This window comes from Phyllobates terribilis, unplaced genomic scaffold (assembly GCF_046119375.1).
Source record: "Phyllobates terribilis strain yellow unplaced genomic scaffold, ASM4611937v1 Scaffold_8__6_contigs__length_399053987, whole genome shotgun sequence".
Lineage (NCBI taxonomy): Eukaryota > Metazoa > Chordata > Amphibia > Anura > Dendrobatidae > Phyllobates > Phyllobates terribilis.
Window position 1 is genome coordinate 274,704,310 of NW_027362768.1, and position 288,358 is coordinate 274,992,667.

Consider the following 288,358-nt stretch of genomic DNA (forward strand, 5'->3'; position numbering starts at 1 on the left):
GACAGTTCGATTAATTCCCAATACCCACAGTTTCAAGTGAACCCTAAAAACACATTTCTTTAGACTGGCGTATCACCTAAACACACTCTGTCCATCCCAGCTTTCCCCCATATTAAAATCTTCTTCAACTTCGGGTTCAAACCAACCATGCACATAAAAGCCTCTGTCAGGACTGCACACATACTGGCTGGCGACCAGTCCATGTATTATTATTTATCCTATTCAGTATATCAAGGCTGCATTATACAATATATGTACTTTTTACCTTTTGTGTCTCCCCCACTTCCTCATAGACTGTAAGCTCGCGAGCAGGGCCCTCACTCCGTTCGATATGAGATATGCTTATTCTGTATTGTCTGTATAAGTCCCCCCTAAAATTTGTAAAGTGCTGCGGAATATGTTGGCGCTATAAAAATAAACTATTATTATTATTATTATTATTATTACCCAGGGACGTGGGCTACTTGTAACCGCCGAAAGCAGGGTAGCCAGGAAGGGTACAGACTAACGGGAAGGCCTACAACTCCACCTGGCCAGGGGAACTCCGGCTTACTCGCAGACTAACCAGGTCCCAACTACTAGCCAGTACTCCCGGGGGAATTTGCCTTGTACCATCAGTAAAGGCCCTGAACTGTAACCTCGCGTCTCTGTGCTTCCTTGTCGCACCGTTAGTGCTGGGACATCCACACCATCACTCCCAACATCACCCACATCCGCTGCCCTGAGGCCATACCTCTCCCGTTGGGGGTTATATCAACATTGCTGCACACCTATACCACCGGCCTCAGCGGTCTGCCCTGCAGCGGCGGTTTCATAACCGCATTCAACGGGTGGCGTAGTCGGACACTAATACCATCATACCAATAACTGCCACTTAGTTTGACCACCCTGGGCGCGGACCGGGTCACCGCCACACGAAGACTACTACCCCCATCGGATCCGGCTCCGGGTATCCCCCGCGCGCACGCGCGCCGCACTACAGCACTGGCCCAGGGGGTGAGTCAACTTTGGCGTAGTCGGCAGGATTACGTGCCCGCAACCACCGGGTACTGCGTGCCTGAAAAAAGAGACTTTTATACTTACCTGTGGTGAAGTTTCCCGCCGTCCGGAGTCGTTTCCCGCCATCTGGAGCCGATTCCCGCCATCCGACGCCATCTTCTGCCTTCTTCCCGCCATCCGTGGAGTTTTCCCGCCATTGGACGCCATCCTGAGGGCGCCGCGCGGGAAGAAGAGGGGCGTGGACTCCGAAAGCCCGCGAGAACTGAAGCCCCGCCTCACGTCCGGACGTTGCGTAAGGTCCTGGAAGGAGCCCAGCAGACGCCGACGTCACAGGAGCGCGACGGAAGGTCCTCAACCCTGACGATCCACTGCGGAGCCGCGGCCTACGGAAGAGGATCATCGCAAGGTAGGCCACGGTCCACTAGGGGGGAGGAGGATGTCGGATACGGAGGAGAGCTTCACCGCCACAGCCGCCTCCAGCGCCACCCCTGCTGCGGTCATGCCTTTCACCATGCCCTATATCCCGGGGGCAGCCTGGCTACCCCAGTACTCAGGGGAGTCACATACCCTAAATGACTTCAGAGAAAGTCTGGATAGCCTCTTCCAGGTGTATCCCCTCACGGAGGCGCAAAAAGTGAGCATCCTGGTGGCCCAATTAATCGGGGCAGCCCAAAGGGAGGTAAAGTCCTGGCCACCTGGGAGGAAGAGGACTGTCAGAGACATACTAACCCGGCTGAAAGACACCTTTGACACCCGCACCTCAGCCGAAATAAAACTAAGATTTTATGGGTGCAAACAACGGGCACATGAGAGTATAAGAGACTATGCTCTAAACCTACAAGAGGCCCTGAGAGCCATTAAGCAGGCAGACCCTGACAGCGTGGGAAATGAAGATAAGCTGTTGACTGAACAATTCATTGAGGGTCTACTGTGCAATGCCCACCGAACCCAGTTGCGGGCAATGGCCTTACAGGACCCTGACCTGGACTTTGCACAGTTCAAGGACAGAGCCATCCGGGTGCTCCGAGAACCGGCACCAGGTGGCGCTGTGACCCACAGGCGCCCTGCTATCACTTATCACCAGGAGACGGCGCCCTTGTCTGCAGGGCCTGTGGGAGCTGATGCGCAGGCTTTAAACAGTGACCCGGCTACAGACCTGCACCATCAGGTCCAAGAGCTAACTAAAAGCGTTGCCGCGCTAACCCGAACTGTGCAGTCTTTACAGGTTTCTACTGCAGGGAAGATCGAGCTGGCATCCGGACCGGAGGACATCCCGTGGCGCCGACCAAGGAGGACCCCACCGGCCAGAGGAAGACCCAGCGATCGATACAACGAGGACGGACGACCTATTTGCCGCCGCTGCAATCAACCCGGACATGTGGCAAGGTACTGTCATTTAAACGGGCACAACCTGGGGTAGAGGGCCAACCCCCAGGCATAAGACCATCAGGCCCATCAAACTGGCGTGATAAATACGTAGGGGGACGTCCAATCTTGCCTGTGGTACTGGATGGCATTCCTATGAGTGCCCTACTAGACACTGGGTCACAGGTCACCACCATCCCGTACGTGCTCTTCAAGCAGTACTGGAATGATTCGGACATAACCCGCTACCCAGACGACGACCTGAGTATCATCGCCAGCAATGGTCAGCCCGTGCCGCAGGTGGGATTCAAGGAGGTGACCATTAAAATCGGTAAAGTCGAACTGGCGGCACAAGGACTGATTATAGTGGACATAGACCGTCATGAGAGTCACCCTAGAATCACCCTGGGAACCAATGTAATTGAAAATTGTCTTGCAGAGGTGATTCTCATTTTACAGCAGGTTGCCAAGAACGCCAGTTCCGGCCAGCAGCGTGTGTTCCAAAAAGAGATCCGGGCACTGATGAAGCGGCAACAGGTGGAACTATCTGGTGGTGAGATAGGTAGCGTGAGAATGTGTGACCCGTTCCCTATTGCCATGCCCCCAAAAAGTGAGATGATGATTTGGTGCCGGGCAGCTATTGGTCTAAGAGGTAGAGACTACCAAGCAATGGTAGAACCCGTCTACTCAGACAGTAGGCCCACCATTTTGACAGCACGGGGGGTGGTCGATGTACGCCATGGGAGGGTGCCCGTTCGCATCATAAATATCGGTGAGAGAGAAGTACACCTGCCCCGGTATGCCACGCTAGCTAAATTGTTCACCATAAACCAGAATTCTGTACAGGCCGTGGAACCCTTGCCTCCATCTCAACCAGAGGAAGGTAACGGCTCTAAGAAACCAGTGGAGGACTGGTGTCAGCAACTACATCTGGGTACTGACTCCACTCCCTCACACCAGAAACAAGGAGTCTATCGGGTGGTTCAAGAGTACGAGAGAGTGTTTAGTAAACACCCGTTAGACTTCGGGCGAGTAAAGGGGGTAGAACACCACATCCCCACGGGAGACCATCCTCCCATAAAGGAGAGATACCGACCCGTACCCCCTGCACACTACCAACACGCCAAGGGGATGCTTAGAGACATGAAGGAGGCTGGGGTAATCAGGGACAGCTGTAGCCCCTGGGCAGCTCCACTAGTCTTAGTGAAAAAGAAGGACAACACTATGAGAATGTGTGTAGACTACAGGAAGGTCAACCGTATCACACATAAAGATGCGTACCCGTTACCAAGGATAGAAGAGTCCTTAGCTGCATTAAAATCTGCTAATTTCTTCTCTACTTTGGATCTCACTAGCGGGTACTGGCAGGTTCCTGTAGCAGAGGCGGACCGGGAGAAGACCGCATTCACCACCCCGATGGGTCTCAGCGAATTTAACTGTATGCCATTCGGGCTCTGCAACGCACCAGGAACCTTCCAACGGTTGATGGAATGCTGTCTGGGACACCGGAACTTTGAGACGGTCCTGTTATACCTGGACGATGTCATCGTCTATTCCAAGACCTACGAGGACCACCTGAAACACCTGACAGAAGTGTTCGAAGCTCTGGCAAACTACGGCCTAAAGGTGAAACCCTCCAAGTGTCACCTCCTGAAACCAAAGGTGCAATACCTGGGACACGTGGTGAGTGCTGACGGAGTGGCTCCTGACCCTGATAAGATCACCGTGATTAAGGACTGGCCAAGACCCTCCAGCATAAAGGAAGTGCGGCAGTTCCTCGGGTTGGTAGGCTACTACCGAAGATTCATTCCCGGTTTCACCAAAATGGCAGCCCCTATGCAGGACCTCCTGATAGGTCAATCTCGAAAAGCCAGAAACCAGAAGCCGCCCTTCAGGTGGGAAAAGCTGGAAGAGGAGTCCTTTTGCCAGCTGAAGATGGCCCTCACGGGGGATGAAATCCTGGCATATCCAGACTACAGCCAGCCCTTTATCCTCCACACGGACGCAAGTAACATCGGGCTAGGAGCCGTGCTGTCCCAGATCCAGCAAGGAAAAGAACGAGTAATCGCTTACGCTAGCCGAAAGCTACGACCCACCGAGAGGAACCCTGAAAATTATAGCTCATTCAAGCTGGAGTTCCTGGCAGTAGTGTGGGCAGTGACCGAACGTTTCAAGCATTACCTTGCCTCCTCCAAATTCATCGTGTACACGGATAACAACCCGTTGACACACCTGGACAATGCAAGGCTCGGTGCTCTGGAACAGAGATGGATGGCTCGCCTGTCCAACTTTGAATTCACCATCAAATACCGGGCAGGACGCTCAAATGCCAACGCGGATGCCCTGTCTAGAATGCCGAACTTACCGGACGTAGGGGAAGATCCAGAAGATCTGGAAGAAGTTGAGCTCCCTGCGTTCCACCGTCATGGGATTACCCTGTATTCCCACCGTGTGAAGGACAGGCGCTCCTCGACGTTCAATCCCTTGCCCCACTACAACTGGGCGGAGACGCAAGACAGTGATCCTGCAGTCCGTCTGGTGAAGGAAATGCTGACCCAAGCCGATGCCAGTCTGGACCCAGACGCCCCAGAGGAGACTAAGCAACTGTGGAAGGAGAAAAGTAGGCTGTTCCTCTACAGGGAGAAGTTGTGCCGGAGAATGGTTAACTCTCGAACACATGAGTTGACCTGGCAGGTAGTGGTCCCCAGACGAGACGCGGCTATGATTCTGGAGGCGTACCACAACGGAGCAGGACATTTCGGGTGGAAGAAGCTGGAGTTCTTGTTGCGTGAACGGTTCTACTGGGTAGGCATGAGAGGAGCCATCGAGAGGTGGTGCAGAGACTGTGGACCGTGCCACCTAAGAAGTAAGGACCGTGCCAGCCAGAAGACTCCCTTGCAGCCCATCATCACCCGACAGCCACTGGAACTGGTAGCCCTGGACCATGTGAAACTGGCTCCAAGCAGATCTGGGTATGTCTACGCCCTCACAATCGTAGATCATTACTCCCGGTTCCTGGTGGTGGTCCCGGTCAAGGACTTAACGGCTCAAACAGCAGCTAGAGCCTTCCAGCAGCGCTTCTGCCGTCCACACGGGTACCCGGACCAAGTGCTGACAGACCAAGGGCCAGCCTTTGAAGCGGAAGTCTTCCAGGAGTTCTGCAACCTGTATGGCTGCACGAAGATAAGAACAACGCCCTATCACCCACAAACTAATGGACTCTGCGAGAAGATGAACCAGGTGGTGATAGACCTCCTGAAAACATTGCCCCTGGAAGAACGCAGTCTGTGGCCTGAGAAGCTGCCTGATCTGGTGGACGTATACAACCACATCCCTGTAGGTTCTACCAACTGTACCCCGGCTTACCTAATGAGAGCGAGGCCTGGTAAGCTGCTTATCGACCTGGATATGGGAGTCCTGACGCCCGAGGACACCTCGCCAGAGGCAGACTGGGATACAGGACGGCAGCAGCAGTATCGGAAAGTGCAGGAGAGCGTGGAGCGAAGTCTGTCTCAAGCTAGAGAAAGGCAAGAGAGGGCTTATAATCAGTATGCTCCCGCTGTTCCCCTGGTACCTGGAGAGCAGGTCTTGAAGAGGAAAAGACGGCTCCACAAGTTGGACGACCAGTGGGAGAAGGACCCGTACACCGTACTGCCATCAAGCCATGAGAACCCAAAGATTTGCGTGATCAGTAAGGATGGAGGAGAAACCACAGCCGTTGTCTCCAGAGACCACCTGAAGAAGTGTCCCGAGCAGCTGCAAAACCCTGAAGAAGAAGATCAAGAAAACCCTCGACCCGCAGAGGAAAGGGAAGAAATGATCAGGACTGTACTCGGAGACTTCCCCCGGTCTTGGACACAAGTAAACGGTGCTGTCGTGGTACCCGTCCTCACCTTTCTCCAGCCAGCCCCGCAAGTGCCTACAGAGGAACCAGTAGAGCTGGAAAAGCAGCCGGCCCAAGAGGCAGAAGAGTCCACACCAGCAGTACAGGAGGATCAACCCTCTGCTAGTAGTGAGCCTGCCGTGCCCCTAGTGAGCCAAAGAGTGCGCAGAAAGCTGCCCAGCCTGCCCATAACACCTCCTACACCCTGTAGTGCAGGACCAGTTAGTGAGCTCCGTAGGTCCACTAGGGTTACCAGAGGCCAGATGCCCGTACGTTGGAGAATCTAAGTTGGCTAGTTGCTTTAACTATTTTATGTTTACCTGTTTTGTTGTAGCCGTTGCTAATTATGTTTTTCAGTTACAGATTTCTTTATATGGACTGACAGGTTATGGACAGTGAGTAACCGGAACTCAGTTGTAAATATGTTTGGAGCGTAACCCAGGAATGGACTAAAGACTGTTAAGGACTCGGGGCAGGACAGACCCCTACCTGGTTACGGCTCCCTGTTCTTTGGTGAAATGGACACCCTTATTGCTTCCCGGTTACGGACACGCCGTGACCATCTCATGTATTTAATTGTTATTGTTTATACCCTGTTATGTTTTGAAAAAAAAAAAAATATATGTTTAGTCCGGGAGTACTAAATTTCACTAGGGGGGAATGTGGCACCTGGGCAAGAATCCTAAGCATGCCACACCTCCTGCCCAGTCCTGGGAGGGGAAGAACTTCCCCTACATAAACTGGGGCTGAGGCAGGGTTAGAGAGAGGAGTTCCAGACAGAGACGGAGTCTGGTCTGGACACGCAGAAACAGGGACAGATAAACATCAGGAGCTCTGTAGGAGCCAAGGAGAAGCGCCAGGGGCTGGAGCTGTGCAGAGCTCGCCCTGGGAGAAGGTACTAAAACCGGACACAGGAGTCCGAGGCTGTGGGGACTAAGATATACCCAGCAGCAGAATCCATCCGGCAGGGGATTCCAGGTCCTCTGGCCATAAAAGCCCGGAGGCTCAGTCACAACGAAGGGACCAGCACCGCCATCCCGGAGCGGAGGCTAACAGGAGGCCCCAGGTCATCAGCCATACGGGTGAGCACCACACGGTATACCCAGGGACGTGGGCTACTTGTAACCGCCGAAAGCAGGGTAGCCAGGAAGGGTACAGACTAACGGGAAGGCCTACAACTCCACCTGGCCAGGGGAACTCCGGCTTACTCGCAGACTAACCAGGCCCCAACTACTAGCCAGTACTCCTGGGGGAATTTGCCTTGTACCATCAGTAAAGGCCCTGAACTGTAACCTCGCGTCTCTGTGCTTCCTTGTCGCACCGTTAGTGCTGGGACATCCACACCATCACTCCCAACATCACCCACATCCGCTGCCCTGAGGCCATACCTCTCCCGTTGGGGGTTATATCAACATTGCTGCACACCTATACCACCGGCCTCAGCGGTCTGCCCTGCAGCGGCGGTTTCATAACCGCATTCAACGGGTGGCGTAGTCGGACACTAATACCATCATACCAATAACTGCCACTTAGTTTGACCACCCTGGGCGCGGACCGGGTCACCGCCACACGAAGACTACTACCCCCATCGGATCCGGCTCCGGGTATCCCCCGCGCGCACGCGCGCCGCACTACAGCACTGGCCCAGGGGGTGAGTCATATACACTTCCTGATTTTGTCTATTTGCTGTTGTCCTCCTCCTTCTCCTTCTCCTCATCCTCATCCTCCACCACTATATCACCACCATATTTACCATATCACCATATCTGTCTCTTGCAAGGTGCATTGGAGTGCCTCCAAATTTTTGGCAGCCCTTGCATTCACGGCATAGGCAATAACAGTATGGGAGACTCACTTCCTAATAATGTTAAAAAAAATTTAATAAGGCCCTCCTCTACGGCTTTTCCAAGGGGCATTGGAGTGCGTCCAAATTTTTGGCAGCCGTTGCAGTCACTGCATACGCAAGAACAGTATGGGAGACCCACTCCTTTATAATGGGAACATTTTGTTACTGAGCCCACCTCTATGTGTCTTTAAATTGGTATTGGGGTATTGCCAAAATTTAGGCAGCCGTTGTACTCACTGCATACGCAATAACTGTATAGCAGAACCGCTCCTTTATAATGGGAACATGTTGTTACGTAGGCCCTCCTCTATGTGTTTTTAAATTGGTATTGGGGTTTTTCCCAAATTTAGGCAGCCGTTGTAGTCACTGCATACGCAATAACTGTATAGCAGAACCGCTCCTTTCTAATGGGAACATGTTGTTACAGAGGTCCTCCTCTATGTGTCTTTAAATTGGTACTGGGGTATTTCCCAAATTTAGGCTTTGTGCCTACGATGCGTTTTTTAAGCCTTTCCGCAGCGGCAAAAATGCTGCAGAAACGCTTAAAAAATGCATGGTAGAAGGCCTGCCATGTTCCCCAATGATAATCCGCATGTGCTGTGCACATGCTGTGGAAATTTCCGCTGCGGATTATCATTGCGGAAAAAAACGCAGCACTACCAATTATTTTGCGGAAGCGCTGCGTTTTCGCCGCCATTGACTTGCATTGGAACGCATGGATTCCGCATCACTGCATCTGTAGATGCGGAATCCATGCATTCCAATGTGCGGATGGTACCCGGGTGTTGAGGACAGGAGACTCTCCCCCGGACCCGGGTACCATAGAACCTGTGAAAAAAAGAATAAAATAAAAAATAAATATTATATTTACCTTCTGACGGCCCTCGCTGCACTCGTCCTCCCATGCCGGCAGCTCACGGTGGACTCAAGGACCTGCACTGACGTCATAGTCATGTGACGGCAGGTCCTTCAGTGTACCGCGATCTGCCGGCAGGCAGGACGGAGCAAAGCAAGACTGCGGGGGCCATCAGAAGGTAAGTATAGATTTATTCTTTTATTTTTAACCATTCTTTGGGGTCACACTATATAAATCCATGCCGTTTGCATGGATTTATATAGTGTGACCAAGTTGACAAGTACTTTCCAAGTGATGCTAAAATCGCTTGGAAAGCGCTTGTCAACCTGCATGCGGAAATGCATGTGAAGAACACTTCACATCTGCATGTCCCTGGCAGGAAAAACGCATGTACAATCCGCATGCGTTTTTTCTGCCAGGGAGATGCAGAAACGCTCAGGAAAAATCCGGAGCATTTCTGCATCGTGGGCACATAGCCTTAGGCAGCCGTTGTAGTCACTGCATACGCAATAACTGTATAGCAGAACCGCTCCGTTATAATGGGAACATGTTGTTACAGAGGCCCTCCTCTATGTGTCTTTAAATTGATATTGGGGTTTTTCCCAAATTTAGGCATCCGTTGTAGTCACTGCATACGCAATAACTGTACAGCAGAACCGCTCCTTTCTAATGAGAACATTTTGTTACTGAGGCCCACCTCAATGTGTCTTCAAATTGGTACTGGAGTATTTCCCAAATTTAGGCAGCCGTTGTAGTCACTGCATACGCAATAACTGTATAGCAGAACCGCTCCTTTCTAAGGAGATACTGGGTGCCTAAAAAGGACATAGATTCTACTCTCCTGCTAAAGATATTTAATCTTTCTGCTATCATTTGGCTCATCTCAGGGGGGCCCTAACAGGGGGGCATTGCTATGTAGTAGTGGTGAAGGAGGTAGTTTCCCTCTGACACTAAAAATGGGTTAAAAGCATGTTCCCAAAAGTTAGAACCCACTGGGGCTTCAGTTTAGTGCAGGTAGGGGTTAGCTGTGACAGCCAGCCCAGTAGAGGGAGGAGGAACCCAGTGCTAATGTTGAGAACAGGAGGTGAGCTCAGTCAGTAGTGTACAGTACTTCAGAAAGACTGACAGGCTCTGTTCTGGCTGCTAGGGTAAACGTGGGAGTAGTATCCGAGACAGTGGATCATCAAATAAAAGAATCCCTCCACAAGACTCCCCTTAGATGGCCTGGGAATCTCGAGAGAGTTGTCCGGGACCTAGGGGCGCATTCTATCTGCAGGCTTTCAGAAAAAGTTAGGACTCAATGCTAGGACGTGGAGAGAACTAAGATCCGTATATACTGTCACTGGTGAGGAAGATTCTCTAGGTCTAGAGAACAAAGCCATAGAGATGCTTCACCTAAATTGGGAACTAGGGCTGAAGTTGTATCAAGAACCTGTGGGAAAGATGACAACCCATTGGGTCTTATCCTTTATACCTGCCTGTAAATACTGTAAATACTTCCAGTTCCTAAGTAAAGTTCCAGTTGCTGTTATGAACTTTGTGTCCTCTGAATTCATTGCTGCCCTGGTTCCAGAAGAAGAATTCTTGGGGTCAGAAGAGACCGGCTGGTCAGAAGTACGTGGAAAGCACCACATACACAGCAGTACATCAGAGGGAGGACACACTTTGTCTGTAGGGTGCCAAAGTGAGCATGGGCTACAGCTCGCCCATGACTGCCTCACTGGGGCACCTTATAATTATACACCTGTCCCAGGAATATCTGGCTCCATTTCTTTCCCCTGGGTCTGCTGCCCTCTGCTGTGCTCCACCTCAAGTTTTGCAAGTTGCCCAGAGTGAATAAATGACATCTTCTTCCTAGACCTTTTTAGGTCCATTTAGACATATAACTGGTTCTTGGGATTGAGACTCTAGTCCTTTGTTTGGTGTGATCCACAAACTCAACTCCCCTTCCTGACACCTCCTGAGCTGTTAGCAGTCTTGCAAAATGGCCAGTCCCCAGCACTGGCATTTTCCAGAGCAGTTCTCCTAATCACTGCTTGTTCAGAGACATTTTACCTCTATATGCTAATTTTTTAACCACATTATTAAACCTAGCTGGTCTGCGGCAGATAAAAGTCCCTTTGCTTTTGGGATACAATCGTAAAATGAGCACTAGGCTCAATGTACAGCAAGACATAAAACTTTTATAACAATACCCTTTTGTGAGAAAGGATCTCTGATGATAAGCAAACGATCCTGGCAGGAAGTTTTTAACTCTCCTGCAGCACCGCCACAGGGGAGCTCAAACATTACACATTTCTCATTAAAACCAAAGTGTTTTCCATGTAAACCCCATATCTCCAATTTATCTAATACTGAATTTGAAAACAGACTTTCTAAACCAAACAATCTTTTTAATGGGGCAAATGGGACATGTGGCGCCCTGCTGCGCATTGGTGCCACAGATCCTAGAGGGGTGCATGGACGGATTCCTCCACAAGAGGCCCTCGTAGCATTCACACACTTCCACCTTCCACCTCAGACCACCAGAGGGAGACCGGATAGGGATATAAAAAGGGAAGGTGGAGCAAGGCAGTTCAGTCTAGTCTGGGAGAGAGTCAAGTCTGTAAGGAGTTCAGTCACAGTCGGTCTGGAACCTACAGTCTGATTCTAAGTCAGTACAGCCCAGACTCAGGGAGCTCAGGTTAGTGAGCCCAAGGCGTGCCGACGCCATAAGAGCGGTGAAGAGTAGCGAGGCCTACTGCCAGTGTGAAGCCTAGTGAGGACCCCGAGCGCGGCCGAAGGCAAGTGGAGTAAGCGAGCTACATAGTGGGCAGAGGAACTTAACCAGCTCACCCCACAACCATTTACCGGACACCTGGTCTGCGTCTGCAGGGATCCCTAAGGCCCAGCAGAAACTACCAGAACCCCTAGCGAACTATATGTCCCAGGAACACCAAAAGCTGACTGTTATACCATGGTCAGGAGTCACGGAGGCCCAAGAGACCGGGGAGTGTGATCTCCAACAGAATGCCCTACCACCAGGTCAGCAGGTGCAAGACAGAGACCAAGTTAGGCCTAGCTCCAGGCAGGTCATAAACTTATCAAGGAAAGGCAAGAAACAGGAGGCCCCACACCCGCTCACTGGGGAGAGTCCTGATATGCACCCTTCACCCTACAGTGCCCTGGATCGTGCCTGAAACACCACCAGTAAAGGTACTGAAGTGAACTCCGGTGTGGTGCCTATTCTTCTACCCTTCCTCTGACCCGGCTGGGTCCCCTCTGTCCTGCATCCCTTCTCTTACGCTGCCCTGAGGCCCCGCTCCACCTGTGGGGAGCCGAACCAACTAAGCTGCCTGATCACCGGTCTCAGAGGACTGTCGCAGCGCTGGTGATGCTCACCAGACACCACAGGTGGCGTCACAAACAACTTTCCCTATCCTATATAATTTCCCCCTTCCTTTTTAAGAGTGACCACAGGGTACGGGCCACCGCGGCATCCCCAAAACCAAGAACAAGGCCCGGGCGCCGAGTCGCTTCCTCATCCCCTGGGGGCGTCAGACACTTTCTTGTTGAGTGTAGTTTCTCCTTATTATTAGGCTAGGTTTACGTAAACAGGTTACTAGGATGCAATACTCAGACACGGACAATGAGGAAGTAACCAACTAAACTATTTAATCTCTTAACACGGGAATGAAAGGGTTAATTTTGCAAGAAATCAATTATTCAAATACAGGGTATTAAGTAATACAATATTAGTACAATGACAATAAACACACTTCAACAGTTATTATACAACAACCCATTTGGATCACAAACATCATGATTAGAGGTTCAAAAGTGGGAACAGTGCCCCTTTTGTCCCCCAAAAACAAATCCATATACATGCCATAATTTATGACAAATAGAAAAATGAAGCCTTCAATAGCTTTGAACAATTATTCAAATTTTATTGCATATAAAGATTAAAATCAGTAGCAAAAAACACCCATATAACATTTATGCACAAAAATGTGATCAACACAGACCTCAAGCTGTGGGTAGCCAGTGGCGCCAATTACAATGTGGTATCATGAATAGTGACTATGCCACAAGGGCATTCCTATACATAGTACATACTGATGGTATCTAATGAGTCCATAAGTTAAACCCTGAGCCAAAGGGAAGATATAGTACCTTGTACATCTTGGTAGTTATCAATAGGCTCAAGGGAGAATACATATTAAATAATTGGACTCATGAACATACCCAGCAGTTGGAGATGGACGCCAATGGGACCGTCAGCCTGGTGAGAAGATTCCCCACGTCCCCTACGCACGTTTCGCTTGTATAAATGACCCCTTCATCATGGGGGAATCTCAACAGTTGCAATATGGATTTTCTATCCTATCCGACAATTTCCAAATAGGAGCGACTCCCTAATGTCCCTTGTGTGATAAATTCCAAGGGTGGTACTCACAACTATAAGGCCACAAGAGAATGTCTCTTCAGCACGCTTCCACTTAGGTTATAGGGACTAATGGGGGGCACCAGTATTTCCCGCTAGGCCATAAGTCCTTCTGACAAAGTCAAGTGATGCTCATTGAGCCCTCCGCACATTTGCCGGTCCCCGTCCCATCTGCTGCACAGGCCCGGACAAACCCCTGTACGTCAGAGTCTGAAGTAATGGCACAGTTCACTCGCGCCTCCGGATCACGACAGCGATTGTCCACTTCTGTATGGCGGCCCACACTCGACCTTCAGTACTTGACCTACGACAGTCGACTATCGGGCCTTGATGGATAAGGGCTGGCCCTCCGGTCATGACTGGCATAGTCTGGATCCCAAACCTTGACTGGCATCGTCCAGATCTCGCTCACTGGGCTACGATGTCACGCCTGTATCGTTTTCCAAGTGCGTCCCGGTGACTTGGCCGCGGTGTCGCTCTGCACAGGCGTCCCGCTGGTTTCTCTTGTTGGCACCAACTGACTTCTTGCCGTGTCACTCCGGCTTTTCATATCAGGTAACTGAGCCAGAGGTGTCACCTAACCCAGTGCTCTCTTTTGATCGGTCCTTCCTGAAACATGTCTCCCATCCTTCGGTTTTACTAGAGTCATTTTGGACAGTAAGTGGCAATCTTTGGTCACAATTGCTGCACAACGCGAGGATCCTCATTCTTCATGGCGCACCCCCTTACAGTCACACAACAGTTTTCTCTCATCTAAGAAAATCGACCTATTATGTTAATCATACTCTGATCAGAGTTTGATTTGTTTTTCTCTGAGGTGGCGAAAATAAAAAAAGTTTCTCTACCTTCCCTATATTGTCAGTCCATGAAAATAGATATGAATTTTTTTCCACAAACCCATTGCGTTGAATGGTCAATTGCCATCTGATTTTTGGAGGCACATTGTGCACAGTCGCATAGAACAACATGGGGACAAGTAAAAACCACAGATAGCACTCATCTGATTTTTACAGTCGTCTTCAAGAGCCCATCTGTTATCTTTTAATATGGCCCTAGCTAAAAGAAAAAGTTTGAGACATACCCTGTACTCTTTTTTCCAATTGGATTGTTTTTGTGATACAAAGTTACATGCAAAGTCCCTTCGATTTACCAATGATAAGAAATATATATGTTCAAGCAATTATTTGTGTTTCCTTTTTTGCTGCCCTCATGGAAAATCCCATCAATATTACCCATTATTATAACAATTTCTATCTGTATAACAATCTGTCGAAGAGTAAATCTTTTTCAGTTGTTTAGTCAGTGTGAATTTTTCTTCCATCACAGTTGGTTAGTTTACAACGGCACAATCTGTTATTTCTTCATCTCTTTTTGTCTGCCTTTGGGGGCCTCCCATGAACATTTAATATCTCCCACTAATTGTTGCTAGGTGACAATCTCAGTTCTTACAACAATTGTAATATATCATGGGAAACTTTTTTTTCCACAGAACTGAATTCCTCTTTTTGGCAAAATAATTTAAAGAATGTTATAGGGTGAAGCATGTGCTTGAAACTTGGCTATGAAAATTCTTTATGCAAGTGCTAACCCCATAGATTGGAACTTTGCCAATAGATGCAGGTGACACATATGCTGTATATACAGCACCAGCAAAAATATTGTTTATCAACGTTTTCTTCATTGTGTCAAATATTTCATACCATAATATGCCAACAATGTATGCTCCTACTAATATAATGTCTAATAGAATTGCTAACTTTCCTAACATTAGCTATTGTGTGGAATGGGTGACGTGACCGTTCTGCCATTATTTTGTACAGTATGTGTTAGAAAGATGTTTTTTTCTTTTAATTAATAGCGATTATCAGGGTTAATTGATACTAAATAAAAATACTTTAACTTCATCTACACTAAACTCTAAATATCTTCACCAAGCCACTTTTACAAGAACAAATTTTGGTCTGTTTTTTTGCATTTGTATTTATAAACTAAAACAATTAAATAGTTATTCGCATCTTTAAAATCTATCATCTATCTCTAGGGAGATGATAAATTGCTGTTTGAGGTGAGTCCGACCACTAGGATTCCCATTGATCCCCACAACAAGTTTCTGAAATGTGCTGTCTAAATGGAGTCATGGCTGTAAATGTGTATTCATTCTCTATGATATTGCCAAAGGTAGCAATAAATACAGTCCCACAAAGGGAATCTGTCAGCACTTTTCTGTTATTTAGTCTGAGAGCAGTATGATGTAGGGGTAGAGAGATTGATTACAGGGATGTGTCACTTGCTCAAAAGCTTGCTGTAGTTTCAATACAATAAGTGTTTAATTAGCAGGAGATTATCACTGCAGGACTAAGTGTGAGTGCCCAGTAGTCCAGCTAATCTGTGTAACCACGCCCCCACCACTGATTGGCAGCTTGCTACAATGCACAGTGTACACAGGAAGCTGCCAATCAGAGGTGTGGTTGGGGTTATACACAGCTCAGCATTTTGACCACTGCTATATCTGCAGCAGAGGAAGCAGGGATTCCATAAAAGTTGTACCAAGCAGCCCAGTAAGTGTCACATTGCTGAAATCAGGGCCTTTCAGTAGTCGGACATCTGACTTTGTATTTGATAACTTCTAAAGATTGGAATAACCCTTTAATGGGACATAAAAAAGAAAATACAATGGAAAGATTTGTACCTCTCAAGGATCTTGGATCTACTTTTGGATTTGTCTACAATTATGGAAGCAAATGCAGACCAAAATACATTCTTGTGAAACTGACCTAAACAGTGTCTGCTATTATTTTATAGGAGATGTTCAAGATTAGAAAAACATGACTGCTATTTTTCCCCACAATCAGCAACACAATTCAGGTGGAAATAAGTACATTCGAAGTGTGGAACTGATATTCAGAAAGCTACAAAATATAATGTTGGGTTAGAAGACTCATTATGAAATAATTACGATTTTATACTATTTGTATATTCTTTTCTCTTTTTCCCCATAATCCTTTTTTTTCTAAAGTGTAATTGGAGCTGACCAAGCACCTTACTACACTGTGTTCCAAATTATTATGCAAAAAGTGTTTAGGAGTGATTAGGCAAGAATTTTTTTGTTTGTCAAATAAACTCATTGATGGTGATGTGTGTCAGGGCTCTTTATATCACTGTAAGCAATTGCAGACACCTGTGCTAATTAGTTTGGCAGGTGTGTACAATGAAAGGCAAGACTACTTAAGAAGGCTGTCCCACATTATTAAGCAGCCTACATTTTCTGCCAAAATGGGAAAGAAAAAGGATGTGTCGGCTGCTGAGAAGCAACAAATTGTGGAGTGTTTAGGTCAAGGCATGACTACAATCAACATTGCCAAGACACTTCATCCTGATCATCGCACAATCAAGAAGTATGTAGCTGATTCACAGTACACACGTGTGTGTGCTGATAAGGGAAAATTGAGGACTCTTTCCTACAGGCAATTACGTCAAGTTAAAAGAGCAGCGGCAAAAAAGCCTTGTCATAGCAGCAGACAAGTTTTTGAAGCTGCTGGTGCCTTCAACGTCCCCCGAACAACAAGATGCAGGGTCCTTCAGAGGTTTGCAGCTGTGCGTAAGCCATCCTGTCGACCTCCTCTATCCATTGCACACAAGCAGAAACAGCTCCAGTGGGCCAAACAATACATGATGACTGACTTCAAAACTGTTTTGTTCACCGATGAGTGCCGTGCAACGCTCGATGGTCCAGAAGGATGGAGTGGAGGATGGCTGGTTGATGCACACCCCATGCAAACACGGCTACGGCGCCAACAAGGAGGAGGTGGAGTAATGTTTTTGGGCTGGAATCATGGGGAGAGAGATTGTCGGCCCCTTTAGGATCCCTGAAGGGGTAAAGATGAACTCCATAATGTATGTTGAGTTTCTCAAACAGCACTTCCTGCCATGGTTCAACAAGAAGAACTATGCATTCCGCAGCAAGATCATTTTCATGCATGATAATGCACCGTCTCATGCTGCACATAACACATCTGCATCTCTGGCTGCTATTGGCATAAAAGGGGACAAACTTATGGTGTGGCCCCCATGCTCCCCTGACCTCAACCCCATTGAGAACCTCTGGAGCATCATCAAAAGGAGTGTCTATGATGGCGGGAGGCAGTTCACATCTAAGCAACAGCTCTGGGAGGGTATTCTGTCTTCATGCAAAACAATTGCAGCAGAAACCATCCAAAACCTGACAAATTCAATGGACGAGAGAGTTCAGAAGCTCCTTTCGAACAAGGGGTCCTAGGTGCAAATGTAACATCACCTAGAATAAAGTTTTGATTTGAAAACTGTTTAATTTCAGTTTGTAATCACCTGCTAATGCTTATAATTTCAAAAATGACCATTTTTGTGTTCTTTATTAAAATGAAAAGGTTGAAAACTCTGCTGTGCATAATAATTTGGAACATGCATTTTGAGTGCAGTTTGAGTGTTGGATTTTTTCAAAAATATACTGTTATCATAGGCAGTTTGTACAAAAACCTTTCAATTGTACTCTAATAGTTATTTGACTGGAAAATTACAATGACTGCAATTCATATAGGTAATTTGGGAAAATCTGAGAAAATATTACTTGCATAATAATTTGGAACACAGTGTATTACGTAGTCACTTTGAATCAGTTTGAATCAATTGTAAGACTGAGTATTGTCTATACTGGAAAGAGACCAAGGAGACAAATGTGGTGAATAAAATTATTTTTCTCTCTACCTCAAAAGTCTTGTCCTAACGATAAGTGGCATTAAGGCGAAACCATTAGAAGACTGACCATAGGCGAATTATAATGAGGGCAATCTGGGCTACCGCCCGGGGCCCCGGGGGTTCCGGGGGTCCATGGCCAAATTGCCCTCATTATAATATGTGCTGCGCCGCGGCACATACCGGCAGTTAGAGGCGGGGGGCCCCAGACCGCTCCCCCAGCAGCGGCGCACTGCCGCTGCTTCTTCGGCAGGGCCAGCACTGTACCTGTTAACTTCTATGTGTGCTGGCCCGGCCGGGTCACAGCTAGCAGACACGGCCCTGTGCGCGGCTGTGTCTGCTAGTTTGACATCACACAGTGTGCACCCTGCACTGCTACTTACCACCGGAGAGGAGCTGGACGATGGGAGCCGGGGGATGGTGAGTGAGTGAGTGTGTGTGTGTGACTGTGTGTGTGCAGATATCATTGTGTGATGTCTGTTTATATGTATTTTTGTATTTCAAATGTGTTTATGAGTGTATGTATGTATATGTCTGCATGAGTTTGTGTGTGTGCGTGACTACATGGGGCCTCCTGCTGTCTCTGGGGGGGCGCCGTGCGGCCTCCCGCTGTCTCTGGGGGGGCGCCGTGCGGCCTTCCGCTGTATCTGGGGGGCGCTGTGCGGCCTCCTGCTGTGTATAGATGGCGCCATGCGGCCCCCTGCTGTGCATAGATGACACCGTGCGGCCCCCTGCTGTGTATAGATGGTGCCGTTCGGCCTCCTGCTGTGTATAGATGGCACCGTGCGGCCTCCTGCTGTGTACAGATGGCACCGTGCATCCCCCTGCTGTGCATAGATGGCTGCGTGCGGCCTTCTGCAGTGTACAGATGGCACCGTGCGGACTTCCACTGTGTATAGATGGCATCGTGTGGCCTCCCGCTGTCTATAGATGGCGCTGTGCGGCCACCTGCTGTGTATAGATGGCACCGTGCGGCCTCCCGCTGTGTATAGATGGCACGGTGCGGCCTCCCGCTGTGTATAGATGGCTACGTGCGGCCCCCTGCTGTGTATAGATGGCACCGTGCAGCCTCCTGCTGTTTATAGATGGTGCCGTTCGGCCTCCTGCTATGTATAGATGGCACCGTGCGGCCTCCTGCTGTGTATAGATGGCACCGTGCATCCCCCTGCTGTGCATAGATGGCTACGTGCGGCCTTCCGCAGTGTACAGATGGCACCGTGCGGCCTTCCACTGTGTATAGATGGCATCGTGTGGCCTCCCGCTGTCTGTAGATGGCGCTGTGCGGCCACCTGCTGTGTATAGATGGCACCGTGCGGCCTCCTGCTGTGTATAGATGGCTACGTGCGGCCTCCCACTGTGTATAGATGGCACGGTGCGGCCTCCCGCTGTGTATAGATGGCTACGTGTGGCCCCCTGCTGTGTATAGATGGCACCGTTCAGCCTCCTGCTGTGTGCGGCCTCCTGCTGTGTATAGAAGGCTACGTGCGGTCTCCTGCTGTGTATAGATGGCTACGTGCGGCCCCCTGCTGTGTATAGATGGCGCCGTGCGTCCTCCTGCTGTGTATAGATGGCTACATGCGGCCCACTGTTGTGTATAGATGGCTACGTTTGGCCTCCTGCTGTGTATAGATGGCTACGTGCGGCCTCCTGCTGTGTATAGATGGCACCGTGCGGCCTCCTGCTGTGTATAGATGGCTACGTGCGGCCCCCTGCTGTGTATAGATGGCGCCGTGTGGCCTTCCGCTGTCTCTGGGGGGGTGCCGTGTGGCCTCCCGCTGTATCTGGGGGGCGCCGTGCGGCCTCATGCTGTGTATAGATGGCGCCATGCGGCCCCTGCTGTGTATAGATGGCACTGTGCGGCCCCCTGCTGTGTATAGATGGTGCCATGCGGCCTCCTGCTGTGTAAAGATGGCACCGTGCGGCCCACTGCTGTGTATAGATGGCTACGTGCGGCCTCCTGCTGTGTATAGATGGCGCCGTGCGGCCCCCTGCTGTGTTTAGATGGCGCCGTGTAGACTTCCGCTGTCTCTGGGGGGGCACCGTGTGGCCTCCCGCTGTATCTGGGTTGCGCTGTGCGGCCTCCCGCTGTGTATAGATGGCGCCATGCGGCCTCCCACTGTGTATAGATGGCATCGTGCTGCCTCCAGCTGTGTATAGATGGCTACATGCGGCCCCCTGCTGTGTATAGAGGGCGCCATGCGTCCTCCTGCTGTGTATAGATGGCTACGTGCGGCCCCCTGTTGTGTATAGATGGCTACGTGCAGCCTCCTGCTGTGTATAGATGGCTACGTGCGTCCTTCCGCTGTTTATAGATGGCACCGTGCGGCCTCCTGCTGTGTATAGATGGTGCCGTGCGGCCCCTTGCTGTGTATAGATGGCGCCGTGCGGCCTTCCGCAGTCTCTGGGGGGGCGCCGTGTGGCCTCCTGCTGTATCTGGGGGGCGCCATGCGGCCTCTCGCTGTGTTTAAGTGGCGACATTCGGCCCCCTGCTGTGTAAAGATGGCACCGTGCGGCCCCCTGCTGTGTATAGATGGTGCCATGCGGCCTCCTGCTGTGTATAGATGGTGCCGTGCGGCCTCCTGCTGTGTATAGATGGCTACGTGAGGCCTCCTGCTGTGTATAGATGGCGCCATGTAGCCCCCTGGTGTGTATAGATGGCACCGTGCGGCCCCCTGCTGTGTATAGATGGCGCCGTGCGGCCTTTCGTTGTCTCTGGGGGGGCGCAGTGTGGCCTCCCGCGGTATCTGGGGGGCGCCATGCGGCCTCCCGCTGTGTTTAGATGGCACCAAGCGGCCCCCTCCTGTGTATATATGGCACCGTGCGTCCCCCTGCTGCATATAGATGGTGCCATGCGGCCACCTGCTGAGTATAGATGGCGCCGTGTGGCCTTCCACTGTCTCTGGGGGGCCGCCGTGTGGCCTCCCGCTGTATCTGGGGGGCGCCGTGCGGCCTCCCGCTGTGTATAGATGGCGCCATGCGGCACCCTGCTGTGTATAGATGGCATCGTGCGGCCCCCTGCTGTGTATGGATGGTGCCATGCGACCTCCTGCTGTGTATAGATGTCGCCGTGCGGCCCCCTGCTGTGTTTAGATGGCTACGTTCGGCCTCCAGCTGTGTATAGATGGCGCCGTGCGGCACCCTGCTGTGTATAGATGGCGCCGTGCGGCTTTCCGCTGTCTCTGGGGGGGCGCCGTGTGGCCTCCCGCTGTATCTTGGGGGCGCCGTGTGGCCTCCCGCTGTGTATAGATGGCACCATGCGGCCCCCTGCTGTGCATAGATGGCAGCGTGTGGCCCCCTGCTGTGTATAGATGGCTTCGTGCGGCCTCCTGCTGTGTATAGATGGCACCGTGCGGCCCCCTGCTATGCATAGATGGCTCCGTGCGGCCTCCTGCTGTGTATAGATGGCGCTGTGCGGGCTTCCGCTGTCTCTGGGGTGGCGCCGTGTGGCCTCCCGCTGTATCTGGGGGGCGCCGTGCGGCCTCCCGCTGTGTATAGATGACGCCATGCGGCCCCCTGCTGTGTATAGATGGCACCGTGCAGCCCCCTGCTGTGTATAGATGGTGCCATGTGGCCTCCTTCTGTGTATAGATGGCGCCGTGCGGCCCCCTGCTGTGTTTAGATGGCTATGTGCGGCCTCCAGCTGTACATAGATGGCGCCTTCCGCTGTCTCTGGGGGGGCGCCGTGTGGCCTCCCGCTGTATCTTGGGGGCGCCGTGCGGCCTCCCGCTGTATATAGATGGCACCATGCGGCCCCCTGCTGTGCATAGATGGCTACGTGCGGCCTCCTGCTGTGTATAGATGGCACCGTGCGGCCTCCTGCTGTGAATAGATGGCACTGTGCGGCCCCCTGCTGTGTATAGATGGCTTTGTGCGGCCTCCCGCTATGTATAGATGGCACCGTGCAGCCTCCCGCTGTTTATAGATGGTGCCGTGCGGCCCCCTGCTGTGTATAGATGGCGCCGTGCGGCTTCCTTCAGTGTATAGATGGCTACGTGCGGCCTCCCGCTGAGTATAGATGGCTACTTGTGGCCTCCTGCTATGTATAGATGGCACCGTGCGGCCTCCTGCTGTGTATAGATGGCACCGTGCGGCCTCCTGCTGTGTATAGATGGCTACGTGCGGCCTCCTGCTGTGTATAGATGGCACCGTGCGGCCCCCTGCTGTGTATAGATGGCTACGTGCGGCCCCCTTCTGTGTATAGATGGCGCCGTGCGCCCTCCCGCTGTGTATAGATGGCTACGTGCGGCCTCCCGCTGTGTATGGATGGCACCGTGCGGCCTCCCGCTGTGTATAGATGGCGCCGTGCGGACTCCTGCTGTGCATAGATGTCTACGTGTGGCCTCCTGCTGTTTATAGATGGCTACGTGCTTCCTTCCGCTGTGTATAGATGGCACCGTGCGGCCTCCCGCTGTTTATAGATGGCTACGTGTCCCCCCCGCTATGTATAGATGGCTACGTGTGGCCTCCTGCTGATTATAGATTGCTACGTGCGGCCTCCCGCTGTGTATAGATGGCACCGTGCGGTCTCCCGCTGTGTATAGATGTCGCCGTGCGGCCCCCTGCTGTGTATAAATGGCGCCGAGCGGACTCCTGCTGTGTATAGATGGCTACGTGCGTCCTCCCGCTGTGTATAGATGGCATCGTGCGGCCTCCCACTGTGTATAGATGGCTACGTGCGGCCTCCCGCTTTGTATAGATGGCTACGTGCGGCCTCCCGCTGTGTATAGATGGCTACGTGCGGCCTCCCGCTGTGTATAGATGGCTACGTGGGACTCCCACTGTGTTTAGATGGCACCGTGCGGCCCCCTGCTGTGTATAGATAGCTACGTGTGGCCCCCTGCTGTGTATAGATGGCTACGTGGGGCCTCCCGCTGTGTATAGATGGCTACGTGCGGTCTCCCGCTGTGTATAGATGGCACCGTGCGGCCCCCTGCTGTGTATAGATAGCTACGTGTGGCCCCCTACTGTGTATAGATGGCTTCGTGCGGCCCCCTGCTGTGTATAGATGGCTACGTGCGACCTCCTGCTGTGTATAGATGGCACCGTGCGACCTCCTGCTGTGTATAGATGACTACGTGTGGCTTTCTGCTGTGTATAGATGGCTGTTAGAACCTTGCTCTTAGGTTTTTTTTTCCTTTGCTGGTCACATGACCTTGTTGGCCTATTTAAGCCTGCTCCGCCCTTCTGGCTTTGCTGGACTTCATTGTATAACTACTTTCTAGCTAGCCTGTGCTCTGTATCTAACTCTGTTAGTTTGCTTGGTCTACGGACCTCTATGTTCTATATATTTTGTTTGTTCATCTGTCTGCTACTATTTCTGTTAGGAGGTGTCCCATATTCCTCCCAGTCCTTAGTACTTGTAGGGATTCCTTCCCCACATCTATAGGTCTCCGTACAGACTAGCTTAGGACTTTAGCAGGTCTGATCGCAGGATCAGGTTCCCTGTTACATCGTAGGGATTCAGCTGAGTTCTATCGTAGGGACAGATCTCCTCTCTTTCCTTAGCTCTGGTAGCAGAACATAACAGTAAGTCCAGCCTGCAAATTCTCTAAGGAAAGATTTTTCTGTTCCATCATGGTGTCGGTTCAGGATTTGGCTCATCGCCTGCAGGGACTCTCTCTGGAGGTGGCCGAGCTCCGTCAGCACGTGAGTAACTGTCCTGGAGCACATTTCTTGGAGCCTAAGGTATGTTTGCCGGATTTATTTTTTGGTGAACATCGAGAATTTTTTTCATTTAAAAATGCTTGCTTATTGTATTTTTGTTTGAGACCCAAGTCCTCTGGGGATGAATCCCAGCGCATAGGGTTCATAATGTCACTTTTGCGCAAAGAGCCTCAGGAGTGGGCCTTTTCTTTGCAACCTAGTGATACATGCTTCAGATCAGTGGATAGTTTTTTTTCTGCTTTGGGGCTATTATATGATGATCCTGACCGTGTTGCATCAGCTGAGACTGAGTTGAGACGTTTGAAACAGGGATCAGGTAATGTGGAAAAATATTGTACTCATTTCCGTCGTTGGTCTACTCAAATAGGGTGGAACGATTCTGCTCTGAAAAGTCTATTTCTTGCTGGGATCAGTGAAAGGGTTAAAGACCTGCTAATTGCTTATCCTACACCTGAATATTTGCAACAGGCTATGCAATTAGCTGTACGGGTGGATAGGAGACTGCGTGCAAGGGTTAATGAGAGCAAATCCTCTGCTATGTCAGTTTCTGGTTATGAGAATGTGTGTACTAACAGTGGTGAACCGATGGAGATTGGATCGGTGGCACCTCGCTCTCAAGAAAAAGACCGTCGATTTTCTGAAGGCTTGTGTTTCTATTGCGGAAAATCTGGTCATTTGATTAAAGGCTGTGAGCTTCGTATGAAGAAAGAAAAAAAAATGGTCAGTCATGCCCGTATTGCCTGTTTAAATTCCAAGGGTGTATTTTTAGCTGCTTCCACGATTGCTCAGGAAAAATTAATGGAATTTCGGGTGTTTGTTGATTATGGGTCTACTCTGAATGTAATTGATGGGGGATTCTTGGAAAGACTCAATTTAAAACCCGAACCTTTATCATCCCCCATTGCTGTGATTTCTGTGGATGGTTCCCCTTTGAAGAATATTACTCTCAAGGTCTGTGAATTTCCTCTCACTATTAATGGTGTTCACCATGAGAAATTGGATTTGGTAGTTTTGAATAACTTGCCTTCTCCAGTAATATTGGGATTGCCCTGGTTAAAATTTCACAATCCTGTACTGGATTGGTCTACCAATGAAATTAAATCCTGGAGCCATAAATGTTATGACAAGTGTTGTAACGGGCGTATTGCAGCTTTGGATAGGGGAGAATTGCCTGTTCCTATTCAGGATTTTTGGAGAGTTTTTTCTGAGAAGGAATCGCAGGTTTTGCCTCCCCATAGAGACTATGATTGTTCTATTGAATTTGTCCCTGGAGCGACTCTTCCTAAAAGTCGTTTATTTAACCTTACTATTCCTGAGAGGAAGGCTTTGGAGGAATACATACAGACAAGTTTGGCCGCCGGTCACATTAGGCCCTCTAAGTCTCCTGTGGCGGTTGGATTTTTTTGTAAAAAAAAAGGACGGCGGTTTACGTCCTTGTCTGGATTTTCGTGAGATTAACAAAATTACTGTACGCAATCCTTACCCACTGCCATTGATTCCTGATCTGTTTAACCAGTTAATGGGGGCCAAGTGGTTCTCTAAAATTGACCTTAAGGGGGCATACAATCTGTTGCGCATGAAGGAGGGTGATGAATGGAAGACTGCTTTTAACACTCCTGTGGGTCATTTTGAGAATCTGGTTATGCCTTTTGGTCTTACTAATGCTCCTGCATTTTTTCAGAATCTTATTAATGACATCCTGAGACCTTTGATCGGCAAAAATGTGGTTGTGTATTTGGATGACATTTTGATTTATTCGCCGGATCTGGAGTCTCATTGGCGGAGCGTACGTGAGGTATTACAGTTGTTAATCGACAATTCGCTTTTTGCTAAGCTGGAGAAATGTGAGTTCGCTGTACAGAGAATTAGTTTTTTGGGTTACATTATCTCCAGCGAAGGTTTTGAGATGGACCCGGTTAAAGTTCAAGCTGTACAGGAATGGCCTAGGCCTATTGGTTTGAAATCGATACAGAGGTTTTTAGGTTTCGCCAATTATTACAGAAAATTCATAAAAAATTTTTCTAGTATTGTCAAACCTCTGACCGATCTCACCAGGAAAGGTGCTGATGCGGTTCAGTGGTCTTCTGAGGCCATTGAAGCTTTTGTGTATCTCAAGGAGAGGTTCACCTCTGCTCCCATCCTTATGCATCCTGATGTGACTAAGCCGTTTTTGGTTGAGGTTGATGCTTCCTCTGTGGGGGTTGGCGCAGTATTGTCTCAGGATAACGGGGATGGATTACATCCCTGTGCCTTTTTTTCAAAAAATTTTTCGGAGACTGAACTGAATTACGATATTGGTAATCGGGAATTATTGGCTATTAAACTCGCATTTGAACACTGGCGTCACTTCTTGGAAGGTGCGGAATTTCCCGTTCAGGTTCTTACGGATCATAAAAATCTGATATATCTTGATGCTGCCAAGCGCCTGAATGCCCGTCAGGCTAGGTGGGCACTGTTTTTCTCGCGGTTTAATTTCTCCGTTACTTACATCCCTGGTACTAAGAATGTTAAGGCGGATGCCTTGTCTCGCAGTTTTTCTCCCATAGTCGGTGCTGAGAAAGAGGAGAACATTTTACAAGAAGGTATTGTGATAGCTGCTTTGGACTCCGTTTTGGAAGATGAGATTCTTAAAGCACAGGAGAATGCCCCATCTAACACTCCCCATGAGAGGTTGTTTGTGCCTGGGACCTTTAGGAGAGATTTATTTGTTGAGTGTCACGAATCTCGGTTGGCAGGTCATCCCGGAATCTCTGAGACCAAGAGACTGGTGGGTCGCAGTTTTTGGTGGCCTGGATGGCAGAAGGAAGTCATTAAGTGGGTGCGTCAATGTACTATATGTGCTAGATCTAAGTCCTCACATACTCCTGCTGCGGGGTTGCTTTGTCCTTTGGAGGTTCCCAGTGCTCCTTGGACACATTTGGCTATGGACTTTATAACTGACCTTCCCCCCTCTGAGGGTTTTACTGTCATCTGGGTGGTTGTGGACCGTTTTAGCAAGATGTGTCACTTGGTTCCCTTTGTCAAACTGACCTGCGCTAAAACTCTCGCTAAGGCCTTTGTCAAGGAAATTGTCAGACTTCATGGCGTTCCTACTGACATTGTTTCTGATAGGGGTCCTCAATTCGTGGCTCGTTTTTGGCGTGCCTTTTGTGACAGGTTGGGAGTTCATTTATCGTTCTCGTCCGGATATCATCCTGAATCTAATGGCCAGACAGAAAGGAAAAACCAGGATGTTGAGCAGTTCTTGCGTTGTTTTGTGGCAGACAATCAAGAGGGGTGGTCTGAGTTTCTGCCACTTGCTGAATTTGCTCTGAACAATCATACATCTTCTTCTGCTGGTTGTTCGCCTTTTTTTTGTTGTTCTGGGAGACATCCGTCGTTTGGGTCGTTCTCCAAGTTGGGATCTGCCGTGCCTGAGGAGGAGAATTTTTCCGGTGATTTGGAGAGAGTTTGGACGGATGTGCGTGGTAATCTTCAGGAGGCCAACAGAAAATCTAAGGACTACTTTGATAGGAAACGACAGGAGGTTTTGTTCGCTGTTGGTGACATGGTTTGGTTGTCCTCTAGGAATCTGCGGTTGAGGATTCCTTCTAAGAAATTGGGTCCCAAGTTTGTAGGGCCCTTTAAGGTGCTTCAGGTTGTCAACCAATCTGCTGTTAGGTTGGAGGTTCCTACCTCCTGGAGAATTAATACGGTATTTCATGTCTCTCTGTTGAAAAAAGCTGTTGTATCGGATTGTGATGCCTCTGCCTCTGTTCCTCCGGTGGTGGAGGACGGGGAATATGAAATTTCTCGCATCCTTAACTCTAGACTGTATAGAGGTAGTTTGCAGTATCTTGTGGCCTGGAAAGGTTTCGGACCCGAGGATAACTCTTGGGTGAGGTCGGATGATGTTTCCGCGTCCAGACTTATCAGAGCGTTTCACAGGAGATTTCCTGATAAGCCTGGTCCTAGGGGATCCGGAGGATCCTCTTAGAAGGGGGGGTACTGTTAGAACCTTGCTCTTAGGTTTTTTTTTCCTTTGCTGGTCACATGACCTTGTTGGCCTATTTAAGCCTGCTCCGCCCTTCTGGCTTTGCTGGACTTCATTGTATAACTACTTTCTAGCTAGCCTGTGCTCTGTATCTAACTCTGTTAGTTTGCTTGGTCTACGGACCTCTATGTTCTATATATTTTGTTTGTTCGTCTGTCTGCTACTATTTCTGTTAGGAGGTGTCCCATATTCCTCCCAGTCCTTAGTACTTGTAGGGATTCCTTCCCCACATCTATAGGTCTCCGTACAGACTAGCTTAGGACTTTAGCAGGTCTGATCGCAGGATCAGGTTCCCTGTTACATCGTAGGAATTCAGCTGAGTTCTATCGTAGGGACAGATCTCCTCTCTTTCCTTAGCTCTGGTAGCAGAACATAACAATGGCACCGTACGGCCTCCTGCTGTGTATAGATGGCTACGTGCGGCCTCCCGCTGTGTATAGATGACTACGTGCAGCCTCCCGCTGTGTATAGGTGGCACCGTGCGGCCTTCCGCTGTGTATAGATGGCTACGTGCTGCCTTCCGCTGTGTATAGATGGCTATGTGCGGCCTCCCGCTGTGTATAGATGGTTACGTGCGGCCTCCTGCTGTTTATAGATGGCTACGTGTGGCCTCCCGCTGTGTATAGATGTCTACGTGCGGCCTCCTGCTGTGTATGGGAGGATTGTGGCAGCTCATATTGTGTGTAGGGTCTCATACTGTATCTACGGGATGTCAGCATACTTAATTGTGCTCAATATTAAGTCATACAATTAACGTAAAAAAAAATTATAATTAATATACTAATATTGTGCCAAATTAATTTCACGTGAACTATCACATAATCTATCACAGGGAATCATGTGACATGTCACGTGATACATCATGTGTGTGTGTGGGTGGGTGGGGGGGCCGCGCCATCTAAACTGACCGGGGCCCTTGCTACTCTTAATCCACCCCTGAGACTGAACCACCATTTACAGTCTACAAGCTGTCTAGCACTAGTTGATTTTGAAAGAAGTAAGTAGCCTGGCATTGTATAAACTTTATTTTTATGTGATTGTTTCATAAATGCTTGGATTTAGGCTATTGATCAATTTAGTTCGTGGACACTTAACCATCCATTCACCTTTTCCAAAATAAACGTGGCTAATGTGAAGGATGGGTGGGATGTAATGGCAGCTTACAATCATCCTGTAAGCAGGTGTAGTTGTAACAAGACACTTGGCCAGCTTCAAATAAGGGATTCAACCCCCCACCAGCTAGCTTGATGCAAGCTCCTACAGCAAGATCCCCTGTGGATGCAAACTAAGCGGTCTGCTTTGTTCAAACAGATAGGAATTCCATATCAAGTTCTGGAAATACTATACGTCCTAGCCATACATTATGTATATTTCTGAGATCCCCAGACTGGACCGCACACAGGTTCTGGTCTCACAGGGTGGGGAGATACATAGAATATCTAGTAGTGAACAGATCATACAGCTGTGTTTAGTCTCCACGTGTAACAAGTGCCCGTCTGGATCTGATGACACCAGAACCACCTCCCTAAGACCATCCATTAAGGAGTTATGACCCATCTGAAGTTATTATCTGCCAAGGGCACGGGGAGGGCACTCAGGTTAAGCCCAGAGAGCAGGAGGGGAGTTACCCATAGGAGATATAAGCTAGAGTAAGGTCATGTGGCTGTCTCTCTGATCCATGCGGTCTACTTCAAACAGGGGTGCTCACGTTGAGTAACGTGCTGCGAAGGACCAAGGATCCCGCTGGAAGCTTAATCGCCTAAGAGGCCCAGCGCACACATGGTCAGACGTCACCGGTAATTGACATGATTCATCTTCTTATATCTTTTATTCTACTACTATGCATATCTGACCATTATATATTTATAACCCGTATATATAGTGTATTGTCTAGTGTGCCCTTAAGGCAATTAAATATATCATTTACCCTTGGGCTGCTCTTTTATCTCAATCCACGAATCCACACGTCCATTGCTCGGTCTAATTTCCCATGCTACCGGCTTATATCGAATAGGAACGGATGGCAGCTCTACCGGGCTGATAAGGTTCTGTTTCACTGGGGCTAGTGAAAGGGGCCTCTCAGGGGTGTGAGCGAGTGTGGTACCACGTCAGTGACTGAGTGGACCACCTCTTTTCATTTCCTGTACCTTCCTGAGCTCGTGATGACAGGGGGTGTCTGTGTAAAACTGTACCAATCTAACCTCATGTGTCCCCAAGGGGTGCAGAACATCATGTTGGTGCAAAGTGCGGATTCGTATCACGTGATCCGTCTGACGTAATGGTGACATCAGGTGGGTGGCGAGGTACGGATTAGTCACAGGTAACTTTATAGGATTTGATTTGTTATGTCTATTGCTTCTCTCACTATTTTGAAACTTTAAGGGTATGTTCTTATGTGGAGCTTTCTCTGAGTTTCTACTGTTAAAAAAATTACAATGCTAAGTGGAAAGCAGTGAAATAGTAAACATGCCCCAACAGTATGAAAACGAACTCCGTTGCAAAATGACAATGACACTCATTAACCCATTCATCCCGCATCCTGTTTTCACCTTCCTGACCAGGCCAATATTTTGATTATTGACCAGTGTCAATTTATGAAGTAATAACTCTGGGACGCTTCAACGGATCCCGGTAATCCTGAGAATGTTTTTTCATGACATATTATACTTCATGATAGTGGTAAAATTTAATTTGATATGACTTAAGTTTGTTTGTGAAAAAATCTGAAATTTGGCGAAAATTGTGAAATTTTAGCTATTTTCAAATTTTAATTTTTATGCCCTTAAATCAGAGAGTCATGTTGCACAAAATAGTTAATACATAACATTTCCCACATGTCTACTTCACATCAGCACAATTTTGGAAGCATAATTTTTTTTTCTAGGAAGTTATAAGGGTTAAAAGTTGACCAGCGATTTCTCATTTTTTTTCAACAAAATTTACAAAACCATTTTTTTAGGGACCACATCACATTTGAAGTGACTTTGAGGGGACTATATGACAGAAAATACCAAAAAGAGACACCATTCTAAAAACTTCACCCCTCAAGATGCTCACAACCACATTCAAGAACTTTATTAACCCTTCAGATGCTTCACAGGAATTAATGGAATGTGGAAGGAAAAAATAAACATTTAACTTTTTTCACAAAAATTTTAATTTTGACCCATTGTTTTTAGTTTCACAAGGGTAATAGGAGAAAATGGACCCAAAAAATTGTTGTGCAATTTCTTCTGAGCCTAATATGTGGGGAAAAAACACTCGGAAGGGAATGAGCACCATTGAATGAGCACCATTTGACTTTTTGAATTTAAAATTTGCAGGAATAATTAGTGGACGCCATGTCGCGTTTGGAGAGCCCCTGATGTGCCTAAACAGTGGAAACCCCCAACAAGTGACACCATTCTGGAAACTAGACCCCTCAGGGAACTTATCTAGATGAGTGGTGAGCACCTTGAACCCCGAGGTGCTTCACAGAAGTTTATAACGTTGAGCCGTAAAAAGAAAGAAATCACATTTTTCTGCAAAAAAATGTTTAGCCCCATATTTTGTATTTTTACTAGGATAGCAAAAAAAATTGCCCCATAAAATTTGTTGTGCCATTTCTTCTGAGTACGCAGATACCCAATATGTGGAGGAAAACTACTATTTGGGTGCATGTGACTCAGATGAAACCCCCGAAAGATCCATTTACTTTAATGACGTAGCAGAGTTACTCTGGACTCCGTCTGGCCTCTGTTCAGTGTCGTCCTTCTTTTCAGAAATGAACAAAACTGTGGCTGACAGCACTTTTATGCACGCCTAATAAAAAGACGGACACCGCAGGATCATAGGCCAGACAGGATTCACAGTGCCTCCATCTGCCTCATTATAGGGAATCTTCGGCCGAGGTTTCCATCTGAATCACGTATTTCAGAGATTTACTTGGAAACCTCGGTATAAGTGCTCAGAGTAGAGCGCAGGATAAATGTGAGCTGAGCCTTACTGTGATCTTCGCGAGGCAGAATGAATAAATCAACAGCAGGTGAAGAATTTATTTTTTACGCCGTTCTTCGTGTAGTATAGGTGATTAGGTGAGTTTATTCTTTGGGTTAGTGCAATTACAGATTTATATCAGGTTTTTATGATTAGCAGATGTCAAACACTAAAAGACACTTTTTATTGTAAAAACAAGTTTTTGCTTTGCAATATTTTGATATAATTTTTCCATATTTCTGCCGACAGAGTCATGTGACTGCTTTTTTTTTGCAGGACGAGTTGACATTTTTATTGGTACTATTTTGGGGCAAATTACATCTTTTGATTGCGTTATATTTTATTTTTAGGGTGGCAAAATGAACAAAAACCAGTAACTCAGGAATTGTTTTTGGGGATTTTTTTTATGTCGTTCCGCATGTGGTAAAATTGATAAGGCAGCTTTATTCTTCGGGTCAAAAGGGTTACAGCAATACCACATTTATATAGTTTTTTTAAGTTTTGGCACTTTTTCACAATAAAAACTATTTTATAAAAAAAATATATATTTTTGCATCGCCTTATTCTGAGAGCTGTAACTTTTTTATTTTTCTGCTCAACTTTCCCTGCCCTGATCACTGATCTAATACTCTGGAATGCTTCTGCACTGCAGAGCATTAGATCAGCATCTGACAGGCAGGAAGGAGGCGTCTCAGCATCTGCTGTCTGAGCAGGCGTTGACAGGCCACCTGCCTGAAGGGTGCTGAAGTACTCCAAGGCCATCTTGGGACCGGGGGTCACCATGGAGACCATCAGCACAATGCGATCGCATCGTGTTATGCTGATGGAAGGAGACAGGGAGCTAACTCCATGTGAGATGCCCTGCGATGTTGCTGTCACCATTGACAGCGGCATCACAGGGGTTAAACCCCCTCAATCGGTGCTAACACCCATCATGGGCATTGCTGCGGGGTGTCAGCTCTCACATATAGCTGACATGCACACTCGATCACGGTGGTGCTCAGCGTGAGCCTGAGCGATCGCAACGCCGTATATATACAACGCTTCACGGGAATGCAGTTCGGGAAGGGGTTAAAATAGCACTCCCATCGTTTTTTATCCTCTTAATATATTGCAGTCATCATTTTATATGGCATTGTTTTCTTTTAATTGCTCATTTTGCCTTTCTACCAAGTTAATTCTTCTGTTTTCTTAGGTCTATGACATCATGTGATTAAAAACTGACTAGTTGAATCTGTCTAAGCTCTATGTAGAAACAGGAGGTCTATTTTCCCTTTATGAATCACTTCAAAAGTCCCTGGAGGAGGGTGGAGGGAACAGCTAAATCAGGAGTTGAAGACGAAAATGATTTTTGCAGGGACAAGAGACTTTCTGTTTCTACGTAGAGCAGAGAAAAGAGAAGAATTTACTGAGTAGAAAGGCAAAATGTGCAATTTTAAGTACATAGTGCCATATAATTTGATGATTGCAATAGATTAAAGGATTAAAAACTTTGATTTGAGTGTGTTACGATACTGGCGTAGTACTGCTGGAAACCAATGGCCAAAGGAGCACAAGCAGGAAAAGCAAGCGGTAGTAAAAGGTTTTGGAGATAGCAAGGAGTTGTAGGAAACAATCTGTAGATAAATAGAACAGTCTGGGTAAGAATTTTCAAGAGCTGGAGAACTGGAACTAGGCTGACAGCTAGACACAATACTCAAGAGTGAGAGATCCATGCGGCTTTAAGTAGGTCCAAACAGGAAACAAGATAGATTCCATAGATTCAGAATCTGCCAGCTTGGTAAAGGGCAATTGCAGAACATAACAGCAGCCTCCAGTGGTAAGGAGTGAAACTGCAGCACAATATTAAAGTGAACAATAGCGGCCACTAGTGGTCAAACTGTAGAAGGGTAAAAGAAATCCTGACAGAGTGCTTCTTTAAAATAGAAATGTATGGGTACATCAAGCTATATTTTGACATTCCCATACTACTTTGGGAGCAACGTGAGCCAAATCACTGTTCTTCTGGCATATAGTTGTCATTGAGATATATATGAACAATATTTTGTAATAAATACAGGTACTTTTCAAAATCTTACGAATATCATTATCAATACATTGTGTGCGGAATTTTTAGGCAGTTTGTATTTTTGATGATTAATTTTATTACTGAAAAACTACAGTGTTATTGGTCAATTCAAAAGGTTAATAAACCTGAATATTTAACCCTTTCTCGCCAAAGCCTGTTTTCACCTTCCTGATGAGGCTATTTTTTTCAATTCTGACCAGTATCACTTTATGAGGTAATAACTCTGGAATAATTCACCGCATCTCAGTGATTCTGAGAATGTTTTTTTGTTATATATTGTACTTCCTGTTAGCGGTATATTCGGGTCAATATGTTTTGCATTTATTTGTGAAAATATTGGAATTTTGCAAAAATTTTGAGAATTTAGCAATTTTCAACTTTTAATAGTCATATCGCACAAAGTTAATAAATAACATTTCCCATTTATCTACTTTTCATCACCATTATTTTTGAAACATAATTTTTTTGTGTTAGGAAGTTAGCAGGGTTAAAAGTTTATCAGCAATTTCTCATTTTTCCATCAAAATTTACAAAACCATTTTTTTATGGACCATATCACATTTGAAGTGACTTTGAGGTACGCATATGACAGAAAATACCCAAAGTGACACCATTTTAAAATCTGCACCCCTCAAGTGCTCAAAACCACATTCAAGAAGTTTATTAATCCTTTAGGTCCTTTACAGGAGTTAAAGCAATGTGAAAGAAAAAAAATGAAAATTTAACTTTTTCCCACAAAAATGTTACGTTATCCCCAAATTTTGCATTTTCACAGGAGTAACAAGAGAAAATGGACCATAAAATTTGTTATGCAATTTCTCCTGAGTACACCGATACCCCATATGTGATGGACAACTACTGTTTGGGTGCACTTCAGGGCTCGGAAGGGAAGGAGCACCATTTATATTTTGGAACACAAAACTGGCTTGAATAGAGAGCGGACACCATGTCACATTTGCAGAGCCCCTGATGTGCCCAAACAGTGGAGACCCCTAAGAATTGACCCCATTTTGGAAACTAGACCCCCCAAAAAAATGTATCTAGATGTGTAGTGAGCATTTTCAACTGGCAGAATTTTATAACATTGAGGTGTGAAAAAAAAATCATATTTTTCCCACAAAAATGGTACAGCAGAAAATGGAACATACAATTTGCTGTGCAATTTCTCCTGAGTATGCTTATGCCCTATATGTGGTGAAAAACTACTGCTTGGATGTACAGCAGGGCTCGGAAGGAAAGGAACGGCATTTTGGCTGGAATAGATTGTGGATGCCATGTCACATTTGAAGAGCCCCTGAAATGCCAAAACAGCAGAAACCCCCACAAGTGACCCCATTTTGGAAATTACACTTTTCAAGGAATTCATCTAGGGAAGTAGTGAGCATTTTTAACCATAAGCTAAGTCACAGAATTGTATAACATTGGGCTGAAATAAACATCAAAAAATGAAGCAAATAATTAACTATATGGTCAAAGTAAAAAAATTGCAAATACTTTATTGAATGCATAAGACAGAAATATATAAAAATCATGTTAAAAAAGAAACCACCACAGATGGAGAAAACTAGGTGAGTGAACCTGGATGTAAAGCCAATGACTATGTATATTCACAGATAACACAACAGGTGGATATATCAAAAAGACAAAAATATATATTACTCTGACAACCAAAGAAAGTGTTTATGCATATTCATCAGAGCCCATAAAAGGGTAACCACGCGCATAATGTGCAAAATGAGCAAAAAAATTGATAGTGGATATTATGGGCAGAAGTATATTAAATAATCACTTCATAAGGCTGCATACAGGGAAAGTACACCATTTATGACAGTCATTTGAACATTATTGCTGAAATACAATTCAAATCCACCTGAAAACAATGTACACAGCATAATAGGACCATAACAAATATTGAGGTGTTACCTAATGGAGCATAGAATCCAGGCACCCACCACACCCGACGCACGTTTTGCACCAGAATGCTTTGTCCGGGGAAATTCTGATATCAGTGCTCAGCGTAGAGCATAGGATAAATGGAAACATATTACATAACATTTTGAATCACTCAAAGAGCTTCGATTCAATCCACAAAAAAAGTAAATCCCCACTCAGGTCTGTCATCTGTTAACGGAAATATAGGAGGCTTCCACGTTATTAGTAGCACAAAAGCTCTGGAAAAGCTAAATGGCCCTTACCCCCAATAGAAATTCAGCAAATTCTGTGCTCCCAAATAAAAATGCCCATCTCCCTTTTGAGCCCCACAGTATGTCTAAACCGCAGTTAGCGTCCACATGTTTGACATTTCTGTAGCGATGAGAGCCCACCTAATTTATGGATGCATGTCTCCAGAACCACGAGCTGGGCATTGCGTACTGGTCACTACACTGGCAGTTTGCAATTTTCACTCAGCAACATCCACTGCTACTTGTTTCTGGAAAACACCCATGTAGTTAAAATCCTCACCACACCTGTAGACAAATTCCCAAAGGGGTATAATTTCCAAAACGGGATCAATTTGAGGGGGGATTATGCTCTTCTAGCACTTAGGAGCTGTGCTTATGGAGTCTACATACTATTCTAGGAAAATCTGTGCTCCAGGAGGGACAGAGGCAAATAGTGCTCCGTCCCTCCTGAGTCTCGCCGTGTGACTAAGCAGTACTGTACAGCCACATATGGGGTATTTCTACATTCAGAAAAAATTGTGTGACAAATTTTGGTGCCATTTTTACCCATTTCCCAGTGTGAACATGTAAAACCCGGGACTAAAACAAAACTTTGTTAGTAAAAATGTAATTATTCTTTCTTCAGCACCCAATGGTGTAAAATTCTGTGAGGCACATGTGTTGTCAGCATACAAACTGCACCCCTATATGAATTCATTGAGAGGTGAACTGTGGCTCAAAAGTAGTTTTCGACCACATATGGAGTATCTGCGTGCTCGTGCTCAGGAGAAATTGCACAACAAATTTTGGGGTCCACTTTCTCCTGTTAGTCCGTTACCCTTGTGAAAATAATTTTTTTGGGGCTAAAATAACATTTTTGTGGAAAAAATTCGATTTTTTTTATTTTCACAAGTCAACATTATATTTTCTGTGAAGCACCTGGGGTTCAATGTGCTCACCACACATCTAGCTAAATTCATTGGGGGTCTAGTTTCCAAAAAGGGGGCACTTGTTGGGCATTTCCACTGTTTCGGCACATCAGGGGCTCTGCAAACGCGACATGACGCCCACAGACCATTCCTTCAAAGTCTGTATTCCAAAACGTCACTCCTTCACTTCTGATCCGTGACATGCGCCCAAACAGTAGTGATCTCCCACATATGAGGTATCAGTGTACTCAGGAGAAATTGCACAACAACGTTTGGAGTCAATGTATCCTTTTACCCTTGTGAAAATAAAAAAATTGGGGCTAAAAGGTCACTTTTGTGGAAAAAAAGTAATTTTTTTATTTTCATGGCTCTACGTCATAAACTTTTGTGAAACACTTGGGGGTTCAAAGTGCTCACCACACATTTATATAAGTTCCTTAAGGGGTGTAGTTTCCAAAATGGGGTCACTTGTCGGGGGTTCCCACTGACACATCAGGGGCTCTCCAAATGCGACATTGCGTCCACTCTCAATTCCAGCGACTTTTGCGTTGAAATAGTAAAACGGTGCTCCCTCCCTTCCAAGCCCTGCCGTGTACCCAAACAATGTTTTTTCTCTACATATAGGGTATATAGGCACATTAGGGGCTACCCAAACGCGACATGGCATCCCCTAATTATTCACGCAAATTTTACATTCAAAGAGTCGAATGGCATTCCTTCCCTTCCAAGCCATGCTGTGCGCCCAAACACAGTATGGTTTTATGACACCTCACTGATCATTCACTGACCTGCCTCCTAATTTACATAATGCATCTAGTAGTGCGGAGCCAGGTTAAATAGGAGATAGGTCAGTGAAGGCAGAGTAAGCTGTCATAAGAGCATACAGATGAATATCTAAGCAGAGCACTAGATAGAGCGCCCCCCACAGGAAGCCCCAAAGCACGAGCATATCATTATCTCCAAACTGAAAGTAAAGATTACACAAGAATCACAGGATGGATTTCATCAACCAAGGTATCATTTTACTCAGTGTAATGTCACCCACCTGACAGTGTATTTAGTTTACTAAGCACAATCCTGCTGACAGGTTCGCTTTAAGGATAGTCATCCTTAAATTAAATCTGTTATGTAAAATAAATGCTATTAACCTGCACATATGGGGTTGATTTGCAGGCTAATAGCATTCTGAAGCCGGCACCTCTGCCAGGAAGAAATGAACTTAATTCCTCCTGGCAACCTCGGGCTTTCAGTAATAGGGGTGGCGCCAGCACAGCATTAATTTCTGCTCAGTACGTAGTGAGCAGTTGCTCTAATGTGGCGCCCCTGCTGCGCATTGGTGCCACAGAACCCAGAAGGGTGCATGGATGGATTTCTCCACAGGAGGCCCACACTACATTCATACACCTCCACCTTCCACCTCAGACCAGCAGAGGGAGCCCGTTAGTGACATATATTGGGAAGGTGGAGCTAGGCAGCCCAGTTAGTTGGAAGTCAGTGTTCAGAGAGGAACACAGCTCAGAGGGAGCTGAGAGTGTGCGGATGCTCAGAGAGTGGTGAAGACGCAGCAAGCCGGCTGCCAAGTAGTGAGGGCCCCGAGTGTGGTCGACGGCGAGGAGAAAGAGAGAGTGGAACTTAGGGGGCAGAGGAGCATAGTCAGCTCACCCCGATATATATTTACCGGACACCGGGTCCGCGCCTACAGGGACTCTCTACACCCAGTAGGAACCACCGGAACCCCTGGAGAACTACAGGTCCCAGGTCCACCGAATGCTGATTGTAGTACCAGGGCTAGGAGTCACAGAGGTCCCAGCGTCCAGGGAGAGTGATCTCCAAAGAGAAGGCCCTACCACCAGGTCAGCAGGTGCAGAGAGAGACAGTAACCAAGCTAGGCCTAGCTCCAGGCAGGCCAGAAGCCTAGAGAGTAAAGCAACGGATCAGGAGGCCCTATACCCGCTCACTGGGGAGAGTCCAGAAGTGCACCCTTCACCTGGAGTACCCTGGACCGTGCCTGCAGCATCACCAGTAAAGGTATTGAAGTTTACCCCTGTGTGAGTGTCTATACTTCCTCCGGGACCAACCTGCAGTCTCTCCCCTGCACCCCCATCCAGTACATCGCCTACACTGCCCTGAGGCCTGCTCCACCTGTGGGGAGCTGTCCCATCATTTGGTGCCCTAACATCTGCCTCAGAGGACTGTTGCAGCGCTGGTGATCCTCACCAGACACCACAGGTGGCATCACGAATAATTCCAAAAACCCCAAATAATAGAAGTTTCCCCATTTCACTGACCGCCCTGGGTCACGGACCGGGCCAGCCACCGTGATATCCCCCGGCAACCAGAGGCCCGGCTGCCGAGTACCCCACGGCCCTGGGGGCGCGTCAGTAACTACACCCCAGGATTGACTGACAGCCAGCCAAGCAGTGCATGAGTACAGAGCTGGCTGTCAGTCAGTGCCTCCTCATGAATAAGGGGCACCAGATGATTGGAATGTGCCTCTGTGTGCGCCTCACCACAAATCCTACTCCAGCCAATGCTTGAAGTAACATTTGTGGCTTAGTGAATGTTGCTGCTCATCATCAATTTGAAGAGCGGCAGTTGCCATGCTCTTGGCCCACACCAGCTTTGCCCATTTCACCAGAGCTGGGAGAAACTGGCGTGGAGACACTAGAAATCTCTAAAATTTAAATGCAGCTCCGAGTTGCGCCTAAATTTTACGAATTTTCAAAGCTTTTTCACCAGAATTCTAGCATGAAAGCTTTAATGAATTGGACCCTAGGTTTCCTGTCTAAGTCTGAGTTGCTTTTTAAAAACAAAATTGATTGCATTGATTGAACATAGTAAAATTGATTGCAGTAGCATGTGAAATTTTAGCATCTATTGCTGTATCACTACTCTGTGGGTAAACACTGTACAATTCACCAGATCCTTATGTTCATAACTTTGTAAAATCAAAAGATAAAGTTGGGAAACTTTAGTGATTAATTCTTCAAGGGTACTAGTGCTATAAGAAAATAGGAAGCATGTAGGAAATGTGCTAACGCTTTAGGTTGAGTATCAAAATAAGCAGTCTGTTCCAGCCTGAAAACTTTGCAAAACACACTGTTGTGCAACTGATGACTAGCAAATCTTGGTAGGAAGTTCTGTTGCGGCCAAAATATGCTTTTTGCTACGTGACAAGTGAAAACACTTGCTCTTTCAATGTTCTTTAACTCTCATTAAGACAACCACTTTTAAGCAGAAACAGGAAGTCACAAACACGTTTCAATGCAAACAAGAATATTTTTTTTTTCTATGAAAACTAGGGATTTTGGTGACTATTTTATCTGGCACTTATAATAATCTTTTTATTTATATAGCGCCATCATATTCCACAGCACTTTACAATTCAGACAATATCAGCACTGTCCCCATTGGAGCTCACAATCTATATTCCCTATCAGTATGTCTTTGGAGTGTGGGAGGAAACCCAGAAACATGGGGAGAACATACAAACTCCTTCAGATGTTGTCCTTGTTGGGATTTGAGCCCAGGACCCCAGCGCTACAAGGCTGCAGTGCTAACCACTGAGCCACCATACTGCCCTATACTCACACTTGGTGGTCACAGTCTCTTGAATGGCAAATCAGTTAACAGTTGAATAATTGCACCAATTTACCAGTTTTTAATTGAGGCACGGCTGTCAGGCTGCTCCCTAAAATGGCCAAGGCTCTAAACGTAACTACCATATAGATGTAAGGGAGGTAAATCCCTGCCGCAGGTGTTGAATAGTGGGGTTGCACCAGCCACTTGTCTGGTGCTTGATGCTCTGGCACTTTCTTTGGTGTCTGCATCCACTAAGATATTATGTGGCACCCCAGGGGTCTGGTTTTCCACAGTAATGTAATGTTATGTCTGAGAGCAGGTGGGAGGTCCTTTGGTCAGGGATCCTGTGCATGCCACACCTCCTGCCCAGTCTTGGGAGGGGAAGAACTTCCCCTGTATAAACCCGGGGCTGAGGCAGGGTGAGTCAGACAAGGAGAGTGGAGACAAGAAGCAGCATAGGAAACAGCAGAGTTACAAGGAGTCAGGGGCTGGCAGCTGCAGAGTTCGCCCTGACTAAGAAGATTCTTTACCGGACCCGGAGTCCGAGGCTGTGGGGACTAACTCCTACCCAGCAGCAGAATCCGTCAGGCAGGGGATTTCAGGTCCTCTGGCCCAGAAGCCCGAAGGCACGGTCACACGCGTGGGACCAGCACCGCCATCGTGGAGCGGAAGCCATTAGAAGGCCCCGAGTCACCGGCCATACGGGTGAGCACCACACGGTACACTCAGGGACGTGGGCTACTTACATCAGCTTCTAGCAAGGTAGCCAGAAGAGTACAGTCAGTTTGGGAGGCCTACAACTACGCCTGGCCAGGGGAGATCCCATCTGCTCAAAGACTGACCAGGCCCCGTTTGCTAGCAAGTACTCCGGGAGGGTCTGTCGTTGTTACCAGTAAAGACCCTGAACTACACCGTACCGTCTCTGAGTGGTTCCTGCTACCCCCATCATCCACGTCGGCTGCCCTGAGGCCATACCCCTCCCGTTGGGGGTTATACTATCACGCTGCACAATCCTACCACCGGCCTCGGCGGTCTGCCCTGCAGCAGCAGCTCCCTGGCTGCACTCAACGGGTGGCGTAGTCCTCAACTATTTACTACTAATAGACTGCCATCTAGTTTGACTCCCTGGGCACGGACCGGGTCACCGCCACGAGACTACAACCCTCCACTGATCCGGCTCCGGGTAGGCTCCCGCGTGCGCAACGCAGCGCGACACAGGCCCAGGGGCGCGTCAACTTTGGCGTAGTCGGCAGGATCTCGTGCCCGCAACCACCAGGTACTGCGTGCCTGAAAAGCAAAGACTGTTCAAACTTACCAGTGGTGAAGATTCCCGCTATCCGTGGAGGTTTCCCGCCATCCGGCGCCATCTTCTACCTTCTTCCCGCCATCGGTGAAGTTTCCCGCCATCCGGCGCCATCTTCGGCCTTCTTCCCGCCATCCGTGGAGTTTTCCCGCCGTTGGACGCCATCTTGGGGACGCCGCGCGGGAAGAAGAGGGGCGTGGACTCTGAAAGCGCGCGAGAACTGAAGCCCCGCCTCACGTCCGGACGTTGCGTAAGGTCCTGGAAGGAGCCCAGCAGACGCCGACGTCACAGGAGCGCGACGGAAGGTCCTCAACCCTGACGATCCACTGCGGAGCCGCGGCCTACGGAAGAGGATCATCGCAAGGTAGGCCACGGTCCACTAGGGGGGAGGAAGATGTCGGATACGGAGGAGAGCTTCACTGCCCCAACCCCCGCCAGCGCTACCGCTGCTGCAGTTATGCCCTTCACCATGCCCTATATCCCGGGAGCAGCCTGGCTACCCCAGTACTCAGGGGAGTCACATACCCTGCATGACTTTAGAGAAAAGCTGGATAGCCTCTTCCAGGTGTACCCCCTCACAGAAGAGCAAAAAGTGAGCATCCTGGTGGCCCAACTAACCGGGGCAGCCAAAAGGGAAGTAAAATCCTGGCCACCTGGGAGGAAGACTGTCGCAGGGATACTAACCCGGCTGAAGGACACCTTTGATACCCGCACCTCAGCCGAGATTAAGCTTAGATTCTACGGGTGCAAGCAGCGAGCGCATGAGAGTATAAGGGACTATGCACTAAACCTACAAGAGGCCCTGAGGGCCATAAAGCAGACCGACCCTGATGGGGTGGGAAACGAGGACAGGCTGTTGACTGAACAATTTATAGAGGGTTTATATTGCAATGCCCACCGAACCCAGTTGCGGGCAATGGCCTTACAGGATCCCCATCTGGACTTTGCACAGTTCAAGGACAGAGCCATCCGGGTGCTCCGAGAACCGGCACCAGGTGGCGTTGTGACCCACAGACGCCCCACTACCACTTACTACCAGGAGGCGGCGCCCTTGTCAGCAGGGCCTGTGGGAGCTGATGCGCAGGCTTTGGACAATGACCCGGCTCCAGACCTACACCATCAGGTCCAAGAGCTAGCTAAGAGCGTTGCTGCGCTAACCCGAACTGTGCAGTCTTTACAGGTTTCCACCCCAGGGAAGATCCAGCTGGCATCCGGACCGGAGGACATCCCGTGGCGTCGACCAAGGAGGACCCCACCGGCCAGAGGAAGACCCAGTGACCGATACAGCGAGGACGGACGACCCATCTGCCGCCGCTGCAATCAATCCGGACATATGGAAAGGTACTGTACTTTAAACGGGCACAACCTGGGGTAGAGGGCCAACCCCCAGGAAAAAGATCACCAGGCCCATCGAACTGGCGCGACAGATATGTGGGAGGACGTCCAGTCTTGCCTGTGGTACTGGATGGCATTCCCATGAGTGCCCTACTGGATACCGGGTCACAGGTCACCACCATCCCGTACGTGCTCTTCAAGCAGTACTGGAATGACTCGGATATTACCCACTACCCTGACGACGACTTGAGTATCATCGCCAGCAATGGCCAGCCCGTGCCACAGATCGGATTTAAAGAGGTGGCCCTCAAAATCGGTAGAGTCGAACTGGCCGCACAGGGACTGATCATTGTAGATATTGATAAACATGAGAGTCACCCAAAAATAACTCTGGGAACTAACGTAATTGAAAATTGTCTTGCAGAGGTGATTTTCCTTTTACAGCAGGTTGCCAAGAACGCCAGCTCCGGCGAGCAGCGGGTGCTCCAGAAAGAGATCCGGGCACTGATGCAACGGCAACAAGTGGAACTCTCCGGCGGTGAGATTGGTAGCGTAAGAATGTGTGACCCTTTTCCTATTGCCATGCCCCCAAAAAGTGAAATGATGATTTGGTGCCGGGCAGCTATTGGTCTGAGAGGTAGAGATTACCAGGCAATGGTAGAACCAGTTTACTCAGACAGTAGGCCCACCATTTTGACAGCACGGGGGGTCGTCAATGTACGCCATGGGAGGGTGCCCGTTCGCATAATAAATATCGGGGAGAGGGAAGTGTACCTGCCCCGGTATGCCACGCTAGCCAAATTATATATCACTAATCAAAATTCTATACAATCTGTGGAACCCTTGCCTCCATCTCACCCGGAGGAAGGTAACGGCTCTAAGAAAGACATGGAGGACTGGTGTCAGCAACTACATCTGGGTACTGACTCCACTCCCTCACATCAGAAACAAGGAGTCTATCGGGTGGTTCAAGAGTATGAGAGAGTGTTTAGTAAACACCCGTTAGACTTCGGGCGAGTCAAGGGGGTAGAACATCGCATCCCCACGGGAGATCATCCTCCCATAAAAGAGAGGTATCGACCCGTACCCCCTGCACATTACCAACACGCCAAGGGGATGCTTAGAGACATGAAGGAGGCTGGGGTAATCCGGGATAGTTGTAGCCCCTGGGCAGCCCCATTAGTTTTAGTCAAAAAGAAAGACAACACCATGAGGATGTGTGTAGATTACCGGAAAATCAACCGTATCACACACAAGGATGCGTACCCCTTACCAAGGATAGAGGAGTCATTGGCTGCTTTAAGATCTGCTAACTTCTTCTCTACCTTGGATCTCACTAGCGGGTACTGGCAGGTTCCTGTAGCAGAGGCAGACCGGGAGAAGACCGCATTCACCACCCCGATGGGACTTAGCGAGTTCACCTGCATGCCGTTCGGACTCTGCAACGCACCAGGAACCTTCCAACGCCTAATGGAGTGTTGTCTGGGCCACAGAAACTTCGAGACGGTCCTGTTGTACCTGGACGATGTCATCGTATATTCCAAGACGTATGAGGACCACCTGAAACACCTGGCGGAAGTGTTCGAGGCTCTGGCAAGTTACGGCCTAAAGGTGAAACCCTCCAAGTGTCACCTCCTGAAACCAAAGGTGCAGTACCTGGGACACGTAGTGAGCGCTGACGGAGTGGCTCCCGACCCTGAAAAAATCACCGCAATTAAGGAATGGCCAAGCCCCTCCAGCGTAAAAGAAGTGCGGCAGTTCCTCGGGTTGGTAGGCTACTACCGAAGGTTTATTCCCGGTTTCACCAAAAAGGCAGCACCTATGCAGGACCTCCTGATAGGCCAGTCCCGGAAGGCCAAGAACCAGAAGCCGCCCTTCAAATGGGAAGAGCTGGAAGAAGAGTCCTTCCGCCAGCTGAAGATGGCCCTCACGGGGGACGAAATCCTGGCGTACCCGGATTATAGCCAGCCCTTTATCCTCTACACCGACGCCAGTAACATCGGGCTAGGAGCCGTACTGTCCCAGATCCAGCAGGGGAAGGAACGAGTAATCGCCTACGCCAGCCGAAAACTGCGACCCACCGAAAGGAACCCCGAGAATTACAGCTCATTTAAGTTAGAGTTCCTGGCCGTAGTATGGGCAATCACTGAGCGCTTTAAGCATTACCTCGCTTCTTCCCGGTTCACCGTGTACACGGATAACAACCCGCTGACACACCTGGACACGGCAAGACTCGGTGCCCTGGAGCAGAGGTGGATGGCCCGTCTGTCCAACTACGAGTTCACAATTAAATACCGGGCAGGACGCTCCAATACCAACGCGGACGCCCTGTCCAGGATGCCCAACCTGCCGGACGGAGGAGAAGATCCGGAGGGACTGGAAGAAGTTGAACTCCCTGCGTTCCACCGTCATGGGACTATTCAGTATTCCCACCGGGTAAGGAGTAAGCAGGCTGCTACGTTGAACCCCTTACCCCACTACAACTGGGCGGAAACGCAAGACAGCGACCCTGCCGTCCGACTGGTGAAGGAGATGCTGACTCGGCCGGAGGCTCGCCTTGAACCAGACGCTCCGGAGGAAGCCAAACAACTATGGGCAGAGAAGAGTCGACTGTTCCTTTACAAAGGGAAGTTGTGCCGCAGAATGGTTAACTCCCGGACGCATGAATTACTCTGGCAAGTAGTGGTGCCACGAAGAGACGCAGCCATGGTGATGGAGGCATACCACGACGGAGCTGGACACTTTGGGTGGAAAAAGCTGGAGTTCCTGCTGCGCGAGCGGTTCCACTGGGTAGGCATGAGGGGAACCATCGAGAAGTGGTGCAGAGATTGTGGCCCGTGCAACCTGAGAAGGAAGGACCGAGCCAGCCAGAAGACTCCCCTGCAGTCCATCGTCACCCGGCAACCGTTGGAACTGGTAGCCTTGGATCATGTAAAACTGACCCCAAGCAGAAGTGGCTACGTCTACGCGTTAACCATCGTGGATCATTACTCCCGGTTCTTGGTTGTCGTCCCCGTCAAGGACTTAACGGCTCAAACAGCAGCTAGAGCCTTCCAGCAGCACTTCTGCCGTCCACACGGGTACCCGGACCAAGTGCTGACGGACCAGGGACCTGCCTTTGAAGCGGAGGTCTTCCAGGAATTCTGCAATCTGTATGGCTGCCGGAAGATAAGGACGACACCCTACCATCCGCAAACTAATGGACTTTGTGAAAAAATGAACCAGGTGGTAATGGATCTTCTAAAAACATTGCCCCTGGAAGAACGCAGTCTGTGGCCTGAGAAGTTGCCCGATCTGGTGGACCTATACAACCACATCCCGGTAGGTTCCACCAACTGTACCCCGGCTTACCTAATGAGGGCAAGACCTGGTAAGTTACCTGTTGACCTGGAAATGGGAGTCCTGACCCCCGAGGACACTTCACCAGAAACAGACTGGGACACAGAGAGGCAGCAGCAGTACCGGAGAGTACAGGAGAGCGTGGAGCGAAGTCTCTGTCAGGCTAGGGAAAGACAAGAGAAAACTTACAACCAGTATGCTCCCGCTGTTCCCCTGGTACCCGGAGAGCAGGTCTTGAAGAGGAAGAGACGGCTCCACAAGTTGGACGACCAGTGGGAGAAGGACCCGTACACCGTACTGCCCTCAAGCCACGAGAACCCGAAGGTCTGTACCATCAGTAAAGACGGAGGGGAAACCACAGCCATTGTATCCCGGGACCACCTGAAGAAGTGTCCCGAACAACTGAGGAACCCTGAAGAGGAACAAGAAGACCATCGACCCGTGGAAGAAAGGGAAGATATGGTTAGTACCGTGATCGGGGACTTCCCTCAGTCCTGGACTCAAGTCAATGGTGCAGTTGTGGTACCCGTACTCACCTTCCTCCAACCATCATCCCAAGAACCTACGGAGCAACGGGTAGAGCTGGAAGAACAGCCGGTCCAGGAGGCAGAAGACTCCACACAAGCAGAACAGGAGAATCAACCCTCTGCTTATAGTGAGCCTGCCGTACCCCTAGTGAGACAAAGAGCCGGTAGACAGCTGCCCAGTTTACCCTTGACAGTTCCTACACCCTGTAGTTCAGGGCCAGACAGTCAGCTCCGTAGGTCCACTCGGGCCACTAGAGGCCAGTTACCCGCACGCTGGAGAATTTGAAGTGTATAAATTGTTTTATTTATGTTTTTCTGTGTCTTGTTGCTTGTGTATAATTTTGTGTTTCTAGTTATTTTTAGGGATCCTTGGTGGATTTACCGGGAATCCTTGTACATAGTTGGAGCGTAACCCAGGATGGACTAGAGACTGTTAAGGACTCGGGGTAGGACAGACCCCTACCTGGTTACGTCTCCCTGTGTTGGTGAAATGGACACCTTGCTTTCTTCAGAGACTGCACCCGGTTGCGGACACGCCGTAACCATCTTTATATGTTTTCTTATTGTATTATTAATGTTTTTGCCTTGTTATGTTTTTCTAAATGTGTTTAGTCCCGGAGTACTAAATTTCACTAGGGGGGAATGTGGCACCCCAGGGGTCTGGTTTTCCACAGTAATGTAATGTTATGTCTGAGAGCAGGTGGGAGGTCCTTTGGTCAGGGATCCTGTGCATGCCACACCTCCTGCCCAGTCTTGGGAGGGGAAGAACTTCCCCTGTATAAACCCGGGGCTGAGGCAGGGTGAGTCAGAAAAAGGAGAGTGGAGACAAGAAGCAGCATAGGAAACAGCAGAGTTACAAGGAGTCAGGGGCTGGCAGCTGCAGAGTTCACCCTGACTAAGAAGATTCTTTACCGGACCCGGAGTCCGAGGCTGTGGGGACTAACTCCTACCCAGCAGCAGAATCCGTCAGGCAGGGGATTTCAGGTCCTCTGGCCCAGAAGCCCGAAGGCACGGTCACACGCGTGGGACCAGCACCGCCATCGTGGAGCGGAAGCCATTAGAAGGCCCCGAGTCACCGGCCATACGGGTGAGCACCACACGGTACACTCAGGGACGTGGGCTACTTACATCAGCTTCTAGCAAGGTAGCCAGAAGAGTACAGTCAGTTTGGGAGGCCTACAACTACGCCTGGCCAGGGGAGATCCCATCTGCTCAAAGACTGACCAGGCCCCGTTTGCTAGCAAGTACTCCGGGAGGGTCTGTCGTTGTTACCAGTAAAGACCCTGAACTACACCGTACCGTCTCTGAGTGGTTCCTGCTACCCCCATCATCCACGTCGGCTGCCCTGAGGCCATACCCCTCCCGTTGGGGGTTATACTATCACGCTGCACAATCCTACCACCGGCCTCGGCGGTCTGCCCTGCAGCAGCAGCTCCCTGGCTGCACTCAACGGGTGGCGTAGTCCTCAACTATTTACTACTAATAGACTGCCGTCTAGTTTGACTCCCTGGGCACGGACCGGGTCACCGCCACGAGACTACAACCCTCCACTGATCCGGCTCCGGGTAGGCTCCCGCGTGCGCAACGCAGCGCGACACAGGCCCAGGGGCGCGTCAACTTCATGTTTCCAAAATCAACCCAACCACCAACAATGCGCTCTTTGTAGCCTGAACTCTCACGACATCTAAACAGTAGGTGGGTTCTCTTAGGGTATGTTGTATGTTCACAGACTCACGCCAACTAGAACATTTTGAAATTTGATTCGCAGTTCACAAAAAAAAAAAATTGCTCTTCACCATTTCCAACACTGCTAAAGCATCAGAGCACAGGCTAAAGTAGTTTCAAATGTCACGCGGGATTCCCCATAGTGTCCTGCAGCAATAACATGTAGCAGATTATTATACCTCATACAATAGTGATCACTGCCTGGTAAATTACCAATCAGAAGTTCCCAGTGGAGCACAGTTTGTACGGAAGTTTTCCATCTCCAGAGTCACTGGGTAAGTCTCTCTCTTCTGTAAAGTTTAAGCTCTTATGGTTAGCAGAGTCCTCTCTTTCCCCTGTAAAGTGAAAGCTCTTGTAGTCATCCTCTTTTTCACTATTTCTCTCTTTTCCTCACAAGTATTTCCAAACAATTACAAGCTTTCCCGTATTTAGATTCACACAAATTTATGAATTGCAAATCCAATTTTTTGAGAAAATTCAGCAAAGCTGAAGAGTTCAAATTTCAGAAGATCTACTCAGCTCTAATATGAAAAGCTTATTAAATAAAATTAACAATTTGCAGATTTCTTCATAATTAAACGCAAAACATATTGACCTAAATTTACCACTAACATAAATTACTATACTATGTGATGAAAGAACATTCTCGCAATCAGCGGTATAGGTTCCGCCATTCTAAAGGTGTTAGCACATAAAGTGACACACGACAGATTTGAATAATGGGACTCGATCAGGAAAGCATAAACTGACTATGATGGAAGAGGGTAACAAATAAAGAGAGCCAGACTGCCAGTCAGCCCCTAATACATGTCAACGACCCACAAGGAGAGGAAGGAAGCTCTCTGTCTGTGCTGGGACATCACAGCTTACACAGGAGACATTTACCTCTAGGACCACTGGATAGGCACTGAAATCTGGCCATGTGTACTGCTTTTAACATTAAAGTACATTGTTAAGTTTAAAGGGGTTGCCTGACCAAGTTAAGTTATTACCCATCCTGTTGAGCGGTGGGAGTTGGACTGCTGGGATCCCCACGATCAGTAAAATTGGGAACTATTATCCCCATTAAAGGTGAAAATTTGAATTTAAAGGGGTTTTCCCACGAACAAAAGTTGATTTTAATCAATAGATCTTGGAATAATAATAAGTTTCACAGTTGGATGTGTTTAAATAAAATGTTCCTGTGCTGAGATAATCTTAAAAATGTGCCCCTGCTGTGTACTGTGTAATGGCTGTGTCTGACCGTGCAGGAACATGGTCTGATCATAACACGTCTCCTGGGCAGGGGAGGACGCAAAAGAGTATACAGATAGAATCAGCTGTGATCCCATGCTGTGCTTTCTTTGAAGTAAAACATTATTTATAAACAGGCAGAGAAATGTTTTACCTCACAAAAAGAATCAGCTGTGATCCCGTGCTGTAATGTCTATATACTCTTTTGCTTCCTCCCCTGCCAGGAGCTGTAGACCATGTTCCATACACAGTCAGACACAGCCATTACACAGGGGAACATTTATCAGATTATCTCAGCACAGGGACATTTTATTTAAACACATCCACTTGTGGAACTTATTATTATTCCAAGATCTATTGATTAAAATGAACTTTCGTTCGTGGGAAAACCCCTTTAAGGTCTCTACACTGTCCTTGCCTTTCTAGCCCACTACAAACTTTGGCCATGTCTGTATAGCATACTGTGTAGTAGCATTAATTGAGGACTATGCAGAACAGTTATTTGGGTGCAGGGCCGGCTCCAGGTTTTTGTGGGCCGTGGGTGAAAGAGTTTCAGTGGGCCACTTTAACACATACCACGATTCATGATGCACAGAACCCGCAGAGAAATATATATATAATACAATGCCGAAGATTTCACTTTTTACATTACATGACCGATTTCTATTGTAAATTCTACAATAGCTCAGAAACCGGCGAATTCTCGCAACGCACAGTGCACATCGGACAGTATAGTCCTCCATACAGTATTATGGGCCCCATATAACGCTCCATACAGGATACTGCCCCCATATAACGCTCCATACAGGATACTGGTCCCCAAATAATGCTCCATACAGGATACTGGTCCCCATGTAACGCTCCATACAGGATACTGGTCCCCATATAACGCTCCATACAGGATACTGGCCCCCTTATAGTGCTCCATACAGAATACTGGCCCCCACATAATGTCTCATGCAGGATGTCACCCCCCCCCTTATTATGCCCCATGCAGGATGTCACCTACCCCCCCCCATATAATGCCCCATGCAGGATGTCACCTCTCCCCCAACCATATAATGCCCCATGCAGGATGTCACCTCCCCCCCATATGATGCCCCATGCAGGATGTCACCTCTCACCCCATATAATGCCCCAAGCAGGATGTCACCTCTCCCCCCATATAATCCCCCATGCAGGATGTCACCTCCCCCCATATAATGCCCGATGCAGGATGTCACTTGTCCCCCCCATATAAAGCCCGATGCACGATGTCCTTTGTTCCCCCCCATATAATGCTCCATGCAGGATGTCACCTCTCCCCTCGATATAATGCCCCATGCAGGATGTCACCTCCCCCCCATATAATGCCCCATGCAGGATGTCACCTCTCCCCCCCATATAATGCCCCATGCAGGATGTCACCTCCCCCCATATAATGCCCGATGCAGGATGTCACTTGTCCCCCCCCATATAATGCCCGATGCAGGATGTCACTTGTTCCCCCCATATAATGCCCCATGCAGGATGTCTCTTCCCCCCCCATATAATGCCCCATGCAGGATGTCACTTGTCCCCCCCATATAAAGCCCGATGCACGATGTCCCTTGTTCCCCCCCATATAATGCTCCATGCAGGATGTCACCTCTCCCCTCCATATAATGCCCCATGCAGGATGTCACCTCCCCCCCATATAATGCCCCATGCAGGATGTCACCTCTCCCCCCCATATAATGCCCCATGCAGGATGTCACCTCCCCCCCATATAATGCCCGATGCAGGATGTCACTTGTCCCCCCCCATATAATGCCCGATGCAGGATGTCACTTGTTCCCCCCATATAATGCCCCATGCAGGATGTCACTTCCCCCCCCCATATAATGCCCCATGCAGGATGTCACTTGTCCCCCCCCACATATAAAAAAAAATCAAATACTCACCTCACTTCTCACCTGCTGCGGCTGCTCCGGGCCCCTCACCCACGCTGCCGTCTTCCCGCTCTGCGCTGCCTGTGACGGATCAGGAGAGAGGGCAGTGTAAAGACGTCACTGCGCCCTCTGACCTGAGACGTCACAGCGCAGCAGCCGCGGAAGAGACCGGAGCTGCTGCGGAGGCACCAGGAGAGGTAAGTATTGTGCTGGGGCCCTGAGCAAGCGGGGGGAGCCGGCGCAGACACCGGCACCACACCGCTCACGGGTCCCATAGCGCCGGTGTGCCAGATGGTAGGTGGGCCCCCCCGCCTGCTCAGGGCCCCGGCACTTGCCCAGGTGCGCCGAGTGATGTTATCGGGCCTGTTTGGGTGCTTCGTGGAGGCCTGAAATTGGTTCACTGTATTATTTGTATAGTGTTCTGGAAATATTTTCTTTCTTTTTCTATTAATCCAAAAGAATGGCAAAACAGATTAGCATGGGTCTCCACAGGTTTTGTGTTTTTTAATGTTGGTATGAGCAAACCACAAAAGCTTCCCACTTACACAATAAGGGCTCATGCAGACGGAGCGTATTTTCGGCCCAAGTAAGATTCAAAAAACATTGCATTGCACCCGGACCAATGTTGGTCTATGGGGTCACGCACATGTCTGATTTTTTCCTAGGACAGGGTCTGTCCGAGGATAAATCGTAACATACCTAATTGATCCAATATTCGGAACGCACTCGGCCATGCAAATGAGTTGGATGACATCTGAGTGCAGTTAGATTTCCACGCACTGACAGAATGGAGAAGATGGAGATTTTTTTTTCCACCTTCTCCACATCCGAGAGAATCGGATCACTCCATGGTCACACTATGATCAGACTCTAATCAGAGTTAGATCAGAGTGTGATTTGCATAATTGATCCGATTCTCTCGGATGAAAAGAAATAATGGCATGTGACCTTAGCCTATGACTGTTAATACATATAAATGTTAACCCATAACTCTTGGCCAAAATTTATATTGATTGAACTGGACATATTTGGAGGTAAAAATTTTAATTTCACACTGTTGATATTATGTCATTGTAATGAGACAATGAAGTAACCCCCAACCCACCCCCCTTTTCCTATTTCCTCTTCACTTCTTCATTTTTCTGAACTTTCTAGTCAGCAAAACAGGATTTTGTGTTTACTAACTGCAGCTTCCTGAAATTTCCAAGTCCACAGGAATTTTATCTGCAACTGAAAAACAAAACAGAAGCCTTATGAGTCACCGCAGAAAAATCCTAAACTTCTCGCCCTTTGTCCCTTTTATAGTTCTCGGTCACAGACAGTCAAGGATGTAGGTTGCCATGGAGATGAGGGGACACCACGAGCTTCAGCCACATAACAGGAAACAGAAGGGGATCTGAGTGACAAAAGTTACCATTTGGGGGTTAAGGAAAGTCTGATCGTTGTCCTGCAAGTAAGAGGAAATCAAACAATACATGTTTAGTAATAGTTTTTATGTCATTGTCATGAGGAAGACCTTTAATCCTTGTGCTGGTAAGGAATCTTGCAACATATAATGATCCATATCTAAAATATGTCTATTTAATACAATGGTATGTGTCCCCTTGACACAATGTCTCCAGGTCTGGCCTCCCTGGCACCACTGTTAGCAAAAGATCCCCATTTTAAAGGGATTTTTCAGGCTGAAAAGAAAAGTCTGCAGTCACTTTATGTAACTACAGATCGCAAAATCATGAGAGTGTGCAATGCGGTCACAGTCATGATTCGCTCTAAATAATGTGTTTTTAAGGCACATTTAAACTGTGGGTACTAGGAGTTGACCGGATTGTCTGGGTTAGTGCATTCCAGAGAACTGTCTCAGCATGAGAGATGATTTAGAGATGTGAGTGGGAGGTTCAGATTATAGAGGATGGTGGAATACAGAGCAAAGGTAGGTTGGTAGACTAAGATGAGGAAGGAGATGTCAGGAGGTGCAGAACTGTGGATAGATTTATGGATGAGAGAGATACGTTTATATTGAACTCTGTAGCAGATGAGTAACCAATGCAATGACTGGCATAGAGTGGAGGCATCAGTGTAGCAGCTGGACAGAAATATGACTATGGTACTGCATTCAGGAAAGATTAGAGAGGGGTGAGTTTAGTAAGAGGGAGACCAATTGCAGTAGTTCAAATAAGAATGAATAAGAGCGACAGTAAGAGTTTTTGAAGAATCAAAGGTAAAACCCAAGAAAAACAAGCAAACTAAGCATATAACCATAAGAAAGGAAAATGAGCTGCACTCACCAGTCCTTAAAAGCAGTATCTTTATTCCATAAGAATAAAAAGTGCGGCAAGCAGGGAGAGCGGGGAAGAAAAAAGCAGACAACAGCAGTTTTGCGTAAAGATGCTTCTACAGGTCTGTGTTACACACAAAACATGACATCACATCCTTTATATGCAAATTAAACAAGAACACATGATCATAATAAAAAAACACAAATCAGAACACAATCATAAAAACATAGAAAAATCCAGACGATCATTTAAGCCCAATGGACCATTAGCATTCAGGCGAATGATCCATTTAGTTTCGATTTGAAGCGGCAGCTTATTCAGATTGCCGCCTCTACTGGGAAAATGAAGCTGTTCTAAGCCAGCAAATCTCAATGATTTAGGGTTCGCATTATGAAATTCAGTAACATGCTTAATAAATCTTTTGGAGCCCTTTTGGGTTTCTAGGGAATGTAAATGCTCCCTGATTCTAATAAATAAAGAACGTATAGTCTTCCCTATGTAAAAAAAATTACAAGGACAAAACAATACATAAACAATATTCTTGGACCTACAGGTAATGAAATCCTTAACAAAATGTGTAATCGGGCCAATACGAAGGGATTAGTCGTGAGGTGCAGATTACAGAAAGAACAAGAACCGCATCTAAAATTCCCGGAGGGAATGTTTTTCTGCAACCAATTTTTAGATTCCACTGGGAGTCTGTGTTTACTGACTAAGTCTCCTATATTCTGACTATGCATGTAGGATACTATAGGTTTGTTTTTGGCCACTGATAATAAATCTGGATCAGACTCCAAAAGATGCCAATTGTTCAAAATTGCTTTTTTAAATGTGTCATTAATGGGACTATGTTTGAAATGAAAAACAAACCTTTTAGTAGCCGTTTGTGCATGATGGTAGGGTGACTTATAGCATTTTGATAAAAGACTATCTCGTGTAAATTTTTGTGCTTTCTCAAGTGCGGTATTTAGTTCATGTCTAGGATAACCACGAGCAAGAAAGTTGTTTTTCAACTCCGAAGCCTGATCAAGAAAGGTTTGGTCAGAAGTATTCAATTTGCGCAGACGGAGAAATTGGCTGTATGGAACCCCAGATATAGTATGCACTGGATGAGCACTATTATAATGTAACAAAGTGTTACCAGCTGAAGATTTTTTAAATAATTTTGTGTGAATGGTATTATTTTCAATTGAAATGGAAACGTCCAGAAAATCAAGAAAAAGTCCTCCAAAATTCGCAGTAAAATTCATATTAGCTGCATATGTGGTGTTCAAAAACTGAACAAAAGCCGTAAAATCTTCTGCAGTACCTGACCAAACGATGAAAATATCATCAATATATCTTAAAAAAGATCTAATATACTTAACAAATGGATTTTTGCAGGAAATGATAAATTGCGTTTCAAAAAAAGGTAAAAAAATATTTGGATAGACACACGCTGCGGGTGTGCCCATCGCAGTCCCGATATTCTGGCGGTACCATTGGTTCTGGAACTGAAAACAGTTATTTGAGAGCACAAAATCAAGGCTTTCTAAAATAAAGGAGGAAAATTCCTCACTTTTATTAGACTGCATCAGGAATTTTTTTACTGCCTCCAACCCTAGTGCTTTGGGGATGCAAGTGTATAAACTGGTAACATCTATAGAACATAGAGAAAAATCAGGTTGCCAGTTTACCTCCTTTAGAGCAACCAGAAAACTATCAGTGTCCTTTATGAATGAAGGTATTTTTTGTAGAAACGGTTTTAAAAGCCAATCTATATATCTCGAGAGAGACTCCAAAAGGGAGCCCACCCCCGAGACAATAGGGCGGCCTGGGGGCATTTTGGTACACTTATGCATTTTTGGTATAGTATACCAATAAGGTCTCAATGGGAATTCTGGCAGAAGCTTTTCAGTAGTAGATTTAGATAGAACGCCTTTCTCTACGTATTTTCTTAATAAAGATCTCAATAAATTTTTATTTTTAAATGTGGGGTCACTAGGTAAAGGTGTATAAGTATTGGAATCTGCCAATTGCGACAATGACTCTGCCACATAAAAATCTCTATTAAGTAATACTATTTTACCACCTTTATCTGCTTTACGTACAACAACATCCTTCCAAGATTTAATTTCATTCAAAGCCGATTTCTCATTTTGTGACAAATTAGAAAGCGGGGGTACATAAATCAATGATTCAACCTCCGAGATAACACGATCCTGAAAGGTGTCAATAATATTACCAGGACTAGTGGGAGGTAGCAAAGAAGACGAGATGCCACCAGTGAAGGCTGCATTCTCATTGCCGGCAGGTAAGTCAGACAAAACCTCATAATCAGCATCAAAATCAGCATCAAAATCAGCAGGTGAAATGGTATTCAAATTAGCCAAAACAAGTGCATCATCCATAATATGCTGGTCTGCAGGATCATTGACATAAAAGCAAAGGATTTCAGAACTGCAAGGAGTCTCACACTCAAGAGGTGCATGAACACGGGTATCACTATTTTTTGTTAGAAAAAGATTTGTGAAGATGTATCTTTCTGACGGCTTTAAACAAATTGACTCTGAAATCCACTGGATCAAAAGCTTCAGGTAAACAAAAATTTAGTCCCTTGGACAGCACAAACAGATAAAACTGAGATAGCGCATGATCCCTAAGATTAAGGACATAGTCAGTGGGAACTAGTTCTTCCAGGAAACTTGCTTTCTCTTGCGGTTTGGATATCTTTTTCTTTTTCTTTCCACCTCTCCTGATCTTTTTTCTAAAGGGAGTGAGCGCAAGGCAGTTGGAGAAGCCGCAATTTCAGACTCAGAAAGATCATTAGATTCATGGTTGATACTAGAGTCTGAATCCGTAGTCCAGAACTCTTGTGGTGTTCTTTTGTTGTTATAAGACCGATTCTTCTTATTGGTAGCGTGTCTGTTATTGGAACAGGACTGTTTATGACCCGAATTTTTATTTTTATTCCATGAAAACACATTGCCTGTTTCAAAGTTGACTTTGTCTCGGATAAATTTGTCCTTCTTTCTGGACTTAATATCCGCTTGGATCGGCAACAATTTCTTATTCAGTCGACTGAAAAAAGAAGACACCTGTGTTGTTGAGAGCCTGGAACGAATTTCTGTTTCGGTAGCTTCCAACTGATTTTTAATAGCCGCATGTGCGGCTTCGCTCCGTTTAAGAACTAGATGCATCAAGTCCGTGGAGCATTTCAAATGAATGGCTTCCCATTCCCTCTGGAAGTCAGGGTCCTCTCGGAATTGAGATATTTCTTTAAACACTCTTAGACCTCTGAGCATATACCCTGTAGTAAGTAAATATGTAAATATTAAAAGTACATGTAACTAACATAGGGTACTTAGTTAAAGCTATTTTGTTAAAAAAAGCATAAAAGCCACCCCACCACGATAAGGTGTACCCAATCGGGATGGTCCTATCCTGTCTCTAGTATTAAAACATCAGCTCGTTTTAGCTGACCTCAATATAGATAAGGGCAGAGCAGGACAAGTGCCTATTTGCCTAACTGTTCAGACACCTGCCCACGGGAAGGATGAAATGCCTAGCTTAAAATTGGGGAGCCATGCCCCTGTTTGTACAAAGTACAAGAAACTACAGCAAAACCAAAGAAATGAGCCAGAGCATAAGTTAGTATTCATGCACTGTATAAGAGCACCTTCACACTGTGGTCATTTCATAGACAAAACCCAATAAAAAAAAACAAAATGAGCATATAACCTGTAGTAAGTAAATAAGTATATATCAATAGCACATGTTGCAATCTTAAATACGCAAACGATACAACATTGATAGCTACAAGCGCAGATGGAATGACGGACTTATTACGGAGTGTCAAGGAGAAAAATCGAACATGGGACTGCTAAGCAATACAAAGAAGACAAAGATATTGACTATGGATGGCAATGAACTGGAAGTTATAAAGGACATCAACCTACCAATGATCACTCAAGATGCAGCGACGACACTGGAAGTCAATAGGAGAATAGCTATGGGCAAATCAACAATGAAGTTACTGGACAAGGTCTTCAAATCGAGGAACATATCACTAGTGATGAAGACACGGCTCATTCATAGTCTGTTTTTTTCTGTACAAACATATGGTTGCGAAACAAGGACGGAAAAGAAACAAGACAGAAGAAGAATCAACGCCTTCAAAATGTGGTGCTGGAGAAGGATGTTATCAATACCATGGATGGCAAGAAGAAGAAAAAAATCAATTTTGGAATAAGTCAAGATAGACATGTCACTCAAAGCAAGGATCACCAAGCTACAGCTTATCTACTTCAGACACATCAAACAAAGAGAGCAATCACTGAAGAAGGGAGATGACGGGCCCCCGGGACAGTGGGGTACTCGGTGTCCGGACTTATGGATGCTGGGGGGGAATATGTCACAGTGGCTGGCCCGGTCCGGGGCCCAGGGCGGTCAACAAAAAGGGGATAGTTTATATGGGATTTGTAGTTTGATTGTGACGCCACCTGTGGTTTCTGGTAATTTGTACCAGCGCTGCTTCAGACCTCTGAGGCAGTTGATAGGGCAGCTAGGATGGAACAGCTCCCCACAGGTGGAGCGGGCCTCAGGGCAGTGTAGAGTTTGATGGTGGGTGATAATGCTGGGGCTTGTAGTGCAGTCGGGATGGCGCAGCAGGAGTAACTGACAGAGACAGGGGATTCGCTTCAATACCTTTACTGGTGCGGATGTCAGGTACGGTCCAGGGTACTCGGTAGGAATGGTGCACTTCAGGACTTCTCCCCAGTGAGCGGGTATAGGGCCTCCTGGTCTGTGTCTCCCTCTCTCTAAGCTCCTGGCCAGCCTGCAACTGGGCCCAGCTTCTGTGTCGTGTTGCTTTCTTCACCTGTCGCTTGGTAGTAGGACCTTCCGCTGGCAACCACTATCCCTGGGCGCCGGGGCCTTCATGGTTCCTGGTCCTGTAATGGGTTTAGCTTCAGGTCGGCCAGGGACTTGTAGTCCTCCTGGTATGCCGGTGATCCCTACTGGGTATAAAGGACCCTGTAGGCGCGGACCCGGTGTCCAGTTTGTATACTCAGGGTAAGCCTATGATACTCCTCTACCCCCTCAACTCCTCTCTCCTTTCCTCTTTGCCTTCGGTCACACTCGGTGCCCTCAATACTGCAGCAGACGTGCTGTGTCTTCGCTCCTCTCAGCGTCAGCACGCTCTCCTCAGACTAACTGAACTTCTCGCTGACTGACTGAACTGCCTGGCTCCACCCTCCACATATATATCCCTACCGGGCTCCCTCTGGTGGTATGAGGTGTTTGTATGTAATGAGGGCCTCTTGTGGAGAAGTCCGTCCATGCACCCTTTTGGGTCCTGTGGTATCTGTGAACAGCAGGGTGCCACATTCCCCCCTAGCGCAATTCAGTACTCCAGGACTGAAGCATTTTATAACAGGTTACAACAATAACAACAATTATAATAATAATAATTGAGTTACAGTATGTCCCATAACCAGGTGTCCATTTCACCTATGAAAGTGTAACAACAGGAGAAACATGAGGGACCCGCCTGAAAACCCTCAATTTTAGGCCCTGGGCGTGGCTACAGGGCATAAGTGATCCAGGTGCTGGACCACGTCTTCGGCCACGCCAAACGGGTTTTTGCTCAGTGGTCAAATAAGGGGCACTTTTGATGAGTGCAACTATTTACAAGGACAGTTTTGGGCTGCTCACAGTCCTCAGCCTACAAGTCTTTCTTTATACCCTTACGGGTAACTAAATGCACATATTATTTCAGTTCATAATAAATAACATAGGCAATACCCAACTGGGTAACTGTTTACAATGTAGGCACTTCGTGCTTATTCCCTAAACCTGGCAGGGATTTGTCCTTGTGTGCTGCGTGTGGACCTTCGTAGCACTGGGGTGTTACTAGTGTCTGTGCATGCACTCTCTGTTAATCTAGCAGGTGTACGTGCTGGTAGATTATAAAACTGACTTAATCTCTCTATGGGACTGGCAAGTGCACTGTCCACTGGGCCTTCAGGCTCTTCTTCAACGGGTGATCCTCCTCTTTCTGGGGACTCTTCCTGTTCCTGAGCAGGTTCTTCCAGAGCGCTCACAGGTTCTTCTTGTGGCTGATAGAAGTGTATCACGAGTATAATAACTGCTCCATCAAGTTGAGGCCAGTCCACAGGGAAATCTCCTAGAACTGTGTGAAGCACATCTTCCTTGGGTTCTTCCGCTGCTATAGAAGGTACTTCTTCCTCCCTTGTCTTCAGTAGACCTGGGCACACTTTCAAGTGGTCTCTTGAGTCTGTTGCGGTTGTCTTACCTCCATCTTTGCTAATCAGGCAGGTTTTACTGTTGTCAAATTTGGAGTTCAACACTGTGTAGGGTTCTCTTTCCCACTGGTCATCGAGCTTGTCACCTCTTCTCTTCCGTTTTAGCACTATCTCTCCAGGTGCCAAGGGTTCTGCTGGTGCATGTTTATTGTACTGTTCTTCTTGTTTTTCCCTTACTCTGTTTAGACTGTCTTCGACACAGGCCTGTACTCTCCTGTACTGCTCTTGCCGATTTATATCCCAGTCTTCAGTGGACATATCTGCTTCAGGTTCTATCACTCCGAGTTCCAGGTCCATGGGCAATTTTCCGAGTCTTGCTCTCATGAGGTACGCTGGGGTACAATTAGTAGAACTCACAGGTATGTGATTGTACAGATATACCAGGTCAGGTAGTTTGTCTGGCCACTGGTTCCTTTCTTCCAAGGGTAAGGTTTTCAGCAGGTCTATGACGATGTTGTTAATTTTCTCACACAAACCATTGGTCTGAGGGTGATACGGCGTAGTCCGGATCTTTTTGCACCCATACAGATGACAGAATTCTTTAAACAGCTCGGCTTCAAAGGCAGGTCCTTGATCCGTCAGCACTTTGTCTGGGTATCCATGGGGCCTGCAGAAGTATGCTTGGAACGTTCTTGCTGCAGTTTCTGCTGTCAGATCCTTGACAGGGGCTACCACCAGGAACCGGGAATAATGATCCACCATGGTTAGTGCATAGGAATAGCCTGACCTGCTGGGTGACAGCTTGACGTGATCCACAGCGACAATCTCCAGAGGCTGGGTTGTTTTGATGGAGTGCAAGGGTGCTTTTTGGCTGCAGTAGTCTTTCCTTCTGAGGCTACAGGGCCCACAATTCTGGCACCACCTCTCTATGGAACTCCGCATTCCAATAGAACCAGTCCTTCAGCAGGGTTTCCAGCTTCTTCCAGCCAAAGTGACCTGCTTGATCGTGGTAGGTCTCTAACACCATCTGGATATCTGTCCTGGGTACAACAATCTGCCACACCATTTCATGGGTCTTGGGGTTGACATATCTTCTGCACAGCTTCTCTCTGTAGATGAACAGCCGGCTTCTTTCATTCCACAGGTGTTTGGCTTGTGGGGGAGCATCCTTCTCCAGGTGTGAACATTCCTGGGTGATCAGTCTTTTGATGAGGCTGACAACCAGGTCACTGTCTTGAGTCTCCTTCCAACTGTGGTGGGGTAGATGATTCAGCGTTCTTCCATGACGTCTTCTGGTGGCGTGTTGCTCGTGGACCACTCCACTTCGGTGGAAAGCAGGTAATTCAACTTCCTCTAAATCGTCCACTTCATCCTCGGTGTCTGACTGGTGAGGCATCCTTGACAGGGCATCAGCATTGGTGTTCTTGTGACCTGCCCAATACTTAATGGTGAACTGATAATTCGACAGTCTGGCCACCCAACGCTGTTCCATGGCTCCCAACCTGGCTGTCTCCAGGTATGTCAAGGGATTATTGTCAGTAAAGGCTGTGAATTTCGTTGAGGCTAAGTAATGCTTGAACCTTTCAGTGATAGCCCAGACCAAGGCCAGGAACTCCAGCTTGAAGGAACTGTAATTCTCCGGGTTCCTCTCAGTAGGGCGAAGCTTCCTACTGGCATACGCAATTACCTTTTCGCTGCCATTTTGCTTCTGGGACAACACAGCTCCCAGTCCCTCGTTGCTGGCGTCGATGTACAGCAGAAAAGGCTGGCTGTAGTCAGGGTAAGCCAGGATTTCTTCACCGGTAAGGAATTCCTTCATTGATGCAAAGGACTCAGTCTGCTCTTTGCCCCACTGGAATGGGGGACTCTTTCCTCTTTTGGACTGTCCTACCAGGAGGTCTTGTAGAGGTGCTACCTTTTTGGTATAGTCCTTAATGAACCTCCTGTAGTACCCGACCAGTCCCAGGAATTGCCGTACCTCTTTGATGCTTCTCGGTTCAGGCCACTTCTGGATGGCAGTGACCTTCTCCGGGTCTGGTGCTACTCCCTCTGAGCTGACTGCATGTCCCAGGTACTGAACCTTCTGCTTAAGCAAGTGGCATTTAGAAGGTTTTAGTTTCATCCCATACCGGGACAATGCTTCAAATACCTCCGCCAGGTGCTTCGGATGGTCTTCATACGTCCTCGAGTACACGATAACGTCATCCAGGTACAGCAGCACTGTCTCGAAGTTCCGGTGTCCTAAGCAACACTCCATCAGCCTCTGGAACGTTCCAGGGGCGTTACAGAGCCCAAACGGCATACTGTTGAATTCGCACAGTCCCATCGGGGTGGTGAAGGCTGTCTTCTCCCAGTCTTCTTCAGCAACAGAGACTTGCCAGTACCCGCTAGTGAGATCCAATGTAGAGAAGTAATTGGCAGATTTTAGTGCAGCCAGGGATTCCTCTATACGGGGCAAAGGGTATGCATCCTAATGTGTTATTCGATTAATTTGTCTATAATCTACACACATCCTCATACTACCGTCCTTCTTTCTGACCAGGAGCAGGGGAGCTGCCCAGGGGCTACAGCTATCCCTTACTACCTCTGCCTTTTTCATGTCATGCAATATTTCATTGGCTTTTTGGTAATGTGCTGGTGGTACGGGTCTGTAACGCTCCTTAATGGGTGGATGGTTACTGGTGGGTATGTGATGTTGTACCCCTTTAACCCTTGCAAAATCAAGTGGGTGCTTACTAAACACCTGTTCATATTCCTGAACCACTCTGTAAACACCGTGTTTTTGATGGACAGGAGTGGCGTCAGTTCCAACATGGAGCTGTTGACACCAATCCTCCAGCTGAGCTTCGGAGTCATTGTCCTCCACTGTATCTGGTGGGATCAAGGATTCCACTGTGTGTATGGCATCATTATCCACAGTATACAATCTGGCAACAGTGGTATATCTTGGCAATTTAACTTCCTCCTCCCCACAATTTAGGAGACGTATGGGTACCCTCCCATTGCGTACATCAACTACCCCTCTAGCAGTTAAGAGTGTAGGTCTGTGCTCTGAGCTAATGGGCTCCACTACCACCTGGTAGTTCTATCCTTTGAGACCTATTGCTGCCCTACACCAAATCAGCATCTCACTCATTGGGGGAATCACAATGGGTATCGGGTCTGTCACCCGTACATTACCAATCTCACCACCTGTTAGCTTTACCTGTTGCTGGTACAGGAGGGCTCGAATCTCTCTCTGGAGCACCTTTCTCTGCCCGGGTTTGGCAGTGTCAGCAATCTGTTGGAGTAAAAACAACACTTCTCCCAAACAGTTACCAACAATATTTGTACCAAGTATCATATATGGATTGGTATCACCAGGGTTAGATTCTATAACAATTAGTCCTTGGTCCTTTAGTTACACTCTCCCCACCTTCACCATCATGTCCTTAACCCCTAGTAGGTTAAGAGGAAGGCCATTAGAGGCATACACAGAAAGGTTCGGGCTGGTGGGTGGAGTTCATCTATGGACCAGTACCTTTTGTAGAGGACATCAGGTATGATGGTTACCTGTGAGCCGGTGTCCAGTAACGCAGGTGTTGCTATGCCGTCCAACATGATGGACAGGAAAGGCCTTCCTCCTACGAACCGGTCGTACCAGCTTGTTGGGCCTGATTGAGTTACTCCTGGGTGTCGGCCCTCAGCCCCAGGGTTTGCCCGTTTAAAGGACAGTTCCACGCGGTGTGGCCTGCCTTGTGGCAACGGTAGCAGATGAAGTCTCCTGGAGGGCGACGTTGGTCGTTGGTCCTCCCACGGGGTGGCGTTGTCCTCCTACGGGGTGGCGTTGTCTTCCTTCTTCTCCTCATCCAGGGGACATCATCAGGACTGTCGGCGAGTAGGATCCTTCCTTCTGGCTCAGGCTCCGTCTGTAGCTGCAAGGTGCTCAGGACAGTGGCCAGGGTTTTACTTAGCTGACGCACTTCAGAGCGCAGGCTGTCCAGCTCGCTAGGGGGCAGTGGGTGCTGCGGGCACTGGGGTGGCCCCACCCTGATAACGCTGGATAGCAGTCCCTGATGTTTCCAGGGGTTGAAGGCCTTAATAGCCGTGTCCTTCAGGGTGTCAAAGGTGGCATTTGGATGATCTAAGGCCCACCACCGTACGGTTCTGCTCTCCTCCTGGGACCTCAACCCCCGGATGAATTGTTCTGTCAGCATTTTATTCTCATCTTGTATGCTGGCTAGACTAACCTGTTTCAGGGCCTGCAGGGCTTCCTGTAAGCGCCAGGCATAGTCCCGGATACTGTCCTCAGGTTTCTGGGTACAGTGGTAGAACCTCATCCAGAGATCTGTCTCAGTGCGGTTTTCAAAGACAGTTTGCAGTCTTTTAAAGATAATGGATACTGATTCCTGGTCTGCGGCTGGCCAGGTTTCAACTTCACGCTCTGTGGCACCAGTCAATTGTCCCAGCACAACAGCGGCTCTCTGTTTACCAGTTATTGAATACATGTCCAATACACCGCATATCTTTCTATTGAATCCAGACAGGGTGTCTGGTTTGCCATCATTCTGGGGAAGACATTTTGCTCCAGGGATATACAGCAGGGCCATGGGTATCAACGGAGTCACGACCCCTGCTGGTGGGGCGGCCGTCCCGGCCTGTGCAGCGCCGGGCGCAAGTTGAGCATCGAGAGCGTTATCCGGTGCTCCGGCATCTTGCTGGTCGTCGGCCATGGTTGCGCCCCCCTAGTGAACCGTAGCCTACCTCCTGTTTCTTTAATGGGGTAGGCCGCAGCTCCGCAGACGACGGTCTCCTTCCAGGACCTGACGCTTCCTGGTGCTGCGTCAGAGCGTGAGGCGGGGCTTGAGCTTCGCGCGCTTCTAGCAGTCACACCTCTCCGATTCCCGCGGTTACGCCCCTCTTCTTCCCGCGCGGCTACGCGGTAATGGCGGCGATGTTCACCACAGTTAAAACACAGTTCAATTACGGCACACAGTACCCGGTGGCAACGGGCACGAAATCCTGTTCGTGAAGCCAGAGATGACGGGCCCCCAGGGCAGTGGGGTACTCGGTGTCCGGACCTATGGATGCTGAGGGGGAATATGTCACAGTGGCTGGCCAGGTCCGTGGCCCAGGGCGGTCAACAAAAGGGGGATAGTTTATATGGGATTTGTAGTTTGATCGTGACGCCACCTGTGGTTTCTGGTAATTTGTACCAGCGCTGCTGCAGGTAGAGTTTGATGGTGGGTGGTGATGCTGGGGCTTGTAGTGCAGTCGGGATGGCGCAGCAGGAGTAACTGACAGAGACAGGGGATTCGCTTCAATACCTTTACTGGTGCAGATGTCAGGTACGATCCAGGCTACTCAGTAGGAAGGGTGCACTTCAGGACTTCTCCCCAGTGAGCGGGTATAGGGCCTCCTGGTCCATGTCTCCCTCTCTCTAAGCTGCTGGCCAGCCTGCAACTGGGCCTGGCTTCTGTGTCGTGTTGCTCTCTTCACCTGTCGCTTGGTAGTAGGACCTTCCACTGGCAACCACTATCCCTGGGCGCCGGGGCCTTCATGGTTCCTGGTCCTGTAATGGGTTTAGCTTCAGGTCGGCCAGGGACTTGTAGTCCTCCTGGTATGCCGGTGATCCCTACTGGGTATAAAGGACCCTGTAGGCGAAGACCCGGTGTCCAGTTTGTATTCTCGGGGTGAGCCTATGATGCTCCTCTGCCCCCTCAACTCCTCTCTCCTTTCCTCTTTGCCTTTGGCCACACTCGGGGCCCTCAATACTGCAGCAGACGTGCTGCGTCTTCGCTGCTCTCAGCGTCAGCACGCTCTCCTCAGACTAACTGAACTTCTGACTGACTGACTGAACTGCCTGGCTCCACCCTCCATATATATATCCCTAACGTGCTCTCTCTGGTGCTATGAGGTGGAAGGGTGGAGGTGTTTGTATGTAATGAAGGCCTCCATGCACCCTTTTGGGTCCTGTGGTACCTGTGAACAGCAGGGTGCCACAATATCATGGGTGGAAGAATTGATACAATCAAGATAACGGCCTAGAAGACCCTGGTGGACCTATATAGGCCTGCAAAAGATCAGTCTTCCTACAGATAGTTCATTCATCAAGTTGCCATGGCTGGAGATTGATACCAAAGGTCGTTAAATAAATAAATAGGGTAGTATTTTGATCAAAAAAGCGTAAAAGCCATCCCACCGCGACAAAGTGTACCCAATCGGGATGGTCCTATCCTGTCTTTAGTATTAATATCTCATGTTAGGGCAAAGCAGGACAGGGGCCCGACTGTTCAGACACCTGTCCACGGGAAGCTATATCGATGAAACGTCTAGCTCAAAAAGGGGGGCCACGGCCCTGATGGTACAAAGTACAAAAAAACTACAACAAATCCAAAGAAATGGGCAGGAGCATAAGTTGGTATATGTGCAATGTGTAAGAGCATGTACACACTGTGGTCATTTCACAGACAAACCCCTCCCCCCAAAAAAGAGCATATACCCTGTATGAAGTAAATAAGTAAGTAGTAATAGTACATGTAAATAACATAGGGTACTTAGTTAACACTATTTTGATCAAAAAAGTGTATAAGCCATCCTGTTCCCAGTATTAAAACCTCACCTTGTGTCAACCGAGCTCAATATAGATAAGTGCAGAGCAGGATAGGGGCCTGACTGTTCAGACACCTGCCCATGGGAAGCTATATAGATGAAATGCCCAGCTCAAAAAGGAAAAGCAACGCCCTTTTTTGTACAAAGTAAAAGAAAATCAAATGTGAGAAAAGGTTGAATTCTTGCGCAGGGCAGCATGGTGGCTCATTGGTTAGCACTGCAGCCTTGCAGCACTGGGGTCCTGGGCTCAAATCCCACCAAGGACAACATCTGCAAGGAGTTTGTATGGTCTCTCTGTGTTTGTGTGGGTTTCCTTCTGGTTCTCTGGTTTCCTCCCACACTCCAAAGATATACTGATAGGGAATTTAGATTGTGAGCCCCAATGGGGACAGTGCCCATAATGTCTGAATTGTAAAGCACCACAGAATATGTTGGTGCTATATAAATAAAAAGATTATTATTATATCGTGTTGTTTTTGAGGTGCAGATGACAAGATCGAGTGAGTGATAGGATATAGGGAGTAAAAGAAAGATCTGAATAAAATATAACTCCAAGAAAGCAAACGTGCTGCTTGGGAATCATGAGGGAGCCATCCACAGAATTTTATTTAATTTTTTTTAAAATAAGAGGCCAGATTGTCAGCGCTGAGGGTTATGATATAGGCCTAAACTCTAGGACAAAGGAGGGAGTGAAAAGTGTCAGAGTCATTTTTGATTGTTGGATAGAGAGGTGATAAGGGGGGTGAAATAGGCTTTTTTGACAAGATAAATGGCAGAGTTATATCTTTTGAGCATAAACATATAATGCATGAAGTCTTCGGCCAAAAAAGATTTTCTACGTAGATGTTTGGCACACCTAGAACACAGCTGGATAAAACGTGTTTGCACCCTATGTCGGGGATCACCTGTGCAGGGGTGTTCTGTGGGGATGGGGTACAGCTTAATCAAGAGTAGTGTTGAACGAATTTGTTCGGCATTTCAAATTCGTGTTCGGGGTTCCGGCTTGTTCACGCCAAAAATCGGCTCCACCCATGAACATCCCTGAAATGTTATCTGCATGACAGCATGGCAAATCAGGGATGTTCATGGGCGGAGCCGATTTTTGGCGCGAACATGCTGCAACCCTGAACACGAACCCGAATTTGAAATGACGAACAAATTCGCTCAACACTAATCAAAAGCACTTTCCAATGTCTTATTGTAATGTTTCAAAGCTAAGTCATGACATAAGAGGAAGGAGATTGGTGCCAATGATGACTGTAAATCCTTTATAAATTGCTGGGCATTGATGGCACATAGATCTCTATGTGTGATATGATCTATGTGTGATCTATATGTGTGATATGTAGGGATGTTCTTAGTAGGGTGAAAAATTTTGACAGAGACGGAAAGAAGTTTGTGATCAAAGAGCAAGAGAGGGAAGCTAGTAAAATCATACACTGAGCAAAGTCGGAAGAATACCAGGTCCAGTGTATTCTTGCATTCATGTGTAGGAGAATTAGTAAGCTGTGACAGGCCAAGAGAGGAAGTAAGAAACAGAAGATGAGTGGCAGATGGGGAGAGTTGATTATCAATGGGGATTAAAAACTAAAGTCCTTCATGATGAGAGTGGGAATGTCACAGGAAACAAAGCAAGGAATCCAGGTGGCAAAGTGATCCAGAAAATTGTGGGATTGGCCCAGAAATTGTTACACGAATGGTACTTGTAGGGAGTCATTTAGTCGCGTGACCTGTCACATGACTAAATGACGTCATGGAAGGTCCTTTCTAGATCACCGCGAGCGGCCGAAGACACCGGACGCACCGTATTGGAGACCGGGGGCCATCGGAAGGTGAGTATAATTTTTTTTTTTTAATTTTCAACATTTTATTCTTTTCTTTTTACTATTGATGTTGCATTTGCAGAATTGGAACTTGGTCACACTACTATAAATCCATGCCGGTTGCATGGATTTATATAGTGTGACTAAGTTGTCAAGCACTTTTCCAAGTGATGCTAAAATCACTTGGAAAAGCGCTTGATAACCCGCATGCGAAATCGCATGTTCAAAACGTTTCACAAACGCTTCTACCTGGCAGAAAAAACGCATGTAAAATCTGCATGTGTTTTTTCTGCCAGGAAGATGTAAAAATGCTGCGCAGCATTTCTGCATCGTGGGTGTGGCACCCCAGGGGTCTGGTTGCCACAGTGATAGAAATATCACGTCTGAGAGCAAGTGGGAGGTTCCCTGGTCAGGAGCCCTTGAACATGCAACACCTCCTGTCCCAGACCAGATAGGGGAGGAATCTGCCCTATATAAACTGGATCTGGGGCGGGGTCAGAGCAGAAAAGAGAGAGAGTGAAGTTCCAGAAACAGGGGAAGCAACAGCTAGGAGCTCTGTAGGAGCAGGAGCTGAGTGCCAGGGACTGGAAGCAGATATTGCTCGTCCTGGCTGAAGACACTACGACCGGACAACGGAGTCCGAGGCTGTGAGGATCTCTAAGTCCAGCAGCAGAAACCAGCCGGCAGGGAATTCCAGGTCCTCTGGCCATAGAAGCCCGGAGGCTCAGTCACGAGCAAGGGACCAGCACCGCCATCGAGGAGCGGAGGCTACCAGAAGGCCCCAACTTACCAACCATACGGGTGAGCACTACACGGTATACTCAGGGACGTGGGCTACTTCCACTCGCTTCCAGCAAGGTAGCCAGGAAGAGTGCAGACAGATGCGGAGGCCTACAACTCCACCTGGCCAGGGGAACTCCTGTTTGTTCACAGACTGACCAGGCCTCTTATGCTAGCCAGTACTCCCGGGTGGGTCTGCCTTATCATCATCAGTAAAGACCCTGAACTGCACTGCAAAGACTCTGAGTCGTTCCTGCTTTACCCGTGCACCATCACTCCCATCATCCACACTCACTGCCCTGAGACTATACTCCTCCCGTGGGGAGTTGTCCCATCCTCTGCTGCACACACAACACCAGCCTCAGCGGTCTGCCTCGCAGCGGCGGTACACCCTGACTGCAATCCACGGGTGGCGTAGTCGGACATTAACCTAAAACATATAAAAGACTGCCACTGGTTTGACCATCCTGAGCCACGGGACCGAGTCACCGCAACGGAGACTACAACCCCCCAGAGACCCGGCTCCGGGTAACCCACACGCGTGCACACACGGCCCAGGGGCGCGTCAACTTTGGCGTAGTCGGCAGGATCTCGTGCCCGTAACCACCGGGTACTGCGTGCCTTCAAAAGACTGTCATACCTGCCATGGTGAAGTTTCCCGCCATCCGCAGTCGTTTTCCCGCCATTGAGCGCCATCTTCGGGATGCCGCGCGTCAAGAAGAGGGGCGTGGACGCCGAAAACGCGTGAGAGCTGAAGCCCCGCCCTACGTCTTGACGCTGCGCAAGGTCCTGGAAGGAGCCCAGCGGATGCCGACGTCATCAGCACGCGATGCAAGGTCCTCAACCCCGACGATCGCTTGCGGAGCCGCGGCCTACGGAGGAAGAGCAACAAGTGGTAGGCCACGGTTAACTAGAGGGGCGGAAGATACCAGTAATGGAGGAAGCTCCCACCGCCATCGTGGCTGCTGCCGCAGTGATGCCGCTCACAATGCCATATATCCCCGGAGCGGTATGGCTACCCCAGTACTCAGGGGAGTCACACACCCTAAGTGACTTTAAGGAAACACTTAACAGCCTCTTCCAAGTATATCCCCTGACAGAAGAACAAAAAGTGAGCATCTTGGTGGGCCAGTTAATCGGAGCAGCCCAAAGGGAGGTAAAGTCCTGGCCACCGCACCTCAGCAGAGATTAAACTAAGATTTTACGGGTGCAAGCAACGGGCACAGGAAAGTATAAGGGATTATGCTTTGAACTTGCAGGAGGCCCTGAGAGCCATTAAGCAGGCAGACCCTGACAGCGTGCGGAATGAAGATAAGCTGTTGACTGAGCAATTCATAGAGGGTCTACTGTCCAATGCCCACCGAACCCAGTTGCGGGCAATGGCCCTACATGACCCTGATTTATATTTTGCACAGTTCAAGGACAGAGCCATCCGGGTGCTCCGAGAACCGGCACCGGGTGGTAATGTAACCCACAGGCGCCCCGCTATCACTTATCCCAAGGAGGCGGCGCCCTTGTCTGCAGGGCCTGTGGGAGCTGATGCGCAGGCTTTGGACAACAACCCGGCTACAGACCTGCACCATCAGGTCCAAGAGCTAACCAAAAGCGTTGCCGCGCTAACCAGAACTGTGCAGTCTTTACAGGTTTCTCCTCCAGGAAAGATCCAGCTGGCATCCGGACCGGAGGACGTCCCGTGGCGCCGACAGAGGAGGATCCCATCGTCCAGAGGAAGACCCAGCGACCGATACAACGAGGACGGACAACCCATCTGCCGCTGCTGCAATCAACCCGGACATATGGCAAGGTACTGTCATTTAAACGGGCACAACCTGGGGCAGAGGGCCGACCCCCAGGCATAAGATCATCAGGCCCATCGAACTGACGTGATAAATACGTAGGGGGACGTCCAGTCTTGCCTGTGGTACTGGATGGCATTCCTATGAGTGCACTGCTAGACACCGGGTCACAGGTGACTACCATCCCTTATGTGCTCTTTAAGCGGTACTGGAATGACTTGGACATAACCCGCTACCCAGATGACGACCTGAGTATCATCGTCAGCAATGGTCAGCCCGTGCCGCAGGTGGGATTCAAAGAGGTGACCATTAAAATCTGTAAAGTTGAACTGGCGGCACAAGGACTGATTATTGTGGACATTGACCGTCGTGAGAGTCACCCTAAAATAACCTTGGGTACTAATGTGATTGAAAATTGTCTTGCAGAGATAATTCTCATTTTACAGCAGGTTGCCATGAACGCCAGTTCCAGCTAGCAGCGTGTCCTACAAAAGGAGATCCGGGCGCTGATGAAACGGCAACAGGTGGAACTATCTGGTGGTGAGATTGGTAGCGTGAGAATGTGTGACCTGTTCCCTATTGCCATGCCCCCGAAAAGTGAGATGATGATATGGTGCTGGACAGCTATTGGTCTAAGAGGTAGAGACTACCAAGCAATGGTTGAACCCCTCTACTCAGACAGTAGGCCCACCATTTTGACAGCACGGGGGGTGGTCGATGTACGCCATGGGAGGGTGCCCGTCCGCATCATAAATATCGGGGAGAGAGATGTACACCTGCCCCGGTATGCCACGCTAGCCAAATTGTTCACCATAAACCAAAATTCTATAAAGGCTGTAGAACCCTTGCCTCCGTCTCAACCAGAGGATGGTAACGGCTCTAAGAAACAAATGGAAGACTGGTGTCAGCAGCTGCATTTGGGTACTGACTCCACTCCCTCACACCAAAAACAGGGAGTCTACCGGGTGGTTCAGGAGTACGAAAGAGTCTTTAGTAAACACCCGCTAGACTTCGGGCGAGTAAAGGGGGTAGAACATCACATCCCCACAGGAGACCATCCACCCATAAAGGAAAGATACCTGTCACGCTGTCTCTGTATACTGGAGGTAGGGGGCCTAAGCTGACCCTAAGCTGGGGCCCTGACTAATCCCTCAACCTGGAGGTACTGTTAAAGGTACAGAGGTCCAGGCCGCCAGCGTAACCCCTACCTCCTGAAGATCCCTGCACCTCAGTAATCTAGTCCTGAGAAGGACCCCGATCACAACCAAAGGGAACAAGAAATAATATGCCCAAACACAGTATTTAGACGAACGAGACAGTACAAGGGAAAAACCAAAACCACCTTGCATACAAACAACTTCTCAACTACAACAGAGGGAACACCAACAGGAAAGGAGATAAATGATAAAGCAAGGAAAGGGAAAAAACACTTCCAAATACACTTATCTCAGCAACTCCAAACACCACGATCCGCTCTGTCAGTCTGAATGAAATGCTTTCACCGACACCTCCCAAACAGACCAGCAGGTATATGAAGGAGTCTCACTACAGAAGTATTGATTGCAGCTGGGCGAGGCTGGACCTCATCTAGCCCAGAGAGAGAGAGAGAATTAACTCCCTCACTGCCGAGAAACACAAAGCACCAACAAGTCAGCTGCGAGAAGTCAGGCTGTGTACTCGTGACGATCTTCGTGGCAACACACCCGTGACAGTACCCCCCCTTCTACGAGGGGCCTCCGGACCCTCAGGGCCAGGTTTATCCGGGTGAGTCGTGTGGAAGGCCCGAACTAATCGTTCTGCGTTAATATCCAACGCAGGAACCCACATCCTCTCCTCAGGACCATACCCCTTCCAATGAACCAGGTACTGAAGGGACCGGCGATTAAAGCGTGAATCAATGACCCTCGATACCTGGAACTCCAAGTTACCATTGACCACCACTGGAGGGGGAGGTAAAAGTGACGGTACCACTGGCGCCACATACCTCTTAAGCAATGATCTGTGAAACACGTTGTGAATTTTAAACGTAGGGGGGAGGTCAAGACGGAATGCCACCGGATTAATAATAGAACTGATTCTGTACGGCCCGATGAACCTGGGACCCAGTTTCCAGGAGGGAACCTTAAGTTTTATATTCCTGGTAGACAACCATACCCGATCGTTCACACTTAGGTCCGGACCAGACACTCTCCTCCTATCAGCCATACGTTTGTATCGGTTCCCCATAGTATTCAGATTCTTCAGCACCCCTCTCCATACTGAAGCGAGTGATGAGGAAAATCGTTCCTCCTCAGGAACCCCCGAAGAGCCCCCCCTACTGAAAGTACAAAACTGGGGGTGAAAACCATATGCCCCAAAAAACGGGGACTTACCAGTGGACTCGCTCCGCCTATTATTAAGAGCAAACTCTGCCAGAGGTAAGAAAGAAGCCCAGTCCTCCTGGTTCTCTGACACAAAACACCGGAGATATGTCTCCAAGCTCTGGTTCATACGTTCCGTCTGACCATTGGTCTGAGGATGAAAAGCCGATGAGAATGACAACTGCATCCCCCGCCGTGCACAAAATGCCTTCCAGAACTTAGACACAAACTGAGACCCCCGATCAGACACCACCTCGGAGGGTACCCCGTGAAGCCTCACAATCTCCCCAATGAACACCTGCGCAAGAGTTTTAGCATTAGGGAGAGCCGGAAGAGCGATAAAATGTGCCATCTTGCTGAACCTGTCCACTACAACGAGTATGACCGTTTTACCCGAAGGCGGAGGGAGGTCCGTAATAAAGTCCATAGACAGATGAGTCCAAGGACGCTCCGGGATCTTCAAAGGTAAGAGGGCCCCAGACGGACGGGTATGTGAGGTCTTAGAGCGCGCACAAACCCCACAGGACGCGACAAAAGTTACCACCTCCTTATGTAAATTAGGCCACCAAAACCGACGCGAGAGGAGATCCATAGTTGCTTTACTCCCCGGGTGTCCTGCAAAAACTGAGTTATGGTGTGCCTCGATCACCTTTTGTCGCAACTGATCTGGAACAAACAATCTCCCTGGAGGTCCAACAGGGGCGTCCCCCTGAGCCTCCAATACCTCCTCCTCAGAGCATACTGCCGAAACCACCACCCCCTCCTGAAGGATAGGAATCGGGTCGTCCGTATTCCCGGCCCCCGGGAAACTACGAGATAAGGCATCCGCCTTTACATTTTTTGACCCAGGACGATATGTAACGACAAAATTAAACCTGGTAAAAAACAATGACCACCTAGCTTGTCTGGGATTCAGACGTTTCGCGGACTCCAGATATAGCAGGTTCTTGTGATCGGTGATGACGGTGACCGGATGAACTGCCCCCTCCAGAAAATGGCGCCACTCCTCAAAAGCTAACTTAATGGCCAAGAGTTCCCTATTGCCGACATCGTAATTCCTCTCAGCGGACGACAATTTTTTAGAGAAAAAGGCGCACGGATGCCACTTACCAGGGGACGAACCCTGTGACAATACTGCTCCCACCCCTACCTCGGAAGCGTCTACCTCTACAATGAATGGCTGAGACGCATCAGGTTGAATGAGTATGGGCGCCGAGGCAAAACATTTTTTCAAAGAGGAGAATGCTTGACAAGCCTTGTCAGACCACCTAGAAAAATCCGTCCCCTTTTTAGTCATGTCAGTGAGAGGCTTAACCATGGACGAGAAATTACGAATGAACTTCCGGTAATAATTAGCAAACCCCAGGAAACGTTGTAGTGCCTTAAGATTCTCTGGCCGATCCCACTCAACAACTGCCCGCACTTTCCCAGGGTCCATACGAAAACCGGACGCTGAAACCAGGAAGCCTAAAAACTGGAGTTCCTCTACAGCGAACACACACTTTTCCCACTTGGCATACAGTTTATTATCCCGCAAGATCTGTAACACCTGCCTAACGTGCTCCTGATGAGACACCAGATCCGGCGAGTAAATTAGGATATCATCCAGATATATGACAACAAACTGTCCCACCAAGCGGCGAAAAATGTCATTAACAAAGTGTTGGAACACCGCCGGGGCATTAGTCAGACCGAATGGCATGACAAGGTTCTCATAATGCCCCTCCGGAGTGTTAAACGCCGTCTTCCACTCATCCCCCTCCTTCATCCTAATCAGATTGTACGCCCCCCTGAGATCCAACTTAGAGAACCATTTGGCGCCCACGATCTGATTAAAGAGATCGGGAATAAGTGGGAGCGGATACGGATCTCGGACCGTAATCCGATTAAGTTCACGGAAATCCAGGCAAGGGCGTAGGCCTCCATCTTTCTTCTTAACAAAGAAGAACCCCGCAGCCACCGGTGAAGATGAAGGTCTAATATGCCCCTTAGCCAGACTTTCTGAGATATAATCCTTCATGGCCTGCCTCTCAGGACCAGAAAAGTTATACAACCTAGCTTTAGGTAACTTGGCCTCAGGGAGCAGTTTTACAGAACAGTCATACACGCGATGAGGAGGTAGTTCCTGACACCCTTTCTCCGAGAATACATCCTCAAAGTCCGCCAGAAATGGAGGTAAGACCCAAGGAGTAACCGCACCAATGACCGTGTTCATGCAGTTTTTATTACAGAATTTACTCCATTGGCTTATCTCCCTGGTTTGCCAATTAATAACCGGGTTATGCTTAGCTAACCAAGGAAGGCCCAACACAATAGGAGTGGGAAGACCCTCCAACACGTAGCAAGACAACAATTCTTTATGTATTGCCCCCACTTGAAGTTTTACGTCATGCACAACTTGCAAAAAACTTCCCTGCCCGAGAGGCCTGGCATCGATCGAGAATATGGGGATGGGTTTAGCCAACTCACTCAACCGCATACCTTGAACCCGGGCAAACCGAGCATCAACCAGATTAGCCCCGGCCCCACTATCCAGAAGAACAGATATCCTCTCAGTTCTCGTACCCACCACCACCTCCGCCGGTACGAGAAACTGAGACGAACCTAGGGACGAAATACCTACTCCCAGATTGCCGTCCACCACACAACCTGGGATCAACAGTTTTCCGACGACTCTTCACTCTGCAAGGGACGGGATGGACACCCCCCAATAAAATGTCCCTTTCTCCCGCAGAAGAAACACCTTCCTGCCTTATGGCGCACCACCGGTCCCCTCCCCCGAAATGATGTCCCTCCTAATTGCATAGGCTCCTCTGGACTGACCAGGGGAACCACCATATGAGGGGACCTTGTAGGAGGTGGAGTCATCACAGGGGGTAGAGTTATCCCGCACCTCTCCCGAAGCCGTCTGTCCACGCGAATAGCGAGGGCCATAGCGGCTTCCAGAGACACGGGAGAGTCATACTGTGCCAACACATCCTGTAATTTGTCGGATAAACCATGACAAAACTGGCTCCTAAGAGCCGGGTCATTCCACTGGGTGTCCGTGGCCCACCTACGGAACTCCGAACAGAATTCCTCCGCCGGACGATCTCCCTGCTGGATCCTACGTAACTTAGACTCAGCAAGGGAGATCCGATCTGGGTCATCATATACGAGTCCCAGGGCAGCGAAAAACCTATCCACTGACTGGAGAGCCGGGGAACCCGGGGGAAGAGAGAACGCCCAAGATTGTGGGTCCCCTTGTAGGAGCGAGATGACAATTCCCACCCTTTGTTCTTCACTCCCCGATGACCGAGGCCGCAGCCGAAAGTACAATTTACATGCCTCCCGGAAAACAAAAAACTTGTCCCGCCCCCCAGTGAACCTATCAGGGAGAGCTACTTTAGGTTCTGGTCCGGCTTGCTCCTGAGGATGCCAAACCTTGGACCTAACGTCCGCCAGCTCCATGGACAAACTCTGCAATTGCCGAGCTAGACCGGCTACTGGATCCATAGTAGCTGGAGAAAAACTAAGTGGGTCGGTGAAAATGTCACGCTGTCTCTGTATACTGGAGGTAGGGGGCCTAAGCTGACCCTAAGCTGGGGCCCTGACTAATCCCTCAACCTGGAGGTACTGTTAAAGGTACAGAGGTCCAGGCCGCCAGCGTAACCCCTACCTCCTGAAGATCCCTGCACCTCAGTAATCTAGTCCTGAGAAGGACCCCGATCACAACCAAAGGGAACAAGAAATAATATGCCCAAACACAGTATTTAGACGAACGAGACAGTACAAGGGAAAAACCAAAACCACCTTGCATACAAACAACTTCTCAACTACAACAGAGGGAACACCAACGGGAAAGGAGATAAATGATAAAGCGAGGAAAGGGAAAAAACACTTCCAAATACACTTATCTCAGCAACTCCAAACACCACGATCCGCTCTGTCAGTCTGAATGAAATGCTTTCACCGACACCTCCCAAACAGACCAGCAGGTATATGAAGGAGTCTCACTACAGAAGTATTGATTGCAGCTGGGCGAGGCTGGACCTCATCTAGCCCAGAGAGAGAGAGAGAATTAACTCCCTCACTGCCGAGAAACACAAAGCACCAACAAGTCAGCTGCGAGAAGTCAGGCTGTGTACTCGTGACGATCTTCGTGGCAACACACCCGTGACAATACCGACCTGTACCCCCTGCACACTATCAGCATGCAAAGGGGATGTTGTGAGACATGAAGGAGGCTGGGGTAATCAGGGACAGCTGTAGCCCCTGGGCAGCTCCACTAGTTCTAGTGAAAAAGAAAGACAACACCATGAGAATGTGTGTAGACTACAGAATGGTCAAACGAATCACACACAAAGATGCGTACCCGTTACCTAGGATAGAAGAATCTTTAGCTGCATTAAAATCTGCTAACTTCTTCTCCACTTTGGATCTTACTAGCGGGTCCAGGCAGGTTCCTGTAGCAGAGGCGGACAAGGAGAAGACCACGTTTACCACCCCGATGGGTCTCAGCGAATTCAACTGTATGCCATTCGGGCTCTGCAACGCACCGGGAACCTTCCAGCGGTTGATGGAATGCTGTCTGGGACACCGGAATTTCGAGACGGTCCTGTTATACCTGGATGATGTCATTGTTCATTCCAAGACCTACGAGGACCATCTGAAACACCTGGCTGAAGTGTTTGACGCCCTGGCAAGCTACGGCCTAAAAGTGAAACCCTCCAAGTGTCATCTACTGAAACCAAAAGTACAGTACCTGGGACACGTGGTGAGTGCTGAAGGAGTGGCTCCCGACCCCGATAAGATCACCGTGATTAAGGACTTGCCAAGCCCCTCCAGCGTAAAGGAAGTGCGGCAGTTCCTCGGGTTGGTAGGCTACTACCGAAGATTCATTCCCGGTTTCACCAGAATCGCAGCTCCTATGCAGGACCTCCTGATAGGCCAGTCCAAGAAGGCCAAAAACCAGAAGCCACCCTTCAGGTGGGAAAAGCTGGAAGAGGAGTCCTTCCGCCAGCTGAAGATGGCCCTCACGGGGGATGAAATCCTGGTGTACCCTGACTACAGCCAGCCCTTTATCCTCCACACAGACGCAAGCAACATCGGGCTAGGAGCCGTACTGTCACAGATCCAGCAGGGGAGAGAACGGGTAATCGCTTACGCCAGCCGGAAACTACGGCCCACAGAAAGGAACCCTGAGAATTATAGCTCCTTCAAGCTAGAGTTCCTGGCAGTGGTGTGGGCAGTGACTGAACGTTTCAAGCATTACCTTGCCTCTTCCAAGTTCACCGTGTACACAGATAACAACCCGTTGACACACCTGGACACTGCAAAACTTGGTGCCCTGGAGCAGAGATGGATGGCCCGCCTCTCCAACTATGAATTTACCATCAAATACCGGGCGGGACGCTCAAATGCCAATGCGGATGCCCTGTCCAGAATGCCAAACTTACTGGACGGAGGAGAAGATCCAGAAGAACTAGAAGAGATCGAACTCCATGCGTTCCACCTTTGTGGGATTACTCAGTATTCCCACCGCGTAAGGGACAGGCGCTCTGCTACGTTCAATCCCTTACCCCACTAAGGCTGGGCCGAGACGCAAGACAGTGACCCCGCAGTCCGTCTGGTGAAGGAAATGCTGACACAGGCTGATGCCCGCCTTGACCCAGATGCTCCAGAGGAGACCAAGCAACTGTGGAAACAGAAAAGTAAGCTGTTTCTTTACAAAGAGAAGCTGTGCCGGAGAGTGGTCAACTCCCGAACACATGAGCTGACCTGGCAGGTAATGGTCCTGAGACGAGAAGCGGCTATGGTCCTGGAGGCACACCACGACGGAGCAGGGCACTTCGGATGGAAGAAGCTGGAGTTCCTGTTGCGTGGACGGTTCTTCTGGGTAGGCATGAGAGGAGCCATCGAGAGATGGTGCAGAGACTGTGGCCCGTGCAACCTAAAAAGGAAGGACCGTGCCAGCCAGAAGACTCCTCTGCAGCCCATCATCACCAGGCAGCCACTGGAGCTGGTAGCTCTGGACCATGTGAAACTGGCTCCGAGCAGATCCGGGTACATCTACGCCCTCACCATCGTAGATCACTACTCCCGGTTCCTGGTGGTGGTCCCTGTCAAAGACTTGACGGCTCAAACAGCAGCCAGAGCCTTCCAGCTGCACTTCTGCCGTCCACACGGGTATCCGGAGCAAGTGTTGACGGACCAAGGACCAGCCTTCGAAGCGGAGGTCTTCCAGGAGTTCTGCAACCTGTATGGCTGCAGGAAGATAAGAACAACGCCCTATCACCCTCAGACCAACGGACTATGTGAAAAAATGAACCAGGTGGTGATAGACTTGCTAAAAATGTTGCCCCTGGAAGAACGTAATCTGTGACCTGAGAAACTGCCTGATCTGGTGGACCTGTATAACCACATCCCGGTAAGTTCCACCAACTGTACCCCGGCTTACCTAATGAGAGCAAGACCTGGTAAGCTGCCTATTGACCTGGATATGGGAGTCCTGACACCTGAGGACACCTCGCCAGAGGCGGACTGGGATACAGAACGGCAGCAGCAGTACCGGAAAGTACAAGAGAGCGTCGAGCGAAGTCTGTCTCAAGCAAGAGGAAGGCAAGAGAGGACTTATAACCAACATGCTCCCGCTGTTCCCCTGGCACCTGGAGAGCAGGTCTTGAAGAGAAAGAGGCGGCTCCATAAGTTGGATGACCAGTGGGAGAAAGAACCGTACACCGTACTGCCTTCACGCCATGAGAACCCAAAAGTATGTGTCATCAGTAAGGATGGAGGAGAGACCACAGCCACTGTCTCCAGAGACCACCTGAAGAAGTGTCCCGAGCAGCTACAAGGTGCTGAAGAAGACCAGGATATTCTTCAACCCGCAGAGGAAAAGGAAGAAATGATCAGTACCGTACTCGGAGACTTTCCCCGGTCCTGGACTCAAATCAACAAAGCAGTCGTGGTACCCGTCATCACCTTTCTCCAGCCTGCCCCTCAAGGGCCTACAGAAGAACAGGGAGTGTCAGGAGAGCAGCCAGCCCAGGAGGCAGAAGGATCCATACAAGCAGCCCAGGAGAATCAACTCTCTGCTAGTATTGAGCCTGTCGTGCCCCTAGTAAGCCAAAGAGTACGCAGGAAGCTGCCAGGCCTACCCTCAACACATCCTACACCCTGGAGTGCAGAGCCAGATAGTGGGTTACGTAGGTCCACCAGGAGCACTAGAGGACAGATGCCCGCTCGCTGGAGAATCTAGACTGTAATGTGGATTAACCTGTAAATTGCAAATGCTGAAAATGGTTTATGTTTTTGTTGCCTGTTTAGTAATTATTATAGATGAGCGTTGTTCGACTCGAACTGTTTGCCAATCTCAAATTCGAGCTGTTTTGGGCGGTGTTCGAGCCGTTCGGCGAACACGAACGATTTGAAAAAAATTCAGCTGTTCAAGGTTATGTTCGATAACTGTTCGTGCACCAAAATCATTACTGGATTTTTTCTCAGTAATGATGAAAATTAATGTTAATACGCAGTTTGAGTGTACAGCGGGGTGGGGGGAGGGGCAGGTAATGGATCTCTGCAGGAATAATGAAGATCTCCATTTTTTTTTCTCTTGCCCGCATTTACAGTGGGGAGGTGCAATCTGTCAGCCTATCAGCAGCGCACACGGAGCGAAGTGCTTTTTTTCACACAAGCAAGGGCATGTGTCATTGGCAGTGTATGTCACATGTCCTTGCCCTATAAGACCAAGCCATTTTCCCCGTCGCCACCATTTTCTCACTGCTGCAGCTGCGTGTTAGACGGCACCGCTGTTGCTGTGTGCAGTATACCTTGTTAATTTCAAGCCAATTTTCGCACAAATCTACAGATAGCTTGGGAAATTTCACATAAATAGTTCAGGTATATAAAGAAATGAGAGTACTCCCAATATCACTTATATATACAAATTTTTTACAAAGGTGTACGGTAATCACCAAGTAAAGAAAGGAGTAACAAGAGAAGTATTAAAATAAATATTTTATTTGAGACATATATATAAAAAAAAATGGAAAAATAAAAGGGAAAGGTACCAATCAAAGGAAGACACAATAGGAGCTATTCAGTACTTGGGAGGATATTTGGATGAGAAAATTGATATAAATAGGGCTAAAGTTGTCCATAATCAAAGTTTCATGGTAAAAAATATATATCTGCTCAGTAGCGTTCTTTGTGAATATAATTCATGTCATTCAAAAAATGATTTAATTAATCAAATTAAAAACACAGAAAACACACAGAATTGACCTATATGTTCCACATACCGGGGCAAATCACTGACAGCAGCATGTCAGGTGAGGGAAACAGCAGTGCTATCGTGCCTTAATCACAAAAGATGATACGGCCAAAAAATACAAAGTTCTCCTCTAACTGACATGCCAATTGCCAAAGCGAGTCCTCCAATGAAAAGTGGAATATCACACACAAATATCAATACCAGATAGATAATTTACAATAAAGTCATCAAAGAAATATCCAATACCAATGTAAACGCTCCTGCTTCCTGCCCCGACGCGCACGTTTCGCATTAGCTTCTTCTGGTTGCAAATTCAATATAATTTTTTTCTACATCTAGCTCTGAAAAAAATTTGGGCTTCTAGCAGTGTGTGGGACTTGTTCTATTAGTCCATCTATACTGACCTCCATCAGGTTGCAAATTGAATATAATTTTTTTCTGCATCTAGCTCTGAAAAAATTTTTGGGCTTCTAGCCGTGTGTGGGACTCATTGTATTAGGCCATCTATACCAAGCTCCACCAGCTTTGAAATTAATAATAATTTTTAGCTGCTTCTAGCCCTGAAAATAATTTTTCTTCCCAATAGTGGTAGCAATAGAAATATGTGGCGCGCACCTGGCTTACAAAAAGATACGCTTCATAACAAAAAAACACCAGCCTAGCGCACTGCATTAATAAGATGGCATCATCGTCTCTCCCAGTGCTAGGCCTACTACGCAGGCTAGCATTCCTGTGCCTAAAACACAATGTATGGGTCCGCGCTAGCCACTATGCTGAGGGGTCTAAAGCTGCTGCTAACGCTTTATAACTAGAGATGAGCGGTGTTCTACTCGAACTGTTCGCCAATCTCAAATTCGAGCTGTTTTGGGCGGTGTTCGAGCCGGTCGGCGAACACGAACAATTTGAGAAAAATTCGGCTGTTCGAGGTTATGTTCGATAACTGTTCGTGCACCAAAATCATAACTGGATTTTTTCTCAGTAATGATGAAAATTAATGTTAATACGCAGTTTGAGTGTACAGCGGGGCGGGGGGAGGGGCAGGGGATGGATCTCTACAGGAACAATGAAGATCTCCATTTTTTTTTCTCTTTCCCGCATTTGCAGTGGGGAGGTGCAATCTGTCAGCCTATCAGCAGCGCACACACGGAGCGAAGTGCTTTTTTTCACACAAGCAAGGGCATGTGTGATTGGCAGTGTATGTCACATGTCCTTGCCCTATAAGACCAAGCCATTTTCCCCGTCGCCACCATTTTCTCACTGCTGCAGCTGCGTGTTAGACGGCACCGCTGTTGCTGTGTGCGCTATACCTTGTTAATTTCAAGCCAATTTTCGCACAAATATACAGATAGCTTGGGAGTAGGAAATAGTTGTGATTGCAGTCCTTTTAAGGACTAGGTTACAGCATTTCCTACGACTTTTATCAGGCAGGTCTGTGCTCTTAAATAGATAGATTGTGGGAGTAAAGACTAATTGTAATTGGAGTCCTTTTCAGGACTAGGTTACATCAGTTCCTATCAGTTTTTGCCAGGCAGGTCTGTGCCAGTGCTGTGCAAGTTTTTTTCACAGCATTTGGCTGAATCTAGCAAAGCTAATCCTTTTTGGCCTATTGCAGAGTGTGTTAGTCAGTGGAGTAGCCTATCTGTGTTGCAAGATATACCACCTGTGTATAGAATACCAATTTTTTTACTGCACCTAGTGAAGTAAAATCTTTTGGGCATAGCATCATTCTATTAGTCCATCTATACTGACCTCCATCAGGTTGCAAACTGAATATAATTTTTTTCTGCATCTAGCTCTGAAAAAATATTTGGGCTTCTAGCGGTGTGTGGGACTCGGTCTATTAGTCCATCTATACTGACCTCCATCAGGTTGCAAATTAAAAATAATTTTTTTCTGCATCTAGCTCTGAAAAAATATTTGGGCTTCTAGCAGTGTGTGGGACTTGGTCTATTAGTCCATCTATACTGACCTCCATCAGGTTGCAAATTAAAAATAACTTTTTTCTGCATCTAGCTCTGAAAAAATATTTGGGCTTCTAGCAGTGTGTGGGACTTGGTCTATTAGTCCATCTATACTGACCTCCATCAGGTTGCAAATTAAAAATAATTTTTTTCTTCATTTATCTCTGAAAAAATATTTGGGCTTCTAGCAGCGTGTGGGACTTGTTCTATTAGTCCATCTATACTGACCTCCATCAGGTTGCAAATTAAAAATAATTTTTTTCTGCATCTAGCTCTGAAAAAATATTTGGGCTTCTAGCAGTGTGTGGGACTTGGTCTATTAGTCCATCTATACTGACCTCCATCAGGTTGCAAATTAAAAATAATTTTTTTCTGCATCTAGCTCTGAAAAAATATTTGGGCTTCTAGCAGTGTGTGGGACTTGGTCTATTAGTCCATCTATACTGACCTCCATCAGGTTGCAAATTAAAAATAATTTTTTTCTTCATTTATCTCTGAAAAAATATTTGGGCTTCTAGCAGCGTGTGGGACTTGTTCTATTAGTCCATCTATACTGACCTCCATCAGGTTGCAAATTAAAAATAATTTTTTTCTGCATGTAGCTCTGAAAAAATATTTGGGCTTCTAGCAGTGTGTGGGACTTGGTCTATTAGTCCATCTATACTGACCTCCATCAGGTTGCAAATTAAAAATAATTTTTTTCTGCATCTAGCTCTGAAAAAATATTTGGGCTTCTAGCGGTGTGTGGGACTTGGTCTATTAGTCCATCTATACTGACCTCCATCAGGTTGCAAATTGAATAAAAAAATTTTCTGCATCTAGCTCTGAAAAAATATTTGGGCTTCTAGCAGTGTGTGGGACTTGGTCTATTAGTCCATCTATACTGACCTCCATCAGGTTGCAAATTGAATAAAAAAATTTTCTGCATCTAGCTCTGAAAAAATATTTGGGCTTCTAGCGGTGTGTGGGACTTGGTCTATTAGTCCATCTATACTGACCTCCATCAGGTTGCAAATTAAAAATAATTTTTTTCTGCATCTAGCTCTGAAAAAATATTTGGGCTTCTAGCAGTGTGTGGGACTTGGTCTATTAGTCCATCTATACTGACCTCCATCAGGTTGCAAATTAAAAATAATTTTTTTCTGCATCTAGCTCTGAAAAAATATTTGGGCTTCTAGCAGTGTGTGGGACTTGGTCTATTAGTCCATCTATACTGACCTCCATCAGGTTGCAAATTAAAAATATTTTTTTTCTGCATCTAGCCCAGCCAATAGTTTTGGCCTAATACCACAGTTTGGCCACTCAGCTCTGCTCGGTTACCATCCATTGTTTTTTTGTGCAAACAACTCCAGAGTTGTGAATTAGTTAACCACCAAAATGAGTGGAAAAAGGCCTGCTGCTGGTGGAAAGGGGAATAGGCGTGTTGGGAAGGGGAAAAAAGGTTGTGTCCGTGGGGTAGGTGCAGAAGAAAGACCATCTTCCAGCCAAACTAAAATGTCTACTTCTTTAGCGGACAATGTGATAAGATCCCTTTCTTACGGCCACGCCAATCGCTACAAATTCCAGATGAGGCACAAAAACAGCAGGTGCTTCAACGGATATCAAGTGCTCCTTTAAGTGGGCTCTCCTCCACATCAACTTCAACATCACAAATACTCCAGTCCTCAAAGGTGTCACCCAAATCGCACTTGCTTCCTCACAGCTCCCAAATCTCCAGCTGCCCGTCTGAGTATGAGGTAGAACAGATGGTTGAGTCTGCAGAGCTGTTTACTCATACTATAGCCTGGGAATCAGAGGTCGACTCCAGCGCTTCTGTGAATCCAGACGAGGAAATGATCTGCACTGATGCCCAGAATCTTTATGAGTCGGATCCAGGACCAGACGCAGAAGGTTCTGACCATAATGTAGACCCTCATTCCCAAACTGTAACTCCTGTTGGTGGAGACAATGAGGAAGACGATGATAAGACTCAAATACCTGATTGGAGCGACAACTTTAGTTTTTTGTCAGGGCAGGAACAGGTTGGCTCTGAGGACGACGGGTGTGATAACGCACAGGGTGATGATGATGAGGTCGGAGATCCCACTTACTGTCAACCCACAGTCAGCCAAGAGATGAGGTCAGCAGAGGAGGTGGAGGAAGATGCTAGTGACGACGAGGTCAGGTTGCGCCTTCCTGGACAGAGACGTAGTACTGGAAGCACGTCAACAACTGCATCCTCAAACACAACTCTGCCTCTCACCACAAGTCGTGGTGGCTCTTCAGGTCGCATGGGTGCTAAGCCTTGCATAGCCTGGGCATTTTTTCAGATCGATAAAGATGACCCAACTCGTGTTATCTGTAACATTTGTCAGCAAAAGCTAAGTAGAGGCCAAAAAATACATAGTTTGAGTACTTCATGCATGAACCGGCACATGGACATGAAGCATAAGTTGCAGTGGGAAGCTCAGTGTGCTACAATGCGGCCTAGCCGGCCGGGCCAATCACCGTCTGCCATATCTTGTGCATCCGCGGCCTCTTCATCCTCTGTGACTGGGGGGACAGCAGTCACACCTGTTTTGGGGCGCAGACCTGCCACCTCTTTACCCGCAACAGCCAGCGTGATTGGCAGGTCATCATTTTCTTTGGAGGTGGTAACACCAGCTGGTGTTGAGCGCTGTCCGACATCGATAGCACCACCTTTGGATCAAGGCAACCTAACATGTCCGCCTGCATCTTCCTCACAGACCGGCAGTTTGCCGGGGACACCCTTATCAACCCCGTCTAAGCACAATAGCCAGCCCTCGGTCCCTCAGATGTGGACAAGTAAAAGACCATTTCCTCCTAGCCATGAGAAAGCTAAGAGGTTGAATTTCACCATCTGCAAGCTCTTGGCTACAGAAATGCTGCCTTTCCGCCTGGTGGACACAGAGGATTTTCGAGACCTTATGTCCGTCGCAGTGCCCCAGTACCAGATGCCCAGTCGGCACTACTTCTCAAAGAAAGGTGTGCCTGCGCTCCACCAGCATGTCGCACACAACATCACCGCTTCTTTGAGAAACTCTGTGTGTGACAGGGTGCATTTCACCACAGACACTTGGACGAGTAGGCATGGACAGGGGCGTTACATGTCGCTGACTGGGCACTGGGTAACTATGGTGACAGCAGGACAAGGGGCTGCTGTCCAAGTCTTGCCGTCCCCACGAGTTGTGCGTCAATCCTCTTTATGTCAAAGTTCCTCCACTGCTTCTGCCTCCTCAACCTCCTCTCGGTCTTCCACCTGCACCCAAAGCCTGTCTGGTCATGCCACAAGCTTTCTAACTGCGCAGAAGGGATCCTGCACACCTCCTTACTATGCTGGCAGTAGGGCTCAACGTCATCAGGCGGTTTTTACATTGAAATGTCTGGGAAATGTGAGTCACACAGCTGAGGAGTTGTGGTCAGCTCTGGAGAACCAATTTCATGAATGGTTGTCTCCACTGGACCTGAAACCAGGGAAGGTCGTGTGCGACAATGCTGCAAACCTGGGTGCGGCCCTTCGCCGGGGCAATGTCACACACGTGCCTTGTATGGCTCACGTGTTGAACCTGGTTGTCCAGCAATTTTTAGCCCACTATCCCAGACTAGATGGCCTTCTGCAGAGGGCACGGTCGCTGTGTGCTCACTTCCGCCGTTCGCATCCCGCAGCTCAGCGACTTACATCTCTACAGAAGTCGTTGGGCCTGCCACTTCACCGGCTAAAATGCGATGTGCCTACCCGGTGGAATTCAACTCTGCACATGTTGCAGCGACTGTGGCAGCACCGACAAGCCCTGGTGCAATACGTTCTGACGTATAGCCTGGGCCAACGAGATTCAGAGGTGGGGCAAATCACGCTGGAGGAGTGGTCTCAGATCAGGAACCTATGCACCCTTCTGCACAGTTTTGAAATGGCGACGAAGATGTTTAGTGCTGACGATGCCATTATCAGCATGACTATTCCGGTGATTTACATGCTGGAGCACATGTTAAACAGAATTCGGAGTCAGGTGGTGGCACAAGAGGAGGTGGAGGAAGTAGAGGAGGAGGAGTTGTATGCGGAAGGGCTAACATCTGCAAGGTCCAGACGGTCGGCAGCACCAAGGCGGCAGGCATGTGAGGGTGGGGGAGATGGTTTTACCAGGGCGCATGGTAGCAGCCAAACTAGTGAGGAAGGTGCAGGAGCCCAGGAAGAAGTGGAGGACGAACTGATGGAAGACTCATCAGATGAGGGAGACCTTGATCACATTTCTGTTGTGCGAGGTTGGGGGGAGAGGACAGAGGAAGGAAGCATGATTGTTACCTCGCCACCAACACAACAGGGACTTGGTGCTCCTGGATGCGCAACACACATGAGTGCCTTCTTGCTGCACTACCTGCAACATGACCCTCGAATTGTGAGAATTAGAAATAATCCTGACTACTGGGTTGCCACACTGTTAGATCCCCGGTACAAAAGTAAATTTGCAGAAATTATTCCTGCCATAGAAAGGGATGCACGCATGCAGGAGTATCAGCAGAGACTGTTGCAGAATCTTACATGTGCTTTTCCACAAAATACCAGTGGTGCACGTAGTGAATCTCACAGTTCCAACTTGCCAACCGTGGGACCGTCAAGTGTTCAGCACTCAAACCGTAACAGAACCACAGTATCTGCTGGTAACATCAATTTTGCGGAATCATTTCACCACTTTTTTAGCCCATCCTTTGCAAGGCCACAGGAGACAAGAAGTCTGACACATAGTCAACGCCTAGAGACGATGGTACAGGAGTATCTCCAAGTAAACATTGAAGCCACGACTGTGTCACTGGACCCTTGCTCTTTTTGGGCTTCCAATCTGGATAAATGGCCGGAGCTAGCCACTTACGCCTTGGAGATCTTGTCATGCCCCGCAGCCAGCGTTCTGTCTGAACGTGTGTTCAGCGCTGCTGGTGGTGTGCTTACAGATAAGCGCACGCGGCTCTCCACTGATAATGTAGACAGACTCACGTTCATAAAGATGAACAAATCATGGATCCGAAACGACTTTTCTACCCCTGTGTCATCCTGGGGAGAGTAAAAGCTTGATGATTGGTTAAAATCACCCTACCAACCGTTTTAAGCTTTCAAATTACTAATCATGTTTATCTGTATCTTGACTGGAAAATAATTTGGGCTTTGTAGCAGTGTGCAGCACTGATCCTATTAGGCCATCTATAATAAGCTTCACCAGATTTAAAATTAAAAATAATTTTTAGCTGCATCTAGCCCGGAAAATAATTTTGGGGCTCCGAGATGCGCAAGACACATAAGTGCCTTCTTGCTGCACTACCTGCAGCATGACCCTCATATTGTCAGAATTCGAAGTAATCATGACTACTGGGTTGCCACACTCTTAGATCCCCCAAACTTTTCGATCAACCTTTTCATTTTAATAAAGACCAAAAAAATGGTCATTTTTGAAATTATAAGCATTAGCAGGTTGTTAGAAACTGAAATCAAACAGTTTTCAACTCAAAACTTTATTCTAGGTGATGTTACATTTTCACATAGGACCCCTTGTTCGAAAGGAGCTTCTGAACTCTCTCGTCCATTGAATTTGTCAGGTTTTGGATGGTTTCTGCTTCAATTGTTTTGCATGAGGACAGAATACCCTCCCAGAGCTGTTGCTTAGATGTGAACTGCCTCCCGCCATCATAGACACTCCTTTTAATGATGCTCCAAAGGTTCTGAATGGGGTAGAGGTCAGGGGAGCATGGGGGTCACACCATAAGTTTGTCCCCTTTTATGCCCATATCAGCCAGAGATGCAGATGTTTTATGTGCAGCATGAGATGGTGCATTATCATGCAGAAAAATGATCTTGCTGTGAAATACACGGTTCTTCTTCTTGAACCATGGCAGGAAGTGCTGTTTGAGAAAATCCACATACATTATGGAGTTCATCTTTAGCGCCTTCAGGGATCCTAAAGGGGCCGACAATCTCTCTCCCCATGATTCCAGCCCAAAACATTACTTCACCTCCTCCTTGTTGGCGCTGTAGCCGTGTTTGCGTGGGGTGTCCATCAACCAGCCATCCTCCACTCCATTCATCTGGACCATCGAGCGCTGCACGGCACTCATCCGTGAACAAAACAGTTTTGAAATCAGTCTTCATGTAATGTTTGGCCCACTGGAGCCGTTTCTGCTTGTGTGAAGTGGATAGAGGAGGTCGACAGGATGGCATATGCACAGCTGCAAACCTCTGAAGGACCCTGCATCTTGTTGTTCGGGGGACGTTGGAGGCACAAGCAGCTTCAAAAACTTGTCTGCTGCTATGACAAGGCTTTTTTGCCGCTGCTGTTTCAACCTGACGTAATTGCCTGTAGGAAAGAGTCCTCAATTTGCCCTTATCAGCACGCACACGTGTGTACTGTGAATCAGCTACATACTTCTTGATTGCCAAGACACTTCATCCTGATCATCGCACAATGTTGATTGTAGTCATGCCTTGACCTAAACACTCCACAATTTGTTGCTTCTCAGCAGCCGACACATCCTTTTTCTTTCCCATTTTGGCAGAAAATGTAGGCTGCTTAATAATGTGAGAGAGCCTTCTTAAGTAGTCTTGCCTTTCATTGGACACACCTGCCAAACTAATTAGCACAGGTGTCTGCAATTGCTTACAGTGATATAAAGAGCCCTGACACACATCACCATCAATGAGTTTAACTGACAAACAAACAAATTCTTCCCTTATCACTCCTAAACACTTTTTGCATAATAATTTGGAACGCGGTGTACATGTGCTTTTCCACAAAACACCAGTGGTTCACGTAGTGAATCTTACAGTTCTAACTTGCCAACCGTGGTCTGTATGGAATTGTTCAATAAAGGGCCCAAAATTAAGATAACATAGATGGGAGAGGTCTCTATGAATAGGAATTCCTAAGTATTTGATACCCTGTGAGGGCCAGGCAAAGGGAAAGTTGGACTGGATGGAATCCTATATGGATTTAGGGAGGGAGACATCGAGGGCCTCAGACTTCGCTGCATTGATTTTAAAATTTTTCCATGTAACAAAGTGCTCTATTTCAGCCATAACAGCAGGGATGGATATATGTGATTGAGTGATATATACTAGGACATCATCAGCAAATAGAGAGCACTTGTACTCGGTGCCTCCCACCTCAATCCACCTAATATTGGGGTTATGGCGAATTGATGAGAGCAGGTGCTCCGTCACTAGGATGTATAAGAGAGGGGACAGAGGACATCCCTGCCTTGTCCCATTGGTGATTGTGAAAGGTGATGAAAATGTTCTGACGCACCCCCTGGGCCTTGGGACACCCGGAGCCGGACACTTTTTGGTGGATGCTGGTGGTTGTAGTCTTCGTGGCGGCGATCCGGTTCCGTGGCTCAGGGCGGTCAAACCAGTGGCGGAACTATTTATGTGGTTTTGATGTTTAAATGTCCGACTACGCCACCCGTGGATTGCGGTCAGAGTCAACCGCCGCTACAGGGCAGACCGCTAAGGCTGGTGTTGTGGGTGCAGCAGAGCGTAGCATAACTCCCCACGGGAGGAGTATAGCCTCAGGGCAGTGTATGCGGAGGATGGGGGTGATGGTGCAGGGCAGCAGCAGTAACGACACGGAGTCAGTGATGCAGTTCAGGGCCTTTACTCACAGTTCTTATTATCCAGACCACGTCTGCAGGTAACGGCTGCCCACGTCGTACTGTGCTCACCAGGTGAGGGGCTCAGACAACTCCCAGATAACTTTGGAGCGCTTCACAGGACCCCCTTTGTGTGTCCTTTGTCTGGCCTTTCTTACCAACACTTCTGTCCGGCTGCCTCGGGCCTCCTCTTGGTAAACTTGGCGCCAGTTTCCCTGACCCTATGTGGTGCCTTCCTAGCGGGTGGAGCAAGGGGCTGTGCCACATAAAATGTCAGAGCCTCCGGTTTCTAGCTGAGGGTCGTTTCCTGCCTCCACTAGTTCGGGGACCGGTCTCCCCCTTTGGCCTGACCCCTCCACGCAGGTGGATTCGGGCGTGCGGTGGCGACTCGCCCGTTCGCACCCCTGGGATCCCTTCATTCCTCGTTCCTGGAGCCTTCTCCGCTCCTCTTCCTTCCTTCTCCCTCTTGCAGGCCTGGGCCTCTGTTACTAGGCCCGCCTCCGGAGCAGAGCTCATGCAGAGCCCCTGCTCCCTGCCACTTCTGCTCAGACTTCTCTGCACTGAACTAAGATGGTGCCCACCTTTTATACTCCCTTCTCAATGCACCCAGGAACTGCTTCCTCCCTGCTCCTGCACTGCAGGGTTCCCCTTCCTCAGTGTTCCCTCCCCCCACTCCAGCCAGGGACAGGGACTGTCGTGCCCATCTCAGGGGCATATTGGTCGCCCTGCCCCACGGCAATGTGGTGTAATGCATGCAGGTGTCGGGTCCTGATCCACACTCCATCCTTATCTGAGAGTGAGATATCACACCTCTGGGTGAGGTGCAATACGTCTGTAGCAACCGAGCCCTCGGTGCTACAGTTCCATTTATCTTCAGCCTAGGTGACGTATTGTGATACAGGGCCGTGATTTTGGCTATAAAAGGGTCCCCTAGACCCCTACCCCAAGCTTTTTAAGAGAATCATATATGGCGTGCCAGGAGACTCTATGGAATGCTTTCTCAGCATCCAACGAGAGTATCTACTTACAAATTTTTAACTGCATCTAGCCCAGGAAATACTTTGTGCCTAGTAGCAGTGTCTGCTAGTCAGCGGATTATCCCGGCTGTTAAGCAAGCTACACCACCTGTAGTTTGGACACTTAATTTTTTCAAAGGAAATGCTTCGGGACCACGGGATACTTAGTGAAGAGCATCAGGAGGCACCCCAAGGCATAGGGGCTGGGACTGGCACTAGGATGCCTTGCGGTGGACAGCCGAGCTCGATCCTTATAAAAGCTTTTTAACTGCAGCAGCTTTAGTGGACGCTACTGGAGCTGGAATTACGCGGCTGCTGGCATGAGACTTGCCCTCCAATAGATCCTTGTAAATGGATTTAAAGTGTATTCATTCAAATTAGAGGGACAATTTAAATTAAAAAGCTTAGAGCTGCCTCCACCACAGGGGGGCTCTCTCGACCCACCAGCGGACAGGCACCAGTATTGGGAGAGGGGGGCTGGCCGTCAGGGTTCACCGCGGCTCTGGCACAAACCCGGCGACACGGAGGTGGCACGGGCAGGAGCGGACTGGCCGTCTCGGCTTCTCACTTTTTGGATTTTAGAAGGGCATGACATGCCTATATCTGTGTCTCCCCCTCCTTTTACTCCTCCACCTCTTTTCTTTTCGCATGACTATATGTACTTGTCACTTTTCCATGTGTTAGTTGTGTCTTCTGAGCAGTTTGTCAGCTTTTGGACACCTTTGAAGGTGTTTTCTATGTGTTTCTATGTGTTTTTGTTTGCCTGCCATTGGTTTTAACGGTGTTCAAAGGTGTTCGACGAACAGTTCGACGAACAGTTCGGCGGACACACGGGTGTTCGACGAACCGAACCAAACTCGAACACTACGGGGGTGGCTCAACACTATTTATAACATTTCAATTGGCAGATTTTCACAGAGCTCTTCCACAACGCCCACCCATTGGGCAACAGTTGCCCACGTTCCCTATGGGATCTAGTGGCGAATAGTTGATGCCATTAATCAGAGCGTCAGTTGCCCCGTCGACGAGGCAAGCATACGGTAAGGCATGGGAAGAGTGGACACGACTAGTAGCAGGCAGATGAGTTGACCAATATGAACAAGCCAGATCACAAGTCACCATAGAATTTCTCCACCAGCTAATGATGAGGGGCATATCAGGGGCGTCAGCGCAACGGTGTCTGACCGGAGTAGCATTTCACTTCCAACTACTGAATTGGGGAGATGTGACAAAGATTCATCATCAGACAATCCATAAAAGGGTGGAAAAGGGGTCAGCCAAGTCAGGAGTGTAGACGTCCCGTCCCGTGTCACTAAAACTGATTTCTCACATCATATCCCTAACACCATTAACATGACACTCACAATTTGAAGCAACACTACTGTCTACTGCATTTGTGATCGCCTTCTTCGGGGCGCTATGCATAAGCGAATTAGTCCCTCAATCCAAAATTACCACCAGTGGAGGCTTATTACACCAGGACGAAGTCATAGCCAATAATGCAATACGTCTACGCATACACCAATCGAAAACGGTTCCAGCGGGCCGGAGCACTTGGGTACTTCTACAACCCACAAACGGTACACTGAGTCGGGTAACAATAGTAAAAACATATCTAACCATCAGATCACAAAGTAATTTCTTCCTATCACATATTGATGGAACGCCATTATCAAGATACCAGTTCCAAGCTATATTTAATAAATGCATAACATCGGCAGGGAACCACCCCAAAGATTACGGGACACACTCATTCCGCATAGGCGCGGCCACGGAAGCAGCAAGAGCAGGACTGTCAGAAACAAAAGTTCAGAGGATAGGGAGATGGCGATCCACGTGTTTGGCGAGATACATAAGACCGGACTTGTTATCCTAACGTGGTTTGTTTCTTTTACAGGTGACGCTAAGCCAACAGTGTGGGTGATAGGCCACTCGTATATGTATTGGGCAGAAAAAAGGGCGAAAGTCCACCCAGGCGGGAGGAAATTAGAGTTTCATAACACATATTTCAACTGGAGAGGTATTAGAGGCCTGCTATGGCCACAGGTACTAATGGAGGTAATCAAGGTAGGGAGAGAGGCAAGAGGTCCGGTCATCTTAGTTATACAGGCCAGGGGAAACAACCTAGGTCATTACAAGAGCGCATAACTAATGGCAATAATGAAACTAGACACTGAGCGCTTCAGAGAATTTTTCACAAAACTAGCTATAGTATGGTCAGAGATTGTGCCGATAGCGGTATGGCAAGGTGCGCGAGACATCACGGCCATCGAACGGACAAGGCGGGTAATAAATATTCGGATGGCAAAATTTAGAAGAGACAGAGGCGGTGTAGTGGTACGACACTGACAACTGGAAGGAGATAAAGCAGGCCTCATACGGCCCGACGGTGTTCACTTAATGGATATTGGACTGGACATATTCCTGTCAGGACTCCAGGACGGAGTGGAACAAGCGTTAAGAGTGATGGGTGGGGGTCAGAGTCCTGCATACGAGTACGCAGGATCCTCCGTGGCCTGGAAATAGAAAGGACATGTTGGAGAGTTACACTTGTTGGCCAACTTGCCGGAGTGGAGACCCAGGGCATGCTGCAACAAGCTGAATTATTTTAGAAATAAAATGCCTTTCTAATGGAATGAGTATAAAGAGTTAATAAAGCTGTGACCGATCCTCACCCATCCAGTTGTAAGAGTTACATTATTGTATTGTCAAGGAAAGGGGGGCGGTAGGGGGGCTGAGCGTCTGGGTTTGGTTGGGGGTCCCCACAGTCTGCCTAGGCTAGATGCATTTAAAAATTCTTATTAGATACACAGGCGGTGCAGCTTGCTTCGCAGCTGGGCTACTACGCCCAAAGTATTGCTTAGGCTAGATGCAGTTAAAAATTCTACGCTGACTAGCAGACACAGAAGATTTGGAGCAGACCTCTCAGTAAACAGCTCTTCAGACTCAACCATCTGTGTTACCCCAAGCCATAGTGTATGTAGTTTCTTACAGTTAAAAGGGGGGAGGAGCGACCCAACCCACCTGGAATTGACGATGCCAACGTCACGTAAGACACAGCAAGGGGACTCCAAAAAGAGTCTCCATTTTTTCCCAAAATTGTGGCACAGACACCACTTAACCCTAGAACGCATACCAGGGGCCTCGCAGGCCCGCCCTGTTAATTGTTTTCTATTTTCTGCAAGATCACTTTAGTTAGAATTTTGAAACTCTAGGTATTCTTCATGTATATAGTTGTTTGTCATTTGAGTTTGAGTTATTCCATGTTATTTGCACACGGACCTAAAAGGCCTCAGGTATGTGAAAGTGTAGATTTTTATGGTCATGCGTTCTAGGATTAAGTGGCATCAATTGCCCCACAGTTGCTTAAAACGGTTGGTGAGGTGATTTTACCAAATCCTCAAGCTTTTAGTCTCCCAAGGATAACACAGGGGTAGAAAAGTCCTTGCGAATCCATGATTTGTTCATCTTTATGAACGTGAGTCTGTCTACATTCTCAGTGGACAGCCGCTTGCGCTTATCTGTCAGCACACCACCAGCAGCGCTGAGCACATGTTCAGAGAGAACACTGGCTGCAGGGCATGACAAGATCTCCAAGGCGTGAGTGGCGAGCTCTGGCCATTTTTCCAGATTGGAATACCAAAATGAGCAAGGGTCCAGTGACACAGTCATGGCTTCGATGTTCACGTGGAGATACTCCTGCACCATCCTCTCTAGGCATTGACTATGTGTCAGACTTCTTGTCTCCTGTGGCCTTGCAAAGGATGGTCTAAAAAAGTGGTGAAACGATTCCACAAAATTGCTGTTACCAGCAGATACTGTGTTACTGTTACGGTTTGAGTGATGAAGACTCGACAGTCCCACGGTTGGCAAGTTAGAACTGTGAGATTCACTACGTGCACCACTGGTGTTTTGTGGAAAAGCACATGTAAGATTCTGCAACAGCGTCTGCAGATACTCCTGCATGCGTCAATCCCTTTTTATGGCAGGAATTATTTCGGCAAATTTACTTTTGTACCCGGGATCTAAGAGTGTAGCAACCCAGTAGTCGGGATTACTTCGAATTTTGACAATCCGAGGGTCATGTTGCAAGAAGGCACTCATGTGTCTTGCGCATCCGGGAGGACCAAGTCCTTGTTGTGTTGGTAGCGAGGTAAGAATCATGCTTCCTTCCTCTGCCCTCTCCCCCCAACCTCGCACAACAGAAATGTGATCAAGGTCTCCCTCATCTGATGAGTCTTACATGCCCATCGCCAGTTCGTCCTCCACTTCTTCCTCGGTTCCTGCACCTTCCTCAACAGTTTGGCTGCTACCATGCACCCTGGTTAATCCCTCTCCCCCACCCTCCCATGCCTGCCGCCTTGGTGCTGCCAACCGTCTGGACCTTGGAGATGTTATCTCTTCCGCATACGACTCCTCCTCTACTTCCTCCACCTCCTCTTGTCCCACCACCTGACTCTGAATTCTGTTTAATGTGTGCTCCAACATGTAAATCACCGAAATAGTCATGCTGATAATGGCATCGTCGTCAGCACTAAACATCTTCGTCGCCATTTCAAAACTGTGCAGAAGGGTGTGTGGCGCCCCTGAGGGTTCAGTCGCCACAGAGTTACTGCATCGCACCCAGAGGTGTGGTATCTCACCCTCAGGTAAGGAAGGCGTATGGCTCGGGACCCTAACACCTGCATCCAACACATACCCGCAGTGGGGGTAGGTCGAGATTGCTCCTAAGGGAGAGCACAGTCCCAGGTCCCTAGCTGGTGGGAGGGTCCTATGTAGTGGGTGCTTAGGGGAGCAGCTTAGGGGAGCACATGACAGGGAGAGTATAAATAGGAAGCCATCTTAGAAAGAGCAAGCTAGTCAGAGGAGGAAAAGTGACAGGAGCAGAGGCTCGGCATGAGCTCTGCTCCGGAGGCGGGCCTAGCCTGGGAGGCCCAGGACTGAAGGAGAGAAGAGAGGAGTGGGAGCAGAAAGGCTCCAGGAAGCGAAGGGACCCTAGGGCTACGGGCCGTGCAGAAGGCCACCCGTACTCCCGCTGCTACCAGGAGGTAGAGGGGTCAGGCCAGATAAGGGGAACCGGTCCCTCAACTAGCGGAGAAACAGCAAGGCTCAACTAGAAACCGGAGGCTGCAGCATTTCATGTACTGCAGGCCAAAGTCCACACCAGTCTCACTAAGAAGGTAGCCACATAGGACCCAGGGGACGGAACACAAGTCGCCCGCCGAGGCCCGAGGATACCGGATAGAAGTGTCACTGGGTGTGAGGTGCAGGGAGAAGGCCAGAGAAAGGACACACAGAAGGGGGTCCTGCTAAGTACTCCGGAGCTATCTGGGGGCGGACTGAGCCCCTCACTGAGTACGCACAGCACCACGGGTGAGATTGCTCTGGTACCTGTAATCTGGACTGCAACAACTGTGAGTAAAGATCTTGGGACTGCATCACATGGACTCTGTGTTCATTACTGACTCCCTGCACTACAACCACCATCATCCACCCACACTGCCCTGAAGCTACACTCTTCCTGTGGTGAGTAACAATACCATTGCTGCAAAACCACCAGCTTCAGAGGACTGTTCCGCAATGGTGGCCCCTTTGGCCGCACTCCACAGGTGGCGTAGTCGGACATTATAAAATCCATATATACAAATTACACTTGGATTGACCGCCCTGGGTCACGGACCAGGTCACCGCCACAGTGACTACAACCCCCAGCGTCTACCGGCCCGGCTCAGGGTACCCCACGGCCCAGGGGGCGCGTCAACTTCATAGGTCCCTGATCTGAGACCACTCCTGCAGCGTGATTTGCCCCACCTCTGGATCCCGTTGGCCCAGGCTATACGTCAGAACGTATTGCACCAGGGCTTGTCGGTGCTGCCACAGTCGCTGCAACATGTGCAGAGTTGAATTCCACCGTGTCGGCACATCGCATTTCAGCCGGTGAACTGGCAGGCCCAACGACTTCTGTAGAGATGTAAGTCGTTGAGCTGCGGGATGCAAACGACGGAAGTGAGCACACAGCGACCGTGCCCTCTGCAGAAGGCCATCTAGTCCGGGATAGTGGGCTAAAAATTTATGGACAACCAGGTTCAACATGTGAGCCATACAAGGCACGTGTGTGACATTGCCCCGGCGAAGGGCCGCACCCAGGTTTGCAGCATTGTCGCACACGGCCTTCCCTGGTTGCAGGTCCAGTGGAGACAACCATTCATGAAACTGGGTCTCCAGAGCTGACCACAACTCCTCAGCTGTGTGACTCACATTTCCCAGACATTTCAAAGTAAACACTGATGCCGTTGAGCCCTGCTGCCAGCATAGTAAGGAGGTGTGCAGGATTCCTTCTGCGCAGTTAGAAAGCAGGTGGCATTACCAGACAGGCTTTGGGTGCAGGTGGAGGACCGAGAGGAGGTTGAGGAGGCAGAAGCAGTGGAGGAACTTCGAGATAAAGAGGATTGACGCACAACTCGTGGGGATGGTAAGACTTGGACAGCAGCCCCTTGTCCTGCTGTCACCATAGTTACCCAGTGCCCAGTCAGCGACATGTAACGCCCCTGTCCATGCCTACTCGTCCAAGTGTCTGTGGTGAAATGCACCCTGTCACACACAGAGTTTCTCAAAGAAGCGGTGATGTTGTGTGCGACATGCTGGTGGAGCACAGGCACACTTTTCTTTGAGAAGTAGTGCCGACTGGGCATCTGGTACTGGGGCACTGCGACGGACATAAGGTCTCGAAAATCCACTGTGTCCTCCAGGCGGAAAGGCAGCATTTCTGTAGCCAACAGCTTGCAGTTGGTGAAATTCAACCTCTTAGCTTTCTCATGGCTAGGAGGAAATGGTCTTTTACTTTTCCACATCTGAGGGACCGAGGGCTGGCTGTTGTGCTTAGACGGGGTTGATAAGGGTGTCCCCGGCAAACTGCCGGTCTGTGAGGAAGATGCAGGCGGACATGTTAGGTTGCCTTGATCCAAAGGTGGTGCTCTCGATGTCGGAGAGCGCTCAACACCAGCAGGTGTTTCCACTTCCCAATGAACTGACGACCTGCCAATCACGCTGGCTGTTGCAGGTAATGAGGTGGCAGGTCTGCGTCCAAAAACATGTGTGACTGCTCTCCCCCCAGTCACAGAGGATGAAGAGGCCGCGGATGCACAAGATGGGGCAGACGGTGGTTGGCCCAGCCTGCTAGGCCGCATTGTAGCACAGTGAGCTTCCCACTGCAACTTATGCTTCATATCCATGTGACGGTACATGCATGAAGTACTCAAACTATGGATTTTTTGGCCTCTACTTAGCTTTTGGTGACAAATATTACAGATAACACGAGTTGGGTCATCCTTATCGATCTGAATAAATGCCCAGACTATGCAAGGCTTAGAGCCCATGCGACCTGAAGAGCCACTACGACTTGTGGTCAGAGGCAGAGTTGTGGTTGAGGATGCAGTTGTTGACGTGCTTCCAGTACTCTGTCTCTGTCCAGGAAGGCGCAACCTAACCTCGTCGTCAATAGCATCTGTGACGCCCCGCTGCGCTTGGTATCACAGATCCTAAAAGAGTGTATTGATGGAATCCTCCACAAGAGGCCCCCATAAACATTCACACATCTCCACCTTCCACCTCAGACCAGCAGAGGGAGCCCGTTAGGGATATAAATAGGGAAGGTGGAGCTAGGCAGTTCAGCTCCTCTGAAGAGTTCCTGCAGTAGAGAAGCCTAAGAGAGGTTAGTCTGCAGTGGAGCTCAGTCTAGTCTAGAGAACTCAGTTATTAGTTCAGCAGTGGAGCACGAGGCTCCTGCTAGCTAGATTCAGGGAGCCCAGATAGAGCTTAAGGTGTGCCGGCGCCATAAGATCGGTGAAGCGCGGCAAGCTGCCGTTAGTGTGTATAGCCTAGTGAGGGCCCGAGTAGGCCGAAGGCGAGTGGTGAGTTAGTACATAAGGGGCAGAGGAGCTTAACCAGCTCACCCCGAAGCATTTACCGGACACCGGATCCGAGCTTACCGGGATCTCTATGACCCAGTGAGGCATAACCGGAATCCCTGGAGAACTACAAGTCCCAGGATCGCTAAGGTGCTGATACGTAACGGAGCCAGGAGACGCTTAGGCGTGAACTCCAAGAGAAGGCCCTACCACAAGGTCAGCCAGCGCAGGACAGAGACAAAGTTAGGCCTAGCTCCAGGCAGGTCAGAAACTTACTACGCAGAGGCAAGAAACAGGAGGCCCTACACCCGCTCATTGGGGAGGATTCTGATATGCACCCTTCACCCTACAGTGCTCCGGGATGTGCCTGAATTTCCTCCAGTAAAAGGTACTAAAGTGACTGCCGTGTCCTTTCCCGTTCTTGCTCTGACCCAGCTGGGTCTCGCCTGTCCTGCATTCCCCCTGCATACGCTGCCCTGAGACCTAGCTCCACCTGTGGGGAGCTATACCATCGAGCTGCCTTATCACGGGCCTCAGTGGACTGCTGCAGCGCTGGTGCTTCTCACCTGATACCACAGGTGGCGTCACAAACTCTTATAAAATTAACAATTATCCACCCTTTTAAAGAGTGACCCCAGGGTACGGGCCAGGGAGCCGACCACCGCGACATCCCCAAGGCCAGGCAAAGGCCCGGGTACCGAGTCATCCCCATCCCCCGGGCTAGTCACATCCTCCTCTACCTCCTCCGCTGACCTCATCGACTGGCTGACTGTGGGTTGACAGTAAGTGGGATCTCCAACCTCGTCATCATCACCCTGTGTGTTATCACACCCGTCGTCCTCAGAGCCAACCTCTTCCTGCCCTGACCGAAAAGTCAAGTTGTCGCTCCAATCAGGTATTTGAGTCTCACCATCGTCTTCATCATTGTCTCCACCAACAGGAGTTACAGTTTGGGAACGAGGGTCTACATTATGCTCAGAACCTTCTTCATCTGGTCCTGGATCCGACTTATAAAGATTCTGGGCATCAGTGCAGATCATTTCCTCGTCTGGATTAACAGAAGCTCTGGAGCAGACCTCCGTTTCCCAGGCTATAGTATGAGTAAACAGCTCTGCAGACTCAACCATCTGTGTTACCCCATACTCAGACGGGCAACTGGAGACTTGGGAGCTGTGAGGAAGCAAGTGCGATTGGGGTGACACCTCTGAGGACTGGAGTATTTGTGATGTTGAAATTGATGTGGAGGAGAGCCCACTTGAAGGAGCACTTGATATCCGTTGAAGCACCTGCTGTTTTTGTGCCTCATCTGGAATTTGTAGCGATGGGCGTGTCCGTAAGAAAGGGATCGTATCACATTGTCCACAAAAAGAAGTCGACATCTTAGTTTGGCTGGAAGATGGTCTTTCTTCTGCCGATGTTACTCCCCCCCCCCACCGCGGGGGGGCTCGACCCACCAGCGGACAGGCACCAGTATTGGAAGAGGGGGGCTGGCCGTCAGGGTCCACCGCGGCTCTGGCACAAACCCGGCGACACGGAGGTGGCACTGGCAGGAACGGACTGGCCGTGTCGGCTTCTCACTTTTTGGATTTTAGAAGGGCATGACATTCCTATATCTGTGTCTCCCCCTCCTTTTACTCCTCTACCTCTTTTCTTTTCGCATGACTATATGTACTTGTAACTTTTCCATGTGTTAGTTATGTCTTCTGAGCAGTTTGTCAGCTTTTGGACACCTTTGAAGGTGTTTTCTATGTGTTTCTATGTGTTTTTGTTTGCCTGCCATTGGTTTTAACGGTGTTCGAAGGTGTTCGACGAACAGTTCGACGAACAGTTCGGTGAACACACGGGTGTTCGACGAACCGAACCGAACTCGAACACTACGGGGGTGGCTCAACACTAGTAATTATGTTCCTCTAGTTTCCCTGCAGGTTTATTTGGACTGTCAGGTTATGGACGCTGAATAACTGGAACTACATAGTAAATAGTTGCACTTGGTGCCTCTTGCGAAGACGGCCACAGAAGAAAAACCTGCCTGGCGTGGCCCCGTGTGGTCCAAAGTAGTTCGCTTCCCCTTGCAGCCACGCCCAGGGCCAACATTTGGGGTTTGCTTTGGGCAGGTCCCCGCACCGTTCAAGACTTCACCTCGTTGGGTGACATGGACACCCGGTCAAGGACGCGCCGTGACCTCTAAAGACTAAACTTCTTGTACATATGTTGTTGTGCTTTTGTTTTTACCCTGTTATATTATGCTTCAAAAATGTGTTTAGTCCCGGAGTACTAAAATTCACTAGGGGGGAATGTGGCACCCCAGGGGTCTGGTTGCCACAGTGATAGAAATATCACGTCTGAGAGCAAGTGGGAGGTTCCCTGGTCAGGAGCCCTTGAACATGCAACACCTCCTGTTCCAGACCAGATAGGGGAGGAATCTGCCCTATATAAACTGGATCTGGGGCGGGGTTAGAGCAGAAAGGAGAGAGAGTGAAGTTCCAGACACAGGGGAAGCAACAGCTAGGAGCTCTGTAGGAGCAGGAGCTGAGTGCCAGGGACTGGAAGCTGATATTGCTCGTCCTGGTTGAAGACACTACGACCGGACAACGGAGTCCGAGGCTGTGAGGATCTCTAAGTCCAGCAGCAGAAACCAGCTGGCAGGGGATTCCAGGTCCTCTGGCCATAGAAGCCCGGAGGCTCAGTCACGAGCAAGGGACCAGCACCGCCATCGAGGAGCAGAGGCTACCAGAAGTCCCCAACTTACCAGCCATACGGGTGAGCACTACACGGTATACTCAGGGACGTGGGCTACTTCCACTCGCTTACAGCAAGGTAGCCAGGAAGAGTGCAGACAGACGGGGAGGCCTACAACTCCACCTGGCATGGGGAACTCCTGTTTGTTCACAGACTGACCAGGCCTCTTATGATAGCCAGTACTCCCGGGAGGGTCTGCCTTATCATCATCAGTAAAGACCCTGAACTGCACTGCAAAGACTCTGAGTCGTTCCTGCTTTACCCGTGCACCATCACTCCCATCATCCACACTCACTGCCCTGAGGCTATACTCCTCCCGTGGAGAGTTGTCCCATCCTCTGCTGCGCACACAACACCAGCCTCAGCGGTCTGCCTCGCAGCGGCGGTACACCCTGACCGCAATCCACGGGTGGCGTAGTCGGACATTAACCTAAAACATATAAAAGACTGCCACTGGTTTGACCACCCTGAGCCACGGGACCCGGTCGCCGCCATGGAGACTACAACCCCCCAGAGACCCGGCTCCAGGTGACCCACACGCGTGCACACACGGCCCAGGGGGCGCGTCATGGGCACTTAGCCTTAATCTCTCATTTAAGAAGGGCCCACAAGTTCTCACGCTATGTGTCTACAGACTTGGGAATCCTCACAGTGAATGCAGTGTGCGCTATGGGTATTCTCCAGAGCTCCAGTCATGTTACTGCAAGTATGCGCTATGGGCACTGCAGTGTGCGCTATGGGTATTCTCCAGAGCTGCAGTCATGTTACTGCAAGTATGTGACAAGCATTCTACCGGTCATGTTCCAATTAAGTGTGCAAGGCCTTGCTCAATAACATGAACTGTTGGAAGTCCTTGTTGGAATGTCCAGTCACATCAACAGAAAAAAATTTCATGTAGTAAACAAATCATGTGACTCTGTCCAACAGATGGGCTAAATGCAGTTTTAATGCTAATTTTTATTGAATTTCTTGTAAGTAGATTAAATATGAGCAAAGAAGCACTGGTTATACAGAAGATGTAGCTTATTTTATCTCCATAGTAGAGGAGAGGTGACGTAAGAAAGAACCAATTTGACCAGAAGGAATACCTAAGAGTGTATTTGCCAGAACCGGATCCTTTATGTCAAGTCAAAAGCTTGCGATTAATCGGTATACATAATTTTAGTCTGGATTTTCTACACGTGTAGTTCGTGTAAGGCCAATCCTGAGAAGACAACAAGAAAAGAAGCTGTAAGCCATTTGAACTTCTCGTTTCAATGGAAAAAAATCTTTTATATCGTGTGCACATTTCTCACAATTTCTGAAAACTTTGAATAAGTTGCATTTCAGAGGAAATGTTGGAAGTTCCTTTTTTTGTTTCAGAAATATTTTATTGAACTGAAGATAAAAGACAGCTTTTCAATGAAGAAGAAAACATAAATTCTTCAAACAGGGGCAATTTTTCAGTAAACTAGCAAGAAAACAAGAGTGGGAAAGAGGGGGATACAGAACAGAAGTAATCTATATTATGAAAGATATCACTAAAGATATTGATATATCATCAAAAATATCAATAAAGATAGATCCTGAGTGAAATGTTTTGTGACAGCAGTAAGGACAGGTTGTTATTTAAGAGCCATAGAGCAGAAAGGATAACTGTCACAGGTGTATCAAGTGTGACAGACAGTCGCTCTGGATCGGGCTGTAGAAAGTCACTGCGCTTGGCATTGCAGACATCTTCTTGTCCTATCATCTCTGTAGCGTAGTGATATCCTCCTCCCTTTAGGACCCAGCAGCGACCTCCACTTTCTGCTGCTAATTGACACACCCTTGCTTGGTAGTTAAAAATGCTCTGTGTCTCCAGAGAGTCGCCGGTGATAGTTCTATGTTCCTCTGTCCATGCATGGAGTACTAGTAGTTGGGTAGTTTCTTCTTGAACTTCCCTTGGGGAACAGTTGGCGTTATCTCTCTGGTGTCTTCTCAAGCTAAATGTATCCCCTTTGTTTGTTTACCTTGTTGTATTTAGTTACAGTGGGGCCTGGCTAGTGTTCACCCCCGTCCCCTGCCTACCTAGGGCCTAGCTCTGGGGACATTCAGGGATTAAGTTTCCTGCTCGGCGATAGGTGCGGAACCTATATAGGGACAATAGGTTAGTCAAGGTGATATTAGATTTGACTATGGGGTCTCCACTCCCCCTTTCCTTAGTTGTTGGGCTCCCTTCCCCCTATGTAAAGTAGAGTGGGAGAGGCGGTTCAGTCAGGGTGTCCAGATGTTATAGAAATGATCCAAATCATGTCAGAATTAGTGGCTTCAATACACTCAAATTGTGTGATTTAATATGTTGTTTAACTACTTGAGAGGATAGAAATGTAGATTTCCACCTAGCGGCTTTGTGGATCCTGGTGACCTTGCTGACAAAATGGATGAGGCAATGAGCTCTATTAGTAACATTAAGAAGTTTGTTTTCCAATAACATTGATGTGGGTGAGGGGCCAAATATCCCTTCTATGAGTGTAGTGATTAGAGAGGCATCTTTTCTCTGTAGGACACTCAAAATAGGGCATTTCCATCAGGTACCAGATGATTCATCACAACTACTGAAGCAGCAAAAATAGGCTGAAGGATAAAATATATGTAATCTAGTGGGATCTGGTGTAAGATCTTGAGGGATGCTTCAGTTAATAAAAATTGGTTACTACAGCAGTGCCACCATCTTTCATGTGAAATAGTTTGCCCGAGATCCATCTACCGTTGCTCCATTGCTGTCAGCTTAACACGCCGGGGTGAAGAATAAACAGTGAGTACAAGTAGAATATCACACCATAGCCAAAAAGATCAGAAATGCAGATTCATTTGAACTATGTAGTGCCAGCTAAAGAAGGGTTCATAAGAAGTGAATAAATATAGTAGCATATTAGGTTAACATAGAAAGTTTCAAATGGAGGGGCTTTGCAGTATTCTTTGACCTCAGAAATCATAAATAGTGTTTCCAGTTTTGAATTGTCTTAGGTAGGTCCCCTATGCTTATACGGCATACAGGGTGGAAAATTATAGCCTTAGTAATTGATAACTGAGAGAACATTATACAATTGTATTAAATTAAAAAACACAGTATCTATCCAAGTTTTATCTGTACACTACAAATGTGCAAAGTGATTTCCATTGGTGACACGGCAGATGTCTAGACGGCAGTCCAGTTCTATCCATGTCCTCTGATATGGACTCTGCTGTTTCAGTGATTGTCTTAGGTCGATTCTCCAATTTTGTGCTGACCTCCCCGATCGCCAGATCCAACACCCTGTGACTTCTTTCTATGGGGCTACATCAGTGATCTGCCTTTTCAACCAGCCATAGTATCTGATGCATAACTGAAACAGTAGAGTCCATATCTGAAGATATGCTGGCACATGTCTGGACAGAACTTGACTGCCGCCTAGACATCTGCAGTGTCACCAATGGGAATCTCTGAAAATTTGTAGTGTATAGCTAAAACTTGGATAGTCCTGTTAATACATTTGTGTTAGGTTCTCACAGTTATGAATACCAAGGCAATCATTTTGCACTATCCTTTTTGAATAATCCTAAATATTCAGTTGCATCTAGACTTGTGGGGAACATAGGATTATTGAAATGGTAAGGCCAGAGGACAGTGTCAAATGCCTTTTCTACGCCTAATACAAGTAGTAGAAGTCGGAATTTGCTAACATTGGAAGCATGTATTCTTTTAAGCGTGGAAAGGGAAAAGAAAAAAAAACAGCTCACCTCCATGAACCAGCTGGGTGTCTCCGGGATCCGTGATCAGCGCTGCTGCTTGCGCTCAGTAGACAGGTGATAGGAAAGACGATGATCCAACTCCACAGACTCCAATAATAAAAACAAATGTCTTTTATTTAGAATTTTTTTAAAATATCCAGATAGCGATAATGTAACTCCAGCTGGTGGAAGAACAATAATAGGGAAACACAGGGGCACCAAGCAGGGGTGCGCTACCAGACGTGTTTCGAGCGAAGACCGCTCTTAAACTTGGTATGAATAAGTGTCAGTCATAAGGGGAGGAACCCTTCTTATGCTGGCACTAATCAAGAAAGGTGCTGCAGGTGTGTAACAACCCAAGAAAAAAAAAAAAATTGTAAGGCTGTGTGCCCACGATGCGCTTTTTAAGCGTTTCCGCAGCGGCAGAAACGCTTAAAAAACGCATGGTAGAAGGCCTGCCATGTCCCCCAATGATAATCCGCATGTGCTGTGCACATGCTGCGGAAATTTTAGCTGCAGATTATCATTGCGGAAAAAAAACGCAGCACTACCAATTATTTTGCGGAAGTGCTGCGTTTTCGCTGCCATTGACTTGCATTAGAACACGCCAATTCCGCAAGACTGCATCTGTACTTGCGTAATTGGCGCGTTCTAATGTGCGGATGTACCCGGGTGTAGAGGAGAGGAGACTCTCCTCCACACCCAGGTAACATTAAAAAAGCTGTAAAAAAAGAATAAAATAAAAAATAAATGTATACTTACCTTCCGGCGGCCCGTGGTGCGCTCCTCCTTGCTTCCCAGCACTTCGCGATGGAATGAAGGACCTGCGCTGACGTCAGAGTCATGTGACAGGTCACGCGACGCTGACGTCGGCAGGTCCTTCACTCTACCGCTGCCGGCAGCCGGGACGGAGGAAATCAAGACAGCGCGGGCCATCGGAGGGTAAGTATATGTTTATTTTTTTATTTTTTGACATTCTCTCGGTCACACTATATAAATCCATGCTGTTTGCATGGATTTATATAGTGTGACCAAGTTGACAAGCACTTTCCAAGTGATGCTAAAATCGCTTGGAAAGCGCTTGTCAACCCGCATGCGGAAATGCAAGTGAAGAACGCTTCACTTCCGCATGTCCCTGGCAGGAAAACGCATGTACAATCCGCATGTACAATCCACATGTACAATCCGCATGTACAATCCGCATGCGTTTTTTTCTGCCAGGGAGATGCAGAAACGCTCAGGAAAAATCCGGAGCATTTCTGCATCGTGGGCACATAGCCTAAGAGTGGTGAATTAAAAAGCAACGGGAATTTTTAAAAACGAGAATGAGACACCAAGTCAGTAATGTAACATGAACTCTTTTCTATACTTTAAGCCTGAGGGAATTCTAGTAACCAATACAAAAATCCAAAACGCCTCCCTATTTCTGAAAGTATTTTGTTTGTCTCCGCCACGGATGTGACGGGGAATATGTTCTATAGCATAAGCTAACAGGCCTTTAGTGCATTTATTATGACAATTGATAAAATGTCTGGAAGCACCAGACATACTACGATTAGATTGATGGGAAATATCATATAAATGTTCCCTCAGGCGTACTTTGAATTTCCTAGTAGTTGATCCGATGTATTTTAGATTACAAATAGTGCACTCAATCATGTAAATAACATAATCAGTGTTACAATTCAGAAACCCTTTTATTGGATATAGCTTGGAATTATTTTTATCCGGAAATGTTAATTTTTTTGATGAAACCAGACATGATTTGCAGTTTGTGAAACCACACTTATGGTAGCCACTAGTTGATAGCCGGTTACCAGTCGTTTTGATGGGCTTTCCTCTGTATAAACTTGGAGAGATTTTGTTGCCTATTGTTGGTGCTCTATGTGGAACTACCCTAATTCCGTCCTTTAATATTGCATCGATAACAGAATCCTCTCTCAGAATATGTATCTATGTTGCGTTTTACTATATTAGATATTGCAGAAAAATGAGTGTTATAGGTGAGAACTAATGTTGGAATATTAGAGCTGGTGTTGTTGTGGTGGTTCCTTTTAGTAATGAGACTGCTTCTAGATTTACTATCTACTATTTTTCTTGCTCTAAGGTCCATTTTGGATAATTTCTACATAATAGTCTAGAATTAATGGTGGTACATTCTTTTGAGAAGGAAATGGAGTCACTACAATTCCTCCTAGCTCTAGTAATTTCTCCTACTGGAATGGCTTTTAGGACATGGGGTGGGTGAACTGTGCGCATGCAAAATTGTATTCCCTGATGTGGGTTTCCTGAATGTTTTAGAAGTGATTAGTTCATTATTTTGGCCATTTAGTTCTAAGTCCAAAAAAGTAATAGAGTTACGGTTGGTGGTGTATGTAAATCGTAAATTAAATTCATTATTATTCAAATACGATATAAATTCTGGAATGTCATCCATGTTGCCCCCCCCAAACCATTAAAATATCATCAATAAATCTTGAGTAATAAATGAGGGATGTACAAAAGGGGTTATGGGCACTGTACACATAACATTCCTCCCACCAAGCAATAACAAGATTAGCAACCGAAGGGGAAAATTTAGCCCCCATAGAAACTCCACCAGTTTGGAGAAAAAATTTCCCATTGAAAATAAAATAATTATGTGTTAATAGAATAGATAAAACTGTTTTAATGAACGATTGAAGTTCATGGGAGTAAGAACTATATTTGAACATATGGTGATCTATGGCAGAGATTGCTATGTGGTGAGGAATGCTAGTGTACAGTGCCATGACGTCACAAGTAAGCCATGACCATGAATTTGACCAGGTAACATTATCAAATAAATTAAGGACGTCGCATGAGTCCTCAAGATAACCTGGAATACTCATGACAAGTGGCTGTAAAGCAGAGTCCAACCATTGACCTAATCTTTCTCCCAGCGAGCCAATTCCTGAAATAATTGGGCGCATGGGTGGTGGTTGTTCATTCTTGTGAGTCTTAGGTAAGGCATGTAAGATGGGAATAGTTGGAGAATCCACAATGAGGAATTCTGATTCTTTTTTAGTGAAAAAGCCCAAAGAAAAGGCCTCTTGTACTAATTTAATGAGTTTTTCCTTTTTGAATAATCCTAAATATTCAGTTGCATCTAGACCTGTGGGGAACATAGGATTATTGAAATGGTAAGGCCAGAGGACAGTGTCAAATGCCTTTTCTACGCCTAATACAAGTAGTAGAAATCGGAATTTGCTAACATTGGAAGCATGTATTCTTTTAAGCGTCCTATGGTTATTACTTGGACCTCGTCACGTGAATATAAATCCCCCTTGATGCCTTTAAATTGGAGCAGGTTTAGAAGTTCAATTTTTTATGTGGTATATCCTTTTTCCTGTTACCATATCAATTATTTTTCTGGTTTATATCTTGAGTGCATTTTTAGGAAATCATTAAAAATATATATATATTGTTCTTTTTTTAGTATGTTGAACTGGTAACTTGTATCCTGCATAAATGTAAGTGAAACTTTTCACTGCATTCTGTGTTTTTATAGTGGTTAATAAACTTGTAGGCCTTCAAATTACCACATCATGGGCGTTATACTGAAAAATATTCTTAGTATGGTGACTGGTCAGCCACATAGTCCTTGAAAAATGTGTACGACATGGAATGCAAGGAATGATATGTAGGCACTCTATGGTTATGTTATTGACACTAAAGTGTTTTATAGAATGAAATATACAAGGTTTATAGTGACTAAATATGAATGAAACTAGAATATATGTATACCAGCTTGTACCTGAAACCAACATGCTCGTGGTAATGGATGGTTGTGTACCGCTAAAATGTTTAGTTACAAAACCCAGGAGGTGAGCTGAGAGGAAAGAAGACATATTTAAAAGTAATCTTTGTCGCCAACCTACTTACACGCATGCCTCCACACTTTACCACAGCTTATGTACATCTACACCAGGTATTCCTCATGACTGTGTATTCTGAGCTACATACAGTATGTGCCCCTGCGCATGCGCCGCTTTCCCTGGTTACCTGCACTACACCCTGTGAGCCATAACGCCATGCCCACAAACACAGACAACATGCAGCCACCCTATTCTGTGACACGGGGCTGGCAGAACGTCACTTCCGGTGACACGCCCCCCCGCCGATAATGCACTTCCGGTCCGGCGCTGCCCGCCGGTGCTTAACATGCGGTCCCTGCACACTGCCTCCAACCACAGCCAGAGCAAGACGCGGGAGTGCTGCTATACTCCACCACACCACCAATGACTGACTCATCTCCTATGGGAACCTCATCTTGAAGCAGGTCCATCCACCGGCTGAATTGCAAGGTATGAGTGTGCCTGTACACCTGGGCTTCTACCACAGCACAACATCGTCAAATACTTACCCCTAACCACTCATGCTATATATTTTATAGGTTCCTGTGACCTCGCACCCACATGGGACCCCAGTTAGGGTGTGAGTAAGCCTTTCAATGATACAATGTGGTAATAAATCTAATCTTAGTATCTTGATATTACAGCTCTTGCTATCCCTGGACTTTATCCTAGTCCTGCTCAGACACTAGGCATTCACAAACCAATAAACAAGTAAGGCATCCCATGTTATCTGAGTGTTCATGGTATTGCTATTTGGATCTGTAATGGAATTGTATCATTGTGTGTAGTGATGAGCGAGCACTAAAATGCTCGGGTACTCGTTGCTCGGGTCGAGCAAATTGGAATACTCGGGTGCTCGACCCGAGCAACGAGCCCAATGTAAGTCTATGGGAAACTCGAGCATTTTTCAGGCGGCTCCCCCCGGCGGTTTGCAGAGGGCCTAAAAAGTGCCCAAACCGATGGGAACAGTGCTCAAATGACATGGGAACAGCATGGGGAAGACCCCTGGAAGCATTTCTGACTCCCAGGTCACTGCTGTCAACAACGTTGTCAGAGTATTACGCCACTTTTACGGATTCACAATAAAACATACAAAAACAAAAACAAAATGGATTTTCCTGGGAAATATATTAAAGAACATCCTTTCCAGGGTAATGACTTGTATATAAGGCAAAATAAATAACCAAAACCAAAAATACTCCTCCACTCCTTGGGCTATGTTCACACGTAGCGTTTTTGATGCGTTTTTGCACTTTTGCATTGCTTTCAACAAAGACAAATGTATTCACTGGGAAATGTCATTTTAACATTTTACGACCTTATCTGACCATGTGGTGTGTGACACATTATCAGACACATGCATACAGTGCTGAAAAGACATGGGAACAGCATGGGGAAGAGCTCTGGAAGCATCTCTGACTTCCAGGTCACTGCCTAAAAGTGTGCCCATCATAAGTGATCCTTGGCGCATGCGAAGATGCCTCCCGCCATGCACCAGTCGCTGCAGACTTGCAACAATCACCGTCCACGTCCTTGTCCCAGTGCAGCATTCAGCTGTCCCTACCCCACACCTTGGAATGCAAGTGCAAGTATGCAGCCAGCCACCCACCCACCCACAGGCTGCAATACTATACTGCCAAATTTTTGACAGCTGCTTGCACTTGAAATGTGGCCTTTTAGGCTCGTAGAGGCGGAAGCTTTTCATAACCTCATGCCGGCGGCGGCCGGGTGTCCATACTTGGTCCCCAGCCGCCACTATTTCTCCCGGTATCGTCTCCGCCTTCCACAAGCACGGGTCCCACAACATTACCCGTGCCCTCCACAGTGCACTTACTGGGAAGGACCACCTAACCACAAACACGTGGACAGGTGAATGTGGCCTGGGACGGTACGGAGCCAGTCCACAGCTTTTTTTGCTGAGAGTTGTATTTAGCTCGGTGAAAGGACTGGCATAGAGGGAAACCGTATCTACCCTGGGTGTCATTTCTCCTAGGAAGTCCTCTAATGCAACTTGTTGCAGAAGCAATGGCAGCCCATCCAACATCAACTCGCACTTGTCGGTGGTGCTTTGACACACAAACATCTTTCTTTGTGCATTCAATTTAATGAATACAGCGTTGGACAATGGCCTGATCTGCAATGCGGTTTAAGAAATAACATGCATAAGCATGTCCGATCTACATTAAAAAAGCAGCCATAGAGTGTCCGGGAACATTCCCCCACAATTTTCTTAGTCAGGGCTGCTTCTCGGCAGGGTTGGACGGGCCCACCAGAGAACCGGAGACTCCTCCGGTGGGCCCTGGCTTCTCCTTCAGGAGAGTTCATAGTGCTGAGGTGAGGCCATGATGATGATAGAGGCCACCATCTGCTTAGTTTTCTGTTACTTTGAATGCAAGCGCAAGTATGCAGCCAGCCACCCACCCACAGGCCGCAACACTAAACTGCCAGATTTCTGGGCAGCTGCTTGCACTTGAAATATGGTCTTTTAGGCTCGTGGAGGCAGAAGCTGTCCACAATCTTATGCCGGCGGCGACCGGGTATCCATACTCGGTCCCCAGCTGCCATTATTTTTCCCGGTATCGTCTCCGCCTTCCACAAGCACGGGTCCCACAACATTACCCGTGCCCTCCCCAGTGAACTTACTGGGAAGGACCGCCTACCCACAAACACGTGGACAGGTGAATGTGGCCAGGGGCGGTACGGAGCCAGTCCATAGCTTTTTTTGCTGAGAGTTGTATTTAGCTCAGTGAAAGGACTGGCATAGAGGGAAACCGTATCTACTCCGGCTGTCATTTCTCCGTCACCAGGTTCCGCCCATTGTCACACACGACCAGGCCTGGCTGTATGTTCAGCGGTGAGAGCCACAGATCAGGCTGCTGTGTTACAGCTTTCAACAACTATGCAGCGCTGGGTGGTTTGTCAATTAAGCATTAAGCATGTTATCTTCAGCACAGCCTGTTGCAGCTTGGCCAAGGCAGTGCTTTCAGTGCTGTCAGCTTGTGACTGATGTGGTCATTTCGGAGATGGAAGAGGAGGTGCAGGAGCTGAACAATGTGATTACATTGAGGTTAAATTGGTGACGCTGTTTTTTATACTAAAGAAAGATCCTATTGTTTTGTTTTTTTTACGTTATTTTTTAAGACAAATGCATTCACCGGGAAATGTAATTTTAACATTTTACAACCTTATCTGGCAATGTGGTGTGCGACACATCATCAGACACATCCTGTTTTATTTATGATGGAAGGACTCTGAAAGTCATAAAGCCTATTTTTATAGGGACATCAAACGGCCCTTACTATTCTTAAAAGCCCAGCAGTCGGCCCTCGCTATTGTTAGAGAGCCATCAGCCAGCTATGCTTTGTTGTTCCCATTATTAACAAGTGGGTCTCCTATACTGTTATTGCGTATCCAGTGACTGCAAGGGCTGCCAAAAATTTGGACGCAACCCAATACCCCTTTGAAGAGACATAGAGGAGGGTCTCAGTAAAAAAATTGCTCCCATTATAAAGGAGTGGGTCTCCTATAGTGGTAATGCCCATGCTGTGACTGCAAGGGCTGCCAAAATTTGGGAAAAACCCCACTAAGAATTTAAAGACACATAGAGCAGGGCCACTGTAACAAGTACGACATGTTCCCATTAGAAAGGAGAGGGTCTGCTGTACAGTTATAGAGTATGCAGTGAGTCCAACAGCTGACCAATTTTAGGAAAAACACCACTAAGAATTTGAAGACACATAGAGCAGGGCCACAGTAACAAGGTACGACATGTTCCCATTAGAAAGGAGAGAGTCTGCTATACAGTTATAGGGTATGCAATGAGTCCAACGTTTGACCAATTTTAGGAAAAACCCCACTAAGAATTTAAAGACACACAGAGCAGGGCCACAGTAACAAGTACGACATGTTCCCATTAGAAAGGAGAGGGTCTGCTGTACAGTTATAGGGTATGCAGGGAGTCCAACGGCTGACCAATTTTAGGAAAACCCCACTAAGAATTTAAAGACACATAGAGCAGGGCCACAGTAACGACAAATTCCATTTAGAAAGGAGAGAGTCTGCTATACAGTTATAGGGTATGCAGTGAGTCCAACGGCTGACCAATTTTAGGAAAAGCCCCACTAAGAATTTAAAGACACATAGAGCAGGGCCACAGTAACAACAAATTCCATTTAGAAAGGAGAGAGTCTGCTATACCGTTATAGTGTATGCAGTGAGTTCAACGGCTGACCAATTTTAGGAAAAACCCCACTAAGAATTTAAAGACACACCGAGCAGGGCCACAGTAACAAGTACGACATGTTCCCGTTAGAAAGGAGAGGGTCTGCTATACAGTTATAGGGTATGCAGTGAGTCCAACGGCTGACCAATTTTAGGAAAACCCCACTAAGAATATAAAGACACATAGAACAGGGCCACAGTAGCGACAAATTCCATTTAGAAAAGAGAGAGTCTACTATACAGTTATAGGGTGTGCAGTGAGTCCAACGGCTGACCAATTTTAGGAAAAACCCCACTAAGAATTTAAAGACACATAGAGCAGGGCCATAGTAACGACAAATTCCATTTAGAAAGGAGAGAGTCTGCTATACAGTTATAGGGTATGCAGTGAGTCCAACGGCTGACCAATTTGAGGAAAAACCTCACTAAGAATTTGAAGACACACAGAGCAGGGCCACAGTAACAAGTACGACATGTTCCCATTAGAAAGGAGAGGGTCTGCTATACAGTTATAGGGTATGCAGTGAGTCCAACGGCTGACCAATTTTAGGAAAAACCCCACTAAGAATTTAAAGACACACAGAGCAGGGCCACAGTAACAATTACGACATGTTCCCATTAGAAAGGAGGGGGTCTGCTATACAGTTATAGGGTATGCAGTGAGTCCAACGGCTGACCAATTTTAGGAAAAACCCCACTAAGAATTTAAAGACTCACAGAGCAGGGCCACAGTAAGAAGTACGACATGTTCCCATTAGAAAGGAGAGGGTCTGCTATACAGTTATAGGGTATGCAGTGAATCCAACGGCTGACAAATTTTAGAAAAAACCCCACTAAGAATTTAAAGACACATAGAGCAGGGCCACAGTAACGACAAATTCCCATTAGAAAGGAGAGAGTCTCCCATAGTGTTGGCCTATGCAGTGAATGCAAGGGCTGCCAAAAATTTGGAGGCACTTCAATGCCCCTTGGAAGAGACATGGAGGAGGGCCTCATAAAAAAATGTTCCCATTAGAAAGGAGCGGGCCTCCTATACTTGTAATGCCTATGCACTAAGTGTATGGGCTGACAAACATTTACCCCTGGGGGGTATATGTGGCACCCCTGCGGGTTCAGTCACCACAGAGGTACTTCATCTCACCCAGAGGTGTGGTATCTCACTGTCAGGTAAGGATGGAGTACTGCCCGGGACCCAAACACCTGCATCCAACACTACACCACTCCAGACCAGCAGGAGAGGCAAGATGCCCTGCTGCGCTGCTGAGCCCTGTCCCTGGCTGGAGTGGGGGGATCCAAGAGAGGGGGAACCATGTAGTGGGTGTTGGTGGAGGAAGAAGATCAGGGGAGCATTTGAGAAGGAGTAATATAAAAAGGGAAGCCATCTTGGGTGTGTAGTCAGTCAGTCAGTTCAGTCCAGTCAGAGTGTTCAGTCAGAGGAGGATCAGGAGCTCTGCAGGAGCTCTGCTCGGGAGGAAGAGAGACTGAAGAGAGGAGAGGAGCAGGGAGGAAGGCTCCAAGATAGGAAGAGTGGATCCTAAGGGTATGGGAAGTGCTGGAGGCCACCCGTACGCCCAAATCTACCAGGAGTGGAAGGATCAGGCCGCAAAGGGGACCGGCCCCTAACTAGTGAGAATTTCATATTCAACTAGAAACCGGAGGCTTCTGCACTTTCAGGGTGTAGTTGCCACATCCGCAATTAATCGCCAAAAAAGTAGCCACACAAGATCCAGGGAACTCCAGGTTGCCCGCCAAGATCTGCGAGGCGCAGTGCAGGAGGGTGAGAGCCAGCGCAGGAAGACGACCAGGAGGGACACACAGAAAGGGGTCCCGCTAAGTGCTCTTGAATTACCTGAGGGTTTTCTGAACCCCTCCCTGAGTAAACACCGGACGACGTAGGTGGTTATGAACGACCGTTGCACCAGGAGCAACGTGATAACCGTAAGTAAACCCTGAAGACTGCACCCCACTGTTTCTGTGAATTTTTGCTGCGCCATCACCCCCTGCACCACACTGCACCACCACAGTTACTTCATCATTCACCATCACAGCAACGCCCTGGAGCTTAGCTCTACCTGTGGAAAGCTGAACCAACTCTGCTGCATTAACAACAGCTCCAGAGGACCTGCTCTGCAGCGGTGGCTCCATATAGCCACATTCCACAGGTGGCGTCATGAACATTAAATATAAAAACTATAAAATCCCCTTTTATTGACCGCCCTGGGTCACAAACCAGGTCACCGCCACTGTGACATCTCCCCTAGCAACGACCAGCCCGGCTACCGAGTACCCCACGGCCCAGGGGGAGCGTCAGATACATGAACGTACTGTATAAAAAAAAATTTTTACGGGCATCATAAACACCCTTTAAAATTTTTTTGTGAGTGTTGCATCACGGACCACGGTCACCCTGGTGATATGGTGGTGGAGGATGAGGAGAAGGAGGAGGACAAGAGCAAATAGCCAAAATCAGGAAGCGTATATCCATGTGTGGGTGTGAAAAGGTGCATGGGAATACACCTCCCAAAAAAAGACACTGGATTTGAGTTTATGTTACGCTTCTATCATTCGGTGATGTTGAGAAGTCTGGCCCAATCCAGCCCTTGTTCAGCCGGTTGCATGGATTTATATAGTGTGACCAAGTTGTCAAGCACTTTCCAAGTGATGCTAAAATCGCTTGGAAAAGCGCTTGATAATGCATGCAAAAACGCTTGACAAACGCTTCTTCCTGGCAGGAAAAACGCATGTAAAATCCGCATGCGTTTTTCCTGCCAGGGAGAAGCGGAAAAAATATACAGCATTTCTGCATCGCGGGCACTTAGCCTAAAACTTGGTTTGTCTTTTCTTTTTTTGTAAATAAATGAATTCTGCATCCCAATCGCCAGAGTGTGCGATGAATTATTAACCGGCTACACCGATAACAGCTGATCAGTGGGGGTGCCCGGTGTCGGACCCCGGTCGATCAGACATTAATGACCTATCCTAGGCATAGGTCATCAATGTAAAAGTAGTGCACAACCTCTTTAAGAGTATCAATTTCTTATAGTGCCAAAAATATTAGCTATATAGCTTCCATCCATATATTGAGTGTCTGAGTGTCCGGGTAAATAGTTTGATGATATTTAGAATCTGGTTTCTATAAAACTCCTTTTTAACTGGGCTGGTCATGCCATATGAGAAATGTCTTTATTTATAGTGATCTACAGCAGTAAATGGGCTGTCAATCTTATACTTGTTGACCCTTGACATGAAGGTCATCACTTACAGTATTCAGTTACTTTTTCCTCTGTATGATTGGGTAAAATATTTTGTAACCTCTCTGCCTGATCACTAAAGAATGCACTCAAGGAGCCTGCATGGGATCAGATTTTTCTTGAGCTGGTGCCTCATGCAGCCTAATTTGAACAGTGGTAAATATGTATGAGTTACCCCCATTTAAAGAGAACTTAACATGTGCTAAAACATTATAGTTAAACAACTTGTAAAATTCCATGAGCGCCCCTGATTCTGCTGCTTTTTTTTCCATTTTGTGCTGTGTCACTCAATTGTAGAGATTCACATTTGTTGCTTTTAGAGCGCAGTATGTGAAATCTCTGCTAGTAGTCCAACTGGGTGTCTCTTTAGAGTTTTTTTCTGGGGGCATTCACTTTCACCAATCCCTCTCAGACATTGCTAATCACAGCTCAGCCCTGAACAGCTCATTTACATATAAGAAAAAAGTGGGTTTCTCTGAAATAAGACATCAGATCACAGATATCAAGGTGTCCTGTTATTCAGCTTCCTATGACTATTAAGCATTGAAGTTACAGTGCTTCAGCATATTGTAGCCTCTTTGTATCTATATAATCTAATATTGCTTTTTATATCTCAATATTATACTCAAAACTCCAGAACATGCTTAACCCTAAATATGTATACTCTGTGCTTGAAATATACAGTACAGACCAAAAGTTTGGACACACCTTCTCATTTAAAGATTTTTCTGTATTTTCCTGGCTATGAAAATTGTACATTCACACTGAAGGCATCAAAACTATGAATTAACACATGTGGAATTATATACTTAACAAAAAAGTGTGAAACAACTGAAAATATGTCTTATATTCTAGGTTCTTCAAAGTAGCCACCTTTTGCTTTGATGACTGCTTTGCACACTCTTGGCATTCTCTTGATGAGCTTGATGAGAGATGCTGTGGGGAGTGAATGCAGCCCCAGCCTCCTGTGACGTCACATTTAAGACTCCTCTCAAACGAAATGTCACAGGAAGTACAGTAGAAAGGAAACACATTTAGGGATTAGCTAGATAGGAAAAAGTGTATGGTATTGCGTAATAAAGCAAATCACAAAAGTGGTTGGGGCGAAAGGATAAATATTTTGAAAATACATTTTAGGTGCCGGACCACCCCTTTAAGGATGATAATGTGTTGCCATGACTTAATACCATATTGATTTTTTAATCTTGCTAATGTTTTTTTCAGTTTATAGAACTGTACTATATAATGTACAGGCTTTGGATGATGATGTCCCTAAAGTTTGCAGGGTAACGCGTAAAACCTCACGTGGAGAACAGCAAAGGATGGCAGCCATAGGGGAAGGGAGCAAAGCCTGTCCATGAGACAAGTGAGTAACAGCTGCTTTATGTAAAAGTGGAAAAGAAAAGTCCACTATTGAAAAATTACTATTCAAAAAACATGTGAATAGCAAATATAGAAAAGGCTTTTTGCAATAAGAAATAGAAATATTTTTGGTGTAGTTCAGTAGGGCATCACTGGGAGAAGGTTACAGACCCTGGAAGACTTGTCAAGAAAAATAATAAAATGTAGAGAAATCTTAGAAAACATGCTGAAATTCTTAAAAAAAACAAGCTGTAACCTGTAAAAGAACTGTGACTTGGAGAAATATTTATTTTTCAGCCAATGACCACACGCTGAAGCTAAAGTTATGCACTAAATAGAGGATTTACATTCTAGAAGCCTGCCTATAATGACAAAATGAATAGCCCCTTAGGCTCTCCAAATGATACACTCACTCCAAAAACTATGCCTCTATAAATATTAATAGGTAAAGCAGTATATACATCTACAAATATAGATACAGTATGTGTATACAGTGACATGTAAATGTTTGGGCACCTCTGGTCAAAATTACTGTTATTGTTAATTACTGTTATTGGGAACAGTTAAGCAAGTTGAAGATTAAATTATCTCTAAAAGGCCTAAAGTTAAAGATGACACATTTCCTTTGTATTTTAGCCAAAAAATGTATATATTTTCATCTTTTACATTTCAAAAATTACAAAAAAGAAAATGGGCTGATGCTAAAGTTTGGGCACCCTGCATGGTTAGTACCTAGTTGCACCCCCTTTTGCAAGTACCACAGCTTGTAAATGCTTTTTGTAGACAGCCAAGAGGCTTTCAATTCTTGTTTTCATCCATTCTTACTTGGAAAATTTTTCCAGTTCTGTGAGATTCCAGTGTACTCTTGCATGCACCGCTATTTTGAGGTCTAGCCACAGATTTTCAATGATGTTTGATCATTGTGGCCAAAGAGTTCTATTTTAACCTCATCGGTTCACTGAAATTTTGCTTGGTCTTCCAGACCTTATCTTGAATTCCACTGTTCCTGTGAACTGCCATTTTTTAATTACATTTTGAATGGAGGAAAGGGCAACTTGAAAACTCTTTGCTATCTTTTTATAGCCTTCTCCTGCTTTGTGGGCCTCCACTATTTTCAGAGTGCTTGGCGGCTGCTTAGAAGCACCAATGGCTGCTGTATTTTGGCACAAGGTTAAGGGAGGCTGGGTTTTTATAAAGCTGGGAAATTTGCATCACCTGGCCTTTCCTAACGATGATAGTGAACAAGACATAACCCTAACTGGCTAATTAAGGTCTGAAACTGGGGTGAAAGTTATCTGTGATATCTGTGCTAACTGTTTAGGAAAATCAAAAAGGAGAACCAAGTGATGGCGCTGTCTTTGCCAACGAGTGAGATCAAGGTGCAGGAACTTCAGGTTGCTTGTAAGTAAAATTGTTTTATTCGTGTGAATAAAACAATTTTACTTACAAGCAACCTGAAGTTCCTGCACCTTTTTCTCACTCGGTGGCAAAGACAGCGCCATCACCTGGTTCTCCTTTTTGGCATCCTCGTTGTGGGATACTCCTGTCTCAGGGTTCAATCCCATCTCACCAGGTCGGCCGCAGTACTTTGCAAATTCATCCATACTTCAAGAGGGAGTTGTGCCTCTCACCACTAGAGATGAGCGTTGTTCGACTCGAACTGTTCGCCAATCTCAAATTCGAGCTGTTTTGGGCGATGTTCGAGCCGTTCGGTGAACACGAACGATTTGAAAAAAATTCGGCTGTTCGAGGTTATGTTCGATAACTGTTCGTGCACCAAAATCATAACTGGATTTTTTCTCAGTAATGATGAAAATTAATGTTAATACGCAGTTTTAGTGTACAGCGGGGCGGGGGGAGGGGCAGGGGATGGATCTCTGCAGGAATAATGAAGATCTCCATTTTTTTTTCTCTTTCCCGCATTTACCGTGGGGAGGTGCAATCTGTCAGCCTATCAGCAGCGCACACACGGAGTGAAGTGCTTTTTTTCACACAAGCAAGGGCATGTGTCATTGGCAGTGTATGTCACGTGTCCTTGCCCTATAAGACCCAGCCATTTTCCCCGTCGCCACCATTTTCTCACTGCTGCAGCTGCGTGTTAGACGGCACCGCTGTTGCTGTGTGCGCTATACCTTGTTAATTTCAAGCCAATTTTCGCACAAATCTACAGATAGCTTGGGAGTAGGGAAGAGTTGTGATTGCAGTCCTTTTAAGGACTAGGTTACAGCATTTCCTACGACTTTTATCAGGCAGGTCTGTGCTCTTAAATAGATAGGTTGTGAGTAAAGACTAATTGTAATTGCAGTCCTTTTCAGGACTAAGTTACATCAGTTCCTATCAGTTTTTGCCAGGCAGGTCTGTGCCAGTGCTGTGCAAGTTTTTTTCACAGCATTTGGCTTAATCTAGCAAAGCTAATCCTTTTTGGCCTATTGCAGAGTGTGTTAGTCAGTGGAGTAGCCTATCTGTGTTGCAAGCTACACCACCTGTGTATAGAATACCAATTTTTTTACTGCACCTAGTGAAGTAAAACCTTTTGGGCATAGCATCATTCTATTAGTCCATCTATACTGACCTCCATCAGGTTGCAAATTGAATATATTTTTTTTCTGCATCTAGCTCTGAAAAAATATTTGGGCTTCTAGCAGTGTGTGGGACTTGGTCTATTAGTCCATCTATACTGACCTCCATCAGGTTGCAAATTAAAAATAATTTTTATCTGCATCTAGCTCTGAAAAAATATTTGGGCTTCTAGCAGTGTGTGGGACTTGTTCTATTAGTCCATCTATACTGACCTCCACCAGGTTGCAAATTGAATATAATTTTTTTCTGCATCTACCTCTGAAAAAATATTTGGGCTTCTATCAGTGTGTGGGACTTGTTCTATTAGTCCATCTATACTGACCTCCATCAGGTTGCAAATTGAATATATTTTTTTTCTGCATCTAGCTCTGAAAAAATATTTGGGCTTCTAGCAGTGTGTGGGACTTGTTCTATTAGTCCATCTATACTGACCTCCATCAGGTTGCAAATTAAAAATAATTTTTATCTGCATCTAGCTTGAAAAAATATTTGGGCTTCTAGCAGTGTGTGGGACTTGGTCTATTAGTCCATCTATACCAGGGGTCTCAAACTCGGCTGGGTATATGGGCCGCACATGGAAAAAATTTGAATTTGGGGGGCCGCATTCTTTGTTCAATGTGACATTTTTAGTGATACCATTTTTTTTGTATACACCTTTTGAACATTTTTGCCGTGTTTATTTTTTTATGGCTTGGGTCGTTATGGATGTGGCGATAATAAACGTGCACTTTTTTGTGTTTACTTTAGTTTACATATAAAACAGTATTTTTAGTGCCCAATATTTTTTCATGCTTTATTTTATTTTTTATTTTTTTTACAATTTTATTTCCCCCAATTGGCCACATACAGTAATATTGTCTTACAATTAGCATCATATAGTAATAATGGAAAACATCTTGTAGTAATGTTCCCCATCCAAGTCCCCATCTTGTACTAATGTGCCCCATCCAGGTCCCCATCCTGTGGCTATGTGCCCCATCCAGGTCCCCATCCTGTAGCAACGTTCCCCATCCTGGTGCCCATCTTGTACTAATGTGCCTCATCCAGGTCCCCATCTTGAGGCTATGTGCCCCATCCAGGTCCCCATCCTGTGGCAATGTTCCCCATCCAGGTCCCCATCTTGTGGCTCTGGTCCCCATCTTGTGGCTCTGTGCCCCATCCAGGTCCCCATCTTGTGGCTCTGTGCCCCATCCAGGTCCCCATCTTGTGGCTCTGTGCCCCATCCAGGTCCCCATCTTGTGGCTATGTGCCCCATCCAGGTCCCCATCTTGTGGCTATGTGCCCCATCCAGGTCCCCTCTTGTGGCTATGTGCCCCATCCAGGTCCCCATCCTGTGGCTATGTGCCCCATCCAGGTCCCCATCTTGTGGCTATGTGCCCCATCCAGGTCCCCATGTTGTGGCTCTGGTCCCCATCTTGTGGCTCTGTGCCCCATCCAGGTCCCCATCTTGTGGCTATGTGCCCCATCCAGGTCCACATCTTGAGGCTCTGTGCCCCATCCAGGTCCACATCTTGAGGCTCTGTGCCCCATCCAGGTCCCCCATCCTGTGGCTATGTGCCCCATCCAGGTCCCCATCTTGTGGCTATGTGCCCCATCCAGGTCCCCATCTTGTGGCTATGTGCCCCATCCAAGTCCCCTCTTGTGGCTATGTGCCCCATCCAGGTCCCCATCCTGTGGCTATGTGCCCCATCCAGGTCCCCATCTTGTGGCTCTGTGCCCCATCCAGGTCCACATCTTGAGGCTCTGTGCCCCATCCAGGTCCACATCTTGAGGCTCTGTGCCCCATCCAGGTCCCCATCCTGTGGCTATGTGCCCCATCCAGGTCCCCATCTTGTGGCTATGTGCCCCATCCAGGTCCCCATCTTGTGGCTATGTGTCCCATCCAGGTCCCCATCTTGTGGCTATGTGCCCCATCCAGGTCCCCTCTTGTGGCTATGTGCCCCATCCAGGTCCCCTCTTGTGGCTATGTGCCCCATCCAGGTCCCCATCTTGTGGCTATGTGCCCCCTGTTCTTCACACACATAAAATAGAAAAAAAAAAAGATGATTCTCACCTGTCCTCCGTTCCCTCGGCGGCCTTCCTGCAGATGTGGCCCGCAGGCACCACAGAGTCCGACCCCTTGACGATCCCGACCTGGTCCAAGAGGAGCCGCCGACAGCAGCGCTGCATTGCCGCACAGAGACTGTCTCCCAGCACAGCATTTTCAATGTCAGCCGCCGGCCAATCAGAGGCAGGCAGCTGACATCTGCATATGGCAATGACGTCATACTCGCTGCGCCGACACGCAGATATCAGCTGCTGGCCTCTGATTGGCCGGCGGCTGGCATTGGAAATGCAGTGCTGGGAAACAGTCTCTGTGCGGCAATGCTGCGCTGCTGTCGGCGGCTCCTCCTGGACCAGGTCGGGATCGTCAAGGGGTCTATGCCTGCGGGCCGCATAAAGCAGCCTGAGGGGCCGCATGCGGCCCGCGGGCCGCATGTTTGAGACCCCTGATCTATACTGACCTCCATCAGGTTGCAAATTGAATATAATTTTTTTCTGCATCTAGCTCTGAAAAAATATTTGGCCTTCTAGCAGTATGTGGGACTTGTTCTATTAGTCCATCTATACTGACCTCCATCAGGTTGCAAATTGAATATAATTTTTTTCTGCATCTAACCCAGCCAATAGTTTTGGCCTAATACCACAGTTTGGCCACTCAGCTCTGCTCGGTTCCCATCCATTGTTTTTTTGTGCAAACAACACCAGAGTTGTGAATTAGTTAACCACCAAAATGAGTGGAAAAAGGCCTGCTGCTGGTGGAAAGGGGAATAGGCGTGTTGGGAAGGGGAAAAAAGGTTGTGTCCCTGGGGTAGGTGTTAAAGCAACAGTAACATCTGCAGAAGAAAGACCATCTTCCAGCCAAACTAAAATGTCTACTTCTTTTAGCGGACAATGTGATAAGATCCCTTTCTTACGGCCACGCCAATCGCTACAAATTCCAGATGAGACACAAAAACAGCAGGTGCTTCAACGGATATCAAGTGCTCCTTTAAATGGGCTGTCCTCCACATCAACTTCAACATCACAAATATTTCAGTCCTCAGAGGTGTCACCCCAATCGCACTTGCTTCCTCACAGCTCGCAAATCTCCAGCTGCCCGTCTGAGTATGAGGTAGAACAGATGGTTGAGTCTGCAGAGCTGTTTACTCATACTATAGCCTGGGAATCAGAGGTCGGCTCCAGCGCTTCTGTGAATCCAGACGAGGAAATGATCTGCACTGATGCCCAGAATCTTTATGAGTCGGATCCAGGACCAGACGCAGAAGGCTCTGACCATAATGTAGACCCTCATTCCCAAACTGTAACTCCTGTTGGTGGAGACAATGAGGAAGACGATGATGAGACTCAAATACCTGATTGGAGCGACAACTTTAGTTTTTTGTCAGGGCAGGAACAGGTTGGCTCTGAGGACGACGGGTGTGATAACACACAGGGTGATGATGATGAGGTTGGAGATCCCACTTACTGTCAACCCACAGTCAGCCAAGAGGTGAGGTCAGCAGAGGAGGTGGAGGAGAATGCTAGTAACTACGAGGTCAGGTTGCGCCTTCCTGGACAGAGACGTAGTACTGGAAGCACGTCAACAACTGCATCCTCAAACACAACTCTGCCTCTCACCACAAGTCGTGGTGGCTCTTCAGGTCGCATGGGTGCTAAGCCTTGCATAGCCTGGGCATTTTTTCAGATCGATAAAGATGACCCAACTCGTGTTATCTGTAACATTTGTCAGAAAAAGCTAAGTAGAGGCCAAAAAATACATAGTTTGAGTACTTTATGCATGAACCGGCACATGGACATGAAGCATAAGTTGCAATGGGAAGCTCACTGTGCTACAATGCGGCCTAGCCGGCCGGGCCAACCACCGTCTGCCGCATCTTGTGCATCCGTGGCCTCTTCATCCTCTGTGACTGGGGGGACAGCAGTCACACCTGTTTTGGGACGCAGACCTGCCACCTCTTTACCCACAACAGCCAGCGTGATTGGCAGGTCATCATTTTCTTTGGAGGTGGTAACACCAGCTGGTGTTGAGCGCTGTCCGACATCGATAGCACCACCTTTGGATCAAGGCAACCTAAGATGTCCGCCTGCATCTTCCTCACAGACTGGCAGTTTGCCGGGGACTCCCTTATCAACCCCGTCTAAGCACAATAGCCAGCCCTCGGTCCCTCAGATGTGGACAAGTAAAAGACCATTTCCTCCTAGCCATGAGAAAGCTAAGAGGTTGAATTTCACCATCTGCAAGCTCTTGGCTACAGAAATGCTGCCTTTCCGCCTGGTGGACACAGAGGATTTTCGAGACCTTATGTCCGTCGCAGTGCCCCAGTACCAGATGCCCAGCCGGCACTACTTCTCAAAGAAAGGTGTGCCTGCGCTCCACCAGCATGTCGCACACAACATCACCGCTTCTTTGAGAAACTCTGAGTGTGACAGGGTGCATTTCACCACAGACACTTGGATGAGTAGGCATGGACAGGGGCGTTACATGTCGCTGACTGGGCACTGGGTAACTATGGTGACAGCAGGACAAGGGGCTGCTGTCCAAGTCTTGCTGTCCCCACGAATTGTCGTCAATCCTCTTTATCTCAAAGTTCCTCCACTGCTTCTGCCTCCTCAACCTCCTCTCGGTCCTCCACCTGCACCCAAAGCCTGTCTGGTCATGCCACAAGCTTTCTAACTGCGCAGAAGGGATCCTGCACACCTCCTTACTATGCTGGCAGTAGGGCTCAACGTCATCAGGCGGTTTTTACTTTGAAATGTCTGGGAAATGTGAGTCACACAGCTGAGGAGTTGTGGTCAGCTCTGGAGAACCAATTTCATGAATGGTTGTCTCCACTGGACCTGAAACCAGGGAAGGCCGTGTGCGACAATGCTGCAAACCTGGGTGCGGCCCTTCGCCGGAGCAATGTCACACACGTGCCTTGTATGGCTCACGTGTTGAACCTGGTTGTCCAGCAATTTTTAGCCCACTATCCCAGACTAGATGGCCTTCTGCAGAGGGCACGGTCGCTGTGTGCTCACTTCCACCGTTCGCATCCCGCAGCTCAGCGACTTACATCTCTACAGAAGTCGTTGGGCCTGCCACTTCACCGGTTAAAATGCGATGTGCCTACCCGGTGGAATTCAACTCTGCACATGTTGCAGCGACTGTGGCAGCACCGACAAGCCCTGGTGCAATACGTTCTGACGTATAGCCTGGGCCAACGAGATTCAGAGGTGGGGCAAATCACGCTGGAGGAGTGGTCTCAGATCAGGGACCTATGCACCCTTCTGCACAGTTTTGAAATGGCGAAGAAGATGTTTAATGCTGACGATGCCATTATCAGCATGACTATTCCGGTGATTTACATGCTGGAGCACATGTTAAACAGAATTCGGAGTCAGGTGGTGGCACAAGAGGAGGTGGAGGAAGTAGAGGAGGAGGAGTTGTATGCGGAAGGGCTAACATCTGCAAGGTCCAGACGGTCGGCAGCACCAAGGCGGCAGGCATGTGAGGGTGGGGGAGATGGTTTTACCAGGGCGCATGGTAGCAGCCAAACTAGTGAGGAAGGTGCAGGAGCCCAGGAAGAAGTGGAGGACGAACTGATGGAAGACTCATCAGATGAGGGAGACCTTGATCACATTTCTGTTGTGCGAGGTTGGGGGGAGAGGACAGAGGAAGGAAGCATGATTGTTACCTCGCCACCAACACAACAGGGACTTGGTGCTCCTGGATGCGCAACACACATGAGTGCCTTCTTGCTGCACTACCTGCAACATGACCCTCGAATTGTGAGAATTAGAAATAATCCTGACTACTGGGTTGCCACACTGTTAGATCCCCGGTACAAAAGTAAATTTGCAGAAATTATTCCTGCCATAGAAAGGGATGCACGCATGCAGGAGTATCAGCAGAGACTGTTGCAGAATCTTACATGTGCTTTTCCACAAAATACCAGTGGTGCACGTAGTGAATCTCACAGTTCCAACTTGCCAACCGTGGGACCGTCAAGTGTTCAGCACTCAAACCGTAACAGAACCACAGTATCTGCTGGTAACATCAATTTTGCGGAATCATTTCACCACTTTTTTAGCCCATCCTTTGCAAGGCCACAGGAGACAAGAAGTCTGACACATAGTCAACGCCTAGAGACGATGGTACAGGAGTATCTCCAAATAAACATTGAAGCCACGACTGTGTCACTGGACCCTTGCTCTTTTTGGGCTTCCAATCTGGATAAATGGCCGGAGCTAGCCACTTACGCCTTGGAGATCTTGTCATGCCCCGCAGCCAGCGTTCTGTCTGAACGTGTGTTCAGCGCTGCTGGTGGTGTGCTGACAGATAAGCGCACGCGGCTCTCCACTGATAATGTAGACAGACTCACGTTCATAAAGATGAACAAATCATGGATCCGAAACGACTTTTCTACCCCTGTGTCATCCTGGGGAGAGTAAAAGCTTGATGATTGTTTAAAATCACCCTACCAACCGTTTTAAGCTTTCAAATTACTAATCATGTTTATCTGTATCTTGACTGGAAAATAATTTGGGCTTTGTAGCAGTGTGCAGCACTGATCCTATTAGGCCATCTATAATAAGCTCCACCAGATTTAAAATTAAAAATAATTTTTAGCTGCATCTAGCCCGGAAAATAATTTTGGGGCTCCGAGATGCGCAAGACACATAAGTGCCTTCTTGCTGCACTACCTGCAGCATGACCCTCATATTGTCAGAATTCGAAGTAATCATGACTACTGGGTTGCCACACTCTTAGATCCCCCAAACTTTTCGATCAACCTTTTCATTTTAATAAAGACCAAAAAAATGGTCATTTTTGAAATTATAAGCATTAGCAGGTTGTTAGAAACTGAAATCAAACAGTTTTCAACTCAAAACTTTATTCTAGGTGATGTTACATTTTCACATAGGACCCCTTGTTCGAAAGGAGCTTCTGAACTCTCTCGTCCATTGAATTTGTCAGGTTTTGGATGGTTTCTGCTTCAATTGTTTTGCATGAGGACAGAATACCCTCCCAGAGCTGTTGCTTAGATGTGAACTGCCTCCCACCATCATAGACACTCCTTTTAATGATGCTCCAAAGGTTCTGAATGGGGTAGAGGTCAGGGGAGCATGGGGGTCACACCATAAGTTTGTCCCCTTTTATGCCCATATCAGCCAGAGATGCAGATGTTTTATGTGCAGCATGAGATGGTGCATTATCATGCAGAAAAATGATCTTGCTGTGAAATACACGGTTCTTCTTCTTGAACCATGGCAGGAAGTGCTGTTTGAGAAAATCCACATACATTATGGAGTTCATCTTTAGCGCCTTCAGGGATCCTAAAGGGGCCGACAATCTCTCTCCCCATGATTCCAGCCCAAAACATTACTCCACCTCCTCCTTGTTGGCGCTGTAGCCGTGTTTGCGTGGGGTGTCCATCAACCAGCCATCCTCCACTCCATCCATCTGGACCATCGAGCGCTGCACGGCACTCATCCGTGAACAAAACAGTTTTGAAATCAGTCTTCATGTAATGTTTGGCCCACTGGAGCCGTTTCTGCTTGTGTGAAGTGGATAGAGGAGGTCGACAGGATGGCGTATGCACAGCTGCAAACCTCTGAAGGACCCTGCATCTTGTTGTTCGGGGGACGTTGGAGGCACAAGCAGCTTCAAAAACTTGTCTGCTGCTATGACAAGGCTTTTTTGCCGCTGCTCTTTCAACCTGACGTAATTGCCTGTAGGAAAGAGTCCTCAATTTGCCCTTATCAGCACGCACACGTGTGTACTGTGAATCAGCTACATACTTCTTGATTGCCAAGACACTTCATCCTGATCATCGCACAATGTTGATTGTAGTCATGCCTTGACCTAAACACTCCACAATTTGTTGCTTCTCAGCAGCCGACACATCCTTTTTCTTTCCCATTTTGGCAGAAAATGTAGGCTGCTGAATAATGTGAGAGAGCCTTCTTAAGTAGTCTTGCCTTTCATTGGACACACCTGACAAACTAATTAGCACTGGTGTCTGCAATTGCTTACAGTGATATAAAGAGCCCTGACACACATCACCATCAATGAGTTTAACTGACAAACAAACAAATTCTTCCCTTATCACTCCTAAACACTTTTTGCATAATAATTTGGAACACAGTGTACATGTGCTTTTCCACAAAACACCAGTGGTTCACGTAGTGAATCTTACAGTTCTAACTTGCCAACCGTGGTCTGTATGGAGTTGTTCAATAAAGGGCCCAAAATTAAGATAACATAGATGGGAGAGGTCTCTATGAATAGGAATTCCTAAGTATTTGATACCCTGTGAGGGCCAGGCAAAGGGAAAGTTGGACTGGATGGAATCCTATATGGATTTGGGGAGGGAGACATCGAGGGCCTCAGACTTCGCTGCATTGATTTTAAAATTTGACCATGTAACAAAGTGATCTATTTCAGCCATAACAGCATGGATGGATATATGTGATTGAGTGATATATACTAGGACATCATCAGCAAATAGAGAGCACTTGTACTCGGTGCCTCCCACCTCAATCCACCTAATATTGGGGTTATGGCGAATTGATGAGAGCAGGTGCTCCGTCACTAGGATGTATAAGAGAGGGGACAGAGAACATCCCTGCCTTGTCCCATTGGTGATTGTGAAAGGTGATGAAAATGTTCTGACGCGCCCCCTGGGCCTTGGGACACCCGGAGCCGGACCCTTTTTTGGTGGATGCTGGTGGTTGTAGTCTCCGTGGCGGCAACCCGGTTCCGTGGCTCAGGGCGGTCAAACCAGTGGCGGAACTATTTATGTGGTTTTCATGTTTAAATGTCCGACTACGCCACCCGTGGATTGCGGTCAGAGTGAACCGCCGCTCCAGGGCAGACCGCTGAGGCTGGTGTTGTGGGTGCAGCAGAGCGTAGCATAACTCCCCACGGGAGGAGTATAGCCTCAGGGCAGTGTATGCGGAGGATGGGGGTGATGGTGCAGGGCAGCAGCAGTAATGACACGGAGTCAGTGATGCAGTCCAGGGCCTTTACTCACAGTTCTTATTATCCAGACCACGTCTGCAGGTAACGGCTGCCCACGTCGTACTGTGCTCACCAGGTGAGGGGCTCAGACAACTCCCAGATAACTTTGGAGCGCTTCACAGGACCCCCTTTGTGTGTCCTTTGTCTGGCCTTTTTTACCAACCTTCTGTACGGCTGCCTCGGGCCTCCTCTTGGTAAACTTGGCGCCAGTTTCCCTGACCCTATGTGGTGCCTTCCTAGCGGGTGTAGCGAGGGGTTGCGCCACATAAAATGTCACAGCCTCCTGTTTCTAGCTGAGGGTCGTTTCCTGCCTCCACTAGTTTCGGGGACCAGTCTCCCCCTTTGGCCTGACCCCTCCACGCAGGTGGATTCTGGCGTGCGGTGGCGACTCGCCCGTCCGCACCCCTGAGATCCCTTCGTTCCTCGTTCCTGGAGCCTTCTCTGCTCCTCTTCCTTCCTTCTCCCTCTTCCAGGCCTGGGCCTCTGTTACTAGGCCCGCCTCCGGAGCAGAGCTCATGCAGAGCCCCTGCTCCCTGCCACTTCTGCTCAGATTTCTCTGCACTGAACTAAGATGGTGCCCACCTTTTATACTCCCTTCTCAATGCACCCAGGAACTGCTTCCTCCCTGCTCCTGCACTACAGGGTTCCCCTTCCTCAGTGTTCCCTCCCCCCACTCCAGCCAGGGACAGGGACTGTCGTGCCCATCTCAGGGGCATATTGGTCGCCCTGCCCCACGGCAATGTGGTGTAATGCATGCAGGTGTCGGGTCCTGATCCACACTACATCCTTACCTGAGAGTGAGATATCACACCTCTGGGTGAGGTGCAATACCTCTGTAGCAACCGAGCCCTCAGGGTGCTACAGTTCCATTTATCTTCAGCCTAGGTGACGTATTGCGATACAGGGCCGTGATTTTGGCTATAAAAGGGACCCCTACCCCAAGCTTTTTAAGAGAATCATATATGGCGTGCCAGGAGACTCTATGGAATGCTTTCTCAGCATCCAACGAGAGTATCTAATTACAAATTTTTAACTGCATCTAGCCCAGGAAATACTTTGTGCCTAGTAGCAGGGTCTGCTAGTCAGCGGATTATCCCGGCTGTTAAGCAAGCTACACCACCTGTAGTTTGGACACTTCATTTTTTCAAAGGAAATGCTTCGGGACCACGGGATACTCAGTGAAGAGCATCAAGAGGCACCCCAAGGCATAGGGGCTGGGACTGGCAGTAGGATGCCTTGCGGTGGACAGCCGAGCTCGATCCTTATAAAAGCTTTTTAACTGCAGCAGCTTTAGTGGACGCTACTGGAGCTGGAATTACGCGGCTGCTGGCATGAGACTTGCCCTCCAATAGATCCTTGTAAATGGATTTAAAGTGTATTCATTCAAATTAGAGAGACAATTTAAATTAAAAAGCTTAGAGCTGCCTCCACCACAGGGGGGCTCGCTCGACCCACCAGCGGACAGGCACCAGTATTGGGAGAGGGGGGCTGGCCATCAGGGTTCACTGCGGCTCTGGCACAAACCCAGCGACACGGAGGTGGCACGGGCAGGAGCGGACTAGCCGTGTCGGCTTCTCACTTTTTGGATTTTAAAAGGGCATGACATGCCTATATCTGTGTCTCCCCCTCCTTTTACTCCTCCACCTCTTTTATTTTCGCATGACTATATGTACTTGTCACTTTTCCATGTGTTAGTTATGTCTTCTGAGCAGTTTGTCAGCTTTTGGACACCTTTGAAGGTGTTTTCTATGTGTTTCTATGTGTTTTTGTTTGCCTGCCATTGGTTTTAACGGTGTTCGAAGGTGTTCGATGAACAGTTCGACGAACAGTTTGGCGAACACACGGGTGTTCGACGAACCGAACCGAACTCGAACACTACGGGGGTGGCTCAACACTAGTTGCCACACTCTTAGATCCCCCACACTCTTCGATCAACCTTTTCATTTTAATAAAGACCAAAAAAATGGTCATTTTTGAAATTATAAGCATTAGCAGGTTATTAGAAACTGAAATCAAACAGTTTTCAACTCAAAACTTTATTCTAGGTGATGTTACATTTGCACATAGGACCCCTTGTTCGAAAGGAGCTTCTGAACTCTCTCGTCCATTGAATTTGTCAGGTTTTGGATGGTTTCTGCTTCAATTGTTTTGCATGAGGACAGAATACCCTCCCAGAGCTGTTGCTTAGATGTGAACTGCCTCCCGCCATCATAGACACTCCTTTTGATGATGCTCCAGAGGTTCTGAATGGGGTAGAGGTCAGGGGAGCATTGGGGTCACACCATAAGTTTGTCCCCTTTTATGCCCATATCAGCCAGAGATGCAGATGTGTTATGTGCAGCATGAGACGGTGCATTATCATGCATGAAAATTATCTTGCTGTGAAATACACGGTTCTTCTTCTTGAACCATGGCAGGACGTGCTGTTTGAGAAACTCCACATACATTATGGAGTCCATCTTTACCCCTTCAGGGATCCTAAAGGGGCCGACAATCTCTCTCCCCATGATTCCAGCCCAAAACATTACTCCACCTCCTCCTTGTTGGCGCTGTAGCCATGTTTGCGTGGGATGTCCATCAACCAGCCATCCTCCACTCCATCCATCTGGACCATCAAGCGTTGCACGGCACTCATCCGTGAACAAAACAGTTTTGAAATCAGTCTGCATGTATTGTTTGGCCCACTGGAGCCGTTTCTGCTTGTGTGCAGTGGATAGAGTAGGTCGACAGGATTGCGTACGCACAGCTGCAAACCTCTGAAGGACCCTGCATCTTGTTGTTCGGGGGACGTTGGAGGCACAAGCAGCTTCAAAAACTTGTCTGCTGCTATGACAAGGCTTTTTTGCCGCTGCTCTTTTAACCTGACGTAATTGCCTGTAGGAAAGAGTCCTCAATTTGCCCTTATCAGCACGCACACGTGTGTACTGTGAATCAGCTACATACTTCTTGATTGCCAAGACACTTCATCCTGATCATCGCACAATGTTGATTGTAGTCATGCCTTGACCTAAACACTCCACAATTTGTTGCTTCTCAGCAGCCGACACATCCTTTTTCTTTCCCATTTTGGCAGAAAATGTAGGCTGCTTAATAATGTGGGACAGCCTTCTTAAGTAGTCTTGCCTTTCATTGGACACACCTGACAAACTAATTAGCACAGGTGTCTGCAATTGCTTACAGTGATATAAAGAGCCCTGACACACATCACCATCAATGAGTTTAACTGACAAACAAACAAATTCTTCCCTTATCACTCCTAAACACTTTTTGCATAATAATTTGGAACACAGTGTACATGTGCTTTTCCACAAAACACCAGTGGTTCACGTAGTGAATCTTACAGTTCTAACTTGCCAACCGTGGTCTTTATGGAGTTGTTCAATAAAGGGCCCAAAATTAAGATAACATAGACAGGAGAGGTCTCTATGAATAGGAATTCCTAAGTATTTGATACCCTGTGAGGGCCAGGCAAAGGGAAAGTTGGACTGGATGGAATCCTATATGGATTTGGGGAGGGAGACATCGAGGACCTCAGATTTCGCTGCATTGATTTTAAAATTTGACCATGTAACAAAGTGATCTATTTCAGCCACAACAGCAGGGATGGATATATGTGATTGAGTGATACATACTAGGACATCATCAGCAAATAGAGAGCACTTGTACTCGGTGCCTCCCACCTCAATCCACCTAATATTGGGGTTATGGCGAATTGATGAGAGCAGGTGCTCCGTCACTAGGATGTATAAGAGAGGGGGCAGAGGACATCCCTGCCTTGTCCCATTGGTGATTATGAAAAGTGATGAAAATGTTCTGACGCACCCCCTGGGCCTTGGGACACCAGGAGCCGGACCCTTTTTGGTGGATGCTGGTGGTTGTAGTCTCCGTGGCGGCGACCCGGTTCCGTGGCTCAGGGCGGTCAAACCAGTGGCGGAACTATTTATGTGGTTTTGATGTTTTAACGTCCGACTACACCACCCGTGGATTGCGGTCAGAGTGAACCGCCGCTGCAGGGCAGACCGCTGAGGCTGGTGTTGTGGGTGCAGCAGAGCATAGCATAACTCCCCACGGGAGGAGTATAGCCTCCGGGCAGTGTATACGGAGGATGGGGGTGATGGTGCAGGGCAGCAGCAGTAACGACACGGAGTCAGTGATGCAGTCCAGGGCCTTTACTCACAGTTCTTGTTATCCAGACCACTTCTGCAGGTAACGGCTGCCCACGTCGTACTGTGCTTACCAGGTGAGGGGCTCAGACAACTCCCAGATAACTTTGGAGCGCTTCACAGGAGCCCCTTTGTGTGTCCTTTGTCTGGCCTTTCTTACCAACCCTTCTGTCCGGCTGCCTCGGGCCTCCTCTTGGTAAACTTGGCGCCAGTTTCCCTGACCCTATGTGGTGCCTTCCTAGCGGGTGTAGCGAGGGGCTGCGCCACATAAAATGTCACAGCCTCCGGTTTCTAGCTGAGGGTCGTTTCCCGCCTCCACTAGTTTCGGGGACCGGTCTCCCCCTTTGGCCTGACCCCTCCACGCAGGTGGATTCGGGCGTGCGGTGGCGACTCGCCCGTCCTCACCCCTGGGATCCCTTCGTTCCTGGTTCCTGGAGCCTTCTCCGCTCCTCTTCCTTCCTTCTCCCTCTTCCAGGCCTGGGCCTCTGTTACTAGGCCCGCCTTCGGAGCAGAGCTCATGCAGAGCCCCTGCTCCCTGTCACTTCTGCTCAGACTTCGCTGCACTGAACTAAGATGGTGCCCACCTTTTATACTCCCTTCTCAATGCACCCAGGAACTGCTTCCTCCCTGCTCCTGCACTACAGGGTTCCCCTTCCTCAGTGTTCCCTCCCCCCACTCCAGCCAGGGACAGGGACTGTCGTGCCCATCTCAGGGGCATATTGATCGCCCTGTCCCACGGCAATGTGGTGTAATGCATGCAGGTGTCGGGTCCTGATCCACACTCCTTCCTTACCTGAGAGTGAGATATCACACCTCTGGGTGAGGTGCAATACCTCTGTAGCAACCGAGCCCTCAGGGTGCTACAGTTCCATTTATCTTCAGCCTAGGTGACATATTGCTATACAGGGCCGTGATTTGGGCTATAAAAGGGTCCCCTAGACCCCTACCCCAAGCTTTTTAAGAGAATAATATATGGCGTGCCAGGAGACTCTATGGAATGCTTTCTCAGCATCCAACGAGAGTATCTAATTACAAATTTTTAACTGCATCTAGCCCAGGAAATACTTTGTGCCTAGTAGCAGTGTCTGCTAGTCAGCGGATTATCCCGGCTGTTAAGCAAGCTACACCACCTGTAGTTTGGACACTTAATTTTTTCAAAGGAAATGCTTCGGGACCACGGGATACTCAGTGAAGAGCATCAGGAGGCACCCCAAGGCATAGGGGCTGGGACTGGCAGTAGGATGCCTAGCGGTGGACAGCCGAGCTCGATCCTTATAAAAGCTTTTTAACTGCAGCAGCTTTAGTGGACGCTACTGGAGCTGGAATTACGCGGCTGCTGACATGAGACTTGCCCTCCAATAGATCCTTGTAAAAGGATTTAAAGTGTATTCATTCAAATTAGAGAGACAATTTAAATTAAAAAGCTTAGAGCTGCCTCCACCACAGGGGGGCTCGCTCGACCCACCAGCGGACAGGCACCAGTATTGGGAGAGGGGGGCTGGCCGTCAGGGTCCACCGCGGCTCTGGCACAAACCCGGCGACACGGAGGTGGCACGGGCAGGAACGGACTGGCCGTGTCGGCTTCTCACTTTTTGGATTTTAGAAGGGCATGACATGCCTATATCTGTGTCTCCCCCTCCTTTTACGCCTCCACCTCTATTCTTTTCGCATGACCATATGTACTTGTCACTTTTCCATGTGTTAGTTATGTCTTCTGAGCAGTTTGTCAGCTTTTGGACACCTTTGAAGTTGTTTTCTATGTGTTTCTATGTGTTTTTGTTTGCCTGCCATTGGTTTTAACGGTGTTCGAAGGTGTTCGACGAACAGTTCGACGAACAGTTCGGCGAACACACGGGTGTTCGACGAACCGAACCGAACTCAAACACTACGGGGGTGGCTCAACACTACTCACCACACCAGGTGAGCAATTTCCTATAGATACTCAACCTTTTAATTAATCAAATCTTACTACGCTTAGATAGCTCCACGTTTTTTCTCCTTTAGGAAATCTATTATTGTTTAGGAAAATCTGTATCCAAAAGTCAAACAGCGCTCCTTCTCTCCCAAGCACTGCTGTGTGGCCAAACAGTACTGTACAGCCACCTAAGAGGTATTGTTACATTCCATATAAAATGTGTGTAACAAATTATGGAACCATTTTCACATACTACCCCTTCTAAAAATGTAAAATCTGGAGCTAAAACAACATTGTAATTGGGTCAACATGTTCATTACATCCAGGGATGAATTAATCTAGGAGTGTACATTGTAAATTGAAATCACTTCTGGGGGATCTGCTGTTCTGGCACCTCAAAGGCTCTGGTAATGTGACAATGCATCTGTAAAACATTCCATCTGTCCAAAATTTGCATACAAATATGGTGCTCCTTCCCTTCTGAGCTTTGTAGTGTACCTTAACAGTAATTTCTGACTACATATGAGGTATTGGCATACTCAAGAGAAATTGTGTAATAAATTCTATGGTTTGTATTGCCTATTACTTGTTTTGAAAATTAAAAATGTGGAGCTAAAATAATATTTTAGTGGAAAAAAAATTGTAAATCACTTGTGGGTTCAAAACTCTCACCACATGCCTAGGTAAATTTATTGAGGGTTGGAGTTTCCAGAATGGCGACACTTTGTGGGGTTTCTGCAGTTTTGGCATCTCAGGGCCTATCCTGATGTGACATGGCATCCGCAATTTATTCTAGCAAAAACTGCATTCAAAAGTCAAATGGAGCTCCTTCCAAGCTCTGCCATGTTCCCAAACAGTAGCTTCCAACCACATGTTGGGTATCAGCGTACGCGCAGTAATTGCACACAGATTTTGGGGTCTTTGTTCTCCTGTAACCCTTGAGAAAATTAGAAATTTGGGCTGAAGCAACATGTTTGTGGTAAAAATGTAATGTATAATTTTCACAGCTCAGTTTTATAAAATTCTGTGAATCAGCTGTGGGTTCAAAATGCTCACTATACCCCTAGATGAACTCAGCACGGAATGTAGTTCCCACTATGGGGTTACTTGTGGGAGCTCCTTCTGTTTTGGCACCTTAGGGGTTATGTAAAGGTGACAAGGCTTCCACAATCTTTTCCAGCAAAAACTGTGTTTTAAAAGTCAAATAGCACTGCTTCCCTTCCGAGCCCTGCAGTTTGCCCAAAAAGTTGTTTCCAACCACATGAGGGTATCTTCATACTCGGGAGAAATTGCATAAAATATTGTGGGGCCTAATATTCTCCTGTTACCTTTATGAAAATGAGAAATTTGGGGCTCAAGCAACATTTTCATGGAAAAAAAATGTAATATTTAATTTTCACTGTCCAATATTATGAAATGTCTTGAAGCACCAGTGGGTTCAAGATGCTGATTACATCCATAGATGAAATCCTTGAGGGTTGTACTTTTCAATAAGAGGTCACGTGTGTATGCATGTGTTTTGGCACGTTGGAAGCTCTGCAAATGTGACATGGCGTCTGAAATCTATTCCAGACAAATTTACACTCCAACAACTAAATAGCGCTCCTTCTCTTTCAAATCATACTATGTTCCCAAACAGTAGTTTCTGACCACATTTTATGTATCAATGTACCCTGGAGAAATTGCACAACAAATTATGGAGTATATTTTATTTTTTTACCTTTTTGAAAATGAAATATTTGGGGCTAAAGCAAGATTTTAGTAAAAAAAATTATGTAAACTTCATTTTTTTTTTCATTTTGCATTAATCCCTGTGAAGCACCTGAAGGGTTAACAAACGTTCTGAATGCATTTTGAATACTTTTAGGGAAGCAGGTTTTTTTTTGCTTTGGGGTTTTCTTAAAGTCGCAAAAGTGGAATGGTCCTTCAAAGAAATAAATATTGTTGCCAAAATTTAGCCCTTCCAACTTCCTATTTAAAAATAAGTTATTTAAAAAATGGTGCTGACTTAAAGTAGACATATGGTAAATGTTATTTATGAACTATTTTGTGTGGTATAATTAATTATCTGTTTAAGGGCATAAAAATTAAAAATCTGGAAATTGCAATTTTTTCAAAATTTTTGTCAAATGTTAGATATTTTCATAAATAAACACAAATCATATAGGCCTGAATTTACCACTAACATAAAGTACAACATGTCACAGAAAAAAAAACTATCTCAGAAGCATTCCAGAATTATTACCACAAAAATTGACATGTCAGATTTGAAAAATTTGATCTGCTCAGAAGGTAAAAACAAGCCTTAACGGTATGGGATTAATATTTTCCTGTTGGACAAATTCGTTTTTCATATGATAACATTGACGTTGCAATTATTTGATGGTTTTACCCCAACTCACAAGTGATGTATAGTACTGATGGAAAGTTTGGACATACCTGTTCATGCAATGGTTTTTCTTATTTTTATTGGAACGTGAACATTGTAGATTCAGACTGAAGGCTGCAATACCAAGGAGTAAAGAAACTCTCTAAAGGATTTCACCTCAACACCATCACACCTCCCCCTCCATGCTTTAAAGTGACACCACACATGTAGAAAAAATCTTCTTACCTTTTCTGCATCTCACAAAGACATGGTGGTTGGCATGAAAAATCTCATATTTTCACTTTAGACCAGAGTACAGATTTCCACTGATTTAATGTCCATTCCTTGTTTTGTTTGGTGTGAAGAAGTCTCTTCTTATTGTTTGCAGACCACTCCTCAGTAGTGGTTTCTTTGCTATAATTTGACCTTAACAGCAGCTTCTTGCAGTCTGTTCTGAATAGTTGATGTTGATATGTGTCTGCTACTTGATGTCTGTGTATCATTATTCTGAGGTATTGTCAATTTGCAGCTTCTGAGGCTAGATACTTCAATTAACTGATCTGATGCAGCAGACTTAATTTTTGGTCTTTTTTTCTGTTCCTCATGATAGCCAGTTTGAGTACTGTGTACTTGAGTACTGTGTACTTGTGTACTTGAGTGTACCTTTAGGTTCCTAGAAATTTTACAGATTGACTAATCTTCATGTCTTAAAGTAACGATGGACTGTTATTTCTCTTTATTTAGTTGAATAGTTCTTCCCAACTTCTGGAAGAGTACAGTTTTGGAATTACATAAATTAACAACTCTTGACAAGGCATACCTGCTCATTGGAAGCCATTTCAGATGACTATCTGATGAAGCTGCTTGAGAATGCTAAGCTGTCATCCAAGTAAGGTTCAATACATATTCTGACTTGTTTTAGATGTGCTTCTTTACTCCCTGTTTCCATATGTGATCTTTCATTGATTTGGTGCCTTCTGTCTGAATTTACAATGAGAACAAGAAAAACCATGAACAGGGTGTGCAATCTTTTGACTGGTATTGTACATTAGTAGAGGTAAATTTGGGCATAATACAATCAGGGCCACCAACAGGGCATTACTGCCCTTACTGGCGTATGGTGCCCAGTGAGTAGAGGGGCCTAGAAGGGGCCCCCCCTCTGCTCACTGGGCCCCAGCGAACTGAACTTGTGGCCTTGGATGCCTTTTCACTTGAAATCTATTGCTGTGCGTGGGAGTCGCTGCCAGCCTGTGACTGGCTGGCGTCCGCGCCTCAGATCAATGAAGGAGAATCATCACTGGTAAGGTAAGGAGAAACTTTTTTTTTTTTTTTGTAAAGCCGCACCATGGGGGCAGAATGGGAGATGACATGGGGGCAGAGTGGAGAGACGACATGGGAGCAAAATGGGAGAGACGAAATGGGGGCAGAATGGGAGAGACGATATGGGGAGCAGAATGGAGACATGGGGGCAGAATGGAAAGACATGGGGGCAGAATGGAGACATCAGGACAGAATAGAGACATGGGGGCAGGATGGAAACAAATGGGGGCAGGATGAAGACTTATGGGGCCGGGATGAAGACATATGGGAGTGGGATGGAGTCATGGGTGTGAAATGTGTGCCAAATCTTATTAACCAGAACTACCAATCTTGGATATTCAAGGTAAAGATGCTGCTGATAAGAGAAGGTACATGGAAATACACACAGGAGTCTAGGTCTGACCCACTACCGGAAGACTGGGCAGAGAAGGATTAAAAAGCACAAAGAACTATCTCCCTCAGTATAGATGATGATCAGATTGTGCATTTATGTAACTGTCAAACTGCAAAAGAAATGTGGGAACAGCTGCAGAAAATGCATAAATCTCAGCAATAAGCTCTATTTAATGAGATAGCTGTATCAATCTAAGCTAAGTAAGGGCCAAGATGTGCAGGATTACATAAGAAATACTCTAGAAATTGTGGTGCACCTGAGGGGCATTAGGGAAGATCTAAAGGATTTCCATGTTGCTGTACTACTGCTCAGCGGTCTATTAGAAAGCCATGACACACTTGTGACTGTACTAGATGCGTGCCCAGATTATGTGCTTACATTGGAGTATGTCAGAGGAAAGCTTGTATATGAATATAAGTGAAAGATAGAAAATGTAAGCAGCAGTGGGGTATCCAAAGCAGAATCCACTTTAAAACCCCAAGATCAACCCAAAAATAAAAGTCATTTGAAGGAAACACAAGAGTGTTTTGTCGATAAGAAATCAGAGCACCTTAAGACTGTATGGTATATAGATTCTCGGGCAACTAGTCATATGACTAATGCCAGAAGTTTTTTCTCTAACCTTGACCAAAGTAAGTCAGAGAAAGTGATCTAGGCTAATGGTCAGTATATGAATTCAGAGGGAATAGGAGATGGTTATATTAATTGTAAAGTCTCCCCAGCACAAAGCAGAAAGATCCCTGTAAAGGACATGCTCTATGTCCCTTGTCTTGAAAGCAATCTGTTATCAGTGAAGATACTCACAAGACAAAGAAATTATGTTACATTTACAGCTGTGTCATCTTAAAAGGTCACACACTAGCAGAAGGAAAATCAAAGATGAGTTGTACCAGCTAAAATGCATGGAAAGTTTATACACTGCTAAACATGAACAGCACAAGAATTGTATCCATGTATGGCACAGGCACCTTGCACATAGAGACCCGGAAGCAATAAGAAAGTTAGTTAAGAAACAACTTGCTGATGGTATTGCAGTTGACCTGTGTAATCAGACAATTAAATTTACTAGCTGTCTTAAAGAGAAAATATCAAGAAAATCCTCTCCTAAGATCCAAACTACAAAATCAGAACAGCTTCTGGACATTTTTTACACACAAATGTTTGCGGTCCAATGAATACTCAAAATCCTGCAAAGAAGAGATATTTTCTAACATTTATTGATGATTATTCAAGATGTGCAGTTGTCTATCTGCTTCACATGAAAGATGAAGTTCCAGAGAAACTTGAAATATATCTCGCTGAAATATATAACAAATTTGGGAGAATGCCAAAAATTCTGCATGCAGATAATGGAACTGAATATACAAGTAATGGGAAACAAAGCATTTTAAGGAAAAATGGAATTAAGTTTCAGACCACTGTACCATATCTGAACAAAATGGTCTAATGGAACAAAGGAACCAGACACTTTATAAAAGTGGAAGAAATATGCTATTTGATGCAGATTTGCCAACAGCATATTAGGGTGAAGTAATCATGACAGTTTGGTATCTTCAAAACAGACTACTAGGTAAAGCTACTGAGAATACACCATTTATGCAATGGAACAGAAATATGCTTTAACTACAACACATAAGAATATTCAGAAGTAAAGCATTTGTAAATATTCCCAAGTAAAAACGTACCAAGTGGGAATCTCATGCAAAAGAAGATATCCTGATGGGCTGCAGTGAAACCCAAAAAGGATATAGAATCCAGCACTCAGAAATGAAAAGGGTCACAATAACCAGAGATGTCACAACAATCTCAGTCACAATATCAAAATAACAGGAAAAAGGATGATGGTTAGGTTCTTGAACCACTGAAGAAGCAACAGAAATTTCAGGTGAACCTGAAATCAGGAGATCGTCGAGATCAAACAATGGTATACCAGCTAAGCGTCTATCCTACTTTGTCAAAACACTACCTGAGTCAGAGAAACAGACATGGGATGAGATGTAACAACTAGGCCTGTCCATAAAAAACTGAAATGGATTAATGTTGATAATAAGGAAATGAAGTCACTTCATCAATTTCAAACTTAGAAACTCACCAAACTACCCGAAGGCAAGAAAGCAATCAAATGTAAATAGGTTTCTAAGACCAAGTATGACTCTGAAGGCAAAGTTCACAAATTTAAAGTAAGATTACTCGCCAATGGATATTCTCATAAATATGGTGAAGATTATGATGCCACATTTTCTCCAGTTGCTAAGCAGACCACATTCAGGACTCTAATGGCTATAGCTGCTGTACAAAACATGTTTGTCGGACATTTAGAAATCGAAATTGCCTTTTTAAATGGTGACATTGAAAAAGACTTGTACATGATGACTCAACCTGAGGGTTATATCAAAGAGGGTGAAGAGAATCTCATTTGCAAACTGCAAAAATCTCTCTATGGTCTTAAGCAAAGGCAAGAACTCCAAAATGAACACAGACTTATTAGAAGAAGGATTTAAAAGAGTTCAAGAAGATCCATTTTTATACACAAAATGTATAGATGTATATTGTATTATATGTGGACGATGTGATTATGGTTCATCAAGAGGAAACAGAAGTTGCAAAGATGAGTAAAATTCTGAATCAGCATTGTCAATGTAAATGCTTTTATTTATCAGCACTTTGAAACTAAAGACCTTGGAAATGTGACTTATTATCTAGGAATCCAGTTCCAAAAAGAAGATGAAAGCTTTCTAAAGTGAAAAAATCAACTCAATTCTGAATTAGTTTGGAATGTCAGAAGCCAAAGGTATATCAACTCCAATGGACCCATCCTACTTAAAGTTGGAAGGAGAAGATGATCTATTACTTAACAATGAGAAATACAGACAGGCAGTGGGTCACTTCTATACAAGGCAACTATGACTCGACGGGATATCACAGCAACAATTGGAATTGTCTGCAGATATGTGAAAAAATCTCGCCAAAAGGACTGGAAGGCTGTTAAGAGTGTTCTTCGATATTTAGAAAGAGACTCGATACATAAATTTAAGGATATCTGCAACAGTAGATCTGAAACTCACAGGCTATGTGAACAGTGGCTATTTGTTCAAACTTGGAGAAAGTTAAATTTTCTGATCTATCAGAAAACAAATGTATGTAGCCTTGTCATCTACAGAAACAGAGTATGTGTCTGCAGCCCACACAAGTCAAGAGGTCATTTGGTTAAGCTAATTATTAGGCAATCTTGGTAAACCATCAACTCAACCAATAGTGAATTATGAAGACATCCAAACATGCATTAAACTTGCATGCAGTTAAAAAAATTAATGCAATAATCAAACACATTGATGTTAAACATCATCACCTGCGTGCATTGATAGAACGTGGCATAATTGAGTTTGATTATTGTGAGACAGACCAGATGATAGCTGATGTTATGACAAAGCCACTTCCAAGTGCCAAATTTACTTGTACACTAGTCTTATTTAATATAACTTAAGGAAATAGAGTGCTGGATTCCTCAATTAAATTTTTTTATTCTAAGAGTTGGGACCCTATCTGGGCACTTACAAGAAAACAAGGAGTGCCATTCTTCCTTCCCATTATCCTTTAAGTGGTTAAGCCACAACTGAAGTGAGAAGAAAGTGTCTACTCCCAAAAACTGTGGAACACAGGTAAGTAAAACTTTATAAAGATGTAAAGTTTAATGGGACCAGCTAAATGCTGAATTTTGTTGAGGTTTTTTTGCCCGGAGTTACACTTTAAGCTTATTTTTTGTACATTTTGGTATGTCCTAGAGTAACCATTCCTTTAGTTTTATTTCCGCATATTACTTCTCCTTTTGTGTTTGCATTTCTCAAAAACACATTTATTTTAATCTCTATGAGCACCGCGTGCCTCTGACACACAGCTGCCGCTTACCTACTTCCGGGAGGTTGCCTTCCCGCTTTCCAGAGCTCAGTCCAATTTTAAGTCATCATAATAATTTAAACAATATATTGCACAACATCAATGTAAAATATTTGCATCCGTTACATTAAAAATACAACAATGTGCATCTTTCTAGAAATGCCAAGGCTGACTCCCATTCTTTTGAGAGTCATATAGTTTAGGAATTTTAGGTATTTCTTAAAAAATGTCCACTTTGCACTGTAGTAAATTATAAACCTCCAAAACAAACATTTCTTCTAGTCTTGTATGATTGATCCTTTTTACCATCAAATGTACACATTGTAATTCATGATTAAACTTTGAACTGCAGTAACCTATTCTGGTGAGTAAGTGCTCAGAACTATATGCATTCTGACAACATATTGACAATACTTTGGAGAATGGGTGTAATGTGAGGCACACAAAACCGTCCTGCAGATGAGAACGTTTATTTGAGTTAACATGTGGCCATCCTTTTGGGCGAAGTAAAAAGCAAATTGGGTTAAGAATAGATCTATGAAGTATTGTTTTACATCATGCGTGCCTATTTTTTTAAATACTTAAAACTTTTAAGAATGCAGCTATTTTGTGACTTAGAGGTGCCGGCGCCTGTGACTCGCCCCCTGGGCCGTGGGGCACTCGGATCCGGGCAATAGGGAACGATGGGAGTAGTAGTGGCAACCCGGTTCCGTGGCTCAGGGTGGTCAGGCCAGTGTTAGTCCGTTATGTGCTATTGATTATGTCCGACTACGCCACCCGTGGATTGCGGTTATTAGGAACCGCCGCTGCATGCAGACCGCTGGGGCTGATGAGGTGTGCAGCTAGGGTAGTGTGACTCCCCACGGGAAGAGTGCGGCCCCAGGGCAGTATAATGGATGTTGGGAGTGATGGTAGTGAGAGTCCCAGTGCTGATAGTGCTGGAGGAGCAAGGAGCACGCAGACAACAGGTTGCAGTCCAGGGTCTTTACTAGAACAGGTAAATTGACCCACAAACAGTCCCAGCTAGGAGGGGACCTGGATGTCTGAGAGCAACGGGGAAATTGGCCCTGGTCAGGGTGAGGGTGTAGGCCTACCGTGCTTTCTGCGCTCCTTCTGGCTATCTCCTCGTTATAGGGTAACAGCCCACGTTTCCGAGCTTTCCGTGTATTCTCGCCTGTATGGCCTGCGACGTGGGTTCCTTTCTGCTCCCAGCCTTGTACGGCTTTACTGGTCCCTTCGGTTGTGGCAGGGCCTCCAGGCTTCTTAGGCCAAGGAATATACAGTCCCCTGCGGACTGGTTATCTGCTGGAGGATGTAGAATCCTCCCAGCCTCAGACACCAAAGTCTGGTAAAGTAAGTCTTTTATCTACCAAGACAGGCTCACTTCGCCTCTTGTCTCTAGCTTGTGGCTCTCCTCCTGCCACACTTCCTCTTAGGTGCAATACAACTTTCTGTCCCTGCTCTGCTCTGGGACAAGTCTCAGTCCTGAGACAGGTCATCAAGTTCTCTCTAACCCTGCCCCCAGCACCAGCTTTTATAGGGGCAGCCTGCTCCCCCTACTGGCCTGAGACAGGAGGTACTGCATGCTAATGTTCCCCTGACTAGAGAACCTCCCCCTTGCTCTCAGACACAGCTTTATTACATTTTGTGGCATCCAGGCCAGGGTGACACATTCCCCCCTAGTAAAATTTAGTACTCCGGGACTAAACAATAAACAGAGACAATATGCATGACCATAAAACATTATCAGGAAAGTGACGCACAAATTGAGTTCTTAAGGTCACAGTGTGGTCTGTGACCGGGTGTCCATATCACCAATACAACGGAGAGCCTTAACCAGGTGGGGGTCTGTCCTACCCCAAGTCCTTCACAGTCTTAGTTCATTCCTTGGTCAGGCTCCGAACGCAGTCCATACAAGGTCCCGGTTATAAAAAGTCCATAACCTGTGAGTCCTTACGGTAGCTGCAAGAAACTGAAACACAGAATTACCAAACAGGCATATAACTTGGCAAACAATTCAACATTTGGCAACAGGGTTATTTACAATTTTAGCGCGCTCTATATTTTCCAGTGAGCGGGTATCTGCCCCTTTGTGCTCCTGGTTGATCTACGTAGCCCACTGTCTGTTAGTGGACCAACCTGGCTTTCCCCACTAGTGTTAGGGGTACAGCTACCAGATGGGTGTACAGGTAGGGCAGGCAGCTGCCTGCGGGTCCTTTGGCTTACCGCAGGCATGGCAGGCTCACTGTCAGCAGAGGGTTGACTCTCCTAGGCTGCTGGTACAGGCTCTTCTGCCTCTGGAACCGCTTGCTCCTCTTCACCTTCCGGCTCTGGTGTTGGTTGTTGCTGTGCCGGTTGCAGGAAATGCAGGATGGGTACCACTATGGCATCATTTATGCGAGTCCAGGACTGAGGGAACTCTCCGAGAACGGTGCTGATCATTTCTTCCTTGTCCTCTGCGGGTTCAAGGTCACTCTGATCCTCTTCTGCACTATGGAGTTGCTCGGGGCACCTTTTGAGGTGGTCTCTGGAAACGGTACTAGTGGTTTCTCCTCTGTCCTTGGTGATCATGCACACCTTCGGGTTGTCGTGATCAGACTGCAGTACAGTGTAGGGTTCCCTTTCCCACTGGTCGTCCAACTTATGTAGCCTTCTCTTCCGCTTCAGGACCTGCTCACCAGGTTCTAGGGGACCAGCAGGGGCGTGTTGGTTGAAGAGTCTTTCTTGCCTTTCTCTCACCTGGGCCAGGCTCTTCTCCACACTCTCCGGTACCTTCTTGTACTGCAGTTGCCTTTCCGTATCCCAGTCCGCATCCGGGGAGGTGTCCTCAGGTGTTAGGACTCCCATCTCCAGGTCTACGGGCAGCTTACCTGGTCTGGCTCGCATCAGGTAAGCCGGGGTGCAGTTTGTAGCATTCACCGGGATATGATTGTATAAGTCTATCAGATCTGGCAGTTTTTCTGGCCACAGGCTGCGTTCCTCCAGGCGCAACGTCTTTAGGAGATCAATGACTATATTGTTCATCTTCTCACACATCCCGTTGGTTTGGGGGTGGTAAGGCGTTGTACGAATCTTCTTACAGCCATAGAGGTTGCAGAACTCCTGGAAGATTTCAGCCTCGATCGCTGGACCCTGGTCTATCAGGACCTGTTCCGGATACCCGTGTGGATGGCAGAAATATTGCTGGAAGGCTCTGGCCGCTGTTTGGGCTGTCAAGTCCTTTACCGGGACCACCACTAGAAAACGGGAATAGTGGTCCACGATTGTCAGGGCATAGATGTATCCTGACCGGCTGGGAGCCAATTTGACATGGTCCAGAGCTACCAGCTCAAGAGGCTGCGTGGTGAAGATGGGCCTCAAGGGTGTCTTCTGGCTGGCACGGTCCTTCCTCCTTAGGTGACAAGGGCCACAGTCTCTGCACCATTTTTCTACAGCTCCTCTCATGCCGACCCAAAAGAACCTTCCTCTTAGTAGGAACTCCAGTTTTGTTCCAACCGAAGTGTCCCGCTCTGTCATGGTAAGCCCCCAGGACCATAGCTGCATCCCGCCTTGGGACCACGACTTGCCAGGTCAGCTCTTGCGTCCGGTGGTTGACAATCCTTCTGCACAACTTGCCTTCATAGAGGAACAGCTTGCTCTTCTCCTTCCATAGCTGCTTGGCTTCCTCTGGGGCATCTGGATCTAAGCGGGAGTCTTCCCGGGTCAGCAGATCTTTCACCACGCGGACTGCAGGGTCACTATCTTGGGTCTCGGCCCAGCTGTGGTGAGGTAGGGGATTGATCATCACAGTTGTTAGATCCTCCTCCTTCACGCGGTGAGAGTATTGAGCGGCTCCATACCGGTGAAACGCGGGGAGTTCTACCTCCTCCTGCTCTTCTGAGTCTTCGTCACCTTCAGGTAAGTGAGGCATTCTTGATAGGGCGTCTGCGTTGGCATTGGTTTTGCCTGCCCGGTACTTGATCACGAAGTCATAGTTGGAGAGACGGGCCATCCACCGCTGTTCCAGGGCACCCAGTCTTGCATTGTCCAGGTGTGTCAACGGGTTGTTGTCCGTGTACACGGTGAACTTTGCGGAGGCCAGGTAATGCTTGAAGCGTTCCGTCACAGCCCACACCACCGCCAAGAATTCTAGCTTGAAGGAGCTGTAATTCTCCGGGTTCCTCTCGGTGGGCCTCAGCTTCCGGCTGGCGTACGCGATCACCCTTTCTCTGCCCTGTTGGTTTTGGGACAGTACGGCTCCCAGTCCCACATTACTGGCGTCTGTGTGGAGAATAAAAGACTGGCCATAGTCAGGGTAGGCCAGGATCTCATCCCCCGTGAGGGCCATCTTCAACTGGCGGAAGGACTCCTCTTCCGGTTTATCCCACTTGAAGGGTGGCTTTTGACTTCTGGACTTAGACTGTCCGATCAGGAGGTCCTGCATAGGAGATGCCATCTTAGTGAACCTGGGGATGAACCTTCGGTAGTAGCCTACCAACCCGAGAAACTGTCTCACCTCTTTGATGTTCGAGGGGCTTGGCCAGCTCTTGATTGCTGTGACCTTGTCAGGGTCGCGGGCCACTCCTTCCACGCTTACCACGTGCCCTAGGTACTGGACCTTTGGTTTCAGCAGGTGACACTTTGATGGTTTCACATTCAGGCCATAGCCTGCTAGGGCTTCGAACACCTCGGCCAGGTGCTTTAGGTGATCCTCGTAGGTCTTCGAATAGACGATCACGTCGTCCAGGTAAAGGAGAACCGTCTCGAAGTTTCGGTGCCCTAGACAGCATTCCATCAGCCGCTGGAAGGTCCCTGGTGCGTTGCAGAGCCCGAATGGCATGCAGTTGAATTCGCTCAGTCCCATCGGGGTGGTGAAGGCGGTCTTCTCCTTGTCAGCCTCTGCCACAGGAACCTGCCAGTACCCGCTAGTAAGGTCCAAAGTAGAAAAGAAGTTAGCAGATTTTAGTGCGGCTAAAGACTCCTCCATTCTAGGCAGCGGATATGCGTCTTTGTGGGTGATACGGTTGATTTGTCTATAGTCAACGCACATTCTCATGGTGCCGTCTTTCTTTTTGACCAGAACCAAGGGGGCTGCCCAGGGGCTACAGCTGTCTCTAATAACCCCAGCTTCTTTCATCTCTCTTAGCATGCCCTTTGCGTTCTGATAATGTGCAGGGGGTACAGGTCTGTGCCTCTCTTTTATTGGTGGGTGGCTCCCGGTGGGGATGTGGTGTTCTATCCCCTTTACTCTGCCGAAGTCTAGCGGGTGCTTACTAAAGACTCTCTCGTACTCCTGTACCACCCGGTAGACTCCTTGTTTTTGGTGCAGGGGAGTGGAGTCAGCACCCACATGGAGTTTCTGGCACCAGTCCTCATTTGTTTCTGGGAGCCATTACCCTCCGCCTGTGGAGATGGAGGCAAGTGTTCCATGGCCCTGATAGCTTTGTGTTAGACGACAAACAGTTTGGCGAGTGTAGCGTACCTGGGTAAGTGTACTTCCCTCTCCCCAATGTTGAGGATGCGGACGGGCACCTTCCCATGACGGACATCAACCACCCCCCGAGCTGTCAAAATGGTGGGCCTGCTGTCTGAGTACACGGGTTCTACCATGGCTTGGTAGTCTCTACCTCTCAACCCGATTGCAGTCCGACACCAGATCATCATTTCACTTTTGGGAGGCATGGAAATGGGGAATGGGTCACTCAGTCTTACACTACCGATCTCACCACCAGACAGTTCTACCTGCTGCCGTCTCATCAGGGCTTTTATCTCCTTGTTGAGGACTCTCTGTTGGCTGGAACTAGCATTCACCGCTACCTGTTGTAGAATTACAATTACCTCTGAAAGACAATTTTCAATTACGTTAGTACCCACAGTTATTTTAGGGTGACTTTCACGTCGGTCAATGTCCACAATAATCACTCCCTGTGCCGGTAGTTCAATTTTACCAATTTTAATGGTCATCTCCTTGAACCCCATCTGCGGCACAGGTAAGCCATTACTGGCGATGATGCTCAAGTTACTGTCTGGATACCGTGTGATATCAGCATCAGTCCAATACTGCTAAAAAAGTACATAAGGGATAGTGGTTACTTGTGACCCAGTATCCAGCAAGGCGCTCATGGGGATACCGTCCAGCACCACGGGTAAAACCGGGCGCCCCCCAATGTAGTTATCATGCCAATTATAAGGGCCTGGTGATCTTATGCCTGGGGGTCGGCCCTCTGCCCCAGGTTGGACCCGTTTAGATTACAGTACCTGGAAATGTGTCCGGGCTGGTGGCATCGGCGGCAAATGGGCTGTCCATCCTCTGCGTAGCGGTCTGTGGGCCTCCCTCGGAACGACGGGATCCTCCTCTGTCGACACCATGGGACATCCTCCGGACTTGAAGCCAGCTCGATGGGTCTTGACGGGTCCACTTGCAACGCCTGGACGGTCCTGGTCAACGCCGCGACGCTCTTGGTCAGCTCCTGGACTTGGTGGTGCAGGTCTTTCGACGGGGCTTGGTTCAGGGCCTGTGCATCAGCCCCCACGGGGTCCATAGAGGAGGGCGCCGCCTCCTGGTGGTAGGTGAGAGCAGGGCGCCGGGGGTTTATAGCGCCACTGGTTGCAGATTCACGGAGCACCCTTATGGCCCTGTCCTTAAATTGGGCAAAGGTCAGGTCAGGGTTCTGAAAGAACATGAGGCGCAGTTGGGCCCTGTGGGCGCTAGACAGCAGACCCTCTATGAAGTGTTCTGTTAGCAGCTTATCCGTTTCCTGCACACTGCCAGGGTCAGTTTGTTGAATAGCCCTCAAGGCTTCCTGCAGATTTAGGGCATAGTCTCTGATGCTGTCCTGTGCCCGCTGCTTACATCCATAGAACCTCATTTTAATTTCAGCGGAGGTACATGTGTCAAAGGTACCCCGCAGCCGGGCCAGAATACCCTTCACAGTCCTTTTCTCCTCAGTGGGCCATGATTTTACCTCCCTTTGGGCTGCGCCAGTTAACTGCCCTGTTAGTATGCTGACCTTCTGTTCCTCTGTCAGGGGGTAGACTTGGAACAAACTGTACAGCCTTTCCTTAAAGTCAGTTAGGGCATGGGGCTCCCCTGAGTACTTGGGCAGCCATGCCGCTCCAGGGATGTAGGGCAGGGAAAAGGGCATCACCGCTGCTGCAGCTGCGTTGGTGGTAGTGGGCGCCTCTGTGTCCGACATCTTCCTCCCCCCTAGTTAAGCGTGGCCTACCTTCCGACGATCCTCTTCTGTAGGCCGCGGCTCCGCTGCTGCTGCTCTGGTTGAGGACCTTGCGTCGCGTCCTGATGACGTCAGCGTCGCTCTCTCTCCCTTCCAGGACCTTGCGCAGCGTCGGTGCGTGGGGCGGGACTTCGGATCTCGCGCGGTTTGGACGTCCACGCCCCTCTTCTTCCCGCGCGGCGTCCTGAAGATGGCGTCCGATGGCGGGAAAACGGCTGAAGATGGCGGGAACAGATGGAAGATGGCGGGAGACGGCTGGAAATGGCGGGAAACGGCTCCGGACGGCGGGAAACCTCTTTTCAGGTAAGTGCAAAGTCTTTTTCAGGCACGCAATACCCGTTTGTGGCGGGTTGGTTTCAATCCTGCCGACTACGCCAAAGCTGACTCGCCCCCTGGGCCGTGGGGCACTCGGATCCAGGCAATAGGGAACGATGGGAGTAGTAGTGGCAACCCGGTTCCGTGGCTCAGGGTGGTCAGGCCAGTGGTAGTCCGTTATGTGCTATTGATTATGTCTGACTATGCCACCCATGGATTGCGGTTATTAGGAACCGCCGCTGCATGCAGACCGCTGGGTCTGATGAGGTGTGCAGCTAGGGTAGTGTGACTCTCCACGGGAAGAGTGCGGCCCCAGGGCAGTATAATGAATGTTGGGAGTGATGGTAGTGAGAGTCCCAGTGCTGATAGTGCTGGAGGAGCAAGGAGCACGCAGACAACAGGTTGCAGTCCAGGGTCTTTACTAGAACAGGTAAATTGACCCACAAACAGTCCCGGCTAGGAGGGGACCTGGATGTCTGAGAGCAACGGGGAAATTGGCCCTGGTCAGGGTGAGGGTGTAGGCCTACCGTGCTTTCTGCGCTCCTTCTGGCTATCTCCTCGTTATAGGGTAACAGCCCACGTTTCCGAGCTTTCCGTGTATTCTCGCCTGTATGGCCTGCGACGTGGGTTCCTTTCTGCTCCCAGCCTTGTATGGCTTTACTGGTCCCTTCGGTTGTGGCAGGGCCTCCAGGCTTCTTAGGCCAAGGAATATACAGTCCCCTGCGGACTGGTTATCTGCTGGAGGATGTAGAATCCTCCCAGCCTCAGACACCAAAGTCTGGTAAAGTAAGTTTTTTATCTGCCAAGACAGGCTCACTTCGCCTCTTGTCTCTGGCTTGTGGCTCTCCTCCTGCCACACTTCCTCTTAGGTGCAATACAACTTTCTGTCCCTGCTCTGCTCTGGGACAAGTCTCAGTCCTGAGACAGGTCATCAAGTTCTCTCTAACTCTGCCCCCAGCACCAGCTTTTATAGGGGCAGCCTGCTCCCCCTACAGGCCTGAGACAGGAGGTACTGCATGCTAATGTTCCCCTGACTAGAGAACCTCCCCCTTGCTCTCAGACACAGCTTTATTACATTTTGTGGCATCCAGGCCAGGGTGACACACCTGTGCAGAAGAAACAAGAAGCCAATGCCAATAGAAGGTTGGAAAAGTAAAGTGGAATATCACAATTGCAGGGCGCAGGCGTGTGACAACCACTAGATATCACAGGGCCCTGTGACGCTGATGGGAAGCGACAGTCATGCAAATGAAGACCGAAGGCAGAGTTTCCTTCCAGGCAGCACACGCCCAAGAGCCTGGAAGAACGCAGAATTAAAAGATGATTTCTGAAGAACAAGATCACAGATATGAGGCATACATGTATGACTATTTTAAATACTCTAGAACCTGTATGTCCATATCAATAGCTTAGGAACGTCCAAGGGAGCCCTTTAACCTTTTTTTGTGACTTTTTAGTGGAAAAAAACGCACATTTAGCAAAATTTCTTCAAACTGTACAAAAATTTCAGACCTACATGAAGCAAAGTTTTTTAAAAAAGGCGCATATTAAATGAACAATTAGGGGCAAGTGAAAAACAGGCTTAAAACACCAAACAACTGACAAAAAATGCACAAATTCAAATGTGAATCGGTCCCAATATATTTGTTTTCCAGAATATTTTATAAAAGTTGTACAATATGTTGTCCTTTAATTAGCACCTTGAGTTGTCCTTCAACTTCTGAATGAACATATATTATAAAGGATGAAAGAAACCCCAATTAACCCATCGCAGGCAGTAATTTTCCTAAATTCTGGGCTGTTATCAAGAGCAGTAGTGCACATGCCTCAAACATGAGAAAGCAGTGAGAAGCATGTCAAATCGTGTTTCACTGGAAAGCCAATTTGTCAAGCAGATGGATATATTTCTGTAAGTAGATCACATTACTGAGATTATTGTGTGACAGTATGTGGCCCACTGTGAATATAGGACAAACTAAGGAGTGTGTGTGACACTGTGTTATTACATGAGGCAATCACTGATTGCTATGTTTGCCATGTTTAAGAATTTATCTTAATGTGTTTGTATTTCTAATCACGTGTCACTTGTGTGTGTACACATGCATGTGAACAGTCACATATAGGTTAAATGGTAGATTTAGAAATAGGTCACCTCAAAACAGGAATTTTTTGTGATCTCTGAATCCCAGCATCATAGTCATGGCATCACCACTAGGGTACACCTTGTGGTTACCTAATATGTGTTTTTTGTTGTTTTTTTCTTGTATGTATAAAATAACAAGAACATTTTCTTTGTATTTTTTGTTGTAGGGACTTTTTATTTTTTTTGCAGATGTTTTATACATATTTTTATTTTTTTACATAATATGTCCCTTAGTAGATCTTAAAAAATTTCCGTGAAGCATTTTTTTTATTCTTGTGTTTACTTTTTGTGTAACTAGGAGCTCTAGTTTCATGAAAAACAGCCTCTTGCTGTGACAGGTGTCATTGGCAGAGCTGATCTCGGCTTGCTAGGACCAAGCAGCTCTGCTTTGCCAGCAGAGACCCAACAACTATGTGATCACCAGGTCCTACTGACGCAGGGGCAGTGCTGATGCTTCTGTTTGCTGCCTAGCACTCACTGAGCACTATGTAGCTGGCAAAAAAGGAAGACAGGAGTGGTAATAAACTGTTTCTGTCTTATCGCCAGCATCCCTGGCTGTGTCTGACCGTTAGATTGCAGGAGCAGAGCCCGTGCCGTAAATTGGCAACTGCACAAAGCAAACCCAACGATCAAGTGTCGTAAGTTCGGGTATTAAGTTATCTCGCAAACTGTGGAATATTTTTAAGTGATGCGCTTTACAATGTAGATTTCTTTTAGGAAGCCTATTTATTGAGGGCATTTGCAGCAATGGGAAACCCTATTGAATGGTGCACCCCGGATAAAACTCTTATTACCAGGTTCCCTCTGGGGGAAAAGGACCCTATTTAAGGGATTGTATGTAAAACTTTACTTTTAATGTTGAAATTTTAATAACATTACAAACTAGTCCTATTATTAAAAACACAGATGCTGTTATATACTATTTTACTGTTAATTTAGAAATGTGTATTACCCCAGCTACCTAAACCCTATTCCTTATTTTACACTAAACACTTTGGTTTTGCATCTTCCTAACTGTAATGGCTGCAGTCCGTACATTAGTATAAGGTATTAAGGTAAGTATATAAGAGGTAAGTATATTCTATTACGTATATAGCTGTACAAGCAATTTAGCAAAATCTAAAGTTTTCAATTAGTCAATATTTTCAACCATCCTTGCCACTTACCCTTATATCCTCGTCAAAGCACACGGCAAAAAGCGCAACCGATGAGTGGTGGTGCCCTACGGTCAGTATTACTCTACTTACTTGGCATACTTTGTATCCGTTAAAGGTATGGACATGTTTCTCCTAGGTAGTATATACTTTACCCACTGATAACTTACCTGTAATGGGTCTACTGGTTGAGCACATTGCACTTTATTATATCTGTTTATAGACTTACAATAATGCACTACTTGGTATTTAGCAGCTTCATGTCATAATAAACATTAGGACTTGATACATGGTCTTTGTCTGGATACTGTATTTCTGCACCCCGGGTGCCATTGGTTGAATACTTTTTATCTTCGATTTTCTACTTTATGAATAATTTTAATATGATAAATAAAATTTTTTATATTTTATTATACTGCTGATATGTGTCATTTTTTAGGTTTATAATATTGTTGGACACATAGCAAATGCATATCTGGTATAAATTGTATTAAATAATCTAATGTCTATTATACATCCATTTATGGGTCAGTTCACATCAGTAAATCCATAGCTCCCAATAGTCCCCGATTCAGCGGGACTGTCCCGTCACATCACAGCTTTTGTCCCAGGCTTCTATACTCACCTCTCTTCTCTTCAACGTTTTCATCGCTCCCCCTCTTCGGGGGGCAGGGCTGCTATCTTTCGATGGCATAAATTAAACTATGTATTCACCACTTCTTCTCTGATCAGGTCTCCCCAGGCCTTAAGCTCATATCAATGCAGCTCTACCAATGAGCCACAGCTCTACCAATGAGCCACAGCTTATGAAGATATATATATAGGAGAATTTGGTAATCTTGATCTCTATTGCAGGCAATGAAACAGGAACAGGTTATACATGTCCATGTAATGCAGGTACAGGAATGCAACGCACAGAGACAAAAGGCGAGAACAGTCAGAGATGTTTGTAAACAGTTTTATACAACAGGTATACTGAAACAAGGGATTAGCAACAAGGGTAATGAACAGTGGTTTGAAATATCAGAAAAATACGAAATTTCTCAAAGTTAGGCGCAGTCTCTTAAAATAAGGCGCAGTCTCTTAAAGTAAGGTGATGCCCTCAAGCATGAGAAGCACCACACAAGTTCTTTAACCGTGAATTTGGCCCTAGCGGGGGTCACCGGTTATTCCCGCAAGGCCATGAGTCTCTTTCCGGATGAATTCAATTAAATCACGTTGTGCTACTTTAGCCCCAACCGTCCCCCTCCCAACCTGAGTACTTAAACCCAATTGTCCCCGGTACCGTGGGTGAGCAGTGGAAGTGACGGCCCTGCTCACGTATGCAGCTCCTCTCTGCTTGGCCGTTGGAGGCAGTCTCTCGAGCCTTGGATAGGGGGGTCCAGGCCTCGTCTGTCGGCGGCCGACGTCGGGTTCCGCGAACTCACTCAGCACCGCGATCAGGTTCCTAGTATCCTTAGCAGGCACAGCACTCGAGTCACAACTGTGAGGGATCCGGAGCTCTTTTACCGGTGCCCGGCTGGAGCACGTCTGCTCCTCTCTTCTGCTTGGCGCCAAAGACCCCTCAGGTTTGGCGTGCTGGCCTCTTATCTCTCTGAACTCCTTCCTGGAAGTCACCTGATCGGGTCCAGCCTCTGAATCCGCCCTCCCTGCAACTTCCTTTGTATATTTTGGTTCTGCTTGACTGTCTCTGGCCAGTAGATGGCTGTCTCGCTCCATCCTTGAAACGTCATGTTGAAGTTCTTTTACAAGCTTTTTAGCTCGTTCTACATTCCTCCCTCCTTTTTGCTCGCCAGTCCTCGGGCGAGTGGACTCCTCGCAGAATTGATGTCTCCTTCCAGGCAGTGCAAACTCAGACAGGAGTTGGGCACACTCCTGCGTTTTCTGTTGGATTCGAGACCAGATAAACTCTTCCTGAGCATACCGGTTAGGAGGAATTCCGGCATTAGCCCGCTCAGTTCTGCGGGGCTCTTCTTGCGGAGGAGACTCTGGGAGATCCGAGGAATCAACTACTGGGGATTGCAAATCATTTCCTGACTCATTCTGAGTTCCACTCGGGAGTGGCACCAGCGGTTCTGACGGGCCCAACTGCATTGTGGCCCACCCTTCTTCATCCCCCAAGGTTCCTGTATGTGGCACTTCAGCCAACACGTCTGAGGGCTCAGCCCTGTTACAGACTTCTGCTTCAGAGGAGCAAGGTCGCAACATATTACGGTGCAACACCCTGGATGTCGCGGCGCCATCCCCTTCGGGCCTAACCTCGTAGACGGGGTTGTCTGGGTGAACCTTCTTCACCACCCGATATGGTATTGCTCCCAACAATGGTGCAGCTTACTCCCAAATCGTTTAGCCCTCACCAGCACTCGGTCTCCTGGCTGAAGCGATCCACCTGTGGTCGGGGGCCAAACTGCATGCTCTACTTCCTGAAACTTCTGAGCAACCAGTCTTCTCACGGTATGGAGTCGACGCTGGTGTTCTCGAATCCAGGTACTTGGGCTACTGCCCGGACCGGGGTCTTCTGAGTCTAGCTCCTGTTCAGTGATTTCTCGGCCACTTCTTCCAAACAGCAACATGTAGGGGGTGTAGCCGGTGGTTGCATGAACTCGATTATTATACACCCACACCAGCTCGGACACGAATTCGGGCCACTTCATCTTTTTGTCCGCTTCCAGTGTTCGCAACATTTGCAACAGAGTTCGGTTAAAGCGCTCGCATGCACCGTTCCCTTGTGGGTGGTAGGGCGTTGTCCGGGAACGGTCGATCCCATAGATGCGGTATAGCTCATCCATCACTCGTCCTTGGAAGCAGGCCCCCTGGTCAGAATGTATTCGCTTCGGGCACCCATAAATCCGGATGAAATCTTGACAGATGGCCTTGGCTGCGGCTTCTGCCGTCTGATCTTTAGTGGGCATCGCTACTGCAAACTTGGTGAAGTGATCAGTCATGACTAAACAGTGTCCATAACCATTGTATGAAGTTCCTACCATCAAGTAGTCAATCATCAAGACTTCCAAGGGGGCAGAAGTTCGGATGGTCTGAATGGGAGCTCTTTGCTCCGGGGGCTTGTTCAACTCACACTGGCGACATGTTCGGCAGACCCCCTCGACTTCTTGTCGCAGTTGAGGCCAATACACCAGCCGTTGCAACCACCGGAAGGTCTTTTCTACTCCGAAGTGAGCACCTCTTCTATGAGCTTCTTGGGCTAGCTGTGTTACTAGCGCTCCTGGAACTACCACTTGCCAGGTAACATCAAACTCTCGAGGCAGCTGGATTCTTCGGCATAGCAAGCCGTCCTTCAGGAGGAGCCTCTCCCACTGGCCTAGGATTTGTAGGGTAGTTGGAAGTGAAGAGGCTCTGGTTTCCTGGTCGGGTCTCTGATTAAGGGCGACCCATTCTCTCAACTTTGCTAGCTCCGGGTCAGATTACTGCAGATGTATCCATTCGTCTCTTGAACGGCCCAGAATCTGAGTGGGCCTCGGCTCCCCTCTGGTCTCTTGGGCGTTGACCACAGCAGCGGCGAACTGGCTGAAATCCGGAATCTCGTCGCCTTCGAGCTCCTCATCTCTGTCCTTCTTCGGCCCCACCTGAGTGACCCGGGACAGGGCATCTGCATGTGTGTTCAGGGCCTTGGACCAATAGGCGATTTTATGCTGGAATTTGGACATCCTTGCAACCCACCGCTGTTCTAACACGCCCAGTTTGGCATTCTCCAAGTGGGCCAAAGGGTTGTTATCTGTCCGCACTTGCACTTCTGACCCTGACAGGTACTCAGCAAACTTCTCGGTCATGGCCCACACCAGTGCCAGTAGCTCCAGCTTAAACGAACTGTAGTTGTCCGGATTCTTCTCCGTATCTCGGAGTGACCTGCTGGCATACGCGATCACTCGCTCTTTCCCTCCTTGTACTTGAGCCAGCACTGCTCCCAGCCCATGCAAGCTTCCATCAGTGTACAACATGAACGGCTGCGAAAAGTCAGCGTACGCCAGAATCGGGGCATCTGTTAGCGCCATTTTCAATGCTCGGAATGCCTCTTCTTGTCGTGGGCCCCACTGAATGGGCTGCCGCTTGGCTCCCCCGGCTGTTCCTCTCAGCAATTCATTGAGCGGGTTCACAATCTTAGCGAAGTCTTTAATGAATCTGCGGTAGTATCCAGCGAGCCCCAGGAATGCCCTTAGTTCCCTTAGATTGGCGGGCGTGGGCCACTTCTGCATGGCAGCTACTTTCTCCGCAGTGGGGTGCACCCCTGCACTGGACACAGTGTGCCCCAGATATTCAATTTCTCGTTTGAAGAGACGACACTTACGAGGCTTAATTTTCAGGCCGTGCCTTTGTAGCCGTTCTAACACTTGTTCCAATCGGCGGAGATGATCCTCAAACGTTGCGGAATAGATAATTATATCTTCCAGATATATTAAAGTGGCTTCAAAGTTGAGGTCCCCCAAGCATCTCTCCATCAGCCGTTGGAAGGTTCCTGGCGCATTTGTTAGTCCGAACGGCATTCGATTGAACTCAAACAGACCCATAGGGAGAACAAAAGCTGTCTTCGGACGATCCTTCTCAGCTACTGGGACCTGCCAATAGCCACTGGCCAGGTCGAGGGAGGAGAAGAATTTGGCGCTCCCTAGCGCAGATAGAGATTCTTCGATTCGGGGGAGTGGATAGGAGTCCAGTACTGTACAGGCATTCAGCTTCCGATAGTCTACGCAGAATCTCAGGGTACCATCCTTCTTTAGGACCAGCACGATCGGAGCCGCCCAGGGGCTCTGGCTTTCACGGATCACACCGTTCCGCAACATGTGGGCCAACAGCTCTTTCACCTCCTGGTACATTTGAGGCGGGATCTGCCGATATCTCTCTCGGATGGGAGCAGTATTTCCGGTGGGTATTTCGTGCTGAATGTCCCGAGTGCACCCGAAATCATCTTCATGCTGTGCAAACACTCCCTGATATCGCTGTAGAAGTTGTTCGATCTGCCTTACTTGTCCAGCAGAAAACTCAGTCAGGTTAGCTTCCATTTCTTCCAGGAATCATAGAATCATAGCATGTAGAGTTGGAAGGGACCTCCTGGGTCATCTGGTCCAACCCCCTGCTCAAAGCAGGATTCACTAAATCATCTCAAACAGATGTCTGTCCAGCCTCTGTTTGAAGACGTCCATTGAAGGGGAACTCACCACCTCTCGTGGCAGCCTGTTCCACTCATTGATCACCCTCACTGTCAAAAAGTTTTTTCTAATATCTAATCTGTGTCTCCTCCCATTTAGTTTCATCCCATTGCTTCTAGTCTTTCCTTGTGCAAATGAGAATAAAGATGATCCTTCTACAATGTGACAGCCCTTGACATATTTGTAGACAGCTATTAAGTCTCCTCTCAGTCTTCTTTTTTGCAAGCTAAACATTCCCAAATCCTGCAACCGTTCCTCATAGGACATGGTTTGCAGACCAGTCACCATTCTGGTCGCTCTTCTCTGAACTTGCTCCAGTTTGTCTATGTCTTTTTTAAAATGTGGTGCCCAAAACTGTACACAGTATTCCAGATGAGGTCTGACCAAAGAGGAGTAAAGTCCGATAATGACTTCACGTGATCTAGACTGTATGCTTCTGTTAATACATCCCAGAATTGTATTTGCCTTTTTTGCTGCTGCATCACACTGTTGACTCATGTTCAGTCTATGATCTATTAGTATACCTAAGTCTTTTTCACATGTACTGTTGCTTAGCTCTATTCCTCCCATTCTGTATATGTTTTTTTCATTTTTATTGCCCAGATGTAGTACTTTGCATTTTTCCCTGTTAAAAACCATTCTGTTGGTTGCTGCCCACTGCTCCAGTTTATTTAGGTCTTTTTGAATCCTCTCTCTCTCTTCTCTAGTATTAGCTATCCCTCCTAGCTTTGTGTCATCAGCAAATTTAATCAGTTTACCCTCAATTCCTTCATCTAAATCATTGATAAAGATGTTGAACAATACAGGTCCCAGGACGGAGCCCTGTGGTACCCCACTTGAGACATTCATCCAGCTGGATGTGAAGCCATTTACAACCACCCTTTGAGTCCGATCACTAAGCCAGTTATGAATCCACCTAACAGTTGCCTGGTCCATTGCATACTTGGTCATTTTTTCAATAAGGATGGTGTGAGATACTTTGTCAAATGCTTTGCTGAAGTCAAGATATACTATATCTACAGCATTTCCCTGATCCACCCAGTCAGTGATTCTGTCATAGAAGGAAATTAAGTTAGTCTGACGTGACTTGTTAGTTACAAACCCATGCTGACTCTGGTTAATCACTTCATTCTTATCCATGTACTTACCTACATGTTGTTTAATAATTTGTTCAAAGATCTTTCCTGGTATAGAAGTCAGACTCACCGGCCTATAGTTCCCTGGGTCCACCTTCTTCCCCTTTTTGAAGATAGGAACAACATTTGCTCTTCCAGCCAACGGTTCTCTTCCATGTTCCTGGCTATTGAGGGACACCTCTAGGGTCCATGGTTTTCCTTCCACAGGTGCCAGCCCTATAGCGTCAGCTCTAGTAAGGGCCTCCGGCATTACGCACACTCGCGCCACCTCTTGTCGGGGCAACAACTGTAAACTGGTGCCACTTAAATTGATGCAGCGCACGGGTACTCGACCGTGCCGCACGGTGGCCAGAGTTCGAGCAATTAGGAGTCCAGAGGGCGCTTCTTCTCCCTCCATTGGTTCAACTTGAATGTCCACGCCCTCTAAGGACACATGTGCCAGCACCGGCAAAGTGAGTACAGTCTGTCCCACCGGCAGTGTCATTGTGGCTTCGGGCGGTATCGATACCTTACCAAGGTACTGGGAGGTAGTGGGCAACTTTTGAATCTGACTGACCCGCACGAGGTGCTGGAACACTCTCTTGTTAGCTGGGTCTCGAGTGGCGTGGGTCCAGTTGTTTTTGCTACAGCCCTCAGCCAGGAACTGTCCGACTTCTTTCAGCACATTCATGCCCAGGGTTACAATGGGCCCATTGCCTCCGAGCCCGGTGGTCAGTACAATCCCTTTTCGACCGAGGTCCTTTCCACATGCCCGCACGGACATCCATACTACTCCCGCTACTGGGATAGGTAGTTGATTAGCCGCCACCAGTTTGACAGTGGGTTCCCGGCAGGAACGAGCGACTTCAGGAAAGTGACTTTGGAAGTACGTCTCAGGCATAGTGGTCACTTGAGACCCGGTGTCCATCAAACAGCGGATCCGCTGCCCATTGAATTCAGCCCAGATAATGGGCCTCTCGGAGACAATGTCTTCAGAGCTCCCTCTTCTACTCTCTGAAGCTCGAGACCCCACGGTATGCTCCACAACCGTGGGGCATTTTAGTTTAACGGCTGTCCCCTCCACCTCCTTTCTCGGTTGGGACAGTCTTTGGAGATATGCCCCCTACCTCCGCAGGTCCAGCACTCCTGTCCTCGTTCTGCCGATAGGTCGGGTACATGTCGTGCTGGGGCCGGATAGGAACGTCTTTCTCGTTCTGGTCTCTGTCCGCGTTGAGCAGTACGGTCCGTCGGCAAGGGGGCAGTGGGAGTCTTCCTAATAGAATTCAGCTCACCCCGAATGTCTCGAATTTCCTGACGTATTTCCCGTACCCAATCAGGCTCTTGGTTGGTGAATCCAGGAGCAATTGCCTCATGACTTCTAACTGTGGCTTTGAGAACAGGAACTTCTCTCTCCAGGACTCTAGCTTCAGCCCCTACCTCCAGGAAGCCCATATCAGGGCTCAATCGCAGCCGCTCCTTCAGGATCTGCCTCAGGGAAGGGTCTTTCAAGCCAGCAATCAGTTGGTCACGCAACACCTCATCCAATGGTCCCAGTCCTCGGTTCCCATCTCGAGTTTTCTTAGTGATATGGGCCGTCACTTCCTGTAATGCATTAACATACTGATTTACTGTCTCATTTTCCCCTTGGACCCGCTGAAACAACCGTAAGCGCAAGTGTCCCAAATCTGTAGTGTCACCGTGCATGTCCTCTAGAATTTTTATCACTTTATCCACGGTGTCACGGTCCCCAGGTGGGCGGTACATCACAGTCTGTCGGGCCTCTCCCTCAAGGGTTAGGAGGGCCAGCTCCGCCTGGGCTAGAGGGTCAAGGGGATACATACGTAGCATACTTCTCAGTCTTTCTGCCCAGTCCCAAAGTGACATGCCATCCCCTGTAAACTTGGGAAGATGGCTGAGCATAGCCCCCAGGGGTATATGGCTCCGGCCGGACCCAGCCACAGACTGATCCGCCATCTCTGCGTCTGAATGTTGCATCCTGCCGACTACGCCAAATGTAATGCAGGTACCGTAATGCAATGCACAGAGACACAAGGCGAGAACAGTCAGAGATGTTTGTAAACAGTTTTATACAACAGGTATACTGAAACAAGGGATTAGCAACAAGGGTAATGAACAGTGGTTTGAAATATCAGAAATATACGAAATTTCTCAAAGTTAGGCGCAGTCTCTTAAAATAAGGCGCAGTCTCTTAAAGTAAGGTGATGCCCTCAAGCATGAGAAGCACCACACAAGTTCTTTAACCGTGAATTTGGCCCTAGTGGGGGTCACCGGTTATTCCCGCTAGGCCGTGAGTCTCTTTCCGGATGAATTCAATTAAATCACGTTGTGCTACTTTAGCCCCAACCGTCCCCCTCCCAACCTGAGTACTTAAACCCAATTGTCCCCGGTACCGTGGGTGAGCAGTGGAAGTGACGGCCCTGCTCACGTATGCAGCTCCTCTCTGCTTGGCCGTTGGAGGCAGTCTCTCGAGCCTTGGATAGGGGGGTCCAGGCCTCGTCTGTCGGCGGCCGACGTCGGGTTCCGCGAACTCACTCAGCACCGCGATCAGGTTCCTAGTATCCTCAGCAGGCACAGCACTCGAGTCACAACTGTGAGGGATCCGGAGCTCTTTTACCGGTGCCCAGCTGGAGCACCTCTTAGGCCTCTGGATTTGGCCTGTCACGCGGGGTTTCTCAGGACGCAGGGAGCACGTCTGCTCCTCTCTGCTGCTTGGCGCCAAAGACCCCTCAGGTGTGGCGCGCTGGCCTCTTATCTCTCTGAACTCCTTCCTGGAAGTCACCTGATCGGGTCCAGCCTCTGAATCCGCCCTCCCTGCAACTTCCTTTGTATATTTTGGTTCCGCTTGACTGTCTCTGGCCAGTAGATGGCAGTCTCGCTCCATCCTTGAAACGTCATGTTGAAGTTCTTTTACAAGCTTTTTAGCTCGTTCTACATCCATAAAAATACATGATGTATTTCTATAGTCCCTGTATACTGAGGTGAAGAAATTTGTTTTTTGTTCCTACAAAAGTATTAAAAATAATAAGCAATTACAAAAATGTTTTATTTTTCTTTTCTGTGAGCCTCCCAGTCTCGAACCCACAATCTTAACTTTCCAGGCAGGGGCCTAAACTGCTTAAGGGCAATCCCTGATGATGTAATGGGAAGAATTTAGTGTACTTGATCTGTACTGCAGGCTCTAACTCCACAGACAGATTATACTGATAAAGTGTACACAGAAGAGTATTTCTATGTATTTTTATTCTAGGGTGAGAATAAAAGATTTTTTCATCCTATAAAATTACTAAAAAATAATAATGAAAAACATTTGATAATGAAAAAAATAATGTAATTTTAATGCATTTTTAAAAAATAATCTCAAATCAGCACATAACATGGAAATATTTGGTGTCCCAAAGACGCTGCTGAACTGTGCGGTTTTGGTGCTTTTTTTTCTCTCTTGTATTCTATGTGGGGCCTAAACAAACGCATGTAAAAAACTGCAGTTACTTTTTTAAGTGCAGAATCCAAGCTTTTCTGTACTATAAAAAACACATTAACAACGCGGCTTCACATCTGCAACAGAAACGCATCAAATAAGGGGGAGAAGACTGTTATTGTGTAGTTTGGTGCGGATCCTGCAGAAAACAAAAGATACAGTATTTCTGCAACGTGTGAACACAGCCTTCCAGACACACATATAAAATCCGGATGTCATGTAGTGAAGCTACATAAAGATGAGAAAGTTCTGGCGGCTCTGACTGTGAATGAATGAACAAAAAATAATCCATAGGTCCCAACTAGAGATGAGCAGGACACACAGATGACGTTGCACCCGCCCTGACTAATAAAAAGCTGCGCCGGGAACGCTGGAAGGTTAGAGATTCACAGGCCTCCCTTCAAGCCATTAGGTAGCACTGTCCTGGATGCTGGACCAGAGACCTGTGAATCCATCCGCTCATCTCTAGCCCAAATTTCCCAGATACAGCGGACAGTCCTGGATTTTGATCTACGTCCTGCAGTCTCTGGCATCTGCCACCGCCCTTCTGACATCTCCTCCTGCTAGGGTAGAAAAAATGGTAAATGGGCGTGAATTGGGGTGTGGCCAGGGGCGGGGGCAAAAAATATTGCCATGATCTGTCCCTCTTTCTGCTCTTTAAAAGTTAGGAGGTATATAAATCTGATATAAAATACTAGATCCACAAGGACTTATAATTCTAATTTTTACATTACATTAGAAAGTATGCAGGCTAATGAAGCCTCTTATGTCCATAGACATATTAGACATATGAAGCTGGATTTAGGGAATTCAGTCATAAAAAAGCACTAAAGGTAAACCCCTCATTCAGACCAAGGGGACTACAGGAGTTTAATTTATAAATCCACCTAGCCTTTTCCTGTAGAAGGAGGCTATCCAAATTTCCCTTTCTCGAACCTTTGTACATCTTCCATATGGCAGAAAATTTTAAATTCAAAGGATTCATGCTGTGCTCTCCCCTCATAAAGAGACAAGAGGGTATTTATGGAACTCAGATGTTTGGAGATTCTTCTTCTAAATTCCTGAATGACTGACCTGAGTCCAGTGAATCAATTCTTCCATCTTTAGATTTCAACATAGATATATCCCTTACAAAAAGGTTAGAATATAAAGTTATATAACCTTTATGCAATTTCTTACAGCAGGACAAGTCTATTCGATAGGAATAATAAGCTTCTGCCAGACACCGCTTATCTTCAGCCATCAGAGGAATGAAGAGATGACTAATAATATGTCATAGGACTGCTAATTACAGTCATACATGTGCAGCAGGGGTACTGGCCACACATATTATATAGCTTTCAGCTGAATGGTCATTTGGCTATCAGCTCTCTCCCGATCGTCCCCCTCCCATACAATAGAACATATGGCTTGGCAAAGCGCCTCTGTGTTTTCTATCTGAGAGCTGCTGCAGACTCCACTGGACATAAAAATCGGCCATCAAAATTCCACAGGGTGGATCCTTCTCTCCCTCATACACATTAGATAAACCAGGAGTGGACATATCATTGGTGTAACCTCTGCAGCCGTGCAAGGGCCCAAGAGATAAGGGGGCTCACTTTCACTTCTTTGGACTGCAAAGGTCCCATATACTGTTTTTGCACTGAGATGGTCAGCTGATACCGTTGAAATCGGCAGATTCAGATAACTTTTATGTGAATGGGGGGCCTTTTGTCACAACTCTAAACTATGAATAGATATCATAAGCTGATATGAATAGACAATTAATATCAAAGATCCTGACAAATGCGACCATGAAAATCGTTGATGTTTTTTAACTGCAAAATGCAGACCCAATATTGAATGAAAGCTGCTCATGATTAGTGTTGAGCCACCCCCGTAGTGTTCGAGTTCGGTTCGGTTCGTCGAACACCCGTGTGTTCGCCAAACTGTTCGTCGAACTGTTCGTCGAACACCTTCGAACACCGTTAAAACCAATGGCAGGCAAACAAAAACACATAGAAACACATAGAAAACACCTTCAAAGGTGTCCAAAAGCTGACAAACTGCTCAGAAGACATAACTAACACATGGAAAAGTGACAAGTACATATAGTCATGCGAAAATAAAAGAGGTGGAGGAGTAAAAGGAGGGGGAGACACAGATATAGGCATGTCATGCCCTTCTAAAATCCAAAAAGTGAGAAGCCGACACGGCCAGTCCGCTCCTGCCCGTGCCACCTCCGTGTCGCCGGGTTTGTGCCAGAGCCGCGGTGAACCCTGACGGCCAGCCCCCCTCTCCCAATACTGGTGCCTGTCCGCTGGTGGGTCGAGCGAGCCCCCCTGTGGTGGAGGCAGCTCTAAGCTTTTTAATTTAAATTGTCTCTCTAATTTGAATGAATACACTTTAAATCCATTTACAAGGATCTATTGGAGGGCAAGTCTCATGCCAGCAGCCGCGGTAATTCCAGCTCCAGTAGCGTCCACTAAAGCTGCTGCAGTTAAAAAGCTTTTATAAGGATCGAGCTCGGCTGTCCACCGCAAGGCATCCTACTGCCAGTCCCAGTCCCTATGCCTTGGGGTGCCTCCTGATGCTCTTCACTAAGTATCCCATGGTCCCGAAGCATTTCCTTTGAAAAAATTAAGTGTCTAAACTACAGGTGGTGCAGCTTGCTTAACAGCCGGGATAATCCGCTTACTAGCAGACACTGCTACTAGGCACAAAGTATTTCCTGGGCTAGATGCAGTTAAAAATTTGTAATTAGATACTCTCGTTGGATGCTGAGAAAGCATTCCATAGAGTCTCCTGGCACGCCATATATGATTCTCTTAAAAAGCTTGGGGTAGGGGTCTAGGGGACCCTTTTATAGCCAAAATCACGGCCCTGTATCGCAATACGTCACCTAGGCTGAAGATAAATGGAACTGTAGCACCCTGAGGGCTCGGTTGCTAAAGACGTATTGCACCTCACCCAGAGGTGTGATATCTCACTCTCAGGTAAGGATGGAGTGTGGATCAGGACCCGACACCTGCATGCATTACACCACATTGCCGTGGGGCAGGGCGATCAATATCCCCCTGAGATGGGCACGACAGTCCCTGTCCCTGGCTGGAGTGGGGGGAGGGAACACTGAGGAAGGGGAACCCTGTAGTGCAGGAGCAGGGAGGAAGCAGTTCCTGGGTGCATTGAGAAGGGAGTATAAAAGGTGGGCACCATCTTAGTTCAGTGCAGAGAAGTCTGAGCAGAAGTGGCAGGGAGCAGGGGCTCTGCATGAGCTCTGCTCCGGAGGCGGGCCTAGTAACAGAGGCCCAGGCCTGGAAGAGGGAGAAGGAAGGAAGAGGAGCGGAGAAGGCTCCAGGAACGAGGAATGAAGGGATCCCAGGGGTGCGGACGGGCGAGTCGCCACCGCACGCCCGAATCCACCTGCGTGGAGGGGTCAGGCCAAAGGGGGAGACCGGTCCCCGAACTAGTGGAGGCAGGAAACGACCCTCAGCTAGAAACCGGAGGCTCTGACATTTTATGTGGCGCAGCCCCTCGCTACACCCGCTAGGAAGGCACCACATAGGGTCAGGGAAACTGGCGCCAAGTTTACCAAGAGGAGGCCCGAGGCAGCCGGACAGAAGTGTTGGTAAGAAAGGCCAGACAAAGGACACACAAAGGGGGTCCTGTGAAGTGCTCCAAAGTTATCTGGGAGTTGTCTGAGCCCCTCACCTGGTGAGCACAGTACGACGTGGGCAGCCGTTACCTGCAGACGTGGTCTGGATAATAAGAACTGTGAGTAAAGGCCCTGAACTGCATCACTGACTCCGTGTCGTTACTGCTGCTGCCCTGCACCATCACCCCCATCCTCCACATACACTGCCCTGAGGCTATACTCCTCCCGTGGGGAGTTATGCTACGCTCTGCTGCACCCACAACACCAGCCTCAGTGGTCTGCCCTGTAGCGGCGGTTCACTCTGACCGCAATCCACGGGTGGCGTAGTCGGACATTTAAACATGAAAACCACATAAATAGTTCCGCCACTGGTTTGACCGCCCTGAGCCACGGAACTGGGTCGCCGCCACGAAGACTACAACCACCAGCATCCACCAAAAAGGGTCCGGCTCCGGGTGTCCCAAGGCCCAGGGGGTGCGTCAGAACATTTTCATCACCTTTCACAATCACCAATGGGACAAGGCAGTGATGTCCTCTGTCCCCTCTCTTATACATCCTAGTGACGGAGCACCTGCTCTCATCAATTCGCCATAACCCCAATATTAGGTGGATTGAGGTGGGAGGCACCGAGTACAAGTGCTCTCTATTTGCTGATGATGTCCTAGTATATATCACTCAATCACATATATCCATCCATGCTGTTATGGCTGAAATAGATCACTTTGTTACATGGTAAAATTTTAAAATCAATGCAGCGAAGTCTGAGGCCCTCGATGTCTCCCTCCCCAAATCCATATAGGATTCCATCCAGTCCAACTTTCCCTTTGCCTGGCCCTCACAGGGTATCAAATACTTAGGAATTCCTATTCATAGAGACCTCTCCCATCTATGTTATCTTAATTTTGGGCCCTTTATTGAACAACTCCATACAGACCACGGTTGGCAAGTTAGAACTGTAAGATTCACTACGTGAACCACTGGTGTTTTGTGGAAAAGCACATGTACACTGCGTTCCAAATTATTATACAAAAAGTGTTTAGGAGTGATAAGGGAAGAATTTGTTTGTTTGTCAGTTAAACTCATTGATGGTGATGTGTGTCAGGGCTCTTTATATCACTGTAAGCAATTGCAGACACCTGTGCTAATTAGTTTGGCAGGTGTGTACAATGAAAGGCAAGACTACTTAAGAAGGCTCTCTCACATTATTAAGCAGCCTACATTTTCTGCCAAAATGGGAAAGAAAAAGGATGTGTCGGCTGCTGAGAAGCAACAAATTGTGGAGTGTTTAGGTCAAGGCATGACTACAATCAACATTGTGCGATGATCAGGATGAAGTGTCTTGGCAATCAAGAAGTATGTAGCTGATTCACAGTACACACGTGTGCGTGCTGATAAGGGCAAATTGAGGACTCTTTCCTACAGGCAATTACGTCAGGTTGAAAGAGCAGCGGCAAAAAAGCCTTGTCATAGCAGCAGACAAGTTTTTGAAGCTGCTTGTGCCTCCAACGTCCCCCGAACAACAAGATGCAGGGTCCTTCAGAGGTTTGCAGCTGTGCATGCGCCATCCTGTCGACCTCCTCTATCCACTTCACACAAGCAGAAACGGCTCCAGTGGGCCAAACATTACATGAAGACTGATTTCAAAACTGTTTTGTTCACGGATGAGTGCCGTGCAGCGCTCGATGGTCCAGATGGATGGAGTGGAGGATGGCTGGTTGATGGACACCCCACGCAAACACGGCTACAGCGCCAACAAGGAGGAGGTGGAGTAATGTTTTGGGCTGGAATCATGGGGAGAGAGATTGTCGGCCCCTTTAGGATCCCTGAAGGCGCTAAAGATGAACTCCATAATGTATGTGGATTTTCTCAAACAGCACTTCCTGCCATGGTTCAAGAAGAAGAACCGTGTATTTCACAGCAAGATCATTTTTCTGCATGATAATGCACCATCTCATGCTGCACATAAAACATCTGCATCTCTGGCTGATATGGGCATAAAAGGGGACAAACTTATGGTGTGACCCCCATGCTCCCCTGACCTCTACCCCATTCAGAACCTTTGGAGCATCATTAAAAGGAGTGTCTATGATGGCGGGAGGCAGTTCACATCTAAGCAACAGCTCTGGGAGGGTATTCTGTCCTCATGCAAAACAATTGAAGCAGAAACCATCCAAAACCTGACAAATTCAATGGACGAGAGAGTTCAGAAGCTCCTTTCGAACAAGGGGTCCTATGTGAAAATGTAACATCACCTAGAATAAAGTTTTGAGTTGAAAACTGTTTGATTTCAGTTTCTAACAACCTGCTAATGCTTATAATTTCAAAAATGACCATTTTTTTGGTCTTTATTAAAATGAAAAGGTTGATCGAAAAGTTTGGGGGATCTAAGAGTGTGGCAACCCAGTAGTCATGATTACTTCGAATTCTGACAATATGAGGGTCTTGCTGCAGGTAGTGCAGCAAGAAGGCACTTATGTGCCTTGCGCATCTCGGAGCCCCAAAATTATTTTCCGGGCTAGATGCAGCTAAAAATTATTTTTAATTTTAAATCTGGTGAAGCTTTAGTATAGATGGCCTAATAGGATCAGTGCTGCACACTGCTACAAAGCCCAAATTATTTTCCAGTCAAGATACAGATAAACATGATTAGTAATTTGAAAGCTTAAAACGGTTGGTAGGGTGATTTTAACCAATCATCAAGCTTTTACTCTCCCCAGGATGACACAGGGGTAGAAAAGTCGTTTCGGATCCATGATTTGTTCATCTTTATGAACGTGAGTCTGTCTACATTATCAGTGGAGAGCCGCGTGCGCTTATCTGTCAGCACACCACCAGCAGCGCTGAACACACGTTCAGACAGAACGCTGGCTGCGGGGCATGACAAGATCTCCAAGGCATAAGTGGCTAGCTCCGGCCATTTATCCAGATTGGAAGCCCAAAAAGAGCAAGGGTCCAGTGACACAGTCGTGGCTTCAATGTTTACTTGGAGATACTCCTGTACCATCGTCTCTAGGCGTTGACTATGTGTCAGACTTCTTGTCTCCTGTGGCCTTGCAAAGGATGGGCTAAAAAAGTGGTGAAATGATTCCGCAAAATTGATGTTACCAGCAGATACTGTGGTTCTGTCACGGTTTGAGTGCTGAACACTTGACGGTCCCACGGTTGGCAAGTTGGAACTGTGAGATTCACTACGTGCACCACTGGTATTTTGTGGAAAAGCACATGTAAGATTCTGCAACAGTCTCTGCTGATACTCCTGCATGCGTGCATCCCTTTCTATGGCAGGAATAATTTCTGCAAATTTACTTTTGTACCGGGGATCTAACAGTGTGGCAACCCAGTAGTCAGGATTATTTCTAATTCTCACAATTCGAGGGTCATGTTGCAGGTAGTGCAGCAAGAAGGCACTCATGTGTGTTGCGCATCCAGGAGCACCAAGTCCCTGTTGTGTTGGTGGCGAGGTAACAATCATGCTTCCTTCCTCTGTCCTCTCCCCCCAACCTCGCACAACAGAAATGTGATCAAGGTCTCCCTCATCTGATGAGTCTTCCATCAGTTCGTCCTCCACTTCTTCCTGGGCTCCTGCACCTTCCTCACTAGTTTGGCTGCTACCATGCGCCCTGGTAAAACCATCTCCCCCACCCTCACATGCCTGCCGCCTTGGTGCTGCCGACCGTCTGGACCTTGCAGATGTTAGCCCTTCCGCATACAACTCCTCCTCCTCTACTTCCTCCACCTCCTCTTGTGCCACCACCTGACTCCGAATTCTGTTTAACATGTGCTCCAGCATGTAAATCACCGGAATAGTCATGCTGATAATGGCATCGTAAGCACTAAACATCTTCGTCGCCATTTCAAAACTGTGCAGAAGGGTGCATAGGTCCCTGATCTGAGACCACTCCTCCAGCGTGATTTGCCCCACCTCTGAATCTCGTTGGCCCAGGCTATACGTCAGAACGTATTGCACCAGGGCTTGTCGGTGCTGCCACAGTCGCTGCAACATGTGCAGAGTTGAATTCCACCGGGTAGGCACATCGCATTTTAGCCGGTGAAGTGGCAGGCCCAACGACTTCTGTAGAGATGTAAGTCGCTGAGCTGCGGGATGCGAACGGCGGAAGTGAGCACACAGCGACCGTGCCCTCTGCAGAAGGCCATCTAGTCTGGGATAGTGGGCTAAAAATTGCTGGACAACCAGGTTCAACACGTGAGCCATACAAGGCACGTGTGTGACATTGCCCCGGCGAAGGGCCGCACCCAGGTTTGCAGCATTGTCGCACACGGCCTTCCCTGGTTTCAGGTCCAGTGGAGACAACCATTCATGAAATTGGTTCTCCAGAGCTGACCACAACTCCTCAGCTGTGTGACTCACATTTCCCAGACATTTCAATGTAAAAACCGCCTGATGACGTTGAGCCCTACTGCCAGCATAGTAAGGAGGTGTGCAGGATCCCTTCTGCGCAGTTAGAAAGCTTGTGGCATGACCAGACAGGCTTTGGGTGCAGGTGGAAGACCGAGAGGAGGTTGAGGAGGCAGAAGCAGTGGTGGAACTTTGACATAAAGAGGATTGACGCACAACTCGTGGGGACGGCAAGACTTGGACAGCAGCCCCTTGTCCTGCTGTCACCATAGTTACCCAGTGCCCAGTCAGCGACATGTAACGCCCCTGTCCATGCCTACTCGTCCAAGTGTCTGTGGTGAAATGCACCCTGTCACACACAGAGTTTCTCAAAGAAGTGGTGATGTTGTGTGCGACATGCTGGTGGAGCGCAGGCACACCTTTCTTTGAGAAGTAGTGCCGACTGGGCATCTGGTACTGGGGCACTGCGACGGACATAAGGTCTCAAAAATCCTCTGCGTCCACCAGGCGGAAAGGCAGCATTTCTGTAGCCAAGAGCTTGCAGATGGTGAAATTCAACCTCTTAGCTTTCTCATGGCTAGGAGGAAATGGTCTTTTACTTGTCCACATCTGAGGGACCGAGGGCTGGCTATTGTGCTTAGACGGGGTTGATAAGGGTGTCCCCGGCAAACTGCCGGTCTGTGAGGAAGATGCAGGCGGACATGTTAGGTTGCCTTGATCCAAAGGTGGTGCTATCGATGTCGGACAGCGCTCAACACCAGCTGGTGTTACCACCTCCAAAGAAAATGATGACCTGCCAATCACGCTGGCTGTTGCGGGTAAAGAGGTGGCAGGTCTGCGCCCCAAAACAGGTGTGACTGCTGTCCCCCCAGTCACAGAGGATGAAGAGGCCGCGGATGCACAAGATATGGCAGACGGTGGTTGGCCCGGCCGGCTAGACCGCATTGTAGCACACTGAGCTTCCCACTGCAACTTATGCTTCATGTCCATGTGCCGGTTCATGCATGAAGTACTCAAACTATGTATTTCTTGGCCTCTACTTAGCTTTTGCTGAAAAATGTTACAGATAACACGAGTTGGGTCATCTTTATCGATCTGAAAAAATGCCCAGGCTATGCAAGGCTTAGCACCCATGCGACCTGAAGAGCCACCACTGTTATGTTCTGCTACCAAAGCTAAGGAAAGAGAGGAGATCTGTCCCTACTATAAGACTCAGCTGAATCCCTACGATGTAACAGGGAACCTGATCCTGCGATCAGACCTGCTAAAGTCCTAATCTAGTCTGTACGGAGACCTATAGATGTGAGGAGGGAATCCCTACAAGTACTAAGGACTGGGAGGAATATGGGACACCTCCTAACAGAAATAGTAGCAGACAGACGAACAAACAAAATAGATAGAACATAGAGGTCCGTAGACCAAGCAAACTAACAGAGTTAGATACAGAGCACAGGCTAGCTAGAAAGTAGATATACAATGAAGTCCAGCAAAGCCAGAAGGGCGGAGCAGGATTAAATAGGCCAACAAGGTCATGTGACCAGCAAAGGAAAAAAAACCTAACAGCAAGGTTCTAACAGTACCCCCCCTTCTAAGAGGATCCTCCGGATCCCCTAGGACCAGGCTTATCAGGAAATCTCCTGTGAAACGCTCTGATAAGTCTGGACGCGGAAACATCATCTGACCTCACCCAAGAGTTATCCTCGGGTCCGAAACCTTTCCAGGCCACAAGATACTGCAAACTACCTCTATACCGTCTAGAGTCAAGGATGCGAGAAATTTCATATTCCCCGTCCTCCACCACCGGAGGAACAGAGGCAGAGGCGTCACCATCCGACACAACAGCTTTTTTTAACAGAGAGACATGAAAGACCGGATTAATTCTCCAGGAGGTAGGAACCTCCAACCTAACAGCAGATTGGTTGACAACCTGAAGCACCTTAAAGGGCCCTACAAACTTGGGACCCAATTTCTTAGAAGGAATCCTCAACCGCAGATTCCTAGAGGACAACCAAACCATGTCACCAACAGCGAACAAAACCTCCTGTCGTTTCCTATCAAAGTAGTCTTTAGATTTTCTGTTGGCCTCCTGAAGATTACCACGCACATCCGTCCAAACTCTTTCCAAATCACCGGAAAAATTCTCCTCCTCAGGCACGGCAGATCCCAACTTGGAGAACGACCCAAACGACGGATGTCTCCCAGAACAACAAAAAAAAGGCGAACAACCAGCAGAAGAAGATGTATGATTGTTCAGAGCAAATTCGGCAAGTGGCAGAAACTCAGACCACCCCTCTTGATTGTCTGCCACAAAACAACGCAAGAACTGCTCAACATCCTGGTTTTTCCTTTCTGTCTGGCCATTAGATTCAGGATGATATCCGGACGAAAACGACAAATGAATTCCCAACCTGTCACAAAAGGCACGCCAAAAACGAGCCACGAACTGAGGACCCCTATCAGAAACAATGTCAGTAGGAACGCCATGAAGTCTGACAATTTCCTTGACAAAGGCCTTAGCGAGAGTTTTAGCGCAGGGCAGTTTGACGAAGGGAACCAAGTGACACATCTTGCTAAAACAGTCCACGACCACCCAGATGACAGTAAAACCCTCAGAGGAGGGAAGGTCAGTTATAAAGTCCATAGCCAAATGTGTCCAAGGAGCACTGGGGACCTCCAAAGGACAAAGCAACCCCGCAGCAGGAGTATGTGAGGACTTAGATCTAGCACATATAGTACATTGGCGCACCCACTTAATGACTTCCTTCTGCCATCCAGGCCACCAAAAACTGCGACCCACCAGTCTCTTGGTCTCAGAGATTCCGGGATGACCTGCCAACCGAGATTCGTGACACTCAACAAACAAATCTCTCCTAAAGGTCCCAGGCACAAACAACCTCCCATGAGGAGTGTTAGATGGGGCATTCTCCTGAGCTTTAAGAATCTCATCTTCCAAAACGGAGTCTAAAGCAGCTATCACAACACCTTCTTGTAAAATGTTTTCCTCTTTCTCAGCACCGACTATGGGAGAAAAACTGCGAGACAAGGCATCCGCCTTAACATTCTTAGTACCAGGGATGTAAGTAACGGAGAAATTAAACCGCGAGAAAAACAGTGCCCACCTAGCCTGACGGGCATTCAGGCGCTTGGCAGCATCAAGATATATCAGATTTTTATGATCCGTAAGAACCTGAACGGGAAATTCCGCACCTTCCAAGAAGTGGCGCCAGTGTTCAAATGCGAGTTTAATAGCCAATAATTCCCGATTACCAATATCGTAATTCAGTTCAGTCTCCGAAAATTTTTTTGAAAAAAAGGCACAGGGATGTAATCCATCCCCGTTATCCTGAGACAATACTGCGCCAACCCCCACAGAGGAAGCATCAACCTCAACCAAAAACGGCCTAGTAACATCAGGCTGCATAAGGATGGGAGCAGAGGTGAACCTCTCCTTGAGATACACAAAAGCTTCAATGGCCTCAGAAGACCACTGAACCGCATCAGCACCTTTCCTGGTGAGATCAGTCAGAGGTTTGACAATACTAGAAAAATTTTTTATGAATTTTCTGTAGTAATTGGCGAAACCCAAAAACCTCTGTATCGATTTCAAACCAATAGGCCTAGGCCATTCCTGCACAGCCTGAACCTTAACCGGATCCATCTCAAAACCTTTGCTGGAGATAATGTAGCCCAAAAAACTAATTCTCTGTACAGCGAACTCACATTTCTCCAGCTTAGCAAAAAGCGAATTGTCCATTAATAACTGTAATACCTCACGCACGCTCCGCCAATGAGACTCCAGATCTGGCGAATAAATCAAAATGTCATCCAAATACACAACCACATTTTTACCGATCAAAGGTCTAAGAATGTCATTAATCAGATTCTGAAAAAATGCAGGAGCATTAGTAAGACCAAAAGGCATAACCAGATTCTCAAAATGACCCACAGGAGTGTTAAAAGCAGTCTTCCATTCATCACCCTCCTTCATGCGCAACAGATTGTATGCCCCCTTAAGGTCAATTTTAGAGAACCACTTGGCCCCCAATAACTGGTTAAACAGATCAGGAATCAATGGCAGTGGGTAAGGATTGCGTACCGTAGTTTTGTTAATCTCACGAAAATCCAGACAAGGACGTAAACCGCCGTCCTTTTTTTTTACAAAAAAAAATCCAACCGCCACAGGAGACTTAGAGGGCCTAATGTGACCGGCGGCCAAACTTGTCTGTATGTATTCCTCCAAAGCCTTCCTCTCAGGAATGGTAAGGTTAAATAAACGACTTTTAGGAAGAGTCGCTCCAGGGACAAATTCAATAGAACAATCATAGTCTCTATGGGGAGGCAAAACCTGCGATTCCTTCTCAGAAAAAACTCTCCAAAAATCCTGAATAGGAACAGGCAATTCTCCCCTATCCAAAGCTGCAATACGCCCGTTACAACACTTGTCATAACATTTATGGCTCCAGGATTTAATTTCACTGGTAGACCAATCCAGTACAGGATTGTGAAATTTTAACCAGGGCAAACCCAATATTACTGGAGAAGGCAAGTTATTCAACACTACCAAATCCAATTTCTCATGGTGAACACCATTAATAGTGAGAGGAAATTCACTGACCTTGAGAGTAATATTCTTCAAAGGGGAGCCATCCACAGAAACCACAGCAATGGGGGATGATAAAGGTTCAGGTTTTAAATTGAGTTTTTCCACGAATCCCCCATCAATTACATTCAGTGTAGACCCGCAATCAACAAACACCCGAAATTCCATTAATTTTTCTTGAGCAATCGTGGAAGCAGCTAAAAATATACCCTTGGAATTTAAACAGGCAATACGGGCGTGACTGACCATTTTTTTTTCTTTCTTCATACGAAGCTCACAGCCTTTAATCAAATGACCAGATTTTCCGCAATAGAAACACAAGCCTTCTGAAAAACGACGGTCTTTTTCTTGAGAGCGAGGTGCCACCGATCCAATCTCCATCGGTTCACCACTGTTAGTACACACATTATCATAACCAGAAACTGACATAGCAGAGGATTTGCTCTCATTAACCCTAGCACGCAGTCTTCTATCCACCCGTATAGCTAATTGCATAGCCTGTTGCAAATCCTCAGGTGTAGGATAAGCAATTAGCAGGTCTTTAACCCTTTCACTGAGCCCAGCAAGAAATAGACTTTTCAGAGCAGAATCGTTCCACCCTGTTTGAGTGGACCAACGACGAAAATGAGTACAATATTTTTCGACATTACCTGATCCTTGTTTTAAACGTCTCAACTCAGTCTCAGCTGATGCCACACGGTCAGGATCATCATATAATAGTCCTAAAGCAGAAAAAAAACTATCCACTGATCTGAAGCATGTATCACTAGGTTGCAAAGAAAAGGCCCACTCCTGAGGCTCTTTGCGCAAAAGTGACATTATGAACCCTACGCGCTGGGATTCATCCCCAGAGGACTTGGGTCTCAAACGAAAATACAATAAGCAAGTATTTTTAAATGAAAAAAATTCTCGATGTTCACCAAAAAATAAATCCGGCAAACATACCTTAGGCTCCAAGAAATATGCTCCAGGACAGTTACTCACGTGCTGACGGAGCTCGGCCACTTCCAGAGAGAGTCCCTGCAGGTGTTTAGCCAAATCCTGAACCGACACCATGATGGAACAAAAAAAAAAAAAAAAAATCTTTCCTTAGAGAATTTGCAGGCTGGACTTACTGTTATGTTCTGCTACCAAAGCTAAGGAAAGAGAGGAGATCTGTCCCTACTATAAGACTCAGCTGAATCCCTACGATGTAACAGGGAACCTGATCCTGCGATCAGACCTGCTAAAGTCCTAATCTAGTCTGTACGGAGACCTATAGATGTGAGGAGGGAATCCCTACAAGTACTAAGGACTGGGAGGAATATGGGACACCTCCTAACAGAAATAGTAGCAGACAGACAAACAAACAAAATAGATAGAACATAGAGGTCCGTAGACCAAGCAAACTAACAGAGTTAGATACAGAGCACAGGCTAGCTAGAAAGTAGATATATAATGAAGTCCAGCAAAGCCAGAAGGGCGGAGCAGGATTAAATAGGCCAACAAGGTCATGTGACCAGCAAAGGAAAAAAAACCTAACAGCAAGGTTCTAACAACCACGACTTGTGGTGAGAGGCAGAGTTGTGTTTGAGGATGCAGTTGTTGACGTGCTTCCAGTACTACGTCTCTGTCCAGGAAGGCGCAACCTGACCTCGTCGTCACTAGCATCTTCCTCCACCTCCTCTGCTGACCTCATCTCTTGGCTAGATGCAGAAAAAAATTATTTTTAATTTGCAACCTGATGGAGGTCAGTATAGATGGACTAATAGACCAAGTCCCACACACTGCTAGAAGCCCAAATATTTTTTCAGAGCTAGATGCAGAAAAAAATTATTTTTAATTTGCAACCTGATGGAGGTCAGTATAGATGGACTAATAGAACAAGTCCCACACGCTGCTAGAAGCCCAAATATTTTTTCAGAGATAAATGAAGAAAAAAATTATTTTTAATTTGCAACCTGATGGAGGTCAGTATAGATGGACTAATAGACCAAGTCCCACACACTGCTAGAAGCCCAAATATTTTTTCAGAGCTAGATGCAGAAAAAAATTATTTTTAATTTGCAACCTGATGGAGGTCAGTATAGATGGACTAATAGACCAAGTCCCACACACCGCTAGAAGCCCAAATATTTTTTCAGAGCTAGATGCAGAAAAAAATTATATTCAATTTGCAACCTGCTGGAGGTCAGTATAGAAGGACTAATAGAACAAGTCCCACACACTGCTAGAAGCCCAAATATTTTTTCAGAGCTAAATGAAGAAAAAAATTATTTTTAATTTGCAACCTGATGGAGGTCAGTATAGATGGACTAATAGACCAAGTCCCACACACCGCTAGAAGCCCAAATATTTTTTCAGAGCTAGATGCAGAAATTTTTTTTATTCAATTTGCAACCTGATGGAGGTCAGTATAGATGGACTAATAGACCAAGTCCCACACACTGCTAGAAGCCCAAATATTTTTTCAGAGCTAGATGCAGAAAAAAATTATTTTTAATTTGCAACCTGATGGAGGTCAGTATAGATGGACTAATAGACCAAGTCCCACACACTGCTAGAAGCCCAAATATTTTTTCAGAGCTAGATGCAGAAAAAAAATATTTTTAATTTGCAACCTGATGGAGGTCAGTATAGATGGACTAATAGAACAAGTCCCACACGCTGCTAGAAGCCCAAATATTTTTTCAGAGATAAATGAAGAAAAAAATTATTTTTAATTTGCAACCTGATGAGGTCAGTATAGATGGACTAATAGACCAAGTCCCACACACTGCTAGAAGCCCAAATATTTTTTCAGAGCTAGATGCAGAAAAAAATTATTTTTAATTTGCAACCTGATGGAGGTCAGTATAGATGGACTAATAGACCAAGTCCCACACACCGCTAGAAGCCCAAATATTTTTTCAGAGCTAGATGCAGAAAAAAATTATATTCAATTTGCAACCTGCTGGAGGTCAGTATAGAAGGACTAATAGAACAAGTCCCACACACTGCTAGAAGCCCAAATATTTTTTCAGAGCTAAATGAAGAAAAAAATTATTTTTAATTTGCAACCTGATGGAGGTCAGTATAGATGGACTAATAGACCAAGTCCCACACACTGCTAGAAGCCCAAATATTTTTTCAGAGCTAGATGCAGAAAAAAATTATTTTTAATTTGCAACCTGATGGAGGTCAGTATAGATGGACTAATAGACCAAGTCCCACACACCGCTAGAAGCCCAAATATTTTTTCAGAGCTAGATGCAGAAAAAAATTATATTCAGTTTGCAACCTGATGGAGGTCAGTATAGATGGACTAATAGAATGATGCTATGCCCAAAAGATATTACTTCACTAGGTGCAGTAAAAAAATTGGTATTCTATACACAGGTGGTATATCTTGCAACACAGATAGGCTACTCCACTGACTAACACACTCTGCAATAGGCCAAAAAGGATTAGCTTTGCTAGATTCAGCCAAAGGCTGTGAAAAAAACTTGCACAGCACTGGCACAGACCTGCCTGGCAAAAACTGATAGGAACTGATGTAACCTAGTCCTGAAAAGGACTCCAATTACAATTAGTCTTTACTCCCACAATCTATCTATTTAAGAGCACAGACCTGCCTGATAAAAGTCGTAGGAAATGCTGTAACCTAGTCCTTAAAAGGACTGCAATCACAACTATTCCCTACTCCCAAGCTATCTGTATATTTGTGCGAAAATTGGCTTGAAATTAACAAGGTATAGCGCACACAGCAACAGCGGTGCCGTCTAACACGCAGCTGCAGCAGTGAGAAAATGGTGGCGACGGGGAAAATGGCTTGGTCTTATAGGGCAAGGACATGTGACATACACTGCCAATGACACATGCCCTTGCTTGTGTGAAAAAAAGCACTTCGCTCCGTGTGTGCGCTGCTGATAGGCTGACAGATTGCACCTCCCCACTGCAAATGCGGGAAAGAGAAAAAAAAATGGAGATCTTCATTGTTCCTGCAGAGATCCATCCCCTGCCCCTCCCCCCGCCCCGCTGTACACTCAAACTGCGTATTAACATTAATTTTCATCATTACTGAGAAAAAATCCAGTTATGATTTTGGTGCACGAACAGTTATCGAACATAACCTCGAACAGCCGAATTTTTCTCAAATTGTTCGTGTTCGCCGACCGGCTCGAACACCGCCCAAAACAGCTCGAATTTGAGATTGGCGAACAGTTCGAGTAGAACAACGCTCATCTCTACTCATGATGTGTGCTTATCAGAAGCATCCAGGCAACTTGGATCCTTTACTATCATTTTTGGCTACTTAAGAATAGATCATGACCTCTCAATCATTTTCTACACAAGATTTTGCTGAACCTTTCCCATTCTGTTTCTTCCAGTGATCATATAGTTACCAAGTTTGTGGTTGGAACCCAGTATGAAACAATCAAGTTAGTTTCACTGTAAAGAAAAATAAAACAAAAGTTATTACATAGATATTAGAAAATTAAACTGTATATATAAAAAAAAAAAAAAAATTATTTAACGAAGAATTTTTTTTTAAAGATGGTCCATGAACAACACTTTCACCTGTCCACAGGATAAATAAGAAATGTATTATGATCGATAGAAGCCCCCGTGTGATGCTGAGTCACTTCTCATGGGCAAGCCATGAGGCAGGGAAGTCAAGGAATCCGAGGTCAAATGCCAGGAGGGTACGCCATAGACAAAGGGATAATACAAACGGATAGTCAAAGGCAAAGTCCAGGATCAGGAAACCAAGGTCAGAGTGCATTACGGCAAAAGGGGTAATACAAATGGGTAGTCAAAAAGGCAAATCCAAGGTCCAGCAAATAAAAACAGAATATCAGAATACTGAGCACAGAGCAAACACACCACTGAGCTAAAAGCTACAACTGGTAAGGTCTAATAATAGTCAACCAACTAAATAGCCAGGTAATCACCCAGAAAGGGTGATATCTGGAAGTCCCTGCAGTCCCGGCCAGTTTGGGCAGCTGGGCTGTCACTCACAATACTGACAGCTCAGCATGCCCCTATCCTATAGAGCAGCTGAACTGTGACTCACAGCGTGGTGGAATCGTGACACCCCGGCTGGGGACCTGTGTCTTATATTTCAATGTAGCAATGGTCAAGCATAGAATGGAAGGCCCTGACCAGACGATCATTCTTCATTGATTGGGCTGGAACCCAGGAGCTCTACTCCGGGCCATACCCCTTCCAATGGATGCGGTACTGGAGAGAATTTTGGACCCTCCAGGTATCCACGACTCTCTGTACTTCATACTCTGAACGGCCATCGACAGAAACTGGAGGAGGCAGGGATGAAGGAGATAATATTGAAGGGACAAACTCCTCTCCTTTAACAGAGATCTATGGAAGACGTTAGGTATGAGAAGAGACGGAGGAAACTTCAACCTAAGAAACACCGAATTGACCACTTCCAGAATATCATAGAGACCTATAAATTTCGGACCCAACTTTGCCTACAGTACTTTAAGTTTGATGTTTTTGGACGACAACCAAACCTTATCACCTACTTTAAAGACAGGACTCGCCAAACGTTTTCTGTGAGGATTCCATTTTTGGCAAATCTGAGTGGCCCCAATATTCTTTTGTACCTCCCTCCAGAAATCCCCAAATTTCTGTATGGAAACCTCCACCCCAACACATTCAGAATTTATTCTAGAAAAGTCACCAAAATGGGGATGAAAACCATAATTACAAAAAAACAGTGAGGTACCAGTAGACTGATTGACCCGACTGTTAAAGGTGAACTCAGCAATAGGTGAAAATGAAGACTCTGCAGGATGGACAGATTGGCCAGCTGGACTGTCAATCACAATACTGAAAGCTCAGCATGCCCCTATCTTATAGAGTGACTGAGCTGTCCCTCACAGCGAGGTGGAATTGTGACACCCTGGCTTGGGACTTGTATCCTATATTTCAATGTAGCAATGGGCAAGCATGTTCATTTCTAATGGAACTGACTGCGATAGACATCAGTCAGTTCTAAATACTTGAATTGAGTGGTTGTGCATATGTATTCAAATAGGGGTCTCCCACTCTTGTAATTGTTTGGAGCCCTAACAAGTAAGATCCCTAGTGATCATACACTTATCATGTATCCGTGGGTAGGTGAGATATGTTGTACATATGCCAATTCATTTAATAATAAAATAATCCCAGCCATAACTTGGGTCCTTGGAAAGATTTGACTCTGCAGATCTTTCACTTGCACTTAAATGGGTTATCTGGGACTTGTGTTATTTTTTTTTCTTCTGGGGCTATGAACTTATAAGCAAGTAGTTGAGAACTACCTGCCTGTTCTGTCCGACACCGATCTCTGCCAATTTACTGTTGTCACAGACCACTCTTGACGACAATTCTGCAACTTCTGGTCATGTCATGTTGACAGAGCAGCGGCTTCTCTTTCACTCTACTCTGTCAACGGAGCGTCACTGCCGATGTCATGTTGATTATAATTCAGCTCCCCGCTGTCTAACTGTGGGGAACTGGCTGTCAATCAGCCTGATGTCGGCAGCGATGCCACATTCATAAAGCAGATCGGAAGAGGAAGAACTGCTCTGTTGGAGTGAGGTCTAATGAAACAGCAGAATTGCCAGCAAGGGTGGTTTATGACTACTCTGAGCCGGCAGAGATCGGCAGCAGACAGAACAGGCAGGTTAGCAAGTACCTGCCTGTAGGTTCTTTGCCCTATAAAAAACATGCAAAAGTCCCAGATAACCCCCTTTAAACTCAAATTTTACTATGATAGTGCACAGATCAGGAGCACAAGTGTTCAGGAGAAATCTATTGATAGCTATGGCTACACACATATCTACCAATGTTGCGGTACACAGAGTCACAGATTCTATACTCTATGGAAGTGTAGACGCTCCATACGACAACATATTACAGTTATGTATCTTGATCGGCTCGGCAGGTCTTCATCACCTTCTCCTATGGCCGCTGTCTCTTCTGCGCTGCACGCTGGGTTTTACAAGTGGCCTGGCATGCTCCCATGTGATCATCTGCCAAGACTTATATGAGGCCCGCCAAGACACACACCTATGTCTTGGTATTAAGACTCTAGGTTATGTTTGTTTCAAGTCCTTGCTCCATACCTGCTTTCCTGTGTCCTGTCTGCTTGCGACCTCCAGTGCTTCAAGTTGTTGCTCCATACGTGCCTTTCTACTCCTGCACCAACGCCTGTGATCCATGTGCTCACCCGGACCTGGATTTAGAGGATCCACCTCACAAGGTGAGATCTCATGCTGCTAGGTGAGAATAAACATAATATAATTTATGTTATGACTGAAAATACTTATGTCTCTTAAATGCAGCTACATTTCCTAGATTCTTGTGTGTATGAAAATGGAGGTATAAGGAGATCCAATAGACTTCTATTACAACACCATACACCATGGAGAGTATCTGGAGCAGTAATGTACATGTAAGCATGAGATATAAAGTAAAAAAAACATCACAAAAATTGCAGTTTCAATATACAGTAAATATGACATTTGTGTCTCATGTTATATTCAGATTTAGAGCGTGGCATGTAATATTCAGTACTACACAAAATGTACAATGATAGCGAAGCACCAATATAAAGCAATGTACAAACTACCCTGTACACAGCTCTGTGGGATAGTTACAAATACAATCCATCTCAATATTTCCAGACCCATAATTGAACCTCTTCCTTCTCATTTCCCCAGCTTCCATGTCAAAATGTGTCCTCTTGGGGAGAGGCTTTTTTTTTTTTTGCTTTTAATTTGTGGAAATTTGTTTGGTTCCAACAAGAAGAATTTCCTCTGTAATGTTATAATGTCTAGAAAGTGAATTTCAAGTTGAAATGTCTGGATATCAATTTGTGTCAAATGGGAAGAATAGTTCGTTGTATAGAATTCTGATTGCTGAGTAATTGTATCACTATGTATAAGCTGCTTGTAAAGAAAACAAGGTTGTATTAAATGTTATTGTTGCCTCAGGCATAAAGTGTGTGTATGATCAAAAAAATCCCCACCCAAAATGCATAACCATGTAACTTTGTTTTTTTATCCCTGCCTTACCTGAGCAGCTGAAAAGTAGGATTCACGGCACTCCTGGATATGGTCCGGTGCTCAAAGAGAGGTCCACCCCTTGTCACTAAATAGGAAGAACTTGGCACTTCTTTGTATAATGCAATAGATTTTTTATTCAATCCATAATCCAAGATCATGACATTTTGGTCTTCTGTAATCAGACCGGATTGCCAGTGAAAAAAACTGATGGAAGCAGGTAGGAGTAAGGCAGCAGCGCTGGCGGTCTAGTGATACTCCGCTGGAGTATTTTAAAACAGGGGCACCTTACATTATCATCAACCCACTTCTTTGCCGGAGAGCTGCTATGGATGATTTTGGATTGCTGATTGAATAAAAAATCTATTTGCATCATTGCAAAGAAGTATCAAGATCTTCATATTTTGTTACCTGAGCAGCATTTTTTTCTTTAGATGTTCATGAGATAACGCTTTACTGCTGCTACACATATTAAGTCTTGAAAGGGAAACTGTCAGCAGTTTTTTGCTGCCTAATCTGAGAGCAGCATAATGTAGGAGCATGCAAGAGATGTATCACTTTCTGGGCTGCTTGCTGCAGTTTGGCTGAAAAACAGTTTTCTCTGCTGCAGATCTCCCAGTTTTCTGAATGCTGAGCTCTGTATAATGTGTCACCCTGGCCTGGATGCCACAAGTGTAATTAAAGCTGTGTCTGAGAGCAAGGGGGAGGTTCTCTAGTCAGGGGAACATTAGCATGCAATGCCTCCTGTCTCAGGCCAGTAGGGGGAGCTGGCTGCCCCTATAAAAGCTGGTACTGGGGGCAGGGTTAGAGAGAACTTGAAGGCCTGTCTCAGGACTGAGACGTGTCCCAGAGCAGAGCAGGGACAGACAGTTGTATTGCACCTAAGAGGGAGTGTGGCAGGAGGAGAGCCACAAGCCAGAGACAAGAGGCGAAGAGAGCCTGTCTTGGCAGATAAAAGACTTACTTTTCCAGACTTTGGTGTCTGAGGCTGGGAGGATTCCACATCCTCTAGCAGATAACCAGTCTGCAAGGGACTGTATATTCCTTGGCCTAAGAAGCCTGGAGGCCCTGCCACAACCGAAGGGACCAGTAAAGCCGTACAAGGCTGGGAGCAGAAAGGAACCCACGTCGCAGGCCATACAGGCGAGAATACACGGAAAGCTCGGAAACGTGGGCTGTTACCCTATAACGAGGAGATAGCCAGAAGGAGCGCAGAAAGCACGGTAGGCCTACACCCTCACCCTGACCAGGGCCAATTTCCCCGTTGCTCTCAGACATCCAGGTCCCCTCCTAGCTGGGACTGTTTATGGGTCAGTTTACCTGTTTCAGTAAAGATCCTGGACTGCAACCTATTGTCTGTGTGCTCCTTCGCGCCTCCAGCACTACCGGTACTGGGACTCTCACTACCATCACTCCCAACATCCACTACACTGCCCTGGGGCCGCACTCTTCCCGTGGGGAGTCACACCATCCCAGCTGCATACATCATCAGCCCCAGCGGTCTGCCTTGCAGCGGCGGTTCCTAATGACCGCAAATCCACGGGTGGCGTAGTCGGACATAATCAATAGCACATAACGGACTACCACTGGCCTGACCACCCTGAGCCACGGAACCGGGTTGCCACAACTACTCCCATCGTTCCCTATTGCCCGGATCCGAGTGCCCCACGGCCCAGGGGGCGAGTCAGCTTTGGCGTAGTCGGCAGGATTTCATGCCCGCAACCACCGGGTACTGCGTGCCTGAAAAAGACTTTTGTAACTTACCTGTGGCGAAGTTTCCCACCGTCCCGAGTCGTTTCCCGCCATCCGGAGCCGATTCGCGCCATCAGATGCCATCTTGGACCGTTTCCCGCCGTCTTCTGCCGTCTTCCCGCCATCCGCAGCTGTTTCCCGCCATCGGACGCCATCTTCAGGACGCCGCACGGGAAGAAGAGGGGCGTGGACGCAGAAAGCGCGCGAGACCCGAAGATCCGCCCCACGCACCGACGCTGCGCAAGGTCCTGGAAGGGAGAGAGAGCGACGCTGACGTCATCAGGACGCGACGCAAGGTCATCGTCCAGAGCAGCAGCAGCGGAGCCGCGGCCTACAGAAGAGGATCGTCGGAAGGTAGGCCACGCTTAACTAGGGGGGAGGAAGATGTCGGACACAGAGGCGCCCACTACCACCAACGCAGCTGCAGCAGCGGTGATGCCCTTTTCCCTGCCCTACATCCCTGGAGCGGCCTGGCTGCCCAAATACTCAGGGGAGCCCCATGCCCTAACTGACTTCAAGGAAAGGCTATACAGTTTGTTCCACGTTTACCCCCTGACAGAGGAACAGAAGGTCAGCATATTAACAGGGCAGTTAACTGGCGCAGCCCAGAGGGAGGTAAAATCATGGCCCACTGAGGAGAAAAGAACTGTGAAGGGTATTCTGGCCTGGCTGCGGGGTACCTTTGACACACGTACCTCCGCTGAAATTAAAATGAGGTTCTATGGGTGTAAGCAGCGGGCACAGGACAGCATCAGAGACTATGCCCTAAATCTGCAGGAAGCCTTGAGGGCTATCCAACAAACGGACCCTGGCAGTGTGCAGGAAATGGACAAACTGCTAACAGAACAATTCATAGAAGGTCTGCTGTCCAGCGCCCACAGGGCCCAGCTGCGCCTCATGTTCTTTCAGAACCCCGACCTGACCTTTGCCCAATTCAAGGACAGGGCCATAAGGGTGCTCCGTGAATCTGCAACCAGTGGCGCTATAAACCCCCGGCGCCCTGCTCTCACCTACCACCAGGAGGAGGCACCCTCCTCTATGGACTCCGTGGGGGCTGATGCACAGGCCCTGAACCAAGCCCCGTCGAAAGACCTGCACCACCAAGTCCAGGAGCTGACCAAGAGCGTCGCGGCGTTGACCAGGACCGTCCAGGCGTTGCAAGTGGACCCGTCAAGACCCATCGAGCTGGCTTCAAGTCCGGAGGATGTCCCGTGGCGTCAACAGAGGAGGATTCCGTCGTTCCGAGGGAGGCCCACAGACCGCTACGCAGAGGATGGACAGCCCATTTGCCGTCGATGCAACCAGCCCGGACACATTTCCAGGTACTGTAATTTAAACGGGTCCAACCTGGGGCAGAGGGCCAACCCCCAGGCATAAGATCACCAGGCCCTTACAATTGGCGTAATAAGTACGTTGGGGGGTGCCCGGTTTTACCCGTGGTGCTGGACGGTATCCCCATGAGCGCCTTACTGGATACTGGGTCACAAGTAACCACTATCCCTTATGTACTTTTTAAGCAGTATTGGACTGATGCTGATATCACGCGGTATACAGACAGTAACTTGAGCATCATCGCCAGTAATGGCTTACCCGTGCCGCAGATGGGGTTCAAGGAGATGACCATTAAAATTGGTAAAGTTGAACTGTCGGCACAGGGAGTAATTATTGTGGACATTGACCGTCGTGAAAGTCACCCTAAATAACTGTGGGTACTAACATAATTGAAAATTGTCTTTCAGAGGTAATTGTAATCTTACAACAGGTGGCGGTGAATGCTAGTTCCAGCCAACAGAGAGTCCTCAACAAGGAGATAAAAGCCCTGATGAGACGGCAGCAGGTAGAACTGTCTGGTGGTGAGATCGGTAGCGTAAGACTGAGTGACCCATTCCCTATTTCCATGCCTCCCAAAAGTGAAATGATGATCTGGTGTCGGACTGCAATCGGGTTGAGAGGTAGAGACTACCAAGCCATGGTAGAACCCGTGTACTCAGACAGCAGGCCCACCATTTTGACAGCCCGGGGGTGGTTGATGTCCGTCATGGGAGGGTGCCCGTCCGCATCCTCAACATTGGGGAGAGGGAGGTACACTTACCCAGGTACGCTACACTCGCCAAGCTGTTTGTGGTCGAACACAAAGCTATCAGGGCCGTGGAACCCTTGCCTCCATCTCCTCAGGCGGAGGGTAATGGCTCCCAGAAACAAAAGGAGGACTGGTGCCTGAAACTCCATGCGGGTGCTGACTCCACTCCCCTGCACCAAAAACAAGGAGTCTACCGGGTGGTACAGGAGTACGATAGAGTCTTTAGCAAGCACCCGCTAGACTTCGGCAGAGTAAAGGGGATAGAACACCACATCCCCACAGGGAGCCACCCACCAATAAAAGAGAGACACAGGCCTGTACCCCCTGCACATTATCAGAACGCCAAGGGCATGCTAAGAGAAATGAAAGAAGCTGGGGTCATTAGAGACAGCTGTAGCCCCTGGGCAGCCCCCTTGGTTCTGGTGAAAAAGAAAGACGGCACCATGAGAATGTGCGTCGACTATAGACAAATCAACCGTATCACCCACAAAGACGCATATCCGCTGCCTAGAATAGAGGAGTCTTTAGCCGCACTAAAATCAGCTAACTTCTTTTCTACTTTGGACCTTACTAGCGGGTACTGGCAGGTTCCTGTGGCAGAGGCTGACAAGGAGAAGACCGCCTTCACCACCCCGATGGGACTGAGCGAGTTCAACTGTATGCCTTTCGGGCTCTGCAACGCACCAGGGACCTTCCAGCGGCTGATGGAATGCTGTCTAGGGCACCGAAACTTCGAGACGGTCCTCCTTTACCTGGACGACGTGATCGTCTATTCAAAGACCTACGAGGACCATCTAAAGCACCTGGCCGAGGTGTTCGAAGCCCTGGCAGGCTATGGCCTGAAGGTGAAACCATCGAAGTGTCACCTGCTGAAACCAAAGGTCCAGTACCTAGGGCACGTGGTAAGCGCGGAAGGAGTGGCCCCCGACCCTGACAAGATCACGGCAATCAAGAGCTGGCCAAGCCCCTCGAACATCAAAGAGGTGAGACAGTTTCTCGGGTTGGTAGGCTACTACCGAAGGTTCATCCCCGGGTTCACTAAGATGGCAGCTCCTATCCAGGACCTCCTAATCGGACAGTCTAAGTCCAGGAGTCAAAAGCCACCCTTCAAGTGGGATAAACCGGAAGAGGAGTCCTTCCACCAGCTAAAGATTAGTGTTGAGCCACCCCCGTAGTGTTCGAGTTCGGTTCGGTTCGTCGAACACCCGTGTGTTCGCCGAACTGTTCGTCGAACACCTTCGAACACCGTTAAAACCAAAGGCAGGCAAACAAAAACACATAGAAACACATAGAAAACACCTTCAAAGGTGTCCAAAAGCTGACAAACTGCTCAGAAGACATAACTAACACATGGAAAAGTGAAAAGTACATATAGTCATGCGAAAATAAAAGAGGTGGAGGAGTAAAAGGAGGGAGAGACACAGATATAGGCATGTCATGCCCTTTTAAAATCCAAAAAGTGAGAAGCCGACACGGCCAGTCCGCTCCTGCCCGTGCCACCTCCGTGTCGCCGGGTTTGTGCCAGAGCCGCGGTGAACCCTGATGGCCAGCCCCCCTCTCCCAATACTGGTGCCTGTCCGCTGGTGGGTCGAGCGAGCCCCCCTGTGGTGGAGGCAGCTCTAAGCTTTTTAATTTAAATTGTCTCTCTAATTTGAATGAATACACTTTAAATCCATTTACAAGGATCTATTGGAGGGCAAGTCTCATGCCAGCAGCCGCGTAATTCCAGCTCCAGTAGCGTCCACTAAAGCTGCTGCAGTTAAAAAGCTTTTATAAGGATCGAGCTCGGCTGTCCACCGCAAGGCATCCTACTGCCAGTTCTAGCCCCTATGCCTTGGGTGCCTCCTGATGCTCTTCACTGAGTATCCCATGGTCCCGAAGCATTTCCTTTGAAAAAATTAAGTGTCTAAACTACAGGTGGTGTAGCTTGCTTAACAGCCGGGATAATCCGCTGACTAGCAGACACTGCTACTAGGCACAAAGTATTTCCTGGGCTAGATGCAGTTAAAAATTTGTAATTAGATACTCTCGTTGGATACTGAGAAAGCATTCCATAGAGTCTCCTGGCACGCCATATATGATTCTCTTAAAAAGCTTGGGGTAGGGGTCTAGGGGACCCTTTTATAGCCAAAATCACGGCCCTGTATCACAATACGTCACCTAGGCTGAAGATAAATGGAACTGTAGCCCCCTGAGGGCTCGGTTGCTACAGAGGTATTGCACCTCACCCAGAGGTGTGATATCTCACTCTCAGGTAAGGATGGAGTGTGGATCAGGACCCGACACCTGCATGCATTACACCACATTGCCGTGGGGCAGGGCGACCAATATGCCTCTGAGATGGGCACGACAGTCCCTGTCCCTGGCTGGAGTGGGGGGAGGGAACACTGAGGAAGGGGAACCCTGTAGTGCAGGAGCAGGGAGGAAGCAGTTCCTGGGTGCATTGAGAAGGGAGTATAAAAGGTGGGCACCATCTTAGTTCAGTGCAGAGAAGTCTGAGCAGAAGTGGCAGGGAGCAGGGGCTCTGCATGAGCTCTGCTCCGGAGGCGGGCCTAGTAACAGAGGCCCAGGCCTGGAAGAGGGAGAAGGAAGGAAGAGGAGCGGAGAAGGCTCCAGGAACGAGGAATGAAGGGATCCCAGGGGTGCGGACGGGCGAGTCGCCACCGCACGCCCGAATCCACCTGCGTGGAGGGGTCAGGCCAAAGGGGGAGACCGGTCCCCGAAACTAGTGGAGGCAGGAAACGACCCTCAGCTAGAAACCGGAGGCTGTGACATTTTATGTGGCGCAGCCCCTCGCTACACCCGCTAGGAAGGCACCACATAGGGTCAGGGAAACTGGCGCCAAGTTTACCAAGAGGAGGCCCGAGGCAGCCGGACAGAAGGGTTGGTAAGAAAGGCCAGACAAAGGACACACAAAGGGGGTCCTGTGAAGCGCTCCAAAGTTATCTGGGAGTTGTCTGAGCCCCTCACCTGGTGAGCACAGTACGACGTGGGCAGCCGTTACCTGCAGACGTGGTCTGGATAATAAGAACTGTGAGTAAAGGCCCTGGACTGCATCACTGACTCCGTGTCGTTACTGCTGCTGCCCTGCACCATCACCCCCATCCTCCGCATACACTGCCCTGAGGCTATACTCCTCCCGTGGGGAGTTATGCTACGCTCTGCTGCACCCACAACACCAGCCTCAGCGGTCTGCCCTGCAGCGGCGGTTCACTCTGACCGCAATCCACGGGTGGCGTAGTCGGACATTTAAACATCAAAACCACATAAATAGTTCCGCCACTGGTTTGACCACCCTGAGCCACGGAACCGGGTCGCCGCCACGAAGACTACAACCACCAGCATCCACCAAAAAGGGTCCGGCTCCGGGTGTCCCAAGGCCCAGGGGGTGCATCAGAACATTTTCATCACCTTTCACAATCACCAATGGGACAAGGCAGGGATGTCCTCTGTCCCCTCTCTTATACATCCTAGTGACGGAGCACCTGCTCTCATCAATTCGCCATAACCCCAATATTAGGTGGATTGAGGTGGGAGGCACCGAGTACAAGTGCTCTCTATTTGCTGATGATGTCCTAGTATATATCACTCAATCACATATATCCATCCATGCTGTTATGGCTGAAATAGATCACTTTGTTACATGGTCAAATTTTAAAATCAATGCAGCGAAGTCTGAGGCCCTCGATGTCTCCCTCCCCAAATCCATATAGGATTCCATCCAGTCCAACTTTCCCTTTGCCTGGCCCTCACAGGGTATCAAATACTTAGGAATTCCTATTCATAGAGACCTCTCCCATCTACGTTATCTTAATTTTGGGCCCTTTATTGAACAACTCCATACAGACCACGGTTGGCAAGTTAGAACTGTAAGATTCACTACGTGAACCACTGGTGTTTTGTGGAAAAGCACATGTACACTGCGTTCCAAATTATTATGCAAAAAGTGTTTAGGAGTGAAAAGGGAAGAATTTGTTTGTTTGTCAGTTAAACTCATTGATGGTGATGTGTGTCAGGGCTCTTTATATCACTGTAAGCAATTGCAGACACCTGTGCTAATTAGTTTGGCAGGTGTGTCCAATGAAAGGCAAGACTACTTAAGAAGGCTGTCTCACATTATTAAGCAGCCTACATTTTCTGCCAAAATGGGAAAGAAAAAGGATGTGTCGGCTGCTGAGAAGCAACAAATTGTGGAGTGTTTAGGTCAAGGCATGACTACAATTAACATTGTGCGATGATCAGGATGAAGTGTCTTGGCAATCAAGAAGTATGTAGCTGATTCACAGTACACACGTGTGCATGCTGATAAGGGCAAATTGAGGACTCTTTCCTACAGGCAATTACGTCAGGTTGAAAGAGCAGCGGCAAAAAAGCCTTGTCATAGCAGCAGACAAGTTTTTGAAGCTGCTTGTGCCTCCAATGTCCCCCGAACAACAAGATGCAGGGTCCTTCAGAGGTTTGCAGCTGTGCATACGCCATCCTGTCGACCTCCTCTATCCACTTCACACAAGCAGAAACGGCTCCAGTGTGCCAAACATTACATGAAGACTGATTTCAAAACTGTTTTGTTCACGGATGAGTGCCGTGCAGCGCTCGATGGTCCAGATGGATGGAGTGGAGGATGGCTGGTTGATGGACACCCCACGCAAACACGGCTACAGCGCCAACAAGGAGGAGGTGGAGTAATGTTTTGGGCTGGAATCATGGGGAGAGAGATTGTCGGCCCCTTTAGGATCCCTGAAGGCGCTAAAGATGAACTCCATAATGTATGTGGATTTTCTCAAACAGCACTTCCTGCCATGGTTCAAGAAGAAGAACCGTGTATTTCACAGCAAGATCATTTTTCTGCATGATAATGCACCATCTCATGCTGCACATAAAACATCTGCATCTCTGGCTGATATGGGCATAAAAGGGGACAAACTTATGGTGTGACCCCCATGCTCCCCTGACCTCTACCCCATTCAGAACCTTTGGAGCATCATTAAAAGGAGTGTCTATGATGGCGGGAGGCAGTTCACATCTAAGCAACAGCTCTGGGAGGATATTCTGTCCTCATGCAAAACAATTGAAGCAGAAACCATCCAAAACCTGACAAATTCAATGGACGAGAGAGTTCAGAAGCTCCTTTCAAACAAGGGGTCCTATGTGAAAATGTAACATCACCTAGAATAAAGTTTTGAGTTGAAAACTGTTTGATTTCAGTTTCTAACAACCTGCTAATGCTTATAATTTCAAAAATGACCATTCTTTTGGTCTTTATTAAAATGAAAAGGTTGATCGAAAAGTTTGGGGGATCTAAGAGTGTGGCAACCCAGTAGTCATGATTACTTCGAATTCTGACAATATGAGGGTCATGCTGCAGGTAGTGCAGCAAGAAGGCACTTATGTGTCTTGCGCATCTCGGAGCCCCAAAATTATTTTCCGGGCTAGATGCAGCTAAAAATTATTATTAATTTTAAATCTGGTGAAGCTTTAGTATAGATGGCCTAATAGGATCAGTGCTGCACACTGCTACAAAGCCCAAATTATTTTCCAGTCAAGATACAGATAAACATGATTAGTAATTTTAAATCTGGTGGAGCTTATTATAGATGGCCTAATAGAATCAGTGCTGCACACTGCTACAAAGCCCAAATTATTTTCCAGCCAAGATACAGATAAACATGATTAGTAATTTGAAAGCTTAAAACGGTTGGTAGGGTGATTTTAACCAATCATCAAGCTTTTACTCTCCCCAGGATGACACAGGGGTAGAAAAGTCGTTTCAGATCCATGATTTGTTCATCTTTATGAACATGAGTCTGTCTACATTATCAGTGGAGAGCCGCGTGCGCTTATCTGTCAGCACACCACCAGCAGGTCTGAACACACGTTCAGACAGAACGCTGGCTGCGGGGCATGACAAGATCTCCAAGGCGTAAGTGGCTAGCTCCGGCCATTTATCCAGATTGGAAGCCCAAAAAGAGCAAGGGTCCAGTGACACAGTCGTGGCTTCAATGTTTACTTGGAGATACTCCTGTACCATCGTCTCTAGGCGTTGACTATGTGTCAGACTTCTTGTCTCCTGTGGCCTTGCAAAGGATGGGCTAAAAAAGTGGTGAAATGATTCCGCAAAATTGATGTTACCAGCAGATACTGTGGTTCTGTTACGGTTTGAGTGCTGAACACTTGACGGTCCCACGGTTGGCAAGTTGGAACTGTGAGATTCACTACGTGCACCACTGGTATTTTGTGGAAAAGCACATGTAAGATTCTGCAACAGTCTCTGCTGATACTCCTGCATGCGTGCATCCCTTTCTATGGCAGGAATAATTTCTGCAAATTTACTTTTGTACCGGGGATCTAACAGTGTGGCAACCCAGTAGTCAGGATTATTTCTAATTCTCACAATTTGAGGGTCATTTTGCAGGTAGTGCAGCAAGAAGGCACTCATGTGTGTTGCGCATCCAGGAGCACCAAGTCCCTGTTGTGTTGGTGGCGAGGTAACAATCATGCTTCCTTACTCTGTCCTCTCCCCCCAACCTCGCACAACAGAAATGTGATCAAGGTCTCCCTCATCTGATGAGTCTTCCATCAGTTCGTCCTCCACCTCTTCCTGGGCTCCTGCACCTTCCTCACTAGTTTGGCTGCTACCATGCGCCCTGGTAAAACCATCTCCCCCACCCTCACATGCCTGCCGCCTTGGTGCTGCCGACCGTCTGGACCTTGCGGATGTTAGCCCTTCCGCATACAACTCCTCCTCCTCTACTTCCTCCACCTCCTCTTGTGCCACCACCTGACTCCGAATTCTGTTTAACATGTGCTCCAGCATGTAAATCACCGGAATAGTCATGCTGATAATGGCATCGTCAGCACTAAACATCTTCGTCGCCATTTCAAAACTGTGCAGAAGGGTGCATAGGTCCCTGATCTGAGACCACTCCTCCAGCGTGATTTGCCCCACCTCTGAATCTCGTTGGCCCAGGCTATACGTCAGAACGTATTGCACCAGGGCTTGTCGGTGCTGCCACAGTCGCTGCAACATCTGCAGAGTTGAATTCCACCGGGTAGGCACATCGCATTTTAGCCGGTGAAGTGGCAGGCCCAACGACTTCTGTAGAGATGTAAGTCGCTGAGCTGCGGGATGCGAACGGCGGAAGTGAGCACACAGCGACCGTGCCCTCTGCAGAAGGCCATCTAGTCTGGGATAGTGGGCTAAAAATTGCTGGACAACCAGGTTCAACACGTGAGCCATACAAGGCACGTGTGTGACATTGCCCCGGCGAAGGGCCGCACCCAGGTTTGCAGCATTGTCGCACATGGCCTTCCCTGGTTTCAGGTCCAGTGGAGACAACCATTCATGAAATTGGTTCTCCAGAGCTGACCACAACTCCTCAGCTGTGTGACTCACATTTCCCAGACATTTCAATGTAAAAACCGCCTGATGACGTTGAACCCTACTGCCAGCATAGTAAGGAGGTGTGCAGGATCCCTTCTGCGCAGTTAGAAAGCTTGTGGCATGACCAGACAGGCTTTGGGTGCAGGTGGAAGACCGAGAGGAGGTTGAGGAGGCAGAAGCAGTGGAGGAACTTTGACATAAAGAGGATTGACGCACAACTCGTGGGGACGGCAAGACTTGGACAGCAGCCCCTTGTCCTGCTGTCACCATAGTTACCCAGTGCCCAGTCAGCGACATGTAACGCCCCTGTCCATGCCTACTCGTCCAAGTGTCTGTGGTGAAATGCACCCTGTCACACACAGAGTTTCTCAAAGAAGCGGTGATGTTGTGTGCGACATGCTGGTGGAGCGCAGGCACACCTTTCTTTGAGAAGTAGTGCCGACTGGGCATCTGGTACTGGGGCACTGCGACGGACATAAGGTCTCGAAAATCCTCTGTGTCCACCAGGCGGAAAGGCAGCATTTCTGTAGCCAAGAGCTTGCAGATGGTGAAATTCAACCTCTTAGCTTTCTCATGGCTAGGAGGAAATGGTCTTTTACTTGTCCACATCTGAGGGACCGAGGGCTGGCTATTGTGCTTAAACGGGGTTGATAAGGGTGTCCCCGGCAAACTGCCGGTCTGTGAGGAAGATGCAGGCGGACATGTTAGGTTGCCTTGATCCAAAGGTGGTGCTATCGATGTCGGACAGCGCTCAACACCAGCTGGTGTTACCACCTCCAAAGAAAATGATGACCTGCCAATCACGCTGGCTGTTGCGGGTAAAGAGGTGGCAGGTCTGCGCCCCAAAACAGGTGTGACTGCTGTCCCCCCAGTCACAGAGGATGAAGAGGCCGCGGATGCACAAGATATGGCAGACGGTGGTTGGCCCGGCCGGCTAGGCCGCATTGTAGCACACTGAGCTTCCCACTGCAACTTATGCTTCATGTCCATGTGCCGGTTCATGCATGAAGTACTCAAACTATGTATTTTTTGGCCTCTACTTAGCTTTTGCTGACAAATGTTACAGATAACACGAGTTGGGTCATCTTTATCGATCTGAAAAAATGCCCAGGCTATGCAAGGCTTAGCACCCATGCGACCTGAAGAGCCACCACGACTTGTGGTGAGAGGCAGAGTTGTGTTTGAGGATGCAGTTGTTGACGTGCTTCCAGTACTACGTCTCTGTCCAGGAAGGCGCAACCTGACCTCGTCGTCACTAGCATCTTCCTCCACCTCCTCTGCTGACCTCATCTCTTGGCTGACTGTGGGTTGACAGTAAGTGGGATCTCCAACCTCATCATCATCACCCTGTGTGTTATCACACCCGTCGTCCTCAGAGCCAACCTGTTCCTGCCCTGACAAAAAACTAAAGTTGTCGCTCCAATCAGGTATTTGAGTCTTATCATCGTCTTCCTCATTGTCTCCACCAACAGGAGTTACAGTTTGGGAATGAGGGTCTACATTATGGTCAGAACCTTCTGCGTCTGGTCCTGGATCCGACTCATAAAGATTCTGGGCATCAGTGCAGATCATTTCCTCGTCTGGATTCACAGAAGCGCTGGAGTCGACCTCTGATTCCCAGGCTATAGTATGAGTAAACAGCTCTGCAGACTCAACCATCTGTTCTACCTCATACTCAGACGGGCAGCTGGAGATTTGGGAGCTGTGAGGAAGCAAGTGCGATTGGGGTGACACCTTTGAGGACTGGAGTATTTGTGATGTTGAAGTTGATGTGGAGGAGAGCCCACTTAAAGGAGCACTTGATATCCGTTGAAGCACCTGCTGTTTTTGTGCCTCATCTGGAATTTGTAGCGATTAGCGTGGCCGTAAGAAAGGGATCTTATCACATTGTCCGCTAAAAGAAGTAGACATTTTAGTTTGGCTGGAAGATGGTCTTTCTTCTGAAGATGTTACTGTTGCTTTAACACCTACCCCACGGACACAACCTTTTTTCCCCTTCCCAACACACCTATTCCCCTTTCCACCAGCAGCAGGCCTTTTTCCACTCATTTTGGTGGTTAACTAATTCACAACTCTGGAGTTGTTTGCACAAAAAAACAATGGATGGGAACCGAGCAGAGCTGAGTGGCCAAACTGTGGTATTAGGCCAAAACTATTGGCTGGGTTAGATGCAGAAAAAAATTATATTCAATTTGCAACCTGATGGAGGTCTGTATAGATGGATTAATAGAACAAGTCCCACACACAGCTAGAAGCCCAATATTTTTTCAGAGGTAGATGCAGAAAAAAATATATTCAGTTTGAAACCTGATGGAGGTCAGTATAGATGGACTAATACAACAAGTCCCACACACAGCTAGAAGCCCAATATTTTTTCAGAGGTAGATGCAGAAAAAAATATATTCAGTTTGCAACCTGATGGAGGTCAGTATAGATGGACTAATACAACAAGTCCCACACACAGCTAGAAGCCCAATATTTTTTCAGAGGTAGATGCAGAAAAAAATATATTCAGTTTGCAACCTGATGGAGGTCTGTATAGATGGATTAATAGAACAAGTCCCACACACAGCTAGAAGCCCAATATTTTTTCAGAGGTAGATGCAGAAAAAAATATATTCAGTTTGCAACCTGATGGAGGTCAGTATAGATGGACTAATAGAATGATGCTATGCCCAAAAGATTTTACTTCACTAGGTGCAGTAAAAAAAATTGGTATTCTATACACAGGTGGTATATCTTGCAACACAGATAGGCTACTCCACTGACTAACACACTCTGCAATAGGCCAAAAAGGATTAGCTTTGCTAGATTCAGCCAAATGCTGTGAAAAAAACTTGCACAGCACTGGCACAGACCTGCCTGGCAAAAACTGATAGGAACTGATGTAACCTAGTCCTGAAAAGGACTCCAATTACAATTAGTCTTTACTCCCGCAATCTATCTATTTAAGAGCACAGACCTGCCTGATAAAAGTCGTAGGAAATGCTGTAACCTAGTCCTTAATAGGACTGCAATCACAACTATTCCCTACTCCCAAGCTATCTGTAGATTTGTGCGAAAATTGGCTTGAAATTAACAAGGTATAGCGCACACAGCAACAGCAGTGCCGTCTAACACGCAGCTGCAGCAGTGAGAAAATGGTGGCGACGGGGAAAATGGCTTGGTCTTATAGGGCAAGGACATGTGACATACACTGCTAATGACACATGCCCTTGCTTGTGTGAAAAAAAGCACTTCGCTCCGTGTGTGCGCTGCTGATAGGCTGACAGATTGCACCTCCCCACTGCAAATGCGGGAAAGAGAAAAAAAAATGGAGATCTTCATTGTTCCTGCAGAGATCCATCCCCTGCCCCTCCCCCCACCCCACTGTACACTCAAACTGCGTATTAACATTAATTTTCATCATTACTGAGAAAAAATCCAGTTATGATTTTGGTGCACGAACAGTTATCGAACATAACCTCGAACAGCCGAATTTTTCTCAAATTGTTCGTGTTCGCCGAACGGCTCGAACACCGCCCAAAACAGCTCGAATTTGAGATTGGCGAACAGTTCGAGTAGAACAACGCTCATCTCTACTAAAGATGGCCCTCACGGGGGATGAGATCCTGGCCTACCCTGATTATGGCCAGCCTTTCATTCTCCACACAGACACCAGTAATGTGGGACTGGGGGCCGTACTGTCCCAAAACCAACAGGGCAGAGAACGGGTGATCGCATACGCCAGTCGGAAGCTGAGGCCCACCGAGAGGAACCCGGAGAATTACAGCTCCTTCAAGCTAGAATTCTTGGCGGTGGTGTGGGCCGAGACGGAACGCTTCAAGCATTACCTGGCCTCCGCAAAGTTCACCGTGTACACGGACAACAACCCGTTGACACACCTGGACAATGCAAGACTGGGTGCCCTGGAACAGCGGTGGATGATCCGTCTCTCCAACTATGACTTCGTGATCAAGTACCGGGCAGGCAAAACCAATGCCAACGCGGACGCCCTATCAAGAATGCCTCACTTACCTGAGGGTGACGAAGACCCAGAAGAGCTGGAGGAGGTAGAACTCCCCGCGTTTCACCGGTATGGAGCCGCTCAACACTCTCACCGCGTGAAGGAGGAGGATCTAACAACTGTGATGATCAATCCCCTACCTCACCACAGCTGGGCTGAGACCCAAGATAGTGACCCTGCAGTCCGCCTGGTGAAAGATCTGCTGACCCGGGAAGACGCCCGCCTAGATCCAGATGCCCCAGAGGAAGCCAAGCAGCTATGGAAGGAGAAGAGCAAGCTGTTCCTCTACGAAGGCAAGTTGTGCAGAAGGATTGTTAACCACCGGACGCACGAACTGACCTGGCAAGTCGTGGTCCCAAGGCGGGATGCAGCTATGGTCCTGGGGGCTTACCATGACAGAGCGGGACACTTCGGTTGGAAGAAATTGGATTTACTGCTAAGAGGAAGGTTCTTTTGGGTCGGCATGAGAGGAGCTGTAGAAAAGTGGTGCAGAGACTGTGGCCCTTGTCACCTAAGGAGGAAGGACCGCACCAGCCAGAAGACACCCTTGAGGCCCATCGTCACCACGCAGCCTCTTGAGCTGGTAGCTCTGGACCACGTCAAATTGGCTCCAAGCCGGTCTGGATACATCTATGCCCTGACAATCGTGGACCACTATTCCCGTTTTCTAGTGGTGGTCCCGGTAAAAGACTTGACAGCCCAAACAGCGGCCAGAGCCTTCCAGCAATATTTCCGCCGTCCACACGGGTATCCGGAACAGGTCCTGACAGACCAGGGTCCAGCGTTCGAGGCTGAAATCTTCCAGGAGTTCTGCAACCTCTATGGCTGTAAGAAGATTCGGACAACGCCTTACCATCCACAAACCAACGGGATGTGTGAGAAGATGAACAATATAGTTATCAATCTCCTGAAGACGTTGCCCCTGGAGGAACGCAGCCTGTGGCCAGAAAGACTGCCGGACCTGATAGACTTATACAATCATATCCCGGTGAACGCTACCAACTGCACCCCGGCTTACCTGATGTGAGCCAGACCGGGTAAGCTGCCCGTAGACCTGGAGATGGGAGTCCTGACGCCTGAGGACACCTCCCCGGATGCAGACTGGGATACGGAAAGGCAACTGCAGTACAAGATGGTACAGGAGAGTGTGGAGAAGAGCCTGGCCCAGGTGAGAGAGAGGCAAGAAAAACTCTTCAATCAACACACCCCTGCTGGTCCCCTAGAGCCTGGTGAGCAAGTCCTAAAGCGAAAAAGAAGGCTACATAAGTTGGACGACCAGTGGGAAAGGGAACCCTACACCGTACTGCAGTCTGACCACGACAACCCAAAGGTGTGCGTAATCACCAAGGATGGAGGAGAAACCACTAGTGTCGTCTCCAGGGACCACCTCAAAAGATGCCCCGAGCAACTCCGTAGTGCAGAAGAGGATCAGAGTGACCTTGAACCCGCAGAGGACAAGGAAGAAATGATCAGCACCGTTCTCAGAGAGTTCCCTCAGTCCTGGACTCACATAAATGATGCCATAGTGGTACCTGTCCTGCATTTCCTGCAACCGGCACAGCAACAACCAACACCAGAGCCGGAAGGTGAAGAGGAGCAAGCGATTCCAGAGGCAGAAGAGCCTGTACCAGCAGCCCAGGAGAGTCAACCCTCTGCTGACAGTGAGCCTGCCATGCCTGCGGTAAGCCAAAGAACCCGCAGACAGCTGCCTGTCCTACCTGTACACCCAGCTGGTAGCTGTACCCCTAACGCTAGTGGGGAAAGCCAGGTTGGTCCACCACCAGACAGTGGGTTAAGGAGGTCAACCAGGAGCACAAAGGGGCAGATACCCGCTCGCTGGAGAATATAGAGCGCGCTAATATTGTAAATAACCCTGTTGCCAAATGTTGAATTGTTTGCCAAGTTACATGCTTGTTTGGTAATTCTGTCTTTCAGTTTCTTGCAGTTACCGTACGGATTCACAGGTTATGGACTTTTTATAACCAGGACCTTGTATGGACTGCGTTCGGAGCCTAACCCAGGAAAGAACTAAGACTGTAAAGGACTTGGGGTAGGACAGACCCCCACCTGGTTAAGGCTCCCCGTTGTATTGGTGATATGGACACCCGGTCACAGGCCACACTGTGACCTTAAGAACTCAATCTGTGCGTCGTTTGTCTATTAATGTTTTATGGTTATGCATAGTGTCTTTGTTTATTGTTTAGTCCCGGAGTACTAAATTTCACTAGGGGGGAATGTGTCACCCTGGCCTGGATGCCACAAGTGTAATTAAAGCTGTGTCTGAGAGCAAGGGGGAGGTTCTCTAGTCAGGGGAACATTAGCATGCAATGCCTCCTGTCTCAGGCCAGTAGGGGGAGCTGGCTGCCCCTATAAAAGCTGGTACTGGGGGCAGGGTTAGAGAGAACTTGAAGGCCTGTCTCAGGACTGAGACGTGTCCCAGAGCAGAGCAGGGACAGACAGTTGTATTGCACCTAAGAGGAAGTGTGGCAGGAGGAGAGCCACAAGCCAGAGACAAGAGGCGAAGAGAGCCTGTCTTGGCAGATAAAAGACTTACTTTTCCAGACTTTGGTGTCTGAGGCTGGGAGGATTCCACATCCTCCAGCAGATAACCAGTCCGCAAGGGACTGTATATTCCTTGGCCTAAGAAGCCTGGAGGCCCTGCCACAACCGAAGGGACCAGTAAAGCCGTACAAGGCTGGGAGCAGAAAGGAACCTACGTCGCAGGCCATACAGGCGAGAATACACGGAAAGCTCGGAAACGTGGGCTGTTACCCTATAACGAGGAGATAGCCAGAAGGAGCGCAGAAAGCACTGTAGGCCTACACCCTCACCCTGACCAGGACCAATTTCCCCATTGCTCTCAGACATCCAGGTCCCCTCCTAGCTGGGACTGTTTATGGGTCAGTTTACCTGTTTCAGTAAAGACCCTGGACTGCAACCTATTGTCTGTGTGCTCCTTCGCGCCTCCAGCACTACCGGTACTGGGACTCTCACTACCATCACTCCCAACATCCACTACACTGCCCTGGGGCCGCACTCTTCCCGTGGGGAGTCACACCATCCCAGCTGCATACATCATCAGCCCCAGCGGTCTGCCTTGCAGCCGCGGTTCCTAATGACCGCAAATCCACGGGTGGCGTAGTCGGACATAATCAATAGCACATAACGGACTACCACTGGCCTGACCACCCTGAGCCACGGAACCGGGTTGCCACTACTACTCCCATCGTTCCCTATTGCCCGGATCCGAGTGCCCCACGGCCCAGGGGGCGAGTCAATAACCCTGTCCACTGATTGGCTGCTTTCTGTGTACACTGTGAATAGGCAGAAAGCTTCAAATCAGTGGTCGGGGCGGGGCTCTACAGAGCTCATAATTATTAATGATGGGCAGTCCGGCTCTTTTTAGTGATCTGGCTCTCTTGGTTCTGCTCGCCAAAAAGAGCCAGCTTTTTTGGATCGGAAATGGACCCCTACGAAATATGTGTTTGCCCCACATGAACACACATTTAAGAGGAAATTAATGCAGCGGTTTGGTTGGGCATGTTTTCGGCTGTCGAACACCATCATTTTACTGTCTGTGAGAGCCATTCAGGGACTTTATGGGTAAGTAAACTGGAATGACAATAGTGCAAATAGGGTCTTATCCGGGTAGTAAAATGTTAATAAAGAGATTTTCTCAACTGGCAGGGTTGTGTAAGTACAACCACTTAATGCACTTATTACACTGGCTGCTGCAAGCGCACAGGATGAAGAACAATCAGAGGTGGAACCGAATGGTTTAATTCCTGCGCTGCCTGGACAGGGAGAATGTTGACAGATGGAGTCAAAGACCCGTGAACATTAAATGCGGTTTATTTGTCAACTCGTTTCAAAGTAGCACACTTCTTCCTCAGGACAAACCCCAGTGTCAGAGGGAACCTGTTACTCAGCTTGTATATGTAGCGCCCCGAGGGTTCGGCCGCTACAGGGGTATTGCACCTCTGCCAGAGGTGTGATATTCCACTCCCGGGTAAGGATGGTGTGTGGACCAGGGCTCGGTAGGCTGCATGCATCACACACACCCCATTTCCAGGGGACAGCTCAATGGTGCTCCCATTAGACAGAAATGCAGGCACGACAGAACATGTCCCTGGCTGGAGTGGGGAGGGGGGAGGAAAACCCAGTGATGTAGGAGCAGATAGGGGTTGGGTTTCTGGGCATAGGTAGGAGCCCATTGGTTGCAAGTCACCTGGGCTCATACACAGAGAGGGAGGTATAAGAGGTGGGCACCATCTTAGAACAGTGTTCAGTCTGAGAGAGGAAGTGACAGAGCAGGGCCTCTGTGGAGCTCTGCTCCGGAGGCGGGCCTAGCCTGTGAGGCCAGAGCCAGCAGAAAAGACAGGAACAGAAAGGAAAGGAAGAAAGGAACAGAACACCAAGAGAGACCCAGAGACACGAAGGCAGAAGGAACCCCAAAGGCCCAGGAGATTGCGGGTGACGGGTTGGCAGAACAGGGTACCGGATCCCAAGTTGGTGGAGGCGACTAATCCTCAGCCAAGAACCGGAGGTCGTGATCACATCTTGGTGCGACCCCTCACTACACCTACTAGAAAGGCATACCACATAGGGTCAGGGAGGTGAGCACGAAGCCCTCCCAAGAGAAGGCCCGCGGGAGCTGGACAGACGTAGTGTCACTGGTGGGGCACGGCCAGAGAAAGGAGTAGAAGGGAGTCCTGTGACACACTCTGGAATTGCCTGGGGGTTGACCGAGCCCCCTGCCTGGTGGACGCAGCACGGTTTGGGCAGTCATTGCCCGCGGAATGACTTGGGAGATAAAGAACTGTGAGTAAAGAACTTGAACTGCAACCCCACGTCTCTGTGCTTCATCGCCGCACCAGCACTACTAGTGCTGGGACGCCCGTGCACCATCACTCCCATCATCCACATTCTCTGCCCTGGGGCTGCACTCTTCCCGTGGGAAGTTACACTACCTCAGCTGCATACACCATCAGCCCCAGCGGTCTGCCTTGCAGCAGCGGTCCGCACTGACCGCAATCCACGGGTGGCATAGTCGGACAATTAACCTAAAACCCACAAAATACCGCCATCGGCCTGACCACCCTGGGCCACGGGACCGGGTCGCCGCCACGGAGACTACAACCCCCAGAGACCCGGCTCCGGGTAACCCACACACGTCCACACTAGGCCCAGGGGCGAGTCATACACACCAAGTGACCAGCGTACTCTTATTAACCAGTGTGGTGTAAGCTTGTCAATTGCAATGGTGTCCTCCCAGCACAAGCTGACACCCAACTAACAATAATAAGCATCAAAAAGTCTAACAGCAAAAAATCTCAATATGTTTATACTGTATATAGCGTATTTACTTAAAACGTATAGTCTGACATCAAAGACACTGAAGTACCATGTAGATAATCTCACATGAAGGAAACCTCTCAGGAGTCATGGTTAAAGCCAATGTGTCATCAGAAAATGACATGTTGTTTAAATCAGATTGTTATCTTAAACTTGTTTACACTTTCCATATAACTATCAATGTTGAAAAAAAAATAAGAAAACTTGCTATTTTCTTAGTGGCCACTGAATCCACTGTTAGAATCATATTTCCTGTTCTTTTCAGCAGCCACATGGACATAAGCAGCAATAGACTGGCTGTGACCCTATTAACTTTCATACAAGTATTTTATGTTCATGCTCTGACCCAGTCAAAGGTCATTGTGAAAGGAGGTGACACCATTTGTGAATGGTGGCTTTTGTGTATACAGTATGTAATATATAGTACTGAGCAAAAGTTTTAGGCAAGTGTGGAAAAAAATCTGCAAAGTTAGATTGTTTTCAAAAGCAGAAGTGTTAATTGTTTATTTTTAACAACGAAATGCAAAGTGAATGAATAAAAGATAAATCTGAATCAAATCAATATTTGACATGATCACCTTTTACCTTCAAAACAGCATCAATTCTTCTTGCACACATGCTTTAAAGTAACTCAGCAGGGAGCTTGTTCCAAACATCTTGGAGAACTAACCACAGATCTTCTGTGGATGTACTACAAAAAAAGAAAAATAGAAAAAAGAAAAAATAGCGCTCGCACACCTTTAGTATTGAATGAATATACAAGTGCATAAATACGCTATGTGGCCAATATACAAACAATTACATATAGGTGCATCTCACTAAATTAGAATATTATCAAAAAGTGAATTTATTTCAGTTCTTCAATACAAAAAGTGAAACTCATATATTATATAGAGTCATTACAAACAGAGAGATCTATTTCAAGTGTTAATTTCTGTTAATGTTGATGATTATGGCTTACAGCCAATGAAAACACAAAAGTCATTATCTCAGTAAATTACAATAATTAACAAAAAACAACTGCAAAGGCTTCCTAAGTGTTTAAAAAGGTTCCTTAGTCTGTTTCAGTAGGCTCCACAATCATGGGGGAGACTGCTGACTTGACAGATGTCCAGAAGGCAGTCATTGACACACTCCACAAGGTCCCAGAGTTCCAATTTTCATTTGGAAATTAAGGTCCCAGAGTCTGGAGGAAGAGTGGAGAGGCCACAATCCAAGCTGCTTGAGGTCTAGTGTGAAGTTTCCACAATCAGTGATGGTTTGGGGAGCCATGTCATCTACTGGTGTAGGTCCACTGTGTTTTACCAAGACCAAAGTCAGTTCAGCCGTTTACCAGGAAATTTTAAAGCACTTCATGCTTCCCTCTGCCGACAAGATTTTTGGAGATGGAAATTTCATTCCCCAGCAGGACTTGGCACCTGTCCACACTGCCAAAAGTACCAATACCTGGTTTACAAATAGCAGTATCACTGTGATTGATTGGCCAGCAAACTCGCCTGACCTTATCCCCATAGAGAATCTATGGAGTATTGTCAAGAGGAAGATGAGAGACACCAGACCCAACAATGCAGACGAGCTGAAGGCTGCTATCAAAGCAACCTGGGCTTCCATAACACCTCAGCAGTGCCACAGGCTGATCGCCTCCATGCCACGCCGCATTGATCCAGTAATTGATGCAGAAGGAGCCCTGACCAAGTATTGAGGGCATTTACTGAACATACATTTCAGTAGGCCAACATTTCAGATTTTAAAATCATTTTTCAAGCTGTTATAAAGTATTCTAATTTAATGAGATAATGACTTTTATGTTTTCATTGGCTGTAAGCCATAATCATCAACATTAACAGAAATAAACACCTGAAATAGATCACTCTGTTTGTAATGACTCTATAAAATATAGGAGTTTCACTTTTTGTATTGAAGAACTGAAATAAATTCACTTTTTGATGATATTTGAATTTAGTGAGATGCACCTGTACATGATGCGTCAGCACACTGCGATTAATGAATACATTAGTCATCAGAGTTTAGGGACCATCCATATTAAAGGTACACCTTGATGTGGTTGGATGGCTTTTGTGCTCTTTAATCAAAAAACGATAACTAAGTGCCTTAAGTTTTTAATGCTTACAGCAATTGCGGAGTTCATGTAATCATTCATTGCAGTATGCTGACGCATTATGTATGTATACTTCTGAGGATGTAGACTTGCGCAAATCCTTATTTCTCTTCATGTAATCCCACACAGAATCAATGATGCTGAGATCAGGGATTTGTGGGGGCCATATCATCACTTCCACGACTCTTAGTTTTTAATTACATTGGCTGTGTGTTTGGGGTCGTTGTCCTGCTGCAGAATAAATTTACAGCCAAACAGTCACCTCCTTGATGGTTTTACATAATGGATAAGTATCTGCCTTTATTTCTTAGCTCTGAGGAAACCAAGAAACTGATAACATTGAGAACCATGGATGCAATGGTTAGCCAAGGAAACTTAGTGCAGCCGATGAACTACACATCATACTTATTTTTCTTCGAAATTGAAAGATGTCTATCAGAGCCATCAGCTCAGAAGTGGTAGTAAACTGGCCGAGCTACACCTATCTGCTGTTTGGAGAAGTGTAGCCAGAAGTGGTCTTCATGGAAGCAACGTGACCAAACACAATATCTTTGACATAGAAACAAGGCTAAGTGACTCAACTATGCAGAAATATGCAAATTGTCTCTTTAGAGAGAAAGAGAACGTGAACTCTAGCACCACCTATTGGAAGCAGCAATTCTAAAAGTCATTATTGACCTTTTAACATGCCTTGCCACATGCCTTAGGATAAAAGCCAAACCAGAATCTCAATTTGAGAGACATGTTTCGGGGTGTTGCCCCCTCCTCAGTGCAAAGCGTGAAATCTGCTTTTACTGTATGAGCAGCCGCTGACTGCGGTCTAAGGGGTAAAAGCTCTTCTTATGAAGAGTGACATGCTTCATTTGCCGGGGTAAGATGTATAGGCCATACAATGCTCTTCTGAGAAATTAAATATTCAAATTACCTTTTCAGAGAGGAAGAAGACTTGAACTATGCAGAAAAACCTAGGGACTGGGATCAGAAAAATGGCAAAATTATTGTACTGGTGGACAATAACCCCAAACCAAAAAACTATCTTCAGCATAAAGAAAAAGAAAGAGTCCTGAAAGTGATGATATGGCCTCCACACAGTGGTGTAACTAGAGTCTGATGGGCCTTGATGCAAGATTTGGACAGGGAAACCTCTATCCTGGTATGTACAGTGCATTGTGAAAGTATTTGGCCCCCTTGAACTTTTCTACCTTTTGCCACATTTCTGGCTTCAAACATAAAGATATGAAATTCTAATTTTTTGGGGATGAATCAACAAGCGAGACACAATCGTGAAGTGGAACGAAATTTATTGGATATTTTAAACTTTTTTAACAAATTAAAAACTGAAAAGTGGGGCGTGCAATATTCTTCGGCCCCTTTACTTTCGGTGCAGCAAACTCACTCCAGAAGTTCAGTGAGGATCTCTGAATGATCCAATGTTGTCCTAAATGACTGGTAATGATAAATAGAATCCACCTGTGTGTAATCAAGTCTCGTATAAATGCACCTGCTCTGTGATAGTCTCAGGGTTCTGTTTCAAGTACAGAGAGCATCATGAAGACCAAGGAACACACCAGGCAGGTCCGAGATACTGTTGTGGCGAAGTTTAAAGCCGGATTTGGATACAAAAAGATTTCCCAAGTGCTCTCAAGGAGCACTGTGCAAGTGATCATATTGAAATGGAAGGAGTATCAGACCACTGCAAATCTACCAAGACCCGGCCGTCCCTCTAAACTTTCATCTCGAACAAGGAGAAGACTGATCAGAAATGCAGCCAAAAGGCCCAATTCTGGATGAACTGCAGAGATCTACAGCTGAGGTGGGAGAGTCTGTCCATAGGACAACAACCAGTCGTACACTGCACAAATCTGGCCTTTACAGAAGAGTGGCAAGAAGAAAGCCATTTCTCAAAGATATCCATAAAAAGTCTCGTTTGAAGTTTGCCACAAGCCACCTGGGAGACAAACCAAACATGTAGAATAAGGTGCTCTGGTCAGATGAAACCAAAATCAAACTTTTTGACCACAATGCAAAACGATATGTTTAGCGTAAAAGCAACACAGCTCATCACCCTCAAAACACCATCCCCACTGTCAAACATGGTGGTGGCAGCATCATGGTTTGGGCCTGCTTTTCTTCAGCAGGGACAGGGAAGATGGTTAAAATTGATGGAAAGATGGACGGAGCCAAATACAGGACCATTCTGGAAGAAAACCCGTTGGAGTCTGCAAAATACCTGAGACTGGGACGGACATTTATCTTCCAACAAGACAATGATGCCAAACATAAAGCAAAGTCTACAATGGAATGGTTCAAAAATAAATGTATCCTGGTGTTAGAATGGCCAAGTCAAAGTCCAGACCTGAATCCCATGGAGAATCTGTGGAAAGAGCTGAAAACTGCTGTTCACAAATGCCATCCATCCAACCTCAATGAGCTCGAGTTGTTTTGCAAGGAAGAATGGGCAAGAATTTCTGCCTCTCAATGTGCAAAACTGATAGAGACATACCCCAAGCGACTTGCAGCTGTAATCACAGCAAAAGGTGGCGCTACAAAGTATTAACTCAAGGGGGCCGAATAATATTGCACGCCCCACTTTTCAGTTTTTAATTTGTTAAAAAAAATTAAAATATCCAATAAATTTCGTTCCACTTCACGATTGTGTCCCACTTGTTGTTGATTCTTCCCCCAAAAATTAGAATTTTATATCTTTATGTTTGAAGCCAGAAATGTGGCAAAAGGTAGAAAAGTTCAAGGGGGCCAAATACTTTCACAATGCGCTGTATTTATATACAGTGGTGAAAATAAGTATTTGATACACTGCCGATTTTGCAAGTTTTCCCACCTACAAAGAATGGAGAGGTCTGTAATTTTTATCGTAGGTACACTTCAACTGTGAGAGACAAAATCTAAAAATAAAGACCAGAAAATCACATTGTATGATTTTTACATAATTAAATTGCATTTTATTTCATGAAATAAGTATTTGATCACCTACTAACCAGCAAGAATTATGGCTCTCACAGACCTGTTAGTTTTTCTTTAAGACGCCCTCCTACTCTGCACTTATTACTTGTATTAATTATACCTGTTTGAACTCGTTACCTGTATAAATGTCCACACACTCAATCAATCACACTCCAACCTCTCCACCATGGCCAAGACCAAAGAGATGTCTAAGGACACAAGGGACAAAATTGTAGACCTGCACAAGGCTGGGATGGGTTACAGGACAATAGGTAAGCAGCTTGGTGAGAAGGCAACAACTGTTGGCACAATTATTAGAAAATGGAAGAAACAAAAGCTGACTGTCAATCTTCCACGGTCTGGGGCTCCATGCAAGATCTCGCCTCGTGGTGTAAGGATGATTCTGAGAAAGGTCAGGAATCAGCCCAGAACTACACGGGAGGACCTGGTCAATGACCTGAAGAAAGCTGAGACCACAGTCTCAAACATTATCATTAGTAACACACTGCACCGTCATGGATTAAAATCCTGCAGGGCACACAAGGTTCCCCTGCTCACGCCAGCACAAATCCAGGTCTATTTGAAGTTCGACAATGACCATCTGGATGATCCAGAGGATGCATGGGAGAAGGTCATGTGGTCAGATGAGGTCAAAACAGAACTTTTTGGCATCGACTCCACTCGCCATGTTTGGAGGAAGATGAAGAATGATTACGCCCCCAAGAACACTGTCCCAACCGTGAAGCATGGTGGGGAAAACATCATACTTTGGGGGTGCTTTTCTGTAAAGGGGACAGGACGACTGCACCTTATTGAAGGGAGGATAGATGGGGTCATGTATCTTGAGATTTTGGCCAACAACCTCCTTCCCTCAGCAAGAGCATTGAAGATAGGTCGTGGCTGGGTCTTCCAACATCACAATGACCTGAAACACACAGCCAGGGCAACTAAAGAGTGGTTCTGTAAGAAGTGTGGCGCGTCTGCGAGTTCAGTCACCACAGAGGTACTGCATCTCACCCAGAGGTGTGGTATCCCACTCTCAGGTAAGGATAGAGTGCTGCCCGGGACCCTAACACCTGCATTCAACACATTTCACGTCAGTTGGGGCAGGGCGAGATTGCTCCTAAGGGAGAGCACAGTCCCTGGTCCCTAGCTGAAGGGTGGAACTATGTAGTGGGTGTGGGTGGAGGACGTAGTTCAGGGGAGCACAGGAAAGGAAGTGATATAAATAGAGAAGATATCTTGGAAGAACAGGTCAGTCAGAGGAGGAGAGTGTGTGGAGCATAAGCTCAGCAGGAGCTCTGCTCAGGAGGAGGGGCTAGAGAGAGGCCCAGGACAGACTGAAGAGAGGAGAGGAGCAGGAAGGAAGGCTCCAGGAGGAACGAGGGGATCCTAGGGGTACGGACAGTGCTGGAGGCCACCCGTACGCCCGAATCTACCGGGACGTGGAAGGATCAAGCCGCAGAGGGGACTGGCCCCTAAACTAGTGAGAATTACAACGTTCAGCTAGAAACCGGAGGCTTCTGTACTTTTAGGGTGCAGTTGCCACAGCCACAATTACATTGCCGAAAAGGTGGCCACAGAGGGTTCAGGGGACTGCAGGTCGCCCAACAAGACCCAAGGCTACCGGCTCGGGACATTGATTGTGAGGTGCAGGGCAAGAAGGGTGAGAGCCAGCACAGGAAGACGACTGAGACAGGCACACAGAAGGGGGTCCCGTTAAGTGCTCTTGAATTACCTGAGGGATTGCTGAACCCCTCCTTGAGTAAGCACAGGACAACGTGGGAAGTTACACCGGTACCTGTAACTTGGATTGCAACAACTGTGAGTAAACTCTGAAGACTGCACCCCACTGTCTCTGTGAATTACTACTGCGCCATCACCCCTGCACTACACCGCAACATCCGTAACATCTCAGCACAGCCCTGGAGCTAAGCTCTACCTGTGGAGAGCTAAACCAACTCTTCTGCATTAACAACAGCTCCAGAGGACCTGCTCCGCAGCGGTGGCTCCATATAGTCGCATACCACAGGTGGCGTCACGAACTGTATATAAAAACTATAAATCCCCTGTAAATATCTCCTTTTATTGACCGCCCTGGGTCACGGACCGGGTTACCGCCACTGTGACATCTCCCCTAGCAACGACCGGCTCGGCACCGAGTACCCCACTGCCCAGGGGGCGCGTCCGAAGCATTTCAAGGTCCTGGAGTGGCCTGCCAGTCTCTAGACCTGAACACAATAGAAAATCTTTGGAGGGAGCTGAAACTCGGTGTTGCCCAGCGACAGACCCGAAACCTGAAAGATCTGAAGAAGATCTGTATGGTGGAGTGGGACAAAATCCCTTCTGCAGTGTGTGCAAACTTGGGTAAGAACTACAGGAAACATCTGACCTCTGTAATTGCAAACAAAAATTTCTGTACCAAATATTAAGTTCTGTTTTTCTATCATATCAAATATTTATTTCATGTAATAAAATGCAATGTGATTATATAAAAATCATGCAATGTGGTTTTCTGGATTTTTATTTTAGATTCTGTCTCTCACGGGTGAAGTGTACCTACGATAAAAATTACAGACCTATCCATTCTTTGTAGCTGGGAAAACTTGCAAAATCGGCAGTGTATCAAGTACTTATTTTCCCCACTGTATATCCTCCATCCTGGTATATATGTTCCTTATCGTAATATATATATATTTGCTCACTATACTGGTATATATGCCCCTCATTCTGGTATATGTCCCTTATCCTGGGCCCCATCTTGATATATATATATATCACCCATCCTAGCATATGTCCCTTATCTTGGGCCTCATCATGATATATACAGTATATCCCCCATCCTGGTATATATCCTCCGTTCTGCCGCTGTTTTTAATGTATAGAAAAAAATAAGATCATTATATTCACCTTTCCTCCACTCCCCTGCCGTGCGGCTTCCTCTTCTGAAGCCGGCAGCTGACTTCAGCGTGCAAGCGACGGGAGCGCACTACATCACTGCCATGCGCCCCCATTCACATGCGCGCCGAGGTCAGCTGCAGGCCTCTGATTGGCCGACAGCATGTACTGCCGCATACGGACTCGACGGGTCTGTGCGCCTCAATACACTTCAGCTGAATGAACACATCCAGCTTAAGTATTTGTAGGCGTCGGCGGCCCCTCACCTGCCAGTCCCGGTAATGGTGGCGACCTCTGCGACCGCGGTAGTTACGCCCTTGCCTCCACAGAGCCCAGATCTCAAAATCATCAAGTCTGTCTGGGATTACATGACGATTCAGGAGGATTTGCACAAACTTGCATCTAAAGAAAATCTGTGGTTAGTTTTCCAAGATATTAGCAATAATCTCCCTGCTGCATTCCTTCAAAAACTGTAAGCAATTGTACCTAGAAGAACTGATGCTCGATGCTATTTTGAATGCAAAGGCTGGCCACACCAAATGTTGATCTGATTTAGGTTTCCCTTTTCTTCATTAAGTTATACTAAACGATAAAACTGACACGTTTCAAATCATCCTTACGGTATGTGCACACGTTCAGGTATTGAAGCAGAAATTTCCTGAGCGTTTTTGCCTCTCCCTGGCAGAAAAAACCGCATGCGGATTTCCATGCGTTTTTGACACGTTTTTACATGCGTTTTTTGAAGCGTTTTTTGAAGCGTTGTTGAGCATCAATGAATGATTTTTAGAGCTAAATAAAGTTGCTTAAGCCCTTGGATTACCATAAAAACTGGGGTGAGTATATTGGTTCATTTAAATGATTAAAGAATGGGTCTGTTGTATTTCAAATAAAGTGTTTACGCTGTGTCTGTGTGTTTCTTTACTTTGGTCATGAAAAGGTCTGATTGACACCAAACAAAAGAGCTGGGGGTCAGCTAGTCCCATTCACCCAATTTTCATTAGCATTTCTATTCACGTAATTTAGCCTGGGAATGGGCCACTAGGCAAATATTTTCCCTGGCCATAATTAACATCTCACAGCTGGTTCGTTAGCCCCTACGTCCCACCCCCGATCAGCACTCAGCAGCGCTTTGGACACAACATATTTATGTTGCATCCAAAACGCGGAGTTATAATGCCGCACCTTTGCTGTCGGTACATGTGAATCCACCGCATTTAATGACACTTCAATCTGTCAAAATCTGCAGTGGAGACTAGCGTGTCCGCTACAGAAATTGACATGCTACGGGTGAGTTTGGGTATGTGGCCACGGTCAGGAGCCGCTGCAGGTTTGATGCTGCGTGTTTAAACAGCGTCAAACCCGCAGCATCCAGATGTTACAGCATAGTGGATGGGATCTCTAGAAATCCCATGTCCGCTATGCGTGCATCTGAGGCTGCGAATCACCCACAGACACTGACATGCGCACTTCCACACTGCCCTGTAGCGGTGGCAGGGGGTAATGGGGTTGGGGTTCATGTCAGCCTTGTATTGGCGGCTGACGTGAAGCCCAGGTTAGTAATGGAGGACGTCTATAAGATGCACCATTACTAACCACGTTGTAACGGGTCTGGGAGGCGGAACCTCTGAGCTACTATACAAGGGGGCAGCCCTTGTAAGGGAGCGGGTGGCAGTCTCTGGATGAACGGACAGGGAGATACGGCAAGTGATCAGGGCAGTCTCTGGGTAAAGGGTAGGTACGACCTGTGATGGCAGAGCCTCCGGGTAGGCTAGCAGGCAGATGGTAGATGTGTGCTCCCAGGTGAGCAAGCGAGAGTCTCTGGAATAACAGGTGGTCACGGCACGTGACGGCGGAACCTCCGGGCTGGCAAGCAGGCAGGTAACGGAGAAGCGCTCCCAGGTGAGCGGGCAAGAGTCTCTGAAGTAGCTGATGGTCACAGCACGTGACAACGGAGCCTTCAGGCTGGCAAGCAGGCAGGTAACGGAGAAGCGCTCCCAGGTGAGCGGACAAGAGTCTGAAGTAGCTGATGGTCACAGCACGTGACAACGGAGCCTCCGGGCTGGCAAGCAGGCGGGTAACGGAGAAGCGCTCCCAGGTGAGCGGGCAAGCTGGTCCATAGACAGACTGACCGGAGTTGTAAGGCAGACCGTCGGACCTCAGGAAAGTAGGCAGGTAGCTGATGTGCGCTCCCAGGTGAGCGGGCAGGCTGGTCCTTTAGACAGACTGACAGGAGTAGTAAGGCAGACCGTCGGACCTCAGACTGGCAGACAGGTAACAAGTATTCAGGCAGGAATCAGGCAGGTAACTGGCAGGAAACTGGCAGGTAACTGACAGGAAACTGGCAACGGGACCTGAGGGCTGAAGCACAGGTGAGACACAGGTGCAAACAACATTGCTCGGGCACCTCCATTTTGGAGGAGGTGCCTTATATATGATGAAGTCCTCCGGCCATTGGCCGGGGACTCCTTAGGACGGCGCGCGCAGCCCCTTTAAGAGGAGGGGAGCGCGCGCGCGCGCGCCCTAAGCACAGGGGCCGGGAAGGAGCGCGCGCTGAGAGCAGAGCGGGAGGAGGACGCCGGGAAGGAGCGCGCGCTGACAGCAGAGCGGGGAGAGGATGCCGGGCACGGAGCAGAGCGGTGAGGGGAGCAGCGTCCCTGCCTAGCAGAGGGCAGGGACGCCAGCGCTACAGTACCCCCCCCTTTAGGCCCCCCCTTTTTTAGGCCAGACAGAAATTTAGCTAGGATGAGAGGGGCATGGATGTTCTCCCGGGGCTCCCACGTTCTCTCCTCAGGACCAAACCCCTTCCAATCTACCAGAAAAAAGGTCTTTCCTCTTACCCTTTTGGTGGCAAGAATGTTCTCTACCTCAAACTCGTCCTCAGCAGAAACCGGAGCAGGAGGCGTACCTGTAGACTTGGAAAAAGAGTTAAGTACCACAGGTTTGAGGAGAGATACATGGAAGGAGTTAGGGATCCGTAAGTTGGCCGGGAGTTTCAATTTATAGGCCACTGGGTTGATCTGACTGATGACCTCCAGTGGGCCGATGAACCGAGACCCTAACTTATAGGAAGGGATCTTGAGCCGGACATATTTGGACGAGAGCCAGACTTTATCCCCAGGACGGAATTGAGGAGGGTCCAGACGTTTTTTGTCAGCGTGTCTTTTCATACGCTCGGAAGACTGAAGGAGTGCGGATCGGGTACTCTCCCAAATGGAGGAAAATTTGCTAACGAGAGACTCCGCAGCCGGGTTGTCCACCGAGGTGGAGACAGGAAAAGGAATCCGAGGATGCTGACCAAAGACTACAAAAAACGGGGATTTGGAGGAGGATTCGCTCTCGTGATTATTGTAAGAGAACTCGGCCCATGGTAGGAGATCCACCCAGTCAGAATGGTGGGCATTAACGAAGTGCCGGAGGTAACTGGTCAGGTTCTGATTGATCCGCTCCACTTGACCATTGGACTGTGGGTGGTAAGCGGAAGAGAAGTCCAGGGAGACGTCTAGTAGTTTACAAGTGGCTCTCCAGAAGCGTGAGGTGAACTGTACCCCACGATCCGACACGATGTGGAGGGGCAGGCCATGAAAACGGAAGATGTGATGAATAAAGTCTCTAGCTAGCTCGGGTGCAGACGGGAGGCCTGGCAGGGGAACGAAATGAGCCATCTTGGAGAAGCGGTCAGCGACCACCCAAATGACCGTACAACCGGCAGAGAGTGGGAGGTCAGTTATGAAGTCCATTGCAATATGCTGCCAGGGGGCAGCAGGTACTGGGAGCGGAAGGAGGCGACCGGCTGGCAGATGTCTCGGAACCTTGTTGCGGGCGCAGGACACACAGGCAGAAACAAAGTCTATTACATCCTTGTGCAGGGTAGGCCACCAGTAGTGCCGGGAAATAAGCTGGAGGGTCTTCTTCTGACCAGCGTGGCCAGCCAGTTTAGACGAGTGACCCCAGTGAAGGATCTTCTCCCGATCAGGTACTGATACGAACGTCTTTCCGGGAGGAAGACGATTTAGACTCACGGGAGCCACCTGCATTACTCTGGTGGGATCGATGATGTGTTTCGGATCTTCCTCGAGATCAGATACCAGAAAGGATCGAGACAAGGCGTCCGCCTTGACGTTTTTGTCAGCCGGGCGAAAATGAAGGACAAAATCAAAACGAGCAAAAAACAAGGACCACCGGGCTTGGCGCGGGTTAAGTCTCTGGGCATGCTGGAGATAAGCCAAGTTCTTGTGGTCAGTGTAAATTATTACCGGGTGAAGAGCCCCCTCAAGCAGGTAACGCCACTCCTCCAATGCCAGTTTGATGGCCAATAACTCTCGATCTCCTATGGAATAATTGCGCTCTGAGGAGGAGAAGAGTTTAGAGAAGAAGCCGCAAGTTACCATCCTCCCGGAAGAAGATTTTTGAGTAAGTACCGCTCCAGCTCCAGAGGAGGAGGCGTCCACTTCCAGGAAGAACTGCTTGTTGCCGTCCGGGCGATGCAGCACCGGGGCGGAAGAGAAGGCCTGTTTTAAGGAAAGAAAGGCTTCTTCTGCTTCGGGCGGCCACTCTTTGGGATTAGTACCCTTACGGGTGAGCGCGGAAATTGGGGCAGTCCGGGAAGAGAAGTGTGGTATGAAGAGGCGGTAGTAGTTGGCGAAGCCCAGGAACCGCTGAATGGCCTTCAGCCCCTCCGGTCGAGGCCATTTCTCGATGGCAGACAGTTTCTCTGGATCCATTCGTAGGCCGGTCTGAGAAATAATGTAGCCCAAAAACGGAAGCGAGGTCTGCTCAAAGAGGCACTTCTCGTATTTAGCGAAGAGGTGATTCTGCCTGAGCCTGAGCAGGACCTGACGAACGTCCCTCCGGTGAGTCTGGAGATCCGGAGAGAAGACCAAGATGTCGTCCAGGTACACCACTACGCAGGAGTAGAGAAGGTCCCGGAAGATGTCATTGACCAACTCTTGAAAAACGGCAGGAGCGTTACAGAGACCAAAGGGCATTACCAGGTATTCATAGTGGCCGTCCCGGGTGTTGAATGCCGTCTTCCATTCATCCCCTTGACGGATACGAACCAGGTTGTACGCCCCACGGAGGTCTAGTTTGGTGAAGATTCTAGCCCCCCTCAGACGATCAAATAATTCTGGAATGAGCGGAAGGGGGTACTTATTCTTCACCGTGATCTGGTTTAGGCCTCTATAGTCTATACAGGGACGGAGAGAGCCGTCCTTCTTTTTAACGAAAAAGAAGCCTGCTCCCGCCGGGGAGGTAGATTTCCGGATGAATCCCCTGGCCAGATTCTCCTCAATATATTCGGACATCGACCGGGTCTCAGCAGCGGATAAAGGATAAATACGCCCACGGGGAGGAGTAGTACCGGGTAACAGGTCGATGGGACAGTCGTATGGTCTATGAGGGGGTAATGTCTCTGCCTCCTTTTTATTAAAGACATCAGCATAAGACCAATAAGGAATTGGAAGTCCAGGTAGATTAGCTGGGGTAGGAGAGGGACGGACGGGATGGACGGGAACCAGGCAGGTCTTATGACAGTCTTGTCCCCAGCGAAGGACTTCTCCGGTTTGCCAGTCAAGCACGGGTGCATGTCTCTGGAGCCAAGGCAGACCTAGCAAGAGGGCGTGAGAGAGTCCAGGCAGAACATGAAAGGAGATACTCTCAGAATGCAGCATTCCCACCTGCAGAGTAATGGATTCGGTGATGAGTTGGATGGGGCGTGGTAAGAGCCCCCCATCCACGGCAGCCACAGACAAGGGTACAGCCAGAGGTTTGGTGGGGATGCGGTATTTCTCTACCAGGGACTGTGAAATAAGATTCCCGGCTGCTCCAGAGTCCAGTTGGGCTAGTTCGAAATAACGGTTCTCCCCGTAGACGATTGAAACTGACAACAGCAGGGATGGAGAGGATTTATTCTTGTCTAGGTGGACCTCTCTGAGCGAACCTAGACACAGGCGTTTCCCGACCTTTCCGGGCAGGCACGGATCTGGTGCTCCTTACTGCCACAGTAGAAGCAGGTCCCCTCGGCGCGGCGTAAGTCCTGACGGGTCTTGACCATCTTGGTCTGGTCGACCTGCATAGGCTCAGGAGGGTGTACCTGGTTAGAGACAGAAGGAGTGACGGGTTTCTGAAAAGTAGGAGCTAGACGTGGTAACCTCCTCTCACGGGTGACCTCTCTGGCACGCTCCTGGAACCATAGGTCAATCCGGGTGGCAAGAGTTATTAAGTCATCGAGAGTGGTAGGAGTGTCCCGACCGGCAAGTTCATCTTTAATACGGCCGGACAGACCCTCCCAGAAGACGGAAACCAGAGCGTCGTTATCCCAGGTCAGCTCCGAGGCAAGGGTACGGAACCGTATGGCATATTGGCCCACGGTGAGACTCCCCTGACGGAGGCGTAGCAACGATGATGCAGATGAGGTCTTCCGTCCGGGTTCGTCGAAGACTTTCCGGAAAGCCGTGAGAAAAGCAGGCAAGTTGGACACCAGGGGGTCTCCTCTCTCCCATAGAGGATTTAGCCAGGCCAGGGCCTCCCCGGTGAGATGGGACATGATGAAGGCAATTTTGGCCCGGTCGGAGTTAAACTGGTAGGACAAAAGTTCAAAATGCAGGGTGCACTGATTTAAGAAGCCTGGACGGAGTCGCCTCCGAAGCGAGGAGGTGCAGAAAGCCGGGGTCCGGGGTAGGATACCATGGTATTAGTGGGCAGCGGAGCTGCCGGATTGCAAGATATGGCACTGGCGGAGGTTGTTGGTGGATCAGACAGAGTGTTCAGGCGAGTTTTAACATTCCGCAGGTGACCCAGGATGGCCTCCTGTTGGGACCTCTGACGGGACAGTTCAAGACAGAGGTCCGAGAGCGAAGGAGCTTGGGTGCCACCGGGTTCCATGGCCCGAGCAAACTGTAACGGGTCTGGGAGGCGGAACCTCTGAGCTACTATACAAGGGGGCAGCCCTTGTAAGGGAGCGGGTGGCAGTCTCTGGATGAACGGACAGGGAGATACGGCAAGTGATCAGGGCAGTCTCTGGGTAAAGGGTAGGTACGACCTGTGATGGCAGAGCCTCCGGGTAGGCTAGCAGGCAGATGGTAGATGTGTGCTCCCAGGTGAGCAAGCGAGAGTCTCTGGAATAACAGGTGGTCACGACACGTGACGGCGGAACCTCCGGGCTGGCAAGCAGGCAGGTAACGGAGAAGCGCTCCCAGGTGAGCGGGCAAGAGTTTCTGAAGTAGCTGATGGTCACAGCACGTGACAACGGAGCCTTCAGGCTGGCAAGCAGGCAGGTAACGGAGAAGCGCTCCCAGGTGAGCGGACAAGAGTCTGAAGTAGCTGATGGTCACAGCACGTGACAACGGAGCCTCCGGGCTGGCAAGCAGGCGGGTAACGGAGAAGCGCTCCCAGGTGAGCGGGCAAGCTGGTCCATAGACAGACTGACCGGAGTTGTAAGGCAGACCGTCGGACCTCAGGAAAGTAGGCAGGTAGCTGATGTGCGCTCCCAGGTGAGCGGGCAGGCTGGTCCTTTAGACAGACTGACAGGAGTAGTAAGGCAGACCGTCGGACCTCAGACTGGCAGACAGGTAACAAGTATTCAGGCAGGAATCAGGCAGGTAACTGGCAGGAAACTGGCAGGTAACTGACAGGAAACTGGCAACGGGACCTGAGGGCTGAAGCACAGGTGAGACACAGGTGCAAACAACATTGCTCGGGCACCTCCATTTTGGAGGAGGTGCCTTATATATGATGAAGTCCTCCGGCCATTGGCCGGGGACTCCTTAGGACGGCGCGCGCGGCCCCTTTAAGAGGAGGGGAGCGCGCGCGCGCGCGCCCTAAGCACAGGGGCCGGGAAGGAGCGCGCGCTGAGAGCAGAGCGGGAGGAGGACGCCGGGAAGGAGCGCGCGCTGACAGCAGAGCGGGGAGAGGACGCCGGGCACGGAGCAGAGCGGTGAGGGGAGCAGCGTCCCTGCCTAGCAGAGGGCAGGGACGCCAGCGCTACACACGTGATTAAATGGTTGCCTTTTTTTCAATAAAAGACGCGGCCAGAATAAAGTATTTTAATGAAATAAAAAACACACGGTTCAACATTTTTTTTTATTACGTGCCTCCGTGAAGTCCTCGATCTCCTGAAAAAAACATAAAAAAACAAACAACAATATCCCTCACCTGTCCGCCATCAATGACGCAGTCCACGATCACGACTGTCCCACGACAATCCGGATCATTTCTATAGCTGTGACATCAGCCATCACTGATGTCACAGCTGTAGAATACAGCACTGTATACTGACAGGGGTGTAAAATCAGTATATAGTGCTGCAGGGGGTCACTGGGGTTCATCAGCTGAAGATCAGCTGATGAGCCCCGGTGAGCTAGAGACCGTGGGAACGTTCTTGTGAAGGTTCCCACGGTAAGCATCAGCTGATTGGTCATGAGACCGATCAGCTGATTACCGGCTTCAGCAATCAGCTGATGGGTCATGAGACCATCAGCTGATTGCTGCCGGCACTGATCACCTGTTGGTCACGCGACCATCAGGTGATCAGTGGCGTCACCGCAGGTCCTGGAAATACACTTCAGGGCGCGAGCCCACGCCCTGCAGTGTACCGCGAGCTGCCGAAGAGACGACATCGCAGAGCACGACACCGGGGGTCACCGAACAGGTGAGTATAAAGTTTTTTGTTTTTTTTTACTTTTTTATTCTTTTTTTAACTGCTGCTGGAACGCGGGCTTGGAGGTCACGTGACCATCAGCTGATTACCGGCTTCTGCAATCAGCTGATGGTCACGTGACCATCAGCTGATTGCTGCCGGCACTGATCACCTGATGGTCAAGCGACTATGTGTGTACTGTATATAGAGATATTGCCTTTCAATGTAATCCTGTATGTGATGGTAATGAGACTGCTGAAAAGTTTTAAAGACTATTAAGAATGAATCTATCAGGTCTAGTGGCCAGTGTGAAAATAGCAATATTTATAATAATATTTTTTTTAGTATAGTGATATGGAAAATGGAAAAAAGCATTGTAAAAAATTGTAAATTCTGATGACTTATTCCTTTTAAGTGATTGCTGTTTAGGGCTTTAGAGACTATTTCCATTTTAACAAAAATGTCACCATATTTCCCATTAAAAGGATATGAATACATTTTACATACATTATTATCTAAATTAACATGGTTTTATAAGTAATGGTACAGTGTTGTATGATATAGCTGTCTGTCCATTAGACGGTGAGTGGAGTGGTGGAACATCGCTCCGTTTAAACTGGGCACTGCAAAAAATTGAAAATTTGCAAATAACTTTAATTTGACATGTTATATTTTATATCTTTTCTATGCAAACTTAAGCATTTCCATTGTAACAGGCTATAACCAAGCCATCAAGCCCAATGAAGTCTTATACTTTAGTCACTGGTGACAATTGCTCCATGTAAAGCCATCAACTTGTTTTATTGTGAACGTGTTTCTGGCACAAAGATCTGTGCAAAAAGACCCTTACATTCATCCCTTACTTTTTCTAATCTACATTCAGTAGTGTGAACGCAGAATCAGACTACATAACTTTCATTTGCGGTCTGTTACCATGGAAACAGGTCTGTTTAGAAGTTGTAAACATTAACCAATACTGTAGGGCATTTTTAATTAAGCTTCTTTACAAACTTGCTTAATTTAAATTTTAGATGCATTAAAACAGCTTTTTAAATGTCATACACCTATTCAATAACCTGGGGGTATCTGAAGTCATGATGAGACAATTAACCTGTAAGAGTAACTCCCCAAGATGAAACCAAGATTTCATTCTCAGGTAAACATAAAACATTTTTATTCCCTTTCAACAGAGACCATATCCAGTTCTGATTCATCCTTGTACTGGGGCCTCAAAGAACACTTATGACACTCAGGTCCCATCAAGTCAATGGTGCCAAAGAGTCTTTAAAGCACCAATCCAGCGTTTTTTTATTTATATAACCGCTGGGGTGGTGTCACTAATCTAAAATCTCTGCCTCTAGTATTATACTCTCCAGTCGCCGTCTTCATCTGTTCCCAGTGCCGCTCCAGTCATCTTCTGTAGGTTGTGACCTGCTGGATTGCTCCAGTGTTTGCTGTGAGTGATCCGGAGGTCACTTCTCAATGTAGGTCTATGAGAGCCAGAACGAGGCCAGAACGAGACTTACACTGAGAGCTTGTGACCGTTACCCCTGACTTCCGGTCAGTCAGAACTTGCTGTCACAAGATGGCTGATAGGGACCGAAGCAGCGCCGGAAAGAGTTGAAGACAATTGCTGGTGAGTATAATACTAGGAGCATGGAACTTAAATTAGTGATACCACTCCAGCTCTGAAATAAAAAAAAACACGCTGGAGTGGTGCTTCAAGCTATTAACTGTGAGCTTCTAAGAGTCTACACTCTACCACAGCCCAGTGCCAGCTTAATATGTTATGGACAATAAATTAATAATTAAAAGTCTGTAAATGCATTTAGACATTTATTAATTTTTTTGTTAGTTTATGTATATTGTAATTAAAAGTTGTTTTATGAAACATCAAGTTCTGTCTTTTGAATTTTGATTGCCAGCAGAGCTGATTTCTCAGTTTTCATTGTGATATCTGGAACTGATTCAGTCATTGATGTTGTTATATCCCATTGCTACTGAGTGGTTGCTGCAGCTGGTTATCCTGATACAATATTCCAACAAAAGCTGCTTCACAGGGTTGTGCAGTTTTTTTGTGACTCGTGGTCCCTGCAATTGTTATCACTTTTATCCCCAGAGTTATTACCCTCCCATGGCACCACATATGGCTTCCACAACCCATTCCAAGCTTTTTTCTTCTTCTCCTTCCTTCCACTAAATGTATAGTCTTCCTACTTCTCTTTTTGTCTCAACTTTCATTGAGTGATGGCCTGCAAGATACTCATCCACCTGACACCAAAGAAAGACTTTTATAACTCCTCCATGGTAGTGCATCAATTGTCATGGCAATGCGTCAATTGTCTGGAAATAGACGATGAACTTAGGAGTTAACTTATTGCAATAAGTCTTTAAATGTATGATTTGTGGTGGAAAGTCATACCTGATCTCCGAAAGAGATATTGGGAACTTGTCAACAGTGTCTATCAGCACTCTTCTTTGCTTTCGCAGCAGCTTGGATTGCATCTCAGTTCAGATGATGTATATGTCCTGTGACAGGGTCACTGGCAATGTATGTGAGGGGAGATATGTGTCACGAAGGTTGCTATTTTCCATGATGTGAAACCCAGAAGTTTCTCTCCAGCATGTTATGTGCTGAGGGGTTAATCGGCCTTGTCAGGGTTGGGTTTTTTGTAAGTGTAAGAGATGGGCAGGGACGCCTACCCACTATATCTCCACCTCAAGTGTGTGGTTGGGCAACTATGCGAAGAAGCACCAACAAGCAGTACCACTAAAGAACTCTTCAGCCAAGACTACAGCCCGGGAGCTTGTCCATATTTTTGCCAGGACGGGCCTGCCAAAGGAGATCATGACAGACCAGCTAACCCCTTCATGAGCAAGGTGATGAAGGAGCTGTGTAAGGTCCTCCAAATTGCCCAGCTTCGAACCTCAGTCTACCATCTACAGATAAACGGCCTAGTAGAGCGGCTCAATAAGACCTGAAAAGCCATGCTCAAGAAGGTCATTGAGAAGGACGGTCGAGACTGGGACTATCTGCTGCCGTTTCTGCTCTTCTCCATCAGAGAAGTTCGTCATGCCTACACTGGCTTCTTTCCCTTCGAGCCCCTGTATGGTCGACATTCGCGAGGGCTCCTAGACGTCGCCAAGTAAAACTGGGAAGATGAGGTCACGCCCCAGTGGAGCATCATAGAGCACATCGCCCAATTGCAGGAGAGAATGGCAAAAGTGATACCTATCGTGAAGGCGCATATTCTCCAGGCACAGGTAAGGGTGTATAGCCAATTAGCGAGGCTGAGGGATTTCTAGCCTGGGGACCGCATGCTGGTGCCTATCTCCACGGTTAAGAGCAAGTTCCTAGCCAAGTGGCAAGGCCCATATGAGGTGGTGGAAAAACTAGACGAGGTTAATTACAAGTACCACCAGCCAGGACGAAGGAAGCCACACCAAGTATACCGCGTGAACTTGCTCAAGCCGTGACGAGATCGGGAAACGCTGGAAGCTCCTTGCCTGGGTGCCAGTCCCAAAGTCAAAGTGGAGGATGTCACAATTGCGGAGACTCTATTGCCTGCCCAGAAGCAACAGTGTCGAGAACTACTGCAGCGGAACCCGTGACCTGCTCTCAGAGTTGCCGGGGAGTACGCAAGTGGTGGAGCATGACGTGCTGACGGAGCCGCATATAAGGGTAAACTTTAGGCCATATAGGATTCACGAAGCATGCCGTGAGGTAATCTAAACCGAGGTGAAGAGAATGTTAGACCTCGGCGTGATAGAAGAGTCAAAAAGCGGATTGGTCAAGTCCCATCGTCCTCATGCTAAAGCCCTATAGGGAGTGGCGGTTTTGCAACTACTACTGCAGGCTGAGTGAAGTGTCCAAGTTTGACGCGTACCCGAAGCCCCGCGTCAATGAACTCATTGAGAGGCTTGAACCTGCAAGATGCATTACCACCCTGGACCTGACAAAGGACTACTAGCAGATACCCATGTCCCAGAGTGACAAGGAGAAGACAGCCTTCTCGACACCTGATGGGTGTTTTCAATACACCAGAATGCCTTTCTGACTGCAGGGGGGCCCAGCCACCTTTCCAGAGAGCCATGGATCTGATCTTAGCTCCACATAAGAAGTATGCCACAGCCTACCTCGATGACAATGTGGTCTTTAGTCCAGACTTTGGTAGTCATCTACCAAAGATACAGGCGATTCTGGATGCTCTGAGAAAAGATTTACTATAAATCCAAAAAAAAAAGTTCCATTGGGATGGAAGAGGCCAAGTACTTAGGCTATATCATCGGGAGAGGTGAAAGCAAGCCACAAGTCAACAAGGCCAAAGCAATACAGAAGTGGCCTCAACCGTTTTCCAAGAAGCAGGTAAGGACGTTTCTTGGAATCGTGGAATATTATAGATGGTTTATCCCAAATTTCACCATGATTGCTGCACCACTGACTGATCATCTTAAAGGCACCAAATCGATGATGGCCAAATGCACTGCTGAAACAGAGAGGTGGCATTCCAAGAGCTGAAGCTGGCACTATGTATACAGGAAAACACAAGAAGAAAAGAAGTCAAAGCTGCTTTAAATTCAAAAGCAATGTATCTTCATTCAATTCAATCATTAAAATATTAAAATAAGGAGAAGAAACAAAGAGACCCCACACCCAGGTCTGCAGATAAGAGTAAATCTTATTGCATATACAGAACTTGTAAAAAAAAAGATACAAACATAAACGAGAGTAGCATGCATATTGCAAAGATTATATTCCCAAGTGAGAAGTATATGGAAATCTTACCAAGCTGACGTCATTCACAAAAGATAAAGGCAAGCAGTGCCACAAGTGTCATGAAATACTAACTCAACAACCTTAAGATTAAATCATACATAGGCGGTTAACACTAGGAAGGAAATCCTTTCTCACTACCAGTGTATAACAGGACTATCAAAGAGATCTGACTAAATGAGAAATTACCATCTTAGGAAAACAAGCATACTTATCAGCACAACCTAGGTAGGGTGGGGGCAGGTTCTCCCATGACCGCTTACCAAGAAGCAGGTAAGGATGTTTCTTGGAATCGTGGGATATTACAGGTGGTTTATCCCAAATTTCGCCATGATTGCCGCACCATTGACTGATCTTCTTAAAGGCACCAAATTGACGATAGCCAAATGGACTGCTGAAACAGAGATGACATTTCAAGAACTGAAGCTGGCACTATGTACAGTTGTGCTCAAAAATTTACATATCCCGGCAGAATTTTTCCTTTCTTGGCCTTGTTTCAGAGAATATGAATGATAACAAAAAAACTTTTTCTCCGCTCATGGTTATTGGTTGGGTGAAGCCATTTATTGTCAAACTACTCTGTTTCTCTTTTTAAATCTTAATGACCACCAAAAACATCCAAATGACCCTGATAAAAAGTTCACATACCCTGGTGATTTTGGCCTGATAACATGCACAGAATTTCACACAAATAGGTTTGAATGGCTACTAAAGGTAACATCCTCACCTGTGACCTGTTTGCTTGTAATCAGTGTGTGTGCATAAAAGCTGAGTGAGTATCTGGGATTCATACAGACTCTTGCATTTTTCATCCAGCCACTGACATTTCTGGATTGTGAGTCATGGGGAAAACAAAAGAATTGTCAACGAATCTACGGGAAAAGGTAGTTGAACTGTATAACACAGGAAAGGGATACAAAAAAATATCCAAGGAATTGATAATGCCAGTCAGCAGCATTCAAACTCAAACTGTGATTAACAAATGGAAAATCAGGGGCTATGTAAAAACCAAACCACGGTCAGGTAGACCAACAAAAATTTCGGCCACAACTGCCAGGAAAATTGTTCAGGATGCAAAAAAAAAACCACAAATAACATCAGCTGAAATTCAGGACTCTCTGAAAACTAGCGGTGTTGCTGTTTCAAGATGCACAATAAGGAGGCACTTGAAGAAAATGGGCTGCATGGTCGAGTTGCCAGAAAAAAAGCCATTACTGTGCAAATGCCACAAAGTATCTCACCTACAGTACACCAAACAGCACAGAGACAAGCCTCAAAACTTCTGGAACAAGGTAATTTGGAGTGATGAGACCAAAATTGAACTTTTAGGCCACAACCATAAACGTTACATTTGGAGAGAGTAGAGGAAACAAACAAAAGTAGGTAGGTCCAAAGATAGGCACCAAGCATTTATAAATAACCAAAATGTCAGATACCAATATACAAAAAAAGGATACTGATTTTATTAAACACACCAGTTATACACAAAAATTAAAAACATGATTAAAAACACAGAAACAGCAATCCCCTTAGTAACACCATCTATATGGTACAATATATGTAGCAATAAATATAAGTGGACAAATATAGGTCTACCAAATATATATAGTCACAAAATGCATGTACAAATACTTAGTATATACTAATAGATATTATAGAGGGATTTCGCAAAGGAGTCCCATAGTCCTCTCCACAATAAACCCATGAATCTGGGATGATTGAACAACATATAGAATAGAGAGAGGGAAAGTCAGACAGCCCCCTAAAGGGATATCAACAATATGTTATACAGACCAGTAGTGTCCACACAAGCAGAAGGAATAACAGGGATAGAAGACCCTACGCGTTACGCCAATTAACCATGGCTTCCTCAGGGGTATGATCAAACTCAGGATTAAAATCAGGGATGTTCGTGGGCGGAGATGATTTTTTGGCGCGAACAAGCCGGCACTCCGAACACGAACCCGAATTTGAAGTGCCGGACAAATTCGCTCAACACTATGTGCTATATGTTATCTTTTGTTTTGCCGTTATGTGGTAAATGACATGATTATTTTGTTTTTCTGATTTATTATGTAATAAACCTGCCACGCACTTTGACCCCAAGTGTTCCTGTGTCTACCTCTGTGAGCAGCTGAGTGAGTCAAACTTTCACAGTCCTTAGAAATGGTACACACAGCAGGAAGTTGATTTTTGAGGCAATTGGCAGAGGAAGATGAGGCTCTTGACCATACATGGTAACAAATGGAGATTTCCTGAAAGACTCAGAAACTGAATTGTTGTTGCGATTTCGGCCCAAGGAAGTAAATCCGAATAACATGGGAGTTAGGGAAAATTCATAGATATTGTTCTAAGGATTGATTTAATTCTCTTAGTTTACCCATTACTTTGTGGGTGATACACTGAAGAGAAGTCTAAGGATATTTTTAAATTCTTGCAGAGCGCCCTCCATTACCTGGAAACAAATTGCACACTGCAGTCATAGACTATGCAAGCTGGGAGACTCTGGAAATGGATTTCTTTAAAAAATACTTGGGCCAACTGTGGATCAGATGGACGTCCTGATAATGAAGCAAAATAAGACATCTTGGAGAAAATTTTCTCTATAACCCAGATAGTAGTGAACCCTTGCACCTCAGGAAGGTCTTTAACAAAGTTCATAGAAATTTCAGCCCATGGCTCTTGTGGTATAGAAAGAGGGTGAAGAGGACCTGGATAGAGTAAGTCTATGGGCTTATTCACATGTCAGAACTTCTGCATCAATGTTTGTATGCCAAAGCCAGGAGTGGACTTTACAGAGAAAAACTATAGTTGAAAGATTGATCCCTGTTTTGTGTTTTGAAGACACTTCTGGTTTTGGCATAGAAATACTGATGAAATATTGATCAGAAATACTGATATGTCAATAAAGCCAAACTCTGAGAAGAGTGACTATGAATTGGGGATTAAGCCTACGGACTGACTAAAGATATTCCAGAATTTTATGGCCAGCATAGATAGTCACTGGGAATTTAGCTCTTTTAAGTACCTGTAGCCATTCTTCAAGAGATAATTTTATGGCCAATATTTCATGGTCACCAATAGAATAATTCCTTCCTTCTGGAGGAAGATTCTATGGGAAGAAGCCACAGGGATGATTTCATTATCCAGAGGAATTTTGTAAAAGTACTGACCCTATACCAATAGCAGAGACATCTGTTTCAAAGAAAAACAGCCTGTTGACATCAGTATGGTGTAGGACATTAGCAGTGGAAAAACAAGATTTAAATTCCTGGAAGGCTTGAAAAGGGAAATCCAACCAGCTTCAAGGATTAGCACTTTTCTGAGTTTGGGCCTTAAGAGAAAGAACCACTTGAGAGTAGTTTTAAATGAATTTACCGTAATAATTTTCTAAGCAAGGGAATCTCTGGAGAGCTTTGAGACCACCAGGTTGCGGCTAATCCAAAATAGAAGAAACTTTCTCTGGATCCATATGCAGACCTCCAGATGAGATGATATATTCACAGTTAATGACTCTGAAAGAGGCATTTATTCATTTTGGCGTAAAGATGGTTTTGATGTAGTCTCTGCAAAACAGAGCAGACATCAAGCAGGCAATGTTAGTCTAGATTTCTTGGTAAGATTAGGATGTCATCCAGATAGACTAATACACTAATACATAGATAAACTAATACATAATGATACATGACATCACAAAAGATCTCACTAACACAGTGCTGGTACACAGCTGGTGCATTGCATAATCTGAAAGGCATGACAAGATATTCATAGTGATCACCACAGATGTTGAGCACGAGTTTTCATTCACCACACTCTTTGTTTCAGATTAGGTTATTTGATCCATGCATGCCTTTCTTGGTGAATATGGTAGCACTTTTAATCCTGTAAAATAATTTAGAGATGAGGAGCAATGGATAAAGGTTTTTCAGCATGATTTTATGCAGGCCCCAACAGTCTATGCATGGTCTCAGAATCCTATCTTTTTTTTATTACTAAGATGTCTGCACCATCTAGAAGTGAAGATATTTGGATGAACCTCCTTTACAGATTCTCTTTAATTTAGGTGGACATCGCCTCAGACTCAAGGAGATAGAGTATAAACTCACCTCTGGGTGGTTCTGCACCTGGAAGAAGGGAAATGGCATAGTCAAATGGCCAATGTGGAGGTAGAGTTTGGGCCTTCTGTTAATGAGCTGGCAAATTGAAGGCAATGGAGGCCAATAAATGTTTCAGAGAAGGTAGTTGAGGTATAGCATTGCGGCAATTACGAAAGCAAAATGATCTCCACTTGGTGATCTGGTTGAACGAGCAATCAGTGACTTGATAATGTAACCTTGACCATGGAGGTCCTAGCAGCACCATCAGAAAGTGACAAAACTAAAATAGAAATGTCTTCAACATGCAGTGCTCCAATCTTAAGAGTCACCTTTGGAGATGATCAGATCAATTCCCTGGTGAATCAAGTTCAAGTTGAATTTGAGAATTTTAAAATTCGATTAGTTTTGAATCTTTAGAGAGCAGGCTAACATCATTTTAATGGTCACACAGGCTTTCCCATAATGCCTTGCAGATATGAATATTATGGACTATATCTTGTACAATTGTGGTCAATACCCGGGTCATCACAAATCAGGGGTTCCTGACAGAGCACAGGACGTATGATAGAGTAATTTTCCGAGTCACTGCGTAATCTCTATTCTGTAAAGTGGAAGCTTTTATGCTTAGCAGGTTCCACTCTCTCTCTCTTTCACTTGAAAAGTGGAGGCTCTTAGGGTCAGCATGGTTCATTCTCTCTCTCCTCTCCACCACACGTATTTTCTGAGCCATAACATGCTTTCCAGTATTGAGATTCACACAGATTTATTTACCACAAATCAAATTTTTTTGTAAAAACCGGCAAAGTCGTCAAATTTGAATTTCAAAAGACTGAACACTGACCAAATACTGATAGTAGGACCGTGGCCTTAGTCTTTTTCCAGTGCTGAAGGAGGCCGTGGGTTTGTTTTGTTGAGCATGTTGCTACTATGGCTTCTGCTCCTTCACTTCGGGGTTTTATTTTTCTTCTTAAATAGATGGCATAACAAGTGATTTTCCTAATTCTTCCAGAAAGAGTCTTAGTTTATGCAGTTTATTGGCGTTCTGATCGGGGTTTATTTCACACCATAAAACGAATGAATTGTAGGCAGATATGTCAAGAATGTTATAAAACAAAACCATTGGACACCGATTGGTTTTGTGTTTGCTTGTGTACGAAGCTATTAGACGATCTAGTGTATCAACTGCCACTTTTGGTAGAATTATAATCTAATATAATCTGCTGCCATCTCAACTACTTGCTGCATTGTCATGGTGCGTGCATTGTGCTCATCAGAATGACTTGTATGTTTTTTTTGGGGAATGTAAGAAACCACTGTTGTATCTCCAGTAAAGTACAACATCTCTTTTACCAAGGATACCTTGCGGCAGCTCAGGGTTGCTTTTTCATACAGTGCCCAGTATTGTAAGTTTTCGTTTTAGCAACAGCTGCCCCAGTTGGTGCGATGTAAAAAAGTTGGCACGTGTCACATTTTAACCTCTTAGTCCATATGTCAAATCTGAAATGACTCGCATGCCCTGATTCTTTTTAGGCTTTTCTCCAGGCTTTTTTCCTGTATATATGACGCGCCCCCTGGGCCGTGTGTGCACGTGCGTGGGTTACCCGGAGCCAGGTCTCTGGGGGTTGTAGTCTCCGTGGCGGCGACCCTGTCCTGTGGCTCAGGGTGGTCAAACCAGTGGCAGTCTTTATAGGGTTTTTGTGGTTTAATGTCCGACTACGCCACCCGTGGATTGCGGTCAGGGTGTACCGCCACTGCGAGGCAGACCGCTGAGGCTGGTGTGGTGTGCGCAGCAAAGGATGGGATAACTCCCCACGGGAAGAGTATAGCCTCAGGGCAGGGAATGTGGATGATGAGAGTGATGGTGCACGGGCGCAGCAGGAACGACTCAGAGTCTTTGCAGGGCAGTTCAGGGTCTTTACTGATGATTATAAGGTAGACCCTCCCGGGAGTACTGGCTAGCATAAGAGGCCTGGTCAGTCTGTGAGCAAGCAGGAGTTCCCCTGGCCAGGTGGAGTTGTAGGCCTCCCCGTCTGACTGCACTCTCCCTGGCTACCTTGCTGTAAGCGAGTGGATGTAGCGCACGTCCCTGAGTATACCGTGTGGTGCTCACCCGTATGGCTGGTGACTTGGGGCCTTCTGATAGCCCCCGCTACTCGATGGCGGTGCTGGTCCCTTGCTCGTGACTGAACCTCCGGGCTTCTATGGCCAGAGGACCTGAAATCCCCTGCTGGAGGGTTTCTGCTGCTGGGTATGAATAAGTCCCCTCAGCCTCGGACTCCTGTGTCCGGTTCTTGGCGTCTTCTGCCAGGACGAACTCCGTTTAGCTCACGTCCCTGGTCTTCAGCTCCTGCTCATATAGAGCTCCTCGCTGTTACTTTCCCTGTGTCTGGAACAAACTCCAGGCTCTGACTCAACTAACCCCGCCCCAGATCCAGTTTATATAGGGCAGATTCCTCCCCCATTCTGGTCTGGGACAGGAGGAGTTGCATGTTTAAGGGCTCCTGACCAGGGAACCTCCCACCTGCTCTCAGATGTAATATTTCTATTACTGTGGTAAGCAGACCCCTGGGGTGCCACATTCCCCCCTAGTAAATTTTAGTACTCCGGGACTAAACACATTTTCCAGAAAAACACAAATACAAGGGTATAAACAATAACAGGAAAAGTACATTTTGTATTGATGATCACGGCATTTCCGTAACCGGGTGTCCATATCACCCAAGGTGAAGTTTTAGAACGGAGTAGGGGACCTGTCCAAAGCAAACCCCAAACGTTGGCCCTGGGCGTGGCTGCAAGGCGAAGCTAACTACTTTGGACCACACGGGGCCACGCCAGACAGGTTTTTCTTCCGTACCCGTCTTCGCAAGAGGCACAAAGTGCAACTATTTACAATGTAGTTCCGGTTATTCAGCGTCCATAGCCTGTCAGTCCAAATAAACCTGAAGGGTAACTAGAGAAACATAATTAATAAACAGGAAGCAAACATAAACCATTTTCAACATTTGTAGTTTACAGGTAAATTCACATTATAGTTTAAATTCTCCAGAGAGCGGGCATTTGTCCTCCAGTGCTCCTGGTGGACCTACGTAACCCACTATCTGGTTCTGCACTACAGGGTGTAGAAGGTGTTGCGGGTAGGCCTGGCAGCTTTCTGCGTACTCTTTGGCTTACCAGGGTCACGGCAGGCTCACTACTAGCAGAGGGTTGATTCTCCTGGGCTGCTGGTATGGATTCTTCTGCCTCCTGGGCCGGCTGCTCTTCTGACACTCCCTGTTCTTCTGTAGGCCCTTGAGGGGCTGGCTGGAGAAAGGTGAGGATGGGTACCACGACTGCGTTGTTGATTTGAGTCCAGGACCGGGGAAAGTCTCCGAGTACGGTACTGATCATTTCTTCCCTTTCCTCTGCGGGTTGAGGGTTCTCTTGATCTTCGTCAGGGCTTTGCAGCTGCTCGGGACACTTTTTCAGGTGGTCTCTGGAGACAAAGGCTGTGGTCTCTCCTCCATCCTTACTGATTACACAGACTTTTGGATTATCATGACTTGAAGGCAGTACTGTGTACGGGTCCTTCTCCCACTGGTCGTCCAACTTGTGGAGCCGCCTCTTTCTCTTCAAGACCTGCTCTCCGGGTACCAGGGGAACAGTGGGAGCATGCTGGTTATAAGTAGTGTTGAGCCACCAGCGTAGTGTTCGAGTTCGGTTCGGTTCGTCGAACACCCATGTGTTCGCCGAACTGTTCGTCGAACTGTTCGTCGAACACCTTCGAACACCGTTAAAACCAATGGCAGGCAAACAAAAACACATAGAAACACATAGAAAACACCTTCAAAGGTGTCCAAAAGCTGACAAACTGCTCAGAAGACACAACTAACACATGGAAAAGTGACAAGTACATATAGTCATGAGAAAAGAAAAGAGGTGGAGGAGTAAAAGGAGGGGGAGAGACAGATATAGGCATGTCATGCCCTTCTAAAATCCAAAAAGTGAGAAGCCGACACGTTCAGTCCGCTCCTGCCCGTGCCACCTCCGTGTCGCCGGGTTTGTGCCAGAGCCGTGGTGAACCCTGACGGCCAGCCCCCCTCTCCCAATACTGGTGCCTGTCCGCTGGTGGGTCGAGCGAGCCCCCCTGTGGTGGAGGCAGCTCTAAGTTTTTTAATTTAAATTGTCTCTCTAATTTGAATGAATACACTTTAAATCCATTTACAAGGATCTATTGGAGGGCAAGTCTCATGCCAGCAGCAGCGTAATTCCAGCTCCAGTAGCGTCCACTAAAGCTGCTGCAGTTAAAAAGCTTTTATAAGGATCGAGCTCGGCTGTCCACCGCAAGGCATCCTACTGCCAGTCCCAGCCCCTATGCCTTGGGGTGCCTCCTGATGCTCTTCACTGAGTATCCCGTGGTCCCGAAGCATTTCCTTTGAAAAAATTAAGTGTCCAAACTACAGGTGGTGTAGCTTGCTTAACAGCCGGGATAATCCGCTGACTAGCAGACACTGCTACTGGGCACAAAGTATTTCCTGGGCTAGATGCAGTTAAAAATTTGTAAGTAGATACTCTCGTTGGATGCTGAGAAAGCATTCCATAGAGTCTCCTGGCACGCCATATATGATTCTCTTAAAAAGCTTGGGGTAGGGGTCTAGGGGACCCTTTTATAGCCAAAATCACGGCCCTGTATCACAATACGTCACCTAGGCTGAAGATAAATGGAACTGTAGCACCCTGAGGGCTCGGTTGCTACAGACGTATTGCACCTCACCCAGAGGTGTGATATCTCACTCTCAGGTAAGGATGGAGTGTGGATCAGGACCCGACACCTGCATGCATTACACCACATTGCCGTGGGGCAGGGCAACCAATATGCCCCTGAGATGGGCACGACAGTCCCTGTCCCTGGCTGGAGTGGGGGGAGGTGTAGCACCCTGAGGATTCGGCTGCTACAGGGGTATTACACCTCAAGCCAGAGGTGTGGTATTCCACTCCCGGGTAAGGATGGAGTGTGGAACTGAGCTAGTAGGCTGCATGCACTACATACATCCCATTTCCGGGGGACAGAACGACGGTACTCCCACCAGTATATGTGCAGGTACGACAGCGTCTGTCCCTGGCTGGAGTGGGAGGGGGGTGGAACATCCCAGTAGTGTAGGGGCAGATAGGGGGAGTAGTCTGGGTAAAGATAGGAGCTCATTGGGTGCTGGTCACCTGAGCTCACACATAGAGGGAGTATATAAGGTGGGCACCATCTTAGAACAGGGTCAGAGTTTAGCCTGAGGAGCAGAGCAGAGGAGCTCAGCCAGAAGGGCTGACAGGGAGCTGTGGCTCCGGCTGGGCCCAGCTCCAGAGCAGAGCCTGCAGAGAGAGAGAGAGGAGTGAGAAGGACCCAGAGAGGAAACAAGAAGGAACCCCAAGATCCCAGAATAAGGACAGAAGGGTGAAGGGTTGGCGGACACGGGTACCGGAACCCGAACTGGTGGAGGCCACTTATCCTCAGCCAGGAACCGGAGGTCGTGGTCAGGATCTGCCACGACCCTCACCAAATCCACTAGAAAGGCACACCGAGTATAGGGTCAGGGAGCCCAGAGGAGGCTTGACCACCAAGAGACCCGAGGGAGCCGGCCAAAAGTGGATCCCTGGTGGGAACGGCCAGAGGAAGGGAGAGTCAGAAAGGAGCTCAGGACTACGCTCCGGAATTGCCTGGGGGTTGGCCGAGTCCAGGACCTGGTGGACGCAGCACGGCTCGGGTGGTCACTCAAGGCCAGAGTGACCAAGAGAACACCAGTAAGTAAAAACCCTGAACTGCATCTCCTGACTCTGAAGCTTCTTTCTGCATCATCACAACCCCCATCATCTACACCTGCTGCCCTGAGGCCATACCCCTCCCGTTGGGGGTTATACCACCACGCTGCACATCCTCATACACCTGGCCTCAGTGGACTGTTCTGCAGCGGCGGCTTCAAAGCCGCACTCAACGGGTGGCGTAGTCGACAATCAAGTTAACATCTACTGCCATAGACTGCCACTTAGTTTGACACCCTGGGCACGGACCGGGTCACCGCCACAAGGACTACTACCCCCATCGAGATCCGGCTCCGGGTATCCCCTACAGCACTGGCCCAGGGGGCGCGTCAACTTTGGCGTAGTCGGCAGGATCACGTGCCCGCAACCACCGGGTACTGCGTGCCTGAAGAAAAGTTCACATTTACCTCAAAAAGAAGTCTCCCGCTGGTTCCGGAGGGTCCCCGCCATCGGACGCCATCTCGGATCGGTTCCCGCCATTTGCCCGTCATCTGCAGTCTTTTCCCGCCATCTGCAGTGTTTCCCGCCACTGGGAAGCGATTCCCGCCATCTAAGAAGATTTCCCGCCCTGGCAGAGCGGACGCCATTATGGGCGTGCCAGAGGGTGGTAAGAGACGACCTCCCATCGTGGGCCAGGACCAAGAGTGGCACCAAAAACGAAGACCGCCCCCACCAGCAGAGACTGCAATGATTGAGATGTCCATCAGCGTGAGGGGACTGCCCCTGGAACTGACAATCACCAAGTTACCCCAGGACCGCCCTCGGTATGGGCGTATACAGAACAAAAGAGAGAAGATGGGAGCAGCCTGGAGGAGTCTGGAGAGGAGTCTGGAGGAGCCGTACCCAGAGATGGAGGGAGAGGCAGGCAGCACCGACCCAGTGGTCAGGAGCCTGTTGCAAGCGACAACCCCAGAAGGCCTGGTGGAGATCCTGGCGCAGCTCCCCAGAGATCGGGAGCATGCACGGACCGCACTGGAGGGCTTGGCTCAGAGGATGGCCCGAGTGCAGCGGGACGTACTGGCCGCATGGAGCAGAGAGATGGCCCAGCAGGCTGGAACCCGCCAGCGAAGCACGCCACCCACAACAAGGAGCATGTCCACCTCTGAGGACGGTGCAGGAGGGACGACGGCCGGAGACGACGCCGCAGAGGGAGTTGAAGAAAAGGGAGCAGGTAATGGGGACGACAACATCCCGTGCCCGATGGTCGCGAGCCTGCCCCAACTCCCCGTCGCAGAGCCCGAGACCCCACTCACCACTCACGTTGCTGCATCGTCACCGCTCCAAGCTAGGCCTCAAGCGGCAGGGGCCGCGGCCACGCCCCCTGTGACGTCACGCGCCGCAACCCTGAGCACGGCCAAGCAGGAGACGCCACTGGCCTGGTCGCAAGGCCGAGTACCCCCGGGCGCCGCAGTGCCAACAGCGCCCTCTACCTCCACTGAGCCACCGGCCTGGTCGCTGGGCCAAGTAACCCCGGGCGCCGCCGTCTTCACAGTGCCCTTTACCTTCAGGGTGCCCCAAGCCTGGTCGCAAGGCCTGGTGAACCCGGGCGCCGCCACCACAACAGCGCCCTCAACGTCCACAGCGCCACACCTGGGTGAAGACCTATTTGCCCAGCACACATGCCCGGATGGGCAGCCCTTTGTGTGGCCGCCGGAGTTCCACCATCCCCGACTCCGGAAAGAAAGACCTCTGGATGAGCCCCTGATCCCGGCTCCGGCGCCCGTCAAGATGACCCCGCTCTCGTTAGAGGAGGCGCAGTTCGAGTGGGACCCCGCAGGAGGAGACCTCATCGGGTTCACTCAGGAGACCCGGGCGGCCGCAGCTGAGCGTGCGGAGTGCTGTCGCCAGCAGTTAGAGGTCTTTGACAGAGAAAGGAGAGAGAGGCGGGTCCGTGAGCAGCGGCTGCAAATAAAAAGTGCAGAACAGAAGAGCCGGACCCGAAGGAACCCCCGTGCAGCCCACGGTCCCCGTGCCACCGGGACTGTAATCAAATTCCAACTGCAGCACGGTTGGGGCTTCATCAGAGATCATCACACCCCCGGCGACGTCTTCGTGACCAGAAGATATGTCGAGTCCCACCTACCGGAGGGACACAGAGGTCGTGACCTTTACCTGGGTGATGAGGTCACCTTCACCCGGCACCAATGTGCCAAAGGACCCTATGCACTTCATGTACATCGCCTGACGGAAGAGGAGCTGCGGTGTGAGGAGGAACAAGAGGACCCGGACGGGTCTGAAGCCTACCCTCAGGAAGGAGCAGGAGGGCATCGTCACCATTAAGAGGTGAACTGAAACTGTAAAATAGTTACCCGTAAGGGTATATGCCATGCTGCTAATTTAAATATGTTCCCCGTTGGGACAAGTGTGAACTGTTCCAGTGTGTCCCATCTCCCCACAGGCTGAGGACTGTGAGCAGCCATCCCTTTTCCCCACTGGCCGAGGACTGAGAGCGGCCATACCTCCCCTTGTATATAGTTGCGCTTTCTAAGGCGCCCCCTACCGGTTTTATAGGAAACTGTTTTTTCTTGAAGAGACTGTTGCACTTTACCCGGTCACAAGTTGCACCGTGGCCGGAGGAACAAGAATGTTTATATGAAAAAGTTTTATGCTGATAATATATATATTGTTTTATATGTTTATGATGTTTTGAAAAAAAATTGTATGTTTTTGGATGTTTATTCTTTTACAGCCCGAGGACGTGCTGTGATTTACCAGGGGGGAATGTAGCACCCTGAGGATTCGGCTGCTACAGGGGTATTACACCTCAAGCCAGAGGTGTGGTATTCCACTCCCGGGTAAGGATGGAGTGTGGAACTGAGCTAGTAGGCTGCATGCACTACATACATCCCATTTCCGGGGGACAGAACGACGGTACTCCCACCAGTATATGTGCAGGTACGACAGCGTCTGTCCCTGGCTGGAGTGGGAGGGGGGTGGAACATCCCAGTAGTGTAGGGGCAGATAGGGGGAGTAGTCTGGGTAAAGATAGGAGCTCATTGGGTGCTGGTCACCTGAGCTCACACATAGAGGGAGTATATAAGGTGGGCACCATCTTAGAACAGGGTCAGAGTTTAGCCTGAGGAGCAGAGCAGAGGAGCTCAGCCAGAAGGGCTGACAGGGAGCTGTGGCTCCGGCTGGGCCCAGCTCCAGAGCAGAGCCTGCAGAGAGAGAGAGAGGAGTGAGAAGGACCCAGAGAGGAAACAAGAAGGAACCCCAAGATCCCAGAATAAGGACAGAAGGGTGAAGGGTTGGCGGACACGGGTACCGGAACCCGAACTGGTGGAGGCCACTTATCCTCAGCCAGGAACCGGAGGTCGTGGTCAGGATCTGCCACGACCCTCACCAAATCCACTAGAAAGGCACACCGAGTATAGGGTCAGGGAGCCCAGAGGAGGCTTGACCACCAAGAGACCCGAGGGAGCCGGCCAAAAGTGGATCCCTGGTGGGAACGGCCAGAGGAAGGGAGAGTCAGAAAGGAGCTCAGGACCACGCTCCGGAATTGCCTGGGGGTTGGCCGAGTCCAGGACCTGGTGGACGCAGCACGGCTCGGGTGGTCACTCAAGGCCAGAGAGACCAAGAGAACACCAGTAAGTAAAAACCCTGAACTGCATCTCCTGACTCTGAATCTTCTTTCTGCATCATCACAACCCCCATCATCTACACCTGCTGCCCTGAGGCCATACCCCTCCCGTTGGGGGTTATACCACCACGCTGCACATCCTCATACACCTGGCCTCAGTGGACTGTTCTGCAGCGGCGGCTTCAAAGCCGCACTCAACGGGTGGCGTAGTCGACAATCAAGTTAACATCTACTGCCATAGACTGCCACTTAGTTTGACACCCTGGGCACGGACCGGGTCACCGCCACAAGGACTACTACCCCCATCGAGATCCGGCTCCGGGTATCCCCTACAGCACTGGCCCAGGGGGCGCGTCAGAGGGAACACTGAGGAAGGGGAACCCTGTAGTGCAGGAGCAGGGAGGAAGCAGTTCCTGGGTGCATTGAGAAGGGAGTATAAAAGGTGGGCACCATCTTAGTTCAGTGCAGAGAAGTCTGAGCAGAAGTGGCAGGGAGCAGGGGCTCTGCATGAGCTCTGCTCCGGAGGCGGGCCTAGTAACAGAGGCCCAGGCCTGCAAGAGGGTGAAGGAAGGAAGAGGAGCGGAGAAGGCTCCAGGAACGAGGAATGAAGGGATCCCAGGGGTGCGGACGGGCGAGTCGCCACCGCACGCCCGAATCCACCTGCGTGGAGGGGTCAGGCCAAAGGGGGAGACCGGTCCCCGAACTAGTGGAGGCAGGAAATGACCCTCAGCTAGAAACCGGAGGCTCTGACATTTTATGTGGCGCAGCCCCTCGCTACACCCGCTAGGAAGGCACCACATAGGGTCAGGGAAACTGGCGCCAAGTTTACCAAGAGGAGGCCCGAGGCAGCCGGACAGAAGTGTTGGTAAGAAAGGCCAGACAAAGGACACACAAAGGGGGTCCTGTGAAGCGCTCCAAAGTTATCTGGGAGTTGTCTGAGCCCCTCACCTGGTGAGCAGAGTACGACGTGGGCAGCCGTTACCTGCAGACGTGGTCTGGATAATAAGAACTGTGAGTAAAGGCCCTGAACTGCATCACTCACTCCGTGTCGTTACTGCTGCTGCCCTGCACCATCACCCCCATCCTCCGCATACACTGCCCTGAGGCTATACTCCTCCCGTGGGGAGTTATGCTACGCTCTGCTGCACCCACAAGACCAGCCTCAGCGGTCTGCCCTGGAGCGGCGGTTCACTCTGACCGCAATCCACGGGTGGCGTAGTCGGACATTTAAACATCAAAACCACATAAATAGTTCCGCCACTGGTTTGACCACCCTGAGCCACGGAACCGGGTCGCCGCCACGAAGACTACAACCACCAGCATCCACCAAAAAGGGTCCGGCTCCGGGTGTCCCAAGGCCCAGGGGGTGCGTCAGAACATTTTCATCACCTTTCACAATCACCAATGGGACAAGGCAGGGATGTCCTCTGTCCCCTCTCTTATACATCCTAGTGACGGAGCACCTGCTCTCATCAATTCGCCATAACCCCAATATGGTGGATTGAGGTGGGAGGCACCGAGTACAAGTGCTCTCTATTTGCTGATAATGTCCTAGTATATATCACTCAATCACATATATCCATCCATGCTGTTATGGCTGAAATAGATTACTTTGTTACATGGTCAAATTTTAAAATCAATGCAGCGAAGTCTGAGGCCCTCGATGTCTCCCTCCCCAAATCCATATAGGATTCCATCCAGTCCAACTTTCCCTTTGCCTGGCCCTCACAGGGTATCAAATACTTAGGAATTCCTATTCATAGAGACCTCTCCCATCTATGTTATCTTAATTTTGGGCCCTTTATTGAACAACTCCATACAGACCACGGTTGGCAAGTTAGAACTGTAAAATTCACTACGTGAACCACTGGTGTTTTGTGGAAAAGCACATGTACACTGCGTTCCAAATTATTATGCAAAAAGTGTTTAGGAGTGATAAGGGAAGAATTTGTTTGTTTGTCAGTTAAACTCATTGATGGTGATATGTGTCAGGGCTCTTTATATCACTGTAAGCAATTGCAGACACCTGTGCTAATTAGTTTGGCAGGTGTGTCCAATGAAAGGCAAGACTACTTAAGAAGGCTCTCTCACATTATTAAGCAGCCTACATTTTCTGCCAAAATGGGAAAGAAAAAGGATGTGTCGGCTGCTGAGAAGCAACAAATTGTGGAGTGTTTAGGTCAAGGCATGACTACAATCAACATTGTGCGATGATCAGGATGAAGTGTCTTGGCAATCAAGAAGTATGTAGCTGATTCACAGTACACACGTGTGCGTGCTGATAAGGGCAAATTGAGGACTCTTTCCTACAGGCAATTACGTCAGGTTGAAAGAGCAGCGGCAAAAAAGCCTTGTCATAGCAGCAGACAAGTTTTTGAAGCTGCTTGTGCCTCCAACGTCCCCCGAACAACAAGATGCAGGGTCCTTCAGAGGTTTGCAGCTGTGCATACGCCATCCTGTCGACCTCCTCTATCCACTTCACACAAGCAGAAACGGCTCCAGTGGGCCAAACAATACATGAAGACTGATTTCAAAACTGTTTTGTTCACGGATGAGTGCCGTGCAGCGCTCGATGGTCCAGATGGATGGAGTGTAGGATGGCTGGTTGATGGACACCCCACGCAAACATGGCTACAGCGCCAACAAGTAGGAGGTGGAGTAATGTTTTGGGCTGGAATCATGGGGAGAGAGATTGTCGGCCCCTTTAGGATCCCTGAAGGCGCTAAAGATGAACTCCATAATGTATGTGGATTTTCTCAAACAGCACTTCCTGCCATGGTTCAAGAAGAAGAACCGTGTATTTCACAGCAAGATCATTTTTCTGCATGATAATGCACCATCTCATGCTGCACATAAAACATCTGCATCTCTCGCTGATATGGGCATAAAAGGGGACAAACTTATGGTGTGACCCCCATGCTCCCCTGACCTCTACCCCATTCAGAACCTTTGGAGCATCATTAAAAGGAGTGTCTATGATGGCGGGAGGCAGTTCACATCTAAGCAACAGCTCTGGGAGGGTATTCTGTCCTCATGCAAAACAATTGAAGCAGAAACCATCCAAAACCTGACAAATTCAATGGACGAGAGAGTTCAGATGCTCCTTTCGAACAAGGGGTCCTATGTGAAAATGTAACATCACCTAGAATAAAGTTTTGAGTTGAAAACTGTTTGATTTCAGTTTCTAACAACCTGCTAATGCTTATAATTTCAAAAATGACCATTTTTTTGGTCTTTATTAAATGAAAAGGTTGATCGAAAAGTTTGGGGGATCTAAGAGTGTGGCAACCCAGTAGTCATGATTACTTCGAATTCTGACAATATGAGGGTCATGCTGCAGGTAGTGCAGCAAGAAGGCACTTATGTGTCTTGCGCATCTCGGAGCCCCAAAATTATTTTCCGGGCTAGATACAGCTAAAAATTATTATTAATTTTAAATCTGGTGAAGCTTTAGTATAGATGGCCTAATAGGATCAGTGCTGCACACTGCTACAAAGCCCAAATTATTTTCCAGTCAAGATACAGATAAACATGATTAGTAATTTTAAATCTGGTGGAGCTTATTATAGATGGCCTAATAGAATCAGTGCTGCACACTGCTACAAAGCCCAAATTATTTTCCAGCCAAGATACAGATAAACATGATTAGTAATTTGAAAGCTTAAAACGGTTGTTAGGGTGATTTTAACCAATCATCAAGCTTTTACTCTCCCCAGGATGACACAGGGGTAGAAAAGTCGTTTCGGATCCATGATTTGTTCATCTTTATGAACATGAGTCTGTCTACATTATCAGTGGAGAGCCGCGTGCGCTTATCTGTCAGCACACCACCAGCAGCGCTGAACACACGTTCAGACAGAACGCTGGCTGCGGGGCATGACAAGATCTCCAAGGCGTAAGTGGCTAACTCCGGCCATTTATCCAGATTGGAAGCCCAAAAAGAGCAAGGGTCCAGTGACACAGTCGTGGCTTCAATGTTTACTTGGAGATACTCCTGTACCATCGTCTCTAGGCGTTGACTATGTGTCAGACTTCTTGTCTCCTGTGGCCTTGCAAAGGATGGGCTAAAAAAGTGGTGAAATGATTCCGCAAAATTGATGTTACCACCAGATACTGTGGTTCTGTTACGGTTTGAGTGCTGAACACTTGACGGTCCCACGGTTGGCAAGTTGGAACTGTGAGATTCACTACGTGCACCACTGGTATTTTGTGGAAAAGCACATGTAAGATTCTGCAACAGTCTCTGCTGATACTCCTGCATGCGTGCATCCCTTTCTATGGCAGGAATAATTTCTGCAAATTTACTTTTGTACCGGGGATCTAACAGTGTGGCAACCCAGTAGTCAGGATTATTTCTAATTCTCACAATTCGAGGGTCATGTTGCAGGTAGTGCAGCAAGAAGGCACTCATGTGTGTTGCGCATCCAGGAGCACCAAGTCCCTGTTGTGTTGGTGGCGAGGTAACAATCATGCTTCCTTCCTCTGTCCTCTCCCCCCAACCTCGCACAACAGAAATGTGATCAAGGTCTCCCTCATCTGATGAGTCTTCCATCAGTTCGTCCTCCACTTCTTCCTGGGCTCCTGCACCTTCCTCACTAGTTTGGCTGCTACCATGCGCCCTGGTAAAACCATCTCCCCCACCCTCACATGCCTGCCGCCTTGGTGCTGCCGACCGTCTGGACCTTGCAGATGTTAGCCCTTCCGCATACAACTCCTCCTCCTCTACTTCCTCCACCTCCTCTTGTGCCACCACCTGACTCCGAATTCTGTTTAACATGTGCTCCAGCATGTAAATCACCGGAATAGTCATGCTGGTAATGGCATCGTCAGCACTAAACATCTTCATCGCCATTTCAAAACTGTGCAGAAGGGTGCATAGGTCCCTGATCTGAGACCACTCCTCCAGCGTGATTTGCCCCACCTCTGAATCTCGTTGGCCCAGGCTATACGTCAGAACGTATTGCACCAGGGCTTGTCGGTGCTGCCACAGTCGCTGCAACATGTGCAGAGTTGAATTCCACCGGGTAGGCACATCGCATTTTAGCCGGTGAAGTGGCAGGCCCAACGACTTCTGTAGAGATGTAAGTCGCTGAGCTGCGGGATGCGAACGGCGGAAGTGAGCACACAGCGACCGTGCCCTCTGCAGAAGGCCATCTAGTCTGGGATAGTGGGCTAAAAATTGCTGGACAACCAGGTTCAACACGTGAGCCATACAAGGCACGTGTGTGACATTGCCCTGGCGAAGGGCCGCACCCAGGTTTGCAGCATTGTCGCACACGGCCTTCCCTGGTTTCAGGTCCAGTGGAGACAACCATTCATGAAATTGGTTCTCCAGAGCTGACCACAACTCCTCAGCTGTGTGACTCACATTTCCCAGACATTTCAATGTAAAAACCGCCTGATGACGTTGAGCCCTACTGCCAGCATAGTAAGGAGGTGTGCAGGATCCCTTCTGCGCAGTTAGAAAGCTTGTGGCATGACCAGACAGGCTTTGGGTGCAGGTGGAGGACCGAGAGGAGGTTGAGGAGGCAGAAGCAGTGGAGGAACTTTGACATAAAGAGGATTGACGCACAACTCGTGGGGACGGCAAGACTTGGACAGCAGCCCCTTGTCCTGCTGTCACCATAGTTACCCAGTGCCCAGTCAGCGACATGTAACGCCCCTGTCCATGCCTACTCGTCCAAGTGTCTGTGGTGAAATGCACCCTGTCACACACAGAGTTTCTCAAAGAAGCGGTGATGTTGTGTGCGACATGCTGGTGGAGCGCAGGCACACCTTTCTTTGAGAAGTAGTGCCGACTGGGCATCTGGTACTGGGGCACTGCGACGGACATAAGGTCTCGAAAATCCTCTGTGTCCACCAGGCAGAAAGGCAGCATTTCTGTAGCCAAGAGCTTGCAGATGGTGAAATTCAACCTCTTAGCTTTCTCATGGCTAGGAGGAAATGGTCTTTTACTTGTCCACATCTGAGGGACCGAGGGCTGGCTATTGTGCTTAGACGGGGTTGATAAGGGTGTCCCCGGCAAACTGCCGGTCTGTGAGGAAGATGCAGGCGGACATGTTAGGTTGCCTTGATCCAAAGGTGGTGCTATCGATGTCGGACAGCGCTCAACACCAGCTGGTGTTACCACCTCCAAAGAAAATGATGACCTGCCAATCACGCTGGCTGTTGCGGGTAAAGAGGTGGCAGGTCTGCGCCCCAAAACAGGTGTGACTGCTGTCCCCCCAGTCACAGAGGATGAAGAGGCCGCGGATGCACAAGATATGGCAGACGGTGGTTGGCCCGGCCGGCTAGGCCGCATTGTAGCACACTGAGCTTCCCACTGCAACTTATGCTTCATGTCCATGTGCCGGTTCATGCATGAAGTACTCAAACTATGTATTTTTTGGCCTCTACTTAGCTTTTGCTGACAAATGTTACAGATAACACGAGTTGGGTCATCTTTATCGATCTGAAAAAATGCCCAGGCTATGCAAGGCTTAGCACCCATGCGACCTGAAGAGCCACCACGACTTGTGGTGAGAGGCAGAGTTGTGTTTGAGGATGCAGTTGTTGACGTGCTTCCAGTACTACGTCTCTGTCCAGGAAGGCGCAACCTGACCTCGTCGTCACTAGCATCTTCCTCCACCTCCTCTGCTGACCTCATCTCTTGGCTGACTGTGGGTTGACAGTAAGTGGGATCTCCAACCTCATCATCATCACCCTGTGCGTTATCACACCCGTCGTCCTCAGAGCCAACCTGTTCCTGCCCTGACAAAAAACTAAAGTTGTCGCTCCAATCAGGTATTTGAGTCTTATCATCGTCTTCCTCATTGTCTCCACCAACAGGAGTTACAGTTTGGGAATGAGGGTCTACATTATGGTCAGAACCTTCTGCGTCTGGTCCTGGATCCGACTCATAAAGATTCTGGGCATCAGTGCAGATCATTTCGTCGTCTGGATTCACAGAAGCGCTGGAGTCGACCTGTGATTCCCAGGCTATAGTATGAGTAAACAGCTCTGCAGACTCAACCATCTGTTCTACCTCATACTCAGACGGGCAGCTGGAGATTTGGGAGCTGTGAGGAAGCAAGTGCGATTGGGGTGACACCTTTGAGGACTGGAGTATTTGTGATGTTGAAGTTGATGTGGAGGAGAGCCCACTTAAAGGAGCACTTGATATCCGTTGAAGCACCTGCTGTTTTTGTGCCTCATCTGGAATTTGTAGCGATTGGCGTGGCCGTAAGAAAGGGATCTTATCACATTGTCCGCTAAAAGAAGTAGACATTTTAGTTTGGCTGGAAGATGGTCTTTCTTCTGCAGATGTTACTGTTGCTTTAACACCTACCCCACGGACACAACCTTTTTTCCCCTTCCCAACACGCCTATTCCCCTTTCCACCAGCAGCAGGCCTTTTTCCACTCATTTTGGTGGTTAACTAATTCACAACTCTGGAGTTGTTTGCACAAAAAAACAATGGATGGGAACCGAGCAGAGCTGAGTGGCCAAACTGTGCTATTAGGCCAAAACTATTGGCTGGGTTAGATGCAGAAAAAAATTATATTCAATTTGCAACCTGATGGAGGTCTGTATAGATGGACTAATAGAACAAGTCCCACACACAGCTAGAAGGCCAAATATTTTTTCAGAGGTAGATGCAGAAAAAAATTATATTCAGTTTGCAACCTTATGGAGGTCAGTATAGATGGACTAATAGAACAAGTCCCACACACAGCTAGAAGGCCAAATATTTTTTCAGAGGTAGATGCAGAAAAAAATTATATTCAGTTTGCAACCTTATGGAGGTCAGTATAGATGGACTAATAGAACAAGTCCCACACACAGCTAGAAGGCCAAATATTTTTTCAGAGGTAGATGCAGAAAAAAATTATATTCAGTTTGCAACCTTATGGAGGTCAGTATAGAAGGACTAATAGAACAAGTCCCACACACAGCTAGAAGGCCAAATATTTTTTCAGAGGTAGATGCAGAAAAAAATTATATTCAGTTTGCAACCTTATGGAGGTCAGTATTGATGGACTAATAGAACAGGTCCCACACACAGCTAGAAGGCCAAATATTTTTTCAGAGGTAGATGCAGAAAAAAATTATATTCAGTTTGCAACCTTATGGAGGTCAGTATAGATGGACTAATAGAACAAGTCCCACACACAGCTAGAAGGCCAAATATTTTTTCAGAGGTAGATGCAGAAAAAATTATATTCAGTTTGCAACCTTATGCAGGTCAGTATAGATGGACTAATAGAACAAGTCCCACACACAGCTAGAAGGCCAAATATTTTTTCAGAGGTAGATGCAGAAAAAAATATATTCAATTTGCAACCTGATGGAGGTCTGTATAGATGGATTAATAGAACAAGTCCCACACACAGCTAGAAGCCCAATATTTTTTCAGAGGTAGATGCAGAAAAAAATTATATTCAGTTTGCAACCTTATGGAGGTCAGTATAGATGGACTAATAGAACAAGTCCCACACACAGCTAGAAGGCCAAATATTTTTTCAGAGGTAGATGCAGAAAAAAATTATATTCAGTTTGCAACCTTATGGAGGTCAGTATAGATGGACTAATAGAACAAGTCCCACACACAGCTAGAAGGCCAAATATTTTGTCAGAGGTAGATGCAGAAAAAAATTATATTCAGTTTGCAACCTTATGGAGGTCAGTATAGATGGACTAATACAACAAGTCCCACACACAGCTAGAAGCCCAATATTTTTTCAGAGGTAGATGCAGAAAAAAATATATTCAGTTTGCAACCTGATGGAGGTCTGTATAGATGGATTAATAGAACAAGTCCCACACACAGCTAGAAGCCCAATATTTTTTCAGAGGTAGATGCAGAAAAAAATATATTCAGTTTGCAACCTGATGGAGGTCTGTATAGATGGATTAATAGAACAAGTCCCACACACAGCTAGAAGCCCAATATTTTTTCAGAGGTAGATGAAGAAAAAAATATATGCAGTTTGCAACCTGATGGAGGTCAGTATAGATGGACTAGTACAACAAGTCCCACACACAGCTAGAAGCCCAATATTTTTTCAGAGCTAGATGCAGAAAAAAATTATATTCAATTTGCAACCTGATGGAGGTCAGTATAGATGGACTAATCGAACAAGTCCCACACACAGCTAGAAGGCCAAATATTTTTTCAGAGGTAGATGCAGAAAAAAATTATATTCAGTTTGCAACCTTATGGAGGTCAGTATAGATGGACTAATAGAACAAGTCCCACACACAGCTAAAAGGCCAAATATTTTTTCAGAGGTAGATGTAGAAAAAAATTATATTCAGTTTGCAACCTTATGGAGATCAGTATAGATGGACTAATAGAACAAGTTCCACACACAGCTAGAAGGCCAAATATTTTTTCAGAGGTAGATGCAGAAAAAAATATATTCAGTTTGCAACCTGATGGAGGTCTGTATAGATGGATTAATAGAACAAGTCCCACACACAGCTAGAAGCCCAATATTTTTTCAGAGGTAGATGAAGAAAAAAATATATGCAGTTTGCAACCTGATGGAGGTCAGTATAGATGGACTAGTACAACAAGTCCCACACACAGCTAGAAGCCCAATATTTTTTCAGAGCTAGATGCAGAAAAAAATTATATTCAATTTGCAACCTGATGGAGGTCAGTATAGATGGACTAATAGAATGATGCTATGCCCAAAATATTTTACTTCACTAGGTGCAGTAAAAAAATTGGTATTCTATACACAGGTGGTATATCTTGCAACACAGATAGGCTACTCCACTGACTAACACACTCTGCAATAGGCCAAAAAGGATTAGCTTTGCTAGATTCAGCCAAATGCTGTGGAAAAAACTTGCACAGCACTGGCACAGACCTGCCTGGCAAAAACTGATAGTAACTGATGTAACCTAGTCCTGAAAAGGACTCCAATTACAATTAGTCTTTACTCCCACAATCTATCTATTTAAGAGCACAGACCTGCCTGATAAAAGTCGTAGGAAATGCTGTAACCTAGTCCTTAAAAGGACTGCAATCACAACTATTCCCTACTCCCAAGCTATCTGTAGATTTGTGCGTAAATTGGCTTGAAATTAACAAGGTATAGCGCACACAGCAACAGCGGTGCCGTCTAACACGCAGCTGCAGCAGTGAGAAAATGGTGGCGACGGGGAAAATGGCTTGGTCTTATAGGGCAAGGACATGTGACATACACTGCCAATGACACATGCCCTTGCTTGTGTGAAAAAAAGCACTTCGCTCCGTGTGTGCGCTGCTGATAGGCTGACAGATTGCACCTCCCCACTGCAAATGCGGGAAAGAGAAAAAAAAATGGAGATCTTCATTGTTCCTGCAGAGATCCATCCCCTGCCCCTCCCCCCACCCCGCTGTACACTCAAACTGCATATTAACATTAATTTTCATCATTACTGAGAAAAAATCCAGTTATGATTTTGGTGCACGAACAGTTATCGAACATAACCTCGAACAGCCGAATTTTTCTCAAATTGTTCGTGTTCGCCGAACGGCTCGAACACCGCCCAAAACAGCTCGAATTTGAGATTGGCGAACAGTTCGAGTAGAACAACGCTCATCTCTAGTTATAAGTCTTCTCTTGCCTTTCTCTTGCTTGAGACAGACTTCGCTCGACGCTCTCCTGTACTTTCCGATACTGCTGCTGCCGTTCTGTATCCCAGTCCGCCTCTGGCGAGGTGTCCTCAGGTGTCAGGACTCCCATATCCAAGTCAATAGGCAGCTTACCAGGTCTTGCTCTCATTAGGTAAGCCGGGGTACAGTTGGTGGAACCTACGGTGATGTGATTATACAAGTCCACCAGATCAGGCAGTTTTTCAGGCCACAGATTGCGTTCTTCCAGGGGCAACGTTTTTAGCAAGTCTATCACCACCTGGTTCATTTTCTCACATAGTCCGTTGGTCTGAGGGTGATAGGGCGTTGTTCTTATCTTCCTGCAGCCATACATGTTGCAGAACTCTTGGAAGACCTCCGCTTCGAAGGCTGGTCCTTGCTCCGTCAGCACTTGCTCCGGATACCCGTGTGGACAGCAGAAGTGCAGCTGGAAGGCCCTGGCTGCTGTTTGAGCCATTAAGTCTTTGACAGGGACCACCACCAGGAACCGGGAGTAGTGATCTACGATGGTGAGATCGTAGACGTACCCAGATTTGCTTGGAGCCAGTTTCACATGGTCCAGGGCTACCAGTTCCAGTGGCTGCCTGGTGATGATGGGCTGCAGGGGAGTCTTCTGGCTGGCACAGTCTCTTCTTCTTAGGCTGCATGGGCCACAGTCTCTGCACCACCTCTCGATGGCTCCTCTCATGCCTACCCAGTAGAACCGTCCACGCAACAAGAACTCCAGCTTCTTCCATCCGAAGTGTCCTGCTCCGTCGTGGTATGCCTCCAGAACCATAGCCGCGTCTCGTCTTGGGACCACTACCTGCCAGGTCAGCTCATGTGTTCTAGAGTTGACCATTCTCCGGCACAGCTTCTCCTTGTAAAGAAACAGTTTACTTTTCTCCTTCCACAGTTGTTTGGTCTCCTCCGGAGCGTCTGGGTAAAGACGGGCATCAGTCTGTGTCAGCATCTCCTTCACCAGACGGACTGCGGGATCACTGTCTTGCGTCTCCGCCCAGCTGTAGTGGGTTAAGGGATTGAACGTAGCAGAGCGCCTGTCCCTTACACGGTGGGAATACAGGGTAATCCCATGACGGTGGAACGCAGGGAGTTCGACTTCTTCCAGTTCTTCTGGAACTTCCCCTACGTCCGGTAAGTTTGGCATTCTGGACAGGGCATCCGCGTTGGCATTTGAGCGTCCCGCCCGGTATTTGATGGTGAATTCATAGTTGGACAGGCGGGCCATCCATCTCTGCTTCAGGGCACCAAGTTTTGCAGTGTCCTGGTGTGTCAATGGGTTGTTATCCGTGTACACGGAGAACTTGGAAGAGGCAAGGTAATGCTTGAAACGTTCGGTCACTGCCCACACCACTGCCAGGAACTCTAGCTTGAATGAGCTATAATTCTCAGGGTTTCTCTCTGTGGGCCGTAGTTTTCGGCTGGCGTAAGTGATTACCCGTTCTTTCCCCTGCTGGATCTGGGACAGTACCGCTCCTAGCCCAATGTTGTTCGCGTCCATGTGGAGGATAAAGGGCTGGCCGTAGTCAGGGTACGCCAGGATTTCATCCCCAGTGAGGGCCATCTTCAGCTGGCGGAAGGACTCCTCTTCCAGCTTTTCCCACCTAAAGGGCGGCTTCTGGTTTTTGGCCTTCCTGGATTGACCTATCAGGAGGTCCTGCATAGGAGCTGCCATTTTTGTGAAACCAGGAATGAATCTTCGGTAGTAGCCTACCAACCCGAGGAACTGCCGCACTTCCTTTATGCTGGAGGGTCTTGGCCAGTCTTTAATCACGGTGATCTTATCGGGGTCGGGAGCCACTCCGTCAGCACTCACCACGTGTCCCAGGTACTGCACCTTTGGTTTCAGGAGGTGACACTTGGATGGTTTCACCTTTAGGCCGTAGCTTGCCAGGGCATCAAACACTTCTGCCAGGTGTTTCAGATGGTCCTCGTAGGTTTTGGAATAAACAATGAGATCGTCCAGGTATAACAGGACCGTCTCGAAATTCCGGTGTCCCAGACAGCATTCCATCAACCGCTGGAAGGTTCCTGGTGCGTTGCAGAGCCCGAACGACATACAGTTGAATTCGCTGAGACCCATCGGGGTGGTGAATACAGTCTTCTCCTTGTCTGCCTCTGCTACAGGAACCTGCCAGTACCCGCTAGTAAGATCCAAAGTGGAGAAGAAGTTAGCATATTTTAATGCAGCTAAAGATTCTTCTATTCTAGGTAACGGGTACGTATCTTTGCGTGTGATACGGTTGACCTTTCTGTAGTCTACACACATTCTCATTGTGTTGGCCTTCTTTTTCACTAGAACTAGTGGAGCTGCCCAGGGGCTACAGCTGTCCCTGATTACCCCAGCCTCCTTCATGTCCCGCAACATCCCCTTTGCATGCTGATAGTGTGCAGGGGGTGCAGGTCGGTATCTTTCCTTTATGGGTGGATGGTCTCCTGTGGGGATGTGATGTTCTACCCCCTTTACTCGCCCGAAGTCTAGCGGGTGTTTACTAAAGACTCTTTCGTACTCCTGAACCACCCGGTAGACTCCCTGTTTTTGGTGTGAGGGAGTGGAGTCAGTACCCAAATGCAGTTGCTGACACCAGTCCTCCATTTGTTTCTTAGAGCCGTTACCTTCCTCTGGTTGAGATGGAGGCAAGGGTTCCACGGCCCTTACAGAATTTTGGTTTATGGTGAACAATTTGGCTAGCGTGGCATAGCGGGGCAGGTATACTTCTCTCTCCCCGATATTTATGATGTGGACAGGTACCCTCCCATGGCGTACATCGACCACCCCCCGTGCTGTCAAAATGGTGGGCCTACTGTCTGAGTAAACGGGTTCCACCATTGCTTGGTAGTCTCTACCTCTCAGACCAATAGCTGCCCGGCACCAGACCATCATCTCACTTTTCGGGGGCATGGCAATAGGGAACGGGTCACACATTCTCATGCTACCAATCTCATCACCAGATAGTTCCACTTGTTGCCGTTTCATCAGTGCCCGGATCTCTTTTTGGAGAACACGCTGCTGGCTAGAACTGGCGTTCTTGGCAACCTGCTGCAAAATGAGAATTACCTCTGCAAGACAATTTTCAATCACGTTAGTCCCCAAGGTTATTTTAGGGTGACTCTCATGATGGTCAATCTCCACAATAATCAGTCCTTGTGCTGCCAGTTCGACTTTACCGACCTTAATGGTCACCTCTTTGAACCCCACCTGCGGCACGGGCTGACCATTGCTGGCGATGATACTCAGGTCGTCATCTGGGTAGCGGGTTATGTCCGAGTCATTCCAGTACCGCTTAAACAGCACGTACGGGATGGTAGTCACCTGTGACCCAGTGTCTAGTAGGGCACTCATAGGAATGCCATCCAGTACCACAGGCAAGACCGGACGTCCCCCTATGTATTTATCATGCCAGTTCGATGGGCCTGATGATCTTATGCCTGGGGGTTGGCCCTCTACCCCAGGTTGTGCCCGTTTAAATGACAGTTCCTTGCCATATGTCCGGGTTGATTGCAGCGGCGGCAGATGGGCTGTCCGTCCTCGTTGTAGCGGTTGCTGGGTCTTCCTCTGGACGGCGGGATCCTCCTCTGTCAGTGCCACGGGACGTCCTCCGGTCCGGACGCTAGCTGGATCTTTCCTGGAGAGGATACATGTAATGACTTCACAGTCCTGGTTAATGCGGCAACGCTTTTGGTCAGTTCTTGGACCTGATGGTGCAAGTCTGCAGCCGGGTCTTTATCCAAAGCCTGCGCACCAGCTCACACAGGCTCTTCAGACAAAGGCTCCGCCTCCTGGTGATAGGCAATAGCAGGGCGCCGGTGGGTTACAGCGCTACCCGGTGCCGGTTCTCGGAGCACCCGGATGGCCCTGTCTTTGAACTTTGCAAAGTCTAAACCAGGGTTGTGCAAGGCCATTGCACGTAACTGGGTTTGGTGGGCGTTGGACAGCAGACCCTCAATGAATTGCTCAGTCAACAGTTCATCTGCATTCCGCACACTGTCAGGGTCTGCCTGTTTAATGGCTCCCAGGGCCTCTTGCAAATTCAAAGCATAGTCTCTTATACTGTCTTGGGCCCGCTGCTTGCACCCATAAAATTTCATTTTGATCTCTGCTGAGGTGCGGGTATCAAAAGTGTCCCTCAGATGGGCTAAGATCTCCTTCATGGTCTCCTTGTCCCTGTCTAACCAGGACTTTACTTCACGTTGGGCTGCGCCGGTTAGCTGGCCTATCAATATGCTCACTTTCTGTCCCTCCGTCAGGGGGTATACTTTAAATAGGCTGTACAGTCTCTCTTTAAAGTCGCTTAGGGTATGTGACTCCTCTGAGTTTTGGGGCAGCCAGGCCGCTCCGGGGATGTAAGGCATGGTGAACGGCATTACAGCGGCAGCGGCCGCGCTGGCGGTGGCAGTCCCCTCTGCTTCCAACATCTTCCTCCCCCCCTAGTCGACCGTGGCCTACCTTCTGTTGCTTCTTCTCCGTAGGCCGCGGCTCCGCAGGCGATCGTCAGGGTGGAGGACCTTGCGTCGTGTTCTGGTGACGTCAGCGTCGCACTCCTTCCAGGACCTTGCGCAGCGTCGGTGCGTAGGGCGGGGCTTCAGCTCTCGCGCGCTTTCGGTGTCCACGCCCCTCTTCTTCCCGCGCGGCGTCCCGAAGATGGCGTCCGATGGCGGGAAAATGACTGCGGATGGCAGGAAAACAGCTGCGGATGGCGGGAAACTTCACCACGGCAGGTATGACAGTCTTTTGAAGGCACGCAGTACCCGGTGGTTGCGGGCACGAAATCCTGCCGACTACGCCAAAGTTGACGCGCCCCCTGGGCCGTGTGTGCAAGTGTGTGGGTTACCCGGAGCCGGGTCTCTGGGGGTTGTAGTCTTCGTGGTGGCGAACCGGTCCCGTGGCTCAGGGTGGTCAAACCAGTGGCAGTCTTTATAGGGTTTTTGTGGTTTAATGTCCGACTACGCCACCCGTGGATTGCGGTCAGGGTGTACCGCCGCTGCGAGGCAGACCGCTGAGGCTGGTGTGGTGTGTGCAGCAAAGGATGGGATAACTCCCCACGGGAAGAGTATAGCCTCAGGGCAGGGAATGTGGATGATGGGAGTGATGGTGCACAGGAACGACTCAGAGTCTTTGCAGTGCAGTTCAGGGTCTTTACTGGTGATAATAAGGCAGACCCTCCCGGGAGTACTGGCTAGCATAAGGGGCCTGGTCAGTCTGTGAGCAAACAGGAGTTCCCCTGACCAGGTGGAGTTGTAGGCCTCCCTGTCTGACTGCACTCTCCCTGGCTACCTTGCTGTAAGCGAGTGGAAGTGGCCCACGTCCCTGAGTATACCGTGTGGTGCTCACCCATATGGCTGGTGACTTGGGGCCTTCTGATAGCCCCCGCTCCTCGATGGCGGTGCTGATCCCTTGCTCGTGACAGAGCCTCCGGGCTTCTATGGCCAGAGGACCTGAAATCCCCTGCCCGAGGGTTTCTGCTGCTGGGTATGAATTAGTCCCCTCTGCCTTGGACTCCTGTGTCCGGTTCTTGGCGTCTTCTGCCAGGACGAACTCCTTTTAGCTCAAGTCCCTGGTCTTCAGCTCCTGCTCCTACAGAGCTCCTCGCTGTTACTTTCCCTGTGTCTGGAACAAACTCCAGGCTCTGACTCAACTAACCCCGCCCCAGATCCAGTTTATATAGGGCAGATTCCTCCCCTATCTGGTCTGGGACAGGAGGTGTTGCATGTTTAAGGGCTCCTGACCAGGGAACCTCCCACCTGCTCTCAGATGTAATATTTCTATTACTGTGGTAACCAGACCCCTGGGGTGCCACATATACAGTTGTGCTCAAAAGTTTGCATACCCCGGCAGAATTTTTCCCTTCTTGGCCTTTTTTCAGAGAATATGAATAATAACAAAAAATACTTTTTCTCCTACTGTGTTTTCTCTTTTTAAATCTTAATGACAAATGTTCCTGAGCATTTAGAGCGTATAAACTGCTCCTGTAACAAAGTGTCCCTATCTTTATGCCGTACTTTGCTGGCTTACTCAGTATATATTGTTTGAATGGGTACCTACCTCAGAATGCCACAAGTTGTTCATCCACAGAGACATTTTCACCAGTATTGTATCATTTTGGAAGAATATCTACCCATTTATCCCAAACTTCTCTAATAGTGGCTAGTTATTAGAGAATTATCTAATGTTAGCTGAGGACAATTTTCCTGCCTGGGCAGAAGGCTGCAAATTCCAAATTACATTTTTGTTTTTAGACTGAATTGCTTGCATCGGACTAGTTGTATGGGTATCGTGTCTCATCAGATTCAACTTCATAATAAGAATTCTCATAATCACTTTCCCCGCAACTTATATGGTCCTCATCTTCGGACACTTTCTCCAGTTGGATATCATCTTCAGAATCTGAGGCATTGGCAAGCTTTTACAATTCAGCTTCACTTAATGGACATCTTCACCACATTTTTATCCAACTTTCCAAATAATGGACACTCAGGATTTTCACGTGGTAAAATCAGTGTTGTAGAATAAAATAGCACTATATGAATATGCAACAATAATAATAATAAAATTGCAGCAAACATGGTTAGCAACAATAAGAGCTTATATACTACAAGGAAACAGACCTGTACTCACAGCCCATCCATCTGCACAACTTGAAAATGTATCAAGAGCCTAGACTGGCATTAACTGGTGAAATCGATAAACAATAGTAGATGCAATAGATAATCCACAATGATATTATAAGTCGATAAACAAACTTACCTAACCACGATTTGCAGATCCTATGATAAATTATTCTGCAGCTTCACAAACTTTTTTTTTCGGGTCAAATAGACCCGAACAGTATGTGGCGCCCTGCTGCGCATTGGTGCCACAGAACCCAGAAGGGTGCATGGATGGACTTCTCCACAAGAGGCCCTCACACATTCACACACCTCCACCCTACCACCTCAGACCAGCAGAGGGAGCCCGTTAGGGATATATATAGGGAGGGTGGAGCCAGGCAGCTCAGTTTTTGAGTTTCAGTTTAGTGTTCAGTCAGACTGAGAGAGAGAGTCTGAGAGTGTGCTGATGACGCGCCCCCTGGGCAGTGCGAGAGAACCCGGAGCTGGACCTTGTAAATGCTGGGGGTTGTAATCACCGTGGCGGCGACCCGGTCCGTGACCCTGGGCGGTCAAACCAGTGGCAGTCTATGTGTATAAGTTTATATAGTCCGACTACACCACCTGTGGATTGCGGTTATGGAGAACCGCCGCTGCGGAGCAGTCCACTGAAGCTGATGGTATGAGCAGCAAGTGTAGTATAACTCCCCCACAGGAAGAGTGTAGCTTCAGGGCAGCGCAGGTGAATGATGGTGGTTGTGCGGGGCGTCCCAGTGCAGTGAGTGCTGGCGCGGTAAGAAACACGGAGACAAGGTGATGCAGTCCCAGGGTCTTTACTCACAGTTGTCAATCCAGATTATTACGGCCGGTCATAATCTCCCGCGTCGTACTGCGTTCACCAAATGAGGGGCTCAGCCGACTCCCAGATATCTTTGGAGCACTTATCAGGACCCCCTTCATGTGTCCTTTCTCTGGCCCTTCGTGCCTCACACCTTACACCGCTTCTGTCCAGCTGCCTCGGGTCTTGACGGGCGACGTGTGTTCCGTCCCCTGGACCCTATGTGGTGCCTTCCTAGCGTGGACTGTGAGGGGCTGTGACACATGCAATGCCACAGCCTCCAGTGACTAGCTGAGCATGGTTTCTGCCTCCACTAGTTAAGGGAACCGGTTCCCTGTCTTGGCCTGACCCCCCTACCTCCTGGCAGCGGCGGGCGTACGGGTGGCAGCTGCACGGCCCGTACCCCTGGGGTCCCTTCGGTTCCTTTCCTGGAGCCTTCCTGCTCCCTCTCATTCCTCCTTCAGGCTCAGGCCTCTGGGCTAGGCCTGCCTGTGGAGCAGAGCTCGTACAGAGCCCCCGCTCCTGCACTCTCCTCCTCTGACTGAACTCCTCTCCACTTCTGTCTGACCCACGAACCAAGATGGTTCCTACTTTTTATATGCTCCTACACCAGTGCTCCCAGGATCTACGTTCTCCACCCATCCACTACCTAGTTCCCCCTCTCTAGGTGGTTCCTCCCCACTCCAGCCAGGTATCAGGGACAGTTGTGCTTCCCCATAGGAGCATTGTCGCCCTGTCCCCCAAAAATGTGGTGTAGTGGATGTAGTGTTAGGGTCCTGAGCCATACTCCTTCCTTACCTGAGAGTGAGATACCACACCTCTGGGTGAGATGCAATACCTCTGTGGCGACCGAACCCTCAGGGGCGCCATACTGATGCTCAGAGAGCAGCGAAGAGGCAGCACGTTGGCTGCTGTGCTTAGGTGAGCCAAGGCCTACAGCACGAGTGAGGGCCCTGAGTGTGGCCGAAGGCGAGAGGAGAAGGAAGAAGTAGCGAGGGGGCAGATAAGCATACCAGGCTCACCCCGAGATATATACCGGACACCGGGTCCACGCCTACGGGGACCCTTTATACCCAGTAGGGACCACCGGAACCCCTGGAGGACTACAGGTCCCAGGTTTACCAAACGTTGACTACAGTACCAGGGCTAGGAGTCATGGAGGCCCCAGCGACCAGGGAGAGTGATCTCCAAGAAAAGGCCCTACCACCAGGTCAGCAGGTGCAAGGGAGAGAGAGACAGTAACTAAGCTAGGCCTAGCTCCAGGCAGGTCAGAAGCTTAGCGAGTAAAGCTACGGATCAGGAGGCCCAATACCTGCTCACTGGGGAGAGTCCAAAAGTGCGCCCTTCGTCCGGAGTACCCTGGACCGTGCCTGCATCAATCACCACTAAAGGTACTGAGGCTTACCCCCGTGTGAGTGTCCGTCTTTCCTCCGGGACCGTCCTGCCATCTCTCCCCAGCATCCACCATCTACCCCTATACTGCCCTGGAGCTAGCTCTACCTGTGGAGAGCCACACCATCCCTGCTGCCGTAACACCAGCTCCAGAGGACTGCTCCGCAGCAGCGGCCCCCCTTTAGCCGCATTCCATAGGTGGCATCACGAACATTTTACAAATCCCCTATAATTAATATCCCGCTTTTCACTGACCGCCCTGGGTCACGGACCGGGCCAGCCACCGTGATATCCCCCACCGGCATCCATAAGAGGCCCGGCTGCCGAGTACCCCACGGCCCAGGGGGCGCGTCAAGTACATCAAGGTTAAAACATAAATCAACTCGGGTGGTGAAAGAAATTAAAATATCAAGGTAACTGTGTAAATCCCACCAGCAAGTTCATCTTTATTCTGTCTGGATAGGCCAACATAGAAGATATCTAGTAGAGTGTTATGGTTCCAGTTTCAGGCCAACTCAGCAAAACTTAGAAGTGGATGGCATAATGCCCTCCCACAGTTGGTCATTTGTCTAAGTGACAATATGCAATCAGCGGCGCATTGAATATGACATGGTTCATGACTCTATGAAAGACGGAAAGAATGGTAGAGAAAGCATTATAGAATCCTCACAAATGGTGCAGCCCATGCTAAAGCATATCCAGATAGCAAAGAAAAAATATATGCCTCATGCGACCTGCTCAAAGTGCATTGGTTCATAAAGCCCGAAAGGCCTTTGGATCTCCATCAAAATGGCAGAAGTCAAAAGTAGAGATATTTCTCAGGCAGTATGTCCAAGGTAAGAATTAGGATGTGGCAGGTGATGAGGAGCCAGAGGTGTAACCGCAGGACATTTTTATAGAGAATCCATGCAAGCTGAGAAGTAACACAACAACTTCCCCTTGCCTCACAGCACTTTGCATGACCATTCCAGAAAAAAAATTGAATCCAATGGCAATGGTGTTGATGCAGGTCTCATCTGGTGAGCAAATAAAAACTATTTTCTCTAAATAATTGTATACAGCATAGAAAATTATGAAACTTTTCAAATCACTTTATTTAGAGACTTGTCTTACTTCTGTAAAAAAAATACATGTAGGTGGCTTCCAAGCCCCTGCTTTTCCCAGTCTGACGAAGCCACTTCCAGGCGAAACACGCGTCGAGTCTGCTCTACACCCTTAGCATTCCTTCCCACGCTGCCTTAGATCCCACCGATATGACCCAAGGTAATGGAAGTTTAATGTTATTATTCATGATTTGCTGATGTGCACATCTCTTAGCGCAACTATTATACTTACAGCCTATCTGATTGCATTCAACTGCTCTGATATCTAACTGTATATATTTAATATACAGGGCCATCGGTCATACGCTATATATTTTCTTATTTCTACTAGCTTCCCTTATGGGATCTCTAATTGAAATCATCAGGCATGGTCAGTGCTAGGATCTTCATTCATTGGCAGTATACTAACATCTGTTATATATTGAATGCTATCTTGGGGTGTTAGTCTCTTTTCAATATTATCCATCCTATCCCACTACCCTCTAGCTGTCCTTCTCCCCCCCCTCCCCTGTTGCCCCCATTTTGTCCTTCTTTATTTATACTGACTGCAATTTTATTATATTAATATTTTTCAATAAAGTATATATTTATCATTAAAATCCCTTATGTGTGTCTTTTTGGAGAGTACTTACAAGTAGATTAAAACTATTACCCTCATTGGAGGGAAAAAAAAAATTTCCTCCATATTCCAATTTTTCTCCCCAAAATAGTTCTTTTTGTTGGTTTTGCCTCTATTATAGGGATTTGCGGACCATGTATTATATGGTCGGCAGATAGGTTTTCATTTTCCCAGTCTATTTGCCTGCCTTCAGCTGCACTGAAATTACTAATTTGGAGTACAGATAATGGCAGTGTAAGGGTCAGCACCTGTCTCCTCTGAGTGTTTTAGAGTGATCTCCTGCTTATCCCAAGAGTTAGTGAGACACAGGGGCTAACCCTTTCTGTACTCCAAATGAGTACATTCTGATATTAATGCAGCTGAAGACAGGCAAATAGACTAGGTTTGGAAGCCACTTACAATATTTTTCCAGGAACGAAGACAGTATTCTCTTTTCAGCAGTTGCTGTTAACTCTCAAAATGACTACCGAATGAATGGAGCGAGAAGGAACCCCTTTCCACCCATTAATTTATAAAAATGTTAATCCAATTGAACAAATGTATTAAACTACGTCAAAAGAAAGTCAAAATATTTGCACAATCTCTGTTTTCATTTTCTGAAGAAACTCTGAAAAATAAGATGTGTAACTTGTTTGATTGCAAATCTTCTCCACCTTTCCTTTGCACCCTTTTGAAACACGCCTTATGTCTATTGCATTCTAAGTATCATAAATTTAGAGAGAAATCTACTTCAGAAAAAATCACATGAAAAATGCATAGTTTGGAGCCAACTTAATGTAACTTTTTTCTTACAAAACTAATTTGAGGAAAAACAACCATTAAAAGATGTTCCTAATTAACACCTACTTTATGCTGCTAATGGAAAGTGGTTAAACTTAGCAGCAAACGCAAACATAAAAAGAAAAGAAAATGGTGCTTATGTCAGGTTAATACATTTGCATATTTTCACCATGCATTCATTTATTCAGCCGATATTTCTAGCTAAAATAGAAGAAGACAACACCCTAGAATAGCTCACTATACTACATGCAATTACATGTAATTACTGCAACACTCAATATAATACATGTATAAAATTTACATATGTTAGGGCTTTATAGAAGAGGACCCATATTTAGGAATAATTTTAATAAGATTTGTGGTATAATCTAGTATTGTCTGCGTTTGACATTGCTTCTTTTTAAAGAAACCTCAAAAAAAAATCAGCAGGAGCAGACAACACCCCGACACCGCTGCAGTCAATCACTAAGCTCAGAGCCTCTCCGGATTTAGATTGCAGCACTGACGTGACGTCACTGCTGCAGCCAAACATAGACTGGGGCAGCAGCGAAAACATAGCACTCGACTTGTTAGGGTAACTAAAATAAACTGCACATAGAGACAATAGTTTACTGAAACCAGAAAACCGATTCAAAGAATTTTAATGGACTAGTAGTTGCACACACAAGTGCTTCTCACTAAATTAGAATATCATTAAAAAGTTAATTTATTTCAGTTTTTCAAAACAAAAAGTGAAACTCATATATTATATAGAGTCATTGCAAACAGAGTGATCTATTTCAAGTGTTTATTTCTGTTAATGTTGATGATTATGGCTTACAGCCAATGAAAACATAAAAGTCATTATCTCAGTAAATTAGAATACTTTATAACACCAGCTTGAAAAATGTTTTTAAAATCCGAAATGTTGTCCTACTGAAATGTATGTTCAGTAAATGCACTCAATACTTGGCCAGAGCTTCTTTTGCATGGACATTTTTGGTGTTCTTATTTGGGCCATTATGTACTCATTTTTTGGTTTAAATTTGTATATGGAGTAGAAGGCCCTTCCTTAACTATGTTGACATCCTGTTTGTGTCCTTTTATTTATTATAATTACTGCATCAATGCGGCATGGCATGGAGGCGATCAGCCTGTGGCACTGCTGAGGTGTTATGGAAGCCCAAGTTGCTTTGATAGCAGCCTTCAGCTCGTCTGCATTGTTGGGTCTGGTCAGTGGCGTACATAGAAATCATGGGGCCCCATAGCAGAAGCTCTACTTGGGCCCCCCCCAACAAAAAATAAATAAATATTTGTCGGTGTCACAGAAGTGCAGATCTCACAACTTTCCATCCTTTACATAGTAATTTTCCTCCTGCTGAAGTCATAGATTCCTCTTTCATTGCCCCCATAAAGTATGATGCCAATAAAAGTGCTCCCCAAACACAGTATGATACCCTCATGGTGAATTCCTCCACATTAGCCTCCACATGCACAGTATAATGACCCTATTGTACCCCACTTCAACTCCCAAGGCAAAGTATGGTCACCCCAACACAGTATGATCCCCCAACTGTGACTCCCACACAGCCCTCCAAACAATATTGTTACGGGTCCGGGTGGTGGAACCTCTGTGCCGCGGTGCAAGGAGGGACCCAGAGGGGCGTAACTAAGTATCAACCCGAATCGACCCTGGTCGGACGGCGGCTAACGACTCCGTGACCAGGGAGGATCCGGGCAGAGGGACCAGGTGCCACTCTGGGGACGACCTTGTAAGAGAGCAGGTGGCTCCCACGGGTCAGATGGCTGGAACTGACCGATATGACGGAAGGACACAGCAAGCAGACAGAAGTCTCTGGTTAGCTGATAGGTGGTCACGGTACGTGACAGCAGAGCGAGTAGTAGTCTCTAGGTTTACCAGGCAGGTGGTCACAGCAAGTGACGGCAGAGCCTCCAGGTAGGCTAGCAGGTAACAGATGGGTGCTCCCAGGTGAGCGGGCTGACAGACAAGGCAGGTAACAGGCAGGTAACAGGTGAGCACTCCCAGGTGAGCAGGCTGACGGACACAGCAGGTAACAGGCGGGTGCTCCCAGGTGAGCGGGCTGACAGACAAGGCAGGTAGCAGGCAGGTAACAGGTGAGCGCTCCAGGTGAGCGGGCTGGCAGGCTCGGCAGGTAACGGGCAGATAACAGGCTGGCAGGCAGGACGAGGAGTCAGGCTAGCAGCGGAACCTGAGGGCTGAAGCAGAGATAAGTAACTGTGCAACAACTTTTGCTCGGGCACCTCCATTTTGGAGGAGGTGCCTTAAATATGAGAGGTCCTCCAGATATTGGCCGGGGACTCCTTAGGACGGAGCGCGCGGCCCCTTTAAGAGAGAGGGAGCGCGCGCCCTAAGCACAGTGCCCGGGAAAGAACGCACGCCGACCGCTGCAGGAAGAGGAGCGCAGGAGGACGCCATGCGGGGAGCGGGGAGGTGAGAGGGACGGCGTCTCTGCCTGGCAGGAGACAGAGATGCCGATGCTACAGTTACCCCCCCTTTACGCCCCCTCTTTTTTAGGCTGGCAAGAAATTTTTCAAGGAGAAGCGGGGCATGGATGTTCTCCCTGGGTTCCCAAGTTCTCTCCTCTGGACCAAACCCCTTCCAATCCACCAGAAAAAAGGTTCTCCCTCTTACCCTCTTGGTGGCCAGAATATTTTCTACCTCAAAAACGTCCTCAGCAGCAACCGGAGCAGGAGGAGTACCTGAATTATTGGAGAAAGAGTTAAAGACAGCAGGTTTGAGGAGAGATACGTGGAAGGAGTTGGGAATGCGTAGGGTGGGTGGAAGCTTCAACTTGTAGGCCACTGGATTGATCTGTTTAAGGACCTCAAATGGACCGATGAACCGAGGACCCAGCTTGTAGGAGGGTATTTTGAGCCGCACATGTTTGGAGGAGAGCCAAACCTTGTCTCCCGGACGGAATTGAGGCGGATCCAGACGTCTTTTGTCAGCAAATCTCTTCATCCGCTCGGAAGACTGAAGAAGTGCGGACCTAGTATTCTCCCAAATAGTGGAAAAATCACTGACCAGGGACTCCGCAGCAGGGTTGTCCACAGAAGCGGAGACGGGAAACGGAATCCGGGGGTGTTGGCCATAGACAATAAAGAACGGGGACTTGGAAGTGGATTCGCTCTCATGATTGTTATAAGAGAATTCGGCCCATGGTAGGAGGTCCACCTAATCAGTATGGTGGACATTGACAAAGTGCCGGAGGTAGCTGGTAAGGATCTGGTTGATCCGCTCTACTTGACCATTGGACTGAGGGTGGTAAGCGGAGGAGAAATCCAGGGTGACATCCAGCAGCTTACAGGTAGCTCTCCAAAAGCGTGAGGTGAACTGAACCCCTCGATCCGACACGATGTGGAGGGGTAGTCCATGGAGACGAAAGATATGGTGAAAGAAGTCCTTAGCTAGCTCAGATGCAGATGGGAGGCCAGGCAGAGGAATGAAGTGGGCCATTTTAGAAAAGCGGTCCGCGACCACCCAAATGACTGTACAACAGGCAGAAACAGGGAGATCGGTAATAAAGTCCATAGCAATGTGTTGCCACGGGGCAGCAGGTACGGGAAGAGGCAGGAGATGACCGGCTGGTAAAAGTCAGGGAACTTTGTTGCGGGCACAAGATGAACAGGCTGAGACGAAGTCTACCACATCCTTACGCAGGGTAGGCCACCAGTAATGCCGGGTAATGAGCCGGATGGTCTTCTTTTGGCCAGCATGGCCAGCTAGTTTAGAAGAATGGCCCCAGCGAAGAACCTTCTCACGGTCTGGAACCGCTACAAACGTCTTACCGGGTGGAAGACGAGTTACATCCAAGGGGGCCACATTCATCACCTTGGAGGGATCGATGATGTGCATAGACTGCTCCTCTAGATCGGAGGACAGGAAGGATCGGGACAAGGCATCGGCTTTGACATTCTTGTCTGCCGGGCGGAAATGTAGGATGAAGTCGAAGCGGGCAAAGAACAAAGACCACCGGGCCTGACGCGGATTGAGTCTTTGGGCATTCTGGAGATATGCCAGATTTTTGTGATCCGTATAGATCAGTGATTTTCAACCAGTGTTCCGCGGCACACTAGTGTGCCGCGACACATGGTCGGGTGTGCCGCGGGGAAAGTTCCCTAAACTATGGTGCCCCCTGTGTTTTGTTTCCCGGCAATGCGCTCGATGCGCAGTCACGCCTTCTTACAATGTAGGAGACGTGTACAATAACACATGCGCAAGCTTTGAACCTCGCGCGACTTAATGACGTCACCGAGGCCGGCGCGTCATCCTGAGAGCGGAGAGACTCTCGCATTTGCCCGCCGCCAAGGTAATGCCCGCCAATAATGCTGACTATATGAGCTTTTGCCTGAGTATATGAACTGTTGGCAGAATACTCAGCATATGAGCTGGTACTTTTAGTACTCCAGCAGTATACTGCATATAACAATGAGAAATGTAAAATGAGAAATACTATAGTCATGAGGCTGGAGTACTACAAGTACCAGCTCATATGCTGAGTATATGAGCTGGTACTTGTACTCTGGCCTCATGGCCATAGTACTTCTCATTGTACCCCTTTATATTGCAGTATATGAGCCACATAATAATCAGCACCATATACTGTGGCGCTGTACAGTGCACATCACCACAGTATATGATGCTGATAATCATGTGCTCATATACGTGGGACTGTATTTATGAGGTTACATGGGATTGAATATATGAGGGGGTTATTCTTTTTTATTTCACTTTTTTAAAATAAATAATTTATTGAAAGGACCTCTGCCAGGCATATTTCACTCTTGAGGGCTAAAAAAGTAGCTCTTGTGGTGGTAAGAAGCTGATTTAAAACCCCCAAAAGTGAACTCCGTGAGAGTTGTATGTATGGAATAATAAATGATATTAGTACCGTTCTTCGGCAGTCATGTCCTGCTTGAATTGACTCTAGTGGCGTAGCACTTGGCAGCCGGCTCTATTCTACTTATAGAGAAAGCTGAGTGCTACGTCACTAGTGTCAATTCAAGCAGGAAATGCAGACCGTAGTAATATAAGTTATTATCACACACATACAGCTCTCGCGAAGTTCACTCTTGGGGGGTTTAAATCAGCTTCTTGTCACCACGAGAGCTGCTTTTTAAGCCCTCAGGAATGAAATATGCCTAGCAGAGGTCCTTTAAGTGTGGCAGATAGTAATACTCTTCTATTTTAGTGTGTGGCTGCGCACACTATCTCAGCAGTGATGGAGAAGTATTTGAGAATGGAAAAGGCAAATGCCGAACAGGACCCTGGACACAATTCTAACCCAAATGAAGGCCCTAGTATGAGAGTTCGACAAAAGAAAAAAGACAAGACGGTGAGCTCAAGGCAATACAGTGAAAGCTATCTTTCATTTGGATTTACTTCCACTGGGGATGCGACAGCACCAACACCACTGTGCTTGGTGTGTGGTGAGAAGCTTTCCAATAGCGCTATGGTGCCAAGCAAACTTAAACACCATCTCCAAACGAAACACCCTTCCGTTCAAAATAAACCGATGGAGTATTTTGCACGCTTACGTACAAACAATGAGAAAGGGGCAACTTTTTTGAGAAAAAGCACAAAGGTAAATGAGAGAGCCCTCAAAGCTAGCTACCTTGTTGCTGAACTCATAGCTAAATCAAAAAAGTCCCACACTGTGGCAGAAACATTAATACTACCAGCTTGTAAAGCTATTGTAAATGAGATGCTTGGCCCTGAAGCAGCTAAAGAGATAGCTAAAGTGCCTCTCTCTGATAACACAATTGCCAGACGGATTGATGACTTGTCTGCGGACATTGAAACAGTTGTTTTGGAAAAGGTGCGCATCAGGAAGAAATTTGCCTTGCAACTTGATGAGTCGACGGATATCAGTGGACATTGTCAGTTGTTGGCCAATGTGCGTTTTGTGGATGGTGAAGCCATTAGAGAAAACTTCCTATTTTGCAAGGCACTGACAGAAAAATCAACAGGAGAGGCAATATTCCAAGTCACATCGGAATATCTTGATAAAAGTGGACTTACATAGGAAAACTGCACAGGTGTCTGCACTGATGGAGCCGCAGCCATGGTCGGGCGCATCAAAGGCTTTGTAAGTAGGGTTAAAGAAAGAAACCCAGATGTTCTTGCTACCCACTGTTTCTTGCACCGTGAGGCCCTCGTTGCAAAGACCTTACCAGCAGATCTAGCTCCTGTGTTGGATGATGTTGTGCACATAGTGAATTTTGTGAAGACGCGACCTTTGAGATGTCGCTTATTTGCGTCTTTGTGTACAGAAATGGGAGCGGAACATAAAATCTTATTGCTCCACACGGAGGTCAGGTGGCTGTCACGCGGCAAAGTGCTGGCCCGTGTGTATGAGTTGCGAGAGGAACTTAAAATATTTCTTACAAACGAGAGGTCCGATTATTCAAAGCTGCTTGCAAGTGATGAGTGGTGTGCAAAGCTGGCATACCTGGCTGATATATTTCAATATCTGAATGAACTAAACACACGGATGCAAGGTCGAAATGAAAACCTGCTTACAAGCACTGATAAAATTAACGGATTCCGTTTAAAGGTGCAGCTCTGGCAACAACATGTGCAGGGTGGCAACCTTCAGATGTTCCCACTCACCGAGAAACTGCATGATGACAATACTGCTGCAATGTGCGAAGCGATTGGCAGACATTTGAAAACTCTTGAGAAGTTATCGTTCTATTTCTCTTCAGCCTTCACAGAATGCCTTGACTGGGTTAGGGACCCATACAGCTCATTATCCGTTGCTGGAAAGGACATGACTTTAAAGGAGCAAGAGGAACTCGTTGAACTGAAGCAAGATCGCGGTTTAAACCTAAAGTTTGCTGATCTTCCTTTGGACAGTTTTTGGTTATCTGTTGCCAAGGAGTTCCCCATTCTGGCCAACAAAGCTATTTTGACATTGCTCCCATTTTCAACCACATATCTATGTGAGCTGGGCTTCTCAAGCTTGACTGCGATAAAAACTAAAAACAGGGAGAAACTGAGAACTGTTGAGGAAGAGCTTTGTGTGTGTCTTTCCACCATTCCTGCCAGGATATCCCTTTTGTGTTTATCGAAACAGGCCCAGGTTTCACACTGAGTGAGTAAAATAAATTTAGAATCTATATTATTAACTATATGTATAATATGACTGTTTTAGTGTCATTTTGTGCTATTTTGGTTGGTGGTGTGCCCCAGGATTTTCTAAGTATAAAAAGTGTGCCGCGGCTCAAAAACGGTTGAAAATCACTGGTATAGATGATCACCGGGTATAGAGCCCCTTCAAGCAGGTAGCGCCACTCCTCCAGCGCCAATTTGACGGCTAGCAATTCTCGGTCTCCTATGGAGTAGTTGCGCTCAGATGAGGAGAAGATTTTGGAGAAGAAGCCGCAGGTTACCATTCTCCCGGAAGAAGATTTTTGGGTGAGCACCGCTCCGGCTCCGGAGGAGGAAGCATCAACCTCCAGGTAGAATTGTTTATTACAGTCCGGACGGTGCAGTACTGGGGCAGACGAGAAGGCTTGCTTTAAGGAAAGGAAGGCCTCCTCGGCTTCGGGCAACCACACCTTGGGATTTGCCCCCTTATGGGTGAGCGCAGATATGGGAGCCGTCCGGGACGAGAAGTGTGGATTGAAGAGACGATAGTAATTGGTGAAGCCCAGGAATCACTGAATCGCCTTCAACCCCTCCGGACGGGGCCACTTTAGGACAGCAGAGAGTTTCTCGGGATCCATTCGCAAGCCTGTCTGGGAGATAACATAGCCCAGGAATGGAAGAGAGGTCTGTTCGAAGAGGCACTTCTCGTATTTAGCATAGAGGTGGTTCAGCCTGAGCCTAAGCAGGACCTGACGAACATCTCTCCGGTGTGTGGGAAGATCCGGAGAGAAGACCAAGATGTCGTCCAGGTATACCACCACTCAGGAGTAAAGAAGATCACGGAAGATGTCGTTGACCAGTTCTTGGAAGATGGCGGGAGCATTGCAGAGATCGAACGGCATCACACGGTACTCATAGTGACCGTCCCGGGTATTGAATGCCATCTTCCACTCGTCTCCTTGCCGGATACGGACCAGGTTATATGCTCCACGTAGATCCAGCTTGGAAAAGATCCTGGCGCCGCTAAGGCAGTCAAACAACTCGGAGATGAGTGGCAGGGGGTATTTATTCGTAACCGTGATCTGATTGAGTCCTCTATAGTCAATACAGGGGCGTAGCGAGCCATCCTTTTTTTTGACAAAGAAGAATCCGGCTCCAGCCGGGGAGGTAGACTTCTGGAAGAATCCCCTAGCCAGATTCTCTTCAATGTACTCAGACATGGCCCGGGTTTCGGCCGCAGACAACGGGTAAATACGGCCATGGGGTGGAGTGGCGCCAGCTACCAGGTGGATCGGGCAATCATATGGCCTATGAGGTGGCAATGTCTCTGCTTCCTTTTTACCGAAGACGTCAGCATAGGACCAGTAAGGAGCCGGAAGACCGGGTAAATTAGCTGGAGTAGGTGGTGGACGAACCGAACGAACCGGAACCAGGCAGGTCTTATGGCAGTCCGGCCACCACCGGAGTACTTCACCGGATTGCCAGTTCAACACGGGTTCATGTGTCTGGAACCAAGGTAGGCCTAGCAATAGGGAGTGAGAGAGTCCGGGTAGCACATGGAAGAAGATTTTCTCAGAGTGCAGCATTCCCACCTGCAGGGTTATGGGTTCCGTGACGAGCAGGATGGTCACCGGAAGGAGTCTTCCATCCACGGAGGTGACTGACAATGGTTCAGCCAGAGATTTGGTGGGAATACGGTATTTCTCAACCAGGGACTGGGAAATGAGGTTTCCAGCAGCTCCAGAATCCAGGTGGGCGAGTTCAAAGTGACGGTTCTCTCCCCAGGAGATAGAGACAGACAAAGTCGGGGATGGAGAGGGCTTACTTTTGTCTAGGGCGACCTCTCCGAGCGGTCCTAGACACTGGAGTTTCCCAGCCTCTCCGGGCAGGAACGGATCAGGTGCTCCTTACTGTCACAATAGAAACAGCTCCCCTTGGCTTGGCGTAACTCTTGGCAAGATTTGACCATCTTGGTCTGGTCGATCTGCATGGGCTCAGGTGAGTGCGCCCGGGGAGTGACAGATGAGGAGGCAGGTCCCTGGAAAGTAGGAGCAAGGCAGGGAAACCTTCTCTCACGGGTGGTCTCCTTGGCGCGCTCTTGAAACCGGATGTAAATCCGGGTAGCCAGCGACACCAGGTCATCCAGGATGGTAGGAATGTCCCGACCGGCGAGCTCGTCTTTAATCCGACCGGAAAGGCCCTCCCAAAAGACGGACACCAGGGCCTCGTTATCCCAGGCAAGCTCAGAAGTGAGGGTGCGGAACCGTATGGCATATTGGCCCACGGTGAGACTCCCTTGGCGGAGACGTAGCAGAGAGGTGGCTGATGAGGTCTTACATCCCGGTTCATCGAAGACTTTCCAGAAAGCAGTGAGGAAAGACGACAGGTCGGACACCAGGGGATCCCCTCTCTCCCACAGGGGATTTAGCCAAGCCAGTGCCTCCCCAGTGAGATGGGACATGATGAATTCCACTTTGGCCCGGTCGGAGATAAACTGATGTGCCAAGAGTTCAAAGTGCAGGGTGCACTGGTTTATGAAAACTCGAGCCAAGGCGGGGTCTCCACCAAAACGAGGCGGTGCAGAAAGCCGGGGACCGGGGCCGGATACCTTGGTATTGATGGGCAGCAGTGCTGCCGGGGTGCGAGTCGTGCAACTAGAGGCGGGTACTGGTGGAGCAGTCAGTGTGTCCAGGCGGGAGTTGACATTCCGCAGGTGGTTCAGGATGGATTCCTGTTGGGATCACTGACAGGAGACTTCGTGGTATAGGTCAGAGAGCGAGGGAGCTTGGGTGCCACCGGGTTCCATGGCCCGAGCAAACTGTTATGGGTCCGGGAGGTGGAACCTCTGTGCCGCGGTGCAAGGAGGGACCCAGAGGGGCGTAACTAAGTATCAACCCGAACCGACCCTGGTCGGACGGCGGCTAACGACTCCGTGACCAGGGAGGATCCGGGCAGAGGGACCAGGTGCCACTCTGGGGACGACCTTGTAAGAGAGCAGGTGGCTCCCACGGGTCAGATGGCTGGGACTGACCGGTATGACGGAAGGACACAGCAAGCAGACAGAAGTCTCTGGTTAGCTGACAGGTGGTCATGATACGTGACAGCAGAGTGAGTAATAGTCTCTAGGTTTACCAGGCAGGTGGTCACAGCAAGTGACGGCAGACCCTCCAGGTAGGCTAGCAGGTAACAGACGGGTGCTCCCAGGTGAGCGGGCTGACAGACAAGGCAGGTAACAGGCAGGTAACAGGTGAGCACTCCCAGGTGAGCGGGCTGACGGACACAGCAGGTAACAGGCGGGTGCTCCCAGGTGAGCGGACTGACAGACGTAGCAGGTAACAGGTGGGTGCTCCCAGGTGAGCGGGCTGACAGACAAGGCAGGTAACAGGCAGGTAACAGGTGAGTGCTCCAGGTGAGCGGGCTGGCAGGCTCGGCAGGTAACGGGCAGATAACAGGCTGGCAGGCAGGACGAGGAGTCGGGCTAGCAGCGGAACCTGAGGGCTGAAGCAGAGATAAGTAACTGTGCAACAACTTTTGCTCGGGCACCTCCATTTTGGAGGAGGTGCCTTAAATATGGGAGGTCCTCCGGCTACTGCCCGGGGACTCCTTAGGACGGCGCGCGCGGCCCCTTTAATAGAGAGGGAGCGCGCGCGTGCCCTAAGCACAGTGCCCGGGAAATAACGCGCGCCGGCTGCTGCAGGAAGAGGAGCGCAGGAGGACGCCGCGCGGGGAGCGGGGAGGTGAGAGGGACGGCGTCTCTGCCTGGCAGGAAGCAGAGACGCCGATGCTACAAATATGATGGACCCCACACAAACCTTCGCAACGAATAATTGCTTTCATACAGTATAATGGCCCCCCACGTAGCCCTCAAATTATTATAATGGCCCCAGATAGCCTTCCATATAGTATAATGCATCCCCATTATCCTCCATATAGTATAATGAACTTCATGTAGCATCCCTGGCAGCGTGCTTGCATGGTGTACCACCTCCCACCATGCAACACCGCAATCTTACCTGTCAGTCCATGCTGCACTCTTTGCTCCAGTACCTGCTCTGTCCATGTCTCTTGTCTGATTGCTTAGGGCGTCGGCGCGGCTTTCTGCTTGTTTCTTATAGCCACTGTGTGCACAGTCCTAATGCGTCCCCAGCCTATTGCTGTGAGTCACTGGATACTTAAAGCCCCTCCACCCAGTAGGAGGTGCCTGAGCAACACTTTCTCTCAGTTTGTCCTTTGCAACTGAATTGCCAGGTCCTGTCCTGTATCTAGTCTGTTCTGCCACCCTGGGGGCTGTATACCCAGGCCTGTTACCTGTCTGTTTCCGCCACCCTGGGGGCTGAGTTCCCAGGCTCGTTTCTGTATCTTGTTTCTGTTCCTGTCTGAACAGTGTCCTAGCCCGTTTCTTGTTTGTTTCCATGTTTGTACCTTCCCTTTTCCTACAGTGTCTGAACCTGCACATAATTCCAACTCGTTGTCTCTGTACTTCTGTTTGTGAGTTTTGTGTCCACTCGCTACTTCATTGTAAGTACCTTGTGTGTATCTGGTTCTGCTTGTTCTGTTTCCCTGCCTCCGTATTTACCTCCTGTGTTCTAGCTATCTTCCTGTATCTTCCAGTCTTTTCCATGTGAACAGAGCCCTGTCCTGTCTGCCTTCACTTTCTGCTCTGTTCTGCTCTGCTTGCTCACCGTTCTGGCGGTTCCGCTCTGCTCCGCTTGTTTATGGCACCTGCGGTTCTGCTCTGCTCTGCTTGTTCACCACTCCGGCGGTTCCGCTCTGCTTGTTTACCGCACCTGCGGTTCCACTCTGCTCTGCTTGTTTACCGCACCTGCGGTTCCGCTCTGCTCTGCTTGTTTACCGCTCCGGAGGTTCCGCTCTGCTCCGCTTGTTTACCGCACCTGCGATTCCGCTCTGCTCTGCTTGTTTACAGCCCCTGCAGTTCCACTCTGCTCTGCTTGTTCACCGCTCCGGCGGTTCCACTCTGCTCAGCTTGTTTACCGCACCTGCGGTTCCACTCTGCTCCCCTTGTTTACCGCACCTGCGGTTCCGCTCTGCTCTGCTTGTTTACCGCACCTGTGGTTCCGCTCTGCTCTGCTTGTTTACCACACCTGCGGTTCCGCTCTGCTCTGCTTGTTTACCGCACCTGCGGTTCCGCTCTGCTCTGCTTGTTCACCGCACCTGCGGTTTTGCTCCGCTTGTTCACCGCACCTGCGGTTTTGCTCAGCTCTGCTTGTTCACCGCACCTGTGGTTTTGCTCCGCTCTGCTTGTTCACCGCTCCTGCGGTTTTGCTCTGCTAGTCCACCGCACCTGCGGCTCTGTTCCTGTATCCCAGTTTGTACTGGTCCCTATCCAGCCTGCGTTCATACCTGCCAGTATCTGCCTGTCTGCATTCCAGCCGTGCCTGTTAGCACCCGCCTGCCTTCATACCAGCCGTGCCTGCTAGTACCCACCTGCCTTCATACCAGCAGTGCCCACTTGTCTGCATACCAGCTAACCTGCCTGTTCCTGCATTCCCCGGTGTGGGTCAACAGCTGTGACCGGAGTCTGACCTGGAGTAGCACCTGGTCCCTCTGCTCGGTTCCTCCCTGGTTCACGGAGTCGACTGAGCCGCCGTGTGACCTTGGTCGGATCGGGTGGATACTTAGTTACGCCCCTCCAGGCACTCCTCGGTTCATGGTACAGTGGGATCACTAATCACGCTCACGCCAGTCTGTCCGGGCGCGAGCGTAACACTTCCCATGGTTCTCCATAAAATATAATGCACTCCGCATAGTTCTCCATACAGTATATTACACACCCCATAGGGTAAAATGCAGCCCCCATATAGTATAATGCACCCCACAGTCCTTCAGTATAATGGGCACCACGTACTCACTGATTTTACAATACTGAATATTTTAAATAAGCCGACGCGAGTATAAGCCGAGGTACCTAATTTTACCACAAAAACCTGGGAAAACTTATTGACTCCAGTATAAGCCTAGGGTGGGAAATGCAGCAGCTAATGGTAAATTTCCCCATCCTGGTTCCTCATCACCAATCCTGGTATGTATGGCACCCTCATCCCCCAATCCAGGTATGTATGGCATTCTCATCCCCCAATCCTGGTATGCATGGCCCCCTCATCCCCCAATCCTGGCATGTATGGCACCCTCCTCTCCCAATCCTGGTATGTATGGCACTCTCATCCCCCAATCCTGGTATGTTTGGCACCCTCATCCCTCAATCCTGGTATGTATGGCCTCCTCACTTCTCAATTCAGGTATGTATGGCCTCTTCATTCCCCAATCCTGGTATACATGGCCCCCTCATCACCCAGTCCTGGTATGTATAGTCTCCTCATCCCTCAATCCTGGTAAGTATGGCCTCCTCATTCCCCAATCCTGGTATACATGGCCCCCTCATCACCCAGTCCTGGTATGTATGGCCTCCTCATCCCTCAATCCTGGTATGCATGGCCTCCTCATCCCCAAATCGTGGTATGCGTGGCCCCCTCATCCCCCAATCCTGGTATGGGGGATTGGGGGATTCTATAATGTTGTATATAAGCCCCCAACCCAACCTGCAAGACAAGAAAAAGAGCTTTTATTATACTCACCTGGGGGGGGGAGTGGTCCGGTCCGGGGGGTGACGCTGGTCTTGGTCCAGCGCCTCCCTTCTTCTTGCAATGCCGTCCTCCTTCTTGTTTTGTGTGGATGAGGCGTCCCTACGTCATCCACACAGTCTCCCCAGCATCAAGCTCCTGCGCAGGTGTACTTCTATGCCCTGATGAGGGCACTGCAGTACTGCAGTGCACATGCGCCAGGAAAAGTCAAAGAGCCCCGGCACATAGACACCTTAATAAATCAGACCCTTTATGTTTTTTTGTTTTTGTCAGGCCCATAGACATCGAATGGATAGTGGGACACATGCATAACCACCTCTCCATCCAAACAGCTCCACCTCATTGCCTGATATACTCCATTAGCCTCTTGAAATGATACAGCCAAATCACCTATGCTCTGCTGGTATGTACTTTGCACAGGGACTCAGCAAGACTAGTGCCAAACCAGCAAAGGAGCAGCCACAGCCGCATTTGGCACAAGCTGCCCAGCTAGGCGAGCCCTTGAGGATGAGGAATACTCTTCACCCAGCTCCTTTTAAATGTAAGGAGGACTTTGGCAGAGCCCTTCCCAGGCCCACTGTCATCATACAGCTGGCATCTAGTGACGTGGCTGGTGCCTAGTCAACCAGGTGAGTACCTCTGCTAGAACTCCAGGAAGTGAAACCAGAAGAGAAAATGAGAAAACCCCTGAAAAGATAGCAAACCTAATGCTAGCACCACTCACCATTACAGCACATGGAACTGCAATAAACAGCAAGGCACTGAGCAGGGTGCAGGATTATATAGCCTGCTTAATGATCAGGTGTTCAATACCTCCCAATCATCCCCAGATAGCCACTCCCTGCCATCCTGCACAGCAGAATGAACATAATTCCACCATTGCTCAGTACCAGACAAAACAGCGTCCTGCATAGCCTGGCAACCAGGGAAATCAATGACAGACACGGCTTCCTGAGTCCTCACACATCCTACAACACCAAAACATGATGCTCAAAAAGATTGGGACAGTCTTCATGCACGCTTAATAGCTCTGTCTCCAGGATCAGGACAATGGTGGTGCCTGCGACCGGAGTAGCACAGTACTGGACCTGCTCTATTCCCAAGTGGGAACACAGAATCATGATTCCTAACATCTGCTGTTGAGCGAGCACTAAAATGCTCGGGTGTTCGAAGCTTGGGCCGAGCTCGCCGTGATACTCGGGTGCTCGACCCGAGCAACGAGCCCAATGTTAGTCTATGGGAGACCCGAGCATTTTTGCGGCGGCAGCCCCGGCAGTCTTTTAAAAGCCTAACAAGTGCCCAAAACGATAGTGACAGTGCATTTCTGACCCCCAGGTCACTGCTGTCAACAACGTGGTCAGAGGTATTAAGCCACTTTTAAGAGCTCACAATAAAACGTTCAAAAACTAAACTAAAACTGCTTTCCTGTGAAATATGTTAAGGAAGTTCCTTTCCAGGGTAAAGACTTGTGTATAAGGTAAAATAAATAACCCCCCAAAAAAATACTCCTCCACACCTTGGGCTATGTTCACAAGTAGCATTTTTTATGCGTTTTTGCACTTTTGTATTGCTTTCAACCGTGACAAATGCATTCACCGGGAAATGTCATTTTAACATTTTGCAACCTTATCTGGCCATGTGCTGTGTGACACATGCATACAGTGCTGAAAAGACATGGGAGCAGCATGGGGAAGACCCCTGGAAGCATCTCTGACACCCAGGTCACTGCCTAAAAGTGTGCCCATCAGAAGTGATCCTTGCCGCATCAGAAGATGCAGACTTGCAACTATCCCCGTGCAAGTCCTTGTCCCAGGGCAGTGTTCAATTGTACCTCCCACATTCCTTGCAATGCAAGCGCAAATATGCAGCCAACCACCCACCCACCCACCCGCAGGCTGCAATACTACAGTTATATGAAAAAGTTTGGGCACCCCTATTAATCTTAAGCTTAATGTTTTATAAAAATTGGTGTTTTTGCAACAGCTATTTCAGTTTGATATATGTAATAACTGTTGGACACAGTAATGTTTCTGCCTTGAAATGAGGTTTATTGTACTAACAGAAAATGTGCAATCTGCATTCAAACAAAATTTGACAGGTGCATAAGTATGGGCACCCTTATCATTTTCTTGTTTTAAATACTCCTACCTACTTTTTACTGACTTACTAAAGCACTTTTTTTGGTTTTGTAACCTCATTGAGCTTTGAACTTCATAGCCAGGTGTATGCAATCATGAGAAAAGCTACTTAAAGTGGCCACTTGCAAGTTGTTCTTCTGTTTGAATCTCCTCTGAAGAGTGGCATCATGGGCTCCTCAAAAGAGCTGTCAAATGATCTGAAAACAAAGATTATTCAACATAGTTGTTCAGGGGAAGGATACAAAAAGCTGTCTCAGAGATTTAACCTGTCAGTTTCCACTGTGAGGAACATAGTAAGGAAATGGAAGAACACAGGGACAGTTCTTGTTAAGGCCAGAAGTGGCAGGCCAAGAAAAACATGAGAAAGGCAGAGAAGAAGAATGGTGAGATCAGTCAAGGACAATCCTCAGACCACCTCCAGAGAGCTGCAGCATCAACTTGCTGCAGATGGTGTCACTGTGCATCGGTCAACTATACAACGCACTTTGCACAAGGAAAAGCTGTATGGGAGAGTGATGCGAAAGAAGCAGTTTCTGCAAGCACGCCACAAGCAGAGTCGGCTGAGGTATGCAAAAGCACATTTGGAGAAGCCAATTTCTTTTTGGAAGAAGGTCCTGTGGACTGATGAAACCAAGATTAAGTTGTTTGGTCATACAAAAAGGCGTTATGCATGGCGGCAAAAAAACAGCATTCCAAGAAAAACACTTGCTACCCACAGTAAAATTTGGTGGAGGTTCCATCATGCTTTGGGGCTGTGTGGCCAATGCCGGCACCGGGAATCTTGTTAAGGTTGAGGGACGCATGGATTCCGCTCAGTATCAGCAGATTCTTCACAATAATGTTCAAGAATCAGTGACAAAGTTGAAGTTACACAGGGGATGGATCTTTCAGCAAGACAATGATCCAAAACACCGCTCCAAATCTACTCAGGCATTCATGCAGAGGAACAATTACAACGTTCTGGAATGGCCATCCCAGTCCCCAGACCTGAATATCATTGAACATTTGTGGGATCATTTGAAGAAGGCTGTCCATGCTCGGCGACCATCAAACTTTACTGAACTGGAATTGTTTTGTAAAGAGGAATGGTCAAAAATACCTTCATCCAGGATCCAGGAACTCATTAAAAGCTACAGGAAGCGACTAGAGGCTGTTATTTTTGCAAAAGGAGGATCTACTAAATATTAATGTCACTTTTCTGGTGAGGTGCCCATACTTATGCACCTGTCAAATTTTGTTTGAATGCAGATTGCACATTTTCTGTTAGTACAATAAACCTCATTTCAAGGCAGAAACATTACTGTGTAAAACAGTTATTACATATATCAAACTGAAATAGCTGTTGCAAAAACACCAATTTTTATAAAACATTAAGCTTAAGATTAATAGGGGTGCCCAAACTTTTTCATATAACTGTATACTGCTAGCTTGCACTTGAAATGGAGCCTTTTAGTTTGGAGGAGGCCGAAGCTGGCCACTACCTCATGGCTGTTCGGCAGTGAGGTATCCATACTCAGTCCCCAGCCGCCCGGCGGCCGGGTGTCCACGCTCGGTCCCCAGCCGCCAGGGGGCGGCCGGGTGTCCATACTCGTTCCCCAGCCACTCCTATTTCTCCTGTCACCTTCCCACACATTTTTCTTAGCCTGGCCTGCTTTAGGGCAGCATTGGACGAGCCCACCAGACAACCAGACTCCTCCGGTGGGCCCTGGCTTCTCCATCAGGGGAGTTGAGAGTGCCAAGGTGAGGAGCATGATGATGATGATAGAAGTTAGCATCTGCTTTGTTTTCTTTTAATGCAAGCGTAAGTGTGCAGCCTGCCACTCACCCACCCCCAGGCTGCAATACCATACTGCTAGCTTGCACTTGAAATGGGGCCTTTTAGTTTGGAGGAGGCCGAAGCTGGCCACTACCTCATGGCTGCTTCGGCAGCGAGGTATCCATACTCAGTCCCCAGCCGCCCGGCGGCCGGGTGTCCACGCTCGGTCCCCAGACGCTAGGGGGCGGCCGCGTGTCCATACTCGGTCCCCAGCCGCCCCGCGGCCGGGTGTCCACACACGGTCCCCAGCCGCCTGGGGGCGGCCGGGTGTCCATAAACGGTCCCCAGCCGCCACTATTTCTCCTGTCACCTTCCCACACACTTTTCTTAGCCTGGCCTGCTTTAGGGCAGCATTGGACGAGCCCACCAGACAACCAGACTCCTCCGGTGGGCCCTGGCTTCTCAATCAGGGGAGTTGAGAGTGCCAAGGTGAGGAGCATGATGATGATGATAGAAGTTAGCATCTGCTTTGTTTTCTTGGAATGCAAGCGTAAGTGTGCAGTCTGCCACCCACCCACCCCCAGGCTGCAATACCATACTGCTAGCTTGCACTTGAAATGGGGCCTTTTAGTTTGGAGGAGGCCGAAGCTGGCCACTACCTCATGGCTGCGTCGGCGGCGAGGTCTCCATACTCAGTCCCCAGCCGCCACTATTTCTCCTGGGAACCTTCCCACACACTTTTCTTAGCCTGGCCTCCTTTAGGGCTGAATTGGACGAGCCCACCAGACAACCAGAGACTTCTCCGGTGGGCCCTGGCTTCTCCATCAGAGGAGTTGAGAGTGCCAAGGTGAGGAGCATGATGATGATGATAGAAGTTAGCATCTGCTTTGTTTTCTTGGAATGCAAGCATAAGTGTGCAGCCTGCCACCCACCCACCCCAAGGCTGCAATACCATACTGCTAGCTTGCACTTGAAATGGGGCCTCTTAGTTTGGAGGAGGCCGAAGCTGGCCACTACCTCATGGCTGCTTCGGCAGCGAGGTATCCATACTCGGTCCCCAGCCGCCCCTATTTGTCCCGGTACGCCTTATACATAAGATTAAGCGCGCATACAAAAACATTACCTGTGCCCTCCCCAGTGCATTTAGTGGGAAGGACAGCCTATTCCACTGTAGTGTGTGCATGCCAAACCCCTGTTCATGGTACATGCGAAGATGCCTCCCACCCTGCACCTGTCGTTGCAGACTTGCAACTATCCCCGTTCAAGTCCTTGTCCCAGGGCAGTGTTCAATTGTACCTCTCCCATTCCTTGCAATGCAAGCGCAAGTATGCAACCTGCCACCCACCCACCCCCCGGCTGCAATACCATCCTGCTTGCTTGCTTGCACTTTAAATTGGACCTTTTAGGCATGTGGAGGCGGAATCTGGCCACCACGTCATGGCTGCGTTGGCGGCCTGGTGTCCATACTCTGTCCCCAGCAGCCCCACGGCCGGGTGTCCACACACGGTCCCCAGCCGCCTGGGGGCGGCCGGGTGTCCATAAACGGTCCCAAACCGCCCCTATTTCTCTTGTCACCTTCCCACACACTTTTCTTAGCCTGGCCTGCTTTAGGGCAGCATTGGACGAGCCCACCAGAGAACCAGACTCCTCCGGTGGGCCCTGGCTTCTCCATCAGGGGAGTTGAGAGTGCCAAGGTGAGGAGCATGATGATGATGATAGAAGTTAGCATCTGCTTTGTTTTCTTGGAATGCAAGCGCATGTATGTAGTAGCGGCTAGGCCTGAGGTGGTCACTGTTTTGGCGGGTATCCTACCTCCTCCGAAGATTGCTGAATGTTTTCCTGCTACTATCCCAGTTCTATGACTCACGTTAAAGCAAAGCTTCAGGTGATAAATGATGGATGAGGTGGTGGCAAAGGAGAAAGAGCAGGAGGAGCAGGGACCATTCACATCAATATCAGGCCAGTCAACCACATATGTCTTGTAGGATATGCTTCTGTAACAAAAGGAGCGGTTCGGCTACACAGTTATACGGCATACAGTGAGTGCAATGCCTACCAAAAATTTCGATGCACTCCAATGCCCCTTGGAAATGACATGGAGGTCAGAGGGCCTTAACTAAACAGTTTTTTCCATTTATAGCAACTGGGTCTCCTGTACACTGTTGGCCTAAGCAGTGAATGGAAGGCTTTCCAAAAATTATGAGGAACTGCAATGCCCCTTGAAACAGACGTGGATTACAGCATACTAAAAACCTTCCACCCATTGTTGGGGAGTGGATCTCCCTTAGTTTTCGCCTTTGCATTGAAAAGCAAAAGCTGACTAAAATTAGGAGGAAATGCAATGCCCGTTGGAAGAGTCGTGGAGGTTAGAGGTAATTAAAAACAACATTTCAATGCCCCTTGGAAGAGCTGTGGAGTTCAGAGTGGTTTAAGAACATGCTTTTAATGCCCCTTTGAAGAGACGTGGAGGTCACAGTAGCTTAACAAGATGGCTTTAATGCCCCTTGGAAAAGTGGTGGAGGTCGCAGTAGCTTAACAAGACGGTTTTAATGCCCCTTGGTAGAGTGGTGGAGGTCACAGTAGCTTAACAAGACGATTTTAATGCCCCTTGGAAAAGTGGTGGAGGTCATAGTAGCTTAACAAGACGGTTTTAATGCCCCTTGGAAAAGTGCTGGAGGTCACAGTAGCTTAACAAGACGGTTTTAATGCCCCTCGAAAGAGACGTTGAGGTCACAGTAGCTTAACAAGACGGTTTTAATGCCCCTTGGAAAAGTGGTGGAGGTTGCAGTAGCTTAACAAGACGGTTTTAATGCCCCTTGGAAAAGTGGTGGAGGTCACAGTAGCTTAACAAGACGGTTTTAATGCCCCTTGGAAAAGTGGTGGAGGTCGCAGTAGCTTAACAAGACGGTTTTAATGCCCCTTACAAGAGCCATACAGTACAGTACAGTATATTAAAAATATTATTCCCATTATTGGGGAGTGGGTCTCCCACAGTCTTTGCTTATGCCTTCCAAGCAAAAGCTGACAAAAATAAGGACGGAGGAACTTTCAATAATGGCAACACGGACCACGGTCACCCTGGTGGTATAGTGGTGGTGGAGGCTGAGGATAAGGAGAAGAACATAAAACAGCTGAAATGAGGAAGCGTATACCCATGTGTGGGTGTGAAGCGGTGCATGTGAATACACCTCCCGAAATAACACAGTGGATTTGATTTTGTTACTCTGCTGTCATTTGGTGGTGATGAGAAGTCTGGCCCAATCCAGCCCTTGTTCATTTTGATAAGGGTCAGCTTGTCAGCATTGTCAGTTGACAGGCGAGTGCACTTATCAGTTATAATTCCCCCAGCGGCACTAAAAACACGCTCCGATAACACGCTAGCGGCAGGGCAGGCCAGGACCTCCAAGGCGTACAGAGCGAGTTCATTCCAAGTGTCCAGCTTGGATACCCAATAATTAAAAGGCACAGAGGAATCACGGAGGATGCTGGTACGGTCGGCAAGGTACTCCCTCACCATCCTTTGAAACTTTCCACTCCTTGTGTGAGTACCCCGCGCCTCAGGGTCTGTCCGAAGGGAGGGTCTGAGAAAACTGTCCCAGAACATTGACAGTGTTCCCCTGCCTCTGCTGTATTGGAGATGAGTCTCTCTCGCATGTACGCCTTGCTTGGGCAACGAACTGAGACCTCTGCCACTAGCGTGTTCAGATGGGAATTTTTTTAACAGTTCTGCAGCAAGGGCCTTCTGGTACTGCCCCATTTTTGTAGACCTCTCCACCTCAGGAATAAGAGAGTGAAAGTTCTCCTTGTAGCGGGGGTCTAAAAGTGTCACCAACCAGTAATGACTGTCACCCAACATTTTGACAACGCGAGGGTCACGGTTAAGGCAGCGTAACATAAAGTCAGCCATGCGTGCCAGACTGGAAACGGGCAAGACTTCAGTGTCCTCACCAAGATGACGACTGACCATGCTCTCCTCCTCCTCCTCCTCCTCCTCCCCCCTGTCCTCAGGCCACCCACGCTGAACCGACGGTATGACAGTTGTACAGGTACTACCGTCTACAGCGCATGATACAAGCTCCTGTTCTTCCTCCTCCTCCTCCTCCTCTCCCTCATTGTCCCCCAATGCATGTTGGGATGAGATGAGGCTGGGCTGTGTGTAATCGACCGCTACGGCTTCTTGATCCATCTCATCATACTCTGGCTGCAATGCCTCCTCTTTAATTCTCTGCAGAGAGCGTTGCAAAAGACAGACAAATGGAATGCTGACGCTAATGATGGCGTCATCACCACTTACCATCTTGGTGGACTCCTCAAAGTTTGTCAAGATGGTACATATGTCAGACATCCAGGTCCACTCCTGAGGTCTTATGTGTGGAGTCTGACCTGAATATCGACGGCCTTGTTGCAGCTGGTACTCCACAACTGCTCTCTTCTGCTCACAAATCCTTTGCAACATGTGGAGGGTAGAGTTCCAACGTGTGGGGACATCACACACCAGTCGGTGTGACGGAAGCTGCAAACGCTGCTGCAACACAGCAAGGGCGGCGAAAGCTGTAGCCGACTTGCGAAAATGAGCTGACAGGCGGCGTACTTTGACGAGCAGATCTGGCAACTCGGGGTACGATTTAAGAAACCGCTGAATCACGAGGTTAAGCACATGAGCCAGGCATGGTACGTGTGTGATCTCGCCTCGCCTCAGAGCCGCCACCAGGTTACGGCCATTGTCACACACGACCATGCCTGGATGTAGGTTCAGTGGTCTCAGCCACAGATCTGCCTGCTCTTTCACAGCTGTCCACAACTCACAAGCAGTGTGAGGTTTCTCACCTAAGCTTATGGGTTTCAGCACAGCCTGTTGCCGCTTGGCGGAGGCAGTACTGCAGTGCTTCCAGCTTGTAACTGATGTGGTGATATCTGAGATGGAGGCTGAACATGAGGAGGAGGAGGATGATTCACAGGAGCTGTACACTGTGGGGGCAACTCTGACTGACATAGGGCCCGTAATCCTCGGTGTGGGGAGGATGTGTTCCGTCCCAAGGTCCGACTGGGTCCCAGCTTCCACTATGTTTACCCAGTGTGCCGTCAGGGAGATGTACCGTCCCTGGCCACAAGCACTTGTCCACGTGTCTGTTGTCAGGTGGACTCTCCCAGTAACTGTGTTGTTGAGGGCACGGCAGATGTTTTGGGACACGTGCCTGTGTAGTGCGGGGATGGCACACCGGGCAAAATAGTGTCGGCTGGGGACCGAGTACCGAGGGACGGCCACCACCATAAGGTTGCGGAAGGATTCCGTCTCCACCAGCCTACAAGGCAGCATTTCCAACACAAGCAGTCGTGAAATGTGCGAATTTTGGACTGTGGCCTGTGGGGCGTTAGCTGCGAATTTCCGCTTTCGTTCAAAGGTCTGGGATATGGACAATTGAACGCTGTGGTGGGACGTGGACGTGGACGTTGATGCTGTTTCTTGAGAAACTGCCATAACAAGTGAAGACTGAGAGGAGGGGGCATCTTTGCATGCAGTATGGACAGGGTATTGCCTTGCACACACAACAGGGGGTTCTATTGCACGCACAACAGCGGAAGAAGCAGTGGTGACTCCCGCTGACACTGGTCGTGGACCCTGGGGTTCGCCCCACAAAGTCAGGTGCTTTGCTGCCATGTGCCTGATCATGCTGGTGGTGGTCAGACTGGTAGTTTTGTCACCCCTGCTGATGTTGGCATGGCAGGTGGTACAAATGGCCTTTTTGGGGTTATCAGCAGAGTCTTTAAAAAAATTCCAGACTCTGGAAGACCTACAGGTTGTACTGGCAACGTCCCTCGTGTTGGTGTTACGGGGAACTGTTGCCTGCCTTCTGTGTGCGGCCACCACACTGCTTCTACCTGCCTGTTGGGGTACTCTGCCTCCCTCACCCTGTGTGCTGCTGGCCTCGCTCTGCATGTCCTCCTGCCATGTTGGGTCAGTTACTAGATTATCCACCACCTCCTCCTCTTCCACTTGCGCACCACGATTCTCCTCCTCACTTCCTGGCAATTGTGTCTCGTCATCGTCCACCTCTTGTGACAAATTGCCAGCGTCGACTTCTTGTGGCCGTGGCTGTTCAAATATTTGGGCATCGCTACATGGGATCTCCTCTTCCACCACTTCAAGCGGAGCAGGCGAGGGGCACAAATCTGGAAATGGACCAGTGAACAGCTCTTCAGAGTGTCCAAGTGTGGGATCAGTTGCTGTCTGCCGACACTCGGCATGGTGGGAGGAAGGAGCATCAGGGTGAGGAGAAGTATGCGGTCGAGACTTACGGCTACTAAGATTTGACCGTGTGGAAGACAGACCGGAGGTGGTGGTGCCCAGGTAACTGGAAGTATTATCTGCTATCCAATTAATAACCTGTTCACACTGATCAGTTCGCAATACTGGTGTTGTTCTGTGCTTCCCTAGTAATTCGGTCAAGAAGTGGGAGCGAGAAGATGTGGCTGTTGGTTGTGGCACATTTTCACCTTGGCCACGGCCCCATACTCTGCACGCACCATCACCAGAACGTCCAGTTCCACGTCCCTTGCCACGCGCCTTGTCCATTGTAAAGGAAGTAAAATATCTTACACTCGCACTATCAATGGAAAAAGGGTAATAAAAAGTAGATTAGAACTGTGGAAGAGGAAAACCACAGTTCTCTTTCTCTGGCCTACACCCGACTCTTTTACACAATCTGAACAATCAGGGAGAAACTATTACAGTTTTTCTTTACGGAAAAAATAACAAAAGCTGAATAATA

The 288,358-nt window shown here is 47.9% G+C and overlaps 1 long non-coding RNA gene across 1 annotated transcript; it reads right to left on the reverse strand.

Annotated features, from left to right (window-relative positions):
- Positions 1-53,019: 53,019 nt before the first annotated feature.
- On the reverse strand, positions 53,020-186,697 carry LOC141156512 (uncharacterized). The gene is made up of 4 exons (XR_012247651.1): positions 186,625-186,697; positions 185,674-185,823; positions 182,944-182,989; positions 53,020-53,118 (listed from the first exon to the last, which is right to left on the reverse strand). It is a non-coding gene; the product is annotated as an uncharacterized lncRNA (long non-coding RNA).
- Positions 186,698-288,358: the final 101,661 nt, after the last annotated feature.